At 41.3% G+C, this 241469-nt stretch overlaps 2 protein-coding genes, 1 non-coding gene and 2 pseudogenes across 6 annotated transcripts; 3 read left to right on the forward strand and 2 right to left on the reverse strand.

The window, feature by feature from the left end:
* The first annotated feature begins 952 nt into the window (after positions 1-952).
* Zfp91-ps1 (zinc finger protein 91, pseudogene 1) lies at positions 953-51974 on the forward strand (annotated as a pseudogene).
* A 686-nt stretch (positions 51975-52660) lies between these two features.
* On the reverse strand, positions 52661-52851 carry LOC120097991 (U2 spliceosomal RNA). Its single transcript, XR_005495944.1, has one exon. It is a non-coding gene; the product is annotated as a U2 spliceosomal RNA (small nuclear RNA).
* Positions 52852-63906: 11055 nt separating this feature from the next.
* On the forward strand, positions 63907-151588 carry LOC134478816 (zinc finger protein 431-like). 3 transcript variants are annotated; one of them, XM_063276860.1, is made up of 4 exons: positions 63907-82328; positions 134983-135106; positions 135301-135361; positions 136593-151588. In XM_063276860.1, the coding sequence occupies exons 1-4, from the start codon at positions 82326-82328 to the stop codon at positions 138358-138360; spliced, it is 1956 nt and encodes a 651-aa protein (XP_063132930.1). In that variant the 5' UTR covers positions 63907-82325; the 3' UTR covers positions 138361-151588. The 3 variants fall into 3 exon arrangements, with proteins under 3 accessions (XP_063132930.1, XP_063132929.1, XP_038952223.1); XM_063276859.1 differs by lacking the exon at positions 63907-82328 and adding an exon at positions 87503-101641 and having other exon boundaries at positions 134980-135106; XM_039096295.2 differs by lacking the exon at positions 63907-82328 and adding an exon at positions 87526-101641.
* A 25442-nt stretch (positions 151589-177030) lies between these two features.
* Positions 177031-216610, forward strand: Znf431l2 (zinc finger protein 431 like 2). 2 transcript variants are annotated; one of them, XM_039096287.2, is made up of 4 exons: positions 177031-182360; positions 204787-204913; positions 205109-205169; positions 206415-216610. In XM_039096287.2, exons 1-4 carry the CDS (start codon positions 182283-182285, stop codon positions 208516-208518), a joined length of 2370 nt encoding a protein of 789 aa, XP_038952215.1. In that variant the 5' UTR covers positions 177031-182282; the 3' UTR covers positions 208519-216610. The 2 variants fall into 2 exon arrangements, with proteins under 2 accessions (XP_038952215.1, XP_038952217.1); XM_039096289.2 differs by having other exon boundaries at positions 204790-204913.
* Positions 216611-227394: 10784 nt separating this feature from the next.
* Positions 227395-235568, reverse strand: Znf431l-ps3 (zinc finger protein 431 like, pseudogene 3; annotated as a pseudogene).
* Positions 235569-241469: the final 5901 nt, after the last annotated feature.

Here is a 241469-nt window from a genome sequence, read left to right on the forward strand (position 1 = left end):
CCGGGAGCTTCTGTGCACCAGGGTTCTAGATGGCGTTTGGTGTTTTCCTCTGGAGTCAGAGATGTGGGCAGAGTGTAGTCTCTTCTGGTTTCCCAGGCGTGTCTGCCTCTCTGAAGGTTCAGCTCTCCCTCCCAAGGGATTTGGGTGCAGAGATCTTTTATCCAGTTGGTCCCTTCAGGTTCCGGCGGTGTCTCAGATGCAGCGGACTTGCTTCTCTTGTGCCCATATCCCCCTTGCTTTCTTCTTGATTAAAGTTTCTAAATCCTTCAATTTAAGTGTAGTACCACAAGAGAGTTTTAAAATTACCTATTTGAGTCATGGAATGATCTGCATTGCAGTAACAGGGAGAGGATTTGCATGTGGAGCATGGCCTCTGCTCTTAGACCACAACAGTAGAAACAGTGTCCTGTGTACACTGGAGAGTGAAACAGGATGGGTAATAGCTAGGACACAGACGCATTAATGTTTAAAGTACTCAGCTGTAGGCCTTGCCATTTTAAAGAAAGACCTGATTGACAAAGGCTTGGTGATTTTTTAATTTTCTACCAAGTGTTAATTCATACGTTTTAATGTAATACACACAAGATTGGTGGGTGTAAAATTTGGAGCGATTAGGTTGATGCAATGAATGTTGAATTTCCAGTTAGGGTACTGTCCTATGTGGATATGTGCTGTCCTCATTGACATAGTTCTGTCAGTTCGATGTTTGAGACACAGACCACTCATTGGCTGCAGCTGTGTGTCTCAGGTTATGGGACTCAGCCCCTAACAGTCTACATAGGGGAAAGATCAAATATAATTTAGTAATTCCACAGCCTCTGCCAAGGAATGCGTCTTCCTTTTCAAAGTTAATTTACCTTTGCATTTTTTCAATGACATTTATTTTCCTCTAAAGACCATTCTTGGCATGACTTTTTATTTTCCATTTTTCTTTAAATTTTTATTATATATATCTTTACTTACCTTTTGAAGGTTATTTCCCTTCCCCGTGTCCTGTCCATAATCCCCCATTCTCTTCCCTCCCCATCCCCCCATACATGTATTCCCCTTATAAATCTCCGTATTGCCCTCCCCCCATATTCCCCTGCACTGGGGCTCCAACCTTGATCAGACCAAGGACTTTCCCTTCCACTGGTGCCCCACCAAGTCTATTCTCTGCTACACATGCAGTTGGAGCCCTGGGTCAGTCCAGTAGTGGTTTAGTCCCTGGAAGCTCTGGTTGGTTGGCATTGTTGTTTTTATGGGGTTGCAAGCTCCTTCAACTCTTTCAATACTTCCTCTAATTCCTCCAGGGGAGCCCTATTCTCAGTTCGGTGGTTTGCTGCTAGTATTGACCTCTGTATTGGACATTGTCTGGATGTGTCTCTCAGGAGAGATCTATAGCCAGTCCCTTTCCGCATGCATTTTCTAGCTTCATCAATCTTATCTAGTTTTGGTGGCTGCATATATATGGGCCACAGGTGTGTCAGATTCTGAATGGCCATTACTTGAGTCACTGCTCTAATCTTTGCTTCCATATCACCTCCTGTGAATATTTTCCCCATTTTAAAAAGGGATGGGAACATCTGCATTTTGGTCATCCTTATCCTTGAGGTTACTGTGGTCTGTAGATTACGTCTTGGGTAATTTGAATTTTTGGCTAATATCCACTTACCAATGAGTATATACCAAGTGTGTTTTTGTGTGATTGAGTAACCTCACTCAGGATGATATTTTCTAGTTCATTTCATTTGCCTATGCATTTCATGAAGTCATTGTTTTTGATAGCTGAAGTCATTGTGTAGATTTACCACACTTTTGAATCCATTCCTCTTTTGACGGGCATCTAGGTTCTTTCCAGCTTCTGGCTATTATAAATAAGGCTGCTATGAACATAGTGGAGCATGTGTCTTTGTTATATGTTGGAGCATCTTTTGGGTATATGCCCAAGAGATGTATAGCTGGGTCCTCAGGTAGTTTAATGTCCAATATTCTGAGGAACCTCCAGACTGATTTCCAGAGTGGTTGTACCAGTTTGCAGTCCCACCAACAATGGAGGAGTATTTCTCTTTCTCAACATCCTCGCCAGCATCTGCTGTCGAGAGATTTTTGTCTTAGCCATTCTGCCTGGTGTGAGGTGGAATCTCAGGGTTTTTTTGATTTGCATTTCCCTGATGACTAAGGATGTTGAACATTTCTTTAGGTGCTTTTTGGCCATTCGATAATCCTCAGCTAGGAATGTTTTGTTTAGCTCTGTACCCCTTTTTTTAATAGGGCGATTTGGGTCTCTGGAGTCTAACTTCTTGAGTTCTTTGTGTATTTTGGATATTAACCCTCTATCAGATGTAGGATTGGTAAAGATCTTTCCCAATCTGTTGGTTGCTGTTTTGTCCTATTGACAGTGTCTTTTGCTTTACAAAAGCTTTGCAGTTTCATGAGGTCCCATTTGTCTATTCTTGATCTTAGAGCATAAGCCATTGGTGTTCTGTTCAGGAATTTTCCCCAGTGCCCAAGTGTTCGAGACTCTTCCCCACTTTTTCTTCTATTAATTTGAGTGTATCTGGTTTCATGTGGAGGTCCTTGACCCACTTGGGCTTAAGCTTTGTACATGGTGATAAGAATAGATCAATTGGCATTCTTCTATATGTTGACCTCCAGTTGAACCAGCACCATTTATTGAAAATGCTATCTTTCTTCCATTCTATGAATTTAGTTCCTTTGTCAAAGATCAAGTACCTATAGGTGTGTGGGTTCATTTCTGGGTCTTCAATCTGTTCCACTGATCTACCTGCCTGTCTCTGTACCAGTACCATACAGTTTTTATGACTATTGCTCTGTAATACTGCTTGAAGTCAGGGAAGGCGATTCCCCCAGAAGTTCTTTTATTGTTGAGTATAGTTTTCGCTATCCTGGGTTTTTTGTTATTCCAAATGAATTTGCACATTGCTCTTTCTATCTGTATAAAGAATCGAGTAGAAATATTGATGGGGATTGCATTGAATCTGTAGATTGCTTTTGGCAAAATGGCCATCTTTACTATATTAATCCTGCCAATTCATGAGCATGGAAGATCTTTCCACCTTCTTGGATCTTCTTCAATTTCTTTCTTCAGAGACTTGAAGTTCTTGCCATACAGATCTTTCACTTTCTTGGTTTAAGTCACACCAAGATATTTATGTTATTTGGAATAATAAAGGGTGTCATTTCCTTAATTTCTTTCTCAGCCTGTTTATCCTTTGAGTAGAGGAAGGCTACTCATTTGTTTGAGTTAATTTTATACCCCGACCCTTTGCTGAAGATGTTTATCAGGTTGAGTAGTACTCTGGTAGAACTTTTGGAGTCACTTAAGTACACTATCGCATCATCTTCAAATAGTGATATTTTGATTTCTTCCCTTCCAATTTGCATCCCTTTGACCTTCTTTCACTGTCTGATTGCTCTGGCTAGTACTTCGAGTACTATATTGAATAAGTAGGGAGGTTGTGGGCAGCCTTGTCTAGTCCCTGATTTTAGTGGGATTGCTTCAAGTTTCTCTCCATTTAGTTTGATGTTAGCTACTGGTTTACTGTATATGGCTTTTACTATGTTTAGATAGTAAACATAAATTCCTTAAATTGCTGATCTTTCCAGGACTTTTGTCATGAAGGGGTGTTGAATTTTGTCAAATGCTTTCTCAGCATCTAATGAAATGACCATGTCGTTCTTATCATTGAGTTTGTTTAAATAGTGGGTTACATTGATGGATTTTCGTGTATTAAACCATCCCTGCATCTCTGGGATGAAGCCTACTTGATCATGATGGATGATTGTTCTCATATGTTTTTAGATTCGGTTTGCAAGAATTTTATTGAGTATTTTTGCGTCGATATTCATAAGGGAACTTGGTCTGAAGTTCTCTTTCTTTGTTGGGTATTTGTGTGGTTTTGGTATAAGAGTAACTGTGGCTTCATAGAAGGAATTTGGTAGTGCTCCATCTCTTTCAATTTTGTGGAATAGTTTGGACAGTATTGGTATGAGGTCTTCTAAGAAGGTCTGATAGTGTTCTGCACTGAACCCATCTGAACCTGGGCTCTTTTTGGTTGGGAGACTTTTAATAACTGCTTCTAATTCTTTTGGAGTTATGGCGTTGTTTAGATGATTTATTTGTTCCTGATTTAACTTTGGTACCTGGTATCTGTCTAGAAAATTGTCCATTTCCTCCAGATTTTCCAGTTTTGTTGAATATAGGCTTTTGTAATAGGATCTAATGATGATTTCAAATTTCTTCAGATTCTGTTGTTATCTCTCCCTTTTCATTTCTGATTTTCTTAATTGGGATACACTCTCTGTGACCTCTGGTTAATCTGCCTAAGTGTTTATCTATCTCGTTAATTTTCTTAAAGAACCAGCTCCTGCGTTTGCTGATTCTTTGTATAGTCCTTTTCTTTCCTACTTGGTTGATTTCAGCTCTGAGTTTGATTATTTCCTGACTTCTACTCTTTTTTGGGTTTATTTATTTCTTTTTGTTCTAGAGCTGTAATGTGTGATGTCAAGGTGCTGGCATATGCTCTCTCCTGTATCTTTTTACAGGCACTCAGAGCTATGAGTTTTCCTCTTAGTACCACTTTCACTGTGTCCTATAAGTTTGGGAATGTTTTATCTTCATTTTCACTAAATTCTAAGAAGTCTTTAATTTCTTTCTTTATTTCTTCCTTGACCACGTTGTCATTGAGTAGAGCATTGTTCAACTTCCATGTATATGTGGGCTTTCTGTCATTATTGTTGTTATCGAAGACCAGTCTTAGTGCGTGGTGATCTGAAAGGATGCTTGGGATTATTTCTATGTTCCTGTATCTGTTGAGGCCTGTTTTGTGACCGATTATATGGTCAATTTTGGAGAAGGTTCCATGAGGTGCTGAGAAGAAGGTATATGCTTTTGCTTTCAGCATGGAATGTTCGATAAATATCTGTTATATCCAATTGATTCATAACTTCTGTTAGTTTCTCTACGCCTCTTTTTAATTTCTTTTTCCATGATATATCCAGTGATGAGAGTAGGATGTTGAAATCTCCTAGTATTATCCTGTGAGATGCAATGTATGCTTTGAGCTTTAGTAAGGTTCCTTTTATGAATGTAGGTGCCCTTGCATTTGGAGCATAGATATTTAGGATTGAGAGTTCATCTTGGTGGATGTTTCCTGTGATGAATATAAAGTGTCCTTCCTTATCTTTTTTAATGACTCTTGGATGGCAACTTCAGCTTGTTTCTTCAGACCATTTGCTTGCAAAATTGTTTTCCAGCCATTTACTCAGAGGTAGTGTCTGTCTTTGTCTCTGTGTTTCCTGCTTGCAGCAAAATACTGGGTCCTCTTTACGTATCCAGTCTGTTAGTCTATGTCTTTTTATTGGGGAATTGAGTCCATTGATGTTGAGAGATATTAAGGAATAGTGATTGTCGCTTCCTTTTATTTTCATTGTTAAAGGTGGAATTATGTTTGTCTTTCTTTTGGTTTCATTGCAGGGAAATTATATTCTTGCTTTCTGTACAGTCTAGTTTCTCTCCTTGTGTTGGAGTTTTCCATCTATTTTCCTTTTTAGGGCTGGATTTTTAGAAAGGTATTGCATAAATTTGGTTTTGTCATGGAATATCTTGGTTTCTCCATCTATGTTAATGGAAAATTTTGCTGGCTACAGTAACCTGTGTTGGCATTTGTGTTTTCTTAGGGTCTGTACAACATCTCTCCAGGATCTTCTGGCTTTCTTAGTCTATGGTGAGAAGTCTGGTGTAATTGTTATAGGTCTGCCTTTATATGTCACTTGACCTTGTTTCCTTACTGCTTTTAAAATTCTTTCTTTGTTTTGTGCATTTGGAGGGCATTGGATCCCATTACAGATGGTTGTGAGCCACCATGTGGTTGCTGGGAATTGAACTCAGAACCTCCAGAAGAGCAGTCAGTGCTCTTAACCGCTGAGCCATCTCTCCAGCCCTACAAATTCTTTTCTTATTTCTATACTTAGGGTGTGGCATATGTAGGTCAGACACCAGCAGTATATAAAATGTTAAACCAAATAAGGATCAATGATGCCACTTGAAGCTCAAAGCATCCTTGGGTTTTATCTCTAAAACTCACATAGTTGAAGTAGATAATAGACATCTGTGAGGTGTTTTCTCACTGCTACCTACACCCATGGCACAGATGTATATCCACAAACACAGTTGAAACATTTTTACATGGAGGGATTACAAAGGAAAGAACCCAGTTTTTGAGAACACATGAAATGATTTGCCAGTTTAACTTATTGTTATAAAATATCAGTACATATTAACGAACATCAGAAGTATGAGGTTTCCTTTTTAAATCTTAGTTTATCATTCATCCATTCTTTGATTCAAATGTAAGACATAGGAAAACCTCAGTGTGTCTTCGAGGTACATACCTGTAAGTCCAGGACATGGGCACGGTGGCAGTCCAGTCTCTGCGCTTTAGACCATGGTTGTATACATAGAGAGTTCTTGGACAGCCGTCCTATAGAATGACATCTGTATCTAGATGAAAGAGCAAACCTCCTTTTAATGAAAGTCCCTAAAACAATGTGCCTGGCTTCTGGACTCATTTGGCAGCATTGGGAGCCCACAGCAATGCCTGGGAGGTGAACCTCTGATGTAATTTATTCTTCCTGTAGGGAGAGAAAAGAAACATGTATGTATGAAGATTTGTTTGCTGAATGGGATTGTATTCTGATTCCTTGATGCCTGCAAAACTTACAGTTAGGAACTCTGAGTGGTGGTGACTCTCGGTGACATCAAGGCTGTCCTCAGGGGACGATGGACCTCAAACAGAAGTCACTCTCATAAGTCTGTGGAAGTCAAGCCTTTAGAAAGAATCATGGAGTATGGATGAACTATTGGGGGTAGGGCTTTGGATGTAAAAGCAAGAGGAAGAAAAGGCCCTCCAGAGTGCAATACTTGGGGCGGACGTGAACACCAGCCGCCTTCCATTGTACTTTCAATATCCACTCAGCTGTGACGAGTCAGTCCTGTCTGATTCTTCACCTCTCTTTTTTCTTGGCATGTACACAGAGATGTCAGTGATAGCCCCCTGCATACCCAGCATGGCAGTCTCCAATTAGACCATAAAGTCTTTCAGTCCCACAAGGACATACTTATAACCTGCCCTCCTGGTAGGAAGTAGATATTCTAAAGATTCATTCATATCTCTCCCTTTGGTTATGCTGTAGTGTAACAGTGGACCCCATGAACTTTGAATTTCCCTTGGAGTCTCTGGAAAATGACTGATTCCTCTAGGTATGAACTTCTCCGCATATCTTCCCATTTACTGAATACTTTTCAGAGGCAAGAAGAGCTAGAATGCTGTTAAGGACTTAGGAATAGGAGAAAATTCCCTGTTCCAAATGAGTCACGCGGAGTAAATATGTTAATCTTTTTCATCTGTTATAAATAATTTCCTTTTTTCCTTTTCCTTCATTTTTATTGTTTTATTTTAAAGAGTATTTTCACTTAGTCTCTGGCTGGCCTGGAACTCCTACCTGTTGGATAATCTCAAAGAATTTTGCCCACCTTGTCTGAAAATACCAGCATTAGAGGTGAACATGTCAGAGCTTGATGAATCAGTCCTTTTAATTGGCTTAATGGGGATGAGTGGCTGAGTCTATATGGTTAAGGTAGCAAAGACAGAGAATGTGGTCCTAAGTCTAGCAATAGATTTCTACCATGAAATGCAGCCCTCTTCCCTTCAGCTCCACTGTCTTTCTTTCTTTCTTTTTTTTTCTTTAAAGATTTATTCATTTCATGTATGTGAGTACACTCTAGCTGTCTTCAGACACACCAGAAGGGCATCAGATCCCATTACAGATGGTAGTGAGCCACCATGTGGTTGCTGGGAATTGAACTCAGGACCTCTGGAAGAGCAGTCAGTGCTCTTAACCACTGAGCCATCTCTTCAGTCCCTCCACTGTCTTTCTAATTAGGAGCAATATTGTTTCGCTTTATCATGTCTGTTATAAGTCACAAAAGGACTAGGGCAGAGTTCTGTCCTTTTCTACAGATGGTGAAACCCAGACTCAGAATGCTCTGTCATTACTGCATAGATATGTGGAACTGCTCATGTTGCTCATGCTGTGATTCTAATGACTCACTAAAGTGGAAGCCACCTCAGCCAGACCTGGTGGCACAGGCCTGTAATCACCGTGCTTGGAAAGTGGAGACAGCCGTTTCAGGATTTCGAGGTCATCCAAGGTGAAAGGGATCAATGGGGTATGGTGCTAGTCCTAGAGAAACAAGTCAGAATGTGATTGGCTCAGGCCTATATCCATATACTTCCTTGCAGCTCCAGAGGTTCAGGGTAATGACACCATTAAGTGTTAGCTGAGGTACTTACACTCCAATTTTTCTATACTTGATAATGTTTCCTGTTTGAAACACCCTGGTTACTTCAGGGCCAGGTTACTGCAAGTGGGAAATTTTTCCTCAGGCCGGTATGAGCTCCCTAATGGCACATCCAATGCAAAGTGTTTATCCCTGAAATCATGTACACACCAAACAGTACCTCACAAAGCAGGTGTTATGCATCTATTTGTGCATACATTTTCACACGTGGTTAACAAGAAATTGGAAAGGAAGGATTTCAGGGTGCATAAGGAAGAGATAAGGAAGGCAAAAAAGTAGTACGATATATTGAGATCAACATGTATAAAAATAAAATTTAAATAAAAATGTGCTCAGATAGCACAGCAGTTTGATAAGGCACTGTTAGAGGGGCAGGAGGCCAATTCCCAAAACTCCGTGGTTACTATCTCTGTAAAGGATCTGCTTCCCCCTGCTGGTCTAAGCATATACTGTGCACAGGCACATGGGGGCAAAATACCCATACATATAAAAAAAAAATTCAAAAAGAATACCTTAAAACACTGGAATTCTCTGCAGTGAAGTCGTTGTCATGAGAAAGAGAGCAGTCAGGGCTAGTTGAAATGTAATTCTTTTGTCCTGCATTTAGGCATCTATTGCCTTCCTCTGAACCAGCTTGCTCAGGAGGAAAAGCTACTTTACCTTGAGGTTAGAATAGCTCAGCACAGGTGTTCAGGTAAGAACAGTAACCATTGCAGTGTCATGTGACTGTTCCTTGATGTATTCTGTATTTGTCTTCTGTGTCCTTTGTATATGGGAGGGTTGTGGAATTGAAACATCTTTTAAGTCTATCTTTTTGATCAAAACATTAAGGACTAGTATAGTTTTGCTGTGTAAATCTCCATCAGCCTCAGTGACTAAACTTGCAAGATCCTATTCCCATTTAAATTGTTCAAAGCATCACCTGGAGCCCAAACTTAAAAGAGTCTTATGGATGACAGCACACGTGGAACTCAAACTCTGTCTTAGGCTGCCTCTTCTTTGGGCATCAGCCAGAGGGGAATGAGTGATCTCTCCCTGGGAAAGGATGTTAATTCTACACCAGCTGTACATCCAGCCTTTTAGAACATTGTTTCTGAGACAAGCGTTCCCATGGCGAGTCACAGAGCCCTCATTCCACTATGTTATTTCCCACGTCAGTAACATTGCTGTCCTACTGATAACACCAGCTGAATCTTAAGTTAACATCTGTACCACCACTGTGTTTTAAAAGTTCACATTTGAGTCATATAATCAACTGTTTATTGCATCCAGAGGGAAAGGATTTGCATGAGGGGCATAGCCTCTGCATTCAGACCAGAATAGGAGGAAGTTTATTGGGTACACTACTGGGGCGGTGGGCACAATCAGCTACTGGAGTAGCCATTTAAAAAAAGGACCTGATCATGGCAGGGTGGTGATTTACTAATTTTACAGAATGTATTAATTCATGTTGGGTGAATGAAAACAGACTAGATCCGTGGGTGTAGGATTTGTGATGTCAGTGAAGCCCATGAGTATTCAAATAGCACTTAGGTTACTGTCCTGGGGAGATATGTGCAGTCAGCATTGACATAGAGAAGTCAACTCAGAAATGTGAAACACAGGCCTTCATTGCCCGTAGTTGTTTGTGGCAAGTTCCAGGTCCCAGCAGGCAACACTCCAGATAGAGACAAGGTCAAACGGTATTTGATAAATGCTTTTCCAGGAAAAGGGCTGCTCTTTTTCTAAGTCAGAATGCCTATGTGTTTTTCAATTCTATTTATGTTTGTAAAAAGTCCTCCATTGGTTCCCTTTAATGCAGCACTGCTCTGAACTCTTACTTGTTTGCATTCTGTGATGTGTCCCAGGCACAAGAATTTCTTTCCCTTTTTTACAAGTTCTGCTTAGGACAAGGTCTGCTGAAGCCCAGGCTGAGTCATGCTACGTAATAGAGAATTGCTTTGAACCTTTAGTCCTGTCTCTAAGGCCACATGATGGGAGGACAGTCCTGCATCTCTTCTAGGCTTGGCTCTGAAGGTGAAAGTTTTCCTGTATTGGCAGTACTTGACATTAGCAATGAGTAGTGACGTCATCAATTTCCCTTGGTCGATAATCACCCTGACTGACCATTACTCTGGACCACAGGCCAGGCAATGAAGAATCTGGAAAGTGTATTGCCAGGGCGTTAAGTTTGGAATCGATGTGTGGGGAGGGAGCATCGTCATAGAAGCAAGGGTAGGGGGCGGGGGTATAGGAGAGGGGGAAAAGGAGATAACATTTGAAATGTAAATACATAAAATATCTAAGAAAATAAATAAAGTAGAAACAAATGTAAAGAAAGAAGAATATGGACAAAGACCTGAACTTACTGTGAACTGTTGTTGACACTAATGCAGCTAGTTCAAATTACTCTAGTTACAAGAGTTCAGTTCCCTAAAACCAAACAGATGGGCACTCTGAGGGATTGTTATTATTTGCAATATTCAAGATGGGAAATCTCTTCTTTAATCTGGAGGTATTGATTGACAAGAAAAAATTAGTCTAGGCCATAGCTTGTGGTGGGCGCTTCCATGTATAAAGGATATTGAAGTTGGTAGTTCTTTCTCTTCTTGCCATACACTGGCTAGAAAGATCATTTTTTTTCTGGCATTAGCATCTCCTTCTCTTTAATTCTGGCATATGGTAAAGACGAGCTGAGACACACAGCTACTGCTGTATTCTTCAAATTTCCATTGGTATACAGTTTTTGTTTTACTAGTTGGACCACATTCTGCGAGCCATTCTTATATATCCACTCCATGCACACATAGACATTTCCATTGTATTAGTTCTGTTCATCTGGAAAACCTTTACTAACACAGATATGATGTTTCACCTTCCCACTGAGGAAGATGTGCTTCTAACATTAGTGCTCCGTAGCTGTCGGAATCCATTCCCTGCTTTTCTCCCAGGGTTGTTTGCAGTCTCACATGTAGCAGTTGAATATTAGCTTCAATTTACCCGACGTCAGCGTACAATCAGAGAAACAAATATCACACTTTGTGTCCTAAAGTCTCTCTTTAATTGTTACTATCCTTGGAACCTGTACTTTAGCCTGCTCCAAGCTGAATACTGTACCTTGCAAGGTATCCCTCTTGATTGAGGAGCAGCAACAGCAGCAAGAGCAGGAGGAAGAATCTCCTGCTGAGTGCTGGAAGGCAGAAAGATAGGTTATTGGAAGACACGCTAAAGAGATACTGAAATAAAAATCTTGCTGCTCTGAGAAGGGTAAGCTCCTGGACTAGAATCCTGGGCCAGGAAACGCTATGCTGTGCGCCTTCAGCGCACTCTAATCCTACGGGAGGGGTTCATGTCACTCAAGATTCACTGGCCAATCAGGGCCTCCAGGCAGGACGTCCACTAGTAGAAGAGGAGTGTACTTCCTGGTGCCCTGTTTCCAGCATCCGATTTATCTGAGTTGCTTAGCGGGCTTGAATGATTGGCCTGATGTGTTTTGTTGTCGGCTGCCGGGTGTCTTATGGACGTGCTGGCAATCTACTAAGTCGGGACATGGTGAGTAGGTGACCGCTGCCCAAAACGAGAAGGAGCGGGCGGCTCAGCCGCCGGACTCGGTGTGGTGGGTTGCAGGGGGCCAACCCTGGCTGTTCTTTCTTTTTGGTTTCTTTTGAGGCAGCGGAGGGGAAGAATGTCCGCGGGGGCAAGACTTGGTCTTGCGAGATATTTAGGGTTGCCGTTTTACCTATTTTAAGTCTACGGCGTTTTGCAGCTGTAGCTGACTTTCCTGAGTTCCTCAGAGGCCAGAATGTAAACTGCAATCTCTGGTGTGTAGCCCCTCACCTTAAAACAGCAGGAGGGTTAAGTAGCCTTTCTTCTATCTCCAGGGAACTGGGCTGCTCTAACTTCCAGCCTGGTAGTTGAAGTCACAGGGAGAAAAGTGACACACTTTGAAAGGTGACTTTAATGTTTATTTCCAAGTTTTTCTCAAACGTTGTCTACTAAAAGGGAATCGGGTAATTGAGTAAAGGATTGATTGCTAGATCCTTTCCCTCAAGTCCAGATGCACTCACTTGATAGGCTTGGGGGAAGTTTGGAGCAGTAAACTTCTATGAGCCAGGAGAAGAGAGACACCCTCAGAGAAGAAAGACTTTTATACAAACAAATATGGATAAACTCACCCAAGTTCTATACAAAATCATATGTTTTGGGGAGGTTGGCTTGATCAATGCATATTGAATTTCCAACTGGAGGGTACCCCTTTGCAGCTGTGTCCAATCCACTTGCACAATTACTTCAGCTCAGTGGGTTGAGAAGAATGCCATATGTTCCAGCTGTGTGTTACGTTACTTATCTAGCACCTAACATTGCACATAGGGTCCAGGTCAAAGCCATTCTCTCTGCCAGGGAATGGCCTTTACTTATTCAAAATTGGTACGGATATGTGGGGATTTTCTTATTAATAATGTTTTTCTTTTGAAAGAGTCAACGATTGATTTCACATTTTATATTTCATTTCTCATTAATTCGTTCATTTTTATTGGTTATTGGATATATTTACATTTCAAATGTTATCCCTCTTCCTGGTTTCCCCTCTGCAAACCCTCTATGATATCCCTCCCCCGCACCCCCACCAACTCCTGCCTCACCTCCCTAGCATTCCCCTACGTAGGGGCAGCGTCTCCACAGGACCAAGGGCCTTCCCTGCTCCCATTGATGTCAGATAAGGCCATCCTCTGCTATGTGAACAGCTGGGGCCTTGGATCCCTCCAGGTGTTCTCTTTGGTTGGTGGTTTATCCCTGGTAGCTCTAGGGTAATCTGGGTGGTCCTGTCAGGGGTAGACAGGTCTCTAGTCAAATGATCTAGATGAAGAAATGTCCATAAACGGGTTATTCTGTGGACTTCTGACGCCCTTGAAGATTTCCTGTCTACATAGGCGTTTCTGAACTGTTAAGCATAGACTACCGTTGGCCCTCTCTAATCAAAGTATTTCCAAAAACCCATCTAAACTGACTCAGAACCATGACTTTGCTATCTGGTCTTTAGCTGGTACTAGTCAATCAACTAAAAACAATGTATAATAGCAGTTATAGGACTGGGTCTAAGATTTGTATTCTTAGATGCATAGTGGAGGCACAATGCTTATGTTAAAGTAGCAATATTAATCTCAATTATAAATCAATAAGAAAGTATACCAATGAAAACCTCGCATTTGTGTAAAATGCATTCTATACCAATGAAAAGATTGCAGCTTCAACTTTGTATCAATTACAAACATTTCTATCAATGTAAGATATAGCTGTAAAATTTTGTTTTAGAGTAAGTTTGCTAATCTATCCCTGTTTGTCTATTTCTCTAACTTCTATGAATTACTATATCACCCCCCCCCTTTTTTTAAAAGTAAGGATAGAAAAGAGGAAAGGAAAGGTAGCAACCCCTGAGTTTAAATTCTCTAGTTCCCCCTGCCCAAAGCTACATTTGTATAGTATCCCTTAAAAGAAAACATATCCACAACTCTTAGAATAACCAGAACCATCCACCCCAACAGAAGGAACTGGGACGATGATCTTCCTCGTCTGTTTCCAGCTGAATTGGGGTGAAGAATTCCCTTCTGGGGCCCAAGGGGAATTAGGAAGAGTTGGCTTTGTCGAAGTAGAGCTAGCTGGGATTTGCCTGCCAGTCACTCTGCTGAGAAAGTTCATCCCTTAGCTGACATCTTGACTATGACAGTCTGAAGGGCTGGATAAGTAAGCTGGCCATTCTGGGAAAGTTCTGAAAGCAAGCCTTTAAATGAAGAAGCTTCAGTGTCATTGAGGGGAATCAAGCACGAAGGTCCCGGAATCTCAGCATCCCAGAATGTGGGTCATTTCAGGGCTGTCTTTCTCTTCTTTCATCCTGCAGCACACAAGACTTACAAGCACCATATAGTTCTGTAAGCGCATCCACATGGAGTAAGCAGGGTGCACAGCTTAGAAAATAAAGATCAACAAAGAAAGGTGACTGCCTTTCTCCAGGTTAGTTTGATCATATAATCAAACCGTAACATAATTTTGTCATACATGCCATTTTACAGGATGCATGTAATAACAAGTTATGAGAAATTCGTACTCAAAATGTTACTGGCTGTTTATAGACACTTTAGCCAGTTCATACACGGAGACCTAGACATCCTCATATATACATCACCTATTTGTTGATTGTCTTAGTCTCCCTTTTCTTCTGTGTTGCCAAGGACTTCAGGAGGTCTCCCCTTGTCATGTCTGATCTTTATCAGCTAGGAAGGAACCCACAGCTTTTCTTCTCCTGTAGAAACATAGGCATAACCCCTTCCCCAGCGTAACACATTTCCCATTTTCCATTCTGACGTCAGAATATCCTTAATATAAGCAGGCTGGTTTAGTTCAGTAGTCTTTTCCACAATCCAGTGTCTTTCAGCAGCTGTGCTGTTTTGTTTATCAGCATTAAAAAATTTAAGGTTAATAAAGCACTATGTAGCCTATCTCTGGGAGTTTTTGTTGCCCCTTTTTGCCTGTTAAGCATCTCCTTTAGACTTCGATTAGATCTCTCCACAATCGCTTGTCCTATAGGATTGTGTAGTATACTTGTAACATGTTTTATATTATAATATTCAAAGAAGTGCTTAATCTAGTTTGATTTATATGCTGGACCATTGTCCGTTTTAATTTGTATGGGTATTCCCATTATAGCCATAACTTCTAACAAATGTGTAATTACAGAATCGGCCTTTTCTGACGCTATGGCAGTTGCCCATTGAAATCCTGAATATGTATCTATAGTATGGTGTATTTATTTCAGCTTACCAAACTCTGTAAAATGGAGAACATCCATTTGCCAAATTTCATTTCTTTGGGTGCCCTTAGGGTTAGTTCCTGTAGGCAATGGAGTTTGACTATATAACGAGCAAGTAGGACATTGCCTCACAATCTCCTTGGCTTGTTGCCAAGTGATAGAGAATTCTTTCTTTAAGCCTTTGCTATTAACATGGTGTTTTTTATGGAATTCTGAAGCCTCTAGTGCACTTCCTATCAGTAGCTGGTCAATTTCATTATTACCTTGTGCCAGAGGGCCTGGCAGACCTGTATGGGATCTTATGTGTGTTATATATAGTGGGTAACTCCTATTTCTGATCTTTTGTTGTAGCTGAATAAATAGTGATGTCAATTCAGAATAGTCCTGAATAAGTTCAGCAGTCTCTATGTGTAAAACAACCCTTTCTGCATATTGAGAGTCAGTTACTATATTAAGAGGCTCTTGAAAATCTGACAACACCATGAGTATTGCATACAATTCAGATTTTTGAACTGATTTATAGGGACTCTCAGTCACCTTGCTTACATTTTCTGATTTATATCCTGCCTTTCCTGACTTACTGGCATCAGTGTAAAATGTAGGGGCTCCAGATATTGGAGTTCCCTTTATTATACGAGGGAGGATCCAGTTAGTTCGTTTTATGAACTGAAGTCGCTTGCTTTTAGGGTATCTGTTGTTAATCTCTCCTAAGAAGTTACTGCATGCTCTTTGCCAATGTTCATTTTGTACCCACAAAGAGGCAATTTCTGCATTAGTAAAAGGTACCACAATTTCAGCCGGATCCATTCCAGCTAATTGTCGAAGTCTCAATTTTCCTTTAAGTATCAATTCAGAGACCTTCTCAATGTAGGTTTTCAGTTTCTTACTCTGTTTATGTGCTAAAAATATCCATTCTAAGATATAATCTTCCCTCTGCATGAGGATTCCTGTAGGGGAATGAGTAGAGGGTAAGATGACTAATATGCAGGCCATCTTTGGATCAATACGATCTAGATGTGTGTCCTGCAATTTCCTTTCTACCAAAGCTAGCTCTTTCTCAGCCTCAGCTGATAGTTTCCTTGGGCTGTTTAAATCTTTATCGCCTTGTAACGTTTGAAATAAATTGCTCAACTCTTGAGTGGTCAAGCCAATCACAGGCCTCAACCAGTTAATATCTCCCAGTAGTTTCTGAAAATCATTAAGTGTCCTTAATTGATTTCTTTTGATTTGCACCTTTTGTGGCCTAATCCTTTGTAGACTCACTTTATACCCTAGATAATTAATAGAATCCCCTCTTTGTATTTTCTCAGGGGCGATTCGTAATCCCCAGCAAGGTAAGGTTTTTTTCCCTTCATCAAACATTCTTTCCAGGATATTTATATCTGAATCAGACAATAAAATGTCATCCATGTAATGATAAATAATAGATTGGGGAAATTGTTTGCGAATCATCTCCAATGGCTGCTGTACAAAATATTGACACGAGGTAGGGCTATTCAACATTCCTTGTGGCAGGACTTTCCATTGATATCTTTTTATGGGGCGACCTCTATTGAGGGTAGGCACTGAAAAGGCAAACCTTTCCTTATCGCCTTCATGTAGAGGAATAGTGAAAAAATAATCTTTTAAGTCAATCACTGTAATAGGCCACTCCTTAGGCAACAAAGAAGGCAGTGGGATCCCAGGCTGCAGGGAACCCATCGGCCGAATAATCTTATTAATTGCTCTGAGATCTGTCAACACCCTCCATTTGGCAGACCTTTTTTTAATGACACATACTGGAGAATTCCAAGGGCTGGTGGACTCCTCTATATGCTGAGCCTCCAGCTGCTCCTGGACTAGCTGTTCTAATGCCTGTAGTTTTTCTTTTGCCATAGACCACTGATCAATCCAGATGGGTTGGTCAGTCAGCCACCTTAGTGGCAAAGCTGTTGTTGTCTTAACAGCAGTGGCTCCTTGGGGTAGCACTATATTGTCAGCCTCTGCTGTATCTTGCTTATGGACAGCTTGGACAGTCTCTAACTGTCCTTGATAACATTCCCTGACTGATTTAAAGTTTTTATTAGGAGCCTGATGAATTTCAGGGCCAGACCCTGAAACTGAGGGGATATTAATTTGAGTTTTCCACTGCTGTATTAGATCTCTTCCCCATAAGTTAATAGCTATATCAGCCACGTATGGCCTTAATTTTCCTACCTGACCTTCTGGTCCTATACATTTAAGCCACCTGGTGCTTTGTTTTATTTGGGATAAAGTGCCAACACCTTGAAACTGCATATCCACTCCTTGAAGTGGCCAACTAGTGGGCCAAGATTTTGGAGAGATGATGGTAACATCTGCTCCAGTATCAACCATTCCTTCAACTTCAATATTGTTTACCAGTATTTTTAGTTTTGGCCTTTGGTCCTCTATAGACGTTTGCCAAAATATTCATTTTTTGCTCCCTTTGAGGCTTTTGTAATTGTCCATAGGACTTCCCTCAGCCTCCTCTGGTCCCAGAATATCTATTTTTGAAGTCGTGCCCTTTAATTGTTCTGAGGAAGAGAACTCTCCCTGCCTGGCATTGGGGCCTTCGAGAGGCCCCCCTGGGAGTTTTTTGGCAGGATGCGGCCCCATCTGTCTGTTATTGCTCTACATTCCTTAGTCAAATGTCCACCTCTGCCACATCTTTGACACATTCCAGGAGGCATAGTCCCCCTTTTGGTATTACTTTGGTTTTTCTTGCAGTAATATCTGAGATGACCCTGCTCACCACAATTAAAACATTTGAAATCTTGAGTCATCTCTAGCTGCCCAGTGGCAGCTTCTCCTATCACAGTCATTTCAGGAGAACAAGATCCAACAATAGCTGTATATCTAATCCACTCATCTATTGGTGCGGACCTCGCCTTCAGTGGTCTGATTACTTCCCTGCATTCGGTATTTGCATTTTCAAAGGCTAAAGACTCAATTATCGCCTTTCTTGCCGCTGAATCTGATACACTCCTTTCCACAGCTGAGGTAAGCCTTTGTAAAAAGTCAGGGAAGGTTTCTTTAGGACCTTGTATGACTTGAGTGAATGTTTCAAGTCTTTTCCCTGATTCTGCGACTTTGTCCCAGGCCTTTAAGGCTGACAATCGACGCCATGCCAGAGTTTCTTCATCATATACAGCCTGCATCTCTACTTCAGCAAAGCGGCCTTCACCAAGCAGTTGATCTGTGGAAATCTCTCTGCCCCTAGCTCTGTTTTGTCGTGCTATCTCCCTCACTTCTTCTCTCCACCACGAAATCCATTGTAAATTTTCAGCAGGCTCTAGAATTGCTCTTACCATATCTTTCCAGTCTTGGGGGATTACTCTATTTTTAATAGCCCAAGAAATCAAGATTTGTTTTACAAATGGTGAATGCATTCCAAAATTAGTTACGCTTTCCTTAAATTTCCTCAATTCTAACACATCCATGGGTTGCCATTCAAATTCTTCATAACCCTGTGGATGATCATAGTCTGGAGGCCTTTGTTGTACACTAACTGGATAGACTAAAGTTTGTTTCCTAATAACCTTAGGTTGGCTTTCCCTAATTTTATCTTCTGTCTCTACCTGAGTTTTTTCTTTAGTTGTAATTTTAAATTCCTCTCTTAAAATCTGTACCCATGCTTCATATCTCTCCTTCTGTCTTTCCCCCTGTTCCTTGAGTTCCTGAATTCTCTGTTCAAGGCTTTGCTTCCACACTTTGAATTTTTCTTTATATTGTACTTCTAATAATCTGCTATCCATTATCTTTTGATTGATTAATTTTAAAAAGTTATTCTCCAAGTCTTGCTTCCAAACCTCATTACTTTCTCTCTGCTGTTCAGTATGACCTGTGAGCTGTTGTATGTTCTGTACTAACATCCTTTCTAGTTCCTGTCTACCACCTTCATTTTCATCTTTCTGTCTCTTATTCTGATCTATAATTTCCTGTGTCTTCAATTCTAGTGTTCCTTCTAGGCTACATTGCCAAGACTTAATTTTCTCTTTCTGTTGTTCATGTTGTTCCATAATTACCTGTATCTTCTGTTCTAAGCTCTGCTTCCATAATCTTAGCTTCTCTTTATGTTGTAATTCTGATATTGCAGCCTCTGCCTTATTTTGATTTGCTAGTTTTAGTAAGTTATCCTCTAGACTTTGCTTCCAGATTCTATCTCTATCTCCCTGCTGTTCAATTTGATCTATGAGTTGTCGAATTCTTTTTTTGTAGCGTCTCTTCTAGCTCCTGTTGCCAAGACATACGCTTATCTCTCTGTTGTTCAGAGTCATCTATAAATTTCAGAAATTTCTGTTCTAGCAGTACTTGTAATTTCTTTTCTAAGGCTAGAAATTTGCTATTTAGGGCCCTGTCTTTTGAGAAGATATAGTAAATCAGAAGAATGAATATTGCAATACCGGTAAATGATAAAGTGTCTATTTCCTCAAAATTCACAACCGTCAGACCATTCAAAATATCATCCCATAAGGCCCAAAAGATATTCATTGTGTTTCTCATCTTTAAGTATCAAAAGGTTATATATCTCTCTTACATCAAAGTAGTACCTGATCCAAAGCCCTTTATACCTTTTTCTCCCTCCACCTCTTTGGGTTGTCTCCGGCTTTGCTTGGTCGTGTGGTGATCTCGGGAATCCTGTTCAATTTGCTGGCTAGAAAACTCCCTCACAGGCAGTTGTGCTCTAGGTTCTTCTGTCCCTTTCCTCGATTCTAGATGATGCCCTCGGCTGTAGCTCTCTGTCTGGGGTTTGGGACAGGGAGCCTCTCTGCATTTCTCCGTAGACCCCTCAGACCCAGTCAACTCCCAATCCACCAGTACTCCTGCCTAGATCTCTATCAGAGCCCTATTCTGGGGGTGAGAGGGAAGTAAAATTTTATCTCAGGTTTGTTGAGTTCTAATAGATCCGTTGGGTGCCATTTTGTTGCAGTTTGTTGCAGTTTCCTCTCCAACCCGATCGGCCACTACAAAGAAAACACAACTCAATTAATATGAAAACAATCTAGCGTCTAGATTGGGCAGATCCAACCTACACTGTCCTATTCCTAGCTCCCAAATGCCTCATCCCTTGCACCTTTTATTTGCCAGGTCTCCAGCTTCTCCTTCTCCCAAGACAACTCTCTCCTCGCTTCTCTCCTTTCCCTTCCCTCGACTCCTCCCCCTCCTGACTCCTCCCCTCTCCTGACTCCTCCCCTCTTGCTCCCGACTCCTCCCTCTGCCCAAATCTTGAGCTCTTGTCTTTATTTTACAAATTCAGAGAGAACTCCAAGGCAAACCACAACAATGGACTCTAAGCCTTTAGAAGTGCAAGTCCAATTCAACGCTTTTAATAATGATTCCTCTTGGCCATGGCCTATTTTATGATATCAGTGAAAATTAACCATACAGTAGGGTTGTGTGGATGATTGGAACACAGTAAATTTCCCCTTCCAACTACACAAACCAGGGAGGACTTTCTTCTACATTAGCTGTAGAGCAGTTAGCATCAGTGCAAATCCTTTAAGGGTTGGAGTGATCCCAAGATTGACAAGACTAGGCTGCCGTGAGGAATAATCCTGTTAAGAACATTCTCCTTTACTAATAATGAGACCAACGTCAGATGACTTCTCAGCTCTCTCTTCTGTAGAAGATTCCGATGCTAGGAATATTTGTTGAAAGGCGCTTGCATAAACACAGACTGCTATCTACTATACTTTTAATATGTGTTATACATTATAGTGTGCTCATCAAATCAAAGTCAGCTGGGGTTCTAAATCAGACCCTGTCTCAAACAAAGGAAATAATCAGAACTGTATTTGTGATCGGCCAGCATATTTCGGTTTTTATTTCCTTTACTAATTAATCTTAATGGTAAAATTTGATTCCAAGGTAAATGTTACCTTTTTTTTTTTTTTGACTTGTTCTTCATGTACATTCTTGTGATCTCCACATCATACATGGTCTCCAGTGTTCCTGGCATGTTCTGTTACCTGGGTGATAGTGAACTAAGTTACTAACTGAAAAAAGATTCTACTTCTGTAAGCACATGCTATGTACCTAGGCCTTGAGCTTGACTATAAAAGCCATCCCCTGCTTTTTAATAACTTGATTTATTTCTTTTATGTATTCAGTTTACATCCTGAACACTGCCCTCCTCCCCGGTACCCCTCCCTTAATTCTTCGCCTAGTTGCCTCTCCTCTTCTCCCCTGAGTCGATGGGCCACATTGCATTATGCAGATCTTCTATTTCGTAGGACTAGTGTAACTACAGTATCTTGGTTTCATACTAAGTTCAATGTTTTATTCAGATTCTTGATAGCCTAGTGTGTAGACCCAAAAATAGGCCAGTCAGATGCTCATCAATCATCTAAAATTGATTACCTTACTGTTCATTCGTAATATTAAATATTGTCAAAGAAGGGAAGTTATCAACTTCCTTTTATTCTGTCCCTTTCTGGACTGTGATGTTACCACTTTCAAAGTTCCTGGAGTAGACATTGATATTAAGCTGTGATGAAAAGAGTACAGAATCTTTGATGTAAAGGATTTTCCAATGCCTGGGAAATAGTGAATCACACTGAGTAGAGTTTACCTCAGGGAGAGTCTGCCTCCCTCAGGTCCGTAGCAGGGTAACCAAGCATCTTAGAGATTAGGATGCTAGGATACACATGGTTTTTCACCCGGATTGTCAGAAAATATGGCTTCAGAAGGTAACACAGGAGACAGCCATGATTAACCAACAGCCACTAGGCCCAACGCCAGATCAAAGAGCAGCCCTTTAACAAGCAGCTTCATGGACCATTGCAGGGTCACAACCACCACTAAGGCCTGGTGTGCCATAAAGGACCGCTTTTCTTCTTGAGATAAGTATGGATCCGCGAGGTGGGCAGGACATCAGGTGACACCATTTGAAAAGGAAAAACACTGTTGTGGTGAGGACTGGCCTGATTGAGCAAGGCTTTCCATGAGGACTTCATGGATAGAGAATTACATAGCTCCTTCTCAAACTCAGCCACATCTTAGAGCCTGTAGGGGCCTGGAGCCTAGGACCTGGGGCCTTTCCCTAAGGCCTTGAGGTATGTATTAAAAAAGCAGAGCTTCTTCTCTAAAATCAGGCATATGCTTTTGAAATCTGTTAATGGTCTGGGGCCAGGTCCTTTAGAGACGGGTTGTCTCTGATGCTGAGATTCCAAAAATTGCTACCACATGGGGCTGAAGACATGAGTTCCAAAGTAGTGGAGGCATGGTCTTTAATGTTAATGAGATGGCCCTGTACTCAGTGAGCAACATTGTTTGATCAGATCCCTCCTTAATTTGGCCATTGTATGGTTGATTCTGCTGACTTCATGGAAGTCTCCCATTTCTTTCCATTTTCCTTGTAGGTAGTATAAATGCTGCTGTTCTTAAGAAGCTTCCTTAGCAGAAGCCTTAGCTCCTTGCTACCCCACCCCAGCTTTCATACTTTCTATCTCCTACTTTTTCTATCTTTTGCATCCTCTGAAGCCTTCCACTTAGGATTCTGTCCTTGAAGAATGGCCCGCTCTTTCAGAGTATTGGTGTAGTTAAGAAATGATTGGTAAGGGTTGGGGATTTAGCTCAGTGGTAGAGCGCTTGCCTAGCAAGCACAATGCCCTGGGTTCAGTCCCCAGCTCCCAAAAAGGAAAAGAAAAAAAAAAAATAAAAGAAGTGATTGGTGAAATATATTTGCAATGTACATCTCCTAACTGCCAAGGGGCTAAAACAAGTAGTCACCACTCTATCCTTAAATTGTTCCCAATCAACCTTAGGGTGTCTGTGAATTGTTGTCTTTATGCAGGTGAGGGCTAAATGAGTCCATTTGTACATTTGGGAAAGTGAGTCTTTTGTTTATTCGCTGGGGAGTATAGCTTTACCCTTGAGTGTGCCACTGCCCTTCCTCTTCTAAGCAATTTGGGCCCTTTCTTCTGCTGTATATTCTAAATGAGCCCATCCTTTAGTCTAATTCTGGTTCCCAGCAGGTGTGTCTTGCTGGCCCAAAACTGGGATGGTCCTTTGCATAACCATTTCTGGAGCCACCTGATTTGCCTGGTTATTGTCCAGTGCCACTGAGTCTCTTCCCATCTGATGTCTTGGGTAACGAATGCTCATAGTTGTTACCTTCATCATGACATCCAAGAGACCCAAGATTTTGGCTTTGAAAGACCCCCAGAGCAGGGAGACCCTCACTCAAGTCTCGGGATGATGAGACCGTCCTTGCTGTAATAAACATGAGGTTTATTGATAGGAACCAGTGCACTGGGGTCGAGACTCATATCCCATGCAGGGGCAGTGGGGTTCGACCCTGACATGCTGGGAGAAAGGGTATTTAAAGGGAGAAACCACAATCCAAGGGGGCAGGGGTAGTGTCATTGGAAAATCACAAGCTTCCTGTCAAGATTGCTTAACTTTTTGTTCCCTTTAGTTCCTAGGAGAAGCTTCCTGCTTCTCAAGGCTGTTTGTTCTTTTAAGATTTTAATCTAACTTAATGGTCAGCTAGTTCCTGGAAGAAGCTTCCTCTTATCTTTACTAGGTTGGGATCACCTATCTAAGGGCCTTATCTTAAACCCTTTTATCTGGATCCTGGGAGAGCAGGCTCAAGAAATGGGATCCTTTACTTACTTACAGGTAGAGGGCAGGGTCTGGAATTTGAGGTATTTAGGGCTTCTTAGGGGTGAGATTCCATTTTTAGACTTCTGACTTTTTGGCTGTATTTTTTATTCTTTGAACTTCTTTTTCTACCTTGGTATATAGCCCGGTGGACGGGAGCTGTGGCAAAGGCATCTGTGCTGATGTGCTGAGGGATAAAATGCTAAAGAATGGAAAGTTCCTGCCTATTTGAAGGCAGATTGCTTGGGTGGGATCTTGTGGTCTTTTCTGGATGTCTTGAGGCAAAGTCATAAGTTGAAAAGAACCCAGATGTCTTCAACAGAGTAATGGATGCAGAAAATGTGGTACATTTACACAATTGAGTATAACTCAGTTATTAAAACAATGACTTCGTGAAATACTTAGGCAAATGGATGGAACTAGAAAATATCATCCTGAGTGAGGTAACCCAACCACAAAGGAACACACATGGTATGCACAACTGATAAGTGGATATTACCCCAAAAGCTCAGAATACCCAGAATACAATTCACTGACTATCTGAAGCTCAAGAAGGAGGAAGACCAAAGTGTGGATACTTCAGTCTTTCTTAGAAGGAGGAACAAAATACACACAGGAGGAAATAAGGACACAAAGTGTGGAGCAGAGACTGAAGGAAAGGCCATCCAGAGACTGACCCACCTGGGGATCCATCCCATATACACTCACCAGACTCAGACACTATTGCAGATGCCATGAAGTGCCTGCTGACAGGAGCCTGATACAGCTTTCTCCTGAGAGGCTCGGCCATACCTTGACAAATACAGAGTTGGAGGCTCACAGCCAACTACTGGACTGGGTCCGGGGTCCGCAATGGAGGAGTTAAAGAAAGATTTGGAGGAGCTGAAGGGGTTTGCATCCCCACAGGAAGAACAACAATATCAATGGAGCAGACCCCCCCCAGAGCTCCCAGGGACTAAACACCCAACAAAAGAGTACACATGGAGTGACCCTTTGCTTCAGCTACATATGTAGCAGAGAATGGCCTTGTTGGACTTCAGTGGGAGGAGTGGCACTTGGGCCTGCGAAGGCTTGATGATTCAGTGTAGGGTAATAGCAGGAAGGCAGGTGAGAGTGGGTGGGTTTTTCAGAGCACCCTCAGAGAAGCAGGGGAGGGCCTATGTGAGAGGGGGTTTCTGAAGGGGAAAACAGGAAAGGTGATAACATATGAAGTGTAAATAAAGATAATATCCAGTAATAGAAGAGAAAAGAAAAAAGAAAAGAAAAGGAACCTTCTACAGAAGATTCCTTGAGACACAGAGCACTCAGGATGAGGATACATGCACTTCAGGTCAAATGACTGCAGTCAGTTCCTTAAACTGAAACAGGTGTGCACTCTGAGGGATTTTTCTTATTGGAATATTTACTATGGGAACCCATCCCCCTTTTTTTGTGGAGCTCATGAGTTGATAAGAAAAATCTTTATCTAGGCCATATCTTCTGGTGGAAGCTTACATATGTAAGGATGATGAAGATGGGAACTCTTTTTCTTTTTCTTCCTGCCATACTCTGGCAAGAGAGATCACTATTTTTCCAGCATTAGAAGTTCCGTGTTAGGAATTCTGGAATATGCTGAAGACCAGCTGAGTCATATAGACACGACTGTATTCTTCAACTTGCCATTGTTGCAGTCACTGTCTTACTCGTGGACAACATTCCATGAGACATTTCTCTATATCCACTTCATCTATACATAGAGAGAGCCATGCTTTGGGTTCTGTTCATCTGGAAAACCTCTGCTAATGCAGATATGGGTTTTCACCTCCCACTGAGGAAGATGTGCTGGCTACCAATAGTGCTCCACTGTGATCGGCATCCACTTCCTGCTTTTCTCCCAGTGTTGTCTAGAGTCTCATATTGAAAGAGCAAGATAAACGCCATTTCTGGAGAATCATTTTGAAAGGAAAGATAAACCCCATTTATCTCCACTGAGGCAACTCTTTTGTATCCATTTGTAAGACCAGGCCTAATTTAAAAAACAGCCATAAAGCACCAGCTTAAGAAGTAGAGCCTAATTAATATAGAGAAAGTCCTGAGACACCAGCTCTAGGAACAGACCATAAAACCTAGAACAAATTCATAGAACCATACCCCCAGAGACCAGCCAGGGGATAACCACAAAAGATGGGAAATATTCTTTCTCAGGATAGGACATCTGCACTGGGCAGCCCTATTTCATTATATGGTTAGAAGTTCATGAGGAAGGCATGCAGACCAATGACAACCTGTGGCTCCAGAGCGTCATTTGTCTGGGGTTGCTATTTCAAATCATGATTGACCCCTGAATGGTGATTGTTTCTGCACAGTAACCCTCTTTGTTTTTGTATACTATCAGAGTCTGTGGTCTTCAACAATTTTCAGACCCTTACATCGTATAGCAGATGAATATTAGCTACAATTTTCCTTATGCAAATGTGAAATTACAGAAACAAACATCATATTTTGTGTCCTAAAAGCTCTCTTTAATTATTAATATCCTTGGAACCATTCTGCCAAGGGGTCATGTAGTGAAAATTGGACTTTAGAAGCTATCCATCTTGATTCAAGGGGGTTTAGCATGAGTGGAGGAGCAGGGGCAGAAAGATGGTGGCAGAAAAGAATAGGAAGGGGAAAAAGAACAAGAAGAGGAACAAAAATGACAAGGAGTAGGAGAAAAAGAAGATGAGGAAGAGGAGAAGAAATACACCAGGAAGAGGAGGAGCAGCACTAGGAAGAGGAAGATGAGGACAAGGAGTAGAAGAAGGAGGGGGAATAAATTCCTGCTTAGTGGTGGAAGACAGAAAGGTCGGCTATTGGAGGACAGACAAATGGGATACTGAAACACAAATCTTGCAAATCTAAAGAGGGTCATCTCCTAGAGTACACTGATGGGCCAGAAAACTTGCTACTGTGGGCCTTCAGCGCACTCTAATCCTAATGGAGGTGCTCATGTCACTCAAGATTCACTGGCCAGTCACGGCGTTTTTAATGACCCTCCAATCAGGAGAAAAGGAGTGTTCTTCCGGGTTCTTTTGTTCCTGCTGCAAGTTTCACTCTACTACCGAGCAGGCTTGAGTGATTGGTGTGACATACTTTGAACTCTGCTGCTGAGTGCCTTACTGGAGTGCCAACCCTGAACTACGAAGTCCAATCATGGCGAGCATGTGACCACTGCCCCTAACCTGAATTAGCAGTGGACTGAGAAGGGGGAGGTAGGGAGGTGGCCCTCCCATGCATGGGCTTGGTGGGAACTAGCAGCCATCTTGTAGATTCCGTGTGGTCCTGGCCATTAGGTGTTCTCATGTGTTCCGTTTGGGAGCTGCATCTGTGCAAAGCCTTTGGAGCAAGGGATTTCTGTCAGAAACATCATGGGCAGGATGCCAAATGCGGAGACCTAGCTTCTCAGTTGTCGCGCCCACCTCGACCGGCAAGGAAGACGCAACACCGTTGGATCCTTCTCAATCAGCCTTTATTGTAGGAACACCTAGTTGATGATACGGGGACCCCGGGGAACAAAGGCACTCGCCTTAAATACAAGACAGGCTGTGGCTGTAAATTTGTCCACTGGGGATTGGTGGAGTATGAAATACCTATTTAGCATGAATATCACCCTGGCCTTGTAGGTGCTGGGGGTCTGCCAACACATGCGCTGTAGGTGTTTACCACAAACGACCACCGGATGTCGGCGCCATCATTAGCCGCTCCCTACATCTCCCTCTTTTTTGTTTTTTTAAAAAATGAACCCATTAGGTGGAGGTAGTGGTCTGAGATAGGTCAGACATGCCTCACAGAGTGCCCAGCTCGGCCATGGCGAACCACTCTTGCAGTTAGGACTGTACCCCAATGGCTAGAGATGACTTATGTACAACACACCGTCCTGGGCTATACGTGTGTGTTTAATATTAGGGGAGAAACAGAGCAGAGGGGCATAGGACCAGCCCGAATGTTCAAACAGGGCAAGGCCACCTCTGTCTATGACTGGTCTAGATCTGGGTGTCACGTCAATACACGTCATTGTTCCTGTCTTAGGTCGTTCCTCTCTAAAAACTCGGCCTTACCCGTCACTGGAAATTAACCCTATCGCCACCGGGCTCCTGGCTTAGGTTGGTCCGAGCCTGAGGAAAGTTGCCCGTCTCTGGATACAATGACTTCACATGACAGTGACAAAATATGATCTAGGGCGAACTCTCAATCTATCAGAGAGGCCAGCCATACACTGGGAGAAGCACCGCTTTCAGTGGCTGCCATAGCTTGATAAACAATCGCTTTGTGTCTGGCATGCTCTCGTTGTAAACGGCAAAAAAGCCATAGACATACTCCACATCCCAAGAGGACAATGGCCCCCCAGGCAAACATGCCAGCCCATTCTTTGAAAAATGAGAAAGCATTAGTGATCCACGAGGTGAAATCTCCAAACGTGATGGGTTCCATTCTGGTGTTGTTAAGGACAGCAATCAGCAATTGTCTCGATAATTGTTCCGCTTCCATGGACCAGTTTCCTTTCAAATAATTTGAGATTTCTTTGCTCTGTTGAAAATACTGAGAAAAGTTAGCTTGCAATGGAATAACACATAAGCCTCTAAGAGAGGAAACGCAGGACAGCTGCGTCATATGATATAATGTCTCAATTTGTTCTTGAATCAAATCTATTCGTTGGTTAGCTAATAGAAAGCCAGATGCCAAGTGGGCATTAAATTCTTCTTGTATCTCTAATGCCACTGCGGTTCTGTCTACAATCTGATTGATAGTCTCAGCTGTCTGTATTTGAATAGTCATAGGTTTAGTAGCAGCATGGTGATCCGCAGCAGAGCGGCCATGCATATCCAAAATTAAGAAATTTAGAGTAAAAAGAGCTAAAGACAACTGTTCTCTTGGTGTTTTGCCATAGGCAATTCCCCCTTTTTGTTTTTGTAAGAGCTCTTTTAAAGTACGATGTGCTCTTTCTACAATTCCTTGACCTTGGGGATTGTATGGCAATCCTGTATATGTTTGACCTGTATTGTTTGGCAAAATGTCTGAAAAGACTTTGTAGTGTAGGCAGGTCCGTTGTCTGTCTTGAGGCTGTCAGGCTTTCCCCAGGCTGTCCACGCCTCTAAGCAATGACTAATGGCATTAGGAGCCTTTTTACCAGTCATCAGAGTGGCATGTATAATGTCAGAACAGGTATCAACAGAAACATGTGTATATTTTAAATTTCTAAATTGAGATATGTGTGTGACATCTATCTGTCAGAGTTTTAGTGGAATCAGACCACGAGGGTTAACTCCCACCTGAGGAGGGTGGTGAAACTGAACACAATTCTGGCAACGTAATACTACATCACGAGCTGTAGCTCTAGAGATTTTAAATTTTTGTTGAAGAGTGAAAGCAGGAACATGAAACTTTTGATGAAATTTTCTAGCAAGATCAACTGGAGCTGTATGAAAAATAAATTCTCTGCGAGTACTAGCATCCACCAAAGCGTTATAACTGGCCATGGGACCAGGCAAATTAGTATGAGCTCGAATATGTTGTATGAAAAACTTATTTTTTCTTGGTCCAAATTAATTTTTGTAATTCTAAAAGAATTTGACATATAGTACTAGTCAACCTAATTGGCCCTGTAATTTTAAGTGAGCGCACAGCGTTAACTACATAAGCAGAATCAGAAATTAAATTGAAAGAATCATGAAATCTTTTAAAAACTTCTAACACAATTTTACATTCTGTAATTTGGGGGTGCCTGGCTTCTAGGATAAGAGTTCTATAAAAATATTATCTCAATTTAGACCTGTTTCTCTAGGTCGGCTCATGTCACATATTGTCTAGAATGACTCTATATAAATTATCAGTTTTATGTCAACTTCTTGTTATAGATGTTATAATTTTTTAACCATATCCAATAACTTAAAGGCCAATAATCTATGACCAAGGCATGTAGAACATATTTATACATTTAAAACCAGTCAGAAACAAAATTGAAGTGGTTAACACATGTCTTTAATATGTAGACCAAGCACCATTTTTGCTTTTCTAGCTGTGATTTTAAAAGAAACACCTTGTCACCTGCTAAGTCTAATAACAACTCAGGGATTTTTCTAAGAGAAACAGCCATCAGCTCCCATACCAAGAAGCTGAGGAGCTGTTGGCGCCTTTAAGATCAGCTCCTGCAGATGCTCCGCCCCCGGGCAGCTTCTCCAGCTGACCTAGGCTCTTTGCTGCAGGTACAGGGCTCCAAAGGCCGATTGAAACTGCTTTTTATTTATTTGTTCTCTTTTCAGAAACGAGTTAAGACCAAATCAAGGTGTGAATGACCGGCAGATAAAGTTTTTACCATTTTTTCTTTTGAACATGAAACATAAAACATTTAAACAATGAGAAACAAAAACCACAGACATAAACTGACAGACATGGACAGCTTGGTGCACCAAGGACAGACAATAGACATAGAGGGAAAAAACTAGATGGTGTCCCACTGAAAGAACTCAGATATCTTATCTATGGAGTTCAGAACCAGAAATAAGCATTTCTCTAATAGGAGCCAGCAGAGAGGCAGGACATCTCCTACCTTTCTTCTGTTCTCAGGAGAGCTCTGAAAGTTTTTCTCTTTCTCCAAAGCATCTGTGGAGAGTCTGGGAGGACTGTTTTTCCCAAACCCATTCTCTCTCATGTCTAGGGTGTAAACTGTCTCTAATCAGGTCCAAAGACTAAAACATAACCCTAAAAGAATGCATACACAAAAACACTTTCCATTACCTTGTCTCTTTTTTATTACAATTTTACTCATGCTAGCCCAAATCATCGAGGCCTTTTCTAGCCCATCTTACCCCAATATGTCCCTGTTTTTATGGCTCCAGGAGATAAGGGCCAAAAGGTTTTATGGCCCCTGGTTCTTGGAACAGAGCTACTAAATCAGGAGAAGGATCGGATCTTCAGGTCCTCATTATTTTTATCTCGTCCTGTCCGAGTAAAAGTTGGTCAGAGTAGATGAAGCATCTGCATTTGAAACACATCTGGTTAGGCTTGGGCCTGGAATGTTCTCTGTTTTAACTTTTACCTTTGGCTGTTGGCAGTTTTGTTGTCCGAGGGGCTTCTCTGTCCCCCAACCTGGGACATTTTGACCATAGGGGCAGGAACTGGCTGCTGTGGGGATAGGATCAAAGGCACTCTCCATGTTAATGATGACTAATGAGAAAAATAACTTAATGTTGGAGACTGACTCCTCTCTTGGAATAAAACCAACAGATAAGGCAGGCTCCCTGAAAGAACTTCTCTTAATGAGCACTCTCTTTCTGTGAGCAAAAGTTGAAGGTCTGGCCACTAAAAGCAGAAATTCTTTTCTTGTTCTTGTTTTCCTTAGAGTCCTCCCCCACCTCACTCTCAGCCTTTTCAGATCATTCCTCCTGTAGCATTTCTAACGCAGCCTGTCCCTTTAAGGTTCCTTGTTCCCAAGCAAAATTTAAATCTTTCCCAGCTTTTCTTAGCTGTCCACCTCGAGATTCCCAGAGAGTGAGCCAAGGTGCAATGGCAATCGCACTCACTAAGAAATCTCTCTATAGTGCTTCTTTTTATCCTAAGCCTTTTTCTTTTAAACAGCTCTTGAAGAGCCAGAAAAATTGGGTGAGACTGAGCAGTCTCCATGTTCACTGTAGCAGCTCTGCAGCTAGTTTCGCTCCCCCCTACTGTGTGGGCTAGGAGCACAAGCACAGATAAAACACTATGCTTCAAAAATTAACGTTGGCTATCAACCAACACACCGCCACTAGAGCGGGGTCCATAAAATTAAGTTTCCTTTCACTACACCTGTTCCATAGCCGGAGAGAGGCAGGCTCTGGTTAAACTCCCCCAGTCTCCAGGGGTGAGACAGTATCTGCCAAGAGCCTCAATTTGAGCAATAACAAAAGCTGAGTTGACTCCATAGGTTTTGACTGACTCTGTTAATTGTTTTATTGTCTTAAAGTCAACAGGTTCATGATGTCGCTGCCCGTTTGCATCCAGAAAAACTGGAAAACTCAATCCTAACTCTTTCCATACTTCCGGGCAAAAAGAAGTACTTCCTGCAGGCTTCACCATTGTTTTATCTTGAATGTTATACGGTGGTGCAGGAGGTGCTGTTGGCATAATTGCCTTCTTATTTAAGTCCTTGGCTTGTTTCTGCACAGCGTAAGTGTTTGGCCAGTCAGAATGATAAATCTCTTTCTCATAATGAGCTACCTCCTCCTCAAGGTCAGCTAAGTCACTATCACTAAACTCTGAATCACTAGACATCTCCAAGGTCAATGCCTTTAATGAGGGATAAATTTTCTTTGTTCCTTGATTCTGATTACTATTCTCGCCTTTGTCTATCCTCTCCTTGATCTTTTCTGCCTTCTCTTTTACCTCTTTTCCTCCTTTTCTTTTCTTTCCTTCCTTCAAAACTCTCTCTCCTTCTGACATACTCTCCTGTTGTTCTGTAAGGATTCTCTGACCTGTCCTAACAGCTTCTTCACATCGTTTATCTTCCAAGCAGGCACGGATCATACGCCAAAGCGGCCTTGTCCCCGGTTTAAGCTTGCCCTCTGTAGTCTCCTTATCCAGATCTTTTCTCAGCTTCTCCCATGCTCTCAAAGTGAGCAACCCTGACACTATAAACCACGGGGCACAACGGTTACACTCATCAAGAAAACTCAGCAGGATTTTCTTTTCAATTTTAAGCTTACGCTGACCAAGAATCTCCTGAAGAGCTGACAGGAGCGGGGTGGAGTGTGAGCTTCCCATGCTTTTACGACCTTATTTACGATCGATTTACAAGCAAGGCGAGTTGGCGAGCTGGCGTGTTTATTTACACACGATCTTGTGGCTCATCATGGACTCTTCCCAACAAATGCATTCATGCCCTGGACGGTGGCAATTCAGACAGAAGCAACACCACAACACAAAAAGAGTATAAGGCAAAAGTGCTAGTCCAACCCACAAAGGATCAAATGGAAAAGACAACATTGCAGTGCTCCACAAACCCTTTTTTGCCTCTAAACCAAGGCTATCATTGTCTCTGCTTTTCCAGAGAACTTTATTGTCCTACCAGGGAAGTTTTACAATCCCTTATCCCGGAGCTTTACAGTCCCTATTCTAGGAACTTTACCGTTCCACTTCTAGGAACTCTATTGTCCCAATTCCGGCAACTAATTGCCCCTACTGGGAACTTACCGGAGCCGACCGTCCTGAGGCTGAAAAAGTTCTGGATCCAGACGAGAAAAGATAATTTTCTCGGGTCACCGTACGGGCCACCAGTTGTCGTGCCCACCTCGACCGACAAGGAAGACACAACACCGTTGGATCCTTCTCAATCAGCCTTTATTGTAGGAACACCTAGTTGATGATACGGGGACCCCGGGGAACAAAGGCACTCGCCTTAAATACAAGACAGGCTGTGGCTGTAAATTTGTCCACTGGGGATTGGTGGAGTATGAAATACCTATTTAGCATGAATATCACCCTGGCCTTGTAGGTGCTGGGGGTCTGCCAACACATGCGCTGTAGGTGTTTACCACAAACGACCACCGGATGTCGGCGCCATCATTAGCCGCTCCCTACACTCAGTGCCCTCCAGATCTTGTCCCTTGCCATTTAAAATCAATTTGGAGTGAATTTTGTGGGTGTTATAAACCACACCTCAAAGGCTGGGTAGTACTGGAATTTAATCTGTTAAGGGAACAGGAGAATCTATGATGTAGGATCTTCCATTGCTTAGGACATAGAGGCACTGTGGATTGCTCTGGTGCTGTTTGTATTTTGATGTTAATTCCACTTTTCCCAGAGGGGCTGCCTAGGATGAGGAGTATTCACATATTCAGGTGTCTTTCCTTGGAAACTTCTCCCCATTTTAACATGTAAAATATAGGCTAGAGCAGGTTATTGGGCTGGGGAGGGGAAGGTGGAAGTGAAAAGGTTTAGGGAGAAGGACAGAAGTGAGATAAGGTGGAGGAAGGAAAATGGAAGTGAAGCAGGTGGCCTACAGCATGTGTATTGGTCCCCAGAACAATGGCCTTGCTTTCTTGATTTAAGTTTCTAAATTCTTAAGATAAAGGGCAGTACCTCAACCGAGTTTTAAAATTACCTATTTGAGTCATGGACTGTACTGTGCTTTGCAGTAACAGGGAAAGGATTTGTATGTGGAGCAGGACTTCTGCCCTCAGAACAGTACAGGAGGACCAGTGTCCTGTGTACAGTGCAGAGTGAAACAGGGTAGGCAACAGCTAGATCACAGACTAATTGAAGTTTAAAGCCTTCATCTGCAGGGCTCACCTTTATGAATAAAGTCCTGTCTGACTTAGGGTGTGTGATTTTGTAATTTTCTAACGAGTGTTAATTCATACCTTTTAATGTAAACACACAAGATTGGTGGGTGAGACTCTGGGACCCACTCCTGGAAGACAGTCTTACAACACCTTCCAAGATGTTCCAAGAGTGGACAGTAGGAAGGAGAAAGGACCTTTCATTAGTGTTTTCTGAGGTCTCTGTCCTTGGCGTGGGGCGGGGGTTGGGGGGTAACTACAAACAAAGAGGATCCTGTGTAGGAATTGACATCACTGACAACTTCGTGTGGAAGTGTGGATCACAGGAGACCTGTTTTGTCTCAGTTGCTTGACCAGCATACCTCCAGTAGGGGAGATGCTAAGTTCCTAAGACTTAGCTGTGTGGCTCAAGCTAATGAGGGATATGGGGAGGCCGAGCAGTCACACACACCAGTGGGAGATAGCAAGCAGTGTGTTCTAGGATTCCCCTTAGACACATCCATTAGGAAATCTGAGGGAGATCACAGTCCCACCGTGGTAAGTGTGAGGACCCCAGACCCCAGACCCCAGACGTGGAAGAGTACACTGGTGGATCTATCAGAGTATGATGAGCTGTGATCCACCCTGTTTTGTTGGTATATGTGTGGATCTGGGGAGATGCACTGGGCTTTCTTTCCTCAGTGAGAGGGCATTCCTTGAGGAGGGGAGAATCTGGATTTCTAGCCATTGCTGTGTTGCTGCCACTCTCTCTATGCAGTGCACACACTGAAGCTTATAGTGTGTGGTACACGGACTTGTAGGAATATTGAGGTCCAGTTTGTAGAAGTTCCAAATGAAATAACTCGACAAGTTCCGTAGGAGTGAAATCAAATTTGTGGCTTATCCAGAAGAAAATTAGTTTCAAATGACCATCAAGTGCTGAAAGGAAAGCATGAATTGAAATGCAAGGAGATTATCACCTTTAAACAGAAGATCCTTTCTATGGACTTGAAATCTTAGAAGATGCCATGAGAGTAACAAGCTTTCCTACTAACCCTCCAATTAATGGAAGGGGTAGGCAAAGTGATTCCTAGTCCCAGTAAAAGATTCTACAACTGTTATTCATCTGTATGGGGTCCAGCCCAGTTTAGAAGCCAGACTCAACAAGACCACTTATTTCTTGTGGGTTGGAAACAAGAAGGATGCAAAGGTCATGGATGCTTGCTCTGTGGTTTCAATTCAGCACTCTTCCAGCCATCTGTGTTCTGCAGAGTCAGAGCCCCATTGATGAGCCTGTTGAGTTCATTACTTGAGGTCATGAGGATGAAGCTTCAGTTGTATTTCCTGACCACATGATGTTGAGATACAAAACATGAGTCATCTGCTATAGAGAGCTGCATACATAATGTAGAAGTAACCAAAACAACAGCTATGTTATAAGTTGCCCCTTAAAATGTAAGCCACATATGTCTGAGACAGAGCCATAGGACTTGTCTTTTGACCTGCAGGTTTCTCGCCTTGCTCCATCTACTGATGTACCCATCCCTGTTTATTGGAATGGGAAGTGATATTCTGTGCCATTTTTGTATTTTATTGTATACTTCTTTGTTTACATTTCAAATGTTATTCCTTTTCCCAGATGCCCGGACGTAAGCCCTTTATCCTATCCTCCTCTCCTTCATTATAAGGGTATTCCCCACCCCAACCACCGTACCTTCCCACCCTCCTGACTTTCCCTTACACTGGGGGGCGGGTGTTCACCCTTGGTAGGACCAAGGGATTTTCCTCCTATTGTTGCCCAGCAAGGCCATCCTCTGCTACATTATGAAGCTGGAGCCCAGGCTTAGTTCATGTATAGTCTTTGGAAGTGGTTTAGTCCCTGGGAGCTCTGTTTTTGTTATGGGGTGGCAAGCCCCTTCAGCGTTTTCAATCCTTTCTCTAATTCCTCCAACAGGGATCCCATTCTCAGTTCAATGGTTTGCTGCTTGCATTTGCCTCTGTATTGGACATGCTCTTGCTGTGCCTCTGAGGAGACAGCTATATTTGGCTCCTGTCAGCATGCAGTTCTTAGCTTCATTAACTTTATTTAGTTTTGTTGGATATATATGGCTCTGAATGGCTGTTCCTTCCATCTCTTCTCCAAACTATTCTTCCATATACCCTCCTTTTAAGAAGGAGTTAAACATCCACACTTTGCTTGTCCTTCTTGAACATCATGTGGTCTGTGGATTGCATCTTGGGTAATTTGAGCTTTTGGGCTAATATCCACTTATCAGTGAGTGCATACCATGTGTATTTTTCTGTGATTGGGTTACTTCACTCAGGATGATATTTTCTAGTTCAATCCATTTGCCTACAACTTTCATGAAGTCAATATTTTGATAGCTGAGTGGTACTCCATGGGGTAGATGTACCACATTTTCGGTATCCATTCTTCTGTTGAAGGTCATCTGGTTTCTTTCCAGCATTTGCTATTATAAATAAGACTGCTGTCAACATAGTAGAGCATGTGTCTTTTTCGTATGTTGGAGCACCTTTTCCGTATATGCCCAGGAGAGGTATACTGGGTCCACACGTAGTGGAATGACCAATTTTCTGAGGACCTTTCAGATTGATTTCGAGCGTGGTTGTACCAGTTTGCAATCCCACCAACAATGGAGGAGTGTCCCTGTTTCTCCACATCCTCGCCAGCATTTGTGGTCACCTGAGGTTTTGATCTTAGCCATTCTGAGTGGTGTGAAGTGGAATCTTAGGGTTGTATTGATTTTCTTTTCCATTATGAGTAAGGATTCCAATGTGCCTAAGCTGAGTATTCTTTATTCAGCTCTGTACTCCATCTTTAATAGGGTTATTTGACTCCCTGGGGTCTAGTTTCTTGAATTCTCTGTATATTTTACATATTAGCCTATCAGATGTAGGATTGGCAAAAATCTTTTCCCAATCTGTTGGTTGCCGTTTTGTCCTATTGACAGTGTCCTTTGCCTTACATAAGCTTTGCAGTTTTATGAGCCCCATGATTCTTGATCTTGGAGCTTAAGCCATTGGTGTTTTGTTCAGGAAATTTTCCCCAGTGCCCATGTGATCGAGACTCTTCCTCACTTTTTTCCTATTAGTTTGAGTGTATCTGGCTTTATGTGGAGGTCCTTGAACCACTTGGACTTAAGCTATGGACAGGGTGATAAGAATGGTTCCATTTGCATTCCTATACATGGTGACCTCTAGCTGAACCAGCACAAATTGTTGTAAATGCTATCTTTTTTCTATTGAATGGTTTTAGCTTTTTTGTCAAAGATCTAGTGACCATAGGTGTGTGGGTTCATTTCTCAGTCTTCAGTTCTGTTCCACTGATCTACCTGACTGTCTGTGTACCAATTCCATACAGTTTTTATCGTTATTGTTCTGTAATACTGTTTGAAGTCAGAGATGATGATTCCCACAGAAGTTCTTTTATTGTTAAGGATCGTTTTCGCTATCCTGGGTTTTTTGTTATTCCAAATGAATTTGCAAATTGCTCTTTCTAACTCTATGAAGAATTGAGTTGGAATTTTGATGGGGATTGCATTCAATCTGTAGATTGCTTTTGGGAAGATGGCCATTTTTAACTTATTAATCTTTCCAATCCATGAGCATGGGAGATCTTTCCATCTTTTGAGATCTTCCTCAATTTCTTTCTTCAGAGACTTGAAGTTCTTTCACTTGCTTGCTTAGAGTCTCACCAAGGTATTTTATGTTATTTGGGACTATTGTGAAGGAATGCCTTTTCTCTCATTTCTTTCTCAGCCTGTTTATCCTTTGAGTAGAGGAAGGCTACTGATTTGTTTGATTTACTTTTATACCAAGCGACTTTGCTGAAGTTGTTTATCAGGCTTAGTAATTCTCTGGTGGAACTTTAGGGGTCACTAAAGTATATTATCATATCATCTGCAAATAGTGATATTTTGACCTCTTCCTTTCCAATTTGCATTCCCCTGACCTCCTTTTGTTGTCCGATTGCTCTGGCTAGGACTTCGAGTAGTATGTTGAACAGGTAGTGAGAGATTGGGCAGCCTTGTCTAGTCCCCGATTCTAGTGGGATTGCTTCAAGTTTCTCTCCATTCAGTTTAATGTTGGCTACTGGTTTGCTGTGTATTGCTTTTACTATGTTTATGTATGGGCCTTGACTCCTGATCTTTCCGGGACTTTTATTGTGAAGGGGTGTTGAATTTTCTCAAATGCTTTCTGAGCATCTAATGAAATGATCATGTAGTTTTTTTCTTTGAGTTTGTTTATATAGTGGATTACGTTGATGGATTTCTGTATGTTGAAACATCCCTGCATCCCTGGGATGAAGCCTACTTTATCATGATGGATGATCATTTTGATGTGTTCTTGGATTAGGTTTGCAAGAATTTTATTGAATAATTCTGTGTCCATATTCACAAAGGAAATTTGTCTGAAGTTTTCTTTATTTGTTGGGTTTTTGTGTGGTTTGTGTCTGTTTGTATTTTGTGGAATAGTTTGGACAGTACTGGTACGATATCTTCTATGAAGGTCTGATAGAATTCTGCAATAAACCCATCTGGTCCTGGGCTCTTTTTGGTTGGGAGACTTTTAATAACTGCTGCTGTTTCTTTAGGAAGGATAGGATTGTTTAGATGCTTTAGCTGATGCTGATTTAACTTTGGTATCTGGTACTTGTCTAGAAAATTTCCTCCAGATTTTCCAGTTTTGTTGAATATAGGCTTTTGTGGTGGGATCTGATGATTATTTTAATTTCCTCAGATTCTGTTGTTATGTCTCCCTTTTCATTTCTGATGTTATGAATTTGGATACACTCTCTGTGCCCTCTGTTTAGTCTGGCTAAGTGTTAATCTGTCTTGTTGATTTTCTCAAAGAACCAGCTCCTGGTTTTGTTGATCTTTGTATGGTCCTTTTCATTTCTACTTGGTTGATTTCAGCCCTGAGTTTGATTATTTTCTGCCTTCTACTCCTCTTGGGTGTATTTGCTTCCTTTTGTTCTAGAGCTTTTCTGTGTGCTTTCAAGCTGCTGATTGATGTATGCTCTCTCCTATTCCTTTTTGGAGGCACTCAGAGCTGTGAGTTTTCCTTTTTGAACTTCTTTCATAGTGTCCCATAAGTTTGGATATGTTGTGCCTTCTTTTTCATTAATTTCTAAAAGGTCTTTTATTTCTTTCTTTATTTCTTCCTTGTTATCGTTGAGTAGAGCTTTGTTCAACTTCCATGTATATGTGGGCTTTCTGTCATTATTGTTGTTATTGAAGACCCGCCTTTGTCTATGGTGATCTGATTGGATGCATGGGATTATTTTAATCTTTTTATATCTGTTGAAGTCTGTTTTGTAACTGATTATATGGTCAGTTTTGGAGAAGGTACCATGAGGTCCTGAAATGAAGGTATAATCCTTGTTTTTAGGATGAAATGTTCTATAAATATTTCTTAAGTCCTTTTGGTTCATAACTTCTGTTAGTTTCTCTATGTCTCTGTTTCATTTGTATTTCCATGATCTATCCATTGATGAGAGTGGGGTTCTCCTACTATTATTGTGTGAGGTGCAATGTATGCTTTGAGCTTCAATAAGTTTTTTTTTGTTTGTTTGTTTTAATAAGAATGTAGGTGCCATTGCATTTGGAGCATAGATATTTAGGATTGAGAGTTTGTCTTGGTGGATTTTTCCTTTGATGAGTATGAAGTTTTCTTCCTTATTTTCCTTGATAACTTTTGGTTGTAAGTCGATTTTATTCGATATTACAATGGCTGCTTCAGCTTGTTTCTTCAGATCAATTGCTTGGAAAGTTGTTTTCCAGCCTTTTACTCTGAAGTAGTGTCTGTCTTTGTCTCTGAGTTGTGTTTCCTGTATGTAGCAAAATGCTGGGTCCTCTTTACATATCCAGTCTGTTAGTCTACATCTTTTTATTGGGGAGTCGAGTCCATTGATGTTAAACTATATTAAGGAATAGTGATTTATGTTTCCTGTTAGTTTTGTTGTTAGAGGTGGAATTATGTTTGTTTGGTTCTCTTCTTTTGGGTTCATTGCATGAGATTTTTCTAGGATTTAGTTTTCTTACATGTGTTGGAATTTTCCACATATTGTCCTTTGTAGGGCTGGCTTTTTAGAAAGAAATTATGTAAATTTCATTTTGTAATAGAATATCTTGGTTTCTCCATCTATATTAATTGAGAGTTTTGCTGGATACAGTTGCATGCACTGGCATTTGTGTTCTCCTAGTGTTCTTATGACATCCGCCCAGGATCTTCTGGCTTTCATAGTTTCTGGTGAGAAGTCTGGTGTAATTCTTATAGGTCTGCCTTTATATGTGACTTGACCTTTTTTCCTTACTGCTTTTAATATTCTTTCTTTGTTGTGTGCATTTGGTCTTTTAAGTATAATGTGACAGGAGCAATTTCTTTTCTGGTCCATCCTATTTGGAGTTTTGTAGTCTTCATGTATATTTATGAGCATCTCTTTATTTAGGTAAGGGATGTTTTCTTCTATAATTTTGTTGAAGATATTTACTGACCCTTTAAGTTAGGAGTCTTCACTTTCTCCTATACCTATTGTCCATAGGTTTAATCTTCTCATTGTGTCCTAGATTTCCTGGATGTTTTGGACTAGGAGATTTTTGCATTTTGCATTGTATTTGATGGTTGTGTCAATGTTTTCTATGGTATCTTCTGCCCCTGAGATTCTCTCTTCTATCGCTTGTATTCCATTGGTGACACTTGCACCTACGAGTCCTGATCTCTTTCCTAGGTTTTCTATCTCCAGGGTTATCTCCCTTTGTGCTTTCTTTTTTTTTTTTTTTTTTTTTTGGATCTTTTTTTTTTCGGAGCTGGGGACCTAACCCAGGGCCTTGCGCTTCCTAGGCAAGCGCTCCACCACTGAGCTTAATCCCCAACCCCCCTTTGTGCTTTCTTTATCGTTTCTATTTACATTTTTAAATCATAGATGCTTTTATTCAATTCCTTTACCTGTTTGGTTGTATTTTCCTGTAATTCTTGAAGGGATTTTTGTGTTTCCTCTTTAAGGGCTTCTACTTGTTTACTTGTCTGTGCTGTATTTCTTTAAGGGAGTTATTTATGTTCTCCATCATCATCGTAAAATGTGATTTTAACCCAAATCTTGCTTTTCCAGTGTGTTTGGAAATCCAGAATTTGTTTTGCTCAGAGAACTGGGGTCTGATGATGCCAAGTCGTTTTGGTTCCTGTTGATAAGGATCCTGTGCTGGTTGTCTCTGGTGTTAGCTTGTGTTGCTGTCTCTGACAGTGGCTTGACCCTCCTGTAGGCCTGTTTTCTTTCAGCTGAATCTGGGAACAGAGACCTACTCCTGGGTTTGTTTGACCTGAAGCCTCCAGGCGGGTTGCTGGCACAGAAGTGTTGGTCTTACCTCTGCTCATGGTGTGTAGGCTATTTTGGTGACTGGCTTTCAGCTTTTGGCACAAGCAGAAACCAGAAGGTTCCTGCCCCTGACTGCTTCTAGGTCCCTGTGCCCAAAGGGCACAGATGGCTCTAAGAAATTTCCTCTTGTGTGAAGAATGTGGGTGGAAAGTAGTTGGTTCCCCTGAGTTCTCAGGATTGTTTGCACTTCTGAGGGTCCAGTTTTCTCCCCTACAGGTTTTGGGTAGAGGGAGCTGTGGGACCAGTTCAGTTCATCTCCAGGCTCCAGCAGAAACTACTAGCAGGTTCCTGCCACTGACTGCAGCTCTATTCCTGTATCCAGAGGCTACTATGCATGTTCCCCTTGGGTCAGGAATGTGATCAGAAGTGGGCAGAATTGGCGTTCTCTCCTGAGGTCTCAGATTTGTCCTTATTTCTGGGAATTTAGCTCTCTCCCCTACGGGATTTGGGTGCTGGGACCTGTGGGATTCATTCAGTTCTGTTCTGGGCACAGCCAGAAGCCAGAAGTGTCCTGTCACAGAAGTCTTCTGGCTTGTGTGTCCTGAGGCCACTAGACGGGTTGCTTGGAGCAGAAAAGGTGATCTTACCTCTGCTCTCAGGTGTGACTCCTTGTGACTGCCTTTCAGCTCTCAGCACAGGCAGAAACTCGAAGGGTCCTGTCCCTGACTCCTCGGTCCCTGTGCCCAGGGGGCACAGATGTCACTAGGAGGTTTAATCTTTGGTCAGATAGGTGTGCAGTAAGTAGTTGTCTCCTGTGTGTTCTTGGGATTGTCCACACTTCTGACGGTCCAGCTGTCCCACCCACAAGATTTGGGTGGAGGGATCTCTGGTACTGGTTCAGTTCAGTTCCAGTTCAGTTCAGGAATCAGCAGGTTCCTGCCAGTGACCAGTCCTATATACCTGTATGCAGGGGACACTATGCAGGTTCCTTTTGGTTGAGGAATGTGAACAGAAGTGGCAGAAGTGGCGGTCTCCCCTGAGGTCTCAGGATTGTCCATACTTCTGGGAATTCAGCTCTCTACCCCATGGGATTTGCCATTTTATGTGATAAAGATATAACTTGCTTTCAGACTTTAGAGTATGTGACAGTCTAAAGATTGTCTTGAGGGTGACAGGAGACTTTGGACATTTGAACACTGTACATGCTGTAACAGACTTTAAGGGTCCTTGATGTTATATTAAATGCATTTTTGTCATGGAATGACCATGAACCTATAGAGAGCATGGTCTAGCGTAGTTAGGTGGATGAAAGAGCATCTAGATAATATGTTGACTTTAAACATTTGTCTCTTGTTGGTGGACTTGTTGGTGAGAATATGTGGAGAAGGACTCCTACAAGAGGCAATTCCTTTTTTGGATGAGATTTGAGTGTCTATAGACTTAATCAATATCCACTTATTTCTGTTATTCTGTTTTCCTTGAAATTCATCCTTCAGCTTCCTTCTCATGTCCTTCCTTCCTCTCCCGCCTTCCTTTTAATAGACTCTGTCCTTAAATCATATGAGATACAGAAGAAGCAATGCTAAGCTATTTTGCTTAACTAATATTTTCATATTTTTCAAATTTGGCTTGTTTTTGAAGACAGTTTCTCTTTGTGGCCGTGGGTATCCTCAAGGTAGGCCTATATGCTAGTCATGAATGTAGGGATCAAATTGAATCTGGGTTCTAATGCTGGAATCATATGTGGGCCAACGTGCCTGGCCTTTCTTTTTTATTGATATAAATGGGCCTGGAATGAAGGTGTCTTTATATGTCAAGCATATGCTTTTGTGCTGAACTTACCCCACATTTTGATTTTTGAAATTTCTTAGTCATTATCATTCTATTTCCTAGGATACCATGTACTCATGTTGTTAATACTTCTGAGTCCTCTCAGTCATTGCAGGGCATTCACTGATCTTCTTTCTACCTGTCTTGTTTGTTGTGACTTTATGTTAGAAAAACTATGAGTCTTTTGCCTATATGCATGAATATACACCTCAGGTGTGTCTAGTCCTCAGAGTAGCCAGACACTGGTCTGACACCTGCTGAAAGTAGAATAATGGATGGCTGTGATCCTGCTGTAAATACAACAATTCACCTCACTTATTTGTAGGACCTGCAAGAGCTCTTCCTGAAGCATGTAGCCCTTTCACTACCCTGCTTTAAGTTCCTTACAGGTATACTTCCAGTCCCTGCCCTGGTTCCCTTGTATGGGGGAACAGTGTCACACAATAGAACACACACACACACACACACACACACACACACACACACACACACACTCACACACACACACTAATATGTTTATCCTGACTTATGTCTCATCCAAGCTTCCCACAGCTAGTGTGTCCTCTCCGTTACTCTTTTCTCGACGCTCTATATCTGCCCTTAGCTTTGTTGCCCAGTTACCTTTTCACTGCTCACCACCATAAAACTACTCTCAGCCTAATTCCATCTCTAATCTCCAACCTGGGGTTGGGGGCAATGAACACTCCTCTGGACATCTTACATGGTTTTTGGCTCTCTCTCCAAAGCAAGACAAATCTCCCTTTCCTGTCTCCTGCTTCTCTTTCCTCACCTTTGGGAACCTGGATGTCTCACCTTTTCTACCCTTTCCATTGGCTGCTGTCAATGGATCTTGATCGATCAAAGTCCAATTAGAGACAAGGAACTGGAGAATTTACATGCAGATTCCCAGTGAAAGCATGAGATCCATGCCCTGTACTTCACTGCTGAGCCCTCCATCCTGCACTGTGTTGTTTACATCTAATCAACTTTCATATAGCTAAGATTTTCTTCTGCCTAAGTGTAAAGTTCTTTTTGTTTCCCCTGGAGCTGAGGACCGAACCCAGGGTCTTGGGCTTGCTAGGCAAGCGCTCTACCACTGAGCTCAATCACCACCCCCCTGCCTAATATAAATGTTTAAACATATATTCCCTTTTGGTAATATCTTGTTAATGTTACAATTTGTACCTGTGGACCTCAGGTTTCTGGAAGATGACTACAGAACTGGATTTTATGTATAATGCTCTTATAGATTTAAGGAAAAACCTGAGGTCTTTCTATATTTCTGGTTTGGTTAGTCAATTCTGGTAGAGGATACAGGGTCTTACTATGTACCTTTGGCTGTTCTAGAACTCATTATATACCCCACACTGGCATCCGACTCAATGTGATAATTCTGCTTCTGTCTCCTGACTGCAGTGTTAAAGGCACAGGACAATAGACCCAGCTTTTAACTGAGTTTTACAGTCAGTAATTGTTAGTGTTAATACAATTTCTTCGATGTTTGGTAAGCACTATTGATCTTGTAGAGCTTGTGTCCTCTTTACATATGTAGGTGTCATTTCACTAGAAAGGCTACATCCTATTGAACAGGCTGTGACATGACAGGGGTGAACCTCATTAATACATTTCCTACAAGTATGTATTGTTACAGTAGAACTTTGGAGTCAAGAAATAAATCTGATAATCCCCATAATTATATGAACACATTGTTTATGAAGAATACATGCCCAATGTTGTCTCTATCATGCTTTCTTTTGTACCCATGTATGGGATACTTGAGAAGACAGTGACTTATGAGGATGTGCATGTGAACTTCACGCGGGAAGAGTGGGCTTTGCTGGATCCCTTCCAGAAGAAGCTCTACAAAGATGTCATGCTGGAGACCTACAGGAACCTCAATGCTATAGGTAAGAGTATAAATTCCCTTTCTTGTTTTAAAATTGGAGAAAACATTTTCTTTCTTTTGAAGCACTTCTGTATTTCAATTGAGACGGGTAGAGAATTTGGTGAGTAAAGCGAGCATGACTTTAAGATTTACAGAACATTGTTGCTTACATATTTCATAATTTCCATTCATTGTTTTTCTCTTACTCTATTTCAGGCTTTAATTGGGAAGACCAAAATATTGAGGAACATTGTCAAAGTTCTAGAACACAGAGAAGGTACTTCTTATATGCAAGATCATACAAATATGCCTCTGAAGAAATTTTAATGTGTGCTGAAAGTTTGAAAGTAAAGCAACAGTGTAAATAAGAACTGCTTTAAATACATTGGTGATTGATACATTCTAACAAAACCATGGTATTCCGTGCGCTTTTATCTGATTTGTTTTTGCAATGCAATTTTTTAAGAAAGTGGACTTGGAAACAATGCCTTAGTGTACATCACCATTTGAAAGACAGCCCTATTACAACTACACTGTACAACTGGCAATACATTTCTGCTAATTTTGTAAAAGCTCCACATGTTGAGTGGTTGACAAATACAAGTCGAAAAGCTTCTAATAAGCTTATTCCGATATTAATAGTGATATTGTTAGATTTACTGAAATTGGCAGATTATTTGTTGTAAGAAGGATGTTGTGCATTAACCTCCATCCCTATATTACTTGTCTATGAAGAACAAAGTGTTAAATTATGTGAATGCAATGTGTTCATCTTCCTTTCATAGATATGTCATATATCATAATGAACACAAACCATGTATATAAAAGGGATTTTGAAGGAAACAATGTACCTCTCTGTCTGTCTGTCTATCTATCCATCTATGTATCTATCTTTATCTATCATATCCATCCATCCTTCCATCCTTCCATCTATTTATCTTTCTACCTATCTTTCTGTCTATGTATCTCAATCTTTTTCTGACACTCTCTCTCCCATAAAAATGTGAAGATATATAGTGGGTGGCTGTTATACCAGACTGTTTCTACATGATAAATGTTTTACAATTAATTATTTTTCCAACTTCATTGGCAATACATATGGAACCTCAATTTGTAATAAATTCTCTTGAGTACTAGGAATGGAGAAATGCTTCTGTTTCTCCTGGATTACTTCCCAAATATAGTATGAACAACACTACAGTAAATATTGGAATACACTTAGTGTATTAAAGGTCTGAGCTCCTTTGCTTTTCTTCAAATTTGGGAAAAACCTTTTATAGAAAAAGGATATATAAATCTGAGCTATGTAATAAATGCTCTGCCATTTCAGGGATCTTGGAAGATGCAAAACAGCTCATAGTCAAGGGAAAGCTTGAATGTGAACGAAGTGAAAAAAAAATTAAGGCCAGATGCCTCTTTATATTTAGAGAAACAGTAACATTAAATCATCCAGATGAAAGTGTTCATGAGTGTGGTAAAGCTTTCACATGTGCATATTATCTTCTCAGGCATGAAAGAAGTCAGAGTGCAGAGATTCCCTCCGAATATACTCACTGTGGAAAACCCTTTGCTTTACATGCTCACAGTCATCCTCAAAGGAATGAAAAGATTCATTCAGAAAAGAAGCCCTCTGAAGTTATTCAGTGTGTTGAAGCTTTTGCTCCTTACACAGTTCTCCAATTACATAAAAGAACACAAGCTAGACAGAAACCTTATGAATGTAGTCAATGTGGTAAAGTTTTTGCAAATCACAGTAAACTTAAAAAGCATGAAAGACTTCATACTGAGAAGAAACCCTACAAATGTCCTGAATGTGATAAAGCTTTTTCACAACCCATTAGACTCCAGAAGTATCAAAGAGTTCACACTGGAGAGAAACCCTACAAATGCAATGAATGTGATAAAGCCTTTTCACGACATAGTAGACTCAAGAGGCATAATAGAGTTCATACTGGAGAGAAACCCTACAAATGTAATGAATGTGATAAAGCCTTTTCACGACCAAGTAGACTCCAGATGCATAATAGAGTTCATACTGGAGAGAAACCCTACAAATGTAATGAATGTGATAAAGCCTTTTCAATACACAGTAGCCTCCAGAGGCATAAAAGAGTCCACACTGGAGAGAAACCCTACAAATGTAATGAATGTGATAAAGCATTTTCACGACACAGTAGACTCAAGAGGCATAATAGAGTTCATACTGGAGAGAAACCCTACAAATGTAAGGAATGTGATAAAGCCTTTTCACAACACCATAGCCTACAGACACATAAAAGAGTTCACACTGGAGAGAAACCCTACAAATGTAATGAATGTGATAAAGACTTTTCACGACACAGTGGCCTCCAGAAGCATAATAGAGTTCACACCGGAGAGAAACCCTACAAATGTAATGAATGTGATAAAGCCTTTGCAGACCACAATAGCCTACCGACGCATAAAAGAATTCATACAGGAGAGAAACCCTACAAATGTAATGAATGTGATAAAGCTTTTTCACGACACAGTAGACTCCAGACACATAAAAGAGTTCACACTGGAGAGAAACCCTTCAAGTGTAATGAATGTAATAAAGCCTTTTCTGTACACAGTAACCTCCAGAAGCATAAAAGAGTTCACACTGGAGAGAAACCCTACAAATGTAATGAATGTGATAAAGCCTTTTCACAACCCAGTAGCCTCCAGACACATAAAAGAGTTCACACTGGAGAGAAACCCTTCAAATGTAATGAATGTGATAAAGCCTTTTCACGACACAGTAGCCTCCAGCAGCATAAACCAGTTCACACTGGAGAGAAACCCTACAAATGTAATGAATGTGATAAAGCATTTTCAGACCACAGTAGCCTCCAGCAGCATAAACCAGTTCACACTGGAGAGAAACCCTACAAATGTAATGAATGTGATAAAGCCTTTTCACGACCTAGTAGACTCCAGCAGCATAAAAGAGTTCACACTGGAGAGAAACCCTACAAATGTAATGAATGTGATAAAGCCTTTTCAGTACACAGTAGCCTCCAGAAGCATCAAAGAGTTCACACTGGAGAGAAACCATACAAATGTAATGAATGTGATAAAGCCTTTTCTCGACACAGTAGCCTCCAGAAGCATAAAAGAGTTCACACTGGAGAGAAACCCTACAAATGTAATGAATGTGGTAAAGCCTTTTCAGACCACAGTAGCCTCCAGATACATAAAAGAGTTCACACTGGAGAGAAACCCTACAAATGTAATGAATGTGATAAAGCCTTTTCAGTACACAGTAGCCTCCAGAAGCATAAAAGAGTTCACACTGGAGAGAAACCCTACAAATGTAATGAATGTGATAAAGCCTTTTCAGACCACAATAGCCTACGGACGCATAAAAGAATTCATACAGGAGAAAAACCCTACAAATGTAATGAATGTGATAAAACCTTTTTATACCACACTAGCCTCCAGATACATAAAAGAGTTCACACTGGAGAGAAACCCTACAAATGTAATGAATGTGATAAAGCCTTTTCACGACCCAGTATCCTCTACAGGCATAAAAGAGTTCATACGGGGGAGAAACCCTACAAATATAATGAATGTGATAAAGTCTTTTCAGACCACGGTAACATTCAGAGGCATAAAAGAATTCATACTGAAGACAAACCCTACAAATGTAGTGACTGGTGAAGCCTTTTCGCAACACAATAGTCTCCTGATACATGAAAGGATTCATACTGGAGAGAAACCCTACAAATGTAAGGAATGTGATAAAGCCTTTTCATGACCCAGTAGACTCCAGGTACATAGAAGAATTCATACAGGAGCAAAACCTGTCAAACGTAGTGAATGTGTTAAACCCTTTTCACAACAAAATAGTCTCTAGGCACATAGAGTTCATACCAAAAGAAACCCTACAAAAGTAAGCAATGTGATAAAGCCTTTCACAACACAGTAATCTCCAAATACATTAAAGGACATACACAGGAGAGATACCCTCCAAATGTAACCAATGTGACAAAGCCTTTTCCCAACATAATAGTCTCCAAATACATAGAAAAATACATACTGGAGAGAAACCCTACAATTTAAAAATTGTGATAAAAGTTTTCCAATCCACATTTATCTTTTTTTGTTTGTTTGTTTTGTTCTGTTAAGAGTTAAAGACAGATTTTATTTTAAACTCTGATTTACCAAATAAGCTTTTCCTACCAACTCTCAGAGCAGAAACCTTCACGGGATTCACAATCTTTTGTTTATTGGCTGCCTTTGTGGCACCCTTGGCAGCCACCATTGCTATGTTTGGTACCCGCTTAACCTTTTTTGCTTTTTTTGTCAGTCCTTATAGCCTGCACTCAATGAGCTTTCCTGACTCCCGTTTTCTGATTCTTCTTAACATCATATCAGCACGAGACACACAGGGATGACTCCCTGGAATGTGACTGTACTGCGGGTTCTTTTCTTTTGAATTTCTTCAGCCTGTGTTTCGTGTGTGTGTTTGTGTGTGTGTGTGTGTGTGTGTGTGTGTGTGTGTGTGTGTGTGTGTGTGTGTGTTTCTGTAGAGGACTGTCTAGTTCATCTGCCTAGGATTCCTTTTGGAAAGGAATGCAGACTCACTTTTGCCAGTAAGAAAACTGGAAAACCTTCCAATGTCTTGGCATAGTGCTGCCCATGTTCCAGGTAGATCTTGTACCCCCTGAAACTGAACAGCTCAGCCTTCACGGTCATAGATGCTCACCTGCCAGGGAAAGACAGCACAGAGCACAGTCATCTTAAAGGGCATGGAGGAGTGAGTGATGCCATTAAGCACGTGAAGGCAGGTACAAGATAGGACGAGGCCTGTCATTGGATGAGAGGGAAGGATGAAAGGCAGAAAAGTTTGAGGGAAGAGGATCTTATCAATTGGATCAGAGGTTATTGTGTGTTGTTTCTTGCGGGGAATTAAGTTTAATAGAGTATGTGTCAGCTGGGATACTAAGCCACCATGGAATTGAGATGTATATTTCTGGCATGGTGACAGCCTGCCTTGGGGACTGCATTGGTAGACAGATTGTTGCCAGGCTCAGAGAGAGGCCATAGGCAGTGTTATAGGGGCTAGAGCAAAGAGGGTGAGAGGCTTTGCTGATTGAGATTAAGATATCTAACAGATAACTAGGGTCACTGTGGTGCTGACCAAGTGGGGGTAAAAGACAGCATTCCATTTTTTATAATTTTGCAGCAACACATACACCTACAGAGAAGCCATTGGTATTTTGTTCAGTAAATTTTCACCTTTTCCCATGTATTTGAGGCTCATCCCCAAGTTTTCTTCTATTACTTTGAGTATCTGGTTTTATGTGGAGTTCTTTCATCCACTTGAATTTAAGGTTTGTACAGGGTGATAAGAATGGGTCAATTTGCATTCTTCTACATGTTAACCTTCAGTTGAACCAGCACCATTGATTGAAATGTTATCTTTTTGCCACCTGATGGTTTTAGTTCCTTTGTCAAACATCAGTTGACCACATGAGTGTGGGTTCATTTCTGGGTCTTCAATGCTGTTCCACTGATCTGCCTGTCTCTGTACCAATACCATACAGTTTTTATCCCCATTGCTCTGTAGTACTGCTTGGGAATGATGATTTCCCCAGAAGTTCTTGTATTGTTGAGTATTTTGTATGCTATTCTGGTTTTTTTGTTATTCCAAATGAATTTGCAAATTGCTCTAAGTCTTTGAATAATTGAGTTGGAAATTTGGTGGAGATTTCATTGAATTTGTAGATTTCTTTTTGCCATTTGGCCATTTTTGCAATATTAATCTTGCCAATCCCTGAGCATGGGAGATCTTTCCATCTTCTGAGATCTTCAATTTTTCTTCAGAGGCTTAATGTTCTTGTCATGCAGATATTTTACTTGCTTGGTTAATGTCACAACAATGTATTTTATATTTTTGTGACTAATGTCAAGGGTGTCATTTCCCAAGGACACATGCTGCTCTATGTTTATCGAAGCCTTATTTAAAAGAACTCAGATGGCCTCAAACACAGGAATGGATACAGAAAATGTGGTAAGTTTACACAATGGAGTACTACTTGGCCATTAAATACAATGATTGCATAAAATTCCTAGGCAAATGGTTGGAACTATAAAATATCATAGTTACTGAGGCAACTCGGTCACAAACAGACACACATGTTATCCACAAACTGATAAATTGGAATTAGCCCAAAAGCTCAGAATACCCACAATAAAATTAACATATCCTATGAAGCTCATGAAGAAGGAAGACCAAAGTGTGGACGTTCAGTCCGTAGAAGGGAAAACAAAATACCCACAGAAGGAAATAAGGAGACAAAGTATGGAGTAGAGACTGAAGGGAAGACATCAAGAGAATACTCCACTGGGTGTTCACCCCACATACAGTCACCAAACACATACTATTGCAAATGCCAAGAAATGCTTGCTGACTGGAGCCTGATAAAGCTGTCAGGTGAAAGGCTCAGCTAGAGCCTGGCAAATACAGAGGTGGATTTTTAAAGCAAACCATTGGGCTGAGTACGGGGTCCCCAATGGAGGAGTTAGAAACAGGATTGGAGGACCTAAAGAGGTTTCCAACCCCATAGGAAGAATCCCACAGAGCTGATCCCACAGAGCTTCCAGGCACTAAACGCCCAACAAAAGAGCACACGTGGAGCCACCCATGACTCCAGCTACATCTGTAGTAGAGGATGGCCCTATTGGAAATCAGTGGGAGGAGAGACCCTTGGTCCTGTCAAGCTGCAATGCTTCAGTGTAGTGGAATGCCAGGAAGGCAAGCAAGAGTGGGTGGGTTTGTGGGAGCACCCTCAGAGAAGCAGGGGAGGGGCTATGTGATAGTGGGTTTCTGGAGTGGAAACTGGGAAAGGGGATAACGTTTGAACTGTAAATAAAGAAAATATCCTTTGACAGAAAAGGAAAAAAAGAAATGGAGTCTTCTTTAGAATGTCACAGCCTTCAGACACACAGCACTCAGGATGAGGTAAAATGCCCTTCACGTCAAAGTGCTGCAGTCAACTACCTAAACTGAAACAGGTGGTTAATGTGAGGTCTTTTTCTTATTTGGAATATATAACATGGCAAAACCCCTCTGTTTTTCTGGAGCTTTTGAGTTGACAAGAAAAATCTTTATCTAGGCCATATCTTCTGGTGGAAGCTTACATATGTAAGGATGATGAAGATGGGAACTTTTTCTTTTTCTTCCTGCCATACTCTGTCAAGAGAGATCACTATTTTTCTAGCATTCCAGGTTCCGTGTTAGGAATTCTGGAATATGCTGAAGACCAGCTGAGACATATAGACACGACTGTATTCTTCAGCTTGCCATTGTTACACAGTCATTGTTTTACTCGTGGACAACATTCCATGAGACATTTCTCTATATCCACTTCATCCGTACATAGAGAGAGCCATGCTTTGGGTTCTGTTCATCTGGAAAACCTCTGCTAATACAGATATGTGTTTTCACCTCCCACTGAGAAGATGTGCTGGCTTCTAACAGTGCTGCACTGAGATTGCCATCCATACCTTACTTTTTTCCCAGGGTTGTCTGGATTCTCATATTGAAAGAATGAGATAAACCCCATTTCTGGACAATTTTTTTTTAAGTCCCCCGAGGGGGTGCACCGTTCCTGGAGGTACTGCAATACCAGGTCGATGCGTGGAGTGGACGGAGCAAGCTCCTATTCCAACTCCTAGTTCTAAAAATCCATTTAATATATTGTCCTCGGATAGAGGACGTATCAGATATTAAACTGATAAGAACAGATACTACACTTGATCTTAGCCAAAAGGCCGAGAAGCGATTAATTATTTTGAAAGGGAAAGGTAAACCTTTTTTATCTCCACTGAAGCAACCCTTGTATCCATTTGGAACACCAGGCCTGTTTGAAAAAACAGCCATAAAGCACCAGCTTCAGGATAGACCACAATTAACATAGAGAAAGTCATGAGACACCAGCTCTAGCAACAGACAATAAAATCTAGAACAAATTCATAAACACCCCTCGCTCCAGAGACCAGTCCAGGTATAAGTACAAATATGGGAAACATCTTTTCTCCGAATGGGCCATTTGCACTGGGCAGCCCTATTTCATTACATGGTTTAAAGTTCATAGCACAGGGATGCAAAACACTGACAACGTGTGACCTCATAACATCCACCAAAGAAATATTTTATTTTTTTTTCTTTTTTTCTTTTTTTTTTTTTTTTTATTAACTTGAGTATTTCTTATATACATTTCGAGTGTTATTCCCTTTCCCGGTTTCCGGGCAAACATCCCCCTCCCCCCTCCCCTTCCTTATGGGTGTTCCCCTCCCAACCCTCCCCCCATTGCCGCCCTCCCCCCATAGACTAGTTCACTGGGGGTTCGGTCTTAGCAGGACCCAGGGCTTCCCCTTCCACTGGTGCTCTTACTAGGATATTCATTGCTACCTATGGGGTCAGAGTCCAGGGTCAGTCCATGTATAGTCTTTAGGTAGTGGCTTAGTCCCTGGAAGCTCTGGTTGCTTGGCATTGTTGTACTTTTGGGGTCTCGAGCCCCTTCAAGCTCTTCCAGTTCTTTCTCTGATTCCTTCAACGGGGGACCTATTCTCAGTTCAGTGGTTTGCTGCTGGCATTCGCCTCTGTATTTGCTGTATTCTGGCTGTGTCTCTCAGGAGCGATCTACATCCGGCTCCTGTCGGTCTGCACTTCTTTGCTTCATCCATCTTGTCTAATTGGGTGGCTGTATATGTATGGGCCACATGTGGGGCAGGCTCTGAATGGGTGTTCCTTCAGTCTCTGTTTTAATCTTTGCCTCTCCCTTCCCTGCCAAGGGTATTCTTTTTCCTCATTTAAAGAAGGAGTGAAGCATTCACATTTTGATCATCCGTCTTGAGTTTCGTTTGTTCTAGGGATCTAGGGTAATTCAAGCATTTGGGCTAATAGCCACTTATCAATGAGTGCATACCATGTATGTCTTTCTGTGATTGGGTTAGCTCACTCAGGATGATATTTTCCAGTTCCAACCATTTGCCTACGAATTTCATAAACTCTTTGTTTTTTTTTTTTTTTCTTTTTTTTTTTTTTTTTTTCTTTTTTTCGGAGCTGGGGACCGAACCCAGGGCCTTGTGCTTGCTAGGCAAGCGCTCTACCACTGAGCTAAATCCCCAACCCTCGTTGTTTTTGATAGCTGAGTAATATTCCATTGTGTAGATGTACCACATTTTCTGTATCCATTCCTCTGTTGAAGGGCATCTGGGTTCTTTCCAGCTTCTGGCTATTATAAATAAGGCTGCGATGAACATAGTGGAGCACGTGTCTCTTTTATATGTTGAGGCATCTTTTGGGTATATGCCCAAGAGAGGTATAGCTGGATCCTCAGGCAGTTCAATATCCAATTTTCTGAGGAACCTCCAGACTGATTTCCAGAATGGTTTTACCAGTCTGCAATCCCACCAACAATGGAGGAGTGTTCCTCTTTCTCCACATCCTCGCCAGCATCTGCTGTCACCTGAGTTTTTGATCTTAGCCATTGTCACTGGTGTGAGGTGAAATCTCAGGGTTGTTTTGATTTGCATTTCCCTTATGACTAAAGATGTTGAACATTTCTTTAGGTGTTTCTCAGCCGTTCGGCATTCCTCAGCTGTGAATTTTTTGTTTAGCTCTGAACCCCATTTTTTAATAGGGTTATTTGTTTCCCTGCGGTCTAACTTCTTGAGTTCTTTGTATATTTTGGATATAAGGCCTCTATCTGTTGTAGGATTGGTACAGATCTTTTCCCAATCTGTTGGTTGCCGTTTTGTCCTAACCACAGTGTCCTTTGCCTTACAGAAGCTTTGCAGTTTTATGAGATCCCATTTGTCGATTCTTGATCTTAGAGCATAAGCCATTGGTGTTTTGTTCAGGAAATTTTTTCCAGTGCCTATGTGTTCCAGATGCTTCCCTAGTTTTTCTTCTATTAGTTTGAGTGTGTCTGGTTTGATGTGGAGGTCCTTGATCCACTTGGACTTAAGCTTTGTACAGGGTGATAAGCATGGATCGATCTGCATTCTTCTACATGTTGCCCTCCAGTTGAATCAGCACCATTTGCTGAAAATGCTATCTTTTTTCCATTGGATGGTTTTGGCTCCTTTGTCAAAAATCAAGTGACCATAGGTGTGTGGGTTCATTTCTGGGTCTTCAATGTCTGTCTCTGTACCAATACCATGCAGTTTTTATCACTATTGCTCTGTAATACTGCTTGAGTTCAGGCATAGTGATTCCCCCTGAAGTCCTTTTATTGTTGAGGATAGCTTTAGCTATCCTGGGTTTTTTGTTATTCCAGATGAATTTGCAAATTGTTCTGTCTAACTCTTTGAAGAATTGGATTGGTATTTTGATGGGGATTGCATTGAATCTGTAGATTGCTTTTGGTAAAATGGCCATTTTTACTATATTAATCCTGCCAATCCATGAGCATGGGAGATCTTTCCATCTTCTGAGGTCTTCTTCAATTTCTTTCCTCAGTGTCTTGAAGTTCTTATTGTACAGATCTTTTACTTGCTTGGTTAAAGTCACACCGAGGTACTTTATATTATTTGGGTGTATTATGAAGGGTGTCGTTTCCCTAATTTCTTTCTCGGCTTGTTTCTCTTTTGTATAGAGGAAGGCAACTGATTTATTTGAGTTAATTTTATACCCAGCCACTTTGCTGAAGTTGTTTATCAGCTTTAGTAGTTCTCTGGTGGAACTTTTGGGATCACTTAAATATACTATCATGTCATCTGCAAATAGTGATATTTTGACCTCTTCTTTTCCGATCTGTATCCCCTTGATCTCCTTTTGTTGTCTGATTGCTCTGGCTAGAACTTCAAGAACTATATTGAATAAGTAGGGAGAGAGTGGGCAGCCTTGTCTAGTCCCTGATTTTAGTGGGATTGCTTCAAGTTTCTCTCCATTTAGTTTAATGTTAGCAACTGGTTTGCTGTATATGGCTTTTACTATGTTTAGGTATGGGCCTTGAATTCCTATTCTTTCCAGGACTTTTATCATGAAGGGGTGTTGAATTTTGTCAAATGCTTTCTCAGCATCTAATGAAATGATCATGTGGTTTTGTTCTTTCAGTTTGTTTATATAATGGATCACGTTGATGGTTTTCCGTATATTAAACCATACCTGCATGCCTGGGATGAAGCCTACTTGATCATGGTGGATGATTGTTTTGATGTGCTCTTGAATTCGGTTTGCCAGAATTTTATTGAGTATTTTTGCGTCGATATTCATAAGGGAACTTGGTCTGAAGTTCTCTTTCTTTGTTATGTCTTTGTGTGGTTTAGGTATAAGAGTAATTGTGGCTTCGTAGAAGGAATTCGGTAGTGCTCCATCTGTTTCAATTTTGTGGAATAGTTTGGATAATATTGGTATGAGGTCTTCTATGAAGGTTTGATAGAATTCTGCACTAAACCCGTCTGGACCTGGGCTCTTTTTGGTTGGGAGACCTTTAATGACTGCTTCTATTTCCTTAGGAGTTATGGGGTTGTTTAACTGGTTAATCTGTTCCTGATTTAACTTCGATACCTGGTATCTGTCTAGGAAATTGTCCATTTCCTGAAGATTTTCAAATTTTGTTGAATATAGGTTTTTATAGTAAGATCTGATGATTTTTTGAATTTCCTCTGAATCTGTAGTTATGTCTCCCTTTTCATTTCTGATTTTGTTAATTTGGACGCACTCTCCGTGTCCTCTCGTTAGTCTGGCTAAGGGTTTATCTATCTTGTTGATTTTCTCAAAGAACCAACTTTTGGTTCTGTTGATTCTTTCTATGGTCCTTTTTGTTTCTACTTGGTTGATTTCAGCTCTGAGTTTGATTATTTCCTGCCTTCTACTCCTCCTGGGTGTATTTGCTTCTTTTTGTTCTAGAGCTTTTAGGTGTGCTGTCAAGCTGCTGACATATGCTCTTTCCTGTTTCTTTCTGCAGGCACTCAGAGGTATGAGTTTTCCTCTTAGCACAGCTTTCATTGTGTCCCATAAGTTTGGGTATGTTGTATCTTCATTTTCATTAAATTCTAAAAAGTTTTTAATTTCTTTCTTTATTTCTTCCTTGACCAGGTTATCATTGAGTAGAGCATTGTTCAATTTCCACGTATATGTGGGCATTCTTCCTTGATTGTTATTGAAGACCAGTTTTAGGCCGTGGTGGTCCGATAGCACGCATGGGATTATTTCTATCTTTCTGTACCTGTTGAGGCCCGTTTTTTGACCAATTATATGGTCAATTTTGGAGAAAGTACCATGAGGAGCTGAGAAGAAGGTATATCCTTTTGCTTTAGGATAGAATGTTCTATAAATATCCGTTAATCCATTTGGCTCATGACTTCTCTTAGTCTGTCGACATCACTGTTTAATTTCTGTTTCCATGATCTGTCCATTGATGAGAGTGGTGTGTTGAAATCTCCCACTATTATTGTGTGAGGTGCAATGTGTGTTTTGAGCTTTAGTAAGGTTTCTTTTACGTATGTAGGTGCCCTTGTATTTAGGGCATAGATATTTAGGATTGAGAGTTCATCTTGGTGGATTTTTCCTTTGATGAATATGAAGTGTCCTTCCTTATCTTTTTTGATGACTTTTAGTTGGAAATTGATTTTATTTGATATTAGAATGGCTACTCCAGCTTGCTTCTTCTGACCATTTGCTTGGAAAGTTGTTTTCCAGCCTTTCACTCTGAGGTAGTGTCTGTCTTTGTCTCTGAGGTGTGTTTCCTGTAGGCAGCAGAATGCAGGGTCCTCATTGCGTATCCAGTTTGTTAATCTATGTCTTTTTATTGGGGAGTTGAGGCCATTGATGTTGAGAGATATTAAGGAATAGTGATTATTGGTTCCCTTTATATTCATATTTGGATGTGAGGTTATGTTTGTGTGCTTTCATTCTCTTTGTTTTGTTGCCAAGACGATTAGTTTCTTGCTTCTTCTAGGGTATAGCTTGCCTCCTTGTGTTGGGCTTTACCATTTATTATCCTTTGTAGTGATGGATTTGTAGAAAGGTATTGTGTAAATTTGGTTTTGTCATGGAATATCTTGGTTTCTCCATCTATGTTAGTTGAGAGTTTTGCTGGATACAGTAACCTGGGCTGGCATTTGTGTTCTCTTAGGGTCTGTATGACATCAGTCCAGGATCTTCTGGCCTTCATAGTTTCTGGCGAGAAGTCTGGTGTGATTCTGATAGGTCTGCCTTTATATGTTACTTGACCTTTTTCCCTTACTGCTTTTAATATTCTTTCTTTATTTTGTGCGTTTGGCGTTTTGACAATTATGTGACGGGGGGTGTTTCTTTTCTGGTCCAATCTATTTGGAGTTCTGTAGGCTTCTTGTATGTCTATGGATATCTCTTTTTTTAGATTAGGGAAGTTTTCTTCTATGATTTTGTTGAAGATATTTACTGGTCCTTTGAGCTGGGAGTCTTCACTCTCTTCTATACCTATTATCCTTAGGTTTGATCTTCTCATTGAGTCCTGGATTTCCTGTATGTTTTGGACCAGTAGCTTTTTCCGCTTTACATTATCTTTGACAGTTGAGTCAATGATTTCTATGGAATCTTCTGCTCCTGAGATTCTCTCTTCCATCTCTTGTATTCTGTTGGTGAAGCTTGTATCTACAGCTCCTTGTCTCTTCTTTTGGTTTTCTATATCCAGGGTTGTTTCCATGTGTTCTTTCTTGATTGCTTCTATTTCCATTTATAATTCCTTCAACTGTTTGATTGTGTTTTCCTGGAATTCTTTCAGGGATTTTTGTGTCTCCTCTCTATGGGCTTCTACTTGTTTATTTATGTTTTCCTGGAATTCTTTCAGGGATTTTTGTGTCTCCTCTCTATGGGCTTCTACTTGTTTATTTATGTTTTCCTGGAAATCTTTCAGGGATTTTTGCGATTCTTTCAGGCATTTTTGCGATTATTCTCTGTAGGCTTCTACTTGTTCCCTAAGGGAGTTCTTCATGTCTTTCTTGAAGTCCTCCAGCATCATGATCAAATATGATTTTGAAAATAGATCTTGCTTTTCTGGTGTGTTTGGATATTCCATGTTTGTTTTGATGGGAGAATTGGGCTCCGATGGTGCCATGTAGTCTTGGTTTCTGTTGCTTGGGTTCCTGCGCTTGCCTCTCGCCATCAGATTATCTCTAGTGTTACTTTGTTCTGCTATTTCTGACAGTGGCTAGACTGTCCTATAAGCCTGTGTGTCAGGAGTGCTATAGACCTCTTTTCCTCTCTTTCAGTCAGTTATGGGGACAGAGTGTTCTGCTTTCGGGCGTGTAGTTTTTCCTCTCTACAGGTCTTCAGCTGTTCCTGTGGGCCTGTGTCTTGAGTTCACCAGGCAGCTTTCTTGCAGCAGAAAATTTGGTCTTACCTGTGGTCCTGAGGCTCAAGTTCGCTCGTGGGGTGCTGCCCACGGGCTCTCTGCAGCGGCAGCAACCAGGAAGACCTGTGCCGCCCCTTCCGGGAGCTTCAGTGCACCAGGGTTCCAGATGGTCTTTGGCTTTTTCCTCTGGCGTCCGAGATGTGTGTGCAGGGAGCAGTCTCTTCTGGTTTCCCAGGCTTGTCTGCCTCTCTGAAGGTTTAGCTCTCCCTCCCACGGGATTTGGGTGCAGAGAACTGTTTATCCGGTCTGTTTCTTTCAGGTTCCGGCGGTGTCTCAGGCAGGGGTCCTGCCGCTCCTGGGCCCTCCCCCACGGGAGCCCAGAGGCCTTATACAGTTTCCTCTTGGGCCAGGGATGTGGGCAGGGGTGAGCAGTGTTGGTGGTCTCTTCCGCTCTGCAGCCTCAGGAGTGCCCACCTGACCAGGCGGTTGGGTCTCTCTCTCACCGGGTCTGGGAGCAGAGCGAAATATTTTATTATGCTAGAGATTTTCCCTGGTTCCCTATACAATGATTTTGTGCTTTCCCTGGGGTTGGTATTTCAAAGAATGGTTGACCTCTGTATGAAGACCATCTCTGTAAAATTAGCCCTCTTTTTTTTTTGCATACTATCTAAGTCTGGGGTCTGCCTTCAGTGATATTCAGACCCTTACATTATATAGCAGATGAATAGTAGCTACAGTTTCCTGATGTAAGTGTGAAGTTACAGAAACAAACATCATATTTTGCGTCCAGGGAGCTCTTTCAATTGGGAAGACCCCATCTTTCAAGGGGTCATATAGTGAATAATGGACGTTAGAAGCTATCCATCTTGATTCAAGGAGGTACAGTTTGAGTGGAGGAGGAGGGGGAGGACAAAGGGGTGGTAGAAAAGAAAAGGAAGAGGAAGAGTGAAAAGAAGAACAAGAAGAGGAACAAGACAACAAGAAGAAGGAGAACAAGATGAGGAAGGAGGAGGAAGAAAAGGCAGAGCAGAAGAAACTGAACAGGAAGTGGAGGAGGAAGAGCGTGAGAAGGAAAAGCAGGAGCAGTGTATATGGAAGAGGAGAATGAGGACAAGAAGAATGAGTGGGAGGACGAGGGGGAAAAAATTCCTGCTGGAAGATAATAAGGTGGGATAATGGAGGACAGGCATATTTGATACCGAAACACAAATCTTGGGGATCTTAAAAGGGTCAGCTCCTGGACTAGAATGCTGGCCCAGGAAACCCTAAGCTGATGTGTCTCTTCAGCACAGTCCAACCCTAAGAGAGGTGCTTATGGCACTCAAGATCCACTGGCCAATCAGGGCCTCTAGGAAGACCCTGCAATCAGAAGAGGAGGGATCTTACAGGTGCCTTGTTCCTACAGCAAGTTCAGCTCTCTTGCTGAGGATGCTTCTAAGGTTGGTATAGTGTGTTTTGACCTCTTCTGCTGAGTGCTTTCCAGGAGTGCAGGCCTGAGCTACTAAGTCTCATTGTGGTGAGCATGTGACCACTGTCCCTAACCTGAATTATCAGAGGACTGAGAATGGGGAGGTGGCAAAGTGGCCCTCCTGTGTGCAGGGTGTAAATTAGCAGCCACCTTTGAGGTTCTTGTGGTCCTAGCCACTAAGTGTTCTTATGGGTTTCACATGAATAACTTCAGTATGGGAGACTCATCTGCACAAAGCATTTGGAGCAAGGGATTTCAAGTACAGATGCATCTTTGGCATGATTCCAAATTCGGAGATCTTGTTTCTCAACATCTGAACTTTTCCTTAAGTATTCCTTGCTTATTCAAAATTTCTCTGTTGACCATTCTCTGCTTAGTACTGTATACTATACTTTAATTGGGATATTTGAGTTGTTTCTGTCTAACCTCTTGAGTTCTTCGGAAATTTTTAATACTAACCCTATGTAAGATAAAGCATTAGTGAATATTCTGTTTCAATCTGTAGGCTGCTGTTTTGTCCTACTGACAGTGACCTTTACCTTAAAGATATTTTGTAGTTTCATGAAGTCCCACTTTTCAATTGCTGATGTTGGTGCCTGAACCATTGCCACTCTTGTCAGGAAATTGCATCTTGAGCACTTGTGTCTGATATTATGTTGAGGTCCTTGATTCAATAGGACTGTGGTTGATGTTTACATGTGTTCTTGGATTCAGTTTGGTGTGTGTGTGTGTGTGTGTGTGTGTGTGTGTGTGTGTGTGTGTGTCTGTTGTGGCTTCATTTTCATTGAATTCTGGAAAGTGTATAATTACTTTCTTATTTCTTCACTGACATGGTGATCAGAGCAAAAAGAATATTTAGTTTGAGAGAAGTTTTAGGCTATCTGTTCTGTTCATGGACAGAAGTTTCCCTACTACAGCTGTGTGTTTTTCACCTTCACACTGCGGAAGATGTTTCTAGGTAATGATAATGCTCCAAAATCATTTTCATCCATTTCCTTCTTTTCTCCCAGTGTCAGGAGTCTCTAGGTAGTAGCTGCAGTTGTCCTGATACCATCGTGAAGTCACAGGAACAAATGCCATATTTTGTATCCTAAATCTCTTTTTAATTGGAATCTTCTTAGAACAGTTCTCCTGTGAATGTGATAATTCACCCTCCTGCAAGTTGAATAGTGTATTGTGAAATATATCCACCTTGATTCCTGGAGGAAGAGAACATGCCTGCTGAGTGCTAATGCTGTCTTCATTTTAGATTGTAACCATAGTATAAATACAAGTAAGCATAACCATAGTAACTATAAGTATTGAAGAAAAGTATAAGTTGATAATGAATCTTATTTGCAAGAAAAAATGTTGAAGTGCTATCTCTTTTAATGTGTTATTGCATTCTTAGAGAGAAACACTTATTCAGAACAATTTTCTCAGAACCACAATGAGTTCCAGACAACTGTCGCAGTGGGTATGGCTGGTTGCTTCTAAACCTCATGACATAATTTCAATTTCCAATGGACGCACATTATCTATGAATTTTTTTCTCATTTCTGTAGTTAGAGTCTGGCATAGGTATGTCACACACTGGCAGTATATAAAACGTTAAACAAAATAAGGAACAATGATGTCACTTGAAGCTAAAAGCATACTTGGATCTTTTCTGTAGAATGCACATAGTGGAAGTGGACAATAGACACCTGTAAGATGCTTTTTTCTCACTGCTACCTATACCCATGGCACAGGTGTATATGCACAAACACAGTTGATGTTGGGAGCGGCTAAAGATGACACCGACATCTAGTGGTCGTTTGTGGTATACAACCATTATAGCCGTGTCCCTGGCCTTCTTCTGGCATTTACAAGGCCAGGGTGATATGCATGCTAATAAGGTATTTCATACTCCACCAATCCCCAGAGGACATTTTCACAGCCACTGTCTGTCCTGTACTTAAGGCGAGTCCCTTTGTTCCCAGTTCCCCCATATCAAGAATGAGGTGTTCCTGCAATAAAGGCTGTTGAGAAGAATCCAACGGTGTTGTGTCTTCCTTGCTGGTCGAGGTGGGCGCTTCAACTGGTGGCCAAAGTACGGGGACCTGAGAAAGTTCTCTTTTGTCGTTTGGATTCAGAACTTTCCAGACTCAGGACGGTCGACATCGATAAGTTCCCAGAAGGGGCAATTATCTTCCGGAGAAGGGACAGTATGGTTCCCGGATAAGGGACGATAAGGCTCCTGGATAAGGGACGATAAGGCTCCCGGATAATAGGGATTATTAAATTTCCCTAATGGGACAATAAGGTTCTCTGGAGTAAGCAGAGACGATGAAAGCCTTGGTGTAGAGGCAAAGGGGTTTGTGGAACACGGCAGTGTTGTCTTTCTCATTTGATCCTTTGTGGGTTGGACTAGCACTTTTGCCTTATACTCTTTTTGTGTTGTGGTGTTGCTACTGTTTGAATTGCCACCATCCAGGGCACGAATGCATTTGCTGGGAAGAGCCCACTAATGATGAGCCACAAGATCGTGTGTAAATAAACACGCCAGCTCGCCCTGCTCGTAAATCGATGGTAAATAAGGTCGTAAAGCATGGGGAACTCACACTCCACCCTGCTCCTGTCAGCTCTTCAGGAGCTTCTTGGTCAGCATAAGCTTAAAATTGAAAAGAAAATCCTGTTGAGTTTTCTTGATGAATGTAACCGTTGTGCTCCGTGGTTTATAGTGTCAGGGTCGCTCACCTTAAGAGCATGGGACAAGTTAGGAAAAGATCTGGATAGGGAAACAACACAGGGCAAGCTTAAACCAGGGACAAAGCCGCTTTGGCGTATGGTTCGTGCCTGTTTAGAAGATAAAGGATGTGAAGAAGCTGTTAGGACAAGTCAGAAAATTCTTACAGAGCAACAAGAGAGTATGTCAGAAGGAGAGAAAGTTTTGAAGGAAGGAAAGAAAAGAAAAGGAGGAAAAGAAGTAAAGGAAAAGACAGAAAAGACCAAGGAGAGGATAGACAGAGACAGGTAATAATCAGGACCTAGAGACAAAGAAAATCTATCCCTCATTAAAGGCATTGACCTTGGGAATGTCTAGTGACTCAGAGGTCAGTGATAATGACTTAGTTGACCTTGAGGAAGAAGCCGCTCGGTATGAGAAAGAGATTTATCCTGACTGGCCACTTGCCAACACTATGCAGAAACAAGCCAAAGAATTAGATAAGAAAGCAATTGTACCAACGGCACCCCCTGCACCTCCGTATAACTTTCAATGTAAAAGGATGGTGAAGCCTGCAGGAGGTATTTCTTTTTACCCAGAAGTATGGAAAGAGTTAGGATTGAGTTTTCCAGTTTTTCTGGATGCAAAGAGGCAGCTGAAAGACCCTCAGAGAGAATCTTCCTTTAGGAAGGAGATCCCCAAGCCCAATGACCAGGCCAAGACCTCCGGAAGCAATCAGCAAGAGGGTTTATTGTACACAGGTATCTGCAGATATCTGTGGGTGTCTCAGTCAACTCGGGGGACTGGCGTGCCCTCGGAGCCAGTGACGGGTTTTTTATAGGGTTCTGGGGAGCAGAATCAAGCATACAGAAGCAGATTCATGGTTACAGGGACATAATTGGTGGATTCTAATGAGGCAAGTCTTTAGCCTGGGGGGCAAGTTCCCTGGCCGCCTTCCTGGAACATAACGGCTGACTCGGCCCCCCACTAGGGTGTGGGACCTCTCCCGGGGTGGCCCTCCACCTCCCCCTTTGTTGCCAGGCACTCAACCACAAACATCTCAGTGTTCCAACCCTTCCCTGAACCAGTCATCCAAGCACAGCCTTGTAAAATGGCATTACTGCTGCTAAGCCGGGGTCTCTCATTCTCCCATTTTTTTTCTGCTAACTTTGAGTGAAAGCTTTTACTCGACTTGGTTAAGAGATCTCTGTTTCCTGTTGTCTCAGCCTATGGTATAGGGTTCTAATCTGGACACTATCTGAACCTATATACCAAGGTCATGACTGTCTTTTAGAACTTTTAAACTTATATAGATCGTGATCCCTGAGGCACAGTCCCAAGAAGTGTTAGGAGTACTAACATATGTAATGTTATATCATTTGTAATAGAAATCAGGCCTATCCCCACATCTATCCCAATGGAACCCAGGGCAAACATGAAATTCTTGTTTTTAAAGCACACTCCTCAAGTGAGCAATATAGCAACCTCCCAGTTTCGTCTCTGATGTATCCACTTATCTGATGTTTAATTCTAGGGAGCTTTTTGAAGATCTGAGTGTCCCTCTAGGTCCCAGCTCTCAGCCCCGACAGCTAGTACACGGCTGGTTAGGGCTGAGACTTGATGGCTGTCACGGTAGTCAGTAGCACCAGGTACGGTCCTTTCCAGCGAGGCTCGAATGTCTGGGCTCCGTGTTGTTGTATGTAGCTGCAGTCTCCGACCTGGAACTGATGAGATGTCTCCGAGGTCCCTGGGGCATAGGCTGTTGCCAGCTGTGAGCAGATTTCTTTCCGTATCACCTGTAGGTCTTTTAACCTGGCATATAAATCATTATTACTATGACGTGTTGGTTCAGTAACATCATCTAATACAGTCAGAGGAGCTGAGGCCCCATATAAGATCTCAAAGGGGGTAAGGCTGAATCTGGAAGGGGTATTTCTTGCTCTGAAGAGATCAAGAGGGAAGGAGTATCACCCAGTCTGTGCCAGTCTCCATGGTCAATTTGATCAGGGTCTCTTTTAGAGTTTTATTTATTTATTTTACCTGTCCTGAACTTTGAGGTCTGTAAATACAATGTAATTTCTAATCGACCTCTAAATATTTGGCCACACCCTGGCTTACCTTGGCAATGAAAGTAGGGCCATTGTCTGACCAGAGTACCTTGGGCACTCCAGACCTGTGGAAGATGTCTTTCAGTATCTTCTTGATGACTACCGAGGCCGTCTCTTGGTGAGGAAAGCTTTTATCTATTCCTGAAAAGGTGTCTACAAGCACTAGGAGATACTTGTGATCATATTTTTTCAGTGAAGTTTACTTTGACTTTTTACTGAACTCTCTAGGTCTCTTTGTCCTGTTTGTTTGTTAAGCATTTACTTACTGACATATCTTATATTTTTTATTGTCTCTCTGGCTAGAATATACACCTTAACTAATTGGACAAGCTTTTTATCTAAGTGAGTCCATTCCTGTGTTTGGCAAAGTGAGTCTTTTGTTTGTTCTCTGAGGAATATAGTTTTCTCTCAAGTGTGACATTGTCTCTTGTAGGCCTGTAACCAGGATAGGCTCTTATATAGCCATTTTTTTTTTGAGCCACATTATCTGCTTTGTTATTGTCCCATGTCACTGAATCTCTTTTTTTTTCTGATGTTCTGGGCAATGACTATTACTCACAGTTGTTGGCTTCATCAGGGCATCCAAGAGATGGCAAAGGTACCTGTGGCACTGACATGTTGGGGGGTTGAGGTTCAGCCATTCCAGATGACATTGTGTTGTCCACCATGGTGACACCCACTTATCTCTGACCTTTATGAAGTGAAAGACTCCAGCCTAATAGCAGTAATGGAAAGACCCCAGCCTAGCAGCAGTAACGCCATTTTACAAGGCTGTACTTAGGAAGACTGGTTCAGGGAAAGGTCAGAACACTGAGTACACAGCAGCTGCCATGCAGGATATGTGTGGAGAGCCTGGCGACAGGATGATTGCGGTTGAACACCTGACAATAAGAAAGAGGAATGTGGAAAGCCCCAGGAGAGGTCCCACACCCTGGTGGGAGGCTGAGTCAGCCATTATGTTCCAGGAAGACAGCTAGGGAACTTGCCCCCGGGCTGACCCCTATAACCATGCATCTGCTTCTGTATGCTTGCTTCTGCTCCCCAAAACCCTATAAAAAGCCCATCCTTGGTTCCACTGGGCACGCCAGTCTTCCAAATTGACTGAGACGCCCACAGATATCTGTGTATCTTGATCAATAAAAATCCTCTTGCTGATTGCAGCCTGTGGACTCGGACTGGTCATTGGGCTCGAGGATCTCCCTCCTGAGGGAAGATTCTCTCTGAGGGTCTTTCAGAAGTGAACTGTTCCCATCTCTGGACAAGGTCCTTGGATTTCAGCAGGGGTCAATCAGCCAGTCACAGAGCTCTTTCCTCCACCCATGGGCTTCTGTCAGTGCTTGACACTCGTGTTGTGGTGGCTCCAGGTCAGGATTGGGCAGCAGGGTGACCAGATTGTCCCCAACCGGTGGAGAATCTACTCCATGACCCCATCTTTTGGAACGTTCTATGTAGAGGCAAAACATCAGCCACTCTATCACAGTTTAAGTCCTGGATTGGGTGATAATTGTTAGTGCCCGGCTGGCAGGAACGGTGTGTTCCAGGCAGAACAGCACTAAGCTATACATTTCCCAGCATCAGGTACTGGTGCACTGAGACAGGTCTTAAGCTCCACATACACAGTCTGCAGATATGCATACACGTGGCCGCACCCAGACATTTTAGCCCACACAAGCCATTTTGGAGAGCAAATTTCTCATGAGCAAGGGATAGGGGCAGTCAGGGATGACCATGAACTAGTGGGTTACCCGGCCCACGCCAAGGTCCACTGTTCTTCGGGTAGTCCATAAGTATTGTTTGTTGTCAGTAGCCCCTGTACCCAAGGTCTTTGGATTCTGGCCGACTGGGGCTTAGGAGCACAGAGCATTGGGTCCCTGTATCCACAAAACAACCGGGCGGGCTTCTCCTCTATCTCTGCGCATAGCCAGCACTCTAGGACCGAGAGGCTCTCCAGTGGCCCCTCTTGTTCTTTCTGGGGCAGTCCCTGACCCGGTGTCCTTTTTCTTTGTATTAGGCACACTGATCTTTAGCCAGGAATTCTCTTCTGTTGCCAGGTACCATCTTCCTAGGTTCCCTAACTACTGTGGTCAGTATATGTTCCTCTCTAGTCTTTTATCTTTTTATCTTACCCAGATTGGTGGGGTATTTTTTTAGCCCCTCAGAGACCCACCCTTGGAGCCTGGGGGCAGACCCGGAGCACCTCTCTACCTTCAGGCGTATTGAATCCAACAGGCAGAAGTGAGGGCCTTCCATCCATGTCTGGAACATTTTTTTTCTGGCCTCTAGTAGGATTCTGTCTTTCTTCAGTGGTAAGGAAGACCTGTAACAGTTACTAAAAAGCATCTCAAATGGGATGGCAAGAAAACAAGAGTCCAGAAGATAGGGGTCCGCAGAACAGGGCAAATAGCATTAAAACAGATTCTATTAAATCGTTAAGGGCCATCGGATCCTTGGAAAAATGGGGGTGGGAGGGTTGTGCTGTTTCCAGTTAAAAGTGTCAGCCTCTGAGAATGGCCAGTATTGGGTCTGGCCACTGGCCCCTTAGGTAAGCAGGAAAGCCTGGGAGGTGGAGTCCGGCGCCACCTCACGCCGGCCCCGGAGTCTCCCAGCCACAGGGGAAGTAACCGCCTCAGGCTGCAGCCCGGCAACTGGTCTGCAGCTCTGCTTCTGCCTCTTTAGCGGGGCCTGTAGGTAGACGATACGGGAGGGGGGTGTCAAATGTAAGACTCTCCCAGGTGACAATATAGGGCACCTGGTCAGGGTGTCCATGTGGTCCCTTGTGGAAGACCTGATCTTTAACCTGTAGACAAACAATTCCAACAGTCAAACAAGTAACAGACAGATGCGCCGCGTGGCTTTGGTGCCAATCCAAAAACAAAAAGTCAGACGGAGGTGCCGAGGGTCTGGATCCCTCTCCTCCAACCAGAACCACGTATCCTTCTGATACGGGCTGAGCTCCGAAAAATCGGGCTCCACACACCCTTGGAACATCTTCCAGGGCTGCGGGGGAGAAGTCCAAGCTCATCAGCTCCTTCTCTGGCCCGCCCAAATACAAATGGTGTACTCAGACGGAGGTGCCGAGGGTCCGGGGTCCCTCCGAAAGTTAGACAGAAGCACCATTGGGTCCAGATCCCTCTTCTCCAACCAGAACCAGACCTGAGACAGTCGCACAACGGACAGACGCCACAAGACAGGACGAGACAAGAGAAGACAGATGCCGGCTGGCTTACCTCCCGGTGGGTGGTCGGTGATCTCTGGGTGGAGGATCTCCAAATCCCAGACAAGCCCCCAAATGAAAGACCCTCAGAGAGAATCTTCCTTCAGGAAGGAGATCCACAAGCCCAATGACCAGGCCAAGACCTCTGGAAGCAATCAGCAAGAGGGTTTATTGTACACAGGTATCTGCAGATATCTGTGGGTGTCTCAGTCAACTCGGGGGACTGGCGCGCCCACGGAACCAGGAACGGGTTTTTTTATAGGGTTTTGGGAGGCAGAAGCAAGCATACAGAAGCAGATGCATGGTTACAGGGACATAATTGGTTGATTCTAATGAGGCGAGGGTTTAGCCCGTGGGGGCAAGTTCCCTGGCCGCCTTCCTGGAACATAACGGCTGACTCGGCCCCCCCACTAGGGTGTGGGACCTCTCCCGGGGCTGCCCTCAGCCGCGTTCCCAGTCTTCCAACCCTTCCCTGAACCAGTCATCCAAGCACAGCCTTGTAAAATGGCGTTACTGCTGCTAAACTGGGGTCTCTCACAGCGACATCATGAACCTGTTGACTTTAAGACAATAAAGCAATTAGCAGAGTCAGTCAAAACCTATGGAGTCAACGCAGCTTTTGTTATCACTCAAATTGAGGCTCTTGGCAGATACTGTCTCACCCCTGGAGATTGGGGGAGTTTAGCTAGAGTTTGCCTCTCTCCGGCTATGGAGTAAGTGTAGTGAAAGGAAATTTAATTTTATAGACCCTGCTCTAGTGGCGGTGTATTGGTTGATAGCCAACATTAATTTTTGAAGCATAGTGTTTTCTCTGTGCTTGTGCTCCCAGCCCACACAGTAGGGGGGAGCGAAACTAGCTGCGGAGCTGCTGCAGCGAGCATGGAGACTTCTCAGTCTCACCCAATTTTTTTGGCTCTTCAAGAGCTGTTTGAGAGAAAAAGGCTTAGGATAGAGAGATTTCTTAGTGAGTGTGATTACCATTGCACCTTGGTTCACAGTCTCTGGGAATCTCATGGTGGACAGCTGAGATAAGTTGGGGAAAGATTTAAATTTTGCTGGGAACAAGGAATCTTAAAGGTGGAGTTTCAGCCGGTATGGTACTTAGTGCGTAGCTGCCTAGAAGATCAGAAGTGCTGTCAGCAGGCTATAAAAAAGGGGTCATATAGTGAATCATGGACTTTAGAAGCTAAACATCTTGATTCAAGGAGGTGTAGTTTGAGTGGAGGAGGAGGGAGAGGACAAAGGGGTGGTAGAAAAGAAAAGGAAGAGGAAGAGTGAAAAGAAGATCAAGAAGAGGAACAAGGCAACAAGAAGAAGGAGAACAAGATGAGGAAGGAGGAGGAAGAAAAGGCAGAGAAGAAGAAACTGAAGAGGAAGAGGAGGAAGAGCGTGAGAAGGAAAACAGGAGCAGTATATATGGAAGAGGAGAATGAGGACAAGAAGAATGAGTGGGAGGAGGAGGGGGAAGAAGTTCCTGCTGGAAGATAGAAAGTTGGGATAACGGAGGACAGGCATATTTGATACCGAAACACAAATCTTGGGGATCTTAAAAGGGTCAGCTCCTGGACTAGAATGCTGGCCCAGGAAACCCTAAGCTGATGTGTCTCTTCAGCACAATCCAACAAAGAGAGGTGCTTATGGCACTCAAGATCCACTGGCCAATCAGGGCCTCTAGGAAGACCCTGCAATCAGAAGAGGAGGGATCTTACAGGTGCCTTGTTCCTACAGCAAGTTCAGCTCTCTTGCTGAGGATGCTTCTAAGGTTGGTATAGTGTGTTTTGACCTCTTCTGCTGAGTGCTTTCCAGGAGTGCAGGCCTGAGCTACTAAGTCTCATTGTGGTGAGCATGTGACCACTGTCCCTAACCTGAATTATCAGAGGACTGAGAATGGGGAGGTGGCAAAGTGGCCCTCCTGTGTGCAGGGTGTAAATTAGCAGCCACCTTTGAGGTTCTTGTGGTCCTAGCCACTAAGTGTTCTTATGGGTTTCACATGAATAACTTCAGTATGGGAGACTCATCTGCACAAAGCATTTAGAGCAAGGGATTTCAAGTAGAGAAGCATCTTTGGCATGATTCCAAATTCGGAGATCTTGTTTCTCAGCATCTGAACCTTTCCTTAAGTATTCCTTGCTTATTCAAAATTTCTCTGTTGACCATTCTCTGCTTAGTACTGTATACTATACTTTAATTGGGATATTTGAGTTGTTTCTGTCTAACCTCTTGAGTTCTTCGGAAATTTTTAATACTAACCCTATGTAAGATAAAGCATTAGCGAATATTCTGTTTCAATCTGTAGGCTGCTGTTTTGTCCTACTGACAGTGACCTTTACCTTAAAGATATTTTGTAGTTTCATGAAGTCCCACTTTTCAATTGCTGATGTTGGTGCCTGAACCATTGCCACTCTTGTCAGGAAATTGCATCTTGAGCACTTGTGTCTGATATTATGTTGAGGTCCTTGATTCAATAGGACTGTGGTTGATGTTTACATGTGTTCTTGGTTTCAGTTTGGTGTGTGTGTGTGTGTGTGTGTGTGTGTGTGTGTGTGTGTGTGTGTGTGTTGTGGCTTCATTTTCATTGAATTCTGGAAAGTGTATAATTACTTTCTTATTTCTTCACTGACATGGTGATCAGAGCAAAAAGAATATTTAGTTTGAGAGAAGTTTTAGGCTATCTGTTCTGTTCATGGACAGAAGTTTCCCTACTACAGCTGTGTGTTTTTCACCTTCACACTGCGGAAGATGTTTCTAGGTAATGATAATGCTCCAAAATCATTTTCATCCATTTCCTTCTTTTCTCCCAGTGTCAGGAGTCTCTAGGTAGTAGCTGCAGTTGTCCTGATACCATCGTGAAGTCACAGAAACAAATGCCATAATTTGTATCCTAAATCTCTTTTTAATTGGAATCTTCTTAGAACAGTTCTCCTGTGAATGTGATAGTTCACCCTCCTGCAAGTTGAATAGTGTATTGTGAAATATATCCACCTTGATTCCTGGAGGAAGAAGAGAACATGCCTGCTGAGTGCTAATGCTGTCTTCATTTTAGATTGTAACCATAGTATAAATACAAGTAAGCATAACCATAGTAACTATAAGTATTGAAGAAAAGTATAAGTTGATAATGAATCTTATTTGCAAGAAAAATGTTGAAGTGCTATCTCTTTTAATGTGTTATTGCATTCTTAGAGAGAAACACTTATTCAGAACAATTTTCTCAGAACCACAATGAGTTCCAGACAACTGTCACAGTGGGTATGGCTGGTTGCTTCTAAACCTCATGACATAATTTCAGTTTCCAATGGACGCATATTATCTATGAATTTTTTTCTCATTTCTGTAGTTAGAGTCTGGCATAGGTATGTCACACACTAGCAGTATATAAAATGTTAAACAAAATAAGGAACAATGATGTCACTTGAATCTAAAAGCATACTTGGATCTTTTCTGTAGAATGCACATAGTGGAAGTAGACAATAGACACCTGTAAGGTGCTTTTCTCTCACTGCTACCTATACCCATGTCACAGGTGTATGTGCACAAACACAGTTGAAACATTTCTTTATGCAGAGGAAATGAACAATGCAAAGAATATGTCCCATTCTTGAGAAAATATGAAATGATTTTCCTGGTTAAATTATTATTGCAATGTTTCAGTAGGTATTACTAAACATCAAACCCATGAGGCTTAATCTGTAAGTTTTACCTTGCCATTCATTCTTTGAATCAAACTAAGTCTTGAAAAAACATCTCAGTTGGCCTTTGGGCTGCATTCGTGTAACCCCAGGACATGGGGAGGGTGGTAGGCCAGTCTCTCTGAATTTGAGGCACATTGCTGTACTTTGTAGTGACATACTTTATAGCCACATTCTGTCTCAAGAATGAAATCCGAAAAGAAAGAGCATACCTTATTTTATTGACATTCCCTAATAGAATCTGAGTGTTTTCTGGACTCATTTGGGAGGAGTTGGAGCCCACAACAATGCATGTCAGGTGTACGTGTGATGTGAGTTGTGCTTCGTGTAAGGAGAGAACAGGAACATGCATACGTGAAGATTGACATACTGAATGGGATCCTTGATGACTAAAAAACATTCATTTTGGAACTCTGTTGGTAACTCTGGGTGACATCAAGTCTGTCTTCAGGGGACCATGGACCTCAAACAGAAATCACTCTAAAACTATGGAAGTCAGGTATTTAGAAAGAACAATGGGGGCTGGAGAGAGGGCTCACAGGTAAGAACACGAATGCTCTTACAGAGGTCCTGAGTTTAATACCCAGCAATGGCACAGTGGCTCACAACCATTTGTAATGGGATCAGATGACTTCTTGTGGTGTGTCTGAAGATAGTGATGGTGTACTCATATTTGTAAAGTAAATACATCTTTAAAAATAAAAGAAAGAATCATGGACTATTGATCAACTACTAGGGAGTGGGCGTTGTATATTAAAGAGGAAGAAAAGGCCCTCGACCCCAATTTTTAGGGTGGACCTGAACACCAGCTGCTTTCCATTGTAATCTCTGTATCCACTCAGATGTGGTGGGTCAGTCCTGTCCAGTTCTTCCCCTCCTCTTTTTCTTTCACAACAACTACACAGATCTATCTTTCTTAGCACAATGCATAGCCTCTGTGGCAGTCTCCAATTAATACTTAAAGGCATTTAGTGGCCACCCAATGGTCCCTGTAAATGGCCTGCATGGTAGGAATTAGGTAGTCAAAATCTACATTAATATTTCTCTTTTTGCTTATGGCCTAATAGAACACTGGACCCCATATGTTAGAATTTCCCTTGGAACGTAATTCTTAAACATGACTGATTCCTCTAGGTAAGGACTTCTGTGCATAACAAAAGTTTATTCCTTAACTGAATACATGTCAGGGGGAAAAGCACCTAAAATTCAGTTAAAGAATTAGAAAAGGGAGAAAATTGCTGTTCCAAATGAGTCACACTGAGCAAATACATTAGTCTATTTTCATTTCTCATTAATAATTTTGTTTTGTTCTTTTTATTTATTTTTGTTGTTTTATATGAAAGTGTATTCTTACCAGGAGTCTCTGGCTGCCCTGGAACTCTTGCCTGTTCTAGAACATCAGATAATTCTGCCCGCCCTGCCTCCAAAATACCAGCATTATAGGCGAACTTGTCACAGCTAGATGGGTCAGTTCTTTTGAGTCTATCTGGTTAGGGTAGCTAAGACATAGACTCTGGTCTTAAGTCTAGCAATAGATGTCTACCCTGAAATGCAGCCCTCCAACCTTCAATTCCAATGTTTTTCAAATTAGGAAAAATTTTGTTTTTGCTTTATTATAATGTTTGTTATGAGTCACCAAAGGACTAGGGCAGCGTTCTGTCCTTATTATACGGATGGTGAAACCCAGACTCAGAGTGCTATGCCATTACTGAATAGATATGTGGACCTGCTCATTTGTTCATGCTGTGATTCAAATGACTCAGTAAATGAAGTGGAAGGCAAGGCAACTGCCAGGAGCCAAGTCCTTACTCATGCTCTGTCTCAGGAATGTTTCAGGAATGTCAAGCCCACTTACACCCTCTGGGACATAGAAGCCAGATGTCCATTCTTATCACTTTTACAGCTTTTGTTCTCCAGCATCTGTTCTTATCAGTCCATACCTGCAAATTAGGGTTTAGGGCTTTAGGGAGGGTGGTGGCAGTGACTTCTCAGTCTTGGGTCCTGGGTGACCTTACCACCTACTTGTCTTTATAAGCTGCTGTTTTTGTTCATTAAAGTTTGAGAGCTTGATCAGAACACAGACTTGCTCTCCTTCCTTGTGCCTCCTGTCCTCCATTCTTTTTTTTTTCAGCATTTTAAAGAAGATTTATTTATTTATTTATTTATTTATTTATTTATTTATTTATTTATTGAATGTGAGTACACTGTAGCTGTCTTAGGCACACCAGAAGAGGGCATCGGATCTCATTACAGATGGTTGTGAGCCACCATGTGGTTGCTGGGATTTGAACTCAGGACCTCTGAAAGAACAGTCAGTGCTTTTAACCGCTGAGCCACCTCTCCAGCCCCCTGTCCTCCATTCTTTTGCCCCCTCTCAGGTCTCCTCTGAACCACCACAGGCCGGGGCACTCAACCAGATATGGTGGCACAGGTCTGTAATCAGAATGCTTGGAAAATGGAGACAGTAGTTTCAGGATTTTACAGTCATCCAAGGTGAAAGTGATCAATGGGGTATGGTGCTAGTCCTAGAGAAACAAGGCAGACTGTGATTGGCTCAGACCAATATCCATAGTCTTCCCTGCAGCTCCAGAAGCTCAAGGTCCTGAAACCAGTAAGTGTTTGGTAAGGTATTTATCAGGAAACATTTTCCATCATTGATATTTCTTCCCCTAGACAACCTAGGACAATTCAGGATCAGTGTAGGATCCTAGTAGGAATCCAAGGGCAACAATTATACTCAGGATGGGATGAGTTCACTAGTGTCATATAGAAAGCAAATTATTCATCCCTGAAACTATAAATCAGGGCTGCACCGGCAGGTTTTATTGATATATTTGTGCATTATTTTTCATCCTTAACAAGAAAAATTTGAAAAAAATGGGGACAGATAAAGAAAAAATAGAGCAAAGTCAAAATAATGCAATATATTTTTATGTAATGTGTATAAAAATACATTTTATATGAAAATGTGTCCAGATAGATATCTTAGCACTTTACGATAAACTGGTCTTTGTTACAGTAGACAAGGAGTCTTATTTTCAAAACTACTTGGTTGTTAACTATAATTACGAAGTACCTGCTGCCCACTTCTGGTCTCACCTTATACTGTTCTCAGACCCATGCAGTCAAGATACCAATACATATAAAATAGCATTTAAAAAGAATAGCTCAAAAAACTGGAATTCTCCAAACTGAAGTCATTGTCCTAAGAAATAGAGCAGTCAGGGATAAATGAAATGTAATTCATTCTTGTACTGCATTGATGCATCCATTGCCTTCCTCTGAACCAGCTTGTTCAGGAAGAAAAGCTGCTTTACTATGATATTAGGATAGCTCAGCAGAGTTGTTCATGTAAGAGCAGTAACCACAGTACTATCAGGTGACTTTTCCATGATGTATTCTCTGCCTGTTCTCTGTCCTTTGTATGTGTGAGAATTGTGGCATTGATACATCATTTAATGCTATCATAGAGATCTTACTTCATGATTAAAATGTAAATCTGTGCTGAAAACCACCATCTTCCTCAGATGCTAGACTTGCAGAGTCCTTTCCCTATTGATGTGGTTCTAAGGAAGACCTTGGGCCTAAAACTCAGAAATAAGTAGGAATGATAGCATATGTGGAATGCAAATTCTGTTCCAGTTTGGTTCTCTTTGAACTGAATACACACTCTTTTTAAAGATATTTTAAAAGTAATTATTTAGTGTTGGGCAGTAAATCCCTTATCAAACACATATTAATGCTAGAGCAGCTGTACCTGCAAACTAGAAAGATGTTTCTGAGAAAAGCTCTACCACAGCCATGTGTCCCTGATCCCAGTTGTTGCTCCTGAGGGCCACAAATACTGTCTTCTTCATTAGCAAGCTAAATTCTTTTTTTTTAAAGATTTATTTTATTTATTATATATAAGTACACTCTAGCTGTCTTCAGATACACCAGAAGAGGGCATCGGATCTCTTTACAGATTGTTGTGAGCCACCATGTGGTTGCTGGGAATTGAACTCATGACCTCTGGAAGAACAGTCGGGTGTTCTTAACCACTGAGCCATCTTTCCAGCCCAGCAAGCTAAATTCTTAAATTAACTGCCCACACCACCACTCAGTTTTAAAATTCCCTCTTGGAGCTATGTAGACAACATTCATTGAAGCAAGAGGAAAAGGATCTGCATGTGGAGCATGGCTTCTACCTTCAGACCACAGTAGGAGGACTAGTTTCTCGTGTAAATCATGGAGACAAATAGGGCAAGCAAACAACTGTTAGCACCAAGATTATGTAGAAGTACCAGGTTGGGGCCACGGTGAGTGATTTTGTAATTTCCCAGCCTGTATTAATTCATGTTCTGTGTATGAAAGCAAATCACAGTAGTGGTCATACAAATTGGGAAGATTAGCTTGATCCATTTAATATTAAATTTCCAACTAGAGGGCACTATTGGAGATATGTCCAATGCACTTGCAAATTTACTTCAGCTCAGACTGTTTCAAAACAATCTGATGTTTTGTGGAGCTCTAGTTATATATAGATCACTGTGAGCTGCCATGTAAATGTTAGGGATAAAGCCTGCTTCTATAGTTAGTGCTTTTTACAACAACCCACTTTGAACATAGTAAAGTATGATCTCATGCACAAGGTATTTGGGACAAGAGGAGCAGCTTTGAAAAGAGCTGCAAGCATGTAGAGGAGTTGACCTACAAGTGAGCTATGTGTGCTTCAGTGACAGAGTTGGCAGAGTAAGGATAGCTAAGTACACTGTAGTTAGGCGACTTCATCATAATCTCAAGAAGCTGAACAATGATCTTCCTGACTCCATGTTTTCCTGCTGGATTTAGTCTTGCTTTGGTCTGTTCCATCCTTAGCATGCTTTGACTCATTGTGAAGTAATACCGTTTATTCTTCACACTGTATGGCGGAAACCTAGCACTCTTGTTGAAGGTCATGGAAGATTGTGGGAGTGTAAGAGGTAGTTTGCACTCTCTAAGATTTTAGCAAAATGTGGTGTTGAAACGGGAATGTGTCCCATTCACTCATATCTAAAAATACGTACTTTCCAGTACCTGGAAGACTGTGGAAAGGAATAGAGATGTGAGCACATGTGTATCATGTAGATGTACTAAGATCCTTTATAAGCCTATGACCATGCAAAGTGTGCTGCCTATTTCCTTTCTGAGTTTCAAAATGTGAACTCTATTTTCTTCTCATTTCCATGGGTTTTTATTTTCTTTGAGGACTCTAAGCCTTTGGATGTAGAAGTCCAATTTAATTCTTTCAATTATAATTTGCCTTGGCCATGATGTGTTTTATGACAACACTAAATGTTAACTACACAGAAAGGTTTTGTGAACAGTGAGAGCACAGTACACCTCCCCTTCCAATGAGAAACCATGGAGGGTATTTTCTAAATCGAGTTTCAGAGCAGTTAGCTTAAGTCCATTCCCTTTGAGAGTAAGAGCTACCCCATGATAGACAAGTCTAGGCTGCTATGGAGAATCAATCCTGTTAGGAACATAATGCTTTATTCTAAACAGGCCAATAACAAATTACTTTTCAGGTCACTCTTATGTAGAAGATTATCATGCTAGGAATAGTGGTTCAATTGCATGGCATAAATATATACTGCTATTTCAGTATCTATACTGCGTTCAGTATTTATTATATATTTTAGTGTGCTTAGTGTATCAAGGTCAGCAGGAGTTCTAAATGAGACTCTGTCTCATACAGAGGAGACAGATCAAACATATTTGTGACAGCCTAGCAGACTACACTCTTTCTACAAGTTACTATTTAATCACAATGTAAAATTTGACTTCTAAGTTAAAAGTCACCTTTTTTTTTACTTGTTCTTCCTCTATAATCTTGTGATTTCCACATCATAAATGATTAATACTATTTATGGTATGTTTTAAAGATTGGCTGATATTTAACTAATTTAATACCTGAAAAGAATCTCCTTTTGTCATCACGTGCTATATTACTGAGCCTTGATTTTGACTATTAAAAGGCTCTACTACTTTTAGTCAGGGCTACCTTATATACTGGGAATGAAATCTCAATGGTCTGATAGAACGTTTAGGACTCTGTGTTTGGGGGGTACATTCTATCCTAGGTTGTCTATTCTTGATCATGTTTCTTGTCCTAGGTGTTCTAGGACATGTGGGGGGGACACGATTTCCTAGATGGGTCCCTGAAGAAAGGAAATGAAATCTTGGTAAGACATGAGAATGAAAAGCCTCATGAAAATTGTCTTTTTCAACCTGGATCAGAATTCAGGGCACCTAACACCAGGCAAATCATTGCCAGCATACCTAAAACACATTACAATAAGGCAAAAGTTTTCCAGGCAACTGTCAATCCAATCAGTCCAATTCCAGGGCCAAAATACATACTAGGAAGTACCGAGACAGAAACCCTTTTTCCAAAAGCATATTACCAGGGAATAGATTGTCTAGCTTAACGATGTATGATCAAATGTGGTCTCTGACAAATAACAAAGAGGACGGCAGACCATAAAATACATGTCACATTTTACATAAGGTTAAGTGACAGTTCGGAGTGGGCAAAGCATGGGTTAATCATTCTTGGGAATTTGGGTGACATCTACCTTTATATCAAGGTAGGGGACTTCTCCCACCACAAAAAGCAAAAAGCTGAAAATGTAAATAAAAAAAAAATACACTTGCAGGTTTTAGATTCCAGGCAGGCACTTGATCTCCATCACTAAGGAGGGAGACCCTTCCTTATTTTCCTAATAATTGGTGGATGCATTGTGATCTGCAAATCCTATTGCTTATTAAAGTTTGGAACTCCTCTTCAAGTTGGAGAATTAGGCTCAGGCAGTGAATTTCTTTTTGGCTAATCAATACAACATGGTCAGTCCTTCAACCATATACCTATAACCAGTAGAAATGCATCAAAAAATTTATTTATGCGTTTGAGCATTTATATTGACACATACATAACAAAGAAGAAATTAGTGGGGAAGAATCTAGGATTGAGCAAAAACAAAGAAGGGCATAAATTGTTGAGGATATTTGATTATGGTTCCTAGAAAGAGTAGTTGTAGTAAAAAACCAAAGCTTAGGATGATATTGCCTTTTCAGATGCAGCTGGGTGTGTCCTGAAAAGATGTGGTTTGGTTGTGTCTCTGAAAGTCTCACTAGATAAGAATTCTAAAGAGAGGAAAGTTCTTGCCTATTTTAAAACAAATTGCTGGAGAGGGATCTTGTTTCTTTGCTGTCAGACTTGAGGCCATGTCAGCTGGATGCATTGAGGTGCTCGTCAGTTAAGTTGAAAACTGTTGACTCCCTACAGACTGTGCTTGGATCCTCACAGCAGAACCACTAATTGCAATGACCTGCTACAGCCTGACAAGGGTATAGTGAGGAAGATAGAGTCTTCTTTAGCAGCAATTAGACATTCGAGAGCCCCCTTGGTGGGCACTCTCTTTTGACTCTATGTCTGTCTCTTGGCTTAGAAGAATATCTTGGAAGAAGAGGGGTGAGAAATAGCAGGACACAGATGAAACAGGATGTGAGGAAAGGCAGCAGAGGAGCTCCCATGAGTTCTGATGACCTCAAGAGAAAGGTCGCCTATCTAGGTAAAAGGTCATGGATGAAGGAGAGGTCTGAGCACCTAGCAGTTTAGTTGTATATTCAAGCTTATAAATAGATATTTGTCATATACTTAGGAAAATTAATTTTACTCTCTAGGTTAGCAGGTTTGTACCAAACCTCCCTTCTTGTTTGTCAGTATTGGAAATACATATTAGGAAGATGTAAAAAGGTAAAGGTTACACACAGTGATATATTATATTTCAAATGTATAAATATTAATTTAAAATGAAAATATACTAAATAATGATATGGCTAAGTTTTGAACATTGAATGTTGTTACACAAGACACAGGTTGCATTACCAGAGACCATATGGCAGGACTCCTGCTGCTCTGACTGCAATCTCTCGGATATATTCCCCTCCTCTGACCCTTGTACAAACAAGTGCCAGAAAAACACTCATATACATAAAATAAAAATAAAGTATAAAAAAACGGAGTCTTCTATGCAGATGTCACAGCCTTGAGACAAACAGCACTCAGGATGAGGTCAGATGCCCTTCAGTTAAAATTACTCTAGTTAATTACCTAAAACTGAAACCAGTGGACACTATGTGGGCTTTATATTATTTTTAATACTTAGCATGGAAAACCCTCTTTAATGTGGAGCTTTTGGATTTACAAGGAAAATCTTTACATTAGCCCACAGCTTCTGTTGGCAGGCCACATACAGAGAGGATATTTAAGATGGCTAACAATGGTGCTCCTTAGTGATCAGCAACCATTTCCTGCTCTTCTCCACGGGTTGTCGGGAGAATCTTATTGAAAGGGCAAGATAAGCACCATTTCTGGAGAATCCTATTGAAAGGTAAAGATAAACTCCATTAATCTCCATATGGACCTCATTTGTCTCCATTTGGAAGACCAGACCTGATTTCCTAAAGAGCCATTAAGCACCAGCTTCAGAAGTAGATCCTAAGTCCCTGAAAGTAAGTCATAAGGGAGGAGCTCTAGGAACAGACCCTAAAGTCCAGAACAAGATAATAAACCTCCACTGCCAGAGACCAATCTTGTTACAACCACAAAATAGTAGAAATATGGTATATCAGAATGCCCGATCTGCACTGTGCAGCCCTATTTCACCATATGATTAAAAGTCCATGACACTGAAATTCAGACACTGACCTGTCACCCCCTAGCACACAGCAATGACATTTTAGATTACCTAATTCTTCTAGACGGTTCCACCTGTTCCCTATAAGAAAGTGTGTGTGTGCCTTTCCTGGGATCGACATTTCAAAGAATGGTTAACACCCACAAACGGGTGTTTTCTACATAAATAAGTGCTTTTTATTTTTGCATATTATCTGGGCCTAAGGTTTTCTTTCAGTGATTTTCAGACCATCACAACATGTGGCTGGTGAATATCAATTCCTCCTTTCTTGACATCTGTGTGAAATCACAGAAACGAATACCTATTGTGTCCTACAATAGCCCTGTAACTGTCACTATCCTTGGAATCCTTCTGCCTGTGGGTCCTATACTTCCCTCTGCTAAAGGTGAAAAATAGACTGTGCAAGCAATTCACCTTGATTCAAGAGCAGGAACAGAGGACGGTTGGGGGAGGGGAGGAGGAGGAAGAGGAAAGGGAGAGGCAGAAGCAGCAGGACCAGGAGGCGAATAAAGAAATTCCTCCCAGCTCCGAAAAAAAGAACCAAAAAAAAAAAAAAAAAAAAAAAAGAAAAGAAAAGAAATTCCTGCTGAGTGTTGGAATGTAAAAAGATAGGTTATTGGAGGACTGGCACAAGTGACATTGAAACAAGAGTCTTGACCATCAGAAAAGTGTCAGCTCCTACACTAGAATCCTGGGGCAGGAAAGCCTTTACTGTGTACTTTCAATGCACTCTAACCCTAAGGGCGGTGCTCACGTCACTCAAGATGCAGCAGCCAATCAGGGCCTTCAAGAACACTGTCCACTTAGAAGGGGCAGGAACTTCCGAATGCTTTCCTGCCTGCTGTAGGTTCCTCACATTCTTAGCCTAATGTTGGTGCACATGTCACTCAAGATTCACTGGCCAATGAGGACCTCCAAGAAGACCTCCGATCAGAAGAGCAGGTACTTCTGAGCACTTTGGTCTCTGCTGCAGGTTCATCTCCATTGCAGAGCAACCATAATGGATTGGTTTGATGTGGTTTGACCTCTGCTTCTCTGTGCCTTAGCGGAGGACGGACGGGTGAATCGCAATTGAATCGCAATATGGTGAGCCTGGGACCACTGCCCCTAACCTGAAGGGAAGGTGACTTGAGAAGCGGGAGTCTGGGTGGCAGGCCCAACCCTTGTATGGAGTGGAAACTAACAGCCCCCTGTGTGGTTCCCTATGGTCTGAGCCGCTAGATGTATTCAGCGGTGGCATCTGAATAACTTCATTTTGGGAGGTGCATCTGCGCGAACCATTTGGAGCAAGGGCTTGCATGTAGAAATATCCTTAGCTATATGCCAAATTCGGATAGGCCTGGTTTGTCTGGTATGTTGTAGAAGGTGTGCCTTTGCCGCTTAAGATCCGTTTGGAGTTAGTTTCGTGGAGACTGTAAAACCCATCTCACTCACTGTGTAATGCTCCAAATTTAAGCTGTGATGAGATTAGAATCTGTGATTTAAAGGATTATCCAAAGTTTGGAAAATAGTAGGTCACAAGGAATAAAATTTAGTTGAGGGAATGACTCCCTTTAAAACATCCCACAGAGAAGTAGTATGTTAACCAATCATGTCAGAGATTGGGATGGTAGGATACACATGTTTTTTTCTCAGGGTTGTGGGGAAATATGGCTCCAGATCATATAAAAGAAGAGAACCTTAATTAACAAACACCCACAATGTCCATGACCGGGTCAAAGACCAGCCTATTAAAAAACTGCTCAATGGAGCATTGTGGGGTCGTAACTAACACTAAGGCCTGGTGTGCCATAAAGGACTGCTTTTCTTCTTGAGAAAAGCATAGTTCTGTCCCATGGACAAGACATCTGGTGAAGCCATTTGAAAAGGAAAAGCACTGTTGTGGTGCAGAATAGCCTGATTGAGCAAGGCTCTCCGTGAGGCCTTCATGGATAGAGAATTACATGGTTCCTTCTGAAACTCAGCCATATCCTTGTCAGAGCATGTAACAGCCTGGGTCCTAGAACATGTACCCTTTAGTTAATGCCTTGATGTATTTATTAAAGAAACAAAAACAAGAAATAGAGCTCCTTCTGTAAAACCAACCATGTGCTTGGGAGAGCTGGTAATGGTCTGGGGCCAGGTCCTTTGGAGAGGGGATATCTCTGATCCTGAGATTCCAATAATTCCTACCACGCGGGGCTGATGGAATCAGTTCCAAACCCCTGTAGTCATGGTCAGTAATTTTGATGAAATTACTCTGTTCTCAGTGTGCAGAATTGTTTGATAGATCCCTCTTTCTTTTGTCCATTGTATGGTAGTTTCTGCTGATTTCCTGGGAGTGTTGCATTTTTTCCATTTTTCCCTATAGGTAGTCTACAGCTGCTGTTCTTCAGAAACTTCCCTTAGCATCCGCCTTAGCCCCTCACTACCCCACCCGAGGTTTTATACTTTCTACCTCCTTTTTTTTTTTTTTTAACTTTTGCATCCTGTGAGGTCTTCCACTTAGGACTGTGTCTCAGAAGAATAGCCTGCTCTTTCAGGGTTTTGGTGTCGCTAAATAATTGATATAATGTGTGTTCTATGTAAATCTCCCAACCACCAAGTGGCTAAACCAAGTTTTTCTCAAGGAACCAACTTTTGGTTCTGTTGATTCTTTCTATTGTCCTTTTTGTTTCTACTTGGCTGATTTCAGCTCTGAGTTTGATTATTTCCTGCCTTCTACTCCTCCTGGGTGTATTTGCTTCTTTTTTTTCTAGAGCTTTTAGGTGTGCTGTCAAGCTGCTGACATATGCTCTCTCCTGTTTCTTTCTGCAGGCACTCAGAGGTATGAGTTTTCCTCCTAGCACAGCTTTCATTGTGTCCCATAAGTTTGGGTATGTTGTACGTTCCTTTTCATGAAATTCTAAGAAGTCTTTAATTTCTTTCTTTATTTCTTCCTTGACCAGGTTATCGTTGAGTAGAGCATTGTTCAACTTCCACGTATATGTGAGCATTCTTCCCTTATTGTTATTGAAGAGCAGCTTTAGGCCGTGGTGGTCTGATAGCATGCATGGGATTATTTCTATCTTTCTGTACCTGTTGAGGCCCTTTCTTTGACCAATTATATGCTGTTTTGGAGAAGGTACCATGAGGAGCTGAGAAGAATGTATATTCTTTTGCTTTAGGATAGAATATTCTATAAATATCTGTTAAGTCTATTTGGTTCATGACTTCTCTAAGTCTGTCTACGTGTCTGTTTAATTTCTGTTTCCATGATCTGTCCATTGATGAGAGTGGGGTGTTGAAATCTCCTACTACTATTGTGTGAGGTTCAATGTGTGTTTTGAGCTTTAGTAAGGTTTCTTTTACGTATGTAGGTGCCCTTGTATTTGGGGCATAGATATTTGGGATTGAGAGTTCATCTTGGTGGATTTTTCCTTTGATGAATATGAAGTGTCCTTCCTTATCTTTTTTGATGACTTTTAGTTGGAAATTGATTTTATTTGATATTAGAATGGCTACTCCAGCTTGCTTCTTCTGACCATTTGCTTGGAAAGTTGTTTTCCAGCCTTTTACTCTGAGGTAGTGTCTGTCTTTATCTCTGAGGTGTGTTTCCTGTAGGCAGCAGAATGCAGGGTCCTCATTGCATATCCAGTTTGTTAATCTATGTCTTTTTATTGGGGAGTTGAGACCATTGATGTTGAGAGATATTAAGGAAGAGTGATTATTGCTTCCTGTTATATTCATATTTGGATGTGAGGTTATGTTAGTGTGCTCTTCTTCTCTTTGTTTGTTGCCAAGACGATTAGTTTCTTGGTTTTTCTAGGGTGTAGCTTGCCTCCTTATGTTGGGTTTACCCTTTATTATCCTTTGTAGTGCTGGATTTGTAGAAAGATATTGTGTAAATTCGGTTTTGTCATGGAATATCTTGGTTTCTCCATCTATGTTAATTGAATGTTTTGCAAGATACAGTAACCTGGACTGGCATTTGTGTTCTCTTAGGGTCTGTATGACATCTGTCCAGGATCTTCTGGCTTTCATAGTCTCTGGCGAAAAGTCTGGTGTGATTCTGATAGGTCTGCCTTTATATGTTACTTGACCTTTTTCCCTTACTGCTTTTAATATTCTTTCTTTTGTGCATTTGGTGTTTTGACTATTATGTGTCGGGAGGTGTTTCTTTTCTGGTCCAATCTATTTGGAGTTCTGTAGGCTTCTTGTATTCCTATGGGTATCTCTTTTTTTAGGTTAGGGAAGTTTTCTTCTATGATTTTTTTTAATCTGTATATATATATTTATATTTATATAAAAAGACCAATAATAGCAGTGTGTTATGCATCAACAGCAGCAACAGCTTTTCCAGGTTCTGCAGTCATCTGAACAAAACTGTAGAGACATCCAGCACACTCCATTAAAAAAAAAAAAAAGTAAAAAAACAAAACCCGAGAAAACAGCACAGTTCTGTTACTCTTGTGGTACCTGGCACCATTTTTTTTTTTTAAATTAGCTTCTCAATCATCATCTGGAAAGAAAACATTCTGAGCAACATCATTAAAAACAGCTCTGATAAAACACGGTCACTACTACGTATCATAAAGCAGGTACAAGCTATTTTACATCCACAGAGGTATGATACAGTACTGTCCTACATCTATAATACTAGAGGATACAATTTAAAAGGCATTATTTGAGACTTGATTCTACTTTTCCAGCAGAGGGCCCAAAGGATGGTGTGACACAGCTTTGTAAAGAAACATACTCTAGACAGGATTTCCTTTCACTAGTGGCACAGTTCTAAGGATTCATTCTCTCCATGAATGTCAGCTAAAACCGTTATTAAAAAAATGAAATATCCCTAGAACAAAACCGTATAACCACCGGATTCACATGAAGATGACCTAGTGGAGACAAGCTGGACCTCACCTTACCAACAAGCTATCAAATCTGTTATGTTTAAACAGTGAGACCTCCAAGGAAGGAGATGCCAAGTAGTGCTTCAAAGCTTCGGACCACAATCAAACACAGCATCCTTTTCAACAGAAGCAGAAGCTCATCTGAATATGCTCAAGGATGCTGACATCAACATTTAATCATCGCCTCACTCATCCAGGAAGAAGGGGAGATCAGTTACTACTGTACTTTATTGTGTTCAACCAAATCACCATGTTACAAAAATAGCAAGCTGCCATAATAAAAAATAAGGCTCCTCTATCCAGCACCAGATAGCATCATTTTACTTTCAAGCCTAGAAATTGCACACTTGTATATAAACCAACCGAAGATGAGGATTAAGAGTTCATCTTGGTGGATTTTTCCTTTGATGAATATGAAGTGTCCTTCCTTATCTTTTTTGATGACTTTTAATTGAAAATTGATTTTATTTGATATTAGAATGGCTACTCCAGCTTGCTTCTTCTGACCATTTGCTTGGAAAGTTGTTTTCCAGCCTTTCACTCTGAGGTAGTGTCTGTCTTTGTCTCTGAGGTGTGTTTCCTGTAGGCAGCAGAATGCAGGGTCCTCATTGCGTATCCAGTTTGTTAATCTATGTCTTTTTATTGGGGAGTTGAGGCCATTGATGTTGAGAGATATTAAGGAATAGTGATTATTGCTTCCTGTTATATTCATATTTGGATGTGAGGTTATGTTAGTGTGCTCTTCTTCTCTTTGTTTGTTGCCAAGACGATTAGTTTCTTGGTTTTTCTAGGGTGTAGCTTGCCTCCTTATGTTGGGCTTTACCCTTTATTATCCTTTGTAGTGCTGGATTTGTAGAAAGATATTGTGTAAATTTGGTTTTGTCATGGAATATCTTGGTTTCTCCATCTATGTTAATTGAGAGTTTTGCAGGATACAGTAACCTGGGCTGGCATTTGTGTTCTCTTAGGGTCTGTATGACATCTGTCCAGGATCTTCTGGCCTTCATAGTTTCTGGCGAAAAGTCTGGTGTGATTCTGATAGGTCTGCCTTTATATGTTACTTGACCTTTTTCCCTTACTGCTTTTAATATTCTTTCTTTATTTTGTGCGTTTGGTGTTTTGACAATTATGTGACGGGAGGTGTTTCTTTTCTGGTCCAATCTATTTGGAGTTCTGTAGGCTTCTTGTATGCCTATGGATATCTCTTTTTTTAGGTTAGGGAAGTTTTCTTCTATGATTTTGTTGAAGATATTTACTGGTCCTTTGAGCTGGGAGTCTTCACTCTCTTCTATACCTATTATCCTTAGGTTTGATCTTCTCATTGAGTCCTGGATTTCCTGTATGTTTTGGACCAGTAGCTTTTTCTGCTTTACATTATCTTTGACAGTTGAGTCAATGATTTCTATGGAATCTTCTGCTCCTGAGATTCTCTCTTCCATCTCTTGTATTCTGTTGGTGAAGCTTGTATCTACAGCTCCTTGTCTCTTCTTTTGGTTTTCTATATCCAGGGTTGTTTCCATGTGTCCTTTCTTGATTGCTTCTATTTCCATTTTTAATTCCTTCAACTGTTTGATTGTGTTTTCCTGGAATTCTTTCAGGGATTTTTGTGTCTCCTCTCTATGGGTTTCTACTTGTTTATTTATGTTTTCCTGGAATTCTTTCAGGCATTTTTGCGATTCCTCTCTGTAGGCTTCTACTTGTTCTGTAAGGGAGTTCTCCACGTCTTTCTTGAAGTCCTCCAGCATCATGATCAAATACGATTTTGAAACTAGATCTTGCTTTTCTGGTGTGTTTGGATATTCCATGTTTATTTTGGTGGGAGAATTGGGCTCTGATGATGCCATGTAGTCTTGGTTTCTGTTGCTTGGGTTCCTGCGCTTGCCTCTCGCCATCAGATTATCTCTAGTGTTACTTTGTTCTGCTATTTCTGACCGTGGCTAGACTGTCCTATAAGCCTGTGTGTCAGGAGTGCTGTAGACCTGTTTTCCTGTTTTCTTTCAGCCAGTTATGGGGACAGAGTGTTCTGCTTTCGGGCATGTAGTTTTTCCTCTCTACAGGTCTTCAGCTGTTCCTGTGGGCCTGTGTCTTGAGTTCACCAGGCAGGTTTATTGCAGGGGAAAAGTTGGTCCTACCTGCAGTTCCAAGGCTCAAGTTTGGTCGTGGGGTACTGCCTAAGTCCTCTCCGCTGTGGCAGCAACCGGGAAGATCTGCGCAGCTCTTTCCGCGTGCCTCCGTGCACCAGGGTTCCAGATGGTGTTTGGTGTTTTCCTCTGGCGTCTGGACGTGCGCAGAGTGCAGTCTCTTCTGGCCTCCCAGGCGCGCCCGCCTCTCTGAAGGTTCAGCTCTCTCTCCCACGGGATTTGGGTGCAGAGAACTGTTTATCTGGTCTGTTTCCTTCAGGTTCCGGCGGTGTCTCAGGCGCAGGGGTCCTACCGCTCCTGGGCCCTCCCCTACGGGAACCCAGAGGCCTTATACAGTTGCCTCTTGGGCCAGGGATGTGGGCAGGGGTGGGCAGTGTTGGTGGTCTCCTCCGCTCTGCAGCCTTAGGAGTGCCCACCTGACCAGGCGGTGAGGTCTCTCTCCCACGGGGTTTGGGAGCAGAGAGCTGCTGCTCTTCTTCTATGATTTTGTTGAAGATATTTACTGGTCCTTTGAGCTGGGAGTCTTCACTCTCTTCTATACCTATTATCCTTAGGTTTGATCTTCTCATTGAGTCCTGGATTTCCTGTATGTTTTGGACCAGTAGCTTTTTCTGCTTTACATTATCTTTGACAGTTGAGTCGATGATTTCTATGGAATCTTCTGCTCCTGAGATTCTCTCTTCTATCTCTTGTATTCTGTTGGTGATGCTTGTATCTACGGCTCCTTGTCTCTTCCTTTGGTTTTCTATATCCAGGGTTGTTTCCATGTGTTCTTTCTTGATTGCTTCTATTTCCATTTATAATTCCTTCAACTGTTTGATTGTGTTTTCCTGGAATTCTTTCAGGGATTTTTGTGATTCCTCTCTATAGGCTTCTACTTGTTTATTTATGTTTTCCTGTGTTTCTCTAAGGGAGTTCTTCATGTCTTTTTTGAAGTCCTCCAGCATCGTGATCAAATATGATTTTGAAACTAGATTGTTTTTCTGGTGTGTTTGGATATTCCGTGTTTGCTTTGGTGGGAGAATTGGGCTCAGATGATGCCATGTAGTCTTGGTTTCTGTTTCCTGGGTTCCTGCACTTGCCTCTCGCCATCAGATTATCTCTAGTGTTACTTTGTTCTGCTATTTCTGACAGTGGCTAGACTGTCCTAGAAGCCTGTGTGTCAGGAGTGCTGTAGACCTGTTTTCCTGTTTTCTTTCAGACAGTTATGGGAACAGAGTGTTCTGCTTTCGGGCATGTAGTTTTTCCTATCTACAGGTCTTCAGCTGTTCCTGTGGGCCTGTGTCTTGAATTGACCAGGCAGGTCGCTTGGAGCAGGATGGTTTGTCTTATCTGTGGTCCTGAGATTCAATTCTGCTCGTGGGGTGTTGCTTATGAGCTCTCAGCAGGGGCAGCAACCAGGAAGATCTGTGCTGCCCTTTCCGGGAGCTTCTGTGCACCAGAGTTCCAGATGGCGTTTGGTGTTTTCCTCTGGAGTCAGAGATGTGGGCAGAGTGTAGTCTCTTCTGGTTTCCCAGGCGTGTCTGCCTCTCTGAAGGTTCAGCTCTCCCTCCCAAGGGATTTGGGGCAGAGATCTGTTTATCCAGTTGGTCCCTTCAGGTTCCGGTGGTGTCTCAGATGCAGCGGACTTGCTGCTCTTGTGCCCTTATCCCCCTTACTTTCTTCTTGATTAAAGTTTCTAAATTCTTCAATTTAAGTGTAGTACCACAAGAGAGTTTTAAAATTACCTATTTGAGTCATGGAATGAAGTGTATTGCAGTAACAGGGAGAGGATTTGCATGTGGAGCATGGCCTCTGCTCTCAGACCAGAACAGTAGAAACAGTGTCCTGTGTACACTGGAGAGTGAAACAGGATAGGTAATAGCTAGGTCACAGACTCATTAATGTTTAAAGTACTCAGCTGCAGGCCTTGCCATTTTAAAGAAAGACCTGACTGACAAAGGCTTGGTGATTTTGTAATTTCCTACCAAGTGTTAATTCATACGTTTTAATGTAAAACACACAAGATTGGTGGGTGTACAATTTGGAGCGATTAGGTTGATGCAATGAATGTTGATTTTCCAATTAGGGTACTGTCCTATGTGGATATGTGCTGTCCTCATTGACATAGTTCAGTCAGTTCGATGTTTGAGACACAGACCACTCATTGGCTGCAGCTGTGTGTGTCATGTTATGGGACTCAGCGCCTAACAGTCTACATAGGGGAAAGATCAAAAGTAATTTAGTAATGCCACAGCCTCTGTCAGTGAATGCCTCTTCCTTTTCAAAGTTAATTTACCTTTGCATTTTTTCAATGACATTTATTTACCTCTAAAGACCATTCTTGACATGACTTTTTTTTTTTTTTTTTTTTTTTTTTGGAGCTGGGGACCGAACCCAGGGCCTTGCGCTTCCTAGGCAAGTGCTCTACCACTGAGCTAAATCCCCAACCCCTTGACATGACTTTTTATTTTCCATTTTTCTTAAATTTTTTATTATATATTTCTTTACTTACCTTTTGAAGGTTATTTCCCTTCCCCGTTTCCTGTCCATAATCCCCCATTCCCTCCCCTCCCCATCCCCCCATACATGTATTTCCCCTTATAAATCCCCGTATTGCCCTCCCCCCCATATTCCCCCGTACTGGGGTTCCAACCTTGATAAGACCAAGGATTTTCCCTTCCACTGGTGCCCCACCAAGGCTATTCTCTGCTACATATGCAGTTGGAGCCCTGGGTCAGTCCAGTAGTGGTTTAGTCCCTGGAAGCTCTGGTTGGTTGGCATTGTTGTTTTTATGGGGTTGCAAGCTCCTTCAACTCTTTCAATACTTCCTCTAATTCCTCCAAGGGGGCCCTATTCTCAGTTCGGTGGTTTGCTGCTAGCATTGACCTCTGTATTGGACATTCTCTGGATGTGTCTCTCAGGAGAGATCTATAGCCAGTCCCTTTCCACATGCATATTCTAGCTTCATCAATCTTATCTAGTTTGGTGGCTGCAAATATATGGGCCACAGGTGTGTCAGATTCTGAATGGCCATTACTTGAGTCACTGCTCTAATCTTTGCTTCCATATCACCTCCTATGAATATTTTCCCCATTTTAAAAAGGGATGGGAACATCTGCATTTTGGTCATCCTTCTCCTTGAGCTTACTGTGGTCTGTAGATTACATCTTGGGTAATTTGAGTTTTTGGCTAATATCCACTTACCAATGAGTATATACCAAGTGTGTTTTTGTGTGATTGAGTAACCTCAGTCAGGATGATATTTTCTAGTTCATTTCATTTGCCTATGCATTTCATGAAGTCATTGTTTTTGATAGCTGAAGTCATTGTGTAGATTTACCACACTTTTGAATCCATTCCTCTGTTGAAGGGCATCTAGGTTCTTTCTAGCTTCTGGCTATTATAAATAAGGCTGCTATGAACATAGTGGAGCATGTGTCTTTGTTATATGTTGGAGCATCTTTTGGGTATATGCCCAAGAGAGGTATAGCTGGGTCCTCAGGTAGTATAATGTCTGATATTCTCAGGAACCTCCAGACTGATTTCCAGAGTGGTTGTACCAGTTTGCAGTCCCACCAACAATGGAGGAGTATTTCTCTTTCTCAACATCCTCGCCAGCATCTGCTGTCGCCGGAGTTTTTTTATCTTAGCCATTCTGACTGGTGTGAGGTGCAATCCCAGGGTTGTTTTGATTTGCTTTTCCTTGATGACTAAGGATGTTGAACATTTCTTTAGGTGCTTTTTGGCCATTCGATAATCCTCAGCTAGGAATGTTTTGTTTAGCTCTGTACCCCTTTTTTAATAGGGCGATTTGGCTCTCTGGAGTCTAACTTATTGAGTTCTTTGTGTATTTTGGATATTAACCCTCTATCAGATGTAGGATTGGTAAAGATCTTTTCCCAATCTGTTGGTTGCTGTTTTCTCCTATTGACAGTGTCTTTTGCTTTACAAAAGCTTTGCAGTTTCATGAGGTCCCATTTGTCTATTCTTCATCTTAGAGCATAAGCCATTGGTGTTTTGTTCAGGAAAATTTCCCCAGTGCCCAAGTGTTCGAGACTCTTCCCCACTTTTTCTTCTATTAATTTGAGTGTATCTGGTTTGATGTGGAGGTCCTTGACCTACTTGGGCTTAAGCTTTGTACATGGTGATAAGAATAGATCAATTGGCATTCTTCTATATGTTGACCTCCAGTTGAAACAGCACCATTTATTGAAAATGCTATCTTCCTCTCTTCCATTCTATGAATTTAGCTCCTTTGTCAAATATCAAGTACCTATAGGTGTGTGGGTTCATTTCTGGGTCTTCAATCTGTTCCACTGATCTACCTGCCTGTCTCTGTACCAATACCATACAGTTTTTATGAGTATTGCTCTGTAATACTGCTTGAAGTCAGGGAAGGCGATTCCCCCAGAAGTTCTTTTATTGTTGAGTATAGTTTTCGCTATCCTGGGTTTTTTGTTATTCCAAATGAATTTGCACATTGCTCTTTCTATCTCTATAAAGAATTGAGTAGGAATATTGATGGGGATTGCATTGAATCTGTAGATTGCTTTTGGCAAAATGGCCATCTTTACTATATTAATCCTGCCAATTCATGAGCATGGAAGATCTTTCCATCTTCTTGGATCTTCTTCAATTTCTTTCTTCAGAGACTTGAAGTTCTTGCCATACAGATCTTTCACTTGCTTGGTTAAAGTCACACCAAGATATTTATGTTATTTGGAATAATAAAGGGTGTCATTTCCTTAATTTCTTTCTCAGCCTGTTTATCCTTTGAGTAGAGGATGGCTACTCATTTGTTTGAGTTAATTTTATACCCCGACCCTTTGCTGAAGTTGTTTATCAGGTTGAGTAATACTCTGGTAGAACTTTTGGAGTTACTTAAGTATACTATCGCATCATCTGCAAATAGTGATATTTTGATTTCTTCCCTTTTAATTGGTATCCCTTTGACCTCCTTTCACTGTCTGATTGCTCTGGCTAGGACTTCGAGAACTATATTGAATAAGTAGGGAGAGAGTGGGCAGCCTTGTCTAGTCCCTGATTTTAGTGGGATTGCTTCAAGTTTCTCTCCATTTAGTTTGATGTTAGCTACTGGTTTACTGTATATGGCTTTTACTATGTTTAGATAGTAAACATAAATTCCTTAAATTGCTGATCTTTCCAGGACTTTTGTCATGAAGGGGTGTTGAATTTTGACAAATGCTTTCTCAGCATCTAATGAAATGACCATGTCGTTCTTATCATTGAGTTTGTTTAAATAGTGGGTTACATTGATGGATTTTCGGATATTAAACCATCCCTGCATCCCTGGGATGAAGCCTACTTGATCATGATGGATGATTGTTCTGATATGTTCTTGGATTCGGTTTGCAAGAATTTTATTGAGTATTTTTGCGTCGATATTCATAAGGGAACTTGGTCTGAAGTTCTCTTTCTTTGTTGGGTCTTTGTGTGGTTTTGGTATAAGATTAACTGTGGCTTCATAGAAGGAATTTGGAATTGCTCCATCTCTTTCAATTTTGTGGAATAGTTTGGACAGTATTGGTATGAGGTGTTCTGTGAAGGTCTGATAGTATTCTGCACTGAACCCATCTGAACCCGGGCTCTTTTTGGTTGGGAGACTTTTAATAACTGCTTCTAATTCTTTTGGAGTTATGGGGTTGTTTAGATGATTTATTTGTTCCTGATTTAACTTTGGTACCTGGTATCTGTCTAGAAAATTGTCCATTTCCTCCAGATTTTCCAGTTTTGTTGAATATAGGCTTTTGTAGTAGGATCTGATGATTTTTTAAAATTTCTTCAGATTCTGTTGTTATCTCTCCCTTTTAATTTCTGATTTTCTTAATTTGGATACACTCTCTGTGACCTCTGGTTAATCTGCCTAAGTGTTTATCTATCTCGTTAATTTTCTTAAAGAACCAGCTCCTGCGTTTGCTGATTCATTGTATAGTCCTTTTCTTTCCTACTTGGTTGATTTCAGCTCTGAGTTTGATTATTTCCTGACTTCTACTCTTTTTGGGTTTATTTATTTCTTTTTGTTCTAGAGCTGTAAGGTGTGCTGTCAACCTGCTGGCATATGCTCTCTCCTGTTTCTTTTTACAGGCACTCAGAGCTATGAGTTTTCCTCTTAGTACCACTTTCATTGTGTCCTATAAGTTTGGGAATATTTTATCTTCATTTTCATTAAATTCTAAGAAGTTTTTAATTTCTTTCTTTATTTCTTCCTTGACCACGTTGTCATTGAGTAGAGCGTTGTTCAACTTCCATGTATATGTGGGCTTCCTGTCATTACTGTTGTTATTGAAGACCAGTCTTAGTGCGTGGTGATCTGAAAGGACGCTTGGGATTATTTCTATGTTCCTGTATCTGTTGAGGCCTGTTTTGTGACCGATTATATGGTCAATTTTGGAGAAGGTTCCATGAGGTGCTGAGAAGAAGGTATATCCTTTTGCTTTTAGGATGGAATGTTCTATAGATATCTGTTATATCCAATTGGTTCCTATCTTCTGTTAGTTTCTCTATGACTCTTTTTAATTTCTTTTTCCATGGTGTATCCAGTGATGAGAGTAGGATGTTGAAATCTCCTAGTATTATCCTTTGAGGTGCATTGTTTGCTTTGAGCTTTAGTAAGGTTCCTTTTTTGAATGTTGGTGCTCTTGCATTTGGAGCATAGATATTTAGGATTGAGAGTTCATCTTGGTGGATGTTTCCTGTGATGAATATAAAGTGTCCTTCCTTATCTTTTTTAATGAATCTTGGATGGCAACTTCAGCTTGTTTCTTCAGACCATTTGCTCTCAAAATTGTTTTCCAGCCATTTACTCTGAGGTAGTGTCTGTCTTTGTCTCTGAGGTGTGTTTCCTGCTTGCAGCAAAATACTGGGTCCTCTTTACGTATCCAGTCTGTTAGTCTATGTCTTTTTATTGGGGAATTGAGTCCATTGATTTTGAGAGTTATTAAGGAATAGTGATTGTCGCTTCCTTTTATTTTCATTGTTAAAGGTGGAATTATGTTTGTCTTTCTTTTGGTTTCATTGCAGGGAAATTATATTCTTGCTTTCTGTACAGTCTAGTTTCTCACCTTGTGTTGGAGTTTTCCATCTATTTTCCTTTGTAAGGCTGGATTTGTAGAAAGGTATTGCATAAATTTGGTTTTGTCATGGAATATCTTGGTTTCTCCATCTATGTTAATGGAAAATTTTGCTGGCTACAGTAACCTGTGTTGGCATTTGTGTTTTCTTACGGTCTGTATGACATCTCTCCAGGATCTTCTGGCTTTCTTAGTCTATGGTGAGAAGTCTGGTGTAATTGTTATAGGTCTGCCTTTATATGTCACTTGACCTTGTTTCCTTACTGCTTTTAAAATTCTTTCTTTGTTTTGTGCATTTGGAGGGCATTGGATCCCATTACAGATGGTTGTGAGCCACCATGTGGTTGCTGGGAATTGAACTCAGAACCTCCAGAAGAGCAGTCAGTGCTCTTAACCGCTGAGCCATCTCTCCAGCCCTACAAATTTTTTTCTTATTTCTATACTTAGGGTGTGGCATATGTATGTCAGACACCAGCAGTATATAAAATGTTAAACAAAATAAGGATCAATGATGCCACTTGAAGCTCAAAGCATCCTTGGGTTTTATCTCTAAAACTCACATAGTTGAAGTTGATAATAGATATCTGTGAGGTGTTTTCTCACTGCTACCTACACCCATGGCACAGGTGTATATTCACAAACACAGTTGAAACATTTTTACATGGAGGGATTACAAAGGAAAGAACCCAGTTTTTGAGAATATATGAAATGATTTGCCAGTTTAACTTATTGTCATAAAATATCAGTACATATTACCGAACATCAAAAGTATGAGGTTTCCTTTTTAAATCTTAGTTTATCATTCATCCATTCTTTGATTCAAATGTAAGACATAGGAAAACCTCAGTGTGTCTTCGAGGTACATAACTGTAAGCCCAGGAAATGGGCACGGTGGCAGTCCAGTCTCTGCGCTTTAGACCATGGTTGTGTACATAGAGAGTTCTTGGAGAGCCATCCTATAGAATGACATCTGTATCTAGATGAAAGAGCAAACCTCCTTTTACTGAAATTTCCTGAAACAATGTGCCTGGCTTCTGGACTCATTTGGCAGCATTGGGAGCCCACAGCAATGCCTGGGAGGTAGACCTCTGATGTAATTTATGCTTCCTGTAGGGAGAGAAAAGGAACATGTATGTATGAAGATTTGTTTGCTGAATAGGATTGTATTCTGATTCCTTGATGCCTGCAAAACTTACAGTTAGGAACTCTGAGTGGTGGTGACTCTCGGTGACATCAAGGCTGTCCTCAGGGGACGATGGACCTCAAACAGAAGTCACTCTCATAAATCTGTGGAAGTCAAGCCTTTAGAAAGAACCATGGAGTATGGATGAAATATTGGGGGTGGGGCTTTGGATGTAAAAGCCAGAGGAAGAAAAGGCCCTCCCGATTCTTCCTGTCTGATTGTTAACCTCTCTTTTTTCTTGGCACGTACACAGAGATGTCAGTGATAGCCCCCTGCATACCCAGCATGGCAGTCTCCAATTAGACCATAAAGTCTTTCAGTCCCACAAGGTCATACCTGTAACCTGCCCTCCTGGCAGGAAGTAGATATTCTAAAGATTCATTCATATCTCTCCCTTTGGTTATGCTGTAGTGTAACAGTGTACCCCATGAGCTTTGAATTTCCCTTGGAGTCTCTGGAAAATGACTGATTCCTCTAGGTATGAACTTCTCCGCATATCTTCCCATTTACTGAATACTTTTCAGAGGCAAGAAGAGCTAGAATTCTGTTAAGGACTTAGGAATAGGAGAAAATTTGCTGTTCCAAATGAGTCACGCGGAGTAAATATGTTAATCTTTTTCAACTGTTATAAAAAATGCCCCTTTTTTCCTTTTCCTTCATTTGTATTCTTTTATTTTAAAGAGTATTTTCACTCTAATCTCTGGCTGGCCTGGAACTCCTACTTGTTGTATGATCTCAAAGAACTTTGCCCACCTTGCCTACAGAATACCAGCATTATAGGTGAACATGTCACAGCTATATGAGTCAGTTCTTTCAATTGGCTTAATGGGGATGAGTGGCTGAGTCTATCTGGTTAGGGTAGCAAAGACACAGACTGTGTTCCTAAGTCTAGCAATAGATTTCTACCATGAAATGCAGCCCTCTTCCCTTCAGCTCCACTGTCTGTCTGTCTGTCTTTCTTTCTTTCTTTCTCTCTCTCTCTCTCTCTCTTTAAACATTTATTCATTTAATGAATGTGAGTGCACTCTAGCTGTCTTCAGACACACCAGAAGCGGGCATCAGATCCCATTACAGATGGTAGTGAGCCATCATGTCGTTGCTGGGAATTGAACTCAGGACCTCTGGAAGAGCAGTCAGTGCTCTTAACCACTGAGCCATCTCTCTGGCCCCTCCACTGTCTTTCTAATTAGGAGCAATATTGTTTTGCTTCATCATTTCTGTTATAAGTCAAAGGAAAAGGGCAGAGTTCTGTCCTTTTCTACAGATGGTGAAACCCAGACTCAGAATGCTCTGTCATTACTGAATAGATATATGGAACTGCTCATGTTGCTCATGCTGTGATTCTAATGACTCACTAAAGTGGAAGCCACCTAGCCAGACCTGGTGGCACAGGCCTGTAATCACCGTGCTTGAAAAGTGGAGACAGCCGTTTCAGGATTTCGAGGTCATCCAAGTGAAAATGATCAATGGGGTATGGTGCTAGTCCTAGAGAAACAAGTCAGAATGTGATTGGCTCAGGCCTTTAACCATAGACTTCCTTGCAGCTACAGAGGTTCAGGGTAATGACACCATTGTTAGCTGAGGTACTTACACTCCAATTTATCTATACTTGATAATGTTTCCTGTTTGAAACACCCTGGTTACTTCAGGGCCAGGCTACTGTAAGTGGGAAATTTTTCCTCAGACCGGTAGGAGCTCCCTAATGGCACATCCAATGCAAAGTGTTTATCCCTGAAATCATGTACACACCAAACAGCACCTCACAAAGCAGGTGTTATTCATTTATTTGTGCATACTTTTTCACACATGGTTAACAAGAAATTGGAAAGGAAGGATTTCAGGGTCCATAAGGAAGAGATAAGGGAGGCAAAAAAGTAATATGATATATTGAGATCAAGATGTATAAAAATAAAATTTAAATAAAAATGTGCTCAGATAGCACAGCAGTTTGATAAGGCACTGTTAGTGGGGCAGGAGGCCAATTCCCAAAACTCCGTGGTTACTATCTCTGTAAAGGATCTGCTTCCCCCTGCTGGTCCAAGCATATACTGTGCACAGGCACATGGGGGCAAAATACCCATACATATAAAAAAAAAATTCAAAAAGAATACCTTAAAACACTGGAATTCTCTGCAGTGAAGTCGTGGTCCTGAGAAAGAGAGCAGTCAGGGCTAGTCGAAATGTAATTCTTTATGTCCTGCATTGAGGCATCTATTGCCTTCCTCTGAACCAGCTTGCTGAGGAGGAAAAGCTAATTTACCTTGAGGTTAGAATAGCTCAGCACAGTTGTTCAGGTAAGAACAGTAACCATTGTAGTGTCATGTGAGTGTTCCTTGATGTATTCTGTATTTGTGTTCTGTGTCCTTTGTATATGGGAGAGTTGTGGCATTGAAACATCTTTTAAGTCTGTCTTTTTGATCAAAACATTAAGGACTAGTATGAGATAGTTTTGCTGTGTAAATCTCCAACTATCTCAGTGACTAAACTTGCAAGTTCCCGCCCCCAATTAAATTGTTCAAAGCATCACCTAGAACCCATACTTAAAAGAGACTTATGGATGACAGCATATGTGGAACTCAAAACCTGTCCTAGGCTGCCTCTTCTTTGGGCATCAGCCAGAGGGGAATGAGTGATCTCTCCCTGAGAAAGGATGTTAATTCTACACCAGCTGTGCATCCAGCCTTTTAGAACATTGTTTCTGAGACAAGCGTTTCCATGGCGAGTCACAGAGCCCTCATTCAACTATGTTATTTCCCACGTCAGTAACATTGCTGTCCTACTGATAACACCAGCTGAATCTTAAGTTAACATCTGTACTATCACTGTGTTTTAAAAGTTCACATTTGAGTCATATAATGAACTGTTTATTGCATCCAGAGGGAAAGGATTTGCATGAGGGGCATAGCCTCTGCATTCAGACCAGAATAGGAGGAAGTTTATTGGGTACACTACTGGGGGTGGGCACTATCAGCTACTGGAGTAGCCATTTAAAAAAAGGACCTGATCATGGCAGGGTGGTGATTTAGTAATTTTACAGAATGTATTAATTCCTGTTGGGTGAATGAAAACAGACTAGATCCGTGGGTGTAGGATTTGTGATGTCAGTGAAGCCCATGAGTATTCAAATTGCACTTAGGTTACTGTCCTGGGGAGATATGTGCAGTCAGCATTGACATAGAGAAGTCAGCTCAGAAATGTGAAACACAGGCCTTCATTGCCCGTAGTTGTTTGTGGCAAGTTCCAGGTCCCAGCAGCCAACGCTCCAGATAGAGACAAGGTCAAACGGTATTTGATAAATGCTTTTCCAGGAAAAGGGCTGCTCTTTTTCTAAGTCAGAATGCCTATGTGTTTTTCAATTCTATTTATGTTTGTAAAAAGTCCTCCACTGGTTCCCTTTAATGCAGCACTGCTCTGAACTCTTACTTGTTTGCATTCTGTGATGTGTCCCAGGCACAAGGATTTCTTTCCCCTTTTTACAAGTTCTGCTTAGGACAAGGTCTGCTGAAGCCCAGGCTGAGTCATGCTACGTAATAGAGAATTGCTTTGAAGCTTTAGTCCTGTCTCTAAGGCCACATGATGGGAGGACAGTCCTGCATCTCCTCTAGGCTTGGCTCTGAAGGTGAAAATTTTCCTGTATTGGCAATACTTGACATTAGCAATGAGTAGTGACGTCATCAATTTCCCTTGGTCGATAATCACCCTGACTGACCATTACTCTGGTCCACAGACCAGGCAATGAAGAATCTGGAAAGTGTATTGCCAGGGCGTTAAGTTTGGAATCGATGTGTGGGGGTGGGAGCATCGTCATAGAAGCAAGGGTAGGGGGCGGGGGTATAGGAGAAGGGGAAAAGGAGATAACATTTGAAATGTAAATACATAAAATATCTAAGAAAATAAATAAAGTAGAAACAAATGTAAAGAAAGAAGAATATGGACAAAGACCTGAACTTACTGTGAACTGTTGTTGACACTAATGCAGCTAGTTCAAATTACTCTAGTTACACGAGTTCAGTTCCCTAAAACCAAACAGATGGGCACTCTGAGGGATTGTTATTATTTGCAATATTCAAGATGGGAAATCTCTTCTTTAATCTGGAGGTATTGATTGACAAGAAAAAATTAGTCTAGGCCATAGCTTGTGGTGGGCGCTTCCATGTCTAAAGGATATTGAAGTTGGTAGTTCTTTCTCTTCTTCCCCTACACTGGCTAGAAAGATCATTTTATTTTTCTGGCATTAGCATCTCCTCTTTAATTCTGGCATATGGTAAAGACGAGCTGAGACACACAGCTACTGCTGTATTCTTCAAATTTCTTCCAATACAGTTTTTGTTTTACTAGTTGGACCACATTCTGCGAGCCATTCTTATATATCCACTCCATGCACACATAGACAGATCCACTGTATTAGTTCTGTTCATCTGGAAAACCTTTACTAACACAGATATGATGTTTCACCTTCCGACTGAGGAAGATGTGCTTCTAACTTTAGTGCTCCGTAGCTGTCGCCATCCATTCCCTGCTTTTCTCCCAGGGTTGTTTGCAGTCTCACATGTAGCAGCTGAATATTAGCTGCAATTTTCCCGACGTCAGCGTACAATCAGAGAAACAAACATCACGCTTTGTGTCCTAAACTCTCTCTTTAATTGTTACTATCCTTGGAACCTATACTTCAGTCTGCTCCAAGCTGAATATTGTAACTTGCAAGTTATCCCTCTTGATTGAGGAGCAGCAACAGCAGCAAGAGCAGGAGGAAGAATCTCCTGCTGAGTGCTGGAAGGCAGCAAGATAGGTTATTGGAAGACACACAAAAGAGATACTGAAATAAAAATCTTGCAGCTCTGAGAAGGGTAAGCTCCCTGACTAGAGTCCTGGGCCAGAAACGCTATGCTGTGTGCCTTCAGCAAACTCCAATCCTGCGGGAGGGGTTCATGTCACTCAAGATTCACTGGCCAATCAGGGCCTCCAGGCAGGCCCTTCACTAGTAGAAGAGGAGTGTACTTCCTGGTGCCCTGTTTCCAGCAGCCAATTTACCGGAGTTGCTTAGCGGGCTTGAATGATTGGCCTGATGTGTTTTGATGTCGGCTGCCTGGTGTCTTATGGACGTGCTGCCAATCTACTAAGTCGGGACATGGTGAGTAGGTGACCGCTGCCCAAAACCAGAAGGAGCGGGCGGGACTCGGTGTGGTGGGATGCAGGGGGCCAACCCTGGCTGTTCTTTCTTTTTGGTTTCTTTTAGGCAGCGGAGGGGAAGAATGTCCGCGGGGGCAAGACTTGGTCATGCGAGATATTTAGGGTTGCCGTTTTACCTATTTTAAGTCTAAGGCGCTTTGCAGCTGTAGCTGACTTTCCTGAGTTCCTCAGAGGCCAGACTGTAAACTGCAATCTCTGGTGTGTAGCCCCTCACCTTAAAACAGCAGGGGGTTAAGTAGCCTTTCTTCTATCTCCAGGGAACTGGGCTGCTTTAACTTCCAGCCTGGTAGTTGAAGTCACAGGGAGAAAAGTGACACACTTTGAAAGGTGACTTTAATGTTTATTTCCAAGTTTTTCTCAAACGTTGTCTACTAAAAGGGAATCGGGTAATTGAGTAAAGGATTGATTGCTAGATCCTTTCCCTCAAGTCCAGATGCACTCACTTGATAGGCTTGGGGGAAGTTTGGAGCAGTAAACTTCTATGAGCCAGGAGAAGAGAGACACCCTCAGAGAAGAAAGACTTTTATACAAGCAAATATGGATAAACTCACCCAAGTTCTATACAAAATCATATGTTTTGGGGAGGTTGGCTTCATCAATGCATATTGAATTTCCAACTGGAGGGTACCCCTTTGCAGCTGTGTCCAATCCACTTGCACAATTACTTCAGCTCAGTGGGTTTAGAAGAATGCCGTAAGTTCCAGCTGTGTGTTAAGTTACTTATCTAGCACCTAACATTCCACATAGGGTCCAGGTCAAAGCCATTCTCTCTGCCAGGGAATGGCCTTTACTTATTCAAAATTGGTATGGATATGTGGGGATTTTCTTATTATTAATAATGTTTTTCTTTTGAAAGAGTCAACGATTGATTTCACATTTTATATTTCATTTCTCATTAATTCGTTCATTTTTATTGGTTATTTGATTTATTTACATTTCAAATGTTATCCCTCTTTCTGGTTTCCCCTCTGCAAACCCCCTATGATATCCCTCTCGTGCGCCCCCACCAACTCCTGCCTCACCTCCCTAGCATTCCCCTAAGTTGGGGCAGAGTCTCCACAGGACCAAGGGCCTTCCCTGCTCCCATTGATGTCAGATAAGGCCATCCTCTGCTATGTGAACAGCTGGGGCCATGGATCCCTCCAGGTGTTCTCTTTGGTTGGTGGTTCATCCCTGGTAGCTCTAGGGGAATCTGGGTGGTAATAATGTTGTTCTTGCTATGGGGTTGCAAACCCCTTCAGCTTCTTCAGTCTTTCCCCTAAGTCCTCTCTGCTGTCCTAGTGCTCACTCAGTCCGATGGTTGGCTGTGCGCATCCACATCTGTATTGGTCAGGCTCTGGCCGAGCCCCTCAGGGAGCAGCCATAGCAGGTTCCTGTCAGCGCATGCTTCTTGGCATCAGCAATAGTGTCTGGGTTTGGTGTCTGCAGATAAGATGGATCAGCATGGGGGGGGGCAGTCTCTGGATGGCCTTTCCTTCAGTCTCTGCTCCATTCTCTGTCCCTGCATTTCCCTTAGACAGGAACAATCGTGTGTTAATATTTTTGAGATGTGTGTGTGGCCCCATCCCTCAACTGGGTCTGCATATGGTCTCTACAGGTTCTCTTTCCCCTTTGTTGGGTATTTCAGCCAATGCCATCCCAGTTGTGTGCTGGGAGCCTCTTGCTTTCCTAGCATCTAGGGCTTTCTAGTGGCTACTCCCAGTTCCTCATTCCCCACTGCTACATACTTCCCTTCCATTTCCTGACCCTCTGTACTTCTTCCTGTCTCTCCCCACAACTAATGCTCTCCCACCCCCACTGCCCGCCCAGCCTTTCCCTCTCCGTCTTTTTGCCTCCTGTAATTATTTTATTCCCTCTTCTAAGTAGGACTGAAGCATCCACATTGGTCTTCCTTCTTGCATTTCATATGGTCTGTGAGTTGTATTGTAGGTATTCTGAGCTTTTTGTCTAACCTCTAGTTATCAATGAGTACATACCATATTTATTATTTTGTTACTGGGTAACCTCACTCAGGAAGATATTTTCTAGTTCCATCCATTTGCCTGTGAGTTTCATGATGTCATTGTTTTTAATAGCTGAGTAGTACTCCATTGTGTAGATGTACCACATTTTCTGTATCCATTCCTCTGCTGAGGGACATCTGGGTTCTTTCCAGCTTCTGGTATTATCAATAAGGCTGCTATGAACATAGTGGAGCATGTACCTTTGTTATATGTTGGAACATCTTTTGGGTATATGCCCAGGAGTGATATACCTAGGTCTATAAGGACGACTATGTCCAATTTTCTGAAGAACAGTCAGAGTGATTTCCAGAGTGTTTGTACCATCTTCCAAACCCACCAGCAATTGAGGAATGTTTCTCTTCTCCACATCCTTACCAGCATGTGCTGTCACATGAGGTTTTGATCTTAGCCATTCTGAGTGGCGTGAGGTAGAATCTCATGGCCATTTTGATTTTCATTTCTCTGATGACTAAGAATGTTGAACATTTTTTTAAATGAAATTTTCCTCTCTCTTTTTAAAATTTTTAAAAAGATTTTACTATATATCAGTATACTGTAACTGTCTTCAGACACACCAGAAGAGGGCATCTGATCTTATTTCAGATGGTTTTGAGCCACCAGGTGGTTGCTGGAATTTGAACTTGGGACCTCTGGAAGAGCAGTCAGTGCTCTTAAGCACTGAGCCATGTCTCCAGCCCCAGTGTTTGGATTGTTAATACTTAAATGACTGATTTGGTTTGAGGCTCTCACAGTTTTCTCATATATTCTTGTCTCTGCCTCCTAATTTGCTCATTGTCAGCATTTCAGACCACATGATCATTTGATGGAGATGCAATTTAGGGGGTGTGTCTGAGCTATTCGATTTTCCTCATTTGAGAATTCTTTGTTTAGCTCTGTACCCCAAAAGGAAGTTGATAACATTGCTGTTGTGACAGTATTTAATATTAGGGATGAACAGTGCCTTTGTTGTGAAGTCAAAAGATAATTTCTAAGAAATGAAGGTCTGGTTCCTAGGACTTGTGAACACTGCATTCCACATTTTGGTTTGCCTGCTACATTTTACTAATTGTTTAGAAACTGATAGACAGGCGGTGATGGGAAGCACTCTTGAGAGAAAGATCAGTAGCCACTGACGGTAAGAAATAAACAGATTAGAGGGCAGTTTGAGGTATTTTTGTGGTGGCTGTGAAGTCTCTGTTCTTTGTAAATTTTTCACACATACAATCATAGGTAATAATGGTCAAGTTGACATTATGCCTGGCAGAGTCTCCTTAAGTGTTTGATGAAAGCTTGACTATATTTTGTGCTTTTGTTCATGGCTTTTTCTCTCCGTTCCCTCATTATGTCAGCAAGACTGCACACAGTCTTGATTATTGTATCTTTGTGTCTTACTGTGTCTGTGTGTTTTCTATTTCTTTATTATCCCATTGATAACTCTGTGTTCTATAAGATGGCACATACCCTGGGATCAGCTTCCCCATCATAAATTGTTGGAATGTTTCTAAAAATACATTTTCTAAAAGAATTATTTATTTTATGTGTACACTGTAGCTGTCTTCAGATAAACCAGTAGAGGGCATCACATCCCAACACAGATGGTAGTGAGCCACCCTGTGGTAGCTGGGAATTGAATTCAGTCTACCTGGAAAAGCAGTCAGTGCTCTTAACCACCGAACCATCTTACCAGTGCCAATTGTTTGATATTTTAATTTATAGTTTTTTTAAAATCTGAGTTGCTGACTCCATCCTGCCTGAGATTCAACCAGTGAGCTCTTTGGTCTTCTTGTCGCCATGTGCCTCCATTGCTGTCATGGACTCTAATCCTTTAGAAGTGCAAGTGCAATTCAATGCTTTCAATACTGATTCCTCTTGGCCATGACCTATTTTATGATATCAGTGAAAATTAACCATACAGTATGGTTGTGTGGATGATCGGAACACAGTAAATTTCCCCTTCCAACTACACAAACCAGTGAGGAATTTCTTCTACATTAGCTGTAGAGCAGTTAGCATCAGTGCAAATCCTTTAAGGGTTGGAGTGATCCCAAGATTGACAAGACTAGGCTGCCGTGACGATAATCCTGTTAAGAACATTCTCCTTTACTAATAATGAGACCAACGTCAAATGACTTCTCAGCTCTCTCTTCTGTAGAAGATTCCGATGCTAGGAATATTTGTTGAAAGGCGCTTGCTTAAACACAGACTGTTATCTAGTATACTTTTAATATGTGTTATACATTATAGTATGCTCATCAAATCAACGCCAGCTGGGGTTCTAAATCAGACCCTGTCTCAAACAAAGGAAATAATCAGAACTTTATTTGTGATAGGCTAGCATATTTCGGTTTTTCTTTCCTTTACTAATTAATCTTAATGGTAAAATTTGATTCCAAGGTAAATGTTACCTTTTTTTTTTTTGACTTGTTCTTCATGTACATTCTTGTGATTTCCACATCATACATGGTTTCCAGTGTTCCTGGTATGTTCTGTTAACTGGGTGATAGTGAACTAAGTTACTAACTGAAAAAAGATTCTACTTCTGTAAGCACATGCTATGTACTTAGGCCTTGAGCTTGAGTATAAAAGCCATTCCCTGCATTTTAATAAACTGATTTATTTCTTTTATGTATTCAGTTTACATTCTGCACACTGCCCTCCTCCCGCTTATACCCTCCCATAATTGTTCCCCTAGCTGCCTCTCCTTTTCTCCTCTGAGTCGATGGGCCACATTGCATTATGCAGATCTTCTATTTCATAGGACTAGTGTAACTACAGTATCTTGGTTTCATACTATGTTCAATGTTTTATTCAGATTCTTGATAGCCTGGTGTGTAGACCCAAAAATGGGCCAGTCAGACGCTCATCAATCATCTAAAATTGATTACCTTACTGTTCATTCTTAATATTAAGTATTGTCAAAGAAGGGAAGTTATCAACTTCCTTTTATTCTGTCCCTTTCTGGACTGTGACTTTACCACTTTCAAAGTTCCTGGAGTAGACATTGATATTAAGCTGTGATGAAAAGAGTACAAAATCTTTGATGTAAAGGATTTTCCAATGCCTGGGAAATAGTGAATCACACTGAGTAGAGTTTACCTCAGGGAGAGACTGCCTCCCTCAGGTAAGTAGCATGGTAACCAAGCATCTTAGAGATTAGGATGCTAGGATACACATGGTTGTTCACCCGGATAGTCAGAAAATATGGCTTCAGAAGGTAACACAGGAGACAGCCCTGATTAACCAACAGCCACTAGGCCCATCCCTAGATCACAGAGCAGCCCTTTAACAAGCAGCTTCATGGACCATTGCAGGGTCACAACCACCACTAAGGCCTGGTGTGCCATAAAGGACCGCTTTTCTTCTTGAGAAAAGCATAGATCTGCCAGGTGGGCAGGACATCAGGTGACACCATTTGAAAAGGAAAAACACTGTTGTGGCGAGGACTGGCCTTATTGAGCAAGACTTTCCATAAGGACTTCATGGATAGAGAATTATATAGCTCCTTCTCAAACTCAACTACATCTTAGAGCCTGTAAGGGCCTGGGGCCTAGGACCTGGGGCCTTTCCCTAAGGCCTTGAGGTATGTATTAAAAAAGCAGAGCTTCTTCTCTAAAACCAGGCATATGCTTTTGAGATCTGTTAATGGTCTGGGGCCAGTTTCTTTGGAGAGGGGTTGTCTCTGATGCTGAGATTCCAAAAATTGCTACCACATGGGCCTGAAGACATGAGTTCCAAAGTAGTGGAGGCATGGTCTTTAATGTTAATGAGATGGCCCTGTACTCAGTGAGCAACATTGTTTGATCAGATCCCTCCTTAATTTGTCCATTGTATGGTTGATTCTGCTGACTTCATGGAAGTCTCCCATTTCTTTCCATTTTCCTTGTAGGTAGTATAAATGCTGCTGTTCTTAAGAAGCTTCCTTAGCAGAAGCCTTAGCTCCTTGCTACCCCACCCCAGCTTTCATACTTTCTTTTTTTTTTGGTTCTTTTTTTCGGAGCTGGGGACCGAACCCAGGGCCTTGCGCTTCCTAGGCAAGCACTCTACCACTGAGCTAAATCCCCAACCCCGCTTTCGTACTTTCTATCTCCTACTTTTTCTATCTTTTGCATCCTCTGAAGCCTTCCCCTTAGTATTCTGTCCTTGAAGAATGGCCTGCTCTTTCAGAGTATTGGTGTAGTTAAGAAATGATTGGTGAAATATATTTGCTATGTAAATCTCCTAACTGCCAAGTGGCTAAAACAAGTAGTCACCACTCTATCCTTAAATTGTTCAGAATCAACCTTAGGGTGTCTGTGAATTGTTGTCTTTGTGCAGGTGAGGGTTAAATGAGTCCATTTTTGCTTTTGGGAAAGTGAGTCTTTTGTTTATTCTCTGGGGAGTATAGCCTTACCCTTGAGTGTGCCACTGCCCTTCCTCTTCTAAGCAATTTGGGCCCTATCTTCTGCTGTATATTCTAAATCAGCCCATCCTTTAGTCTAATCCCGGTTCCCAGCAGGTGTCTCTTGCTGGCCCAAAACTGGGATAGTCCCTTGCATAACCATTTCTGGAGCTACCTGTTCTGCCTGGTTATTGTCCAGTGCCACTGAGTCTCTTCCCATCTGATGTCTTGGGTAATGAATGCTCATAGTTGTTACCTTCATCATGACATCCAAGAGACCCAAGACTTTGGCTTTGAAAGACCCCCAGAGCAGGGAGACCCTCACTCAAGTCTCGGGATGATGCATCCCCCCAAGAAGTCACGTGAGACCGTCCTTGCTGTAATAAACATGAGGTTTATTGATAGGAACCAGTGCACTGGGGTCGAGACTCATATCCCATGCAGGGGCAGTGGGGTTCGACCCTGACATGCTGGGAGAAAGGGTATTTAAAGGGAGAAACCACAATCCAAGGGGGCAGGGGTAGTGTCATTGGAAAATCACAAGCTTCCTGTCAAGATTGCTTAACTTTTTGTTCCCTTTAGTTCCTAGGAGAAGCTTCCTGCTTCTCAAGGCTGTTTGTTCTTTTAAGATTTTAATCTAACTTAATGGTCAGCTAGTTCCTGGAAGAAGCTTCCTCTTATCTTTACTAGGTTGGGATCACCTATCTAAGGGCCTTATCTTAAACCCTTTTATCTGGATCCTGGGAGAGCAGGCTCAAGAAATGGGATCCTTTACTTACTTACAGGTAGAGGGCAGGGTCTGGAATTTGAGGTATTTAGGGCTTCTTAGGGGTGAGATTCCATTTTTAGACTTCTGACTTTTTGGCTGTATTTTTTATTCTTTGAACTTCTTTTTCTACCTTGGTATATAGCCCGGTGGACGGGAGCTGTGGCAAAGGCATCTGTGCTGATGTGCTGAGGGATAAAATGCTAAAGAATGGAAAGTTCCTGCCTATTTGAAGGCAGATTGCTTGGGTGGGATCTTGTGGTCTTTTCTGGATGTCTTGAGGCAAAGTCAGAAGTTGAAAAGAACCCAGATGTCTTCAACAGAGTAATGGATGCAGAAAATGTGGTACATTTACACAATTGAGTATAACTCAGTTATTAAAACTGAAAGACCCCCAGATTTTGGGGAGACTCTCGCTCCAGTCACGGGTTGGGGTACCCCCAGGAAACACGAGAAGCCAGTCTTGATGTAATCGGCAAGAGGCAGTTTTATTTACGAGATCTCGGGCTGACACATATCTCACACCGGAGATTGAGTCCAGCCCCGAGCCTCTCTAGGCCGGAGCTTATATAGGGAAAACCAGTAATTGGTTAGTACAAAGGGTGTACAGTTATTTTTTTTTCTGTGCGGAATTGTATTAACAAAGCATTCTAGCATCTTGGCAGCATTGGCAAGGTGTCTTATCTCGCTCAGCTTAGGGATGACTCCTATCGGGGAGTGAAGGAAGGGAAGGGAGGTAGCTCCAGGGGTAGCTCCAGATGGCCAGTGTCCTTGGAGCCCTATCTCAAATTCTTTTAGGCATAGTCAGACTTTGTTCAGGACTAACTTTTAGAAATTTTAACCCTTCAAAACAATGATTTCGTGAAATACTTAGGCAAATGAATGGAAGTAGAAAATATCATCCTGAGTGAGGTAAACCAACCACAAAGGAACATACATGGTATGCACAACTGATAAGTGGATATTAGCCCAAAAGCTCAGAATACCCAGAATACAATTCACTGACTATCTGAAGCTCAAGAAGGAGGAAGACCAAAGTGTGGATACTTCAGTCTTTCTTAGAAGGAGGAACAAAATACACACAGGAGGAAATAAGGAGACAAAGTGTGGAGCAGAGACTGAAGGAAAGGCCATCCAGAGACTGACCCACCTGGGGATCCATCCCATATACAGTCACCAGACTCAGACACTATTGCAGATGCCATGAAGTGCCTGCTGACGGAGCCTGATACAGCTTTCTCCTGAGAGGCTCGGCCATACCTTGACAAATATAGAGTTGGAGGCTCACACCCTGGGTCCGGGGTCCGCAATGGAGGAGTTAAAGAAAGATTTGGAGGAGCTGAAGGGGTTTGCATCCCCACAGGAAGAACAACAATATCAATGGAGCAGAGCTCCCAGGGACTAAACAACCAACAAAAGAGTACACATGGAGTGACCCTTCCCTTTAGCTACATATGTAGCAGAGAATGGCCTTGTTGGACATCAGTGGGAGGAGTGGCACTTGGGCCTGCGAAGGCTTGATGATTCAGTGTAGGGTAATAGCAGGAAGGCAGGTGAGAGTGGGTGGGTTTTTCAGAGCACCCTCAGAGAAGCAGGGGAGGGGCTATGTGATAGGGTGTTTCTGAAGGGGAAAACAGGAAAGGTGATAACATATGAAGTGTAAATAAAGTGAATATCAAGTAAAAGAAGAGAAAAGAAAAAAAAAAGAAAAGGAATTTTCTACAGAAGATTCCTTGAGACACAGAGTATTCAGGATGAGGATAAATGCACTTCAGGTCAAATGACTGCAGTCAGTTCCTTAAACTGAAACAGGTGTGCACTCCGAGGGATTTTTCTTATTGGAATATTTACTATGGGAACCCATCCCCCTTTTTTTGAAGCTCATGAGTTGATAAGAAAAATCTTTATCTAGGCCATATCTTCTGGTGGAAGCTTACATATGTAAGGATGATGAAGATGGGAACTCTTTCTTTCTCTTCCTGCCATACTCTGGCAAGAGAGATCACTATTTTTCTAGCATTAGAGGTTCCGTGTTAGGAATGCTGGAATATGCTGAAGACCAGCTGAGACATATAGACACGACTGTATTCTTCAACTTGCCATTGTTGCAGTCACTGTCTTACTCGTGGACAACATTCCATGAGACATTTCTCTATATCCACTTCATCTATACATAGAGAGAGCCATGCTTTGAGTTCTGTTCATCTGGAAAACCTCTGCTAATGCAGATATGTGTTTTCACCTCCCACTGAGGAAGATGTGCTGGCTACCAATAGTGCTCCACTGTGATTGGCATCCACTTCCTGCTTTTCTCCCAGGGTTGTCTAGAGTCTCATATTGAAAGAGCAAGACAAACGCCATTTCTGGAGAATCATTTTGAAGGGAAAGATGAACCCCATTTATCTCCACTGAGGCAACTCTTTTGTATCCATTTGTAAGACCAGGCCTAATTTAAAAAACAGCCATAAAGCACCATCTTAAGAAGTAGAGCCTAATTAATATAGAGAAAGTCCTGAGACACCAGCTCTAGGAATGAAAAGAGAATTATACGAATTCTAGGTTTGGAGATACAAAATTAAAGGAATAAACCCCAAAAGGCCACAGACTGAGGGCTAAGCCCTACAGCCAGGACTAGCAGGCCATAAAGATAAAGGAGCACAGGAAACACTGTCCAGGCAGGACTGGCAAGCCATAAAGATAAGGAAAAGGAATGCAGGAACCAGCCTGAGTTAATGGGACTGATTCATGGGACGTCTGGCAGGAAGACATCTCCCCCCAGCTCACTCTGGGCCATATTTCAACTAGGTTTCCTCCAGACCCTGATAAGCCCCTGACTTCTAACATGTACTCTTTCTGCTTTGTTCTCACTGCTATGTTTGAATGAGCCAATTATATGTAACCACGCCAAAACCCCCTAGCCTTCTCTATATAACCCTCTGACTTTTGAGTTTCATGGTCGATACCTCTGTCTCCTGTGCGGGATATGTGTCGGCCTGGAGATCTCTGTAATAGGTCTCCGTAATAAACCTCGCCTTTGCTTATTACATCCAAAATGGTCTCTCTGTGTCTGCGGTCCGCGATTTCCCAAGACTTGAGTAAGGGTCTCTCTGCGTGGGATCTTTCATTATGGGGGCTTGTCCGGGATCTTCGCGACCACCCCAGACTCCGAAGACCCCTTGGAGGTGAGTTGTATGTTTGTCTGAGTGTTTCTGTGTGAGCGGCGCCGCAATTGTCAGTCTGTGTCTGTTTCTGTTTTGGTTCCGCCGTGTGTGTATATATGTGTGTCTTAGTACTGGTCAGTGTTAAGAGGGCAGATGGGTATTCCTGCCCTGTGGTTATAGGGCAGATGTGTGTTCCTGCCTTGTGCTAAGAGGGTGGATGTGTATTCCTGCCCTGTTCTAGGAGAGTGGATGTGTATCCCCACTCGATGCAACTGCCTTCGTGGTCCGTGAGGACCCCCTGGCTGTGGAAGGGGGGACGCCCGGGCCCGCAAGCTGCAGCCTCTGGAAGACGTTCCACGGGCGGAGAACAGTCGGGAGAGCCTGGCTATGGCCAGTCAAGAGGAAGAGAGTGGATGTGGAATCCCACTCTGTGTCTGTGTTGAGAGAGTGGATGTGGAATCTCACTCTGTGTACCTGACTGTGGTTTTCTGGATAGGATGCTTTGTCTTGTTCTTGTTTGCCTGGATTGTTTTCTGTGCTATTGTCCAGTGTCTTTTTGACTTTTTTTTTCGTGTTTGAATCTTGGACCGACGACTGTGTTTGAAATCATGAAACTGTTTGCTTTGTTCGTCGAAGAGTTTTACTTGGTCCCCTTAATGGTTAGTGAGTAAGGAACTTAATTTTGTGGACCCCGCTCTAGTGGCGGTGTGTTGGTTGATAGCCAACGTTAATTTTTAAAACATAGTGTTTTATCTGTGCTTGTGCTCGCAGCACACAGTAGAGGGGAGCGAAACTAGCTGCGGAGCTGCTACAGCGAGCATGGGGACTTTTCAAGTCTCACCCTATTTTTCTGGCTCTTCAGGAGCTGTTTAAAAGGAAAAGGCTTAAGATAAAAAGAAACACTACAGAGAGATTTCTTAGTAAATTGCTACACCTTAGTTTGTGATCTCTGGGAATCTCAAGGTGGACAGCGGAGATAAGCTGAGAAAAGATTTAAATTTTGCTTGGGAGCAAGGAATCTTAAAGGCGGAGTTTCAGCCGGCATGGCACTTAGTGCGTAGCTGCCTAAAAGATCAGAAATGCTGTCAACAGGCTATAAAAAAGGGACAGGCTGTGTTAGAAATGCTACAGGAAGAATGATCTAAAAAGGCTGAGAGTAAGGTGGGGGAAGACTCTAAGGAAAACAAGAACAAGAAAAGAATTTCTGCTTTTAGTGGCCAGACCTTCAACTCTTGCTCACAGAAAGAGAGTGCTCATTAAGAAAAGTTCTTTAGGAAGCCTGCCTTATCTGCTGTCCTTATTCCAAGGGAGGAGCCAGTCTCCAGCATTAAATTACTTTTCTCGCTGATCATCATTAACATGGATAGTGCCTTTGATCCTATCCCCACAGCAGCCAGTTCCTGTCCCTGTGGTCAAAATGCCCCAGGTTGGGGGACAAAAAGAGCCCCTAAAATAGTTTCAAAAAGAATTTACAACAAACTGTAAAGAACTTTGTTTTGTTTTGTTTTGCCAGTCAAAATTTAGAATTCAGGCTTTGGCGGTGGCCAAGGTCAGGATTAATGTTTTCTTTTCCATGGGCCTTTAACCCAGTGAGACAGTTTGGTAAAGGGCTACTACTGAGGTCCTGATAGCCCCAGGTGAACTGGTTACGATTCTTTTGTCATCCACCTGGCATCTAGCAACCAGTTTCTAACCATCTCTCCATCCTTTTGTTATTAGTTGTTACTAAAAGCCTAGTGTCATTTGGAGGCTGGTTCTCTTGAGAGGCAAAGCCACGGAGCTGACACTGAAGAGAGATAAATGCTGTTTGCCCTCTTCGGTAGACCTCTATTCTCACGATTCTCTTGTTTTCTCACCATCCCATTTGAGACGCTTGTTAGTAACTGTTACAGGTCTTCTTTACCACTGAGGAAAGACCAAATCCTACTGGAGGCCAGAAAGAATGTTCTAGACATGGATAGAAGGCCCTCACTTCTGTCGGTTGACTTCAATACGCCTAAAGGTAGGGAGTGCCAGGCTCCAAGGGTGGGTCTTTGAGGGGCTGGAAAATGCCCCACCAATCTGGCTAAGATAAGGAAAGGATATAAAGAAAAAGTTACAGAAATTTAAAGGGTTAAGTTGCTGAGAGTTAGTACAAGTTACAGAGAAAGAGGTAAAAAGAGCAGGAAGCTAGGGAAGAAAAGAGACAAAAAGAAGAGGAAGTTAGAGAGCTAAAGAGAGATAAAAGACGAGAGAAGAACATATACTGGCCACAGTAGTTAGGGAACCTAGGAAGATAGTACCTGGCAACAGAAGAGAATTCCTGGCTAAAGATCAGTGTGCCTAATGCAAAGAAAAAGGACACTGGGTCAGGGACTGTCCAAGAAGAACAAGAGGGGCCACTGGAGAGCTTCTGGTCCTAGAGTGCTGGCTATGTACAGAGATAGAAGGGAAGTGTGGATACAGGGACCCAATGCTCTGTGCTCCTATGCCCCTCAGTGGGCCAATATCCAAAGACCTTGAGTGCAAGGGGCTACTGGCAACAAACAATACTTATGGACTGCCCGAAGAACAGTGGACCTTGGCGTGGCCCGGGTAACCCACTAGTTCATAGTCATCCCTGACTGCCCCTATCCCTTGCTCATGAGAAATTTGCTGTCCATAATGGCTTGCGTGGGCTGAAATGGCTGGGTGAGGCCATGTGTATGCATATCTGCAGACTGTGTATGTGGAGCTTAAGACCTGTCTCAGTGCACCAGTACCTGATGCTGGGAGATGTGTGGCTCAGTGCTTTTCTGCCTGGAACACATCACTCCTGCCAGCCGGGCACTAACAATTATCACCCAATCCAGGACTTAAATTGTGATAGAGTGGCTGATGTCTTGCCTTTGAATAGAGTGTCCCAAAAGATGGGACCACTGGTCAGCTGCCATGGACTAGATTCTCCACCGGTTGGGGACAATCTGGTCACCTTGCTGCCCAATCCGGACCTGGAGCCACCACAGCACGAGTGTCAAACACTGACAGAAGCCCATGGATGGAAAAAAGACCTCTGCGACTGGCTGATTGACCCCTGCTGAAAACCGAGGACCTTGTCCACTGACGGGAACAGTTCTCTTCATGAATGAAGGTCAGAGATAAGTGGGTGCTGCCATGGTGGACCACACGATGTCATCTGGGATGGCTGAACTTCTTCCCTCCCAGCACATCAGCACTGCAGATGCCTTTACCTTCTCTTAGATGCCCTGGTGAAGCCAACAACTGCAAGAGACGGCCTCGATAGTCATCAAGAAGATACTGGAAGAAATCTTCCCCCAGTCTGGAGTGCCCAAGGTAATCTGGTCAGACAACGGCCCTACTTTCGTTGCCAAGGTAAGCCAGGGTGTGGCCAAGTATTTAGAGGTCGATTGGAAATTACATTGTATTTACAGACCTCAAAGTTCAGGACAGGTAGAGTAAATATAACTACTCTGATATCTTCCCTTATGGGACCCTTCTTAGTTTTGCTTCTGCTTCTGATTATAGGTCCATGTGTGTTAAAAAAAAACTAGTTAATAGGCTTGACTCCTACAAAAAGATAGAGATGCTTAACAAGGTTGGTTTGAGTCTTGGTTCACTCGGTCTCCCTGGATGACTACCTTACTCTCTGCTACAGCTGGGCCATTATTAATAATTTTCTTGGTTTTAGTTTTTGGACCCTGTGTGACTGAGACAACAGTACCAGTCAGTTAGTACAACTGGTGAGACCAAATACAAGACTTGATATGAAAATTCTAAGATTAGAATTATTTAGTAGAAGGAGAAGGGAATGAAAAGAGAATTATACGAATTCTAGGTTTGGAGATACAAAATTAAAGGAATAAACCCCAAAAGGCCACAGACTGAGGGCTAAGCCCTACAGCCAGGACTAGCAGGCCATAAAGATAAAGGAGCACAGGAAACACTGTCCAGGCAGGACTGGCAAGCCATAAAGATAAGGAAAAGGAATGCAGGAACCAGCCTGAGTTAATGGGACTGATTCATGGGACGTCTGGCAGGAAGACATCTCCCCCCAGCTCACTCAAGGCCATATTTCAACTAGGTGTCCTCCAGACCCTGATAAGCCCCTGACTTCTAACACGTACTCTTTCTGCTTTGTTCTCACTGCTATGTTTGAATGAGCCAATTATATGTAACCACGCCAAAACCCCCTAGCCTTCTCTATATAACCCTCTGACTTTTGAGTTTCGTGGTCGATACCTCTGTCTCCTGCGCGGGATACGTGTCGGCCCGGAGATCTCTGTAATAGGTCTCCGTAATAAACCTCGCCTTTGCTTATTACATCCAAAATGGTCTCTCTGTGTCTGGGGTCCGTGATTTCCCAAGACTTGAGTAAGGGTCTCTCTGTGTGGGATATTTCAGGAACAGACCATAAAACCTAGAACAAATTCATAGAACCATACCCCCAGAGACCAGCCAGGGGATAACCACAAAAGATGGGAAATATTCTTTCTCAGGATAGGCCATCTGCTCTGGGCAGCCCTATTTCATTATATGGTTAGAAGTTCAGGACAAAGGCATGCAGACCACTGACAACCTGTGGCTCCAGAGCATCATTTGTCTGGGGTTGCTATTTCAAATCATGATTGACCCCTGAATGGTGATTGTTTCTGCACAATAACCCACTTTGTTTTTGTATACTATCAGAGTCTGGGGTCTTGAACAATTTTCAGACCCTTACATCGTATAGCAGATGAATATTAGCTACAATTTTCCTTATGCAAATGTGAAATTACAGAAACAAACATCATATTTTGTGTCCTAAAAGCTCTCTTTAATTATTAATATCCTTGGAACCATTCTGCCAAGGGGTCATGTAGTGAAAATTGGGCTTTAGAAGCTATCCATCTTGATTCAAGGGGGTTTAGCATGAGTGGAGGAGGAGGGGCAGAAAGAGGGTGGTAGAAAAGAAGAGGAAGGGGAAAAAGAACAAGAAGAGGAACAAAAATGACAAGGAGTAGGAGAAAAAGAAGATGAGGAAGAGGAGGAGAAGAAATACACCAGGAAGAGGAGGAGCAGCACTAGGAAGAGGAAGATGAGGACAAGGAGTAGAAGAAGGAGGGGGAATAAATTCCTGCTTAGTGCTGGAAGACAGAAAGGTAGGTTATTGGAGGACAGGCAAATGGGATACTGAAACACAAATCTTGCAAATCCAAAAAGGGTCATCTCCTAGAGTACAATGATGGGCCAGAAAACTTGCTACTCCGTGCCTTCAGCACACGCTAATCCTAATGGAGGTGCTCATGTCATTCAAGATTCACTGGTCAGTCAGGGCGTTTTTAACGACCCTCCAATCAGGAGAAAAGGAGTGTTCTTCCGGGTTCTTTTGTACCTGCTGCAAGTTCCACTCTATTACGGAGCAGGCTTGTATGGTTGGTGGGACATGCTTTGAACTCTGCTGCTGAGTGCCTTACCGGAGTGCCAACCCTGAACTACCAAGTCCAATCATGGTGAGCATGTGACCACTCCCCTAACTTGAATTAGCAGTGGACTGAGAAGGGGGAGGCAGGGAGGTGGCTCTCCCATGCATGGGCTTGGTGGGAACTAGCAGCCATCTTGTAGATTCCGTGTGGTCCTAGCCATTAGGTGTTCTCATGTGTTCAGTTTGGGAGCTGCATCTGTGCAAAGCCTTTGGAGCAAGGGGTTTCTGTCAGAAACATCATGGGCAGGATGCCAAATGCGGAGACCTAGCTTCTCAGTGTCCTCCAGAACTTGTCCCTTGCCATTTAAAATCAATTTGGAGTGAATTTTGTGGGTGTTATAAACCACACCTCAAAGGCTGGGTAGCACTGGAATTTAATCTGTTAAGGGAACAGGAGAATCTATGATGTAGGATCTTCCAGTGCTTAGGAAATAGAGGCACTGTGGATTGCTCTGGTGCTGTTTGTATTTTGATGTTAATTCCACTTTTCCCAGAGGGGCTGCCTAGGATGAGGAGTATTCACATAGTCAGGTGTCTTTCGTTGGAAACTTCTCCCCATTTTAACATGTAAAATATAGGCTAGAGCAGGTTATTGGGCTGGGGAGGGGAAGGTGGAACTGAAAAGCTTTAGGGAGAAGGAGAGACGTGAGGGAAGATGGGGAAGGAAAATGGAAGTGAAGCAGGTGGCCTACAGCATTTGTATTGGTCCCCAGAACAATGGCCTTGCTTTCTTGATTTAAGTTTCTAAATTCTTAAGGTAAAGGGCAGTACCTCAAACGAGTTTTAAAATTACCTATTTGAGTCATGGACTGTACTGTGCATTGCAGTAACAGGGAAAGCATTTTTATGTGGAGCAGGACTTCTGGCCTCAGAACAGTGCAGGAGAAACAGTGTCCTGTGTACAATGCAGAGTGAAACAGGGTAGGCAACAGCTAGATCACAGACTAATTGAAGTTTAAAGCCTTCATCTGCAGGGCTCACCTTTATGAATAAAGTCCTGCCTGACTTAGGGTGTGTGATTTTGTAATTTCCTAACGAGTGTTAATTCATACCTTTTAATGTAAACACACAAGATTGATGGGTGAGACTCTGGGACCCACTCCTGGAAGACAGTCTTACAACACCTTCCAAGATGTTCCAAGAGTGGACAGTAGGAAGGAGAAAGGACCTTTCATTAGTGTTTTCTGAGGTCTCTGTCCTTGGCGTGGGGGGGGGGGGGAACTACAAACAAAGAGGTTGCTGTGTATGAATTGACTTCACTGACAACTTCGTGTGGAAGTGTGGATCACAGGAGACCTGTTTTGTCTCAGTTGCTTGACCAGCATACCTCCAGTAGGGGAGATGCTAAGTTCCTAAGACTTAGCTGTGTGGTTCAAGCTAATGAGGGATATGGGGAAGCCGAGCAGTCAGACACACCAGTGGGAGATAGCAAGCAGTGTGTTCTAGGATTCCCCTTAGACACATCCATTAGGAAATCTGAGGGAGATCACAGTCCCACCGTGGTGAGTGTGAGGACCCCAGACCCCAGACCCCAGACGTGGAAGAGTACACTGGTGGATCTATCAGAGTCTAATGTGTTAGTCTAGGATGAGCTGTGATCCACACTGTTTTGTTGGTATATGTGTGGATCTGGGGAAATGCACTGGGCTTTCTTTCCTCAGTGAGAGGGCATTCCTTGAGGAGGGGAGAATCTGGATTTCTAGCCATTGCTGTGTTGCTGCCACTCTCTCTATGCAGTGCACACACTGAAGCTTATAGTGTGTGGTACACGGACTTGTAGGAATATTGAGGTCAAGTTTGTAGAAGTTCCAAATGAAATAACTCGACAAGTTCGGTAGGAGTGAAATCAAAGTTTGTGGCTTATCCAGAACAAAAGGTAGTTTCAAATGACCATCAAGTGCTGAAAGGAAAGCATAAATTGAAATGCAAGGAGATTATCACCCTTAAACAGAAGATTCTTTCTATGGACTTGAAATCTTAGAAGATGCCATGAGAGTAACACGCTTTCCTCTAACCCTCCAATTAATGGAAGGAGTAGGCAAAGTGATTCTTAGTCCCAGTAAAAGATTCCACAACTGTTATTCATCTGTGATGGGGTCCAGCCCAGTTTAGAAGCCAGACTCAACAAGACCACTTATTTCTTGTGGGTTGGAAACAAGAAGGATGCAAAGGTCATGGATGCTTGCTCTGTGGTTTCAATTCAGCACTCGTCCAGCCATCTGTGTTCTGCAGAGTCAGAGCCCCATTGATGAGCCTGTTGAGTTCATTACTTGAGGTCATGAGGATGAAGCTTCAGTTGTATTTCCTGACCACATGATGTTGAGATACAAAACATGAGTCATCTCCTGTGGAGAGCTGCATACACAATGTAGAAGTAACCAAAACAACAGCTATGTTACAAGTTGCCCCTTAAAATGTAAGCCACATATGTCTGAGACAGAGCCATAGAACTTGCCTTTGACCTGCAGGTTTCTTGCTCCATCTACTGATGGAGCCAGGCCTGTTTATTGGAATGGGAAGTGATATTCTGTGCCATTTTTGTCTTTTATTGTATACTTTTTTTGTTTACATTTCAAATGTTATTCCCTTTCCAGATTCCCGGACGTAAGCCCTCTATCCTATCCTCCTCTCCTTCATTATAAGGGTGTTCCCCACCCCAACCAGCCTCCCTTCCCACCCTCCTGACTTTCCCTTACACTGGGGGAGGGGGGGAGGTTTATCCTTGGTAGGACCAAGGGATTTTCCTCCTATTGTTGCCCAGCAAGGCCATCCTCTGCTACATTATGAAGCTGGAGCCCAGGGTTAGTTCATGTATAGTCTTTGGAAGTGGTTTAGTCCCTGGGAGCTCTGTTTTTGTTATGGGGTGGCAAGCCCCTTCAGCGTTTTCAATCCTTTCTCTAATTCCTCCAACAGGGATCCCATTCTCACTTCAGTGGTTTGCTGCTTGCATTTGCCTCTGTATTGGACATGCTCTTGCTGTGCCTCTGAGGAGACAGCTATATTTGGCTCCTGTCAGCATGCAGTTCTTAGCTTCATTAATCTTATTTAGTTTTGTTGGATATATATGGCTCTGAATGGCTGTTCCCTCCATCTCTTCTCCAAACTATTCTTCCATATACCCTCCTTTTAAGAAGGAGTTACGCATCCACACTTTGCTTGTCCTTCTTGAACATCCTGTGGTCTGTGGATTGCATCTTGGGTAATTCGAGCTTTTGGGCTAATATCCATTTATCAATGAGTGCATACCATGTGTATTTTTCTGTGATTGGGTTACTTCACTCAGGATGATATTTTCTAGTTCAATCCATTTGCCTACAACTTTCATGAAGTCAATATTTTGATAGCTGAGTGGTACTCCATGGTGTAGATGTACCACATTTTCGGTATCCATTCCTCTGTTGAAGGTCATCTGGTTTCTTTCCAGCATTTGCTATTATAAATAAGACTGCTGTCAACATAGTAGAGCATGTGTCTTTTTCGTGTGTTGGAGCTCCTTTTCCGTATATGCCCAGGAGAGGTATACTGGGTCCACACGTAGTGGAATGACCAATTTTCTGAGGACCTTTCAGATTGATTTCGAGCGTGGTTGTACCAGTTTGCAATCCCAACAACAATGGAGGAGTGTTCCTGTTTCTCCACATCCTCGCCAGCGTTTGTGGTCACCTGAGGTTTTGATCTTAGCCATTCTGAGTGGTGTGAAGTGGAATCTTAGGGTTGTTTTGATTTTCTTTTCCATTATGAGTAAGGATTCCAATGTGACTAAGCTGAGTATTCTTTATTCAGCTCTGTACTCCATCTTTAATAGGGTTATTTGACTCCCTGGGGTCTAATTTCTTGAATTCTCTGTATATTTTGCATATTAGCCTATCAGATGTAGGATTGGCAAAAATCTTTTCCCAATCTGTTGGTTGCCGTTTTGTCCTATTGACAGTGTCCTTTGCCTTACATAAGCTTTGCAGTTTTATGAGCCCCATGATTCTTGATCTTGGAGCTTAAGCTATTGGTGTTTTGTTCAGGAAATTTTCCCCAGTGCCCATGTGATCGAGACTCTTCCTCACTTTTTTCCTATTAGTTTGAGTGTATCTGGCTTTATGTGGAGGTCCTTGATCCACTTGGACTTAAGCTATGGACAGGGTGATAAGAATGGTTCCATTTGCATTCCTGTACATGCTGACCTCCAGCTGAACCAGCACAAATTGTTATAAATGCTATCTTTTTTCTATTGAATGGTTTTAGCTTTTTTGGCAAAGATCTAGTGACCATAGGTGTGTGGGTTCATTTCTCGGTCTTCAGTTCTGTTCCACTGATCTACCTGCCTGTCTGTGTACCAATTCCATACTGTTTTTTTCGCTATTGTTCTGTAATACTGTTTGAAATCAGAGATGATGATTCCCACAGAAGTTATTTTATTGTTAAGGATAGTTTTCGCTATCCTGGGTTTCTTGTTATTCCAAATGAATTTGCAAATTGCTCTTTCTAACTCTATGAAGAATTGAGTTGGAATTTTGATGGGGATTGCATTCAATCTGTAGATTGCTTTTGGAAACATGGCCATTTTTAACCTATTAATCTTTCCAATCCATGAGCATGGGAGATCTTTCCATCTTTTGAGATCTTCCTCAATTTCTTTCTTCAGAGACTTGAAGTTCTTTCACTGGCTTGCTTAGAGTCACACCAAGGTATTTCATGTTATTTGGGACTATTGTGAAGGAATGCCTTTTCTCTCATTTCTTTCTCAGCCTGTTTATCCTTTGAGTAGAAGAAGGCTACTGATTTGTTTGATTTTCTTTTATACCAAGCCACTTTGCTGAAGTTATCAGGCTTAGTAGTTCTCTGGTGGAACTTTTGGCGTCATTAAAGTATATTATCATATCATCTTCAAATAGTGATATTTTGACCTCTTCCTTTCCAATTTGCATTCCCCTGACCTCCTTTTGTTGTCCGATTGTCTGGCTAGGACTTCCAGTAGTATGTTGAACAGGTAGGGAGAGATTGGGCAGCCTTGTCTAGTCCCCGATTCTAGTGGGATTGCTTCAAGTTTCTCTCCATTCAGTTTACTGTTGGCTACTGGTTTGCTGTGTATTGCTTTTACTATGTTTATGTATGGGCCTTGAACTGCTGATCTTTCTGGGACTTTTATTGTGAAGGGGTGTTGAATTTTCTCAAATGCTTTCTCAGCATCTAATGAAATGATCATGTAGTTTTTTTCTTTGAGTTTGTTTACATAGTGGATTACGTTGATGGATTTCTGTATGTTGAAACATCCCTGCATCCCTGGGATGAAGCCTACTTTATCATGATGGATGATCATTTTGATGTGTTCTTGGATTAGGTTTGCAAGAATTTTATTGAATAATTTTGTGTCAATATTCACAAAGGAAATTTGTCTGAAGTTCTCTTTCTTTGTTGGGTTTTTGTGTGGTTTGTGTCTGTTTGTATTTTGTGGAATAGTTTGGACAGTACTGGTACGATATCTTCTATGAAGGTCTGATAGAATTCTGCAATAAACCCATCTGGTCCTGGGCTCTTTTTGGTTGGGAGACCTTTAATGACTGCTGCTGTTTCTTTAGGAGGGATAGGATTGTTTAGATGGTTTAGCTGATGCTGATTTAACTTTGGTATCTGGTACTTGTCTAGAAAATTTCTCCAGATTTTCCAGTTTTGTTGAATATAGGCGTTTGTAGTGGGATCTGATGATTATTTTAATTTCCTCAGATTCTGTTGTTATGTCTCCCTTTTCATTTCTGATGTTGTGAATTTGGATACACTCTCTGTGCCCTCTGGTTAGTCTGGCTAAGTGTTAATCTGTCTTGTTGATTTTCTCAAAGAACCAGCTCCTGATTTTGTTGATCTTTGTATGGTCCTTTTCGTTTCTGCTTGGTTGATTTCAGCCCTGAGTTTGATTATTTTCTGCCTTCGACGCCTCTTGGATGTATTTGCTTCCTTTTTTCTAGAGCTTTTCTATGTTCTGTCAAGCTGCTGATTGATGAATGCTCTCTCCTATTCCTTTTTGGAGGCACTCAGAGCTATGAGTTTTCCTCTTTGAACTGCTTTCATAGTGTCCCATAAGTTTGGATATGTTGTGCCTTCTTTTTCATTAATTTCTAAAAGGTCTTTAATTTCTTTCTTTCTTTGTTTCTTCCTTGTTATCATTGAGTAGAGCTTTGTTCAACTTCCATGTATATGTGGGCTTTCTGTCATTATTGTTGTTATTGAAGACCCGCCTTAGTCTATGGTGATCTGATTGGATGCATGGGATTATTTTAATCTTTTTATATCTGTTGAAGTCTGTTTTGTGACTGATTATATGGTCAGTTTTGGAGAAGGTACCATGAGGTCCTGAGATGAAGGTATAGTCCTTTGTTTTAGGATGAAATGTTCTATAAATATTTAAGACCTTTTGGTTCATAGTTTCTGTTAGATTCTCTATGTCTCTGTTTCATTTGTATTTCCATGATCTATCCATTGATGAGAGTGGGGTTCTCCTACTATTATTTTTTGAGGTACAATGTATGCTTTGAGCTTCAGTAAGTTTTTTTTTTTAATAAGAATGTAGGTGCCATTGCATTAGGAGTATAGATATTTAAGATTGAGAGTTTGTCTTGGTGGATTTTCCTTTGATGAGTATGAAGTTTTCTTCCTTATTTTCTTTGATAACTTTTGGTTGCAAGTCGATTTTATTCGATATTACAATGGCTGCTCCAGATTGTTTCTTCAGATCAATTCCTTTGAAAGTTGTTTTCTAGCCTTTTACTCTGAAGTAGGGTCTGTCTTTCTCTCTGAGTTGTGTTTCCTGTATGTAGCAAAATGCTGGGTCCTCTTTACATATCCAGTCTGTTAGTCTACATCTTTTTATTGGGGAGTCGAGTCCATTGATGTTAAACTATATTAAGGAATAGTGATTTATGTTTCCTGTTAGTTTTGTTGTTAGAGGTGGAATTATGTTTGTTTGGTTCTCTTCTTTTGGGTTCATTGCATGAGATTTTTCTAGGATTTAGTTTTCTTCCATGTGTTGGAAATTTTCCACATATTGTCTTTGTAGGGCTGGCTTTTTAGAAAGAAATTGTGTAAATTTCATTTTGTAGTAGAATATCTTGGTTTCTCCATCTACATTAATTGAGAGTTTTGCTGGATACAGTAGCATGCGCTGGCATTTGTGTTCTCCTAGTGTTCTTATGATATCTTCCCAGGATCTTCTGGCTTTCATAGTCTCTGGTGAGAAGTCTGGTGTAATTCTTATAGGTCTGCCTTTATATGTTACTTGACCTTTTTTCCTTACTGCTTTTAATATTCTTTCTTTGTTGTGTGCATTTGGTCTTTTAAGTATAATGTGACAGGAGCAATTTCTTTTCTGGTCCATCCTATTTGGAGTTTTGTAGTCTTCTTGTATATTTATGAGCATCTCTTTCTTTAGGTAAGGGATGTTTTCACTATAATTTTGTTGAAGATATTTACTGGCTCTTTAAGTTAGAAGTCTTCACTTTCTCCTATACCTATTGTCCTTAGGTTTAACCTTCTCATTGTTTCCTAGATTTCCTGGATGTTTTGGACTAGGAGATTTTTGCATTTTGCATTGTATTTGATGGTTGTGTCAATGTTTTCTATGGTATCTTCTGCCCCTGAGATTCTCTCTTCTATCTCTTGTATTCCGTTAGTGACACTTGCACCTACGACTCCTGATCTCTTTCCTAGGTTTTCTATCTCCAGGGTTATCTCCCTTTGTGCTTTGTTTATTGTTTCTATTTCCATTTTTAAATCATGGATGGTTTTATTCAATTCCTTTACCTGTTTGGTTGTATTTTCCTGTAATTCTTGAAGGGATTGTTGTGTTTCCTCTTTAAGGGCTTCTACTTGTTTACTTGTTCTGTGCTGTATTTCTTTTCCTTACCCCTCCAGGAGAGGGTGCACTCTTTTTTTCTTTTTTCTTTTTTTTTTTTTTTTTCCGGAGCTGGGGACCGAACCCAGGGCCTTGCGCTTCCTAGGCAAGCGCTCTACCACTGAGCTAAATCCCCAACCCTGTGCTGTATTTCTTTAAGGGAGTTATTTATTTTCTCCATCATCATCGTAAAATGTGATTTTAACCCAAATCTTCTTTTCCAGTGTGTTTGTAAATCCAGAGTTTGTTTTGCTCAGAGAACTGGGCTGTGATGATGGCAAGTACTTTTGGTTCCTGTTTATAAGGATCCTGTGCTGGTTGTCTCTGGTTTTAGCTTGTGTTGCTGTCCCTGACAGTGGCTTGACCCTCCTATAGGCCTGTTTTCTTTCAGCTGAATCTGGGAACAGAGACCTACTCCTGGGTTTGTTTGACCTGAAGCCTCCAGGCGGGTTGCTGGCACAGAAGTGTTGGTCTTACCTCTGCTCATGGTGTGTAGGCTATCCTGGTGACTGGCTTTAGCTTTTGGCCCAAGCAGAAACCGGAAGTTTCCTGCCCCTGACTGTTTCTAGGTCCCTGTGCCCAAAGGGCACACATGGTTCTAAGAAATTTCCTCTTGTGTGAAGAAATTGGGCGGAAAGTAGTTGGTTCCCCTGAGTTCTCAGGATTGTTTGCACTTCTGAGTGTCCAGTTTTCTCCCCTACAGGTTCTGGGTAGAGGGAGCTGTGGGACCATTTCAGTTCATCTCCAGGCTCCAGCAGAAACTGCTAGCAGGTTCCTGCCACTGACTGCAGGTCTGTTCCTGTATCCAGAGTCTACTATACAAGTTCCCCTTGGGCCATGAATATGATCAGAAGTGGACAGAAGTGGCGGTCTCTTCTGAGGTCTCAGATTTTTCCTCATTTCTGGGAATTTAGCTCTCTCCCCTACGGGATTTGGGTGCTGGGACATGTGGGATTCATTCAGTTCAGTTCCGGGCACAGCCAGAAACCAGAAGTGTCCTGTCCCAGAAGTCTTCTGCCTTGTGTGTCCTGAGGTCACCAGGTGGGTTGCTTAGAGCAGAAAAGGTGATCTTACCTCTGCTCTCAGGTGTGACTCCTTGTGACTGCCTTTCAGCTCTCGGCACAGGCAGAAACTCGAAGGGTCCTGTCCCTGACTGCTCCTAGGTCCCTGTGCCCAGGGGGCACAGATGTTACTAGGAGGTTTAATCTTTTGTCAGATAGGTGTGCAGTAAGTAGTTGTCTCCTGTGAGTTCTCGGGATTGTCCACACTTCTGAGGGTCCAGCTGTCGCACCCACAAGATTTGGGTCAAGGGATCTCTGGTACTGGTTCAGTTCAGTTCCAGTTCAGTTCAGGAATCAGCAGGTTCCTGCCAGTGACCAGTCCTATATTCCTGTATCCAGGGGACACTATGCAGGTTCCTTTTGGTTGAGGAATGTGAACAGAAGTGGGCAGAAGTGGCGGTCTCCACTGAGGTCTCAGGATTGTCCACACTTCTGGGAATTCAGCTCTCTACCCCATGGGATTTGCCATTTTATGTGATAAAGATATAACTTGCTTTCAGACTTTAGAGTATGTGACAGTCTAAAGATTGTCTTGAGGGTGACAGGAGACTTTGGACATTTGAACACTGTACATGCTGTAACAGACTTTAAGAGTCTTTGATGTTACATTAAATGCATTTTTGTCATGGAATGACCATGAATCTATAGAGAGCATGGTCCAGCGCTGTTAGGTGGATGAAAGAGCATCTAGATAGTATGTTGACTTTAAACATTTGTCTCTTGTTGGTGGACTTGTTGGTGAGAATATGTGGAGAAGGACTCCTACAAGAGGCAATTCCTTATTGGGATGGGATTTGTGTGTCTATAGACTTAATCAATATCCACTTATTTCTGTTATTCTGTTTTCCTTGAAATTCATCCTTCAGCTTCCTTCCTTCCTGTCCTGCCTTCCTTTTAATAGGCTCTGTCCTTAAATCATATGAGATACAGAAGAAGCAATGCTAAGCTATTTTGCTTAACTAATATTATCATATTTTTCAAATTTGGTTTTGTTTTTGAAGACAGTTTCTCTTTGTGGCCGTGGGTGTCCTCAAAGTAGGCCTATATGCTAGTCAGGCTTTGAATGTAGGGATCAAATTGAATCTGGGTTCTAATGCTGGAATCAAATGTGGGCCAACGTGCCTGGCCCACATTTGGGTCTATTATGAAGGGTGTCGTTTCCCTAATTTCTTTCTCGGCTTTTTTCTCTTTTGTGTAGAGGAAGGCTACTGATTTATTTGAGTTAATTTTATACCCAGCCACTTTGCTGAAGTTGTTTATCAGCTTTAGTAGTTCTCTGGTGGAACTTTTGGGATCACTTAAATATACTATGATATCATCTGCAAATAGTGATATTTTGACTTCTTCTTTTCCGATCTGTATCCCCTTGACCTCCTTTTGTTGTCTGATTGCTCTGGCTAGAACTTCAAGGACTATATTGAATAAGTAGGGAGAGAGTGGGCAGCCTTGTCTAGTCCCTGATTTTAGTGGGATTGCTTTAAGTTTCTTCCATTTAGTTTAATGTTAGCAACTGGTTTGTTGTATATGGCTTTTACTATGTTTAGGTATGGGCCTTGAATTCCTATTCTTTCCAGGACTTTTCTCATGAAGGGGTGTTGAATTTTGTCAAATGCTTTCTCAGCATCTAATGAAATGATCATGTGGTTTTGTTCTTTCAGTTTTTTTTTGTTTTTTTGTTTTTTTGTTTTTTTTAATTAACTTGACTATTTCCTATATACATTTCGAGTGTCATTCCCTTTCCTGGTATCCGGGCAAACATCCCCCTCCCCCCTCCCCTTCCTTATGGTTGTTCCCCTCCCAACTCTACCCCCATTGCCGCCCTCCCCCCAACAGTCTAGTTCACTGGGGGTTCAGTCTTAGCAGGACCCTGGGCTTCCCCTTCCACTGGTGCTCTTACTAGGATATTCATTGCTACCTATGAGGTCAGAGTCCAGGGTCAGTCCATGTATAGTCTTTAGGTAGTAGTTTAGTCCCTGGAAGCTCTGGTTGCTTAGCATTGTTGTACATATGGGGTCTTGAGCCCCTTCAAGCTCTTCCAGTTCTTTCTCTGATTCCTTCAACGGGGGTCCTATTCTCAGTTCAGTGGTTTGCTGCTGGCATTCGCCTCTGTATTTGCTGTATTCTGGCTGTGTCTCTCAGGAGCGATCTACATCCGGCTCCTGTCGGTCTGCACTTCTTTGCTTCATCCATCTTGTCTAATTGGGTGGCTGTATATGTATGGGCCACATGTGGGGCAGGCTCTGAATGGGTGTTCCTTCAGTCTCTGTTTTAATCTTTGCCTCTCCCTTCCCTGCCAAGGGTATTCTTGTTCCCCTTTTAAAGAAGGAGTGAAGCATTCACATTTTGATCATTCGTCTTGAGTTTCATTTGTTCTAGGCATCTAGGGCAATTCAAGCATTTGGGCTAATAGCCACTTATCAATGAGTGCATACCATGTATGTCTTTCTGTGATTGGATTAGCTCACTCAGGATGATATTTTCCAGTTCCAACCATTTTCCTACGAATTTCATAAAGTCGTTGTTTTTGATAGCTGAGTAATATTCCATTGTGTAGATGTACCACATTTTCTATATCCATTCCTCTGTTGAAGGGCATCTGGGTTCTTTCCAGCTTCTGGCTATTATAAATAAGGCTGCAATGAACATAGTGGAGCACGTGTTTTTTTCATATGTTGGGGCATCTTTTGGGTATATGCCCAAGAGAGGTATAGCTGGATCCTCAGGCAGTTCAATGTCCAATTTTCTGAGGATCCTCCAGACTGATTTCCAGAATGGTTGTACCAGTATGCAATCCCACCAACAATGGAGGAGTGTTCCTCTTTCTCCACATCCTCGCCAGCATCTGTTGTCCCCTGAGTTTTTGATCTTAGCCATTCTCACTGGTGTGAGGTGAAATCTCAGGGTTGTTTTAATTTGCATTTCCCTTATGACTAAAGATGTTGAACATTTCTTTAGGTGTTTCTCAGCCATTCGGCATTCCTCAGCTGTGAATTCTTTGTTTAGCTCTGAACCCCATTTTTTAATAGGGTTATTTGTTTCCCTGCGGTCTAACTTCTTGAGTTCTTTGTATATTTTGGATATAAGGCCTCTATCTGTTGTAGGATTGGTAAAGATCTTTTCCCAATCTGTTGGTTGCCGTTTTGTCCTAACCACAGTGTCCTTTGCCTTACAGAAGCTTTGCAGTTTTATGAGATCCCATTTTTCGATTCTTGATCTTAGAGCGTAAGCCATTGGAGTTTTGTTTAGGAAATTTTTTCCAGTGCCCATGTGTTCCAGATGCTTCCCTAGTTTTTCTTCTATTAGTTTGAGTGTGTCTGGTTTGATGTGGAGGTCCTTGATCCACTTGGACTTAAGCTTTGTACAGGGTGATAAGCATGGATCGATCTGCATTCTTCTACATGTTGACCTCCAGTTGAACCAGCACCATTTGCTGAAAATGCTATCTTTTTTCCATTTGATGGTTTTGGCTCCTTTGTCAAAAATCAAGTGACCATAGGTGTGTGGGTTCATTTCTGGGTCTTCAATTCTATTCCATTGGTCTATCTGTCTGTCTCTGTACCAATACCATGCAGTTTTTATCACTATTGCTCTGTAATACTGCTTGAGTTCAGGGATAGTGATTCCCCCTGAAGTCCTTTTATTGTTGAGGATAGCTTTAGCTATCCTGGGTTTTTTGTTATTCCAGATGAATTTGCAAATTGTTCTGTCTAACTCTTTGAAGAATTGGATTGGTATTTTGATGGGGATTGCATTGAATCTGTAGATTGCTTTTGGTAAAATGGCCATTTTTACTATATTAATCCTGCCAATCCATGAGCATGGGAGATCTTTCCATCTTCTGAGGTCTTCTTCAATTTCCTTCTTCAGTGTCTTGAAGTTCTTATTGTACAGATCTTTTACTTGCTTTGTTAAAGTCACACCGAGGTACTTTATATTATTTGGGTCTATTATGAAGGGTGTCGTTTCCCTAATTTCTTTCTCGGCTTTTTTCTCTTTTGTATAGAGGAAGGCAACTGATTTATTTGAGTTAATTTTATACCCAGCCACTTTGCTGAAGTTGTTTATCAGCTTTAGTAGTTCTCTGGTGGAACTTTTGGATCACTTAAATATACTATCATATCATCTGCAAAAGTGATATTTTGACTTCTTCTTTTCCGATCTGTATCCCCTTGACCTCCTTTTCTTGTCTGATTGCTCTGGCTAGAACTTCAAGAACTATATTGAATAAGTAGGGAGAGAGTGGGCAGCCTTGTCTAGTCCCTGATTTTAGTGGGATTGCTTCAAGTTTCTCTCCATTTAGTTTAATGTTAGCAACTGGTTTGTTGTATATGGCTTTTACTATGTTTAGGTATGGGCCTTGAATTCCTATTCTTTCCAGGACTTTTCTCATGAAGGGGTGTTGAATTTTGTCAAATGCTTTCTCAGCATCTAATGAAATGATCATGTGGTTTTGTTCTTTCAGTTTGTTTATATAATGGATCACGTTGATGGTTTTCCGTATATTAAACCATCCCTGCATGCCTGGGATGAAGCATAGTTGATCATGGTGGATGATTGTTTTGATGTGCTCTTGGATTCGGTTTGCCAGAATTTTGTTGAGTATTTTTGCGTCGATATTCATAAGGGAAATTGGTCTGAAGTTCTCTTTCTTTGTTGTGTCTTTGTGTGGTTTAGGTATAAGAGTAATTGTGGCTTCGTAGAAGGTATTCGGTAGTGATCCATCTGTTTCAATTTTGTGGAATAGTTTGGATAATATTGGTATGAGGTCTTCTATGAAGGTGTGATAGAATTCTGCACTAAACCCGTCTGGACCTGGGCTCTTTTTGGTTGGGAGACCTTTAATGACTGCTTCTATTTCCTTAGGAGTTATGGGGTTGTTTAACTGGTTTATCTGTTCCTGATTTAACTTCGATACCTGGTATCTGTCTAGGAAATTGTCCATTTCCTGAAGATTTTCAAGTTTTGTTGAATATAGGTTTTTATAGTAAGATCTGATGATTTTTTGAATTTCCTCTGAATCTGTAGTTATGTCTCCCTTTTGATTTCTGATTTTGTTAATTTGGACGCACTCTCTGTGTCCTCTCGTTAGTCTGGCTAAGGGTTTATCTATCTTGTTGATTTTCTCAAAGAACCAACTTTTGGTTCTGTTGATTCTTTCTATGGTCCTTTTTGTTCCTACTTGGTTGATTTCAGCTCTGAGTTTGATTATTTCCTGCCTTCTACTCCTCCTGGGTGTATTTGCTTCTTTTTGTTCTAGAGCTTTTAGGTGTGCTGTCAAGCTGCTGACATATGCTCTTTCCTGTTTCTTTCTGCAGGCACTCAGCGCTATGAGTTTTCCTCTTAGCACAGCTTTCATTGTGTCCCATAAGTTTGGGTATGTTGTACCTTCATTTTCATTAAATTCTATAAAGTCTTTAATTTCTTTCTTTATTTCTTCCTTGACCAGGTTATCATTGAGTAGAACATTGTTCAATTTCCACGTATATGTGGGCAATCATTCCTTATTGTTATTGAAGACCAGGTTTAGGCCGTGGTGGTCTGATAGCACGCATGGGATTATTTCTATCTTTCTGTACCTGTTGAGGCCCATTTTTTGACCAATTATATGGTCAATTTTGGAGAAAGTACCATGAGGAGCTGAGAAGACCGTGTATCCTTTTGCTTTAAGATAGATTGTTTTATAAATATCTGTTAAGTCCATTTGGGTCATGACTTCTCTTAGTCTGTCGACATCACTGTTTAATTTCTGTTTCCATGATCTGTCCATTGATGAGAGTGGGGTGTTGAAATCTCCCACTATTATTGTATGAGGTGCAGTGTGTGTTTTGAGCTTTAGTAAGGTTTCTTTTACATATGTAGGTGCCCTTGTATTTGGGGCATAGATATTTAGGATTGAGAGTTCATATTGGTGGATTTTTCCTTTGATGAATATGAAGTGTCCTTCCTTATCTTTTTTGATGAATTTTAGTTGAAAATTGATTTTATTTGATATTAGAATGGCTACTCCAGCTTGCTTCTTCTGACCATTTGCTTGGAAAATTGTTTTCCAGCCTTTCACTCTGAGGTAGTGTCTGTCTTTGTCTCTGAGGTGTGTTTCCTGTAGGCAGCAGAATGCAGGGTCCTCATTGCGTATCCAGTTTGTTAATCTATGTCTTTTTATTGGGGAGTTGAGGCCATTGATGTTGAGAGATATTAAGGAATAGTGATTATTGCTTCCTGTTATATTCATATTTGGATGTGAGGTTATGTTTGTGTGCTTTTCTTCTCTTTGTTTTGTTGCCAAGACGATTAGTTTCTTGCTTCTTCTAGGGTATAGCTTGCCTCCTTATGTTGGGCTTTACCCTTTATTATCCTTTGTAGTGCTGGATTTGTAGAAAGATATTGTGTAAATTTGGTTTTGTCATGGAATATCTTGGTTTCTCCATCAATGTTAATTGAGAGTTTTGTTGGATACAGTAACCTGGGCTGGCATTTGTGTTCTCTTAGGGTCTGTATGACATCTGTCCAGGATCTTCTGGCTTTCATAGTTTCTGGCGAAAAGTCTGGTGTAATTCTGATGGGTCTGCCTTTATATGTTACTTGACCTTTTTCCCTTACTGCTTTTAATATTCTTTCTTTATTTTGTGCGTTTGGTGTTTTGACTATTATGTGACGGGAGGTATTTCTTTTCTGGTCCAATCTATTTGGAGTTCTGTAGGCTTCTTGTATGCCTATGGGTATCTCTTTTTTTAGGTTAGGGAAGTTTTCTTCTATGATTTTGTCGAAGATATTTACTGGTCCTTTGAGCTGGGAGTCTTCACTCTCTTCTATACCTATTATCCTTAGGTTTGATCTTCTCATTGAGTCCTGGATTTCCTGTATGTTTTGGACCAGTAGCTCTTTCCACTTTACATTATCTTTGACAGTTGAGTTGATGATTTCTATGGAATCTTCTGCTCCTGAGATTCTCTCTTCCATCTCTTGTATTCTGTTGGTGAAGCTCGTATCTACAACTCCTTGTCTCTTCTTTTGATTTTCTATATCCAGGGTTGTTTCCATATGTTCTTTCTTGATTGCTTCTATTTCCATTTTTAATTCCTTCAACTGTTTGATTGTGTTTTCCTGGAATTCTTTCAGGGATTTTTGTGACACCTCTCTATGGGCTTCTACTTTTGTATTTATGATTTCCTGGAATTCTTTCTGGGATTTTTGTGACTCCTCTCTATGGGCTTCTACTTGTTTATTTATGATTTCCTTGAATTCTTTCAGGGATTTTTGCGATTCCTGTCTGTAGGCTTCTACTTGTTCTCTAAGGGAGTTCTTCACGTCTTTCTTGACGTCCTCCAGCATCATGATCAAATATGATTTTGAAACTAGATCTTGATTTTCTAGTGTGTTTGGATATTCCGTGTTTGCTTTGGTGGGAGAATTGGGCTCCGATGATGCCATGTAGTCTTGGTTTCTGTTGCTTGGGTTCCTGCGCTTGCCTCTCGCCATCAGATTATCTCTAGTGTTACTTTGTTCTGCTATTTCTGACAGTGGCTAGACTGTCCTATAAGCCTGTGTGTCAGGAGTGCTGTAGACCTGTTTTCCTGTTTTCTTTTAGCCAGTTATGGGGACAGAGTGTTCTGCTTTCGGGCGTGTAGTTTTTCCTATCTACAGGTCTTTAGCTGTTCCTGTGGGCCTGTGTCTGGTGTTCATCAAGCAAGTCACTTGCAGCAGAAAAGTTGGTCTTACCTGTGGTCCCGAGGTTCAAGTTTGCTCTTGGGGTGCTGCCTATGAGCTCTCGGCAGCGGCAGCAACCAGGAAGATCTGCGCCGCCCTTTCCGGGAGCCTCCGTGCACCAGGGTTCCAGATGGCGTTTGGTGTTTTCCTCTGGCGTCAGAGATGTGTGCAGAGTGCAGTCTCTTCTGGTTTCCCAGGCGTGTCTGCCTCTCTGAAGGTTTAGCTCTCACTCTCACGTGATTTGGGTGCAGAGAACTGTTTATCGGGTCTGTCCCTTCAGGTTCCGGCGGTGTCTCAGGCGCAGGGGTCCTGCCGCTCCTGGGCCCTCTCCCACAGGAACCCAGAGGCTGTATACAGTTTCCTCTTGGGCCAGGGATGTGGGCAGGGGTGGGCAGTGTTGGTGGTCTCTTCTGCTCTGCAGCCTCAGGAGTGCCCACCTGACTAGGCAGTGACGTCTCTCTCTCACGGGGTCTGGGAGCAGAGAGCTGCTGCGGGCCAGGGTCTGCGGGTCTCTTACTGCAGTGTTAAAGGCATAGGACAATAGACCCAGCGTTTAACTGATTTTTACAGTCAGTAATTGTTAGTCTTAATACAGTTTCTTCGATGTGTTGTAAGCACTATTGATCTTGTAGAGCTTGTGTCCTCTTTACATATGTAGGTGTCATTTCACTAGAAAGGCTACATCCTATTGAACAGGCTGTTAAATGACAGGGGTGAACCTCATTAATACATTTCCTACAAGTATGTATTGGTAATTACAGTAGAACTTTGGAGTCAAGAAATAAGTCTGATAGTCCCCATAATTAAATGAACACATTGTTTATGAAGAATACATGCCCAATGTTGTCTCTATCATGCTTTCTTTTGTACCCATGTATGGGATACTCGAGAAGACAGTGACTTATGAGGATGTGCATGTGAACTTCACTCAGGAAGAGTGGACTTTGCTGGATCCCTTCCAGAAGAAGCTCTACAAAGATGTCATGCTGGAGACCTACAGGAACCTCAATGCTATAGGTAAGAGTATAAATACCCTTTCCTGTTTTAAAATTGGAGAAAACCCTTCTTTCTTTTGAAGCACTTCTGTAATTTCAATTGAGATGGGTAGAGAATTTGGTGAGTAAAGCATGCAAGACTTTAAGATTTACTGAACATTGTCACTTACATTTTCCATAATTTCCATTCATCGTTTTTCTCTTACTCTATTTCAGGCTTTAATTGGGAAGACCAAAATATCGAGGAACATTGTCAAAGTTCTAGAAGACAGGGAAGGTACCTCTTATATGCAAGCTCATACAAATATGCCTCTGAAGAAATTTTAATGTGTGCTGAAAGTTTGAAAGTAAAGCAACAGTGTAAATAAGAACTGCTTTAAATATATTGATGATCGATACATTCTAACAAAACCATGGTATTTCGTGTGCTTTTATCTGATTTGTTTTTGCAATGCAATTTTTTAAGAAAGTGGACTTGGAAACAATGCCTTAGTGTACATCACCATTTGAAAGACAGCCCTATTACAACTACACTGTACAACTGGCAATACATTTCTGCTAATTTTGTAAAAGCTCCACATGTTGAATAGTTGACAAATACATGTCGAAAAGCTTCTAATTAGCTTATTCAGATATTAATAGTGATATTGTTATATTTAGTGAAATTAGCAGATTATTTGTTGTAAGAAGGATGTTGTGCATTAACCTCCATCCCTATATCACTTGTCTATGAAGAACAAAGTGTTAAATTATGTGAATGCAATGTGTTCATCTTCCTTTCATAGATATGTAATATATCATAATGAACACAAACCATGTATATAAAAGGGATTTTGAAGGAAACAATGTACCTCTCTCTCTGTCTGTCTATCTATCCATCTATGTATCTATCTATCTCTATCTATCATATCCATCCATCCTTCCATCTATTTATCTTTCTACCTATCTTTCTGTTTATGTATCTCAATCTTTTTCTGACACTCTCTCTCCCATAACAATGAGAAGATATATAGTGGGTGGCTGTTATACTAGACTGTTTCAACATGATAAATGTTTTACAATTAATGATTTTTCCAACTTCATTGGCAATACATATGGAACCTCAATTTGTAATAAATTCTCTTGAGTACTAGGAATGCCGAAATGCTTCTGTTTCTCCTGGATTACTTCCCAAATATAGTATGAACAACACTACAGTAAATATTGGAATACACTTAGTGTATTAAAGCTCTGAGCTTTTTTGCTTTTCTTCAAATTTGGGAAAAACCTTTTATAGAAAAAGGATATATAAATCTGAGCTATGTAATAAATGCTCTGCCATCTCAGGGATCTTGGAAGATGCAAAACAGCCCATAGTCAAGGGAAAGCTTGAATGTGAACGAAGTGAAAAAAAAATTAAGGCCGGATGCCTCTTTATATGTAGACAAACAGTAACATTAAATAAATCATCCAGATGAAAGTGTTCATCAGTGTGGTAAACCTTTCACATGTGCATATTATCTTCTCAGGCATGAAAGAAGTCAGAGTGCAGAGATTCCCTCCGAATATACTCACTGTGGAAAACCCTTTGCTTTACATGCTCACAGTCATCCTCAAAGGAATGAAGAGATTCATTCAGAAAAGAATCCCTCTGAAGTTATTCAGTGTGTTGAAGCCTTTGCACCTTACACAGTTCTCCAAATACATAAAAGAACACAAGCTAGACAGAAACCTTATGAATATAGTCAATGTGCTAAAGTTTTTGGAAATCACAGTAAACTTAAAAAGCATGAAAGACTTCATACTGAAAAGAAACCCTACAAATGTCATGAATGTGATAAAGCCTTTTCACAACCTTTTAGACTCCAGAAGCATCAAAGAGTTCACACTGGAGAGAAACCCTACAAATGTAATGAATGTGATAAAGCGTTTTCACGACCCAGTAGCCTCCAGACGCATAAAAGAGTTCACACTGGAGAGAAACCCTACAAATGTAATGAATGTGATAAAGCCTTTTCAGTACACAGTAGCCTCCAGAGGCATAAAAGCGTTCACACTGGAGAGAAAACTTACAAATGTAATGAATGTGATAAAGCCTTTTCACGACACAGTAGCCTCCAGAGGCATAAAAGAGTTCACACTGGAGAGAAACCCTACAAATGTAATGAATGTGATAAAGCCTTTTCAGAACACCATAGCCTCCAGCAGCATAAACCAGTTCACACTGGAGAGAAACCCTACAAATGTAATGAATGTGATAAAGCCTTTTCACGACACAGTAGCCTCCAGAAGCATAAAAGAGTTCACACTGGAGAGAAACCCTACAAATGTAATGAATGTGATAAAGCCTTTTCAGTACACAGTAGCCTCCAGAAGCATAAAAGCGTTCACACTGGAGAGAAACCCTACAAATGTAATGAATGTGATAAAGCCTTTTCACGACACAGTAGCCTCCAGAAGCATAAAAGAGTTCACACTGGAGAGAAACCCTACAAATGTAATGAATGTGATAAAGCCTTTTCAGAACACAGTAGCCTCCAGATACATAAAAGAGTTCACACTGGAGAGAAACCCTACAAATGTAATGAATGTGATAAAGCCTTTTCAGTACACAGTAGCCTCCAGACGCATAAAAGAGTTCACACTGGAGAGAAACCCTACAAATGTAATGAATGTGATAAAGCCTTTTCAGACCACAATAGCCTACGGACGCATAAAAGAATTCATACAGGAGAGAAACCCTACAAATGTAATGAATGTGATAAAACCTTTTTATACCACACTAGCCTCAGGATACATAAAAGAGTTCACACTGGAGAGAAACCCTACAAATGTCATGAATGTGATAAAGCCTTTTCAGCACCCAGTATCCTCTACAGGCATAAAAGAGTTCATACTGGGGAGAAACCCTACAAATATAATGAATGTGATAAAGTCTTTTCAGACCACGGTAACATTCAGAGGCATAAAAGAATTCATACTGAAGACAAACTCTACAAATGTAGTGATTGTGGTGAAGCCTTTTCGCAACACAATAGACTCCTGATACATGAAAGGATTCATACTGGAGGGAAACCCTACAAATGTAAGGAATGTGATAAAGCCTTTTCACGGCCCAGTAGACTACAGATTCCTAATAGAGTTCATACTGGAGATAAACCCTACATATGTAATGAATGTGATAACGCTTTTTCACAACCCAGTAGACTCCAGGTCCATAGAAGAATTCATACAGGAGCAAAACCCGTCAAATGTAGTGAATGTGTTAAACCCTTTTCACAACAAAATAGTCTCTAGACACATAGAGTTCATACCAAAAGAAACCCTACAAAAGTAAGCAATGTGATAACGCCTTTCACAACACAGTAATCTCCAAATACATTAAAGAACATACACAGGAGAAGTACCCTCCAAATGTAACAATGTGACAAAGCCTTTTCCCAACATAATAGTCTCCAAATACATAAAAAAATACATACTGGAGAGAAACCCTACAATTTAAAAATTGCGATAAAAGTTTTCCAATCCACATTTATCTTTTTTTGTTTGTTTTGTTCTGTTTAGAGTTAAAGACAGATTTTATTTTAAACTCTGATTTACCAAATAAGCTTTTCCTACCCACTCTCAGAGCAGAGACCTTCACAGAATTCACAACCTTTTGTTTATTGACTGCCGTTGTGGGGGCCTTGGCAGCCACCATTGCTATCTTTGTTACCCGCTTAACCTTTTTTGCTTTTTTTGTCAGTCCTTATAGCCTGCTCTCAATGAGCTTTCCTGACTCCCGTTTTCTAATTCTTCTTAGCATCATATCAGCACGAGACACACAGGGATGACTCCCTGGAACATGACTGTACTGAGGGTTCTTTTCTTTTGATTTTCTTCAGCCTGTGTTTCGTGTGTGTGTGTGTGTGTGTGTGTGTGTGTGTGTGTGTGTGCGCGCGCGCGCGTGTGTGTGTGTGTGTGTTTCTGTAGCGGACAGTCTAGTTCATCTGCCTAGGATTCCTTTTGGAAAGTAATGCAGACTCATTTTTGCCAGTAAGAAAACTGGAAAACCTTCCAATGTCTTGGCATAGTGCTGCCCATGTCCCAGGTAGGTCTTGTACCCGCTGAAACTGAATAGCTCAGCCTTCACGGTCATAGATGCTCACCTGCCAGGGAAAGACAGCACAGAGCACAGTCATCTTAAAGGGCATGGAGGAGTGAGTGATGTCATTAAGCACGTGAAGGCAGGTACAAGATAGGACGAGGCCTGTCATTGGATGAGAGGGAAGGATGAAAGGCAGAGAAGTTTGAGGGAAGAGGATATTATCAATTGGATCAGAGGTTATTGTGTGTTGTTTCTTGGGGGAATTAAGTTTAATAGAGTATGTGTCAGCTGGGATACTAAGCCACCATGGAATTGAGATGTTTATTTCTGGCATGGTGACAGCCTGCCTTGGGGACTGCATTGGTAGACAGATTGTTGCCAGGCTCAGAGTGAGGCCATAGGCAATGTTATAGGGGCTAGAGCAAAGAGGGTGAGAGGCTTTGCTGATTGAGATTAAGATATCTACCAGATAACTAGGGTCACTGTGGTGCTGACCAAGTGGGGGTAAAAGACAGCATTCCATTTTTTATAATTTTGCAGCAACACATACACCTGGAGAGAAGCCATTGGTGTTTTATTCAGTAAATTTTCACCTTTTCCCATGTATTTGAGGCTCATCCTCAAGTTTTCTTCTATTAGTTTGAGTATCTGGTTTTATGTGGAGTTCTTTCATCCACTTGAATTTAAGCTTTGTCCAGGGTGATAAGAATGGGTCAATTTGCATTCTTCTACATGTTAACCTTCAGTTGAACCAGCACCATTGGTTGAAATGTTACCTTTTTGCCACCTGATGGTTTTAGTTCCTTTGTCAAACATCAGTTGAACACATGAGTGTGGGTTCATTTCTGGGTCTTCAATGCTGTTCCACTGATCTGCCTGTATCTGTACCAATACCATAGAGTTTTTATCCTCATTGCTCTGTAGTAGTGCTTGGGAATGATGATTTCCCCAGAAGTTCTTGTATTGTTGAGTATTTTGTATGCTATTCTGTTTTTTTTTTTGTTATTCCAAATGAATTTGCAAATTGCTCTAAGTCTTTGAATAATTGAGTTGGAAATCTGGTGGAGAGTTCATTGAATCTGTAGATTTCCTTTGGCGAATTGGCCATTTTTGCAGTATTAATCTTGCCAATACCTGAGCATGTGATATCTTTCCATCTTCTGAGATCTTCAATTTTTCTTCAGAGGCTTAATGTTCTTGTCATGCAGACATTTCCCTTGCTTGGTTAATGTCACAACAATGTATTTTATAGTTTAGTGAGTACTGTCAAGGGTGTCATTTCCCAAAGACACATGCTGCTCTATGTTTATCGAAGCCTTATTTAAAAGAACTCAGATGGCCTCGAACACAGGAATGGATACAGAAAATGTGGTAAGTTTACACAATGGAGTACTATTTGGCCATTAAATACAATGACTGCATAAAATTCTTAGGCAAATGGTTGGAACTATAAAATATTATAGTTACCGAGGCAACTCGGTCACAAACAGACGCACATGATATCCACAAACTGATAAATGGGTATTAGCCCAAAAGCTCACAATACCCACAATAAAATTAACACATCCTATGAAGCTCATGAAGAAGGAAGACCAAAGTGTGGATGCTTCAGTCCGTAGAAGGTGAAAAAAAATACCCACAGAAGGAAATTAGGAGACAAAGTATGGAGTAGAGACTGAAGGGAAGACATCAAGAGAATACTCCACAGGGTGTTCACCCCACATACAGTCACCAAACAGATACTATTGCAGATGCCAAGGAACGCTTGCTGACTGGAGCCTGATAAAGCTGTCTCGTGAAAGGCTCAGCTAGAGCCTGGCAAGTACAGAGGTGGATTATTAAAGCAAACCATTGGGCTGAGTACGGGGTCCCCAATGGAGGAGTTAGAAACAGGATTGGAGGACCTAAAGAGGTTTCCAACCCCATAGGAAGAATCCCACAGAGCTGATCCCACAGAGCTTCCAGGCACTAAACACCCAACAAAAGAGCACACGTGGAGCCATCCATGACTCCAGCTACATCTGTAGCAGAGGATGGCCCTATTGGAAATCAGTGGGAGGAGAGACCCTTGGTCCTGTCAAGCTGCAATGCTTCAGTGTAGTGGAATGCCAGGAAGGCAAGCAAGAGTGGGTGGGTTTGTGGGAACACCCTCAGAGAAGTAGGGGAGGGGCTATGTGATAGTGGGTTTCTGGAGTGGAAACTGGGAAAGGGGATAACGTTTGAAGTGTAAATAAAGAAAATATCCTTTGACAGAAAAGGAAAAAAAGAAATGGAGTCTTCTTTAGAATGTCACAGCCTTTAGACACACAGCACTCAGGATGAGGTAAAATGCCTTTCACGTCAAAGTGCTGCAGTCAACTACCTAAACGGAAACAGGTGGTTAATGTGAGGTCGATTTCTTATTTGGAATATATAACATGGCAAAACCCCTCTTTTTTTCTGGAGCTTTTGAGTTCACAAGGCTCAAAGTTCCACTAGGCCATATCTTCTAGTGGAAGCTTACATATGTAAGGATGATGAAGATGGGAACTCTTTCTTTTTCTTCCTGCCATACTCTGTCAAGAGAGATCACTATTTTTCTAGCATTCAGGGTTCTATGTTAGGAATTCTGGTATATGCTTAAGACCAGCTGAGACATATAGACACGACTGTATTCTTCAGCTTGCCATTGTTACACAGTCATTGTTTTACTCGTGGACAACATTCCATGAGACATTTCTCTATATCCACTTCATCCATACATAGAGAGAGCCATGGTTTGGGTTCTGTTCATCTGGAAAACCTCTGCTAATACAGATATGTGTTTTCACCTCCCACTGAGGAAGATGTGCTGGCTTCTAATAGTGCTTCACTGAGATTGCCATCCATATCCTACTTTTTTCCCAGGGTTGTCTTGATTCTCATATTGAAAGAACGAGATAAACCCCATTTCTGGAGAATTATTTTGAAAGGGAAAGATAAACCTTTTTTATCTCCACTGAAGCAACCCTTGTATACATTTGGAACACCAGGCCTGTTTGAAAAAACAGACATAAAGCACCAGCTTCAGGATAGACTACAATTAACATAGAGAAAGTCATGAGACACCAGCTCTAGGAACAGACAATAAAATCTAGAACAAATTCATAAACACCCCTCGCTCCAGAGACCAGTCCAGGTATAAGTACAAATATGGGAAATACCTTTTCTCCGAATGGGCCATTTGCACTGGGCAGCCCTATTTCATTACCTGGTTAAAAGTTCATAACACAGGGATGCAAAACACTGACAACGTGTGACCTCATAGCATCCACCAAAAAAATATTTTATTATGCTAGAGATTTTCCCTGGTTCCCTATAAAATGATTTTGTGCTTTCCCTGGGGTTGGTATTTCAAAGAATGGTTGACCTTTGTATGAAGACCGTCTCTGCACAATAAGCCATCTTTGGTTTTGCATACTATCTAAGTCTGGGGTCTGCCTTCAGTGATATTCAGACCCTTACATTATATAGCAGATGAATAGTAGCTACAGTTTTCCTGATGTAAGTGTGAAGTTACAGAAACAAACATCATATTTTGTGTCCAGGAAGCTCTTTCAATTGGGAACACCCCATCTTTCAAGGGGTCATATAGTGAATAATGGACGTTATAAGCTATCCATCTTGATTCAAGGAGGTATAGTTTGAGTGGAGGAGGAGGGAGAGGACAAAGGGGTGGTAGAAAAAGAAAAGGAAGAGGAAGAGTGAAAAGAAGAACAAGAAGAGGAACAAGCCAACAAGAAGAAGGAGAACAAGATGAGGAAGGAGGAGGAAGAAAAGGCAGAGCAGAAGAAACTGAAGAGGAGGAGGAAGAGCGTGAGAAGGAAAACAGGAGCAGTATATATGGAAGAGGAGAATGAGGACAAGAAGAATGAGTGGGAGGAGGAGGGGGAAGAAATTCCTGCTGGGAGATAGAAAGGTGGGATAATGGAGGACAGGCATATTTGACACCAAAACACAAATCTTGGGGATCTTAAAAGGGTCAGCTCCTGGACTAGAATGCTGGCCCAGGAAACCTTAAGCTGATGTGTCCCTTCAGCACAATCCAACCCTAAGAGAGGTGCTTATGGCACTCAAGATCCACTGGCCAATGAGGGCCTCTAGGAAGAGATTGCAATCAGAAGAGGAGGGATCTTACAGGTGCCTTGTTCCTACAGCAAGTTCAGCTCTCTTGCTGAGGATGCTTCTAAGGTTGGTATAATGTGTTTTGACCTCTTCTGCTGAGTGCTTTCCAGGAGTGCAGGCCTGAGCTACTATGTCTCATTGTGGTGAGCATGTGACCACTGTCCCTAACCTGAATTATCAGAGGACTGAGAATGGGGAGGTGGCCAAGTGGCCCTCCTGTGTGCAGGGTGTAAATTAGCAGCCACCTTTGAGGTTCTTGTGGTCCTAGCCACTAAGTGTTCTTATGGGTTTCACATGAATAACTTCAGTATGGGAGCCTCATCTGCACAAAGCATTTGGAGCAAGGGATTTCAAGTACAGATGCATCTTTGGCATGATTCCAAATTCGGAGATCTTGTTTCTCAACATCTGAACCTTTCCTTAAGTATTCCTTGCTTATTCAAAATTTCTCTGTTGACCATTCTCTGCTTAGTACTGTATACTATACTTTAATTGGGATATTTGAGTTGTTTCTGTCTAACCTCTTGAGTTCTTCAGAAATTTTTAATACTAACCCTATGTAAGATAAAGCGTTTGTGAATATTCTGTTTCAATCTGTAGGCTGCTGTTTTGTCCTACTGACAGTGACCTTTACCTTAAAGATATTTTGTAGTTTCATGAAGTCCCACTTTTCAATTGCTGATGTTGGTGCCTGAACCGTTGCCACTGTTGTCAGGAAATTGCGTCTTGAGCACTTGTGTCTGATATTATGTTGAGGTCCTTGATTCAATAGGACTGTGGTTGATGTTTACATGTGTTCTTGGGTTCAGTTGTGTGTGTGTGTGTGTGTGTGTGTGTGTGTGTGTGTGTCTGTTGTGGCTTCATTTTCATTGAATTCTGGAAAGTGTATAATTACTTTCTTATTTCTTCACTGACATGGTGATCAGAGCAAAAAGAATATTTAGTTTGAGAGAAGTTTTAGGCTATCTGTTCTGTTCATGGACAGAAGTTTCCCTACTACAGCTGTGTGTTTTTCACCTTCACACTGCGGAAGATGTTTCTAGGTAATGATAATGCTCCAAAATCATTTTCATCCATTTCCTTCTTTTCTCCCAGTGTCAGGAGTCTCTAGGTAGTAGCTGCAGTTGTCCTGATACCATCGTGAAGTCACAGAAACAAATGCAATATTTTGTATCCTAAATCTCCTTTTAATTGGAATCTTCTTAGAACAGTTCTCCTGTGAATGTGATAGTTCACCCTCCTGCAAGTTGAATAGTGTATTGTGAAATATATCCACCTTGATTCCTGGAGGAAGAAGAGAACATGCCTGCTGAGTGCTAATGCTGTCTTCATTTTAGATTGTAACCATAGTATAAATACAAGTAAGCATAACCATAGTAACTATAAGTATTGAAGAAAAGTATAAGTTGATAATGAATCTTATTTGCAAGAAAAATGTTGAAGTGCTATCTCTTTTAATGTGTTATTGCATTCTTAGAGAGAAACACTTATTCAGAACAATTTTCTCAGAACCACAATGAGTTCCAGACAACTGTCGCAGTGGGTATGGCTGGTTGCTTCTAAACCTCATGACATAATTTCAGTTTCCAATAGACGTATATTATCTATGAATTCTTTTCTCATTTCTATAGTTAGAATCTGGCATAGGTATGTCACACACTGGCAGTATATAAAACGTTAAACAAAATAAGGAACAATGATGTCACTTGAAGCTAAAAGCATACTTGGATCTTTTCTGTAGAATGCACATAGTGGAAGTAGACAATAGACACCTGTAAGGTGCTTTTTTCTCACTGCTACCTATACCCATGTCACAGGTGTAGGTACACAAACACAGTTGAAATATTTCTTTATGCAGAGGAAATGAACAATGCAAAGAATATGCCCCATTTTTGAGAAAATACGAAATGATTTTCCTGTTTAAATTATTATTGCAATGTTTCAGTAGGTATTACTAAACATCAAACCCATGAAGCTTAATCTGTAAGTTTTACCTTGCCATTCATTCTTTGATTCAAACTAAGTATTGATAAAACATCTCAGTTCGCCTTGGGCTGCATTCGTGTAATCACAGGACATGGGGAGGGTGGTAGGCCAGTCTCTCTGAATTTGAGGCACATTGCTGTACTTTGCAGTGACATACTTTATAGCCAATTTCTGTCTCAAGAAAGAAATCCGAAAAGAAAGAGCATACCTTATTTTATTGACATTCCTTAATAGAATCTCAGTGTTTTCTGGACTCATTTGGCAGCAGTTGGAGCCCACAACAATGCATGTCAGGTGTACGTCTGATGTGAGTTGTGCTTCGTGTAAGGAGAGAACAGGAACATGCATACGTGAAGATTGACATACTGAATGGGATCCTATTCGAGTTCCTTGATGACTAAAAAACATTCATTTTGGAACTCTGTTGGTAACTCTGGGTGACATCAAGTCTGTCTTCAGGGTACCATGGACCTCAAACAGAAATCACTCTAAAACTATGGAAGTCAGGTATTTAGAAAGAACAATGGGGGCTGGAGAGGGGCTCATCAGTTAAGAGCACTGACTGCTCTTACAGAGGTCCTGAGTTTAATACTCAGCAATGGCACAGTGGCTCACAACCATTTGTAATGGGATCAGATGACTTCTTCTGGTGTGTCTGAAGATAGTGATGGTGTACTCATATTTATAAAGTAAATACATCTTTAAAAATAAAAGAAAGAATCATGGACTATTGATCAATTACTAGGGAGTGGGCTTTGTATATTAAAGAGGAAGAAAAGGCCCTCGACCCCAATTCTTAGGGTGGACCTGAACACCAGCTGCTTTCCATTGTAATCTCTGTATCCACTCAGATGTGGTGGGTCAGTCCTGTCAAGTTCTTCCCCTCCTCTTTTTCTTTCGCAACAACTACACAGATCTATCTGTTTAGCACAATGCATAGCCTCTGTGGCAGTCTCCAATTAAAACTTAAAGGCATTTAGTGGCCACCCAATGGTCCCTGTAAATTGCCTGCATGGTAGGAATTAGGTAGTCAAAACCTACATTAATATTTCTCCTTTTGCTTATGGCCTAATAGAACACTGGACCCCATATCCTTAGAATTTCCCTTGGAATGTAATTCTTAAACATGACTGATTCCTCTAGGTAAGGACTTCTGTGCATAACAAAAGTTTATTCCTTAACTGAATACATGTCAGGGGGAAAAGCACCTAAAATTCAGTTAAAGAATTGGAAAAGGGAGAAAATTGCTGTTCCAAATGAGTCACACTGAGCAAATACATTAGTCTATTTTCATTTCTCATTAATAATTTTGTTTTGTTCTTTTTATTCATTTTTGTTGTTTTATATGAAAGTGTATTGTTACCAGGAGTCTCTGGCTGCCCTGGAACTCTTTCCTGTTCTAGAACATCAGAGAATTCTGCCCACCCTGCCTCCAAAATACCAGCATTATAGGCGAACTTGTCACAGCTAGATGGGTCAGTTCTTTTGAGTCTATCTGGTTAGGGTAGCTAAGACACAGACTGTGGTCTTAAGTCTAGCAATAGATGTCTACCCTGAAATGCAGCCCTTCAACCTTCAATTCCAATGTCTTTCAAATTAGGAGGAATTTTGTTTTTGCTTTATTATACTGTTTGTTATGAGTCACCAAAGGACTAGGGCAGAGTTCTGTCCTTATTATACAGATGGTGAAACCCAGACTCAGAGTGCTATGCCATTACTGAATAGATATGTGGACCTGCTCACCTTGTTCATGCTGTGATTCTAATTACTCAGTAAATGAAGTGGAAGGCAAGGCAACTGCCAGGAGCCAAGTCCTTACTCAGCCTCCCTCTCAGGAATGTTTCAGGAATGTCAAGCCCACTTACACCCTCTGGGACATAGAAGCCAGATGTCCATTCTTTTTTTTTTTTTTTTTTTCTTTTAAGAAATTTTAGTTTTATTTATTTATTTATTTTTTTTGGTTCTTTTTTTTCGGAGCTGGGGACCGAACCCAGGGCCTTGCGCTTCCTAGGCAAGCGCTCTACCACTGAGCTAAATCCCCAACCCCTCAGATGTCCATTCTTATCACTTTTACAACTTCTGTCTCCAGCATCTGTTCTTATCAGCCCATACCTGCAAATTACGGTTTAGGGCTTTAGGGAAGGTGGTGGCAATGGTCTCTCAGTCTTGGGTCCTGGGTGACCTTCCCACCTGCTTGTCTTTTTTTTTTTTTTGGTTCTTTTTTTCCGGACCACCTGCTTGTCTTTATAAGCTGCTGTTTTTGTTCATTGAAGTTTGAGAGCTTGATCAGAACACAGACTTGCTCTCCTTCCTTGTGCCTCCTGTCCTCCATTCTTTCGCCCCCTCTCAGGTCTCCACTGAATCACCGCAGACCGGGGCACTCAACCAGATATGGTGGCACAGGTCTGTAATCACAATGCTTGGAAAATGGAGACAGTAGTTTCAGGATTTTACAGTCATCCAAGGTGAAAGTGATCAATGGGGTATGGTGCTAGTCCTAGAGAAACAAGGCAGACTGTGATTGGCTCAGACCAATATCCATAGTCTTCCCTGCAGCTCCAGAAGCTCAAGGTCCTGAAACCAGTAAGTGTTTGGTAAGGTATTTATCACCAAACATTTTCTATTATTGATATTTCTTCCCCTAGACAACCTAGGACCATTCAGGATCAGTGTAGAATCCTAGGAGGAGTCCAAGGGCAACAATTATACTCAGGATGGGATGAGTTCACTAGTGTCATATAGAAAGCAAATTATTCATCCCTGAAACTATAAATCAGGGCTGCACCGGCAGGTTTTATTGATATATTTGTGCATTATTTTTCATCCTTAACAAGAAAAATTTGAAAAAAATGGGGACAGATAAAGAAAAAATAGAGCAAAGTGAAAATAATGCAATATATTTTTACGTAATGTGTATAAAAATACATTTTATATGAAAATGTGTCCAAATAGATATCTTAGCACTTTAAGATAAACTGGTCTTTGTTACAATAGACAAGGAGTCTTATTTTCAAAACTACTTGGTTGCTAAGTATAATTACGAAGTACCTGCTGCCCACTTCTGGTCTCAGCTTATACTGTTCTCAGACCCATGCAGTCAAGATACCAATACATATAAAATAGCATTTAAAAAGAATAGCTCTAAAAGCTGGAATTCTCCAAAGTGCAGTCATTGTCCTGAGAAAGAGAGCAGTCAGGGATAAATGAAATGTAATTCATTCTTGTCCTGCATTGATGCATCCATTGCCTTCTTCTGAACCAGCTTGTTCAGGAAGAAAAGCTGCTTTACTATGATATTAGGATAGCTCAGCAGTGTTGTTCATGTAAGAGCAGTAACCACAGTACTATCAGGTGAGTTTTCCATGATGTATTCTCTGCCTGTTCTCTGTCCTTTGTATGTGTGAGAATTGTGGCATTGATACATCATTTAATGCTACCGTAGAGATCTTACTTCATGATTAAAATGTAAATCTGTGCTGAAAACCACCATCTTCCTCAGATGCTAGACTTGCAGAGTCCTTTCCCTATTGATGTGGTTCTAAGGATGACCTTGGGCCTAAAACTCAGAAATAAGTAGGAATGATAGCATATGTGGAATGCAAAATCTGTTCCAGTTTGGTACTCTTTGAACTGAATACACACTCTTTTTAAAGATATTTTTAAAGTAATTATTTAGTGTTGGGCAGTAAATCCCTTATCAAACACATATTAATGCTAGAGCAGCTGTACCTGCAAACTAGAAAGATGTTTCTGAGAAAAGCTCTACCGCAGCCATGTGTCCCTGGTCCCAGTTGTTGCTCCTGAGGGCCACAAATATTGTCTTCTTCATTAGCAAGCTAAATTCTTAAATTAACTGCCCACACCACCACTCAGTTTTAAAATTCCCTCTTGGAGCCATGTAGACAACATTCATTGAAGCAAGAGGAAAAAGATCTGCATGTGGAGCATGGCTCTACCTTCAGACCACAGTAGGAGGACTAGTTTCTCGTGTAAATCATGGAGACAAATAGGGCAAGCAAACAAGTGTTAGCGCCAAGATTATGTAGAAGTACCAGGTTGTGCCACGGTGAGTGATTTTGTAATTTCCCAGCCTGTGTTAATTCATGATCTGTACAAATTGGGAAGATTAGCTTGATCCATTTAATATTGAATTTCCAACGAGAGGGCACTATTGGAGATATGTCCAATGCACTTGCAAATTTACTTCAGCTCAGACTGTTTCAAAACAATCTGATGTTCTGTGGAGCTCTAGTTACATATAGATCACTGTGAGCTGCCATGTATATGTTAGGGATAAAGCCTGCTTCTATAGTTAGTGCTTTTTACAACAACCCACTTTGAACATAGTAAAGTATGATCTCATGCACAAGGTATTTGGGACAAGAGGAGCAGCTTTGAAAAGAGCTGCAAGCATGTAGAGGAGTTGACCTACAAGTGAGCTATGTGTGCTTCAGTGACAGAGTTGGCAGAGTAAGGATAGCTAAGTACACTGTAGTTAGGCGACTTCATCATAATCTCAAGAAGCTGAACAATGATCTTCCTGACTCCATGTTTTCCTGCTGGATTTAGTCTTGCTTTGGTCTGTTCCATCCTTAGCATGCTTTGACTCATTGTGAAGTAATACCGTTTATTCTTCACACTGTATGGCGGAAACCTAGCACTCTTGTTGAAGGTCATGGAAGATTGTGGGAGTGTAAGGGGTAGTTTGCACTCTCTAAGATTTTAGCAAAATGTGGTGTTGAAATGGGACTGTGTCTCATTCACTCACATCTAAAAATACTTATTTTCCAGTACCTGGAAGACTGTGGAAAGGAATAGAGATGTGAGCACATGTGTATTATGTAGATGATTTAAGAACTTTTATAAGCCTATGACCATGCAAAGTGTGCTGCCTATTTCCTTTCTGAGTTTCAAAATGTGAACTCTATTTTCTTCTCATTTCCATGGGTTTTTATTTTCTTCGAGAACTCTAAGCCTTTGGATGTAGAAGTCCAATTTAATTCTTTCAATTATAATTTGCCTTGGCCATGATGTGTTTTATGACAATACTAAATGTTAACTATACAGAAAGGTTTTTTGAACAGTGAGAGCACAGTACACCTCCCCTTCCAATGAGAAACCATGGAGGGTATTTTCTTTTCTTTTTTTTTTTTTAATTTAGAGAATACTTTATTAGTTTTTGTAATCAAACCCACGTATATAAGACCTTACATATTTAATACAGTGTGTTACCACTGTACAAATGGAAGAAACTTAAGTTCAACATTTCTAGACCAATATGGCTGTTAATTTCTGTACAGTGCCAACTCAACACAGTAAACGGGGATACTTTTTTCGAAAGTTGACAGCACAGGTAAAGTTTCAAAAAATTCAAATTATATATCTGTATATATATATTTATATTTATATAAAAAGACCAATAATAGCAGTGTGTTATGCATCAACAGCAGCAACAGCTTTTCCAGGTTCTGCAGTCATCTGAACAAAACTGTAGAGACATCCAGCACGCTCCATTAAAAAAAAAAAAAGTAAAAAAACAAAACCCGAGAAAACAGCACAGTTCTGTTACTCTTGTGGTACCTGGCACCATTTTTTTTTAAATTAGCTTCTCAATCATCATCTGGAAAGAAAACATTCTGAGCAACATCATTAAAAACAGCTCTGATAAAGTACGGTCACTACTACGTATCATAAAGCAGGTACAAGCTATTTTACATCCACAGAGGTATGATACAGTACTGTCCTACATCTATAATACTAGAGGATACAATTTAAAAGGCATTATTTGAGACTTGATTCTACTTTTCCAGCAGAGGGCCCAAAGGATGGTGTGACACAGCTTTGTAAAGAAACATACTCTAGACAGGATTTCCTTTCACTAGTGGCACACTTCTAAGGATTCATTCTCTCCATGAATGTCAGCTAAAACCGTTATTAAAAAAATGAAATATCCCTAGAACAAAACCGTATAACCACCGGATTCACATGAAGATGACCTAGTGGAGACAAGCTGGACCTCACCTTACCAACAAGCTATCAAATCTGTTATGTTTAAACAGTGAGACCTCCAAGGAAGGAGATGCCAAGTAGTGCTTCAAAGCTTCGGACCACAATCAAACACAGCATCCTTTTCAACAGAAGCAGAAGCTCATCTGAATATGCTCATGGATGCTGACATCAACATTTAATCATCTCCTCACTCATCCAGGAAGAGGGGGAGATCAGTTATTATTGTACTTTATTGTGTTCAACCAAATCACCATGTTACAAAAATAGCAAGCTGCCATAATAAAAAATAAGGCTCCTCTATCCAGCACCAGATAGCATCATTTTACTTTCAAGCCTAGAAATTGCACACTTGTATATAAACCAACCGAAGATGAGGATTAAGAGTTCATCTTGGTGGATTTTTCCTTTGATGAATATGAAGTGTCCTTCCTTATCTTTTTTGATGACTTTTAATTGAAAATTGATTTTATTTGATATTAGAATGGCTACTCCAGCTTGCTTCTTCTGACCATTTGCTTGGAAAGTTGTTTTCCAGCCTTTCACTCTGAGGTAGTGTCTGTCTTTGTCTCTGAGGTGTGTTTCCTGTAGGCAGCAGAATGCAGGGTCCTCATTGCGTGTCCAGTTTGTTAATCTATGTCTTTTTATTGGGGAGTTGAGGCCATTGATGTTGAGAGATATTAAGGAATAGTGATTATTGCTTCCTGTTATATTCATATTTGGATGTGAGGTTATGTTTGTGTGCTTTTCTTCTCTTTGTTTTGTTGCCAAGACGATTAGTTTCTTGCTTCTTCTAGGGTATAGCTTGCCTCCTTATGTTGGGCTTTACCCTTTATTATCCTTTGTAGTGCTGGATTTGTAGAAAGATATTGTGTAAATTTGGTTTTGTCATGGAATATCTTGGTTTCTCCATCTATGTTAATTGAGAGTTTTGCAGGATACAGTAACCTGGGCTGGCATTTGTGTTCTCTTAGGGTCTGTATGACATCTGTCCAGGATCTTCTGGCCTTCATAGTTTCTGGCGAAAAGTCTGGTGTGATTCTGATAGGTCTGCCTTTATATGTTACTTGACCTTTTTCCCTTACTGCTTTTAATATTCTTTCTTTATTTTGTGCGTTTGGTGTTTTGACAATTATGTGACGGGAGGTGTTTCTTTTCTGGTCCAATCTATTTGGAGTTCTGTAGGCTTCTTGTATGCCTATGGGTATCTCTTTTTTTAGGTTAGGGAAGTTTTCTTCTATGATTTTGTTGAAGATATTTACTGGTCCTTTGAGCTCGGAGTCTTCACTCTCTTCTATACCTATTATCCTTAGGTTTGATCTTCTCATTGAGTCCTGGATTTCCTGTATGTTTTGGACCAGTAGCTTTTTCCGCTTTACATTATCTTTGACAGTTGAGTCAATGATTTCTATGGAATCTTCTGCTCCCGAGATTCTCTCTTCCATCTCTTGTATTCTGTTGGTGAAGCTTGTATCTACAGCTCCTTGTCTTTTCTTTTGATTTTCTATGTCCAGGGTTGTTTCCATGTGTTCTTTCTTGATTGCTTCTGTTTCCATTTTTAATTCCTTCAACTGTTTGATTGTGTTTTCCTGGAATTCTTTCAGGGATTTTTGCGACTCCTCTCTGTAGGCTTCTACTTGTTCTCTAAGGGAGTTCTTTATGTCTTTCTTGAAGTCCTCCAGCATCATGATCAAATATGATTTTGAAACTAGATCTTGCTTTTCTGGTGTGTTTGGATATTCCGTGTTTGCTTTGGTGGGAGAATTGGGCTCCGATGATGCCATGTAGTCTTGGTTTCTGTTGCTTTGGTTCCTGTGCTTGCCTCTCGCCATCAGATTATCTCTAGTGTTACTTTGTTCTGCTATTTCTGACCGTGGCTAGACTGTCCTATAAGCCTGTGTGTCAGGAGTGCTGTAGACCTGTTTTCCTGTTTTCTTTCAGCCAGTTATGGGGACAGAGTGTTCTGCTTTCGGGCGTGTAGTTTTTCCTCTCTACAGGTGTTCAGCTGTTCCTGTGGGCCTGTGTCTTGAGTTCACCAGGCAGGTTTCTTGCAGGGGAAAAGTTTGTCCTACCTGTGGTTCCAAGGCTCAAGTTTGCTCGTGGGGTACTGCCTAAGTCCTCTCCGCGGCGGCAGCAACTGGGAAGATCTGCGCTGCTCTTTCCGGGAGCCTCCGTGCACCAGGGTTCCAGATGACGTTTGGTGTTTTCCTCTGGCGTCTGGATGTGCACAAAGTGCAGTCTCTTCTGGTTTCCCAGGCGTGTCTGCCTCTCTGAAGGTTTAGCTCTCCCTCCCACGGGATTTGGGTGCAGAGAACTGTTTATCCGGTCTGTTTCCTTCAGGTTCCAGCGGTGTCTCAGGCGCAGGGATCCTGCCGCTCCTGGGCCCTCCCCTACGGGAACCCAGAGGCCTTATACAGTTGCCTCTTGGGCCATGGATGTGGGCAGGGGTGGGCAGTGTTGGTGGTCTCCTCCGCTCTGCAGCCTCAGGAGTGCCCACCTGATCAGGCGGTGAGGTCTCTCTCCCTCGGGGTGTGGGAGCAGAGAGCTGCTGCGGGCCGGGATCCGCAGGTGTGGGACTTCCGGTAAACACAGGAAGTGCCCGGTCCTAGAGGAATTTTGCCTCTGTGTGTCCTGAGTTCTCCAGGCAGGTTTCTTGCAGGGGAAAAGTTGGTCCTACCTGCGGTTCCAAGGCTCAAGTTTGCTCTTGGGGTACTGCCAAAGTCCTCTCCGTGGCGGCAGCAACCGGGAAGATCTGCGCTGCTCTTTCCGGGAGCCTCCGTGCACCAGGGTTCCAGATGGCGTTTGGTGTTTTCCTCTGGCGTCTGGATGTGCACAGAGTGCAGTCTCTTCTGGTTTCCCAGGCGTGTCTGCCTCTCTGAAGGTTTAGCTCTCCCTCCCACGGGATTTGGGTGCAGAGAACTGTTTATCCGGTCTGTTTCCTTCAGGTTCCAGCGGTGTCTCAGGCGCAGGGGTCCTGCCGCTCCTGGGCCCTCCCCTACGGGAACCCAGAGGCCTTATACAGTTGCCTCTTGGGCCAGGGATGTGGGCAGGGGTGGGCAGTGTTGGTGGTCTCCTCCGCTCTGCAGCCTCAGGAGTGCCCACCTGATCAGGTGGTGAGGTCTCTCTCCCTCGGGGTTTGGGAGCAGAGAGGAGGGTATTTTCTAAATCGAGTTCCAGAGCAGTTAGCTTAAGTCCATTCCCTTTGAGAGTAAGAGTAGCCCCATGATAGACAAGTCCAGGCTGCTATGGAGAATCAGTCCTGTTAGGAACATAATGCTTTATTCTAAACAGGCCAATAACAAATTACTTTTCAGGTCACTCTTCTGTAGAAGATTATCATGCTAGGAATAGTGGTTCAATTGCATGGCATAAATATATACTGCTATTTCAGTATCTATACTGCGTTCAGTATTTATTATATATTTTAGTGTGCTTAGTGTATCAAGGTCAGCAGGAGTTCTAAATGAGACTCTGTCTCATACAGAGGAGACATATCAAACATATTTCTGACAGCCTAGCAGACTACACTGTTTCTACAAGTTACTAATTAATCACGATGTAAAATTTGACTTCTAAATTAAAAGTCACCTTTTTTTACTTGTTCTTCCTCTATAATCTTGTGATTTCCACATCATAAATGATTTCTACTATTTATGGTATGTTTTAAAGATTGGCTGATATTTAACTAATTTAATACCTGAAAAGAATCTCCTTTTGTCATCACGTGCTATATTACTGAGCCTTGATTTTCACTATTAAAAGGCTCTACTACTTTTAGTCAATGCCACCTTATATACTGGGAATGAAATCTCAATGGTCTGATAGAACGTTTAGGACTCTGTGTTTGGGGGATACATTCTATCCTAGGTTGTCTATTCTTGATCATGTTTCTTGTCCAAGGTGTTCGAGGACATGTGGGGGGACATGATTTCCTAGATGGGTCCCTAAAGAAAGGAAAGGGAATCTTGGTAAGACATGAGAATGAAAAACCTCATGAAAATTGTCTTTTTCAACCTGGATCAGAATTCAGGGCACCTAACACCAGGCGAATCATTGCGAGCATACCTAAAACACATTACAATAAGGCAAAAGTTTTCCAGGCAACTGTCTATCCAATCAGTCCTATTCCAGGGCCAAAATACATCCTAGGAAGTACCGAGACAGAAACCCTTTTTCCAAAAGCATATTACCAGGGAATAGATTGTCTAGCTTAACGATGTATGATCAAATGTGGTCTCTGACAAATAACAAAGAGGACGGCAGACCATAAAATACATGTCACATTTTTCATAAGTGACAGTTCGGAGGGGGCAAAGCATGGGTTAATCATTCTTGGGAATTTGGGTGACATCTACCTTTATATCAAGGTAGGGGGCTTCTCTCACCACAAAAAGCAAAAAGCTGAAAATGTAAATTAAAAAAATACACTTGCAGCTTTTACATTGCAGGCAGGCACTTGATCTCCATCTCTAAGGAGGGAGGCCCCTTCTTTATTTTCCTAATAATTGGTGGATGCATTGTGATCTGCAAATCCTATTGCTTATTAAAGTTTGGAACTCCTCCTCAAGTTGGAGAATTCGGCTCAGGCAGTGAATTTCTTTTTGGCTAATCAATACAACATGGTCAGTCCTTCAACCATATACCTATAACCAGTAGAAATGCAGTCAAAAATTTATTTATATGTTTGAGCATTTATATTGACACATACATAACAAAGAAGAAATTGGTGGGGAAGAATCTAGGATTGAGCAAAAACAAAGAAGGGCATAAATTGTTGAGGATATTTGATTATGGTTCCTAGAAAGAGTAGTTGTATTAAAATACTAAAGCTTAGGAAGATATTGCCTTTTCAGATGCAGCTGGGTGTGTCCTGAAAAGATTTGGTTTGGTTGTGTGTCTGAAAGTCTCACTAGAGAAGAATTCTAAAGAGAGGAAAGTTCTTGCCTATTTTAAGACAAATTGCTGGAGAGGGATCTTGTTTCTTTGCTGTAAGACTTGAGGCCATGTCAGCTGGATGCATTGAGGTGCTCATCAGTTAAGTTGAAAACTGTTGACTCCCTACAGATTGTGCTTGGATCCTCACAGCAGAACCACTAATTGCAATGACCTGCTACAGCCTGACAAGGGTATAGTGAGGAAGATAGAGTCGTCTTTAGCAGCAATTAGACATTCGAGAGCCCTCTTGGTGGGCACTCTCTTTTGACTCTATCTCTGTCTCTTGGCTTAGAAGAGCATCTTGGAAGAAGAGGGTGAGAAATAGCAGGACAGAGATGAAACAGGATGTGAGGAAAGGGAGCAGAGGAGCTCTCATGAGTTCTGATGACCTCAAAGAAAGGTCGCCTACCTTGGTAAAAGGTCATGTATGAAGGAGAGGTCTGAGCACCTAGCAGTTTAGTTGTATATTCAAGCTTATAAATAGATATTTCTCATATACTTAGGAAAATTAATTTTACTCTCTAGGTTAGCAGGTTTGTACCAAACTTCCCTTCTTGTTTGTCAGTATTGGAAATACATATTAGGAAGATGTAAAAAGGTAAAGGTTACACACAGTGATATATTATATTTCAAATGTATAAATATTAATTTTAAATGAAAATATACTAAATAATGATATGGCTAAGTTTTGAACATTGAATGTTGTTACACAAGACACAGGTTGCATTCCCAGAGACCATATGGCAGTCTGGTCTGACCATATGACCTGCTGCTCTGACTGCAATCTCTCGGATCTATTCCCCTCCTCTGACCCTTGTACAAACAAGTGCCAGAAAAACACTCATATACATAAAATAAAAATAAAGCATAAAAAAACGGAGTCTTCTATGCAGATGTCACAGCCTTGAGACAAACAGCACTCAGGATGAGGTCAGATGCCCTTCAGTTAAAATTACTCTAGTTAATTACCTAAAACTGAAACCAGTGGACACTATGAGGGCTTTACATTATTTTTAATACTTAGCATGGAAAAACCCCTCTTTAATGTGGAGCTTTTGGATTTACAAGGAAAATCTTTACATTAGCCCACAGCTTCTGTTGGCAGGCCACATACAGAGAGGATATTGAAGAGGGCTAACAATGGTGCTCTTTAGTGATCAGCAACCATTTCCTGCTCTTCTCCCCGGGTTGTCGGGAGAATCTTATTGAAAGGGCAAGATAAGAACCATTTCTGGAGAATCCTATTGAAAGGTAAAGATAAACTCCATTAATCTCCATACGGACCTCATTTGTCTCCATTTGGAAGACCAGACCTGATTTCCTAAAGAGCCATTAAGCACCAGCTTCAGAAGTAGACCCTAAGTCCCTGAAAGTAAGTCATAAGGGAGGAGCTCTAGGAACAGACCCTAAAGTCCAGAACAAGATTATAAACCCCCGCTGCCAGAGACCAATCTTGTTACAACCACAAAATAGTAGAAATATGGTATATCAGAATGCCCGATCTGCACTGTGCAGCCCTATTTCACCATATGATTAAAAGTCCATGACACTGAAATTCAGACACTGACCTGTCACCCCCTAGCACACAGCAATGACATTGTAGATTACCTAATTCTTCTAGACGGTTCCACCTGTTCCCTATAAGAAAGGGTGTGTGTGCCTTTCCTGGGATCGACATTTCAAAGAATGGTTAACACCCACAAACGGGTGTTTTCTACATAGTTAAGTGCTTTTTATTTTTGCATATTATCTGGGCCTAGGGTTTTCTTTCAGTGATTTTCAGACCATTACAACATGTGGCAGGTGAATATCAATTCCTCCTTTCCTGACATCAGTGTGAAATCACAGAAACGAATACCTATTGTGTCCTACAATAGCCCTGTAACTGTCACTATCCTTGGAATCCTTCTGCCTGTGGGTCCTATACTTCCCTCTGCTAAAGGTGAAAAATAGACTGTGCAAGCAATTCACCTTGATTCAAGAGCAGGAACAGAGGACGGTTGGGGGAGGGGAGGAGGTGGAAGAGGAAAGGGAGAGGCAGAAGCAGCAGGACCAGGAGGCGAATGAAGAAATTCCTGCTGAGTGTTGGAATGTAGAAAGATAGGTTATTGGAGGACTGGCACAAGTGACATTGAAACAAGAGTCTTGACCATCAGAAAAGTGTCAGCTCCTACACTAGAATCCTGGGGCAGGAAAACCTATACTGTGTACTTTCATTGCACTCTAACCCTAAGGGCGGTGCTCACGTCACTCAAGATGCAGCAGCCAATCAGGGTCTACAAGAACACTGTCCACCTAGAAGGGGCAGGAACTTCCGAATGCTTTCCTGCCTGCTGTAGGTTCCTCACATGCTTAGCCTAATGTTGGTGCACATGTCACTCAAGATTCACTGGCCAATGAGGACCTCCAAGAAGACCTCCGATCAGAAGAGCAGGTACTTCTGAGCACTTTGGTCTCTGCTGCAGGTTCATCTCCATTGAAGAGCAACCATAATGGATTGGTTTGATGTCGTTTGACCTCTTCTTCTCTGTGCCTTAGCGGAGTACGGACGGGTGAATCACAATTGAATCGCAATATGGTGAGCCTGGGACCACTGCCCCTAACCTGAAGGGAAGGTGACTTGAGAAGCGGGAGTCCGGGTGGCATGCCCAACCCTTGTATGGAGTGGAAACTAACAGCTCCCTGTGTGGTTCCCTATGGTCTGAGCTGCTAGATGTACTCAGTGGTGGCATCTGGATAACTTCATTTTGGAACAAGGGCTTGCATTTAGAAATATCCTTAGCTATATGCCAAATTCGGAGAGGCCTGGTTTGTCTGGTATGTTGTAGAAGGTGTGCCCTTGCCGCTTAAGATCCGTTTGGAGTTAATTTCGTGGAGACTGTAAAACCCATCTCACTCACTGTGTAACGCTCCAAATTTAAGTTGTGATGAGATTAGAATCTGTGATTTAAAGGATTATCCAAAGTTTGGAAAATAGTAGGTCACACGGAGTGAAATTTGGTTGAGGGAATGACTCCCTTTAAAACATCCCACAGAGAAGTAGTATGTTAACCAATCATGTCAGAGATTAGGATGCTAGGATACACATGTTTTTTTCTCAGGGTTGTGGGGAAATATGGCTCCAGATCATATAAAAGAAGAGAACCTTAATTAACAAACACCCACAATGTCCATGACCGGGTCAAAGACCAGCCTATTAAAAAACTGCTGAATGGAGCATTGTGGGGTCGTAACTAACACTAAGGCCTGGTGTGCCATAAAGGACTGCTTTTCTTCTTGAGAAAAGCATAGTTCTGTCCCATGGACAAGACATCTGGTGATACCATTCGAAAAGGAAAAGCACTGTTGTGTTGCAGAATGGCCTGATTGAGCAAGGCTCTCTGTGAGGCCTTCATGGATAGAGAATTACATGGTTCCTTCTGAAACTCAGCCATATCCTTGGATGAGCATGTAACAGCCTGGGTCCTAGAACTTGGAGCCTTTAGTTAATGCCTTGATGTATTTATTAAAGAAACAAAAACAAGAAATAGAGCTCCTTCTCTAAAACCAGCCATGTGCTTGGGAGAGCTGGTAATGGTCTGGGGCCAGGTCCTTTGGAGAGGGGATATCTCTGATCCTGAGATTCCAATAATTCCTACCACGTGGGGCTAATGGAATCAGTTCCAAACCCCTGTAGTCATGGTCAGTAGTTTTGATGAAATTACTCTGTTCTCAGTGTGCAGAATTGTTTGATAGAGCCCTCTTTCTTTTGTCCATTGTATGGTAGTTCCTGCTGACTTCATGGGAGTGTTGCATTTCTTTCCATTTTTCCCTGTAGGTAGTCTACAGCTGCTGTTCTTCAGAAACTTCCCTTAGCATCCGCCTTAGCCCCTCACTACCCCACCTGAGGTTTTATACTTTTTATACTTTCTACCTCCTTTTTTTTTATTAACTTGAGTATTTCTTATTTACATTTCGAATGCCAAGGGCTTCCCCTTCCACTGGTGCTCTTACTAGGATATTCATTGATACCTATGAGGTCAGAGTCCAGGGTCAGTCCATGTATAGTCTTTAGGTAGTGGCTTAGTCCCTGGAAGCTCTGGTTGCTTGGCATTGATATTCATATGGGGTCTCAAGCCCCTTCAAGCTCTTCCAGTTCTTTCTCTGATTCCTTCAACGGGGGTCCTATTCTCAGTTCAGTGGTTTGCTGCGCATTCGCCTCTGTATTTGCTCTATTCTGGCTGTGTCTCTCAGGAGAGATCTATATCCGGCTCCTGTCGGCCTACACTTCTTTGCTTCATCCATCTTGTCTAATTGGGTGGCTGTATATGTATTGGCCACATGTGGGGCAGGCTCTGAATGGGTGTTCCTTCTGTGTCTGTTTTAATCTTTGCCTCTCTATTCCCTGCCAAGGGTATTCTTGTTCCCCTTTTAAAGAAAGAGTGAAGCATTCACATTTTGATCATCCTTCTTGAGTTTCATGTTTTCTATGCAACTAGGGCAATTCAAGCATTTGGGCTAATAGCCACTTATCAATGAATGCATACCATATGTGTTTTTCTGTGATTGGGTTACCTCACTCAGGATGATATTTTCCAGTTCCAACCATTTGTCTATGAATTTCATAAAGGCATTGTTTTTGATAGCTGAGTAGTATTCCATTGTGTAGATGTACCACATTTTCTGTATCCATTCCTCTGTTGAAGGGCATCTGGGTTCTTTCCAGCTTCTGGCTATTATAAATAAGGCTGCTATGAACATAGTGGAGCATGTGTCTTTTTTATATGTTGGGGCATCTTTTGGGTATATGCCCAAGAGAGGTATAGCTGGATCCTCAGGTAGTTCAATGTCCCAATTTTCTGAGGAACCTCCAGACTGATTTCCAGAATGGTTGTACCAGTCTGCAATCCCACAAACAATGGAGGAGTGTTCCTCTTTCTCCACATCCTCGCCAGCATCTGCTGTCACCTGAGTTTTTGATCTTAGCCATTCTCACTGGTGTGAGGTGAAATCTCAGGGTTGTTTTGATTTACATTTCCCTTATGACTAAGGATGTTGAACATTTCTTTAGGTGTTTCTCAGCCATTTGGCATTCCTCAGCTGTGAATTCTTTGTTTAGTTCTGAACCCCATTTTTAAATAGGGTTATTTGGCTCCCTGCTGTCTAACTTCTTGAGTTCTTTGTTTATTTTGGATATAAGCCCTCTATCCGTTGTAGGATTGGTAAAGATCTTTTCCCAATCTGTTGGTTGCCGTTTTGTCCTAACCACAGTGTCCTTTGCCTTACAGAAGTTTTGCAGTTTTATGAGATCCCATTTGTCGATTCTTGAATTTAGAGCATAAGCCATTGGTGTTTTATTCAGGAAATTTTTTCCAGTGCCCATGTGTTCGATATGCTGCCCTAGTTTTTCTTCTATCAGTTTGAGTGTATCTGCTTTGATGTGGAGGTCCTTGATCCACTTGCACTTACCCTTTGTACAGGGTGATAAGCATGGATCGATTTGTATTCTTCTACATGTTGACCTCCTGTTGAACCAGCACCATTTGCTGAAAATGCTATCTTTTTCCCATTTGATGGTTTTGGCTCCTTTGTCAAAAATCAAGTGCCCACACCAGTGGAAGGGGAAGCCCTGGGTCCTGCTAAGACTGAACCCCCAGTGAACTAGATTGTTGGGGGGAGGGCGGCAATGGGGGGAGGATGGGGAGGGAAACAGCCATAAAGAAGGAGAGGGGGAGGGATTAGGAGGATGTTTGCCCGGAAACCTGGAAAGGGAATAACACTCGAAATGTATATAAGAAATACTCAAGTTAATAAAAAAAATAAAATCAAGTGCCCTTAGGTGTGTGGGTTCATTTCTGGGTCTTCAATTCTGTTCCATTGGTCTAGCTGTCTGTCTCTGTACCAATACCATGCAGTTTTTGATCACTATTGCTCTGTAATAGTGCTTGAGTTCAGGGATAGTGATTCCCCCTGAAGTCCTTTTATTGTTGAGGATAGTTTTAGCTATCCTGGGTTTTTTGTTATTCCAGATGAATTTGCAAATTGTTCTGTCTAACTCTTTGAAGAATTGGATTGGTATTTTGATGGGGATTGCATTGAATGTGTAGATTGCCTTTGGTAAAATGGCCATTTTTACTATATTAATCCTGCCAATCCATGAGCATGGGAGATCTTTCCATCTTCTGAGGTCTTCTTCAATTTCTTTCTTCAGAGTCTTGAAGTTCTTATTGTACAGATCTTTTACTTGCTTAGTTAAAGTCACACCGAGGTACTTTATATTGTTTGGGTCTATTATGAAGGGTGTCATTTCCCTAATTTCTTTCTCGGCTTATTTCTCTTTTGTGTAGAGGAAGGCTACTGATTTGTTTGAGATAATTTTAAACCCAGCCACTTTGCTGAAGTTGTTTATCAGCTTTAGTAGTTCTCTGGTGGAACTTTTGGGATCACTTAAATATACTATCATCTCATCTGCAAATAGTGATATTTTGACTTCTTCTTTTCCAATCTGTATCCCCTTGATTTCCTTTTGTTGTCTGATTGCTCTGGCTAGAACTTCAAGAACTATCTTGAATAAGTAGGGAGAGAGTGGGCAGCCTTGTCTAGTCCCTGATTTTAGTGGGATTGCTTCAAGTTTCTCTCCATTTAGTTTAATGTTAACAACTGGTTTGCTGTATATAGCTTTTACTATGTTTAGGTATGGGCCTTGAATTCCTATTCTTTCTAGGTGTATTATCATGAAGGGGTGTTGAATTTTGTCAAATGTTTTCTCAGCATCTAATGAAATGAGCATGTGGTTTTGTTCTTTCAGTTTGTTTATATATTGGACGACATTGATGGTTTTCCGTATATTAAACCATCCATGCATGCCTGGGATGAAGCCTACTTGATCATGGTGGATGATTGTTTTGATGTGCTCTTGGATTCGGTTTGCCAGAATTTTATTGAGTATTTTTGTGTCGATATTCATAAGGGAAATTGGTCTGAAGTTCTCTTTCTTTGAAGGTCTGATAGAATTCTGCACTAAACCCATCTGGACCTGGGCTCTTTTTGTTTCGGAGACCTTTAATGACTGCTTCTATTTCCTTAGGAGTAATGGGGTTGTTTAACTGGTTTATCTGTTACTGATTTAACTTCGGTACCTGGTATCTGTCTAGGAAATTGTCCATTTCCTGCAGATTTTCAAGTTTTGTTGAATATAGTTTTATAGTAAGATCTGATGATTTTTTGAATTTCCTCTGAATCTGTAGTTATGTCTCCCTTTTCATTTTTGATTTTGTTAATTTGGACACACTCTCTGTGTCCTCTCATTAGTCTGGCTAAGGGTTTATCTATATTGTTGATTTTCCAAAGAACCAACTTTTGGTTCTGTTGATTCTTTCTATGGTCCTTTTTGTTTCTACTTGGCTGATTTCAGCTCTGAGTTTGATTATTTCCTGTCTTCTGAGGAGGAGTTCCTGGGTATATTTGCTTCTTTTTGTTCTAGAGCTTTTAGGTGTGCTGTCAAGCTGCTGACATATGCTCTCTCCTGTTTCTTTCTGCAGGCACTCAGAGCCATGAGTTTTCCTCTTAGCACAGCTTTCATTGTGTCCCATAAGTTTGGGTATGTTGTACGTTCCTTTTCATGAAATTCTAAGAAGTCTTTAATTTCTTTCTTTATTTCTTCCTTGACCAGGTTATCATTGAGTAGAACATTGTTCAATTTCCACGTATATGTGGGCAATCATTCCTTATTGTTATTGAAGACCAGGTTTAGGCTGTGGTGGTCTGATAGCACGCATGAGATTATTTCTATCTTTCTGTACCTGTTGAGGCCCTTTCTTTGACCAATTATATGGTCAGTTTTGGAGAAAGTACCATGAGGAGCTGAGAAGAAGGTATATCCTTTTGCTTTAGGATAGAATGTTCTATAAATATCTGTTAAGTCCATTTGGTTCATGACTTCTGTTTGTCTGTCTACGTCTCTGTTTAATTTCTGTTTCCATGATCTGTCCATTGATGAGAGTGGGGTGTTGAAATCTCCTACTATTATTGTGTGAGGTGCAATGTATGTTTTGAGCTTTAGTAAGGTTTCTTTCACGTATGTAGGTGCCCTTGTATTTGGGGCATAGATATTTAGGATTGAGAGTTCATCTTGGTGGATTTTTCCTTTGATGAATATGAAGTGTCCTTCATTATCTTTTTTGATGACTTTTAGTGGAAAATTGATTTTATTTGATATTAGAATGGGTACTCCAGCTTGCTTCTTCCGACCATTTGCTTGGAAATTTGTTTTCCAGCCTTTTACTCTGAGGTAGTGTCTGTCTTTGTCTCTGAATTGTGTTTCATGTAGGCAGCAGAATGCAGGGTCCTCATTGCGTATCCAGTTTGTTAATCTATGTCTTTTTATTGGGGAGTTGAGGCCATTGATGTTGAGAGATATTAAGGAATAGTGATTATTGCTTCCTGTTATATTCATATTTGGATGTGAGGTTATGTTTGTGTGCTTTTCTTCTCTTTGTTTTGTTGCCAAGACGATTAGTTTCTTGCTTCTTCTAGGGAATAGCTTGCCTCCTTATGTTGGGCTTTACCCTTTATTATCCTTTGTAGTGCTGGATTTGTAGAAAGATATTGTGTAAATTTGGTTTTGTCATGGAATATCTTGGTTTCTCCATCTATGTTAATTGAGAGTTTTGCAGGATACAGTAACCTGGGCTGGCATTTGTGTTCTCTTAGGGTCTGTATGACATCTGTCCAGGATCTTCTGGCTTTCATAGTCTCTGTCAAAAAGTCTGGTGTGATTCTGATAGGTCTGCCTTTATATGTTACTTGACCTTTTTCCCTTACTGCTTTTAATATTCTTTCTTTATTTTGTGCATTTGGTGTTTTGACTATTATGTGTCGGGAGGTGTTTCTTTTCTGGTCCAATCTATTTGGAGTTCTGTAGGCTTCTTGTATGCCTATGGGTATCTCTTTTTTTAGGTTAGGGAAGTTTTCTTCTATGATTTTGTTGAAGATATTTTCTGGTCCTTTGAGCTGGGAGTCTTCACTCTCTTCTATACCTATTATCCTTATTTGATCTTCTCATTGAGTCCTGGATTTCCTGTATGTTTTGGACCAGTAGCTCTTTCCGCTTTACATTATCTTTGACAGTTGAGTCGATGATTTCTATGGAATCTTCTGCTCCTGAGATTCTCTCTTCTATCTCTTGTATTCTGTTGGTGATGCTTGTATCTACGGCTCCTTGTCTCTTCCTTTGGTTTTCTATATCCAGGGTTGTTTCCATGTGTTCTTTCTTGATTGGTTATATTTCCATTTTATTTCCTTCAATTGTTTGATTGTGTTTTCCTGCAATTCTTTCAGGGATTTTCGTGATTCCTCTCTATAGGCTTCTGCTTGTTTATTTATGTTTTCCTGGATTTCTTTCAGGGATTTTTGTGATTCCTCTCTGTAGGCTTCTACTTGTTTATTTATGTTTTCCTGGAATTCTTTCAGGGAATCTTGTGATTCCTCTCTGTAGGCTTCTACTTGTTTATTTATGTTTTCCTGTATTTCTCTAAGGGAGTTCTTCATGTCTTTCTTGAAGTCCTCCAGCATCATGATCAAATATGATTTTGAAACTAGATTTTGTTTTTCTGGTGTGTTTGGATATTCCGTGTTTGCTTTGGTGGGAGAGTTGGGCTCCGATGATGCCATGTAGTCTTGGTTTCTGTTGCCTGGGTTCCTGCGCTTGCCTCTCGCCATCCGATTATCTCCAGTGTTACTTTGTTATGCTATGTCTGACAGTAGCTAGACTGTCCTAGAAGCCTGTGTGTCAGGAGTTCTGTAGACCTGTTTTCCTGTTTTCTTTCAGCCAGTTATGGGAAGAGAGTGTTCTGCTTTCAGGCGTGTAGTTTTTCCTATCTACAGGTCTTCAGCTGTTCCTGTGGGCCTGTGTCTTGAGTTCACCAGGCAGGTCGCTTGGAGCAGGACGGTTTGTCTTACCTGTGGTCCCGAGGGTCAAGTTTGCTCGTGGGGTGTTGTTTATGAGCTCTCATCGGGGGCAGCAACCAGGAAGATCTGCGCCGCCCTTCCGGGAGCTTCTGTGCACCAGGGTTCCAGATGGAGTTTGGTGTTTTCCTCTGGAGTCAGAGATGTGGGCAGAGTGTAGTCTCTTCTGGTTTCCCAGGCGTGTCTGCCTCTCTGAAGGTTCAGCTCTCCTTCCCAAGGGATTTGGGTGCAGAGATCTGTGTATCCAGTTGGTCCCTTCAGGTTCCGGCGGTGTCTCAGACGAAGCGGACTTGCTGCTCCTGTGCCCTTATCCCCCTTGCTTTCTTCTTGATTAAAGTTTCTATATTCTTCAATTTAAGTGTAGTAGCACAAGAGAGTTTTAAAATTACCTATTTGAGTCATGGAATGAACTGCATTGCAGTAACAGGGAGAAGATTTGCATGTGGAGCATGGCTTCTGCTCTCAGACCACAACAGTAGAAACAGTGTCCTGTGTACACTGGAGAGTGAAACAGGATAGGTAATAGCTAGGTCACAGACTCATTAATGTTTAAAATACTCAGCTGCAGGCCTTGCCATTTTAAAGAAAGACCTGATTGACAAAGGCTTGGTGATTTTGTAATTTCCTACCAAGTGTTAATTCATACGTTTTAATGTAAAACACACAAGATTGGTGGGTGTACAATTTGGAGCGATTAGGTTGATGCAATGAATGTTGAATTTCCAGTTAGGGTACTGTCCTATGTGGTTATGTGCTGTCCTCATTGACATAGTTCAGTCAGTTCGATATTTGAGACACAGACCACTCATTGGCTGCAGCTGTGTGTGTCATGTTATGGGACTCAGCCCCTAACAGTCTACATAGGGGAAAGATCAAAAGTAATTTAGTAATGCCACAGCCTCTGCCAGGGAATGCCTCTTCTTTTTCAAAGTTAATTTACCTTTGCATTTTTTCAATTATATATATTTTCCTCTAAAGACCATTCTTGGCATGACTTTATTTTTCATTTTTCATTAATTTTTTATTATATATTTCTTTTCTTACCTTTCGAAGGTTATTTCCCTTCCCGGTGTCCTGTCCATAATCCCCCAGTCCATTCCCTCCCCATCCCCCATACATGTATTCCCCTTATAAATCCCCGTATTGCCCTCCCCCCATATTCCCCTGCACTTGGGTTCCAACCTTGGTAAGACCAAGGACTTTCCTTAGCACTGGTGCCCCACCAAGTCTATTCTCTGCTACATATGCAGTTGGAGCCCTGGTTCAGTCCAGTAGTGGTTTAGTCTCTAGAAGCTCTGGTTGGTTGTTGTTTTTATGGTGTTGCAAGCTTCTTCAACTCTTTCAATACTTCCTCTAATTCCTCCAAGGGGGCCCTATTTTCAATTCGGTGGCTTGCTGATAGCATTGACCTCTGTATTGGACAGGATCTGGATGTGTCTCTCAGGAGTGATCTATAGCCAGTCCCTTTCCGCATGCATTTTCTAGTTTCATCAGTCTTATCTAGTTTTGGTGGCTGCATATATATTGTCCACAGGCGTGTCAGGCTCTGAATGGCCATTACTTGAGTCACTACTCTAATCTTTGCATCCATATCACCTCCTATGAATATTTTCCCCATTTTAAGAAGGGATGGGAACATCTGCATTTTGGTCATCCTTCTTCTTGAGCTTACTTTGGTCTGTAGATTGCATCTTGGGTAATTTGAGTTTTTGGCTAATATCCACTTACCAATGAGTGCATACAAAGTGTGTTTTTGTGTGATTGAGTAACCTCAGTCAGGATGATATTTTCTAGTTCATTTCATTTGCCTATGCATTTCATGAAGTCATTGTTTTTGATAGCTGAAGTCATTGTGTAGATGTACCACATTTTTTGAATCCATTCCTCTGTTGACGGGCATCTAGGTTCTTCCCAGCTTCTGGCTATTATAAGTAAGGCTGCTATGAACATAATGGAGCATGTGTCTTTGTTATATGTTGGAGCATCTTTTTGGTATATGCTTGGTCCTCAGGTAGTATAATGTCCAATATTCTGAGGAACCTCCAGACTGATTTCCAGAGTGGTTGTACCAGTTTGCAGTCCCACCAACAATGGAGGAGTATTTCTCTTTCTCAACATCCTCGCCAGCATCTGCTGTCGCTGGAGTTTTTTATCTTAGCCATTCTGACTGGTGTGAGGTGGAATCTCAGGGTTGTTTTGATTTGCATTTCCCTGATGACTAAGGATGTTGAACATTTCTTTAGGTGCTTTTTGGCCATTCGATAATCCTCAGCTAGGAATGTTTTGTTTAGCTCTGTACCCCGTTTTTAATAGGGCGATTTGGATCTCTGGAGTCTAACTTCTTGAGTTCTTTGTGTATTTTGGATATTAACCCTCTATCAGATGTAGGATTGGTAAAGATCTTTTCCCAATCTGTTGGTTGCTGTTTTGTCCTATTGACAGTGTCTTTTGCTTTACAAAAGCTTTGCAGTTTCATGAGGTCCTATTTGTGTATTATTGATCTTAGAGCATAAGCCATTGGTGTTTTGTTCAGTAAATTTTCCCCAGTGCCAGAGTGTTCGAGACTCTTCCCCACTTTTTCATCTATTAATTTGAGTGTATCTGGTTTGATGTGGAGGTCCTTGACCCACTTGGGCTTAAGCTTTGTACATGGTGATAAGAATGGATCAAGCCTACTTGATCATGATGGATGATTGTTCTGATATGTTCTTGGATTTGGTTTGCAAGAATTTATTGAGTATTTTTGCGTCGATATTCATAAGTGAACTTGGTCTGAATTTCTCTTTCTTTGTTGGGTCTTTGTGTGGTTTTGGTATAAGAGTAACTGTGGCTTCATAGAAGGAATTTGGAAGTGCTCTATCTCTTTCAATTTTGTGGAATAGTTTGGACAGTATTGGTACGAGGTCTTCTATGAAGGTCTGATAGTATTCTGCACTGAACCCATCTAAACCTGGGCTCTTTTTGGTTGGGAGACTTTTAATAACTGCTTCTAATTCTTTTGGAGTTATGTGGTTGTTTAGATGATTTATTTATTCCTGATTTAACTTTGGTACCTGGTATCTGTCTAGAAACTTGTCCATTTCCTCCAGATTTTCCAGTTTTGTTGACTATAGGCTTTTGTAGTAGGATCGAATGATTTTTTTTAAATTTCTTCAGATTCTGTTATCTCTCCCTTTTCATTTCTGATTTTCTTAATTTGGATACACTCTCTGTGACCTCTGGTTAGTCTGGCTAAGTGTTTATCTATCTCGTTAATTTTTTCAAAGAACCAGCTCCTGAGTTTGGTGATTCTTTGTATAGTCCTTTTCTTTCCTACTTGGTTGATTTCAGCTCTGAGTTTGATTATTTCCTGGCTTCTACTCTTTTTGGGTTTATTTATTTCTTTTTGTTCTAGAGCTTTAAGGTTTGCTGTCAAGCTGCTGGCATATGCTCTCTCCTGTATCTTTTTGCAGGCACTCAGAGCTATGAGTTTTCCTCTTAGTACCACTTTCCTTGTGTCCCATAAGTTTGGGAATGTTTTATCTTCATTTTCATTAAATTCTAAGAAGTCTTTAATTTCCTTCTTTATTTCTTCCTTGTCCACATTGTCATTGAGTAGAGCATTGTTCAACTTCCATGTATTTGTGGGCTTTCTGTCATTACTGTTGTTATTGATGACCAGTCTTAGTGCGTGGTGATCTGAAAGGACGCTTGGGATTATTTCTATGTTCCTGTATCTGTTGAGGCCTGTTTTGTGACCGATTATATGGTCAATTTTGGAGAAGGTTCCATGAGGTGCTGAGAAGAAGGTATATCCTTTTGCTTCCAGGATGGAATGTTTTATAAATATCTGTTATATCCAATTGGTTAATAACTTCTGTTAGTTTCTCTACACGTCTTTTAATTTCTTTTTCCATGATGTATCCAGTGATGAGAGTAGGATGTTGAAATCTCCTTGTATTATCGTGTGAGGTGCAATGTGTGGTTTGAGCTTTAGTAAGGTTCCTTTTATGAATGTAGGTGCCCTTGCATTTGGAGCATAGATATTTAGGATTGAGAGTTCATCTTGGTGGATGTTTCCTGTGATGAGTATAAAGTGTCCTTCCTTATCTTTTTTAATGAATCTTGGATGGCAACTTCAGCTTGTTTCTTCAGACCATTTGCTTGCAAAATTGTTTTCCAGCCATTTACTCTGAGGTAGTGTCTGTCTTTGTCTCTGAGGTGTGTTTCCTGCTTGCAGCAAAATATTGGGTCCTCTTTATGTATCCAGTCTGTTAGTCTATGTCTTTTTATTGGGGAGTTGAGACCATTGATGTTGAGAGATATTAAGGAATAGTGATTGTCGCTTCCTTTTATTTTCATTGTTAAAGGTGGAATTATGTTTGTCTGTCGCGCGCCCAACGTCTCGCCAGTAAGAACGACGCGAGGCAACAGGATTCTTCTGGGAACAAGCCTTTACTGTACAGCTCTCTTGAACAGGAACAGGGGACCACGAGCGGCAAAGTCGCTCGCCTTATATACACAACAGTATGCTAATAATCTCTCAGGGATTGGTAGGGCACAGATCACTCCACTATCACCCCACTACTTGTCCTCCAGGGATTGGCAGAGAATGAATCACCTCACTAGCATGGTACCGCCCCTCATTAGCATATTAACGGCCAACTGACACCAGGTGCAAAACCTGCTCATGCGCAGTACCAAGTTCACCACTGGAGGGCGCCCTACATCTCCCCCTTTTTTGTTTAATAAATGAGTGGTCTAGATCTGGGTGTCACGTCAATCTTGTCATTGCTCCTGTCTTAGGTCGTTGTCATCCAAACTCGGCCTTACCGGTCGTAGAGTTACCCTATCGCCACTGGGCCCCATGTCTTAGGTTGGTCTGAGCTCGAGGAAAGTTGCCCGTCTCTGGATACAATGACTCCACGTGACAGTGACAAAAATGATCTAGGGCGAACTCTTAATCTTTCAAAGAGGCCAGCCATATGTTGGGAGAAGCACCCTTTTTAATGGTGGTCATAACCTGGTAAACAACGACTTTGTGTCTGGCATGTTCTCTTTTTAAATGGCCAATAAGCCAGAGACCTACTCCGTATCCCAGTAGGACAATAGCTCCCCAGGGAAACATGCCCGCCCATTCCTTACCAAGGGAGAAAGCATTGGTAATCCATGAGGTAAAGTCTTCAACTGTGATGGGGTCCAGCCTAGTGCTGTTGAGGACAGCAATCTGCATCAGCAATTGTCTTGATAGTTGCTCTGCTTTCATGGACCAGTTTCCTTTCCGATAATTCGAGATTTCTTTGTTCTGTTGAGAATGCTGAGAAAATTTAGTTCGCAAAGGAGTAATGCATAAACCTCTAAGGGAGGAAACGCAAGACAGCTGGGTCATATGATACAGTGCTTCAATTTGTTCTTGAACTAAATCTATCCTTTGATTGGCTAATAGAAGGCCAGATGCCAAATGGGTATTAAATTCTTCTTCTATCTCTAGCGCCACTGCAGTTCTTTCTACAATCTGATTGACAGTTTCAGCCATCTGTATTTGATTGGTCATAGCAATTGCAGCTGTGGTAGCTGCGGCAGCAGACAGCACAATGGCTGAAATTATGACTGCCGTAATTCCAAAATCTCTTTTGGCTCTCAGCAAATTAAGAATAGGAAAGCTATCTGGGTTTGCCTCCACTGGGATTGGTACAAAGGAGGGAATCTTAACCATCACTGCGGTGTCATTGGTGCATCCCAGCATTCAGCTAAATAGCAGACTACATCAGAGCTATTACAATTTAAAGCACCACTGCTTACATTAGTGCTTATCAGAAAGAAAAAAGGTGATCTAACACATACTGAAGTACTAGTGGCAGTATTATTTGCCAAGAGGTTATTATATTGAATATTGGTCAACCTGGTATCATTTTTTCTGGCAGCTGAAACATTATACAGCACGAAGTTCTCACCCATCAACCTAGCAAAGGGGGTCAGGGATGTATATGCCCCTTGCTCATTGGACAGCACCCATGGAAAGAAAAAGGTTGGCAAAGCATTAGAATTGCTATGAACTGGCATGGGTACTGGTCAGGATCTGGCAATAGCCCAGAGGGTGAGCGAATTAACCTGTATTACCATTCCCAGTAGTAATAGTAGGGTTCATAGTCTCATCGTCAGGAAGAGCAGAAGGCAATTTTCGAGTCAAGCGCTCGGGTACCCAAATTGGATTTTCTTGATTCTGCGGAAAAACACAAATCGCTCCCCTAGATCTCGAAATCACGGGATCTGGGCCACGCCATTCATCAGTTAAGACATCCTTCCACTTTACTTCTGCATTCGTTATAGGTGTAGAGTAGCATGGCGATCTGAGGCAGAGCGGCCATGCACATCCAAAATTAAGAAATTTAGAGTAAAAAGAGCTAAAGAAAGTTGTTCTTTTGGTGTTTGGCTGCTGGCAATTCCCTCTTTTTTTTTTTTATAAGCTCTTTTAAGGTATGATGTACCCTTTCCACAATTCCTTGACCTTGGGGATTGTATGGCAATCCTGTAGTATGTTTGACCTGCATTGTCTGGCAAAATGCCTGAAAGGACTTTGCAGTGGAGGCAGGCCCATTGTCTGTCTTGAGACTATCAGGCTTTCCCCAGGCTGCCCATGCCTCTAAGCAATGGCTAATGGCATTACGAGCCTTTTCACCAGTCATCAGAGTAGCGTGTATAATACCGGAAGAGGTATCAACAGAAACATGAGCATATTTTAAATTTCCAAATTGAGATATGTGTGTGACATCCATCTGCCAAAGTTTTAGTGGGATCAGACCACGAGGGTTAATCCCCACATGAGGAGGGTGGTGAAATTGAACACAATTTTGGCAACGTAACACCACATCACACAGCTCTAGCGATTTTAAATTTTGGTTGAAGAGTAAATGCAGGTACATGAAACTTTTGATGAAATTCTCTAGTGAGATCAACTGGAGCGGCATGAAAAATAAACTCTCTACGAGTACTAGCATCCACCAGGGCGTTATTACTGGTCATGGGACCAGGCAAATTAGTATGGGCGAATATGTTGTATGAAAAATTTATTTTTTCTGGCCCAAATCAAATTTTGTAATTCTAAAAGAATTTGACATACAGTACTAGTCGACCGATTTGGCCCTGCAATTTCAAGTGAGCGCACCGCATTAACTACATAAGCAGAGTCAGAAATTAAATTAAAAGAATCATGAAATCTTTTGAAAACTTCCAATACAATTTTACATTCTGTAATTTGGGGGGTGCCTGGACTGTATTGATTTAATACTGGTTCTTGAGAATCAACCATATAGGCACCTACACCTGTTTTGGAGCCATCTGTATAAATATCTAACGCTCCAGACAAAGGCAGTGATCTTAGGAAAGATGACTGGATGTTCAGTAAAAAATTGTAACAAAGGATCCTTAGGATAATGACTGTCAAACTCTCCATCAAAACTACAGCATAATATGACCCAATCATCTATCAAGGCACACAATGTTTCTATTTGAGCTGTTATATATGGTATAATAATTTTCTTGGGTAAAATACCAAAATGCTGAATACAAGATTTAACGCCTAACACAGCAAGCTGTGCAATGGCAGAAGGATAATGTTCAAGAGTCTTATTAGGAGAAATATGGGGATAAATCCAAAGAAGTGGACCTTGTTGCCATAATACTCCTGTAGGCTGACAAAAGGTTCTCAGTATACACAAAAGGAGATCCTCCTTTTCCTTGTACCTTTATAGCATTGCCTTTTCCAGTCTTTCTTCTTTCCTCAAGGATAATCGTGCTTCCTTGGTTAAAGCACGGGATGAAGTAAGCTGAGAATCCCCTTTCAGGATCTCATAAAGTGGTTGTAAATCTACATTGGGCATTTTAATATAGGGTCGAATCCAATTTATGCTTCCTAGTAATTTTTGAAAGTCATTTAATGTTTTTAAATGATCTTTTTGTAATTCAATTTTTTGAGGGGAAATACTATGAGGAGTGATTTTAGTTCCTAAATATTCTCCCATTTGGCCCATTTGAACCTTTTCAGGTGTTATGAACAATTGATTGTTTTCAAGCACCTTAACCACTTTTGCATAGGCCGCTTCTAGGGTGCCAGGATCTTCATATCTCTACCTCTCACACTGAGCAGCCTCTTCCTCGAGATCAGCCTCATCATCCCAAAATCCAGTCTCCAAAACACCGAGTCTATCCTTCATGCTACAAGGTTTGACTGCCAATTCCTACATATGAACACATGATGGTGCGGTCTCCAATACTTAAATAAAGAGACGTTTGAAATCTTTAGAAGCCTGGTTTCTAGGATAAGATTTCCATAAAAATATCATCCCAATTTAGACCTGTTTCCCTAGATTGGCTCATGCCACATGTTGTCTAGAATTACTTTATCCAAATTTACCAGTTTTATGTCAACTTTCTGTTACCAATGTTACATTTTTTTAAACCATATCCAATAAACTTAAAAGCCAATAGTCCATAACCAAGGCATGTAGAGAATATTTATACACTTAAAACCATTCAGAAACAAAAATGAAGTGGCTACACATATCTTTAATATTTAAATCAATCACCATTTTTACTTTTTCTAGCTGTAGTTTTAAGAGAAACACCTTGTCACCTGTTGAGTCCAATAATCACAGTCAAAGATTTTTCTAAGAGAGACAGCAATCAGTTCCATTACCTTAGAAGCTGTGAAGCTCCTGGTGTCTTTAGGATCGGCTAGTATAAACATTTAGCCAGTGCCCTGGGGATCTTGCCCAGCCGACTTAGGCTTCTAGCTACAGATGCAGACTCCAAAAGCCAATTGAAACTTTTTATTTATTTGTTCCTTTCTTGAAAGGAGTTAAAGCTACATCAATGGGTGAATCAACCAGCATTTAAAGTTTTAACCTTTTCTTTTATACATGAAACACAAAACATTCAAGCAACGAGAAGCAAAACCCAGACATAAATTGACATACATGGACAGCTTGGTGCACCAAGGACAGACAATAGACACAGAGGAAAAGAACTAGATGGTGTTCCACCAAAGTGACCCAGACATCCTGCCTAAAGAACCCAGAACCAGAAATAAGCACTTCTCCAATAGGAGCCAGCAAGGAGGCAAGACATCTCCCATCTCCTTCTGTCTCCAGGAGAGCTTCAAAAAGTTTAAGCTCATTTCCTTCTTTTGCCAAAGCATCTGTGGAGAGTTCAGGAGGACTGTTTTTCTCAATCCCATTCTCTCTCTTGTCCAGGTGTAAACTGTCTCTAGTCAGGGTCCAAAGACTAAAAGTATCTATGAGAATCGACTTTGCTTCTCTAGACTTTAACATAACTCTAAAAGAACACATACACAAAAACATTTTACCATTATTACCTTGTCCCCTTTTGACCACTACCACTACCTCAAATCTTTATCTTTGCACATGCTTTCAATTTCTGCGATCCTTCTGAATTCTGCTTACTGCAGCCTTTAAAATCTGTATCCACCACCTGAGTTCCCATTCGAGGGGTCAATACGAGTCTGGTGGTGGAACTGAGGTCGAGTCCCGCGCTTCCTTTTTTTGCTCTTCGGGAGGCCCGGGACCCAATGGTTCTACCCTTAGTTTCACTTTCTCTAAGCTGTCAGTGATGCTTTTTAGATTGTCTGACATTTCTAAGGTCAAGGCTTTTAAAGAAGAATATATCTTATTTGTTTCCTGGTCCTGATTATCCTCTTTTTTTTTTTATCTCTGCCTTCTCTCTGTTCCTTTTATCTCCTTTTCTTTTCTTTTTTTCTTTCGAGACCTTTTCTCCCTCTGACATACTTTCTTGTTGCTCTGCAAGGACCCTCTGACCTGTCCTAACAGCTTCCTCACATCGTTTATCCTCTAAGCAGGCAGGGACCATTCGCCAAAGAGGTTTTGGTCCGGGCTTAAGCTTACTGTCTGTGGCTTCTCTATCCCACACAAAGAAAAAAAGAAACAAAATTACCAGCCTTGCCCACATAGGATCCATAACTTTCGGTTTCTTCACAGTGGCTCTCCACCTAGGCCCATATCTTTCTTCCTCATATATGGCTGCCTCTTCCTCTAATTCCTCCTCCTCCGACTCTGACAACTCTTGCTCAGAGTCACTGCCAGCCAGTTCTAAGGCTTCTAATTCTTTTAATGGATACAAAGTATCCTCTCCGGATGACTTGTACTTCGTCCTCCGGGGCATACCTATTTTTTCCTCCAGCGGCGTTTCTTCCGCATTTGTATCTCTTTCACTTTTGTTTTAGTAACCTTTTTCTTTTTGCCCACTCCTAATTTCTCACTCCGCTCCGTTTCTGACATGCTCTCTTAAATCCAAAAAGGGGCATGCCTCTCAAAGCCTAATTTCTCACTCCGTTCCGTTTCTGACATGCTCTCTTCCAAAAAGGGGCATGTCTCTCGAAGCTTACCTTTTAATTTACCTTCTCGCAGTTCTGAATCCTCTTCAGCACACTGAAGGGTCCCCTCGGCACCGGCGATGTTGGTTTCCAGGTTTCGGCACCACTTTGTCTCGCGCCCAACGTCTCGCCAGTAAGAACGACGCGTGGCACCAGGATTCTTCTGCGAACAAGCCTTTACTGTACAGCTCTCTTGAACAGGAACAGGGACAGGGGACCACGAACGGCAAAGTCGCTCGCCTTATATACACAACAGTATGCTAATAATCTCTCAGGGATTGGTGGGGCACAGATCACCCCACTATCACCCCACTACTTGTCCTCCAGGGATTGGCGGAGAATGAATCACCTCACTAGCATGGTACCGCCACTCATTAGCATATTAACGGCCAACTGACACCAGGTGCAAAACCTACGCATGCGTAGTATCGTTGTTCACCACTGGAGGGCGCCCTACATTTGTCTTTCTTTTGGTTTCATTGCAGGGAAATTATATTCTTGCTTTCTGTAGAGTCTAGTTTCTCTCCTTGTGTTGGAGTTTTCCATCTATTATCCTTTGTAGGGCTGGATTTGTAAAAAGGTATTGCATAAATTTGATTTTGTCATGGAATATCTTGGTTTCTCCATCTATGTTAATGGAAAATTTTGCTGGATACAATAACCTGGGTTGGCATTTGTGTTTTCTTAGGGTCTGTATGACATCTCTCCAGGACCTTCTGGCTTTCTTAGTCTATGGTGAGAAGTCTGGTGTAATTGTTATAGGTCTGCCTTTATATGTCACTTGATCTTGTTTCCTTACTGCTTTTAACATTCTTTCTTTGTTTTGTGCATTTGGAGGGCATTGGATCCCATTACAGATGGTTGTGAGACACCAGGTGGTTGCTGGGAATTGAACTCAGGACCTCTGGAAGAGCAGTCAGTGCTCTTAACCGCTGAGCCATCTCTCCAGCCCTACAAATTCTTTTCTTATTTCTATACTTAGGGTCTGGCATATGTATGTCAGACACCAGCAGTATAGACAATGTTAAACCAAATAAGGATCAATGATGTCATTTGACGCTAAAAGCATCCTTGGGTTTTATCTCTAAAACTCGCATAGTTGAAGTAGATAATAGACATCTGTGAGGTGTTTTCTCACTGCTACCTACACCCATGGCATAGGTGTATATCCACAAACACAGTTGAAACATTTTTCCATGGAGGAATTACAAAGCAAAGAACCCAGTTTTTGAGAATACATGAAATGATTTGCCAGTTTAAATTATTGGTATAAAATATCAGTACGTATTACCGAACATCAAAACTATGAAGTTTTCTTTTTAAATCTTAGTTTATCATTCATTCTTTGATTCAAATGTAAGTCATCAGAAAACCTCAGTGTGTCTTCGAGGTACATACCTGTAACCCCAGGACATGGGGATGTTGGCAGTCCAGTCTCTGCGCTTTAGACCATGTTGTGTACATAGAGAGTTCTTGGACAGCCATCCTATATAGTGACATCTGTCTCCAGATGAAAGAGCAAACCTCCTTTTACTAAAATTCCGTTAAACAATGTGCCTGGCTTCTGGACTCATTTGGCAGCTTTGGGAGCCCACAGCAATGCCTGGGAGGTAAACCTCTGATATAATTTATGCTTCCTGTAATGAGAGAAAAGGAACATGTATGTATGAAGATTTGTTTGCTGAATGGGATTGTATTCTGATTCCTTGATGCCTTCAAAACTTTCAGTTATGAACTCTGAGTGGTGGTGACTCTCGGTGACATCAAGGCTGTCCTCAGGGGACGATGGACCTCAAACAGAAGTCACTCTCATAAATCTGTGGAAGTCAAGCCTTTAGAAAGAACCATGGAGTATGGATGAAATATTGGGGGTGGGGCTTTGGATGTAAAAGCCAGAGGAAGAAAAGGCCCTCCCGATTCTTCCTGTCTGATTCTTCACCTCTCTTTTTTCTTGGCATGTACACAGAGATGTCAGTGATAGCACCCTGCATACCCAGCATGGCAGTCTCCAATTACACCATAAAGTCTTTCAGTCCCACAAGGTCATACCTATAACCTGCCCTCCTGGTAGGAAGTAGATATTCTAAAGATTCATTCATATCTCTCCCTTTGGTTATGCTGTAGTGTAACAGTGGACCCCACGAGCTTTGAATTTCCCTTGGAGTCTCTGGAAATTGACTGATTCCTCTAGGCATGAACTTCTCCGCATATCTTCCCATTTACTGAATACTTCTCAGAGGCAAGAAGAGCTAGAACTGTGTTAAGGACTTAGGAATAGGAGAAAATTCCCTGTTCCAAATGATTCACACGGAGTAAATATGTTAATCTTTTTCATCTGTTATAAATAATTTCCTTTTTTTCCTTTTCCTCCATTTTTAGTGTTTTCTTTTATTTTTTTAAAGATGTATTTATTAATTATATATGTCACTGTCTTCAAACACACCAGAAGAAGGCATCAGATCTCATTATAGATGGTTGTGAGCCACCATGTGGTTGCTGGGATTTGAACTCAGGACCCCTGGAAGAGCAGCCGGTGCTCTCAACCGCTGAGCCATCTCTCCAGCCCTAGTGTTTTATTTTAAAGAGTATTTTCACTCTAGTCTCTGGCTGGCCTGGAACTCCTACCTGTTGTATAATCTCAAAGAATTTTGCCTACCTTGCCTGAGAATACCAGCATTAGAGGTGAACATGTCAGAGCTTGATGAGTCAGTTCTTTTAATTGGCTTAATGGGGATGAGTGGCTGAGTCTATCTGGTTAGGGTAGGAAAGACACAGACTGTGGTCCTAACTCTAGCAATAGATGTCTACCATGAAATGCACCCCTCTTCCCTTCAGCTTCACTGTCTTTCTTTCTTTCTTTTTTTTCTTTAAAGATTTATTCATTTCATGTATGTGAGTACACTCTAGCTGTCTTCAGACACACCAGAGGAGGGCATCAGATCCCATTACAGATGGTAGTGAGCCACCATGTGGTTGCTGGGAATTGAACTTAGGACCTCTGGAAGAGCAGTCAGTGCTCTTAACCACTGAGCCATCTCTCTGGCCCCTCCACTGTCTTTCTAATTAGGAGCAATATTGTTTTCCTTTATCATGTCTGTTATAAGTCACCAAAGGACTAGGGCAGAGTTCTGTCCTTTTCTGCAGATGGTGAAACCCAGACACAGAATTTTCTGTCATTACTGCATAGATACTTAAGTTTGGGAGCCCAAACTTAAAAGAGACTTATGGATGACAGCACACGTGGAAGTCAAAACCTGTCCTAGGCTGCCTCTTCTTTAGGCATCAGCCAGAGGGGAATGAGTGATCTCTCCCTGGGAAAGGATGTTAATTCTACACCAGCTGTACATCCAGCCTTTTAGAACATTGTTTCTGAGACAAGCGTTCCCATGGCGAGTCACAGAGCCCTCATTCCACTATGTTATTTCCCACGTCAGTAACATTGCTGTCCTACTGATAACACCAGCTGAATCTTAAGTTAACATCTGTACCATCACTGTGTTTTAAAAGTTCACATTTGAGTCATATAATCAACTGTTTATTGCATCCAGAGGGAAAGGATTTGCATGAGGGGCATAGCCTCTGCATTCAGACCAGAATAGGAGGAAGTTTATTGGGTACACTACTGGGGCGGTGGGCACAATCAGCTACTGGAGTAGCCATTTAAAAAAAGGACCTGATCATGGCAGGGTGGTGATTTAGTAATTTTACAGAATGTATTAATTCCTGTTGGGTGAATGAAAACAGACTAGATCCGTGGGTGTAGGATTTGTGATGTCAGTGAAGCCCATGAGTATTCAAATTGCTCTTAGGTTACTGTCCTGGGGAGATATGTGCAGTCAGCATTGACATAGAGAAGTCAACTCAGAAATGTGAAACACAGGCCTTCATTGCCCGTAGTTGTTTGTGCCAAGTTCCAGGTCCCAGCAGCCAACACTCCAGATAGAGACAAGGTCAAACGGTATTTGATAAATGCTTTTCCAGGAAAAGGGCCGCTCTTTTTCTAAGTCAGAATGCCTATGTGTTTTTCAATTCTATTTATGTTTGTGAAAAGTCCTCCACTGGTTCCCTTTAATGCAGCACTGCTCTGAACTCTTACTTGTTTGCATTCTGTGATGTGTCCCAGGCACAAGAATTTCTTTCCCCTTTTTACAAGTTCTGCTTAGGACAAGGTCTGCTGAAGCCCAGGCTGAGTCATGCTACGTAATAGAGAATTGCTTTGAAGCTTTAGTCCTGTCTCTAAGGTCACATGATGGGAGGACAGTCCTGCATCTCTTCCAGGCTTGGCTCTGAAGGTGAAAATTTTCCTGTATTGGCAGTACTTGACATTAGCAATGAGTAGTGACGTCATCCATTTCCCTTGGTCGATAATCACCCTGACTGACCATTACTCTGGTCCACAGACCAGGCAATGAAGAATCTGGAAAGTGTATTGCCAGGGCGTTAAGTTTGGAATCGATGTGTGGGGGTGGGAGCATCCTCATAGAAGCAAGGGTAGGGGGCAGGGGTATAGGAGAGGGGGAAAAGGAGATAACATTTGAAATGTAAATACATAAAATATCTAAGAAAATAAATAAAGTAGAAACAAATGTAAAGAAAGAAGAATATGGACAAAGACCTGAACTTACTGTGAACTGTTGTTGACACTAATGCAGCTAGTTCAAATTACTCTAGTTACACGAGTTCAGTTCCCTAAAACCAAACAGATGGGCACTCTGAGGGATTGTTATTATTTGCAATATTCAAGATGGGAAATCTCTTCTTTAATCTGGAGGTATTGATTGACAAGAAAAAATTAGTCTAGGCCATAGCTTGTGGTGGGCGCTTCCATGTATAAAGGATATTGAGGTTGGTAGTTCTTTCTCTTCTTCCCCTACACTGGCTAGAAAGATCATTTTATTTTTCTGGCATTAGCATCTCCTTCTCTTTAATTCTGGCATATGGTAAAGACGAGCTGAGACACACAGCTACTGCTGTATTCTTCAAATTTCTTCCAATACAGTTTTTGTTTTACTAGTTGGACCACATTCTGCGAGCCATTCTTATATATCCACTCCATGCACACATAGACAGATCCACTGTATTAGTTCTGTTTATCTGGAAAACCTTTACTAACACAGATATGATGTTTCACCTTCCCACTGAGGAAGATGTGCTTCTAACATTAGTGCTCCGTAGCGGTCGGCATCCATTCCCTGCTTTTATCCCAGGGTTGTTTGCAGTCTCACATGTAGCAGTTGAATATTAGCTGCAATTTTCCTGATGTCAGCGTCCAATGAGAGAAACAAATATCACACTTTGTGTCCTAAAGTCTCTCTTTAATTGTTACTATCCTTGGAACCTATACTTCACTCTGCTCCAAGCTGAATACTGTACCTTGCAAGTTATCCCTCTTGATTGAGGAGCAGCAACAGCAGCAAGAGCAGGAAGAAGAAACTCCTGCTGAGTGCTGGAAGTCAAAAAGGTAGGTTATTGGAAGACACGCTAAAGAGATACTGAAATAAAAATCTTGCAGCTCTGAGAAGGGTAAGCTCCTGGACTAGAATCCTGGGCCAGGAAACGCTATGCTGTGTGCTTTCAGCGCACTCTAATCCTACGGGATGGGTTCACGTCACTCAAGATTCACTGGCCAATCAGGGCCTCCATGCAGGGCGTCCACTAGTAGAAGAGGGTTGTACTTCCTGGTGCCCTGTTTCCAGCAGCGGATTTACCGGAGTTGCTTGGCGGTCTTGAATGATTGGCCTGATGTGTTTTGATGTCGGCTGCCGGGTGTCTTATGGACGTGCTGGCAATCTACTAAGTCGGGACATGGTGAGTAGGTGACCGCTGCCCAAAACGAGAAGGAGTGGGCGGCTCAGCCGCAGGACTCGGTGTGGTGGGATGCAGGGGGCCAACCCTGGCTGTTCTTTCTTTTTGGTTTCTTTTGAGGCAGCGGAGGGGAAGAATGTCCGCGGGGGCAAGACTTGGTCTTGCGAGATATTTAGGGTTGCCGTTTTACCTATTTTAAGTCTACGGCGTTTTGCAGCTGTAGCTGACTTTCCTGAGTTCCTCAGAGGCCAGACTGTAAAGTGCAATCTCTGGTGTGTAGCCCCTCACCTTAAAACATCAGGGGTAACGTAGCCTTTCTTCTATCTCCAGGGAACTGGGCTGCTCTAACTTCCAGCCTGGTAGTTGAAGTCACAGGGAGAAAAGTGACACACTTTGAAAGGTGACGTTAATGTTTGTTTCCAAGTTTTTCTCAAACGTTGTCTACTAAAAGGGAATCGGGTAATTGAGTAAAGGATTGATTGCTAGATCCTTTCCCTCAAGTACAGATGCACTCACTTGATAGGCTTGGGGGAAGTTTGGAGAATAAACTTCTATGAGCCAGGAGAAGAGAGACACCCTCAGAGAAGAAAGACTTTTATACAGGCAAATATGGATAAACTCACCTAAGTTCTATACAAAATCATGTTTTGGGGAGGTTGGCTTGATCAATGCATATTGAATTTCCAACTGGAGGGTACCCCTTTGCAGCTGTGTCCAATCCACGTGCACAATTACTTCAGCTTAGTGGGTTGAGAAGAATGCCGTATGTTCCAGCTGTGTGTTATGTTACATATCTAGCACCTAACATTGCACATAGGGTCCAGGTCAAAGCCATTCTCTCTGCCAGGGAATGGCCCTTACTTATTCAAAATTGGTTCGCATATGTGGGGATTTTCTCATTATTAATAATGTTTTTCTTTTGAAAGAGTCAACGATTGATTTCACATTTTATACTTCATTTCTTATTAATTCGTTCATTTTTATTGGTTATTTGATTTATTTACATTTCAAATGTTATCCCTCTTCCTGGTTTCCCCTCTGCAAACCCCCTATGATATCCCTCCCCCGTACCCCCACCAACTCCTGCCTCACCTCCCTAGGAGTCCTCTACCTAGGGGCAGCGTCTCCACAGGACCAAGGGCCTTCCCTGCTCCCATTGATGGCAGATAAGGCCATCCTCTGCTATGTGAACAGCTGGGGCCATGGATCCCTCCAGGTGTTCTCTTTGGTTGGTGGTTTATCCCTGGTAGCTCTAGGGGAATCTGGTTGGTGATAATGTTGTTCTTGCTATGGGGTTGCAAACCCCTTCAGCTTCTTCAGTCTTTCCCCTAAGTCCTCTCTGCTGTCCTAGTGCTCACTCAGTCCGATGGTTGTCTTTGAGCATCCACATCTGTATTGATCAGGCTCTGGCCGAGCCCCTCAGGGAGCAGCCGTAGCAGGTTCCTGTCAGCGCATGCTTCTTGGCATCAGCAATAGTGTCTGGGTTTGGTGTCTGCAGATAACATGGATCAGCATGGGGGGGGGGCAGTCTCTGGATGGCCTTTCCTTCAGTCTCTGCTCCATTCTCTGTCCCTGCATTTCCCTTAGACAGGAACAATTGTGTGTTAATATTTTTGAGATGTGTGTGTGGCCCCATCCCTCAACTGGGTCTGCATATGGTCTCTACAGGTTCTCTTTCCCCTTTGTTGGGTATTTCAGCCAATGCCATCCCAGTTGTGTGCTGGGAGCCTCTTGCTTTCCTAGCATCTAGGGCTTTCTAGTGGCTACTCCCAGTTCCTCATTCCCCACTGCTACACACTCCCCTTCCATTTCCTGACTCTCTGTACTTCTTCCTGTCTCTCCCCACAACTAATGCTCTCCCACCCCCACTGCCCGCCCACCCTTTCCCTCTCCCTCTTTCTGCCTCCTGTAATTATTTTATTCCCTCTTCTAAGTAGGACTGAAGCATCCACATTGGTCTTCCTTCTTGCATTTCATATGGTCTGTGAGTTGTATCGTATGTATTCTGAGCTTTTTGTCTAACCTCTAGTTATCAATGAGTACATACCATATTTATTCTTTTGTGACTGGGTTACCTCACTCAGGAAGATATTTTCTTCTTTCCTTCTTTTTTTTTCGGAGCTGGGGATCGAACCCAGGGCCTTGCGCTTGCTAGGCAAGCGCTCTACCACTGAGCTAAATCCCCAACCCCCAGGAAGATATTTTCTACTTCCATCCATTTGCCTGTGAGTTTCATGATGTCATTGTTTTTAATAGCTGAGTAGTACTCCATTGTGTAGATGTACCACATTTTCTGTATCCATTCCTCTGCTGAGGGACATCTGGGTTCTTTCCAGCTTCTGGTATTATCAATAAGGCTGCTATGAACATAGTGGAGCATGTACCTTTGTTATATGTTGCAACATCTTTTCGGTATATGCCCAGGAGTGATATACCTAGGTCTACAAGGACGACTATGTCCAATTTTCTGAAGAACAGTCAGAATGATTTCCAGAGTGTTTGTACCGGCTTGCAAACCCACCATCAACTGAGGAGTGTTTCTCTTCTCCACATCCTTACCAGCATGTGCTGTCACATGAGGTTTTGATCTTAGCCATTCTGACTGGTGTGAGGTAGAATCTCATGGTCATTTTGATTTTCATTTCTCTGATGACTAAGAATGTTGAACATTTTTTTAAATGAAATTTCCCTCTCTCTTTTTAAAATTTTTTAAAAGATTTTACTATATATCAGTACACTGTAACTGTCTTCAGGCACACCAGAAGAGGGCGTCTGCTCTTATTTTAGATGGTTTTGCGCCACCAGGTGGTTGCTGGAATTTGAACTTGGGACCTCTGGAAGAGCAGTCAGTGCTCTTAAGCACTGAGCCATCTCTCCAGCCCCAGTGTTTGGATTGTTAGTACTTAAATGACAGATTTGGTTTGAGGCTCTCACAATTTTCTCATATATTCTTGTCTCTGCCTCCTAATTTGCTCATTGTCAGCAATTCAGACCATATGATCATTTGATGGAGGCAATTTAGGGGTTGCCTCCGAGCCATTCGAGATTCATCATTTGAGAATCCTTTGTTTAGCTGTATACCCCCAAAGAAGTTGATAACATTGCTGTTGTGACAGTATTTAATATTAGGGATGAACAGTGCCTTTGTTATAAAGTCAAAAGACAATTTCTAAGAAATGATAGTCTGGTTCCTAGGACTTGTGAACACTGCATATTGTTTTGCCTGCTACATTTTACTAATTGTTTAGAAACTGATAGACAGGCGGTGATGGGAAGCACTCTTGAGAGAAATATCAGTAGCCACTGACGGTAAGAAATAAACAGATTAGAGGGCAGTTTGAGGTATTTTTGTGGTGGCTGTGAAGTCTGTGTTCTTTTTAAATTTTTCACACATACAATCATAGGTAATAATGGTCAAGTTGACATTATTCCTGGCAGAGTCTCCTTAAGTGTTTGATGAAAGCCTGACTATATTTTGTGCTTTTGTTCATGGCTTTTTCTCTCCGTTCCCTCATTATATCAGCAAGACTGCACACAGTCTTGATTATTGTATCTTTGTGTCTTACTGTGTCTGTGTGTTTTCTATTTCTTTATTATCCCATTGATAACTCTGTGTTCTATAAGATGGCACATACCCTGGGATCAGCTTCCCCATCATAAATTGTTGGAATGTTTCTAAAAATACATTTTTTAAAAGAATTATTTATTTTATGTGTATGCATACACTGTAGCTGTCTTCAGATAAACCAGTAGAGGGCATCAGATCCCAATACAGATGGTAGTGAGCCACCCTGTGGTAGCTGGGAATTGAATTCAGTCTACCTGGAAAAGCAGTCAGTGCTCTTAACCACCGAACCATCTTACCAGTGCCAATTGTTTGATATTTTAATTTATAGTTTTTTTAAAATCTGAGTTGCTGACTCCATCCTGCCTGAGATTCAACCAGTGAGCTCTTTGGTCTTCTTGTCGCCATGTGCCTCCATTGCTGTCATGGACTCTAATCCTTTAGAAGTGCAAGTCCAATTCAATGCTTTCAATACTGATTCCTCTTGGCCATGACCTATTTTATGATATCAGTGAAAATTAACCATACAGTATGGTTGTGTGGATGATTGGAACACAGTAAATTTCCCCTTCCAACTACACAAACCAGGGAGGACTTTCTTCTACATTAGCTGTAGAGCAGTTAGCATCAGTGCAAATCCTTTAAGGGTTGGAGTGATCCCAAGATTGACAAGTTTAGGCTGCCGTGAGGAATAATCCTGTTAAGAACATTCTCCTTTACTAATAATGAGACCAACGTCAGGTGACTTCTCAGCTCTCTCTTCTGTAGAAGATTCCGATGCTAGGAATATTTGTTGAAAGGCGCTTGCTTAAACACAGACTGCTATCTACTATACTTTTAATATGTGTTATACATTATAGTGTGCTCATCAAATCAAAGTCAGCTGGGGTTCTAAATCAGACCCTGTCTCAAACAAAGGAAATAATCAGAACTTTATTTGTGATAGGCTAGCATATTTCGGTTTTTCTTTCCTTTACTAATTAATCTTAATGGTAAAATTTGATTCCAAGGTAAATGTTACCTTTTTTTTTTTGACTTGTTCTTCATGTACATTCTTGTGATTTCCACATCATACATGGTTTCCAGTGTTCCTGGTATGTTCTGTTAACTGGGTGATAGTGAACTAAGTTACTAACTGAAAAGAGATTCTACTTCTGTAAGCACATGCTATGTACTTAGGCCTTGAGCTTGAGTATAAAAGCCATTCCCTGCATTTTAATAAACTGATTTATTTCTTTTATGTATTCAGTTTACATTCTGCACACTGCCCTCCTCCCAGTTACACCCTCCCATAATTCTTCCCCCAGCTGCCTCTCCTTTTCTCCTCTGAGTCGATGGGCCACATTGCATTATGCAGATCTTCTATTTCGTAGGACTAGTGTAACTACAGTATCGGTTTCATGCTAAGTTCAATGTTTTATTCAGATTCTTGATAGCCTGGTGTGTAGACCCAAAAATGGGCCAGTCAGACGCTCATCAATCATCTAAAATTGATTACCTTAGTGTTCATTTGTAATATTAAGTATTGTCAAAGAAGGGAAATTATCAACTTCCTTTTATTATGTCCCTTTCTGGACTGTGACTTTACCACTTTCAAAGTTCCTGGAGTAGACATTTATATTAAGCTGTGATGAAAAGAGTACAGAATCTTTGATGTAAAGGATTTTCCAATGCCTGGGAAATAGTGAATCACACTGAGTAGAGTTTACCTCAGGGAGAGACTGCCTCCCTCAGGTACGTAGCATGGTAACCAAGCATCTTACAGATTAGGATGCTAGGATGCACATGGTTGTTCACCCGGATTGTCAGAAAATATGGCTTCAGAAGGTAAAACAGGAGACAGCCATGATTAACCAACAGCCAGTAGGCCCATCCCCAGATCACAGAGCAGCCCTTTAACAAGCAGCTTCATGGACCATTGCAGGGTCACAACCACCACTAAGGCCTGGTGTGCCATAAAGGACCGCTTTTCTTCTTGAGAAAAGCATAGTTCCGTCAGGTGGGCAGGACATCAGGTGACACCATTTGAAAAGGAAAAACACTGTTGTGGTGAGGACTGGCCTGACTGAGCAAGGCTTTCCATGAGGACTTCATGGATAGAGAATTACATTGCTCCTTCTCAAACTCAGCCACATCTTAGAACCTGTAAGGGCCTGGGGCCTAGGGCCTGGGGCCTTTCCCAAAGGCCTTGAGGTATATATTAAAAAAGCAGAGCTTCTTCTCTAAAACCAGGCATATGCTTTTGAGATCTGTTAATGGTCTGGGGCCACGTCCTTTGGAGAGGGGTTGTCTCTGATGCTGAGATTCCAAAAATTTCTACCACTTGGGGCTGAAGACATGAGTTCCAAAGTAGTGGAGGCATGGTCTTTAATGTTAATGAGATGGCCCTTTACTCAGTGAGCAACATTGTTAGATCAGACAGATCACTCCTTAATTTGTCCATTGTATGGTTGATTCTGCTGACTTCATGGAAGTCTCCCATTTCTTTCCATTTTCCTTGTAGGTAGTATAAATGCTGCTATTGTTCTGAAGAAGGTTCCTTAGCAGAAGCCTTAGCTCCTTGCTACCCCACCCCAGCTTTCATACTTTCTATCTCTTACTTTTTCTATCTTTTGCATCCTCTGAAGCCTTCCACTTAGGATTCTGTCCCTGAAGAATGGCCCGCTCTTTCAGAGTATTGGTGTAGTTAAGAAATGATTGGTGAAATATATTTGCTATGTAAATCTCCTAACTTCCAAGTGGCTAAAACAAGTAGTCACCACTCTATCCTTAAATTGTTCAGAATCAACCTTAGGGTGTCTCTGAATTGTTGTCTTTATGCAGGTGAGGCCTAAATGAGTCCATTTGTGCATTTGGGAAAGTGAGTCTTTTGTTTATTCGCTGGGTAGTATAACTTTACCCTTGAGTGTGCCACTGCCCTTCCTCTTCTAAGCAATTTGGGCCCTTTCTTCTGCTGTATATTCTAAATGAGCCCATCCTTTAGTCTAATCCCGGTTCCCAGCAGGTGTCTCTTGCTGGCCCAAAACTGGGATAGTCCCTTGCATAACCATTTCTGGAGCCACCTGATCTGCCTGGTTATTGTCCAGTGCCATTGAGTCTCTTTCCATCTGATGTCTTGGGTAATGAATGCTCATAGTTGTTACCTTCATCATGACATCCAAGAGACCCAAGATTTTGGCTTTGAAAGACCCCCAGAGCAGGGAGACCCTCACTCAAGTCTTGGGATGATGCGACCCCCCAAGAAGTCACGTGAGACTGTCCTTGCTGTAATAAACATGAGGTTTATTGATAGGAACCAGTGCACTGGGGTCGAGACTCATATCCCATGCAGGGGCAGTGGAGTTCAACCCTGAGATGCTGGGAGAAAGGATATTTAAACGGAGAAACCACAACCCAAGGGGGCAGGGGTAGTGTCATTGGAAAATCACAAGAAGCTTCCTGTCAAAATTGCTTAAATTTTTGTTCCCTTTAGTTCCTAGGAGAAGCTTCCGGCTTCTCAAGGTTGTTTGTTCTTTTAAGATTTTAATCTAACTTAATGGTCAGCTAGTTCCTGGAAGAAGCTTCCTCTTATCTTTACTAGGTTGGGATCACCTATCTAAGGGACTTATCTTAAACCCTTTTATCTGGATCCTGGGAGAACAGGCTCAAGAAATGGGATCCTTTACTTACTTACAGGTAGAGGGCAGGGTCTGGAATTTGAGGTATTTAGCACTTCTTAGGGGTGAGATTCTATTTTTAAACTTCTGATTTTTGGCTATTTTTTATTCTTTGAGCTTCTTTTTCTACCTTGGTATATAGCCCGGTGGACGGGAGCTGTGGCAAAGGCATCTGTGCTGATGTGCTGAGGGATAAAATGCTAAAGAATGGAAAGTTCCTCCCTATTTGAAGGCAGATTGCTTGGGTGGGATCTTGTGGTCTTTTCTGGATGTCTTGAGGCAAAGTCAGAAGTTGAAAAGAACCCAGATGTCTTCAACAGAGGAATGGATGCAGAAAATGTGGTACATTTACACAATTGAGTATAACTCAGTTATTAAAACAATGACTTCGTGAAATACTTAGGCAAATGGATGGAAGTAGAAAATATCATCCTGAGTGAGGTAACCAAACCACAAAGGAACACACATGGTATGCACAACTGATAAGTGGATATTAGCCCAAAAGCTCAGAATACCCAGAATACAATTCACTGACTATCTGAAGCTCAAGAAGGAGGAAGACCAAAGTGTGGATGCTTCAGTCTTTCTTAGAAGGAGGAACAAAATACACACGGAAGGAAATAAGGAGACAAAGTGTGGAGCAGAGACTGAAGGAAAGGCCATCCAGAGACTGACCCACCTGGGGATCCATCCCATATACAGTCACCAGACTCAGACACTATTGCAGATGCCATGAAGTGCCTGCCGACAGGAGCCTGATACAGCTTTCTCCTGAGAGGCTCGGCCATAGCTTGACAAATATAGAGTTGGAGGCTCACAGCCAACTACTGGACTGGGTCCGGGGTCCGCAATGGAGGAGTTAAAGAAAGATTTGGAGGAGCTGAAGGGGTTTGCATCCCCACAGGAAGAACAACAATATCAATGGAGCAGACCCCCCCAGAGCTCCCAGGGACTAAACAACCAACAAAAGAGTACACATGGAGTGACCCTTTGCTTCAGCTACATATGTAGCAGAGAATGGCCTTGTTGGACATCAGTGGGAGGAGTGGCACTTGGGCCTGCGAAGGCTTGATGATTCAGTGTAGGGTAATACCAGGAAGGCAGGTGAGAGTGGGTGGGTTTTTCAGAGCACCCTCAGAGAAGCAGGGGAGGGGCTATGTGATAGGGTGTTTCTGAAGGGGAAAACAGGAAAGGTGATAACATATGAAGTGTAAATAAAGTGAATATCAAGTAAAAGAAGGGAAAAGAAAAAAAAAAAAGAAAAGGAATTTTCTACAGAAGATTCCTTGAGACACAGAGCATTCAGGATGAGGATAAATGCACTTCAGGTCAAATGACTGCAGTCAGTTCCTTAAACTGAAACAGGTGTGCACTCTGAGGGATTTTTCTTATTGGAATATTTACTATGGGAACCCATCCCCCTTTTTTTGAAGCTCATGAGTTGATAAGAAAAATCTTTATCTAGGCCATATCTTCTGGTGGAAGCTTACATATGTAAGGATGATGAAGATGGGAACTCTTTTTCTTTTTCTTCCACCATACTCTGGCAAGAGAGATCACTATTTTTCTAGCATTAGAGGTTCCGTGTTAGGAATTCTGTAATATGCTGAAGACCAGCTGAGACATATAGACACGACTGTATTCTTCAACTTGCCATTGTTAGAGTCATTGTCTTACTCGTGGACAACATTCCATGAGACATTTCTCTATATCCACTTCATCCATACATAGAGAGAGCCATGCTTTGGGTTCTGTTCATCTGGAAAACCTCTGCTAATGCAGATATGTGTTTTCACCTCCCACTAAGGAATATGTGCTGGCTACCAATAGTGCTCCACTGTGATTGGCATCCACTTCCTGCTTTTCTCCCAGGGTTGTCTAGAGTCTCATATTGAAACGGCAAGATAAATGCCATTTCTGGAGAATCATTTTGAAGAGAAAGATAAACCCCATTTATCTCCACTGAGGCAACTCTTTTGTATCCATTTGTAAGACCAGGCCTAATTTAAAAAACAGCCATAAAGCACCAGCTTAAGAAGTAGAGCCTAATTAATATAGAGAAAGTCCTGAGACACCAGCTCTAGGAACAGACCATAAAATCTAGAACAAATTCATAAAACCATACCCCCAGAGACCAGCCAGGGGATAACCACAAAAGATGGGAAATATTCTTTCTCAGGATAGGTTATCTGCACTGGGCAGCCCTATTTCATTATATGGTTAGAAGTTCATGAGGAAGGCATGCAAACCAATGACAACCTGTGGCTCCAGAGCGTCATTTGTCTGGGGTTGCTATTTCAAATTATGATTGACCCCTGAATGATGATTGTTTCTGCACAATAACCCTCTTTGTATAGTATCAGAGTCTGGGGTCTTCAACAATTTTCAGACCCTTACATTGTATAGCAGATGAATATTAGCTACAATTTTCCTTATGCAAATGTGAAATAACAGAAACAAACATCATATTTTGTGTCCTAAAAGCTCTCTTTAATTATTAATATCCTTGGAACCATTCTGCCAAGGGGTCATGTAGTGAAAATTGGACTTTAGAAGCTATCCATCTTGATTCAAGGGGGTTTAGCATGAGTGGAGGAGGAGGGGCAGAAAGAGGGTGGCAGAAAAGAAGAGGAAGGGGAAAAAGAACAAGAAGAGGAACAAAAATGACAAGGAGTAGGAGAAAAAGAAGATGAGGAAGAGGAGGAGAAGAAATACACCAGGAAGAGGAGGAGCAGCACTAGGAAGAGGAAGATGAGGACAAGGAGTAGAAGAAGGAGGGGAATAAATTTCTGCTTAGTGCTGGAAGACAGAAAGGTCGGCTATTGGAGGACAGACAAATGGGATACTGAAACACAAATCTTGCAAATCCAAAAAGGGTCATCTCCTAGAGTACAATGATGGGCCAGAAAACTTGCTACTCTGTGCCTTTACTGCACTCTAATCCTAATAGAGGTGCTCATATCAGTCAAGATTCACTGGCCATTCAGGGCGTTTTTAACGACCCTCCAATCAGGAGAAAAGGAGTGTTGTTCCGGGTTCTTTTTTTCCTGCTGCAAGTTCTACTCTATTACGGAGCAGGCTTGAATGGTTGGTGGGACATTCTTTGAACTCTGCTGCTGAATGCCTTACCGCAGTGCCAACCCTGAACTACCAAGTCCAATCATGGTGAGCATGTGACCACTGCCCCTAACCTGAATTAGCAGTGGACTGAGAAGGGGGAGGCAGGGAGGTGGTCCTCCCATGCATGGGCTTGGTGGGAACTAGCAGCCATCTTGTAGATTCCGTGTGGTCCTAGTCATTAGGTGTTCTCATGTGTTCCGTTTGGGAGCTGCATCTGTGCAAAGCCTTTGGAGCAAGGGGTTTCTGTCAGAAACATCATGGGCAGGATGCCAAATGCGGAGACCTAGCTTCTCAGTGTCCTCCAGAACTTGTCCCTTGCCATTTAAAATCAATTTGGAGTGAATTTTGTGGGTGTTATTAACCACACCTCAAAGGCTGGGTAGTACTGGAATGTAATCTGTTAAGGGAACAGGAGAATCTATGATGTAGGATCTTCCAGTGCTTAGGAAATAGAGGCACTGTGGATTGCTCTGGTGCTGTTTGTAGTTTGATGTTAATTCCACTTTTCCCAGAGGGGCTGCCTAGCATGAGGAGTATTCACATATTCAGGTGACTTCGTTGGATACTTGTCCCCATTTTAACATGTAAAATATAGGCTACAGCAGGTTATTGGGCTGGGGAGGGGAAGGTGGAGCTGAAAAGCTTTAGGGAGGAGAGACATGAGGGAAGATGGGGAAGGAAAATGGAAGTGAAGCAGGTGGCCTACAGCATGTGTATTGGTCCCCAGAGCAATGGCCTTCCTTCCTCTTGATTTAAGTTTCTAAATTCTTAAGGTAAAGGGCAGTACCACAACCGAGTTTTAAAATTACCTATTTGAGTCATGTACTGTACTGTGCATTGCAGTAACAGGGAAAGGATTTGTATGTGGAGCAGGACTTCTGTCCTCAGAACAGTGCAGGAGGACCAGTGTCCTGTGTACAGTGCAGAGTGAAACAGGGTAGGCAACAGCTAGATCACAGACTAATTGAAGTTTAAAGCCTTCATCTGCAAGGCTCACCTTTATGAATAAAGTCCTGCCTGACTTAGGGTGTGTGATTTTGTAATTTCCTAACGAGTGTTAATTCATACCTTTTAATGTAAACACACAAGATTGGTGGGTGAGACTCTGGGACCCACTCCTGAAAGACAGTCTTACAACACCTTCCAAGATGTTCCAAGAGTGGACAGTAGGAAGGAGAAAGGACCTTTCATTAGTGTTCTCTGAGGTCTCTGTCCTTGGCGTGGGGGGGGGGGTAACTACAAACAAAGAGGATCCTGTGTATGAATTGACTTCACTGACAACTTCGTGTGGAAGTGTGGATTACAGGAGACCTGTTTTCTCTCAGTTGCTTGACCAGCATAGCTCCAGTAGGGGAGATGCTAGGTTCCTAAGACTTAGCTGTGTGGTTCAAGCTAATGAGGGATATGAGGAGGCTGAGCAGTCAGACACACCAGTGGGAGACAGCAAGCAGTGTGTTCTAGGATTCCCCTTAGACACATCCATTAGGAAATCTGAGGGAGATCACAGTCCCACCGTGATGAGTGTGAGGACTCCAGACCCCAGACCCCAGACGTGGAAGAGTACACTGGTGGATCTATCAGAGTCTAATGTGTTAGTCTAGGATGAGCTGTGATCCACACTGTTTTGTTGGTATATGTGTGGGTCTGGGGAGATGCACTGGGCTTTCTTTCCTCAGTGAGAGGGCATTCCTTGAGGAGGGGAGAATCTGGATTTCTAGCCATTGCTGTGTTGCTGCCATTCTCTCTATGCAGTGCACACACTGAAGCTTATACTGTGTGGTACACAGACCTGTAGGGAATATTGAGTTCCAGTTTGTAGAAGTTCCAAATGAAATAACTCGACAAGTTCTGTAGGAGTGAAATCAAATTTGTGGCTTATCCAGAACAAAATTAGTTTCAAATGACCATCAAGTGCTGAAAGGAAAGCATAAATTGAAATGCAAGGAGATTATCACCTTTAAGCAGAAGATCCTTTCTATGGACTTGAAATCTTAGAAGATGCCATGAGAGTAACACGCTTTCCTACTAACCCTCCAATTAATGGAAGGAGTAGGCAAAGTGATTCTTAGTCCCAGTAAAAGATTCTACAACTGTTATTCATCTGTGATGGGGTCCAGCCCAGTTTAGAAGCCAGACTCAACAAGACCACTTATTTCTTGTGGGTTGGAAACAAGGATGCAAAGGTCATGGATGCTTGCTCTGTGGTTCCAATTCAGCACTCTTCCAGCCATCTGTGTTCTGCAGAGTCAGAGCCCCATAGATGAGCCTGTTGAGTTCATTACTTGAGGTCATGAGGATGAAGCTTCAGTTGTATTTCCTGACCACATGACGTTGAGATACAAAACATGAGACATCTGCTATGGAGAGCTGCATACACAATGTAGAAGTAACTAAAACAACAGCTATGTTACAAGTTGCCCCTTAAAATGTAAGCCACATATGTCTGAGACAGAGCCATAGGACTTGCCTTTGACCTGCAGGTTTCTTGCTCCATCTACTGATGTACCCATCCCTGTTTATTGCAATGGGAAGTGATATTCTGTGCCATTTTTTTCTTTTATTGGATACTTTTTTGTTTACATTTCAAATGTTATTCCCTTTCCCAGATTCCCGGACGTAAGCCCCCTATGCTATCCCCCTCTCCTTCATTATAAGGGTGTTCCCCACCCCAACCACCCTCCCTTCCCACCCTCCTGAATTTCCCTTATACTGGGGGGGTTCACCCTTGGTAGGACCAAGGGATTTTCCTGCTATTGTTGCCCAGCAAGGCCATCCTCTGGTACATTATCAAGCTGGAGCCATGGGTTAGTTCATGTATAGTCTTTGGTAGTGGTTCAGTTCCTGGGAGCTCTGTTGTTTTTATGAGGTGGAAAGCCCCTTCAGCATTTTCAGTTTTTTCTCTAATTCCTCCAACAGGGATCCCATTTCAGTTCTGTGGTTTGCTGCCTGCATTTGCCTCTGTATTGGACATGCTCTTTCTGTGCCTCTGAGGAGACAGGTATATTTGGCTCCTGTCAGCATGCAGTTCTTAGCTTCATTAATCTTAGTTTTGTTGGATATATATGGCTCTGAATGGCTGTTCCTTCTGTCTCTTCTTCAAGCTTTTCTTCCATATACCCTCCTTTTAAGAAGGAGTTAAGCATCCACACTTTGCTTGTCCTCCTTGAACATCATGTGGTCTGTGGATTGCATCTTGGGTAATTTGAGCTTTTAGGCTAATATCCACTTATCAGTGAGTGCATACCATGTGTATTTTTCTGTGATTGGGTTACTTCACTCAGGATGATATTTCCTAGTTCAATCTATTTGCCTACAATTTTCATGAAGTCAATATTTTGATAGCTGAGTGGTACTCCATGGTGTAGATATACCACAGTTTCTGTATCCATTCCTCTGTTGAAGGGCATCTGATTTCATTCCAGCATTTGCTATTATAAATAAGACTGCTATCAACATAGTACAGTATGTCTTTTTTGTATGTTGTAGTATCTCTACTGAACATGCCCAGGAGAGGTATACTGGGTCCTCATGTAGTGGAATGACCAATTTTCTGAGGACCTTTCAGATTGATTTCGAGCGTGGTTGTACCAGTTTGCAATCCCACCAACAATGGAGGACTGTTCCTGTTTCTCCACATCCTCGCCAGCATTTGTGGTCTTAGCCATTAGGTTTTGATCTTAGCCATTCTGAGTGGTGTGAAGTGGAATCTTAGGGTTGTTTTGATTTTGTTTTCCATTATGAGTAAGGATTCCAATGTCACTAAGCTGAGTATTCTTTATTCAGCTCTGTACTCCATCTTTAATAGGGTTATTTGACTCCCTGGGGTCTAATTTCTTGAATGCTCTGTATATTTTGGATTTTAGCCTTCTATCAGATGTAGGATTGGCAAAGATCTTTTCCCAATCTCTTCGTTGCTGTTTTGTACTATTGACAGTGTCCTCTGCCTTACATAAGCTCTACAATTTTATGAGCCCTATTTGTTGATTCTTGAACTTGGAGCTTAAGCCATTGGTGTTTTGTTTAGGAAAATTTCCCCAGTGCCCATGTGATCGAGACTCTTCCTCACCTTTTACCTATTACTATATCTGGCTTCATGTGGCGGTCCTTGATCCACTTGAACTTAAGCTATGGACAGGGTGATAAGAATGGTTCCATTTGGTTGGGGATTTAGCTCAGTGGTAGAGCGCTTGCCTAGCAAGCACAAGGCCCTGGGTTCAGTCCCCAGCTCCGGGGGAAAAAAAAAAAAGAATGGTTCCATTTGCATTCCTGTACATGCTGACCTCCAGCTGAACTGGCACAAATTGTTAGAAATGGTATCTTTTTTCTATTGAATGTTTTTAGCTTTTTATCCAAAGATCGAGTGACCATAGGTCTGTGGGTTCATTTCTGTGTCTTCAATTCTGTTCTACTGATCTACCTACCTGTCTCTGTACCAATTCTATACAGTTTTTATCACTATTTTTCTGTAATACTGTTTGAGGTCAGAGATGATGATTCCCACAGAAGTTCTCTTATTGTTAAGGATAGTTTTCACTTTCCTCGGTTTTTTGTTATTCCAAATGAATTTGCAAATTGCTCTTTCTAACTCTATAAAGAATTGAGTTGGAATTTTGATGGGGATTGCATTCCGTCTGTAGATTGCTTTTAGGAAGATGGCCATTTTTAACCTATTAATCTTTCCAATCCATGAACATAGGAGATCTTTCCATCTTTTGAGATTTTCCACAATTTCTTTCTTCAGAGACTTGAAGAGACTTTCACTTGCTTGGATAGAGTCACACCAAGGTATTTTATGTTATTTGGGACTATTGTGAAGGAATGCCTTTTCTCTAATTTCTTTCTCAGCCTGTTTATCCTTTGAGTAGAGGAAGGCTACTGATTTGTTTGAGTTACTTTTATACCACGCCACTTTGCTGAAGTTGTATATCAGGCTTACTAGTTCTCTGGTGAAACTTTTGGGGTCACTACAGTATATTATCATATCATCTGCACATACTGATATTTTGACCTCTTCCTTTCCAATTTGCATTCCTTTGACCACCTTTTGTTGTCCGATTGCTCTGGCTAGGACTTCGAGTAGTATATTGAAGAGGTAGGGAGAGATTGGGCAGCCTTGTCTAGTTCCCGATTTTAGTGGGATTGCTTCAAGTTTCTCTCCATTTAGTTTACTGTTGGCTACTGGTTTCCTGTGTATTGCTTTTACTATGTTTATGTATGGGCCTTAAATTCCAGGTATTTACAGGACTTTTATTGTAAAGGGGTGTTGAATTTTCACAAATGCTTTCTGAGCATCTAATGAAATGATCATGTAGTTTTTTTCTTTGAGTTTGTTTATATAGTGGATTACGTTGATGGTTTTCTGTATGTTGAAACATCCCTGCATCCCTGGGATGAAGCCTACTTTATCATGATGGATGATCATTTTGATGTGTTCTTGGATTAGGTTTGCAAGAATTTTATTGAATTATTTTGTGTCAATATTCACAAAGGAAATTTGTCTGAAGTTCTCTTTCTTTGTTGGGTTTTTGTGTGGTTTGTGTCTGTTTGTATTTTGTGGAATAGTTTGGACAGTACTGGTATGATATCTTCTATGAAGGTCTGAGAGAATTCTGCAAAAAACCCATGTGGTCCTGGGCTCTTTTTGGTTGGGAGACTTTTAATACCTGCTGCTGTTTCTTTAGGAGGGATAGGATTGTTTAGATGGTTTAGCTGATGATGATTTAACTTTGGTATCTGGTACTTGTCTAGAAAATTGTCCATTTCCCCCAGATTTTCCAGTTTTATTGAATATAGGCTTTTGTAATGGGATCTGATGATTATTTTAATTTCCTCAGATTCTGTTGTTATATCTCCCTTTTCATTTCTGATGTTGTGAATTTGGATATACTGTCTGTGCCCTCTGGTTAGTCTGGCTAAGTGATAATCTATCTTGTTGATTTTCTCAAAGAAGCAGTTCCTGATTCTGGGGATTCTTTGTATGGTCCTTTTTGTTTCTACTTGGTTGATTTCAGCCCTGAGTTTGATCATTTTCTGCCTTCTACTCCTCTTGGATGTATTTGCTTTCGTTTGTTCTAGAACTTTTCTGTGTGCTGTTAAGCTGCTGATTGATGTATGCTCTCTCCTATTCCTTTTTGGAGGCACTCAGAGCTATGAGTTTTCCTCTTAGAACTGCTTTCATAGTGTCCCATAAGTTTGAATATATTGTGCCTTCTTTTTCATTAATTTCTAAAAGGTCTTTAATTTCTTTCTTTCTTTGTTTCTTCCTTGTTATCATTGAGTAGAGCTTTGTTCAACTTCCATGTATATGTGGGCTTTCTGTCATTTTTGTTGTTATTGAAGACCAGTCTTAGTCTATGGTGATCTGATTGGATGCATGGGATTATTTTAATCTTTTTATATCTGTTGAAGTCTGTTTTGTGACTGATTATATGGTCAATTTTGGAGAAGGTACCAGGAGGTGCTGAGATGAAGGTTTTAGGATGAAATGTTCTATAAATATTTCTTCAGTCCATTTGGTTCATAACTTCTGTTACTTCCTCTATGTCTCTGTTTAACTTTATTTCCATGATCTATTTATTGATGAGAGTGGGGTTCTCCTACTATTATTATTGTGTGAGGTGCAATGTATGCTTTGAGCTTCAGTAAGTTTTTTTTTTTTGTTTTTTGTTTTTTAATATGAATGTAGGTGCCATTGCATTTGGAGCATAGATATTTAGGATTGAGAGTTTGTCTTGGTGGATTTTTCCTTTGATGAGTATGAAGTTTTCTTCCTTATTTTCTTTGATAACTTTTGGTTGCAAGTTGATTTTACTCGATATTACAATGGTAGTCCAGCTTGTTTTTTCGAATCAATTGCTTGGAAAGTTGTTTTCCAGCCTTTTACTCTGAAGTAGTGTCTGTCTTTGTCTCTGAATTGTGTTTCCTGTATGCAGCAAAATGCTGGGTCCTCTTTACATATCCAGTCTGTTAGTCTACATCTTTTTATCGGGGAGTCCAGTCCATTGATGTTAAACTATATTAAGGAATAGTGATTTATGTTTCCTGTTAGTTTTGTTGTTAGAGGTGGAATTATGTTTGTTTGGTTCTCTGCTTTTGGGTTCATTGCATGAGATTTTTCTAGGATTTAGTTATCTTCCTTGTGTTGGAGTTTTCCACATATTGTCCTTTGTAGGGCTGGCTTTTTAGAAAGAAATTGTGTAAATTTCATTTTGTAATAGAATATCTTGGTTTCTCCATCTATATTAATTGAGAGTTTTGCTGGATACAGTAGCATCTGCTAGCATTTGTGTTCTCCTAGTGTTTGTATTACATCTGCCCAGGATCTTCTGGCTTTCATAGTCTCTGGTGAGAAGTCTGGTGTAATCCTTATAGGTCTGCCTTTATATGTGACTTGACCTTTTTTCCTTACTGCTTTTAATATTCTTTCTTTGTTGTGTGCATTTGGCCTTTTAAGTATAATGTGACAGGAGCAATTTCTTTTCTGGTCCATCCTATTTGGAGTTTTGTAGTCTTCTTGTATATTTATGAGCATCTCTTTCTTTACATTAGGGACGTTTTCTTCTATAATTGTGTTGAAGATATTTACTGGCCCTTTAAGTTAGGAGTCTTCACTTTCTTCTATACCTGCTGTCCTTAGGTTTAATCTTCTCATTCTGTCCTAGATTTCCTGGGTGTTTTGGACTAGGAGATTTTTGCATTTTACATTATATTTGATGGTTGTGTCAGTGTTTTCTATGGTACCTTCTGTCCCTGAGATTCTCTCTTCTATCTATTGTATTCCGTTGGTGACACTTGCACCTATGACTCCTGAACTCTTTCCTAGGTTTTCTATCTCCAGGGTTATCTCGCTTTGTGCTTTCTATGTTTCTATTTCCATTTTTAAATCATGCAGGGTTTGATTCAATTCCTTTACCTGCATGATTGTATTTTCCTGTAATTCTTGAAGGGATTTTTGTGTTTCCTCTTTAAGGGCTTCTACTTGTTTACTTGTTCTGGCCTGTGTTTCTTTCTTTTTTTTTTTTTTTAAAGATTTATTCATTTTTCATTTTTATTCATTATTATATAAGTACACTGTAGCTGTCTTCAGACACACCAGAAGAGGGCATCAGATTTCATTACAGATGGTTGTGAACCACAATGTGGTTGCTGGGAATTGAACTCAGGACCTCTGGAAGAGCAGTCGGTGCTCTTAACCGCTGAGCCATCTCTCGAGCCCCCCGTATTTCTTTAAGGGAGTTATTTATGTTCTCCATCATCATCGTAAAATGTGATTTTAAATCCAAATCTTGCTTTTCCAGTGTGTTTGGAAATACAGAGTTTGTTTTGCTCAGAGAACTGGGCTCTGATGATGCCAAATAGTCTTGGTTCCTGTTGTTTAGGATTCTGTGCTGGTTGTCTCTGGTGTTAGCTTGTGTTGCTGTCTCTGACAGTGGCTTGACCCTCCTGCAGGCCTGTTTTCTTTCAGCTGAATCTGGGAACAGAGACCTACTCCTGGGTTTGTTTGACCTGAAGCCTCTAGGCGGGTTGCTGGCACAGAAGTGTTGGTCTTACCTCTGCTCATGGTGTGTAGGCTATCCTGGTGACTGGCTTTCAGCTTTTGGCACAAGCAGAAACCAGAAGGTTCCTGCCCCTGACTGCTTCTAGGTCCCTGTGCCCAAAGGGCACAGATGGCTCTAAGCAATTTCCTCTTGTGTGAAGAATGTGGTTGGAAAGTAGTTGGTTCCCCTGAGTTCTAAGGATTGTTTGCACTTCTGAGGGTCCAGTTTTCTCCCCTACAGGTTTTGGGTAGAGGGAACTGTGGGACCAGTTCAGTTCAGTTCCAGGCTCCAGCAGAGCCTACTAGCAGGTTCCTGCCACTGACAGCAGCTCTATTCCTATATCCAGAGGCTACTATGCAAGTTCCCCTTGGGCCAGGAATGTGATGAAAAGTGGACAGAAGTGGCGGCCTGTCCTAAGGTCTCAGATTTTTCCTCATTTCTGGGAATTTAGCTCTCTCCCCTATGGGATTTGGGTGCTGGGACCTGTGGGATTCATTCAGTTCAGTTCTGGGCACAGCCAGAAACCAGAAGTGTCCTGTCCCAGAAGTCTTCTGCCTTGTGTGTCCTGAGACCACCAGACGGGTTGATTGGAGCAGAAAAGTTGATCTCACCTCTGCTCTCAGGTGTGACTCCTTGTGACTGCCTTTCAGCTCTCAGCACAGGCAGAAACTCGAAGGGTCCTGTCCCTGACTGCTCCTAGGTCCCTGTGCCCAGGGGGCACAGATGTCACTAGGAGGTTTAATCTTTGGTCAGATAGGTGTGCAGTAAGTAGTTGTCTCCTGTGAGTTCTCGGGATTGTCCACACTTCTGAGGGTCCAACTGTCCCACCCACAAGATGTGGGTGGAGGGAGCTCTGGTACTGGTTCAGTTCAGTTCCACTTCAGTTCAGGAATCAGCAGGTTCCTGCCAGTGACCACTCCTGTATTCCTGTATCCAGGGGACACTATGCAGGTTCCTTTTGGTTGAGGAATGTGAACAGAAGTGGGCAGAAGTGGCGGTCTCCCCTGAGGTCTCAGGATTGTCCACACTTCTGGGAATTCAGCTCTCTACCCCATGGGATTTGCCATTTTATGTGATAAAGATATAACTTGCTTTCAGACTTTAGAGTATGTGACAGTCTAAAGATTGTCTTGAGGGTGACAGGAGACTTTGGACATTTGAACACTGTACATGCTGTAACAGACTTTAAGGGTCCTTGATGTTAGATTAAATGCATTTTTGTTATGGAATGACCATGAGCCTATAGAGAGCATGGTCTAGCGTAGTTAGGTGGATGGAAGAGCATCCAGATAGTATATTGACTTTAAACATTTGTCTCTTATTGGTGGACTTGTTGGTGAGAATATGTGGAGAAGGACTCCTACAAGAGGCAATTCCTTATTGGGATAGGATTTGAGTGTCTATAGACTTAATCAATATCCATTTATTTCTGTTATTCTGTTTTCCTTGAAATTCATCCTTCAGCTTACTCCTCGTGTCCTTCCTTCCTGTCGTGCCTTCCTTTTAATAGACTCTGTCCTTAAATCATATGAGATACAGAAGAAGCAATGCTAAGCTATTTTGCTTAACTAATGTTTTCATATTTTTCAAATTTGCTTTTGTTTTGTTTCTCTTTGTGGCCATGGGTATCCTCAAAGTAGGCCTATATGCTAGCAAGGCCTTGAATGTAGGGATCAAATTGATTCTGGGTTCTGGTGCTGGAATCAAATGTGGGCCAACATGCCTGGCATTTCTCTTTTATTGATATAAATTGGCCTGGAATGATTGTGTATTTATATGTCAAGCATATGCTTTTGTGCTGAACTTACCCCACATTTTGATTTTTGAAATTTCTTAGTCATTATCATTCTATTTCCTAGGGTACCATGTACTCATGATGTTAATACTTCTGAGTCTTCTCAGTCATTGCAGGGCATTCACTGACCTTCTTTCTACCTGTCATGTTTGTTGTGACTTTATGTTAGAAAGACTATGAGTCTTTTGGCTATATGCATGAATATATCCCTCAGGTGTGTCTAGTCCTCAGAGTAGCCAGACAATGGTCTGACACCTGCTGCAAGTAGAATAATGGATGGCTGTGATCCTGCTGTAAATACAAGCAATTCACCTCACTTATTTGTAGGACCTGCAAGAGCTCTTCCTGAAGCATGTAACCTTTTCACTACCCGGCCTTAAGTTCCTGACAGGTACACTTCCAGTTCCTGCCCTGGTTCCCTTGTATCGGGGAACAGTGTCACACAATAGAACACACACACACACACACACACACACACACACACTGTTTATCCTAACTTATGTCTCATCCAAGCTTCCCACAGCTAGTGTGTCCTCTCCATTACTCTTTTCTCGACGCTCTATATCTGCCCTTAGCTTAGTTGCCCAGTTACCTTTTCATTGCTCACCACCATAAAACTACTCTCAGCCTAATTGCATCTCTAATCTCCAACCTGGGATTGCGGCCAATGAACACTCCTCTGGACATCTTACATGGTTTTCAGCTCTCTCTCCAAAGCAAGACAAATCTCTCTTTCCTGTCTCCTGCTTCTCTTTCCTCACCTTTGGGAACCTGGATTTCTCACCTTTTCTACCCTTTCCATTGGCTGCTGTCAATGGATCTTGATCGATCAAAATCCAATTAGAGACAAGGAACTGCATAATTTACATGCAGAATCCCAGTCAAAGCATGAGATCCATGCCCTGTACTTCACTGCTGAGCCCTCCATCCTGCACTGTGTTGTTTACATCTAATCAATTTTCATATAGCTAAGATTTTCTTCTGCCTAATTGTAAAGTTCTTTTTTTTCCCCCGGAGCTGAGGACCCGAACCCAGGGCCTTGCACTTGCTAGGCAAGTGCTCTACCACTGAGATAAATCACCACCCTCCTGCCTAATTGTAAATGTTTAAACATATATTCCCTGTTGGCAATATCTTGTTAATGTTATAATTTGTACCTGTGGACCTCACGTTTCTGGAAGATGACTACAGAACTGGATTTTATGTATAATTCTCTCAGGAATTTAAGGAAAAACCTGAGGTTTTTCTATATTTCTGGTTTGGTTAGTCAATTCTGGTAGAGGATACAGGGTCTTACTATGTACCTTTGGCTGTTCTAGAACTCATTGTATACCCCACACTGGCATCCGATTCAATGTGATAATTCTGCTTTTGTCTCCTGACTGCAGTGTTAAAGGCACAGGACAATAGACCCAGCTTTTAACTGATTTTTACAGTTAGTAATGGTTAGTGTTAATATAATTTCTTCGGTGTGTGGTAAGCACTATTGATCTTGCAGAGCTTGTGTCCTCTTTACATATGTAGGTGACATTTCACTAGAAAGGGTACATCCTATTGAACAGGCTGTGACATGACAGGGTTGAACCTCATTAATACATTTCCTTCAAGTATGTATTGGTAGTTACAGTAGAACTTCAGAGTCAAGAAATAAGTCTGATAGTCCCCATAATTATATGAACACATTGTCTATGAAGAATACATTCCCAATGTTGTCTCTATCATGCTTTCTTTTGTACCCATGTATGGGATATTCAAGAAGACAGTGACTTATGAGGATGTGCATGTGAACTTCACGCGGGAAGAGTGGGCTTTGCTGGATCCCTTCCAGAAGAAGCTCTACAAAGATGTCATGCTGGAGACCTACAGGAACCTCAATGCTATAGGTAAGAGTATAAATTCCCTTTCCTGTTTTAAAATTGGAGAAAACACTTTATTTCTTTTGAAGCACTTGTGTAATTTCAATTGAGATGGGTAGAGAATTTGGTGAGTAAAGGATGCATGACTTTAAGATTTACTGAACATTGTCACTTACATTTTTCATAATTTCCATTCATCGTTTTTCTCTTACTCTATTTCAGGCTTTAATTGGGAAGACCAAAATATTGAGGAACACTGTCAAAGATCTAGAAGACAGAGAAGGTACTTCTTAAATGCAAGCTCATACAAATATGCCTCTGAAGAAATTTTAATGTGTTTTGAAAGTTTGAAAGTAAAGCAACAGTGTAAATAAGAACTGCTTTAAGTATATTGGTGATCAATACATTCTAACAAAACCATGGTATTCCATGTGCTTTTATCTTATTTGTTTTCAATGCAATTTTTTTAATAAAGTGGACTTTTAAACAGTGCCTTAGTGTATATCAGCATTTGAAACACAGCCCTATTACAACTACTCTGTACAACTGGCAGTAAATTTCTGTTAATTTTTTAAAAGCTCCACATGTTGAATAGTTGACAAATACATGTTGAAAAGCTTCTAATAAGCTTATTCAGATATTAGTAATGACATTGTAAAAAAAATAGTGACATTGGTAGATTTAGTGAAATGGGCAGATTATTTGTTGTAAGAAGGATGTTGGCCATTAACCTCAATCCCTATATCACTTGTCTATAAGAAGAAAATGTTAAATTATGTGAATGCAATGTGTTTGTCTTCCTTTCATAGATATGTCATATATCTTGATGAATGCAAACCATGTATATAAAAGGGATATTGAAGGAAACAGTGTACCTCTCTCTCTGTTTATCTCTGTCCATCTATGTATCTATCTTTATCTATCATATCTATCCATCCATCCATCCTTCCATCTATTTATCTTTCTACCTATCTTTCTATCTATGTATCTCAATCTTTTTCTGACACTCTCTCTCCCATAACAATGAGAAGACATATAGTGGGTGACTGTTATACTAGACTGTTTCAACACAATAAATGTTTACAATCAATTATTTTTCCAACTTCATTGGCAATACATATGGAACCTCGATTTGTAATAAATTCTCTTGAGTACTAGGAATGGAGAAATGCTTCTGTTTCTCCTGGATTACTTCCCAAATATAGTATGAACAACACTACATAAATATTGGAAAACACTTAGTGTGTTAAAGCTCTGAGCTCTTTTGCTTTTCTTCAAATTTGGAAAACCTTTTATAGAAAAAGGATATGTAAATCTGAGCTATGTTATAAATGGTCATGCCATTTCAGGTATGTTCCAACCTGCAAAACAGCCAATAGTGAAGGGGAAAGCTTGAACGTGAACAAAATGAAAAAAATTTGAGGCCAGATGCCTCTTTATTATTTAGAGAAACAATAACATTAAATTATCCAGATGAAAGTGTTCATCAGTGTGGTAAACCTTTCACATGTGCATATTATCTTCTCAGGCATGAAAGAAGTCAGAGTGCAGAGATTCCCTCCGAATATACTCACTGTGGAAAACCCTTTGCTTTACATGCTCACAGTCATCCTCAAAGGAATGAAGAGATTCATTCAGAAAAGAAGCCCTCTGAAGTTATTCAGTGTGTTGAAGCCATTGCTCCTTACACAAGTCTCCAAATATATAAAAGAACACAAGCTAGACAGAAACCTTATGAATGTAGTCAATGTGGTAAAGTTTTTGCAAATCACAGTAAACTTAAAAAGCATGAAAGACTTCATACTGAAAAGAAACACTACAAATGTCATGAATGTGATAAAGCTTTTTCACAACCCATTAGACTCCAGAAGCATCAAAGAGTTCACACTGGAGAGAAACCCTATAAATGCAATGAATGTGATAAACCCTTTTCACGACATAGTAGACTCCAGAAGCATCAAAGAGTTAATACTGGAGAGAAACGCTACAAATGTCATGAATGTGATAAAGCCTTTTCACGATGCAGTAGCCTCCAGAAGCATAAAAGAGTTCACACTGGAGAGAAACGCTACAGATGTCATGAATGTGATAAAGCCTTTTCACAACCCAGTATACTCTATAGGCATAAAAGAGTTCACACTGGAGAGAAACCCTACAAATGTAGGGAATGTGATAAAGCGTTTTCACGACCCAGTGGACTCCAGATGCATAATAGAGTTCATACTGGAGAGAAACCCTACAAATGCAATGAATGTGATAAAGCCTTTTCACGACCCAGTAACCTCCAGACGCATAAAAGAGTTCATACTGGAGAGAAACCCTACAAATGTAATGAATGTGATAAAGCCTTTTCACGACACAGTAGCCTCCAGAAGCATAATGGAGTTCACACTGGAGAAAAACCCTACAAATGTAATGAATGTGATAAAGCCTTTTCAGAACCCAGTAGCCTCCAGATGCATAAAAGAGTTCACACTGGAGAGAAACCGTACAAATGTAATGAATGTGATAAAGCCTTTTCAGTACACAGTAACCTCCAGATGCATAAAAGTGTTCATACTGGAAAGAAACCCTACAAATGTAATGAATGTGATAAAGCCTTTTCACGACCCAGTAGCCTCCAGAAGCATAAAAGAGTTCACACTGGAGAGAAACCCTACAAATGTATTGAATGTGATAAAGCCTTTTCACAATCCAGTATACTCTACAGCCATAAAAGAACTCATACAGGAGAGAAACCCTACAAATGTAATGAATGTGATAAAGCCTTTGCAGACCACAGTAGCCTATGGAAGCATAAAAGAGTTCACACTGGAGAGAAACCCTACAAATGTAATGAATGTGATAAAGCCTTTTCACGACCCAGTAACCTCCAGACGCATAAAAGAGTTCACACTGGAGAGAAACCCTACAAATGTAATGAATGTGATAAAGCCTTTTCAGACCACAGTAGCCTCCGGATGCATAAAAGAGTTCACACTGGAGAGAAACCGTACCAATGTAGGGAATGTGATAAAGACTTTTCAGGACCCAGTAGCCTCCAAAAGCATAAAAGAGTTCACACTGGAGAGAAACCCTACAAATGTATTGAATGTGATAAAGCCTTTTCACAACCCAGTATACTCTACAGCCATAAAAGAATTCATACTGGAGAGAAACCCTACAAATGTAATGAATGTGATAAAGCCTTTGCAAACCACAGTAGGCTACGGAAGCATAAAAGAATTCACACTGGAGAGAAACCCTACAAATGTAATGAATGTGATAAAGCCTTTTCAGAACACAGTAACCTCCAGACGCATAAAAGAGTTCACACTGGAGAGAAACCCTACAAATGTAAGGAATGTGATAAAGCCTTTTCAGACCACAGTAGCCTCAGGACGCATAAAAGAGTTCACACTGGAGAGAAACCCTACCAATGCAGGGAATGTGATAAAGACTTTTCAGGACCCAGTGGACTCCAGATGCATAATAGAGTTCATACTGGAGAGAAACCCTACAAATGTAATGAATGTGATAAAACCTTTTCACAACACAGTAGCCTCTGGAGGCATAATAGAATTCATATCAGAGAGAAACCCAGAAATGTAATGAATGTGATAAATCCTTTTCAGACCACAGCAGCCTACTGAGGCATAAAAGAATCCACACTGAAGACAAACCCTACAAATGTAGTGACTGTGGTGAAGCCTTTTCACAACACAATAGACTCCTGATGCATAGAAGGATTCATACTGGAGAGAAACCCTACAAATGTAAGGAATGTGATAAAGCCTTTTCACAACACAGTAGACTCCAGATGCATAGAAGAATTCATACAGGAGCAAAACCCATCAAATGTAATGAATGTGTTAAACCCTTTTCACAACAAAGTAGTCTCTAGACACAGAGTTCATACTGGAGAGAAACCCTACAAACGTAAGCAATGTGATAAAGCCTTTCACAACACTGTAATCTCCAAATACATTAAAAAACACACACAGGAGAGATACCCTCCAAATGTAACCAATGTGACAAAGCCTTTTCCCAACATAATAGTCTCCAAATACATAGAAAAATACATACTGGAGAGAAACCCTACAAGTTAACAATGGTGATAAAAGTTTTCCAATCCACATTCATCTTTTTTTGTTTGTTTGTTTTCTTCTGTTAAGAATTAAAGACAGATTTTATTTTAAACTCTGTGATTTACCAAATTAGCTTTTCCTACCAACTCTCAGAGCAGAGACTTACACAGGATTCACAATCTTTTGTTTATTGACTGGGTTTATGGGTGCCTTGGCAGCCAACATTGCTGTCTTTGATACCCGCTTAGCCTTTTTTTGTTTTCTTCTCAGGCCTTTTAGTCTGCTCTCAATGAGCCTTCCTGACTCCGGGTTTCTGATTCTTCTTAGCATTATATCAGCAGGAGACACCCAGGGATGACTCCCTGGAACATGACTGTACTGAGGGTTCTTTTCTTTTGAATTTCTTCAGCCTGTGTTTCGTGTTTGTGTGTGTGTGTGTGTGTGTGTGTGTGTGTGTGTGTGTGTGTGTGTGTGTTTCTGTAAAGGACAGTCTAGTTCATCTGCCTAGGATTCCTTTTGGAAAGGAATGCAGACTCACTTTTGCCAGTAAGAAAAATGGAAAACTTTCCAGTCTGTCTTGGCATAATGCTACCCATGTCCCAGGTAGATCTTGTACCCACTGAAACTGAACAGCTCAGCCTTCATGGTGAGAGATGCTCACCTGCCAGGGAGAGACAGCAAAGAGCACAGTCATCTTAAAAGGCTTGGGTGAGTGTGTGATGTCATTAAGCAAGTGAAGACAGGTACAAGATACAACGAGGCCTGTCATTGGATGAGAGGGAAGGATGAAAGGCAGAAAAGTTTGAGGGAAGAGGATCTTATCAATTGGATCAGAGGTTATTGTGTGTTGTTTCTTGTGGGGAATTAAGTTTAATAGAGTATGTATCAGCTGGGACTCTAAGCCACCATGGAATTGAGAGGTATATTTCTGGCATTGTGAAAGCCTGCCTTGGGGACTGCATTGGTAGACAGATTGTTGCCAGGCTCAGAGAGAGGCCATAGGCAGTGTTATAGGGGCTAGAGCAAAGCAGGTGAGAGGCTTTGCTGATTGAGATTAAGATATCTACCAGATATCTTGGGACACTGTGGTGCCGACCAAGTGGGCGTAAAAGACAGCATTCCATTTTTTTATAATTTTACAGCAACACATACACCTGGAGAGAAGCCATTGGTATTTTGTTCAGTAAATTTTCCCCTTTTCCCATGTATTTGAGGCTCATCCCCAAGTTTTCTTCTATTAGTTTGAGTATCTGGTTTTATGTGGAGTTCCTTGATCCACTTGAATTTAAGCTTTGTCCCGGGTGATAAGAATGGGTCAATTTGCATTCTTCTACATCTTAACCTCCAGGTGAACAAGCACCATTTGTTGAAATGTTATCTTTTTTCCACCTGATGCTTTTAGTTCCTTTGTCAAACATCAGTTGACCACATGAGTGTGGGTTCATTTCTTGGCCTTCAATGCGGTTCCACTGATCTGCCTGTCTCTGTACCAATACCATACACTTTTTATCCTCATTGCTCTGTATTACTGCTTGGGAATGATGATTTCCACAGAAGTTCTTTTATTGGTGAGTATTTTGTATGCTATTCTGGTTTTTTTTTTTGTTATTCCAAATGAATGTGCAAATTCCTCTAAGTCATTGAATAATTGAGTTGGAAATTTGGTGGAGATTTCATTGAATCTGTAGATTTCTTTTGGCCAAATGGCCATTTTTGCAATATTAATCTTGCCAATCCCTGAGCATGGGAGATCTTTCCATCTTCTGAGATCTTCAATTTTTCTTCAGAGCCTTAAAGTTCTTGTCATGCAGACATTTCACTTGCTTGGTTAATGTCACAACAATGTATTTTATATGTTTGTGACTACTGTCAAGGGTGTCATTTCCCAAGGACACATGCTGCTCTATGTTTATCGAAGCCTTATTTAAAAGAACTCAGATGGCCTCGAACACAGGAACGGATACAGAAAATGTGGTAAGTTTACACAATGGAGTACTACATGGCCATTAAATACAATGACTGCATAAAATTCTTAGGCAAATCGTTGAACTATAAAATATCATAGTAACTGAGGTAACTCAGTCACAAACAAACACACATGATATCCACAAACTGATAAATGGATATTATCCCAAAAGCTCAGATTACCCACAATAAAATTAACACATCCTATGAAACCCATGAAGAAGGAAGACCAAAGTGTGGATGCTTCAGTCCGTAGAAGGGGAAACAAAATACCCACAGAAGGAAATAAGGAGACAAAGTATGGAGTAGAGACTGAAGGGAAGACATCAAGAGAATACTCCACCGGGTGTTCACCCCACATACAGTCACCAAACAGATACTATTGCAGATGCCAAGAAATGCTTGCTGACTGGAGCCTGATAAAGCTGTCTCGTGAAAGGCTCAGCTAGAGCCTGGCAAATACAGAGGTGGATTTTTAAAGCAAACCATTGGGCTGAGTACGGGGTCCCCAATGGAGGAGTTAGAAACAGGATTGGAGGACCTAAAGAGGTTTCCAACCCCATAGGAAGAATCCCACAGAGCTGATCCCACAGAGCTTCCAGGCACTAAACGCTCAACAAAAGAGCCACCCATGACTCCAGTTACATATGTAGCAGAGGATGGCCCTATTGGAAATCAGTGGGAGGAGAGACCCTTGGTCCTGTCAAGCTGCAATGCTTCAGTGTAGTGGAATGCCAGGAAGGCAAGCAAGAGTGGGTGGGTTTGTGAGAGCACCCTCAGAGAAGCAGGGGAGAGGCTATGTGATAGTGGGTTTCTGGAGTAGAATCTGGGAAAGGGGATAACGTTTGAAGTGTAAATAAAGAAAATATCCTTTGACAGAAAAGGAGAAAAAGAAATGGAGTCTTCTTTAGAATGTCACAGCCTTCAGACACACAGCACTCAGGATGAGGTAAAATGCCTTTCACGTCAAATTACTGCAGTCAACTACCTAATCTGAAACAGGTGGTTAATGTGAGGTCTTTCTCTTATTTGGAATATATAACATGGCAAAGCACTTCTTTTTTTTCTGGAGCTTTTGAGTTGACAAGAAAAATCTTTATCTAGGCCATATCTTCTGGTAGAAGTTTACATATGTAAGGATGATGAAGATGGGAACTCTTTCTTTTTCTTCCTGCCATACTCTGGTAAGAGAGATCACTATTTTTCCAGCATTAGAGGTTTCCTGTTAAGAATTCTGGAATATGCTGAAGACCAGCTAAGACATACAGACACGACTGTATTCTTCAACTTGCCATTGTTACACAGTCATTGTTTTACTCGTGGACAATATTCAAAGAGACTTTTCTCTATATCCACTTCATCCATACATAGAGAGATCCATGCTTTGGGTTCCGTCCATCTGGAAAACCTCCTCTAATGCAGATATGTGTTTTCACCTCCCACTGAGGAAGATGTGCTGGCTACCAATAGTGTTCCACTGTGATTGGCATCCACTTCCTGCTTTTCTCCCAGGGTTGTCTGGATTCTCTTATTGAAAGAACAAGATAAACCCCATTTCTGGAGAATTATTTTGAAAGTGAAGGATAAACCCCTTTTATCTCCACTGAAACAACCCTTGTATCCATTTTGGAACACCAGGCCTGTTTGAAAAAACAGCCATAAAGCACCAGCTTCAGGATAGACCACAATTAACAGAGGAAGTCATGAGACACCAGCTCTAGGAACAGGCAATAAAATCTAGAAAAAAATTCATAAGCACACACCCCCAGAGACCAGTCCAGGGATAACTATAAATATGGGAAATAACTTTTCTCTGAATGTGCCATCTGCACTGGGCAGCCCTATTTCATTACATGGTTAAAAGTTCTTGACATAGGGATGCAGAACACTGACAACCTGTGACCTCATAGCATCCACCAAAGAAATATTTTATTATGCTAGAGATTTTACCTGGTTCCCTATAAAATGATTTTGTGGTTTTCCTGGGGTTGGTATTTCAAAGAATGGTTGACCTCTGTATGAAGACCATCTCTGCACAATAAGCCCTCTTTGTTTTTGCATACTATGTAAGTCTGGGCTCTTCAGCGATATTCAGACCCTTACATTATATAGCAGATGAATATTAGCTACAGTGTGAAGTTACAGAAACAAACATATTTTGTGTTCAAAAAGCTCTTTTAAATTGGGAAGACCCAATCTTTCAAGGGTCATATAGTGAATCATGGACTTTAGAAGCTATCCATCTTGATTCAAGGAGGTATAGTTTGAGTGGAGGAGGAGGGGGAGGAAAAAGGGGTGGTAGAAAAGAAAAGGAAGAGGAAGAGTGAAAAGAAGAACAAGAAGAGGAACAAGACAAGAAGAAGAACAAGATGAGGAAGGAGGAGGAAGAGGCAGAGCAGAAGAAACTGAACAGGAAGAGGAGGAGGAACAGCATGAGAAGGAAAAGCAGGAGCAGTATATATGGAAGAGGATGGTGAGGACAAGAATAAGGAGTGGGAGGAGGAGGGGGAAGAAATTCCTGCTGGAAGATAGAAAGGTAGGATAACGGAGGACAGGCATATTTGATACTGAAACACAAATTTGCAGATCATAAAAGGGTCAACTCCTGGATTAGAATGGTGGCCCAGGAAACCTTAAGCTGATGTGTCCCTTCAGCACAATCTAGCCCTAAGAGAGGTGCTTATGTCACTCAGGATTCGCTGGCCAATCAGGGCCTCCAGGAAGACCCTCCAAGCAGAAGAAGAGGGTTCTTCTTGGTGCTTTGTTCCCTGCTGCTGGTTCAGCTCTATTGCTGAGCAGGCATTTAAGGTTGGTGTAATGTGTTTTGACATCTCCAGTGAGTGCTTTCCGGAGTGCCAGCCCTGAGCTACTAAGTCTCATCATGGTGAGCATGTGACCACTGCCCCTAACCTGAATTATCAGAGGACTGAGGATGGGGAGGTGGCCCTCCGTGGGCTGGGTGGAAATTAGCAGCCATTTTGGAGGTTCCTTATGGTCCTAGCCACTAGGTGTTTTCATGCGTTTCAAATGAATAACTTCAGTATGGGAGCTGCATCTGCACAAAGCATTTGGTACAAGGGATTTCGCATAGACCCGTCTTTGACAAGATTCCAAATTCGGAGATCTAGTTCTTTAGTATCCTGTAGACATTATTCCTTGCCATTTAAGATCTATGTGGAGTTAATTTTGTGTGTGTGGATAGAGGGGGTGTTGAAAACCACATCTCACAGGTTGGTTAGCACACGAAATTTAATCTGCGGTGGGAAGAGTAGAATCTTTGATGTAAAGGATTTTGCACTGCTTAGGAAATAGTAAGAGGCACTGTGGATTGCTCTAATGCTGTTTGTATTTTGATGCTAATTCCACTTCACCAAGAGGGGCTGCCTAGAATGAGGACTATTTCACATACTCAAGTGACTTTATTGGAATCTTCTCCACATTTTAACTTGTAAAATAAAGGCTAGTGCAGGTGATTGGAAAGGTAGAGCTGAAAAGCTTTTGGGAGAAGGAGAGAAGTGAGGGAAGGTGAGAATTCAGGAAGGAAAATGGAGCTGAAGCGCCTGGCCTAGAGAAACCTCCATTTTAAGGGATCTCAGCTGGGGACTATAGTAATGTAATGGTAGATCTGCCCAATCGAGACATGTAACTTGTATTCATATGTTATGTTTCCTTTGCATGGGCTTATTTGGTTTGCACTATTCACAGTGCACAAGTTGAATTTAGCTGAGGAAATTTGATTGCCTCTAAAACAGACACAGGTAAGTAGCATGGTACCCCAGCTTGTTAGAGATTAGGGTGGTAGGATACACATAGTTGTTCACCAGAATTGTGGGGAAATAAGACTCCAGGTCACAACAAAAGAGACAGTAGTTATTAACAAACAGCCACTAGGCTCATCTCCAGATATAGGTCCCTGTTTGAAAAATACTAAGGCCTCACAGTATTCAGACAATTGTTTGAAACCTCCTGAAAGAGGATTAAAGGAAATGTGTGATCCTCCTGTAAATACAGGCAATCGAGATCACTTATTTGTAGGACCAGCAGAGCTCTTCCTATAGTATGTATCCTATTAACTACCCTGCCTTAAGCTCCTGACAGGCACACTTCCAGTCCTTGCTCTGGTTCCCATATATGTGGGACCAAAGTCACACAATACAACACACACACACATACATACACACACACACACACACACACACACACACACACACACACATTAATATGTTTACCCTGACTTATGTCTCACTCACTGTGCTTTTCCAAGCCTCCCACAGCTAGTGTGTCTTTCCCATTACTCTTTGCCTTCCCTCTGTTCCTAGGAGAGCTCTAAAAAGTTTTTCTCTTTTGAGTCTGTAGCTTCACAGGAATGCCATCTGCGTGAAGCTGCTGTGGACTGGGGAACTCTGCCCTGGTTATGTAGATCTCAGACATGGTTCCATTGCCTGCTGGTTGTTCCAGGGAAGAATGGCTGATCCTGAACTGTCCTGGAAAAGATCTCGTTTTCGCTACTATTGTAGCAGCCATTACTGCTGCAGCCATTGTGTCTACAGTGGCTGGAGTTACCCTCCCCCCATTCTTTTGTTAGGCAAGCATAGTGGGTGAACTTTCTGGAGTAGTTGCTAACAATTGGGAATTCTAAATTTTATTACAAGAGCAGGTTGACTGTGGCCCTTGATGCTATGGCCCTCCGAGTTTGACCCTAAGGCCCTTGTGCTTCTTTTCACATGCTGAGGAGAACCAGTAAGGCAATGTACTTGATTAGGTGGCCACTACATATCGGGAGAGGCTCAACTTCCACAATCTCCTAAATTATTATCAACTGGCTCCTACTTTTTCGCCCCTGGGCTCAAGTAAGAGGAATGAGAAGATGACCCGATGTAGTTTCCTCAGCGACGGGCAACTTCCTCTGACCCTTGACCAATCTAGACACGAACCCTTGAGGGCAACAAGGTGATCCTATGTCAGATAGGCTGGGGTTCGAGAGGTCGATCCTCAGACAGAGGTGACTACGCCCCTTTTAAACGTATGGGCCGGTCAAATGCTCCTCTGCCCAGTTTCTCCCTCCTTAAACACACACGTATATCCCAGAACGGTGTGTTACAACATAATTTCATTCCTAACCATTGATGTACAGTCCTAACTGCAAGAGTGGCTCACCATGGCCGAGCTGGGCACTCTGTGAGGCATGTCTGATCTCTCTCAGACCACTACTTCCACCTAATGGTCTTTTATAAAAGAAATATGGAGGAGTTGTGGGAGCCGAATTGGATTTGGGCCTAGTTGCCTTGTCACTGTTTGGCTTTAGTCTTTGATTGTAGGATCAAATGCCTCTCCCTGTAATTTTCGGCACAAGAAGTTTGCATTCACGGAATGTTTCCAGCCGGAACAAGACCCTTCCGGGTCTCCAGCAAGGTTTGACCCCTGCTGAGCCCTGCCCTTGCATGTGGAAGCTTTTTGTCCCCAACTGGGAACAGTCTGGCCAGGTACTTCTCACCTGACTCAAAGAATTAGGTTGGCCTTCCTGGTTATTTTCCTAATTTATTCAGGTCACATAGCCGGTCCTTTGTTACCAAAGTCTCAGCCAGGGTTCCCCACTGTGCTTGGCAGATACCTGCTAAGTGGTGTTCTGTGGATATATAGTTTGGTCAATAAAGAAACCAGAGGCTCTCTTCCTCTTCTGGCTTGACACGAATAACCTGTGTGTGTGTGTTTCTTTCATCCCACAGGCTTTTTCCCGATTCTTGGTACCCTGTTGGTACAGGCGCCGACAGTGATTATTGCTTCCTGTTATATTCATATTTGGATGTGAGGTTATGTTTGTGTGCTTTTCTTCTCTTTGTTTTGTTGCCAAGACGATTAGTTTCTTGGTTTTTCTAGGGTGTAGCTTGCCTCCTTATGTTGGGCTTTACCATTTATTATCCTTTGTAGGGCTGGATTTATAGAAAGATATTGCATAAATTTGGTTTTGTCATGGAATATCTTGGTTTCTCCATCTATGTTAATTGAGAGTTTTGCAGGATACAGTAACCTGGGCTGGCATTTGTGCTCTCTTAGGGTCTGTATGACATCTGTCCAGGATCTTCTGGCTTTCATAGTCTCTGGCGAGAAGTCTGGTGTGATTCTGGTAGGTCTGCCTTTATATGTTACTTGACCTTTTCCCCTTACTGCTCTTAATATTCTTTCTTTATTTTGTGCATTTGGTGTTTTGACTATTATGTGACGGGAGGAGTTTCTTTTAGGTCCAATCTATTTGGAATTCTGTAGGCTTCTTGTATGTTTATGGGCATCTCTTTCTTTAGGTTAGGGAACTTTTCTTCTATGATTTTGTTGAAGATATTTACTGGTCCTTTGAGCTGGGAGTCTTCACTCTCTTCTATACCTATTATTCTTAGGTTTGATCTTCTCATTGATTTCCTGTATGTTTTGGACCAGTACATTTTTCCGTTTTACATTATCTTTGACAGTTGTGTTGATGATTTCTATGGAATCTTCTGCTCCTGAGATTCTCTCTTCTCTCTTGTATTCTGTTGGTGATGCTTATGTCTATGGCTCCTTGTCTCTTCCTTTGGTTTTCTATATCCAGGGTTGTTTCCCTGTGCTCTTTCTTCATTGCTTCTATTTCCATTTTTAATTCCTTCAACTGTTTGATTATGTTTTCCTGGAATTCTTTCAGGGATTTTTGTGATTCTTCTCTATAGGCTTCTACTTGTTTATTTATGTTTTCCTGCGTTTCTCTAAAGGAGTTCTTCATGTCTTTCTTGAAGTCCTCCAGCATCATGATCAAATATGATTTTAAATCTAGATCTTGCTTTTCTGGTGTGTTTGGATATTCAGTGTTTGCTTTGTTAGGAGAATTGGGCTCCGACGATGCCATGTAGTCGTGGTTTCTGTTGGTTGAGTTCCTGCGCTTGCCTCTCGCCATCAGATTATCTCTGGTGTTACTTTGTTCTGCTATCACTGACAGTGGCTAGACTGTCCTATAGGCCTGTGTGTCAGGAGTGCTGTAGACCTGTTTTCCTGTTTTCTTTTAGCCAGTTATGGGAACAGAGTGTTCTGCTTTCGGGCGTGTAGTCTTTCCTGTCTATAGGTCTTCAGCTGTCCCTGTGGGCCTGTGTCCTGAGTTCACCAGGCAGGTCGGTTGGAGCAGAAAAGTTGGTCTTACCTGTGGTCCTGTGACTCAGGTTTGCTCGTGGGCTGTTGCTTTTGAGCTCTTCCTGAAGGCACTGCGCTGCCTTTTCCGGGAGCACCCGTGCACCGGGGTCCCAGATGGCGTAAGGTGTTTTCCTCTGGAGTCAGAAATGTGGGCAGAGTGTAGTCTCTTCTGGCCTCCCAGGTGTGTCTGCCTCTGTGAAGGTTTAGCTCTCCCTCCCACAGGATTTGGGTAAAGTGAACTGCTGATCCGGTCTCTTCAGGTCCCAGTGGTGTCTTCTATCCATATTTTTTCTGTTACTCTAATTTCGGCTGTAATTGAGAAGACCAAAATATTGAGGAACATTGTCAAATATCTAGAAGACAAAGAAGGTAATTCTTGTGTGCAAGCTTGTACAACTATGACTCTGAAGAAATTTAAATGTGTGCTGAAAATTTTAAAGTAAAGCAACAATGTAAATAAGCACAACTCTAAGTGTATTGATGGTTGATACATTCTAAAAAAACCATGGTCCTCAGTGTCCTGTATCTAATTGTTTTTCCAAGGCATTCCTTTAAGTAAGAGGACTTGGAAACAATGCCTTAGTGTATATCACCATTTGAAACACAACCCTTTTTGAATTACACTGTTCAACTGACAAAATGTTTCTGCTATAAAAGCTACACACATTAAATAATTGACAAATATATTTCTCAAAGCTTCTAATAAGCAAATAGTCTATAGTAAAGCTAGTGTTACTCATATATTAGTAGTGACTTCATTATATTTAGCGAGATGGGCAGATTATTGGTGTTAAGAAGGATGTCGTGCAGTAATCCCTGTATGTGTTAATCCCTCTCTCACATGTCTATGAAGAACAAAATGGTAAACTATGTGAGTGCACTGTGTTAGTCTTCCTTTCATAGGTATATCAGATATCATAGTGAATACAAACCATATTATATACATGTAAAAGGGATATTGAAAAAACCAATGTACATATCTGGCTCTCTCTGTATCTATCGAATTCAATCTTTTTCTCTCACTCTCTTTCCCATAACAATGTGAAGATATATAGTGGGTAGCAGTTATAGTGGGATATTTCAGCATGATACACATTTTCAAATAATTGGTTTTCCAACTTTATTGTCAACACATAAGCAACCTCATTCCATAGAAAATTCTCTTGAGTACCAGAAAGGTAGAAATGCTTCTATTTCTCATGGATCACTTTGCAAATATAGTATGACCAGTTCAATAAAAAGTTTATAGTGTGTAAAACTCTGAACTCTTTATTTTCTTCAAATTTGGGAAAAGCCTTTTATAGAAAAAGGATATGTAAAGCTGAGCTATGTAATAAATGCTCTGCTATCTGAGGCATCTTGGAAGATGCAAAACAATCCACAGTCAAGGGAAAGCTTGAATGTGAACCAAATGGTAAAATCTTAAGGTCAGATGCCTCTTTATCTTTAGACAAATAGTAACATTAAATCATCCAGATGAAAGTGTTCATCAGTGTGGTAAAGCTTTCACATGTGCATATTATCTTCTCAGGCATGAAAGATGTCAGAGTGCAGAGATTCCCTCCGAATATACTCACTGTGGAAAACCCTTTGCTTTGCATGCTCACAGTCATCCTCAAAGGAATGAAAGGATCCATTCAGAAAAGAAGCCCTCTGAAGTTATTCAGTGTGTTGAAGCCTTTGCTCCTTACACAGTTCTCCAAATATATAAAAGAACAGAAGCTAGACAGAAACCTTATGAATGTAGTCAATGTGGGAAAGCTTTTGCAAATCACAGTAATCTTAAAAGACATAAAAAAATCATACTGGAGAGAAACCCTACAAATGTAATGAATGTGATAAAGCCTTTTCACTACACAGTATCCTCCATAAGCATGAAAGAATTCATACTAGAGAGAAACCCTACAAATGTAATGAATGTGATAAGATCTTTTCACACTGCTATAGACTCCAGACACATAAAGGAATTCATAGTGGAGAGAAACCATACAAATGTAATGAATGTGATAAAGCCTTTTCAGATCATAGTAACCTCCTGATGCATAATAGAATTCATACTGGAGAGAAACCCTACAAATGGAATTAAAAATACTCAAGTTAATAAAGATAAAAAAATAATAAAATTATGGGCGAAGTAAAACCCCATCTTCCTAATTCCATTCTCCCTGCTAGGGTCTGCCCTGCTCCTTCTCCAAATCAGTACTGATATGTGGGGACTTTTCAGTGATGTTTCTTTTTTTAAAGAGTCATGAACTGATTTCAGTGTTCAAATTTCAATTCCTTTAAAGGAATCTCTGTTATTGTTTCTTAAATGCTTTCATTCTCCACTGCTTCTAATTTCTTTCCATTTAATTTGATGTTGGCTTCTCGCGGTATTCCTGCTCATTCTAGTTGCTTCCACCGGTGTCTGTCAATTCAGTGCATCCTGAATTGGTAGAATCTACTAGCCTGGCACCTTGGGGTCCTTCAGACAATGAACCACTAGCAAAAGAATGAGCATAAGCTGGACCTAGCTGTGCTCCTTGTCCACCCCTGCAACCAGCACATATATACCAGAAGTACAGCTTGGTCCTCATGTGGGTCCACTAAGAAATGGAATGGCGACTGTTCCTGAATATGTTGACTGCCTGTAGATCCAATTCCTCCAACTGGGCAGCATTATCTGGACTCAGTGAGAGGGTGTTTCTTTTTTTCTTTTTTTTTTTTTTCCCGGGGCTGGGGACCGAACTCAGGAGAGAGGGTGTTTCTAGTCCTGCATTGACTGATGTGTGTGGATTTAGAGATTAGGGGTATGGGAGGAGGTTGATGGGGTAGTTGGGGGTCATACCCTGGGATGGCTACCCCTTCTCTGAGAAGGGGGGGGGGAAATAAGGGAAGTAGTTGGGGAAGAGGGGAGCTAATATTGGAATGGAAAGAGAATAAATAAATTACTTTTAAAAAGTGAAATAAATTACTTTTAAAGTGACTCTTTAAAAAAGATAAATATCATTGGAAAAAACGCACATAGCTAGACTCTCTTTGGAAAAGAGCAAGTCACTTTTTGGCAGAGAGAATGGCATAAGAAGATACTGTTTGACCTTGCCCATATGTGTAATATTAGCTGCTGAGTTGTGTAAGCTAACAAAGAGCTAAAACCAATGGATCAATCCTTTGAGCTGAAGAAACTGTACAAGTAAATTGGGCTTATATGGAAAAGTGCCCTCTTATTGGAAATTCAATATTCACTGGATTAAGCTAATTTCTCTAAAATTTATTCCTACAAATCTGGTCTGATTTCATTCACATGACCTGAATTATTACATGCTGGGAAATTTTAAAGTCCCTCACCCTGCCACAATCAGGTATTTCTTCATAACAGTAAGTCTAGCAGGTGATTGCTTACCCAAATTCGTCCTGTGAATTACACAATAACCTTGTCCTCCTGTTCTGGTCTAAAGGTTAAAAAAAAAAGTCATACTCCACATGCAAATCTTTTTCCTCTTACTGCAATATAAAATTGACAACATGACTCAAATCGGTAATTTTAAAACTGAGTGGTTATGGGGTTGGGGATTTGACTCAGTGGTAGAGCGCTTGCCTAGCAAGCGCAAGGCCCTGGGTTCAATCCCCAGCTCAAAAAACAAAAAAAAAAAAAAAAACAAAAAACTGAGTGGTTATACAGCCAGTTAATCTCAGAACTCAGCTCCCTTAATCAAAATAACATGTTATTGCCCTGTGGAGCAATAATTGGGATCAAGGTCACCTGGGTCAACATAGAAGAGCTTGTCTGAGAAACATCTTTCTAGCCTGGGAGTAACTGTTCGAGAACTCACATGCCTCTCTGGGAAGAAATTACTCCACACAATTAAATGATTATTTTAAAAATCTTTTTGGGGTTGGGAATTTAGCTCAGTGGTAGAGCGCTTGCCTAGGAAGCGCAAGGTCCTGGGTTCGGTCCCCAGCTCCGAAAAAAAAAAGAACCAAAAAAAAAAAAAAAATCTTTTTAACAACAGCCTACATTCAGCTCTGGCTAATGCTCAGAGAAAAGCCAAGCCAGAACTTATTATGCATTCCACCTATGCTGTCATTCTGAAGTTTCTTTACTTTTCAAGACCTGGTTATCCTTTACATTAAACAGGGATATGAGCCTTCAAGTTCCACTACAGAAGCAGATGGAGATAAAAGATGGGTTTAAAAGATGTATCAAAGCCACAACCCTCCACATGCAAAAAACGAAGAACACAAATACAGGAAACATCAAAGAAAAATCACCTAACAACACTGTTGTTACTGTTCTTACATGAACAGCTTTGCTGAGGTATTGTAACCTCAGAATAAGGCTGCTTTTCTTGCTGGGCAAGGTGTTTCTGGGGAAGGCCACAGTTGTTTTCATGCTGGACCAGAAAGGAGTTTCATTTTAACTAGCCCTGACTACGACTATATGTCTCAAGGCATATTGTAGAGAATTTCATTTTTACTTGTGTTTATTTTAGGTGTATGGTTGTTTTGCCTGTATTTGTTGTGTACAATATCCCCAGAGGCCAGAGGGGGCATGAGATTCCTCATGGAGATAGTTAGCAACCCAATGGTTTCTGGCCATCTCTCCAGCCCCTTGTCTTTTCTTTATGCATTCCCAAATTCTTCTTTCCAATTTCCTCCTTGTTAAGCATGTGTGAAAAAGTATGCCCAAATATATGAATATAAGTATGCATTTCTGTTGGGTGTATATATGGTTTCAGGGATGAACACTTTGCATGGGATATGCCATTAGGGAGCTCATTCCTGCCTGAGGATAATTTTCCTACTTGCTGTAGAGTCTGATGGAGAAGTAACCTAGGATCTCTTAGACAGGTAACAGAAAACTTGGAGTGTGGGCTGGAGTACTGATTGCTCTTCTAGAGGTCATGAGTTCAATTCCCAGCAACCACATGGTGGCTCACAACCATATGTAATGGGATATGATGCCCTCTTCTGGTGCATCTGAAGACAGCTATAGTGTACTCATACATTCATAAATCTTTAAAAAGAAAAAAGAAAGCTTGGAATGGTAAGTACCTCAGCTCACACTTAACTGGTGTCATTACCCTGAACTTCTGGAGCTGCAGGGAATAAATTGTATATTGGTCTGAGCCAATCACAGTCTGCCTTGGCTCTCTGGGCCTACCATCATACCCCATCTGTAGAATAAGGACAGAACTCTGCCCTAGTCTTTTGGTGACTTATAACAGACATTATGATAAAGCAAATCAATACTGTTCTCAATTTGAAGACAGTGGATTGTAAGACAGAGGGCTGCATATGATGGGAGACTTCTTTTGTTAATATTGGGACAAAAGCCCATATGTTGGCTACCCTACTCAACTATTCTTAGTCACTCATCCTCATTAAGCCAATTATTTTATTTTATTTATATAAGTATACTGTTGCTATCTTCAGACCCACCAGAAGCGGGCATCGAATTCCATACAGATGGTTGTCAGTCATTATGTGGTTGTTGGGAATTGAACTCAGGACCTGTGGAAGAGCAGTCAGTACTCCTAACTGCCAAGTCATGACTCCAGCCCCCATTAAGTCAATTAAAAGAACTGAGTTATCTAGCTGTGACATGCCAATCTATAATGCAGGGACTCTCTAGGCAAGGTGGGCAGATTTCTCTGATGTACCAACACAGTATAGTCTATATACTGAGATTCCAGGCCAGCCAGCCAGTGACACTGAAACTATCCTTTAAAATAAAACAAGGGCTGGAGATATGGCTCAGTGGTTAAGAGCACTGACTGCTCTCCCAGAGGTCCTGAGTTCAATTCCCAGCAACCACATGGTGGCTCACAACCATCTGTAATGGGACCTGATAACCCTTTTTTGGCGTATCTGAAGAGAGCAACAGTGTATTCACATACATGAAATAAATAAATCTTAAAAAAATAAAATAAAACAAGAAGGAAAAAACACAAATGGTTAATGAAAATTGAAAACACATTAACATTGTTTCAGTGTGACTAATTTGGAACTGTGATGAATAAGATAACTAAACCATCCTTGTGGTCCTAACATGCTTACATGTTGTGACTATATGTAAACTGACCAATCCCTATAGATTTTCTCCCAGCTGTAAATCCCTTCCCAGGTTTTAGCTTCTTTATGTATTGTATTCAGATGATGAGTAAATATTTATTCGGCAGAAACGTTCTCATATGGAGGAATCAGGTTTTTGCCAGAATGAGATTCCAGGTCAAAATTCTAATTTCACAAGGTCCATCATATCACTAGATGTTAGCTACAAGGAAAGATATTTCTCTTTAGAATATCCAATTCCTACTGGGCAGGCAGGTAACAGTGTAAGTTGGGGAGTGAGTACTTTTAAGGTCCAATTGGAGTCTGCTACATGATGCCTGCAGGATGCAATCACTGACAGCTCCATGTAGTTGCCAAGAAATAAGAGTGGAAGACCTGGACGGTGCCCACCCACCACAGCTAAGTATAGTTAGGAGCCAGCTGGTTCTCAGGTACACCCTAAACACTACACTCTGTTTCACCCTCTTCCTTTCAGATCCAGCGCTCCTACCTAATAGTTCATCAATAGCCCATGGCTCTTTGTAAATGTCTGATTTCCCCAGTTTCAGAGTGACTTCTGTTTGAGGTTAGGGTTCTTCCTGACAACACCTAGAGAAATTAATCACCACTCAGAACTCCTAACTGAATATTTTGCTGGCATCAGGGAAGCAGAACATGGTTCCAATCAGACGGGTCAGTCTTTTCTCTCCTTACAGGAATTGTAAATTACAGCAGGGCACTTCTGTCATTCTGGCTGCAATGCTGCCAAAGAGGTTCAGAGTCTAGTCAAATTATACTAGGAAAACTTCTATAATACAAGACATCCTCTTACTTCTGAGAATTTTTTTTTTGAGAGAGTATCTCTATATAACAAAGATGTCCAGAAACTCAATGTGTGCACCAAGCTGGCCTCAAACTCAGAAAGATTGGTAGGCCACTGTCCTCAGTGTGGTGGGATTACTGACATGCACCTCTCAGCCTGCTGAGATGTATATAAATGAATTATCTCTGAATAGGAGAATGTAAGGATAAGGAAGAATCAAAAAGGAACCATCATGGTTTTGATGAACAATAATATTTATTGAGTTTTTTATAGTAGTAAACTGGTAAATCATTTCATATGTTCTCAATAATTTAGATATTTTCTGTGCTTTATTAATTTCCTATATTAAAACATGTTTGAAATGTGTTTTGTGGGTACAACTGCGCCATGATGTTAATGTGACAGTGACTGAACACCTTCAGGCATCCATAATCTACTTCTGCTACGCGAGTTCTAGAAATAAAGCCCAAGAAGCATCTGGCTACATTGACCTCATTATTCCATATTTGGGTTTACAAATATTAATGTAACTGCTGGTCTGTCAACATATGTATGACGGGGCCTAAGTGTAGAAATAAGAGAACATTTTGTAGATAATATGGGTCTCTCAGAGACTGAACTCAGGTTATCATGCTTAGCAATAACCAAATTTACCCAACGAACCAATTCTCTGGCATTCACTTGTGGTTCTGGCATAAATGTTACAAAGAAATGTTTCTTCCTAAGAATGAACTAACACATTCCAAGGGGCGGGGAGAGGGAGGGAGGGAAGAAGAGAGAGAGAGGAGAGGTTTATTTGCAAATAGGATTTATTATTCAACTTGTTCTGTTTTCCTCCATCCTTAGATAACAATGTTTACAAACATTACAAACAGATTGTTTTCAAAATCTGAAAAGACAGCATTTACTTATGTGATGTCTTAACTAATCTTATTTGAGCATCAGTGAGAAGGCTCAGTGAGAAACATCTATGGTGTGTGAAGCTGGCAACCTGACCTTGATCACCAAGTAAAGATGGCCAAAAGTAGACATGCCAAAATCCTTTCAGTTTCCATATATGTGGTCGCCTAAAAACCACCATTCCATTACAAACACAAACAACAGAAAAAAATTAAAATGAAATAAATCATTGATCTTACATAATAAAGCATCTATAGATAATTGCTGTAGAAGGCAGAACTTCAAGATGAATTGCAAAAATGGTAACTATTGGGGACATGAAGAAGTAAGGATCATGAAATGTATATATGCATCCATAGCACATGGAGAAATATTGTGAGATATATATTTGATTGTGGATTATCCTATGTTATGACATCTCTACAGTAGTCATGAAAATGACGCTTTGGGTACACACAAGAGGTATTTAATATTTTTCTATATTTCCTTCTATGAAGCATTTTAACATTACTATTATTAGGATGTTCGGATAAAACAGCACATGTTGGATTGTACTCAGGAGGCTGACACATGAGAGTCAAGACTTAAAAAGTAACCCTGACTAATGACTGACACCCAAGCCAGGCTTAACAAACAACATCTCAAAGAAATTTGTGAAAATATGAAAACCAAAACAAGGAACAAGAGCCTATCATCCATTTACAGGCGCCCTTACTTGAAAAGTGTGATCACACACACAGCCTGGTATTTAAATAAACAATGGATCATTAGATATTGGGCATCGCATTCTATTCATTGCAGCAAAAACCTACCCATCACTAAGTAACATACAGTAGAGGATGAACAGTAGCCACAGAAGAATACAAGAACAGCATAAGGAACGTCTGTAAATTGATTCTTCCCCACACATAGCAGGCTTCCATACCTACTCCCAGCGTGTCAAAATATAAACCACTATTATTTTTATTGGATAATTTACATATTTACATGTCAAATGTTATCCCCTTTCCCAGCTCCCTCCCCATTTCCCAGTGCCCCTCCCCCTGCTTCTATGAGGGTGCTCCCCTCCCACACACCCACTCCCACCTCAACACCCTGGCATCCCCTACACTGGGGAAATGAGCCTTCACAGGACCAAGGGCTTCTCCTCCTATTGGTGCCAGACAATGCCCTCCTCTGCTACATATGAAGCTGGAACCATGGGTCCCCTCATGTGTATTCTTTGGCTTAAACCACCTCTATAATTGGTGATTTTTTTCAAAAGACTTGAGTAATTTGATAAACAATTTACTTCTTTCAAGGTTGTGAGGAAGAAGAGATGAAAAAGGTTATTTTCTTGAAATTGAAGACAATGGTGATATGTCTGTTGTCTGGTATTTACATGGATAGGGGTTTTTGCCTTTTATGAGTTTTTTTTCCTATTTCTTGACATCAAGATGATATTAAAAAAAAAACCTTAAAATATTTACAGGGTGCTTAGTCAGGGTTTCCTGCACAAAACATCATGACCAAAAAGCAAATTGGGGTGGGGGAGTTATTCATCTTACATTGTATATTAAATGTATACATTAAATATATCCACAGGCTTTTTTTACATTATGAATTCTTTTATGCCTTTGAAGATGACTATAACATGCAAACGTTTTACCACATTGACTACATCCATAGGGTTTCTCTCCTGTATGTGTTCTTTCATGCATTCTGAGATGACTGTGTTGTGAAAAGGTTTTATCACATTGATTACATTTGTAAGGTTTTTCTCCAGTATGAGTTCTTTTATGCAGTTGAAGATTACTGTGCCGTGAGAAGGCTTTATCACATTGATTGCATAGGTAGGGTTTCTCTCCGGTATGAATTCTTTCATGCATTTGAAGACTCCTGTGGTATGAAAAGGCTTTGTCACATTGGTTACATTCATATGGTTTCTCTCCAGTATGTGTTCTTTTATGCATTAGGAGATTATAGTGTTGTGAAAAGGTTTTACCACACTGGTTACATTCATAGGGTTTCTCTCCACTATGTGTTCTTTTATGTCTTAGGAGACCAGTGTGATTTGTAAAGGCTTTATCACATTGATTACATTTGTAGGGTTTCTCTCCAGTATGAATTCTTTCATGTATTTGAAGACTCCTGTGGTATGGGAAGGACTGCCCACATTGGTTACATTCATATGGTTTCTCTCCAGTATGAATGACTTCATGCCTTTGAAGATGACTGTGATTTACAAAGACTTTACCACACTGATTACATTCATAGAATTTCTCTCTATTATGAATTCTTTCATGGCTTTTAAGATTACTGTAATTTGCAAAGGCTTTACCACATCGATTACATGAATAGGGATTCTGGACAGGTTGTGTTCTTTCACGTATTTGCAGACTACTGTGATGTGCAAAGGCTTCAACACACTGAATAACTTCAAAGGCTTTCTTTTCAATATGAATGCTTTCATGCCTTTGACCATGACGGTGATATGTAAAGGCTTTACATGGATAATATTTAGAGGCTTTCTCTCCAGTATGACTTCTTTCATGCCTGTGAAGATAATTAGCACATGTGAAAGCTTTACCATTCATTACACTGATGAATCTTTTCATCAATATGAAATAATTTTACAATTTGTCTAAGTATAGAAAGGGAACAGCACGTAACGTTTTATCACTTTGTTTAAATTCATGGGATTCCCCTTCGTTATGGGTAGTTTTTCAACTTTGAAGATACTTATGATGGTAAGAGCATGTATTGTATGCCTCAAATTTATGCATTTTCTTCTAAGGAGAGTTTTTCAAATATTTTAAGGGAATTGGAAGAATGAAAAGCCACTCTGATGGCATTCACAAATTTTCCTGTGGTTAGTACCAACCGTTTGCAAAGTGAACCAGGACAATTAGAAGGATTTCCATATTCCTAGCACTCAAGATTATTTTCTGTAGTATGAGCTTGTTGATGTATTCTCAACAAAGTAGGAAAAACAATTAATTGTAATCTTGTTTCAAACCCAATAAATGTACTCTAACTGAGGACTACTATGAATCTTGTAATTGTTCTGGGAGAAAAAGACATATATTGCTTCGGCCATATCCCTTATGAAAAGAAGACTAAAAAATAAAAGAATTCCACTTTAAATTCACACAGTTTGACTTTCTGTTGTCATAACACATGTGATATGAGGAAAGGTTACTCCACAACAACCTTATTCCCTTTCATAAACTGCCCTCTAACTAAACTTAGCAACATCACTACAAGTATGTGAGTAACACCAACTTTACTATACACTATTTGCTTATTAGAAGTTCTCGGCCATGTGTTTTTCACCTATTCAATACGTACAGCTTTTACAGTATCAGGTTACTATAAAAAGGGTGCCCAATGGATGGGCACCTTTAAAGTGTAGCTCTAAAAGGTCTATGATTCAAGAGTGATATATGATAAGGCATTGTTTCCATGTCTCCTTTCTTAAAGAAAATTCATATAGCTGCAGTTGAATTACATGGTTTTGTGAGAATTTAATAATCATCAATACACTTAACAGTATTCTGATTTACATGTTTGCTTTTCCTTAAACCTTCCAGGAAATAACAAAATTTCTTCAGAGGCATGCTTATTTGGGCTTGCACATGAAAATTACCTTCCATGTCTTTTAGAACTCTGACGATGGTCTTCAATACTGTGGTCTTCCCAATTAAAGCCTAAAATATAGTGCCAGAAAGTGTATGATATGATATTGGAAATTATGCAAAACTTAAGTTACTATATTTAGTGAAACTTAGGGCCATGCCTGATTTATTTTCCTCATTTCTCTTCTTCCTCTTTTGTAGTCAAAGCTACAAAAGACCATCAAAAGAAACAGTTGTCCCATATTTCAAAAAGGGAAAGAAAATTCAGTCTTACCTATAGTACTGAGGTTCCTGTAGGTGTCCAGCATGACATCTTTGTAGAGCTTCTTCTGGGAAGGATTTAGCAAAGCCCACTCTTCCCGAGTGAAGTTCACAATTACATCCTCATAAGTTACTGTATTCTAAAATATTCCAGATATGTTTTTGGAAAGCATGTCAATGATAACATCCAACATGCATACCTCATTGGTAGTATGTTCATATAATTCTGGTGCTTCCCCGACTCATTTTCTAACACAGAAGTTCTAATGAAACTACCAAGTAATTTTGGAAAGAAACTAAAAATGAGGTTAACCCATCATTTCTTTGCTCTTGGAATGGGATATAACATCGGAAGGTACGTGCCCATTAACATAAAGAGAAGGGGAGAAGCAATGACATCAATAATACTGAATACACATCCGAGAAATTATAAGAACAATTTCCAGCTACAATCAATAATCAGCAAGGTGGGTCTAATGGTTCAGGCCCTTCATCCCTGCATTTAGGAGATATAGACAGAAGGATCTCATTTAGTTGGATGCCAGCATGGTGTATACAATGAGTTCTATGACAGCCAGAGGTGCGTAGTAAGATCCTGTCTCCCCTGCAGAATCAAGCACACAAACCAAACAGATAGAAAGAACTCAGACATTTTTTTACTTAAGCTCTTGAAAGAATGATACATCCACTCCACTTCTGTATATATCTTTCAGAAACCTGAGGCGTCTCAATTCAAATGTGTAGAGGACCAGAGTACTACCATGAGAGCAGTGTGTATAACCAAGGCCAGAGAGCAGTCCATGTAACCAAGGTCAGAGAACGGTCTGTATCAGAGAGCAGCCAAGAGGAACTCTTTTCTATGTTTAGTCTGTAACATAGAAACAAGTAGAGCTTTGTTTGCTGAAGTGCCTATGAATTGGACCTGGAGAAATAAACTTTGAGGCTTGACCACAATCAGGCAGCCAATCAGAAATTGAACCATGTAACTTCCCCTGCACCCACCAATGAAGTTTTAGATTACCTAGCCTTTGCTATAATCCCCCTGACTTCTTATAAAAGGCTTGGGTACCTTTGTCTGGAGTCACTATTTTGATAACTATGGTTGACCCCTGCATGCTTGTAATTTCTGCAGAATAAACAATCTTTGCCATTACATGTTATTTGAGTCTGAAGTAGTCCTTCAGTGATTCTTGGACCCTACCAATAAGGCATAAGCACTTTTGAAAACAAGTCTATTCTCATTTTCATGTGTATATTTGTGTGTGAGCTAGAGAAGATCTTCTGTGTGTATACAATTGTCATACCAGGGAAGAGAGAGTCTGATCACCTGGTTGTAGACTAGCAGGTTTTTGTGAGCCTCCCAGCATGGGTGTTGGTATCTGAAGCTCGGTCAACCCCAATAAGAATACTTCCTGAGTGACCTGCACAGCCCACTTAGTCCTTTTTTTTTTTTTTTTCCGGAGCTGGGGACCGAACCCAGGGCCTTGCGCTTGCTAGGCAAGTGCTCTACCGCTGAACTAAATCCCCAACCCTCCCCCCTTTTTTTTAAGATTTATTTTATTTCTTTCATGTATATGAGTGCACTGTTGCTGTCTTCAGACACACCAGAAGAGGGCATCAGATCCCATTACAGATGGTTGTGAACTACCATATGGTTGCTGGGAATTAAACTCAGGACCTCTGGAAGAGCAGTCAGTGAGTGCTCTTAACCCCTGAGTCATCTCTCCAGACCCCACTTAGTCCTTTTTCCCCAAAAAAGGAAAGGCCTTTCACAGATTAACAACAACAAAAATCTAAATAAAGAAATGAAGAAAATGTTCTTGGGAACCTGAAGCATCAGTATTTAAATGTTGGGTATGGGACAAGGTTGGAGGCCTGTGGACCCTTCCCACTCTTTGTTATCTGAGACCCACTACTCAGGTTGACCCTAGTGCTACATCTTCCTCTTCTGTCATCTATACCCCTATAGAAATCACCAACCTTTGTCCCATGTGCTTTTCTCTTTCTGCCCCATCTCTGTGTCCAGGCCCTCAACTCTAGGCAGATACCCTCAGCTCAACCAACCTCATGTCATGCCTGATGAAAGACCAGGCAGAGTGTCTACCAATCTACCACATTATTTGTTATCCCAGACATATTCTTCATATTTTCTCCCCTTTCACTGGAGAACACCAGAGGCAACTTCCCATCTCTACTGCTCTACCTCCTGAGGATCCTTAACGTTAACTCTTTCTTGTGTTCCTTTCCCCAAGTCTCCAACACTAGCAAGCATTACTCTGTGGACACAAAAGCCCAGCATGATAGTAAAAAAGGCAATCCTCACCCAATACACTCTTTGAAATACAGACAACAAACAGAAATCCAATGTAAAACTCTTATCCAAACCAGTCAAACCCAGAAATCGGCACCTAGATCTGTAACACACAGGCATAAATGTCAGCTAGAGACATAATCAATAACAGCTGAGAAATATGTCACCAACAGAGCACCCTACAACAGTAGGTCCTGAATATACAACATAGCTGAAGAACAAGAAGAAATCCGTAAAAACCAAGTACATAAAGATGATAGTAGTCCTTAAAGAGGAAATAAACAAATCTCTTAAAGCAACACATGAAAGCACAAACAATTGGAGAAAATTAATAAATAGCTCCAAGAAATTCAAGAAAGCACAAACAGAGGAGACCAACAAATATTTTAAATAAAGGTGAAAAAACAAACAGTTGAAGCAAACAAACAGAACTTTTCAAGACGTGAACTAGGAAAAGAACCGGAAAAAAAAAAATCACACATTAGTTGAAGGAATCTTGCAACTGAAAATTTAGGACTGCAAAAACAAACTATAGGGCAAGGTTCACCCAAGGAATTTAGATGGGAGAGACTCTCAGGGATCGAAGACTTTAATCAAGGAAAATGGTAAATCTAAAAATTTCTTGGCACAAATTATCCAGGAAATCTGGGACATTATAAGAAGACCATCTTAAATAGACATACAACCCCTAGTAAAATGGAAGAATTCATAGCAAGACACAGAACCAAAAAAGGGATGGTTTTAGTGCAGAATTCAATCAGATTTTCAAAACATACAAAACAACAACAAAAAAAACCTTAAATGTCAATATTGCTCAAAGTATTCTACAAAATACAAACAAAAGAAACCTTACACAATCTGTTTATAAATCAGAAATTAACCACTATACCTAAAGCATATGAAGACTTAACAAAAAAGATCAATTTCCTTCAAGAACATAAACGCATTATTACCATATAAACAACCTGATAGAAATAAACCACAGAATCATCTTATTAGATACCAAATAAGCCTACATGGAAATCCAACATTGTTTCACGATGAAAGTCTTAGAGAGATAGGGATACAAGCGACTTATCTAAATATAATACAAGAAATTGACAGCAATTCTATAGCTAACATCAAATTAAATGCAGAGAAAAGACCAATCAGATTCAATAAATCATAAACAGAAAAAAATGTCTACTCTCTCCATATCTATTCAATATAGTACTTTAAGCTCTAGCCAGAATAAGAAGACAACTGAAAGCAATCAAGAGAATATAATTTGGAAAGGAAGAAGTCAGAGTATCCTAATTGGCAGATGAGATATTATATATAAATGACCAAAACAAATTCTATCAATCCCCTACAGATTCAAGAAAGTGACTGGATACAAGATTAATTCAAATAATATCAGTAGCCTACCTATATACCTCCTATGAAAAATGATAGACTGAGAAAGAAATCATGAAAACAACACCCTTCACAGAAGCCTCAACAAATATAAAATATGTTGGAGTAACTAAAAAAAAAAAAAAAAAAAAAAAAGCAAGTGAAAAAGCAATGTATAGATTCAACACAATCTCCATTAAATTTCCAAAAGAATAGTTTACGGACCTTGAATAGATAATTCCCAGCTTCATATGGAGTCATATAAAGCCAAGATAACTAAAATAATATTCTAGAAATAAGTTCAGTTCTTTACTCAAATTCTAAATTGCCATGGTGAGTGAATGAATCTCCCATAAATGGCCAGTTTTAACTTTTAGTGATCATCTAAAATTGATTACCTCACTACTCATTGCCAATGCAATTACTGTCAAAGCAGGAAAACCATCAACTTCCTTCCTCCCTCTCCCTAGTGTTGTGACTAAGCCAGCTTCACAGGTTGTCCATGAAGTCATTTCTTACACAGATTCCTCTTTATTTGTAATTACCCCCAAAAGGACAGGGACGTCAGAAAACAATCATGCATTGGTCTTTTTTTTTTCTTTCCCACAGACTAATCAGGGCATGGCCTAGAAGGTGTTACAGGACTATCTTCCCAGGAACTCGGTGGCAGAGGCAAGATTGAGTGTTCAAGATAATTCTAAAGTATACAGGATAAGGCCAGACTAAGCTAGAGAAGATATTTCTATGAATGCAGGCAAATAATCAAAGTACTTGGGAAAAAGTGAGACTCTTAATGATCAGGAAACACTGGGGAATTGAAGCAAATAAGGGATTAAGCAGTGATGCATTAAAAGACGAAATTTAAAAAGCAGGTCATTTCCTGCAGAGGGAATAGCATTAATAAGATACTTTTTGACCTTGAGCCTTTGTGGATTGTTAGCTGTTGAGTTCTGTAACCGGACACACATAGCTGCACCCAATTGCCTGTGTCTCAAATACCTGAGCTGACTTAAGTATGCCAATGAGGACAGCACATATCTATACAGGACAGTGCCCTAATGGGAAACTCAATACTCATTGGATCAACCTGATCTCTCCATAGTGTACACCCACTAATCTTGTGTATTTACATTAAAATGTATGAATTAACACTTGATAGGAAATTACAAAATCACTAACCCTGTGTCAATCAAGTCCTTCTTAACAGTGAGCCCTGTGGCTGAGTGCTTTAAACTTTAGTTAGTCTGTGAGCTAGCTGTTGCCTACCCTGTTTCACTGGGCACTGTAGACTATTCCTCCTATTCTGGTCTGAAGGCAGAAGCCATGCTCCACATGCAAATTCTTTCCCTGTTACTGCAATGCACAGTTCATTCCATGACTCAAATGGGAACTTTGAAAACTCTGTTGTGGTACTGCCTTTTAACTTAAGAACTTAGAAACTTTAATCTAGAGGAAAGCAAGGTTTTTGCCCTGGGGAGCAACACACTGGGATCATGGCCCTGTGAGGCAACATAGCTTGTGTTTCATAATGAGCTGAAAATCCGGGCTGTTGTTTCTAGAATTAGTATGCCTTCCCAGGCAAGAAATCACTCAACAAGCCATTAAAACATCTATTTAAAATAATCTCTGTAACAATAGCACTCATCTAGCTCTGGTTAAGGCTGAAAGAGAAGCCAGGCTAGAAGATATTTTGCATTACATATATGCTGACATCCTCATGTCAATTTTAGGTTCTCACCTAATGTTTTACTGTGAACAAGTTAAGGATGGAGTGGAGACTACTCCTACTTTAATCACTTAGGCAGATGGGAAATTCACACAGCAAAGATATTCCAGGAATTATTTCTTAAGTACACAAGAGCCCGGAAATAGCAGGCCATTCAGCAATAAGAGTCCTAAGTGGAAGGTCTCAGAGGATGCAAAGATAGGAAAAGTAAGTAGACAGTAGAAAATATAAAAGCCGGAATGGGGTGGCCAGGAGCTAAGGCTTATGCTAAGGAAGCTTTCAAAGAACAGCAACGTTTATACTACCTACAGGGGCGGGTTGAGGTGTGGTGTGGTGGATAGAAACAGGAGACTTTCCATTAAGAAACTACCATCTAATAGGAAAAACTCCAGAGGAATGTAATCAAACAGGGCTGGGAAGGGAAACACAGGATACCTCAACACTGCTGGTCATGTCTACAGTGGTCCTGGAACTGATAGGAAGTGCTAGTTTCTCAGATTCGAAGCAACTCTACCAAGAGTCTGGGCCCAGACCATTCCCAGCACTCCCAATCATATGCCTGGTTTTAGAAAAGAAGGTCTGTGTTTTTACCAATACCTCGTGGTCTTAAGGACAGCCTGCTAGGATGATAGCTTCTTAGACACCCGGTCTTTGATCTAGGGAAGGGCCCAGTGGCTGGTGGTTAATCAGGATTGCCTCTTTTGTTTTGATCTGGAGCCACATTTCTGGACAATCCTGGTGAAAAAACACGGGTATCCTAGCATCCCAGTCTCTAAGAGGCCTGGTTACCATACTACTTACTGTAACGTATTTTAGAGGCAAACGTCCCTCAGGTAAATTCTTTGTGGTGTGACTTACTATTTCTTAAGCATTGAAAAATCCCTTACATCATTGATTCTACTCTTCTCATCACAGCCTTAATATCGGAGTGCTGCTACCCAATCTGACATGGGGTTTATAACCACCACAAAATTAACTTCAAATGGATCTTACATTTAATGTTAAATGTCAAGGGCACAACAACTTGAAGAACATACCAGAGAATCTAGCCTTCTCCTAATTCGGTATCCTGGCAAGGATATTTCTACACACAAGCCCTTGCTCCAAATGCTTTGTGCAGATGCAGCTCCCATAAAGAATTATTCAGATGCCACCACCAAGTGTATCAAGTGGCTGCATCTGGCCACTGTTTCCCACCCAGCACAGGGTAGGTTTCCCACTGCCCCAGCTCCGGCTGCTAATCCCTCTGGTCTATCTAGTTATAGGCAGCAGCCATATGCTCACCATGTTGTGACTCAGGAACTTGTGCTGCAACAGAGGACAGAGCACACACGTCAGCAATTCAAGCCTGCTCAGCAATGGAGCTGAACCTGAAGCATGGCACAAGGCACCCGGAAGAACCCTCCTCCTCTCCTGAGCAGAGGGCCGGCCTGGAGGCTCTGATTGGCCAGTGATTCTTGAATGACATGAACGACTTCCTTAGTGTTAAGAGTGTTGAAGGCACACACTATATTTTCAGTGCCCTGGATTCTACCAGGAGCTGACCCTTCCTAGATCCACAAAGATTTGTTTCAGTAGCACTTGTGCCTGTTCTCCCATAGCCTATCTTTCTGTCTTCTAGCACTCAGCAGGTATTTCCTCTTCTTCCTCATGGAATCAAGGTCGATAGCTTGCTCAGCCCATTATTCAACTTGCAGCTGAGTGAACTATCAACACAGAACTATCACGGGCAGAACCTTTTAACAATTAAAGAGAGACTTTAGGACACAAAATATATTTGTTTCTGTGACTTCACACTGGTATCAGGAGAACTACTCTTCACCTGCTACCTATGAGACTCCAAACAGCACTGGGAGAAAAGCAGGAAACAGATGAAAATTACTCTGTAGTACTACTGATAGCCAGCACATCTTGATCAGTGGGAAGAAACTCAGCTGTACTTGTTAAAATTCTCTATATGAACAGAACTGACAGCATGGATCTCTGTGTATGCAGAAAATGGATACATAAAAATGGCTCACAGGATGTGGTCCAACTGGTCAAACAATGGCTACCTACCAACGCAAATTTGAACAACCGAGTAGTGGTTCAGTTCTTGTGCCTGGATGTCTCAACTAGTCTTCAGTAGTTATCAGAATCCCAAAGAAGTAACCTCTTAGGCCAGAAAAATAAAAGGACCTTGCTAGTTAGACTAGGACAAGCAGAAAAAGAAAAAACCAACCATGTTCAATGTTCTTTAAATATATAGTCTGCAACCAGAATCTGTGGCCTAAAATAAAGTTGGATCTTATCAACTCAAAAGATCTAGACTAAAGAAAGGTTTTCCCATTTCCAAAACTGTAAATATGAAAAATCCCCTACAATACCCAGCTTTTTGGCATTTATTTAATTGAACTAGTGTAACTACAGTAATATGAAGTATTCAAATTAATGTAAACTGTGGTTTACATTACGGTTGACAATAAGCACAGTTCTTTATCCAGATTCTTGATTGCCTGATATGTGGACCTGAGAAATGGCCAGTCAAGGCAATTATTGATCATGTAAAATTGATAACCTCACTACTCATTGTTGCTGTCAGGTACTGCCAAAGCTCAAAAGCTTGCACACTCCTTTTAACTTCTTTCTGAGCTGTGCCCACACCTTCTTTAATATTAGACAGTGACCTTAACTCATACACAGGTCACTCTTCATTTGTAAGTATCCAGTAAAAGCCAGAGAGTTTGGAGGAGAATCATTCACTGGTCTAATTTTCCTTTTCTCTGACACCCAAAGCCCATCTTGGACAAGTTGCAGGACATGGCAATAGAGGCAGAACTGGATGTTCAAAGAAATTCTCAACTAGATGGAATGAGCTGGCCTGTGTTATGGGACACACTGCACTAAACAGAAATAAACAATCAACAGCACTTGTGAAAAATGAAAAGAAATTCTTAATGACTGTGAAACACTGGAAAATGGAGACAAGAGATCAAACAGTGCTGCATTTAAGGAAATACAAATTGAAAAAGGAAACCAATAACTGACATTTTACAAACATAAAATAATTGAAAAACTGCTAGCTGTTCAGAAATCACCTTCCATCTATAACTTTTACCTAGCTAGGTTAGCTTTCTCTTGAGTTCATCAAAACCCATGTGTACTTCCTTGCTCTCTTTCCTCAAAACCATTTTCATCTGTGTCCTACTATTTCTTACCCCTCTTTTTCCATGATGCTATTCTAAGCCATGAGAAGAGATAGAGTACAAACAGAAAGCCCACCAAGAGAGCTTTCAAAGGTCCAATGGCAATAAAAGAAGGCTCCTCCATAACAGGTTAGGCAGACTGAACTAAGTTATTGTCTTGGTGGGGGTTACTGTAAGTTAAATCAGTAGCTAGCAGGGGAGAACCATTTACTTTTACAATGGGGCATGGCAAGGCCATCCAAATGACTTTGCCTCCAGATATAGAACAAAGAACACAAGACTTCTCCCAAGCAATTTACCTAAAATAAGCAGGAACTCCCATTCATTAGCATTCTTGTCTATTAAGACTTTGTCTTTCAGAGGCACTCCCAAACTACATCTTTTTATAACACGTGAACTGCTTCTGACAAAGGCAATGCCTTTATAAGCTTGTATATTTTGCTACCAATTAGGTTTTCTATGAACCATAATCTAATATCCTACAACAATTTACCCACTTCTCTGTCATTTCTTTACCCCAAATATTTCCCCACAAATCTCCTCTTTCTTATGTATGTGTGAATATGACAGCTCAAATATATGAATAAAATTTGTTGAGTGCATTTATAATGGTTGTGTGTATATGGTACCAGGGCTGATCCTGTTGCATTAGATGGCCAAATAGGGAAATCATCCTTGTCTCTGGCTCCTTCTACCATTTGCAGGAGAGTTCCACTCTCTAATAAGCAATAGGATATTGGCAGCATGAATCATCCATAAATCACTAAGAAAATAAGGGCAGGAGTGAGGATAGGGAGTGAGTTCAGGGTCAGGTATGAGGAGGGGCAGAGGGTATGGCCAGATAGATGACCATGAGAAGGAATGAAAATTTGCAACCAACTAGGAGTGGGAATGGGGCTTCTCTAGGAAGAGAGGGAGACCTGAGATAGGGGAGGCACCCATGGAATCAATAAGGGGGGAATCTTGCTGTGACTCATAGCATTAGGGATATGGAGCCTGGAGAAGCTGCCTCCTGGAACCAGAGTGGAGGGGATAAAGAAAGCAACCCACCCAAAAAAACTTTCCACCTAAAATTCATCCTGTATAAAGAAATGCATGGATTGGGGATAAAGCAAGGATTGAGAAAATTGCCAACCAATAAAAGAGCCCAGCTTAAGATCCATCCCATTTCCTAGCATCAGTCCCTATTAATTAATGATGCTGTTATGCTTCCAGAAAGGAGACTCCACCCACCAACTGACTCTGAGAGAGGCTTACATTCACAGCCAGTGGGTGGAAGTTGAGGACACTTATAGAAGAAGAATAGGGAAAAATGCAGCCCCTAAAGGGATAAGAACTCCATAGGAAGTCCAACAGAATCAACTAACCTGGACCCTTGGGGCTCTCAGAGACTGAACCATACACCAAAAAACACACATGGGCTAGACCTAGAGTGTGGAGGTCTCAGTACTTCTTAGAACAGGGAACGAAGTGTGGAGCAGAGAATGAAGGCCATTCAGAGACTGCCACACATGAGGATCCATCCCACATGCAGTCACCATACCCAATCACTATTGGGCATGCCAAGAAATGCAAGTTGACAGGAGCCTGATATAGCTGTCTCCTGAGAGGCTCTGCCAGAGACTGAGAAATACAGAAGCAGATGCTTACAGCCAACCATTGGACTGAGAACGGGCTCCCTAATGGAAGAGTTAGAAAAAGGACTGAGGAAACTGAGGGGGTTTGCAACCCCATAGGAAGAACAACAATATTAACCAACCAAACACCCCAGAGTTCCCAGGTAGTAAACCACCAACCAAATACACATCAAGCAACCCATGGCTCCAGTCTCATATGTAGCAGAGGATGGGCCTTGTCAGGCATCAACAGGAGGAGAGGCCCTTGTTCCTGTGAAGACTCGATGCCCAAGTATAGGGAAATGCCAGGTCAGGAAGCTGGGAAGGACTGGGTGGGTGGATGGGTGGGTGGGGGAGCACCCTCATGGAGGTAGGGGTCAGGGTATGGGGGCAGTTTCCTTAGGGGAAACCAGGAAAGGGGAAAACATTTGAAATGTAAATAAAGAAAAAATCCAACAAAAGAAAAGAAATCAGTTGAAAAACAGCCTACATTCAGCTCTAGTTAATGCTAAAAAAAAAAAGCCAGCATGAAACAGATTTTGCATTTCACATATGCTGTCATTCTATAATCTCTTTTAATTTCAGGCCCCAGGTTATCCTTTGAAATATTTCAACAGGAACAGGAGACTGACATTTGAGCCACTGAGGCAGATGGTGATTTTAAAAAAAAGTCTAGACCATACTGTATGAGTTAAAAGATAGTTTTAAAAGACACATCAGTGCCATAACTCTTGCACATACAACGAACAGAGAACATAAATAAATACAAAAACATTAAGGAAAAAGCACCTAACAGCACTGTGGTTACACTTAAATAAACATTTTAAGCATTCTTTTCTTTTTTTTTTAATTTGATATGTTTTATTTACATTTCCTGGTTTCCCACCCATAAATCCCCCTTTTCCCTCTCCCTTCCCCCTGCTTCTATGAGGGTGTTCTCCCACCGAACCAACCCATATGAGCCTGATACAGCTGTCTCCTAAGAAGCTGTGCCACAGCATGACAAATACAACTGAGAATGGGGTCCCCATTGGAGGAGTTAGAGAACAGATTGAAGAAGCGGAAGGTGTTCGCAACCCCATAAGAACAACAATACCAACCAACCAGAACTCCCAGGGACTAAACCACCAACCAAAGAGTATACATCGGTACACCTATGGTCACTTGATCTTTTACAAAAGAACTAAAACCAACCAGTGGGAAAAAGATAGCATTTTCAATAAATGGTGCTGGCTCAACTGGAGGTCAGCATGTAGAAGAATGCAATTCGATCCATTCTCATTGCCCTGTACAAAGCTCAAGTTGAAGTGGATCAACGACCTCCACATAAAAGCAGATACACTCAAACTAATAGAAGAAACACTTGGAAGAGCCGTGAACACATGGGCACTGGGGAAATTTTCCTGAACACAACACCGAAGGCTTATGGTCTAAGATCAAGAATTGACAAATGGGACCTCATAAAATTGCAAAGACTCTGTAAGGCAAAGGACGCTGTCATTAGAACAGAATAGCAAACCAACATACTGGGAAAAAATCTTTACCAATCTTAC

Source organism: Rattus norvegicus, chromosome 17 (assembly GCF_036323735.1).
Source record: "Rattus norvegicus strain BN/NHsdMcwi chromosome 17, GRCr8, whole genome shotgun sequence".
In the NCBI taxonomy this organism is placed as follows: domain Eukaryota; kingdom Metazoa; phylum Chordata; class Mammalia; order Rodentia; family Muridae; genus Rattus; species Rattus norvegicus.

Bases quoted from the DNA above. Each gene is read 5' to 3' on its own strand.
- LOC134478816 (XM_063276859.1), top strand. From the start codon at position 101,564: ATGATTGGCCTGATGTGTTTTGATGTCGGCTGCCTGGTGTCTTATGGA. The intron at 101,642-134,979 runs GTGAGTAGGTGA...GGGATACTCGAG, and splicing joins ATCTACTAAGTCGGGACATG to AAGACAGTGACTTATGAGGA. The intron at 135,362-136,592 runs GTACCTCTTATA...TTATCTTCTCAG, and splicing joins AGTTCTAGAAGACAGGGAAG to GCATGAAAGAAGTCAGAGTG.
- Znf431l2 (XM_039096287.2), top strand. From the start codon at position 182,283: ATGATTGGCCTGATGTGTTTTGATGTCGGCTGCCGGGTGTCTTATGGA. The intron at 204,914-205,108 runs GTAAGAGTATAA...ACTCTATTTCAG, and splicing joins CAGGAACCTCAATGCTATAG to GCTTTAATTGGGAAGACCAA. The intron at 205,170-206,414 runs GTACTTCTTAAA...TTATCTTCTCAG, and splicing joins AGATCTAGAAGACAGAGAAG to GCATGAAAGAAGTCAGAGTG.